At 40.1% G+C, this 244,684-nt stretch overlaps 1 protein-coding gene, 1 long non-coding RNA gene and 1 pseudogene across 7 annotated transcripts; 2 read left to right on the top strand and 1 right to left on the bottom strand.

The window, feature by feature from the left end:
• Nucleotides 1-14,337: 14,337 nt before the first annotated feature.
• Nucleotides 14,338-205,512, bottom strand: KIAA1143 (KIAA1143 ortholog). 5 transcript variants are annotated; one of them, XM_034404193.2, is made up of 5 exons: nt 205,328-205,512; nt 204,087-204,225; nt 151,493-151,582; nt 113,789-113,992; nt 14,338-15,160 (listed from the first exon to the last, which is right to left on the bottom strand). In XM_034404193.2, exons 1-4 carry the CDS (start codon nt 205,433-205,435, stop codon nt 113,940-113,942), a joined length of 390 nt encoding a protein of 129 aa, XP_034260084.1. In that variant the 5' UTR covers nt 205,436-205,512; the 3' UTR covers nt 14,338-15,160; nt 113,789-113,939. The 5 variants fall into 5 exon arrangements, with proteins under 5 accessions (XP_034260084.1, XP_087750313.1, XP_060539603.1 ...); XM_087894187.1 differs by lacking the exon at nt 14,338-15,160 and adding an exon at nt 85,453-93,602; XM_060683620.2 differs by lacking the exon at nt 14,338-15,160 and adding an exon at nt 93,639-96,130.
• Nucleotides 76,754-81,964, top strand: LOC132710245 (uncharacterized). The gene is made up of 3 exons (XR_009620969.2): nt 76,754-77,147; nt 78,014-78,191; nt 81,488-81,964. It is a non-coding gene; the product is annotated as an uncharacterized LOC132710245 (long non-coding RNA).
• Nucleotides 205,513-215,059: 9,547 nt separating the features above from the next.
• On the top strand, nt 215,060-216,864 carry LOC132710243 (uncharacterized; annotated as a pseudogene). The gene has a single exon (XR_015734244.1). The product of XR_015734244.1 is annotated as an uncharacterized LOC132710243 (transcript).
• The last annotated feature ends 27,820 nt before the right edge of the window (nt 216,865-244,684 follow it).

Below are 244,684 nucleotides of genomic sequence, written 5' to 3'. Positions count from 1 at the left end.
AAATAAGGAATTGTCTGACTCAATAACGATGCTGGAGATGGAGAAAGCTTCATATTTTTTGCACTTTCAAAATATAATAGAAGAAAAAGACGAAGACCTGGGAGAAAAAAATGGTGGAGATAGTGTCAGAAATAATCCAGAAAGACAAATCAGAAATAAAAGGACAGTTGGATGAAATATACCGGGTACACACTAACCTCATAAGAAGACATCGATTGGCGAGGGAAGTACATGTAAGATTTTCAAAACGAACAATTAGAGATGAAGTATACAGAAAATCAAGAGAAGAAACATTGACATATAAGGGCAAATAAGTTATAATCTTAAAACAAATACCTCGAAGAATCAGAAACCAATGCCAACAATATCAGTTCTAAACAACCCAATTGATTAGATATAAAATATTAGGACAGGTGTAGAAACAATAGAGATAGGAGTAAATGAATTGGCAGATCACAACTCAATACTCATAAATTGGAAGGGGAAAAAAAGATTTAGGAGATGGACAATGAATCAAAATATATGTAAAGAAAAAGGGTTTAAACAAATGCTGGAAAAGGAATTAGAATCCTTTTTTTAAGATAAACAAAAGAGATGATACTTCCCTACAAAATATTTGGGATACAACAAAAGCATACATAAGAGGATTGACGATGTCATACGTAGGGAAGAAAAATAAAGAAAGGAGACAACGCAAGACAAACTATATGAAGAATTAAAAAACATAGAATACAAATTACAAAAAGACCCCCAAAATAAAAAAATAAGAGAGGAATGGAGTATAACAAAACATAAAATAAATTTGATAAATCAAAAAGAAATAGCCCAGAAAATAAAGATGGCAAAACAAAACTATTTTGAATTCACGAACAAAACAGGTAGATGGCTGCCATATAAATTGAGAAAAGAAAAAGATTAAAAAATGATATATCAACTCAGAGATGATAAAGGAGAAATTCAATACAGAAGAGAAACTAAAAAGGAAATTATCCAGACATTCTTTTCAAACTTATACAAACAAGAAGAGGTAGAGGAGGAAAAGTAAAACAGTATATAGAAAGATCAGAAATGGCGACAATTACAGAAGAACAAAGAGAAATATTAAACGGACCGATAACTAAACTTGAATTTGAATTGGCACTGAAAAAACAACAAAACAACAAAACACCAGGGCCAGATGGGCAGAACTATATAAAAACCTATAGGAAACATTGGGAGAAACTATGTTAGAACTATATAATGAGGCTTTGGAAAAGGCAAAAATTCCGGCAACCTGGACAGAGGCAATAGTTACTATCATACCCAAAGAAGATATGACCATCAGTTAATACAAAATTACAGACCAATCTCCCTACTAAATACAGATTACAAGATATTTGCAGTATCTATATCGGAAAGAATTTAAAAAGTATTAAACAATCATATACACTCGGACCAAAATGGATTTCTGCTGGGCCGACAAATCAAGAATAATATGAGAATCATAATACATACATTAGAGAACTACGAATCACACCCGGAAAAACAAGCTTCACTGGTTTTCCTTGATGCCCAAAAAGCATTCGATAATTTGAATTGGAAATTTTTAATGGGGCAATTAAAATTTATGCAATTCAGGTCAAAATTTGAAAAAATCATTGGGGAAATCTACACAAAACAAACAGCAAGAGTAATTATGAATGATGACACCACAGGCCAATTCGATATATCAAAAGGGGTTAGACAGGGATGCCCACTCTCTCCATTATTGTATATTTTAACGTTGGAGATCCTTCTAAAAATGGTTAGGGAAGACCAAGAAATTAAAAGGCTAAGGGATAAGGAGAGAAGAATACAAAGTTCAGGCCTTTGCTGATGACCTTGTGTTTATAATAGAGGAACCATAGAGTCAGCACCAAAACTGTTAAGGAAATTGGAAGAATTTGGAGAAGTGGCGGGACTAAAGATTAACAAAAATAAATCAAAATTAATAACAAAAAACCTTACAAAGGAACAAGAAAAAGAATTGGAGAACATCATACAAATTCAAACAATTAGGAAAATAAAATACCTAGAGATTTGGCTATCGGCAAGAGGCTCATCAATTAAAGAAAACAATTATGATAAATTAATAACACAGATAAATAAAGATTTAGACAATTGGAAAAAATTACAGATATCACTATTGGGAAGGATCTCCACCATTAAAATGAATATTTTACCAAGACTCTTATTTTTGTTTCAGGTTATACCAATAAAATTGGAAAAAAAGTTTTTTGAAACATTGAACAAAATAACATCTAAATTTATATGGCAGGGGAAGCGCCCACAAATTAAACTTAAACTATTACAGGACACAAAAGACAGAGGAGGAACAGCACTCCCAGAATGGGAAATTTACTACCAAACGACTGTCTTATCTTGGTTAAAAGAATGGATCGAAATAAAAAATAATAGAATATTAACAATTGAAGGACATGAAATACAAATGGGTTGGCATTCATTTCTTTGGGACGGAAAACACAAAACACACACCTATTTCAAAAGACATATAATAAGGAATACGTTACTGCAAACCTGATTGAAAATTAAAAAGCAGCATTATATAAAAATACCGACTTGTCTCTCACCATTAGAAGCAGTAAGACATCCAAATTTAACAGAATTAAATAAAGTAATAAGATATAAAGATTTAATAGAACAACAAGGAAAATTGAAACCAAAACAAGAGTTGGAATCGGATTTACATAGAGGAATTGACTGGTGGACCTACACACAAATCTAAATATAAGGAAGATATAAAAACATATGAATTTCAAAGAGAGAAGCATGAATTAGACAAAATTATATTAGGACAGGAAGAAAAACTAATTAGCAAAATTTATAAATTTCTACTACAATACAAAATGGAGGAAGAGATAATGAAGAATACTATGATTAAATGGGTTAAATATGATTAAATAAAATTTTAATTATACAATAGATTTGGAGAGATGGGAAACAATGTGGCAAGTGAATGCAAAATTAACATTATCGGCGGCATACAAGGAAAATCAGTTGAAGATGTTTTATAGATGGCATATGTCACCAACAAGACTTGCAAAGATACATCCGAACAATAGTGCAACACGTTGGAAATGTAAGAATCCCAAGGAACATATTACCATCTATGGTGGACGTACCCGGCAGCAAAAAAAATTTGGACAAACATCAAAAAATGGATAGAACAGATAACAGACCAACAAATAGAAAAGAAACCAGAAACATTTTTGTTAGGAATCTTCACAAGACTATACTCCAAAGAAATAAAATATTTGATGCTACACATTTATTTATTTATTTTATTTTGATTTGATTTATATGCTGCCTTTCTCCGGAGACTCAGGGCGGCTTACAATGTGCTCAGCAATAGCCTTCATCCTTTTTGTATATTTATACAAAGTCAGCTTATTGCCCCCACAACTGGGTCCTCAATTTACCTATCTTAGAAAGGATGGAAGGCTGAGTCAACCTTGAGCCTTGGCGAGATTCAAACCTGCAGTAATTGCAGGCAGCTGTTCTTAATAACAGGGTGCTTTAGACCACTGTACTACCAAGACTCTTGGTAAAAAGACATCTTTTAAAAAAAAAACTTTTATTTTATAGTCAGCATACATCATAAACAAAAAATCAATTATTTATTTATATATATATATATATATATATATATATATATATATATATATATATATATATATATATATATATATATATATATTTCCCCCCCTCCCTTCCCCCCTCCTATCCCAACCCCCACTCCCCTCCCCGGACTTCCCAGAACAAATGCAGAATAAAAACATTTAACAAACAATTTAAAGCCCTTGAAAATATATTGAAAAATCTATAACCTTAAATTTAACATCCAAAAGAAAGTTTCTCTTTTAATCCATTACTTAAAGTAATTTTTAGATATAATCCATCCAATCATAACCATACAGATCATATCCTTAATCACGTTTATATAATAGTTGAAACATCCAGTCATAAATAAAAAAAATTTCAAAATCAAACAAATCCTAATAATTATTATCCTTAATAAAAATTAATCATGTCTTGAATACCAATACAATCACCTCCACAGAATAACATTAATGTATATAACCTTAATAAAAATCTTGAATACCAATACAATCATTCACCATGTTTGGAAGATAAAATTACAGTTGAATACACAAAAGCTTGTAAAAATAAAAGATGGTGGAATAAAGCAGAAGAAGAAGGCTCGGAAAAAAACCAGGAGGAAATGGAAGTGGAAGTGGAAGAATTTTATTCCTCTTTGTTAGGCAGGATAACACGATGCTACACATTTTGACTGCAGCACAAATAGTATATGCAAAAAATTGGAAATAAAAATGTATATAACAAGAATGTAGAAATGTATAGTACTAAAGATATAAGTAAAATATATAGATCTGTATAGACGGGAAGGAAAAGTGGGGGAAAGGATAATAGGGGGGAGAAGAGAGGAATGAAATGAAGTCACAGGGGGAAAAAGATAAAATAACAGAAGGAAGACCATGATGAAACAATGCTTAAAAACGATAAGATATTTATATGTTGTATGTTATGTGAATGTCATATATGTGTTATAATAAAATTACAAATTTTATATAAAAAAAGAAAATTGATGACTTAAAAATTGAGTTAGAACACAATCAAGTTGACAAGGAAATAACTAATGAAAAGCAAGAAAGAGAGATTGACAATAAAAAGAAGACAAAGACAAAGAGATTGACTATGGGAAATTAAATAATTATGTGGGTAGTAATAATAAAAGGAGAAATTCAAAGATTACATTGGGATTAACAATGGAAAAAATAGAAAAGGGGGAAAGAGACAAAGAAGGAAAAGAGGGTAGAATAGAAAGAACATAAAAACTTAAATGATTACACTGGGATTAACAGGTGAAATACAAGAAAGAGGGAAAAGGGATGGAAAATAATGGGAAATATAGGGCAAAATAAAAGAACATATGATTTTAAAATACAAAATGATTACATTGGGACTAATAATGGAAAGATAAGAAAAACGAAAAAGAGATGGGAAATAATGGGAAATATAGGACAGAACAGGAGGGTTCAGGATTATAAGGCATAAAGGAAAAGAAGGGGAAAGATAAGGAAAAAAATAAAAATAGAAAGGGAGAAAGAAATGAAAGAGGAATACATTTAGAATTGAATAAGACTTGAAGTAAGACTATAGATGAAATGAATGTTAGAAAATGAAATAAAATTTAGAAATATGTTTTATTTAAAATCAGAGAAATTTTAACAATTGATATATTTTTAATTGTACTGTTGGAGTTTATAAAATGACAAGTTCTAAAAATACGAATAAATCTAATTAGGGAAATTGTAATAAATTTGGAATATTTGTAACTGCATATTTGAAATCTGAATTAATTAGACTGTGGTGAAAGTAGAAATAATTAAGATGTTTAAAGAGTAAATATATATTTTTGACAAAATATTTGAAAATTAGAGATAAGAATTAAGGAAGCAATTTGGTTTATTATTATTATATAAAGAGAAAAAAACTGCTATATAACTAACTGATTTTTATTAAGATGTTGGAATGTATTATTTGGAATAAGACTTAAGGATGTTGTTTGAAGAGGTATAAATATATATCTTTGACAAAATATTTGAAAATTAGAGATTTAAATGAGATTTTAAACCTAAAGGGTTTAATATAGAGATGAAAAATGGATTTTGGTTAAGATTAGAATTAAGATGAAAATAGAGAGAATAAATACTATGGCAAAAAGAGGAATATATAAATGGTGTTGAAATGACTAAAAATTGTTTAAATTTGTGAACAGGCTAATAGTTGGTTCAGAAAAATACATTGTGTGTTTAAAAAAAATAAAATAACTTTTTTTTTTTTTAAAAAAAGAATACTCTGCTACTGGCCGTCGCCCCTGCTTCACCACCTTAATTTGGTTGCGTGCTTTGCAAACTGCAAGGGCCATCATGAAATGGTTGAAATCCCGCAGTTGTGGTGCATTGGCGTTATGCATGGTCACCATCCATCTGGCAGTGGCACCCTCTAGGGCGAGGGTCACAACTCGCACTCAGGATCCTTGGGTTGGGAAATCACGCCCATACTCTTGCATGTAGGTGAGCAGGTGTGTCACAAAATATCCTAATTGTTGTGGATCCCCATCAAACTTCACCCCAAGGGAGGGAGTTTCTCTTTCCAGTTGTGAGACTCGGGGCTGATTGGGAATGGGTGCCATTTGCGTGCTGCCTGGAGGGGAGATGTGCTGGGTCTTCTCCCACTCCTGCTGCACCATCTGCTCGATAGGCAGGCTCCAGAAGAGGGTGCCTCCCCTGGCATCATCCGCGACTGTTGCCCTTCTTGTCCTGGCTCCCCTCAGATGTTGAGATTTTCGAAAGTTTCCATCACCAATTGGGTTATATGCCTCTTCAGAGAATCCTCCCTCAGTGGTGCTTCGGTTAGTTCCCCCTGGTCAGTGAGGGCTTCTAGTTCCAGTTTCCACTCTGGTTTTCGGTTACCGTGGCTGAGGGTGACTCCTCTGGTTCTCTCATCCCAGCTATCTTTCTTCCCAATGCCAATTGACCAGTGATTCCCCAGGGTTACCTCATCCTCTCTGATGGGGTCTACGGAACAGGCATCTGACTGGGTGATGGTTGATGTCTCCCCCCAGCATTTGGCTTCTCCCAGTTCCCTGCTTTGTTCAGACATAGTTTGCAAGGTCCCCTCAGTAGAGCGAAGATTGCTTCTCAGGGTTGACCATTTTGCAGACCTTGCTTTCTGTAAGGATTGCCTCTCCTTCCAACTTAAGAAAGTAAAAACTCTTGAAATGTAGTATCTCAAAAGGAAGCAGAAATGACAGCAATGAATTCAAAGCAAAGTCTGAATACTCTTAGGCAAGACAAGTAGGATTAAAGCAGTAGAGACCCCTCTCTTAAGCCAGAATGCAGATTTTAGCCAATACACAAGTGTGAAGATGTTTTCTTTACCAGTTGCCCTGAGAACCGGATAAGTATGTATTCAAATTGTTTCTCCTTTATTCTTTAAAGTGAAATAGCCCACATGGCTGTCATAAATATCCCTCAACTTTAAGGGGATCTCAGGGCACTTTGGTGCCAGGATATAGGTTGTAAAATATCTGTTGACACAGGCAATGCTAGTAAATTGAATCCAAATCTCCCCCTTTTCCCAATTGAATGGCAGTATCAGTTTTAGGGATCTGACATTGGGTGAGATATTTACCAACTTTTACTTTAATGACTTGCACTAACAAAACGATTATGAAAACTCCTAAGCTATAGCAGTGAATTGACACACACACAAAAAAAAAAACCGGAAAAGAAAAGACGGGAAAAAAAGCCCAAGAGAAGCTATAAAACACAGATACCGTGGAAAAAAGCCCAAATAATCTGAAAGCGACTTTAGGGAGAAATTATTTGTTTATTTGGATTTCTAAACCCCTTGAATTTATCTGACAATCAGCTGTTTTTGACAGATTGCTTACAGATTGCTTACACAATTGACAGATTGTGAAAAATGGGGTGCACAGAGGGTTTAGGAGGCGTGCAGAGTGTTCTTGGGGGGCTGGGGTGTTTTTGCCCTCCCCAACCCCCAGGAGCACTCTGCAGGCCTCCCAAACCTTCTGCGCACCCTGTTTTTGCAAAAAATGGGCCCATATTTGTAAAAAATGGGACGAGTCGGGTGGGGCTTCGGGAGACCAAAAATGACTGTATTCGGTGTATAAGATGCACCAACATTTCCACCCTCTTTTGGTGGGGGGGAGAATGCTTCTTATGCTCCGAAAAATACAGGTACATTGGAGAGGGGCATAAGAGAGCCATCTACTGGAGAAAAAGAAGTACTACAACACTATAGCTGCAGTATATTTAATGAAAGCTAATCTAATATGCACAAAGTCTAATACACAGAACAGATGGACATAGTGTTTTTGCAAAAAGCACTTATCTTTTGAGAAATGTGTGTTTAGAAGTTCAATAGGGCATTGTTATGGGCGCAACTCACTGTGCCCGCATGACACCCCTCCTGCGCGAGCTGCACTGGCTCCCAGTGGTCTTCCGGGTGCGATTCAAGGTGTTGGTTACCACCTTTAAAGCGCTCCATGGCATAGGACCCGGGTACCTTCGAGACCATCTTCTGCCACCAATAGCCTCCCACCGACCAGTCCGTTCCCACAGAGAGGGTCTCCTCAGGGTGCCATCAGCCAAGTTATGTCGGCTAGCGACACCCAGGGGGAGGGCCTTCTCTGTGGGAGCCCCAGCCCTGTGGAATGAACTGCCCCCGGAAATACGCAAGATCTCCGACCTCCGGGTGTTCCGCTGCGCATTGAAGACCTTGTTGTTCCGCCAGGCAGGGCTGTCAATATAATAATTTTAAATTGGGGTATTTTAATTTTTAGAGTTTTAAATCAGCCAAATTTATTTAATTATTTTAATTTTTAATTATTGTTGTGTCTTGTGTTTTTAAACTGGCTGTACACCGCCCTGAGTCCTTCGGGAGAAGGGCGGTATAGAAATAAAATTATTATTATTATTATTATTATTATTATTATTATTATTATTATTAGTTAATCTTTAGTGAGATTCACAGCCTTTGAGGCTGGTTAATAGCTCAGCAGCTCGAGTCCTAACCAAGGACCTAGGAACTGTTAAGGTATCGTCGGAGGATGTTGTTGTTGTTGTTGTTGTTGTTGTTATTATTATTATTATTATTATTATGACACAAAGGAAAAAGTGTCAAGTCAAGAGTGGAAAACAGGAAATGTCTGCGGTTCTAAAAAGAAAGTCAGCTTGTAAAAACAGACTAGCCAACAGTTTTATCCACATAACCTTGCACATAGTGAATAAATTAACCGCTTGTCTCAATTTATTATGCTTATTCAGCTAAAATCCTATGGAAACAGGAATTGTGGGTTAAGCAAAATGCATACGTATGAAGAAACCAACTTAGAAAAGGCAAAAGGTAGATTAAAGGAAAAAGGGGGAATTGGGCAAAGGGTGGAGAGACAGATAAACATGGGGAAGTTCACAAAGAGGAAAATTACTGTAGGTGTTCCAGGAAGTTTGTGAATTTGTGGTCTTTGTCAGATGAGGTTGCATCGGGTCGACAGAATAAAAGTTGCTGGAATCTGTTTTTGTGTGTGTCTACTTTGCTAGCCACCCACTCTTGCAAGAACATATTTTACAATAAACTGATTGCTGCTTCACTTAATGACTCTGTCGAATTTCTGACTGGTGAGTATTTTTCTCACAAGGCTGTCTAAGGAGCTGTTTCAGACCAATGGGATTTGGCTGGCACCACCAGCACCAGCAGAAAGGATATGTTGGACAAGGAATTTTGGCTGGGAGAAGAGGCTTTTTTGCCATGTCTCCTGCCCTTTGGAATATCTTATCCCTCCCAAGGTAAAATCTACATTCAACCACCTGACCTTCTATAATGGCATGAAGTCCTGGCTCTGTCAGTTGGCCTATGGTCCCAACAGGCATGTATCACTGAGGTAGTTTTTGGATTAAGAGAAGACCCTACCTCTCAACATGAACTTCATATGCCCTTCTCCCCATTTTCCAGTTGTAAATCATCATTATTGTTATTTATTGTTTTATCATTTTAATATTTATCAGGCTTTAATGTTTGTAAGCCACCCACAGTCATCTGGGGTGGGATGAGGTGGTCAGCATACAAATCAAATAAATAAAATTATGATCAGCATGAAACCACAGTCCTGATTTCCCCCTTTTTTTGCTGCTGAATATGCTGAATATAATAGCTCTCTAGAATACACATCTGTAATAAAAAATATGGATAATGCCTGTACTATATATTTGCATAGCAGAAACAGAATAAATTCTTTATTTTTATGAAGGTTTTAACCAATTAACAGATTAGCCCTTTTTTCCTCAGGGAATATTCTCTAGAATTCTCTGGAATATTCCAAAATTCAATTTTCAAAAAGTACATTATGTTTTATAAAATTATTCTATATGTGCCTTTTATAATAATGTGCATAGTGCTAAAGAATATTCATAGTTTCTATGGTCTACTATTTTCCTAATTCTTAATGAAAATAGTAAATTTTATATTCATATTGCATTATCAAGTAAAATGTATTCACTGATTCATAAAATTGCCACATTTCAATAACAAAGCATTTATACACTCTTTTTATGGTTGATTAAAAAACTAAACTCTCAAGTCCAAAATTAAATAATCAAATTAGTAATCATTTGAGAATATGCAATAAATTATATTAAGGGATTATTTATCTGAGTGATAAATGAACCAAATTTCAGGCTTGATACAAAATAAGGAAGAAATATGAGTTATAGATGTTAAAAACTTACATATAAATCAGTTTTACTATGTCTGTAGAGGTTCTCAGTCATCCAGGTCATGATTGTCCCAAAGTGCTTTTTCAGGAGGCAACTGAACTTTCTTGTTTTTTCTTTTGAAGCATTTCACTTCTCATCCAAGAAGCTTCTTCAGTTCTGACAGGATAGTGGGGGAATGGAAGGATTTATATTCCTTGCAGACAGCTGGTAATTTGCATCCTTTTAGAGGGTCTTTGGAGCCCTTGGAGATTTATCTGTGTCTGTTATCTATTTATCTATAGATCAACCATTATTGGTCCTACTTGTTCTTCTATTACCTTATAAAATTCTGATGGAAAACCATCGGGCCTGGTGTTTTGTTACTTTTTTGGGATCTAATTGCTTGATTTAATTCCATCATACTTATATCCTTAGTCAGTTTCTTTCAGTTCGTCTTTTATTTCTCAGGTTCTTTTTTCTCTTAGATACTCCCTAATCTGATCCTCATCTACTCTTTCTTTCTTATAAAGATCCTCAAAATATTTATGTGCAATCTCTTTTTTCTTTTCTATTGTGTGTTGGTAATCTCCATTTTCATTTTGTAGTTGGTAGATGGTTCTTTTCTCTCTCTCTTTTAAGTTTATAAGATAGCCATCTTCCTGGCTTATTTGCTTGTTTGAAGTATACTTGTTTGGTTGCCTTCAAGTTTCTAACCAATTCTTCCTGATCAACTAAATTGAGTTTGTGTTTATGAAAAATCAATTGTTCTTGTAATTGGGAATTTTGTGGTCTGTTCTGTAGTTTAGTTTCTAATTTTTTGATTGCTTGAAGTAAATTATTTTGTTGGGCATATTTTTCTTTGTTCTTTTTTGCAACATAGGATATTATAATTCCCCATATAACAGCTTTCATAGTATCCCATAAGTTTTGGGTCATTGTATATTGGTTATTATTTTCTTTAAAATAAAAATTTAGTTCTTCCTTAATTTTTGTAATCAATTCCTCATCTTTCAATAATTGAGAATCTAGCATCAATCTTCTCCCTGTTTTTTTTAATCCTTCCAATTGATTCTGAGAGGGTTGTGGTCTGCCCACGAGTTCGGTAAAATTTCTACTTCTGTCACTTCTGCTAATTCTCCACTCATCCACGCCATGTCGATGCATGACCATGACTGATGGGAGTTCGAATAGAAAGTAAATTGTCTCTTTTCTGGATTTAGTGTTCTCCATATATCTATTAAATTTAATTCTTTGGTCATTTCTACATATATTTTGGGTAGTTCTCTCTCCCCCCGCTTTCTTATTTCCCCCATTGTAGTCTGTTTGATAATCTGTTATCGCATTACAATCTCCTATGATGGAAATATTTTTTCTTTCTAATTCAATAATTTTATCATATAAGGTTTTGTAAAATTCTTTTTGATTGTCATTGGGGGCATAAATTACCACTAATAAATTTTTTAAAAAATTTATCTGTATTTCTATTGTCAGATTCTTCTTTTGGGGTCTGCAAATATTAAGTTTACCTTTATCTCTTCTTTAATGTAGACAGCTATTCCTTTCTTTTTCTCCTGTTCTGTAAAAGCCGTAAACAGAGTCCCTAATTTGGGGCAATCTAAATACTTTTTGTCTGTTTTTAAGATATGTGTTTCCTGTAAACATATAATATCTGCATTTTGTTTTATTAAGTTTGCCAAAATCCTTTTTCTTTTTGTCGTTGAGTTTAGTCCATCTATGTTAATAGATAAGAGTTTCACCTCTTTTTCCATAGCCCTAATTGTATCTCTTTTGTCTTCTGTTTGCTCTTATTTCCCTTTCTGTTCTGATCGCTGTCTTAGGCTCTTCTCTTCCTTGTTGTTGTTGATTGGTATCTTTTACTTCTTGTTCTTCGTCTTTATTTTTTGGTTGGTCTTGTTCTTCTTGAGAGTTTGAATCTAGATCTTCTTTGCTGCTTTGGTCTTCCGATCCCGCCAGTTGCTCATAAAGTTCCTGTGCTTTTTCCAGAGTGTCTATTTTGATTTTCCTTTCTTCCCAAGTTACCAGCATCCCTTCTGGAATCAGCCATCGGAACAGAATATCTCTTTTATTCAGGTGTTTAACCAGGAATTTATAATCCCTTCTCTGCTCTCTTACTCTTCTCAGGATTTGCTTGAGGATCTGAATCTCTTTTCCTTTATATATTATTGCTTCTTTTCTGGATATCTTATGTCTCGAACTTTTCTCCTCGTGAATCAAACGTGGACCTCCTTTGGGAGCTTGTTTTTTCTTGCATAGCTTGTGTTAATCCTGTAAACATTGTCCATTTCCTTCAACATTTCCTCCTTGTCTCTATCTAGTGCTTCGGCTAAAATTTCTGCCATCATTAGTTCGAGATCTTCATCTTTATTTTCCATTATATTTTGGAATCTTAGGAATGACGCATCTTTATCCATCTCAATATAGATCATAGAATCTTCCATTTCTTTGCTCACCATTTTTATTTGCTGGTCCACTTTTTCTAGTTTCTTCTCTGTTTGTTCCGTTCTTTTCTCTACTTCCTTTATTGTGTGTTCATTCTTTTCTAATGCTTGTTGAATTGACCCTACTTTTTCATCAAGCTTTGATATGTCTGATCTCATTTCCATTTTTAATTTCCCCATTTCCTCTTTCAGCTCATTAATATCAGCTCTTGTCTCTAAATGATTCTTTACCATTATTTCTTGGAGTTTAACCATCAATTCTCGCAATGTGAGTAGCGAGGTTTGAATATTAACATTCGAAGCGGTGTTTTGTTTCTCAGCTGTCAGCATTCCTTCTATTTTTTTTTTGTGTCATCGGAGAAGCTGTTGTTGCTGAGGGTGTTAGGGTTAGTGTGGTCTTCTTTCCAGTCTTAGTCATTGTGGTGTTTGTAGTAGTCATCTCTTCTAGTATCTCTTTCTGTTTTTTAAGGATATTATACACGTTGTCCCAAATTGGCATTAAACAACTTAAAATTATTTTCCTTAAAAGTTAGCTGTTAATATGATATGGTACCTGCTTTAAATTTTTATGCTGTTATATTATTTGTATAAATCTCGATGTTCACAACACTATTCAGTAAATATATCAGTAGCTTACAGTTTAAGTTCTAAATGTAAATCTTAATTAATATTACATATAAAAATTAATATAAAAGTCAGAATATCTAGGTTGTATGTAGGTATACTGTATGTATATATATATATATATATATATATATATATATATATATATATAGTATATAAATAACAAAAATTAAACTTTTACATATCAATCTATAAGAATAAATTACCTAGAACTTTCAAACAATTAATATATAGCAATAAATATAATCAATTCCTTAATTAGGTTAAATAACCTTTATGTTGAATAAATTCATAAGTTAAGTAGAATCATCTCCTGCCTTCCTCCCACTGTCCAGTGCACTCACACAGAGTGGGCCTCCTCAGGGTGCTGTCAGCCAGATAATGTCGGCTGGCGGCCCCCAGGGGGAGAGAGTTCTCTGTGGGAGCGCCGATCCTCTGGAATGAGCTGCCCACCGGCCTCAGGACAGCCCCGGACCTCCTCTCCTTCCGCCACGAATTGAAGACGTGGCTTTTTCACCAAATGGGCTGAATCCGTAGGGGTGACTTCAAATAATTTTAATAATTTTTAATTGATTTTAATTTAATTTTAAACTGATTTTAATTGTTCATGTAATTCTTTGTTTTGTTTTTGTAAGCTGCCCTGAGTCCTACTGGAGAAGGGCGACATATAAATTATATAAATAAAATAAATAAATAAATAAATAAATAAGTAATAGTTCAAAATTACTTACATTAAGCTCTATTGAAATTAGTTATACTTTAAATCTATAGTGTATATAATAGAATATATCTAGTTGTAACTACCAATTAGCTATAAAGTTAATGGTTTCCAAAAAGCATTTAAGTTATTATATCCAGTAGTAAAAGAGAAAAGATAATCAATTAGCAGATTCAAAGAACAGAAGGTAAAAAAGTCACCAATTCATCAGTTTCTTATTACTATTTCAGTGTCTCAGAAATTCCCATCAACTCAGTCTTCTTTATTATGCAGAAAAGTTGCTGAGTAATGCTCTTCATTATGGACGCTCTCCACTTCCGTTCCTTCAGTTGCTTCTTAATATCTGTCAATCTTAAGTAAAGCACAGAGTTCGCAACCTCGTAATTAGTATTTAGTTCTCAGTTTTTCAAAGTTCAAAATGTAAAGTCTGAAGTTTAATAATCAGAAGGTATCCCAGATCACTATCTCCTCTTATTTTGTTCGTTAAAGTGTCCTGCCTTTTCAGGTTATTGATCATTCCCCAGTCACTTTCGCTCACTCTCTCCTTGCTTCTTAGCTGCTTTCTTGTCTTACGATCAATCAATCTTCACAATGAGGTGTGAACCTTCTTTCTTGCTAATGCAAGAAATGCATTATTCTTTTGCACTGACCTCTCATTACTCTTCAGCATGAGCTGTCATTCAATCTTGCTTCCCACTTTGTGGCTGTCAGGACTTTGGGATTACCATTGAAAAATGACAGCCTCTCGATTGCTGGACTCAACGGGTTTCTCTCTGTTGTGCTGGTGATCGCTTATCATCAAACTGCTCCTCGAGTATCCCCACTCCAACACGCTTCCCTTCGGGCTTCATGTATCCTTTCAGGATTGCTGCAGCACCAGAAAAGAGGGGCGAAGAACAGAGCTAGCTCCTCAAATCCTCTCTTTGTCCAAACGTCACCATCCGGAAGTCAAAAATCTTGTTATTCTTGGTGATTTCTGTGCTAGGGTGGGGATAGGTAGAGGCCGTTGGAATGGAGTTCTTGAAAAGAATGAAATAGAAAACCAAAACAGTTAACAGCCTGCTGTTTCAGATGAGTGTGTTGAACAAAGCTGTGTATCAATAACATTATGTACAGGATTCACAACCAATACAAAACAACCTGGATGCATCTCAATCCAAACATTGGCACCTACTTGACTGTGGCACCTACTTGACTGTGTCATAGTAATCAGAATGACCTTAAAGATGTCACCATCACCCAGTTCATGCAAGTTGCTGAGTGCTGAAAAGGTCACACATTGGTCTGGTCATTGTTCAACCTGCACATAGCCCCTTTACATCAGCAAACAGGAAGACCCAGGCCAAGTCCAACATTTTCAAGATGTATGTATGTAATGAAAAACTCTATGGCAATTTACCACTTTAGAAACTTGTTTTGAAAAGTGAATGCAGTTTAAAGATGTCATCACACAGACTGCAACTGTACTCAGACTGAAAATGAGACTGCATCAAGACCATTTCAGCAACTTTCAGGCCAAAACAAGGCCTAAGCATATTGGCAGAATGATTTATCATCTGTTGCAAAGAAAAGCAGGTTTAAACACTTGCAGTTCAAAGTACAGGTGGAACTGTGAGAAAGAAGGACTGGTGGCAGAGAAAAGCTGGCTGGCTGGAACTTTATGTCAATATGTATGCCATCAGTGTTCTTCTAAATCAGGATCCCACCCCCAGTGTTCGAGCCTGATCAAAGACCATGGCTGAACAATTGTCCAATTTACTCAATAGGCTATCCACAGTTGATCCAGATGTCTTACAGCATATTCTGCAGCAACTAGTCTTGGATGCCCTAGGCTTGTCTCCTATTATGAGATCAAGAAAGCCATTTTGCAGATGAACTCAAATGAAGCAACAAGGTAAGCTGGCTTTCCTTCCAAGATCTATAAAGTACTAGATTCAGACACCTTATAAGCATTCTTAGACATTCTGGGAGACCTCTGGCTCACAGAAAGGATGCCTGATGACTTGCAATGTCCTCATGTCCTATAAAAATAAGGCAAGCAAATCAGACTGGAAACCACAGAGGTATCACTGCTGGTTATCACAGAAAAGATTTTTGCTTGTATTCTCCTGATCAGATTTATTACTGTCTTAGAATGGTACCTCCTAAAGGAGGAGTGTGATTTTTCCCCATAACAGAATACAGCAGACATGGTATTTGCCACGAGTCAAGTGCAATCCTGAGACATTTTGGATGTCAGGAAATTTGTGAAGTTGTTTGAGTTAATCATGATGGACGGACAGGACAGGTCCTTTACAACAGTGGAATGTCACCTGCATTTGCTATTTGCTGGTAAAACAGGGTTGGTGCTAGCCCTAGTCCTTTTCTATCTATTCTTCACTTGCATTTTGTCACTTGGAAGATCTGAAGGAGAGAGTGTACACTAGACACTCATTGGATGCCTCTCTTTGATCTTTGCTGATTGAAAGTAGATGGAAGTGCCTTAATGCAGTCATTTAAGAAACCCTTTGTTTATGACTGTCTGCCTTTGGTGCACAGTGATGTGAACAAATTCTCAGATGCTGCTGTTTTTTGGTGTACCAGCCTAAACTAAACTGAAATATCAGTCTGTGCCACATATGAACTCCATAGAACCAAAAATCTGTTGATGACACAGCTGACAAATGTAAAGAGCTTCAAATACTTGGGAAGCATTAACTTGAGCAATGGATCTTTGGACAAAAAAATTGACAGCAAGGCCAGCCAGACACTGGGATGGTTGCAATGCATACTCAATAAAAACAACATCTGTTTCTCCATAATCTGAAAACCTACAAAGCTTTGGTTATGAGAAAATAGTATGAAAAAACAGAAAACTAACAGGAAACCATGACATAATTTTACAAGTCATTAAGGAGACATAACTCATCCACAGTAAATAGGTGGCTCAGTGGCTAAAACACTGAGCTTGTCGATCAGAAAGGTCGTTAGTTCGGTGGTTCGAATCCCTAGTACAGGTCTCCTGCCTGAGCAGGGGGTTGGACTAGATGACTTCCAAGGTCCCTTCCAACTCTGTTACTGTTAAATGCGGGTGATTTGCATTTTTGCTCATTGAAGAAAGGAAGGAAGGAAGGAAGGAAAGAAGGAAGGAAGGATAAATGAAATGAAAAGTAAATGAAGGGAAGAAAATATAACACAGAATGGTTATATAGATCAAGAATATTCCACTCAGATTTATTTTATATTTTATAACAACTCCCTGGAAACAGAAATCTTTTACTATTGGCAATAAACTTAGTCATAGGCTTTTGCTTAGTGCATATTATTCAATTTAATCCTTTAATTTTTTTTCTCCCAAAAATAAGACATCCCCTGATAATAAGTCCAATCGGGCTTTTGAGCGCATGGCAATAAGACCAAGCGCTTATTTCAGGGTTCAAAAAAATATAAGAGAGGATCTTATTTTCAGGGAAACAGGGTAATTAATCTTAACATTTATTTTTCAAAAAAATGTTCTCAATAAGAAGTACTTCAATTTCCTGCAAAAAGAGAAAAATATTTAGCTAAAACGTAACTACATAAATGTAAGTATTTATTTTAGCTTAGATTAAAACATATATGAGAGCAAAACTGCTTAGTTCATGAGGAAAAATGGTATAACTTGAAAGATCAACTGGAATATATGAAACAGAATATGTTGTGATGGGAAGGAGTATTAAATAAGTTTGCCATTTTTAGTTGTTTATACAAATAATAAAAGTGTGATATACATAAAATAAATACTTTCCAATTTAAAATTAGGAATGTATTTTAATTTATCCATCCTACAGATGAAAGGAACCACAACAAAAAATTGGGCAAATCGCATACCTATATAATCACTAGGAGTTGAGCTGAACTGAGGGAGGGTTTAATTTTTCACAGAAGGCTGAATTTTCTAATCATCTTAAAGCTGATCAGTGCATTTATTCTGGTAATTCTATTTACTGAGGCTTCAAATGCAGTCTTAATTTCAGATAAATTCAACTAAACTCTCTATTGTAGAATTGCTCCTGATTAAATAATACAAAGTAGATATCAGGTTCCAGGCTAATAAAAAAGGATGACACAAACAAACTAGGTTTGATGTTGCGTTTCCTTTTTATTACTGGCACTCACTGACATCCAATAAGGAACTATTGTTAGGGCTAACAGCCCATGCTTCCCACCATCTTTTATATGTTAGTCCCTTTCTTACCTACGTCCACTATTACCCTTTATCACCCCCATCCAATCCCTGTGTGTTGTATCCTTCCCCCTCACACCCATAAGTGCTGCTGCTCCCATATACTTCCCTGCTCACAAGTAATCCCCTCCTCCTTCTCTGCTAGCAAGTAATCCTCTCCTCCCAGCAGACCAGGCAAGAATGTAGTTGCCCTTCAGTTCCCGCAAGAAAGCCTCCAGGCACATCCATCAATACGAGGTAAAGGTCAGCAGTAGTGTCCCCTGGCCTAAGCAATCGGTCTGGTGACGTCATCGGTACACAGCTACCTCTCAGCTGTGCAATGGCTGCACCACCGCCTATGAAGCATCAGGACGGCAGCGGGTGGGTTTGCGGCTTCCCCAGATGATCGAGCACACTGCGCAGGACCCTGGCCAAGTGGGTGGTCGCCTCGTCTCACCGCCGAATGGCAGCCCCGGGCCAGGCGGCATGCCAGGGCTGACATGCGGCTCCCTCTCACAGGGGGAGTCTGTCTGTAATGGAAAGACACTGGTGAGTCACAGCATTTTGGGATACATCCCTCCCCGGTTTCCCTGGATATCATTTGTGAAACCTGGCAACCAGTCTGGGAGCTTGTATGCCATCTTTTGGATTCCATGAAGTGTCAGCCAGGGGATATCCTTTCCATAGGACCAGGTATTGGAGCTTTTTCTATCCCATCGAGAATCTAAGGTTTTCTCCACCTCATAATGTCATTTGCCATTCCCCATTATTGGTGGAGGGCCTGAGGGTTTAGGTTTTCTGAGTTTGGCGGTGATAGCTGGTCTTAGCAAACTGCAGTGAAATACAGGATGTGTTTTTCCTAACTGTACTGGAGCTGTACAGACACTGGGTTGATCACCTGCACCACTGGGAAAGGACCAATGTATTTGGGCCTAGTTTCTTACTTGGAGACTGTAACTTAAGGTATTTAGTAGAAAGGAAAACCTGTTGACCCACATAGAAGGGAGACTGAGGTTGTCGAGATCTATCAGCCTGTTTCTTGTACTTCTCTGCTGCCTGGCGTAAAGTGTCTTTAACATCCTTCCACACCTGAGGAAAATGAGACATCCACTCTTCCACATTTGTATCTGCCACTACCTGTGTAGGACATTCAGGAATAGGAACAAACTCCCTCCCCATAACTACCTGGAAGGGGGTGAATCCCCTACTGTCATGTACAATGTTGTTATATGCCACCTCAGCAAAGGGAAGGAGATTGGTCCAGTCAGTTTGCTGGTGGTTTATATAGCAACGCAGGTATCTCTCCACTATCGCATTCATCTGTTCAGCGGCTCTGTTTGTCGCCGGATGGAATGCTGAGCTTAGCCCCTGTCTACTGCCGACCTTATCCAGAAAGTGCCGCCAGAACCTAGCGGTAAATTGTACCCCCCAGGTTGGATATGATTCTATGGGGAATCCCATGAAGGTGATATATATGTGCTATAAACAATTTTGCTAATTTTTTAGCCAGTGGCAGTCCAGGGCAAGCAATAAAATGTGCCTGTTTTGAAAAGAGGTCAATGACGTCCATATAACTGTATTCCCATGACTGCTGGGGGAAGGTCTACTATGAAGTCCATTGCTATGTCTTGCTATTGTTGGTCAGGGTTGGCCACCAGTTGTAGGAGACCGGAGGGTTTACCAGGCCTGGCCTTCATGGTGGTACATACAACACAACTACACACATACACTTCGATGTCTTTTCACATGTGTGGCCACCAAAACTGTTGATTCACGAGGTGCAACGTTTTCAGAAACCCGAAGTGATCCGCTGAATGGATATCATGACAGTGCTGCTTATATAGGTGTTCATGCAGCACTTCTTTTATCAGCTGCATGAACATCACCGGGGCCCCTTGAAGCCCGAATGGCATCACACGGAACTGGTAGCTGCCTAGGGGACAATTGAAGGCCGACTTCCATTCACCCCTTGCCTTAATCCATATCCTGTAATACGCTTCCCGGAGATCTAGTTTCATGAAATAAAGCCCTTCTGATAGCCTTGCCATCATGTCTTTTATGAGCGGTAGCGGGTATAAATGTTCAACGCATACTGCATTGGTGCCCCTAAAATCAACACGCAGATGCAAACCCCCATCTTTCTTCTCTTGAAATAAAACGGGGGTGGAGATCTGAGACTGAGCGGGCTGAATAAAGCCTCACTTGAGATTTTTCTCTACATAGCCCCTCATTTCTGTCAACTCCTGGGGAATCATCGAATACATTTTAGGTTTCAACAGTGCCGTCCCAGGAATGATCTCCACCCCACAGCAGTGATGGGATTCTGCCAGTTTTAGGCGGTTCGGCCGAGCCGTTTGTTAAATTGCTGGCTCGCCCCGCCCCTCCGCACCACTATTTACTGGCCTCGGCCCACGCAGCACACGAACCGTTTGTTAAATTGCTGGCTCACCCACCCCTCCCCACCCCTATTTATTGCCAATAAATAGTGGTGGGGCAGGGCGAGCAAGCCAGCAATTTAACAAATGGTTCGGTGTTTTTTTTTAATTTATTGGCCTCACAGCACACCGAAACGTTTTTTAAATTGCTGGCTCACCCACCCCGTCAGTGGAAATTTGGCACATTTTTCCGAACCATTAGTGACCTTTGGCTGGCCACGCCCCCGAACCGGTTCCCGCTCGCTCACCCCACCTGCCTGATGCTCGCCCGCCCTGCCCAGCCACTACTTGCAGAATCTACCCCCATACTTCTGCTCACCACTGCTGGCAAAGGTAAGGCCGAAGGGCACGGGTGGCCAGGGGAGGGAGAGCTGGTGGAGGGGTGATACCAGCAGCAGGTGGTATCACTGGTAGCAGGTGGTGGACTGATGCGCGCAGGGAGGGAGGGGAGCACGCGGGAGGTCGTGGCACCGGAGCTCTTCCCATGCGTTTCCCCCAGCCAGCCTGGCCTGCGAGGGAAGCATGTGGGAGATCCAAGCTGCAGTTTACTCGTGAGCAACATTGACTGGGAAAGGCAGGGCGAAAAGCCAATGGTGCTCACAAGTAAACTGAGGCTCCTAAGAGGGGGTCGAGTCTCCCCGCCCACATGTTCACCTGAGGGCATCGCTGGCAGCTGCTTCCTGTGCCTCCTGTCCTGTGCCTCCAGCTCTTCCCGCTGCTGCTCAGCCTCCTCGATGCACGGAGGCAGGAGGCAGCAGTTTCTTTCTCTGCCTGCGAGCTGCTGGCTGCCTCTAATCTGCAGTTTACTCGTGAGCAAGTTTACTCGTGAGCATGGTGCTCACGAGTAAACTGCAGATTATAGGAAGCCGGCAGATCACTGCGTTAGCCGCTCTGCTGCTCGCCTGGCAGAGCGCAGACTGTCAGCTCCAGGTTGTCTCTCAGCCATTGTGTGCAGGGAAAAACCTTGCAAAGTAAAGGAAAACTTCTCCTGAGTGCGAGAAGTTAATTGCCTCGCACTCCCTGAACTCAATGGCTGAGATATGACCCAGAGCTGCCACTCTCTGGTAAAATGCGCGTCTTGCAGTGGGGCGCAATTTGGGGTGGCAGGTGGGGCAGGGGATGGTGGGGAGCTCGGCAAGCTTTGCTTTGCTTTACTCTCCTCTCCTCTCCCTGCTGGTTAGTGGCGTTGCATGCAGCCGCTGCACTGGGACTGATAGGGGCAGCAGCAGCAGCCCTCTCCTGTCTTTCTCCAGCTGGGCAGGAAAAAAAGAAGGGGGACTTCACAAACAAAAGAGAACCATGCTCACGAGTAAACTTGCTCACGAGTAAACTGCAGATTAGAGGCAGCCAGTAGCTCGCAGGCAGCGAAAGAAACTGCTTTGGCTCTGGTGCCAAAAGAAATTGGTGGGGAGAAAAAGAGGGAGGGTAAGAACAGGGGAAGGGCAATTTTTTCATTGTTTTAACTCCATAGTAACATCCTTCCCAGCTACTGTTTTCTCTGCTCAGCAGCAGAGCTTTCTTACTTTTTTTATAAGGTTAGTTCCCTTCTTCCCGGGAGAGAGCAGAGCAGGGGCAGGGAGAAGAAAAGAAGGCAGCATGGGATGGTGGGGGGTGGGAGCAGGGGTCTTCTTAGTCCCGGCTGGATGCTGCTTCCTTGGGTCCCCTCAACTTTTCAGTCCCAGAAAGCAGCTGAAAAATGCCTCCTGTTTCCATTTTCTGTCCTTGCCTCCTTCCTGTTTTTATTTGGTTTTCCCTCCCACCCTGAAAGGAGTTTCAAGCAAAAGAAAGGGGGGGGAGTCTTAATGTCTGGTTAAAATGGGTAGTACTTCCATTTAAAGAAGAAAAGCATAGCTCAGACTATTGCTATGATTTTTTGTTCCTATATTCTGTTGTTTAGGTATAAATTTTGTTAATGTAGAAATTTTACTTACAGGCTATTAAACAACGGAGCTAGCTGTCTGCCTGCAATCATGTGTATCTATTAGGAGTAATTCCCCTGAAAGAGAGCAGCCTTACTGCCAAGTAAACATGCATAGGCTTTACATTGAGAGATAGGGTATCGATTAGTATGAGGTATATTAGAGAGAGAAATGAGAACTTCTGTAACAACAGATACTTTTTGCCAAGACCAGGGGTGTGTGGGTGTGTGTGTGTGTGTGTGAGAGAGAGAGAGAGAGAGAGAGAAAGAGATAGACAGACAGAAAGAAAGAGGGAAGGAGAGAGAGATAGAAGAGAAAGAAAGAGGAAGGAAGGGAGAGAGAAAAAAAACCTCTGTGCTATTATTTTTAATTGTTTCATTATTTATCATGTATTAATATTTTACACTGTCCCTACACCTAGAGTGATTTTACTGCCTTTCTTTTGCCCAGGGCTACCACATATTTTTCAGGGATTTATATGTATTCAATGACTATAGTCCAGAGCATAAATATGTGCGTGTTTATTTGTACATCAGGTTGCATAAGTCCATCTTAATATACTATTCCTGGCATGTGATGTTTTGTATACATACAGAGAAAGAAGCACTCTTATGATCTTTGACTTTTAGGCTTGCTGTCAAACATCAGCCATAATACTAATGACTGTTTTGAACAATATGCAGGTTGTATTACACGAATGGCTATTTTATATGTGAAATTATGACTGATATATTTCTGCACCTATATTGGTTCACATTGTCAGGAAGTTTCTTTACACTAATTATACAACAAGCAAGGATTGCTTATTTTCTGAAATCATGTACATTCCAGTTTTTTCCCCTTCTGGGCTCAATGTGGCTTAAAATGAGCACAGGACCACAACCAAGTAAACGTATATAGTAACAGTACTAACAATCATTAGGTGGAGTAGCCATTTTAGATTATTTATGTTGGGTATTAGGGAAGTACCCAACAGGCTATATGGACAATGCACAGCTGACTCTCTAGCTCTTAAATCAGCCTCCTGAATTTAAAATGTTACATAGGCACTAGTCTAAAGAAAGATTCCACTATCAGTCCAGTGTGATATTGCAATCTCACATGTGTCAGTTCTACAACAACAGAACTCTTCACAACAGATATTTATTTGAAGCAAGTTCCATTGACTATATGGGAAGGTGCATATTCCCAGGTAATTAAGAAATGACTGGGTGCTTAGGTTGAGTGTTTAAGGTTGCAGACCCCTGACCTATCCCATCCCATTGCTTCACCTTGCAGCCAGCCCTGTGGGCCTCCCACCTGGGCAGCAGCGGCCTACCTACCCCAGTTGCCCTGCAGCCGGCCCGAATCCCTGCCTCAGACTGCCTCTGACTGCTCCAGCAGGTCATTTTTATTTAATTAATTTAATTAATGCTACAATGGGCATAAATGATGACAGGTCAAAAGTGCGAGGACCTGTCAGAAACCACTTTTTTCAGCCCTCTGGGTAGTCCCTATGTGCATATGGACTATTCAGAGGGCTGAAAAAGTTATTTTTGACTGGTCCTCGCACTTTTGACCACTCCTCGCACTTACGACTGTTCTCACATTTTACATTTTGCGCCCTATCTTTTCACTGTGGTGAAAAGAAATAGTTGTGAAATGACTGACACAGTTAAGAATGTTGCAACGGGCATAAATGTGAGTACGGACATAAGTGCGAGGACCGGTCAAAAGTGCGAGGACCTGTCAGAAATCACTTTTTTCAGCTCTCTGGGTAGTCCCTATGTGCATAGGGACTACGAGGGCTGAAAAAGTTATTTTTGACAGATCCTCATACTTTTGACCAGTCCTTGCACTTACGACTGTCCTCACATTTTACGTTTTGTGCCCTATCTTCTCACTGTGGTGAAGAGAACTAGTTGTAAAATGACTGACACTGTTGTTAAGAATGCTGCCATGGGCAGAAATGTGAGGATGGTCATAAGTGTGAGGACCAATCAAAAGTGTGAGGACCAGTCAGAAATGACTTTTTTCAGCCCTCTGAGTAGTCCCTATGCACATAGCCACGCCCACCCGATCACATGACCAGCTAGCCATGCCCACCCAGTCACATGACCAGCTAGCCACGCCCCCCAACTAAGCCACGCCCACAGAACCGGTTGTTAAAAAATTGAATCCCACCACTGCCCCAGTCAGTGGGCCAGTGGGTAGTTGGGTGTCACATTCTTTCTCACTGAATACCTCTTGTAAGACAAGGTATTCCCTTGGGATGGCTGGCTCCGAACCAGCTTTGCATTGGATGGGATCTGTTGCTTGTGGTAGATTCTCATGAGGTGGTGGATTCAGTCCCAGGCCTATTCGGACATGGTGGCAACCACCCTCCCACCAAATGGTAGGACCCCATTTATCTAACCATGCCAGGCCTAAGACCACTTTCTTAGTTATACAGGGCACTACCACAAACCTCAGCTCCTCCTTATGCTGTCCTAGTTCCAGAGTTACTTTACTAGTAATGTGTGTGGCTGGCTTATCCACAAGGAGAGACCCATCCATTTGCTCAAACTGGAGGGGTTGAGCTAATTTGTGCAAACAGACCCCCAGATCATTCGCTACCTCGAGGCTCATGAGGCATCAGGTGCATCCAGAATCGATGAGGGCAGTGCACCTCAGATGCCTCATTGTCCCCAGTACCATGGGCACTATGAATGGTTTAATGGGCATACGTACCATAGGATCGGCCTGTGCCTCGCTATCGCTGGTGCCATTGTTGTCCTGAGGGCTGACTGTCTCCTCTACCTTCACAGGGGTTGACTGCTGGTGCAATTGATGCAATCCCCGAGACTTCTCCGATGTTGTTCTGGTGGTTTTCAGCGCAGAGCCCTGTCTTATACTACTGGGGCCTGGTGTCTTCTTGGTAGTACTATCATCTGTACAGTCGGCGGCTCGGTGCCCCAGAAAGGGACTAACATATAAAAGGTGGTGGGAAGCATGGGCTGTTAGCCCTAACAAAATCTATCAGGTTCCAGGCTAATAAGAAAGGATGACACGAACAAACTAGGTTTGATGTTGCTTTTCCTTTTTATTACTGGCACTCACTGACATCCAATAAGGAACTATTGTTAAGGCTAACAGCCCATGCTTCCCACCACCTTTTATATGTTAGTCCCTTTCTTACCCACGCCCACTATTATCCTTTATTACTCCCATCCAATCCCTGCGTGTTGTATCCTCCCCCTCATACCTGTAAGTGCTGCTGCTCCCATGTACTTCCCTGCTCACGAGTAATCCCCTCCTGTTTCCCTGCTCGCAAGTAATCCTCTCATTCTTTGCAGCCTTCATGCAAAAAGAAACAATAGTCCAACCTACCAAAAATATAACTGTAAAAGACAGACTAAAGGAGCTGGCAGATGTCATCTCAGAACCACTGTACCATAACTTTAAAAAATCCTGGAGCACCAGGGAACTACCAGAGAATTGGGAAAGAGCTGATGTGGTTGCAATCTTCAAAAAAGAAAAGAAAAAGAAAACAGACCCAGGAAACTAGAAACCAATCAGCCTTACATCAATATGCAGGAAAATACTGGAAAATATAATAAAAAAACAGATCTACGAACATTTAGAAACAAATTAAGTCATAACTAGAAGTCAGCACGGCTTTGTTAAAAACGGATCATGCCAAACAAATCTCATTTCATTCTTTGACAAAGGGACAAAGCTAAATGCTGTGGACATAGTATACTTAGACTTCAGCAAGCATTCAACAAAGTAGATCACAACCTACTTTTTGGTAAGCTAGAAAAAAGTGGGATAGATAGCATCATCACCAGATGGATTTTTTTGTCTTAGGCCCAGTACTCTTCAATATCTTTATAAACAATTTAGATGAGGGAATAGAATGGGGAACTCATCAAATTTGCAGATGATACTAAGCTGGCAGGAATGGCTAACACCGTAGATGACAGGCTCAGGATCCAGATGGATCTTGACAGACTTGAACACTGGGCCCTATCTAACAAAATGAAATTCAATGTAGAGAAAAGTAAAGTTGTTGCAATATTTTCAGGATCAGACTCAATAAAGATAATAGGAGTTAGAGCTTTAAATATATTTCTTTTTAATTATGATAGGCATTCTATATTCACTGAATATTCAAGGTAGAAGCAGTGAGAATGGTGAGGGTGGCTCCTTATATATACAAGGGGTGGAGCTAGGAATGGGAGTGGTAAGTTATGAATACATTAAAGTCCAAAGAATAAGTTAACCTCTGATGTTCCATATATACATTATTTACACATTGGAGAATAAGGCATTTACATCTGACAAATCCCCCTCTAAATGCCGGTTCGTTACACAACACCAATTACATTCTGATTCAGGACAATATAATACATATAATTTAGAAGTTAAATATTTGTGTTGTTTAGAAGGTAAGGGTTTTGTTAATATGTCAGCTAATTGTTCAGAAGTATCGCAATGTATTGCTTTAATGAATCCGTCTTGGGACAGTTGTCTCACATGCTTAAACTTTATATCAATATGCCTGGACCTTTGTCCAATTGCATCGGATCTGGATATTTCAATGGCCGCTTTATTGTCTTCATGCATAATAAATGGTAAAGTGGGTTTCTTCCAAACATCAGTGATCAGATCATTGAACCATACAAGGTTATTTGCAGCCTTGGACAAACAAACATATTCCGCTTCTGTAGTAGAAGTGGCTACTAGTTCTTGTTTACCAGTATACCAGTAAACTGGACAATCATTCAATAGAAAAACATAACCAGAAGTACTCTTTCTGCATGATGTATCACCAGCCCAATCTGCATCAGCATAACAAGTAATTTTTGGTTCTCTGTCATTATTGGGTTCCAACATTAAACAAAAATCTAATGTACCCTTCAGATATCTTAGAATTCTTTTGACAGCTTCCCAATGATACAAGGTTGGTTTACTAACATATCTTGACAATAGATTGAGAGGTAATGCAATATCTGGCCTAGTCCAATTAGATATATAGAGGAGTGAACCTATAACTGATCTGTAAAATGTGTTGTCTTTAAACTCAGGGGAAGATTCATCAGTGTTTCTAAGAAAATCAGTTTGCATAGGGGTGTCACAGGTTTTGGCATTATTTAAGTTACATTTGTTTAGGAGTTCGATGATTTTATCTTTCTGTGTAAGTTTGAATCCCCTTTTAGTTTTGTTAATTTGCACACCAAGGTATTTATTCACTTTACCCAGGGATTTCAGTGAGAAGTGTTCATTTAACTTATTTACAAAGATTTCCCTGCTCTCTTTATGCTTTCCAATGTATAAAATATCGTCCACGTAAATTAATACAAATTCAATATGATCATTACTCTTTTTTACAAAGAAACAGTTATCGGCAGTGGTGGCGTTGAAATCCATGGTCTTAAGTACTTTTACCAAGCAATCGTACCATCTTTTGCCGGATTGCTTTAATCCGTACAGACTCTTATTTAATAACCAAATTTCGTTCTTATTAGTGTATTGACTGTGTGGTGCTCTTACATATATTTCCTTATCTAATTTTGCATGTAAGTATGCGGTCTGTATGTCATATTGGAATACGTCCAGATTGAGTGCAGATGCTACTACAAGGGCTGTTTTGACACTCTCTGTTCTCACTGTGGGTGAATATGTATCAGTATAGTCTTCTGGATATTTTTGTGCATAGCCTTGTGCAACTAGTCTAGCCTTGTATAAGGTATTGCCTCCTTCTAAGTTCTTAATTTTATAAATCCACCTGGTACCTATAATTGTTTTATCCTTAGGTGCGATCGCAGGTGTGAATACATTCAATCCTTGTAAACTTTCCATCTCTTTTTCCATAGCTAGTTCCCATTTTTCTCTTTCTTCATGTGGAAGTTTCAATACTTCTTCATATGTATTAGGTGTTATTTGTTCTCCATTCATATGCATTATGTAATCTTTGTATTTATTTGGTATTTGGTTTCTATTGTTTCTAATAGTTCTTTCAGGCTTGCTATGGTTATCATGCAAATATCTAGCTTCCTTTTTTGTTAATGTGTCTGTCTTTATTTTATGCTGACTATTAGTCCAAGTTTTGGTTTTGTTCTTACTTTTGTTAATATTTTGATTTTCTGTTGTTCCTTCCTCGCAAGATATCGTATCTTTACATTTATTAGGAAATATTTCATTAAGGTGCAATTTTGACCAATTGGCCTGTTCATGGAACACAGCTGTTCTGGATACTATAAATTTGTTATTACCATCAATGAATCTGTACCCTTTGGTTCCAGTTTCGTATCCCATGAATCTTAATCTCCTGGATACGTTTTCTCCCTTTCTCCTCAATTGTTTAGGTATGTGTACGTCTGCAGTGACTCCAAATATGTGCATGTGTGATAATTTGGGTTTTCTATTGTACATCACCTCATATGGTGTCTTATTCACAATACTGGACCAGGTTCTGTTTTGAGTGTAATTTGAATAATGTAATGCCTCTGACCAAAATTGTTTGCCTAAACCAGCATCCTCTAATGTGCACCTAATCATGGTTTGTAGTGTGGAATTTTTCCTCTCTGCAACTCCATTTTGAAATGCAGAAAAAGGATTGGACGTGAAATGTAACATTCCTCTATCCTTTAACCATTGGGAGAATTCTTTAGACATGAACTCACATCCCCTATCAGTCATAATTTGCTTTATTCTGATATTATGTTGTGTTTCTATACGTTTGTAGAATTCCTTAAATTTCTGAAATGTTTCATCCTTGTGCTTTAATGTGTAAACAAAACCATATCGGCTGTAGTCATCCACTATTGTTAGGAAGTAACGTTTTCTATAGGTAATTGAGGGACTTAATGGACCAACTAAGTCCATATGTACCAAATCAAAAATATTGTTAGTTGATCTGTTAGATTTTTTTGGTCTGGGACTGGTTTTTAGTTTGGTGGATTTACATACTGAGCATTCCAAATAATTTTCACAATTTTTTATTTTGACACCTTCTGCGTGTTCAGTCATTTTTTGTACTACAGGAAAGCTTGCATGTCCTAACTTCCTGTGTAAGATGTGAGCACACTCATCATGAATTGGTTTACCTATTTTTGGTTTCTTTTCCTTGTATGTATTTTTGTGATCATGAGTTATTCTACACTCATCATTGTCACTGTTACTGACATTTTCATCATCTGCTTCAATACAATCTTCCATATTTGAATCAATGTTATGTAAACATCTTTCTTTAGTTATCAGATAGGGTAGACCTCCTTTTATCATTACAGTACCTACATTTGTTTTGTTCTTTTCTATAGTTGCTTTCCCCTTTGAGAAAACTATATTGATATCAGATTCTCTGCTTAATTTTATGGCACTTAGTATGTTGTGAGGTATTTCTGGGATTAATAATACCCCCTCTATTTTCCCTAGACCAGGCAAGGTCACATTTCCTTTGCCTAGTACTTGAACCTTTTCTTGATTAGCTACCTTTATCACAAACTTATCTTCTATAAATGAAGATAATATACTTTTGTTGTTGGTGGTGTGATTTGTTGCACCAGAATCAATAAGCCAATTGTTATTCTCATCCTGCTGTGTTCTGGTGCTGTCTTGTTTATTTAGCCCATTCAGTGACCCAGATTTCCTCTCTTTTGAATTTTCTCTACCCCCTCTACCTTCTTTGTAATTTGGTGGACTTCTATATTTGTGTCTATCTGTGGAAGATTGTCTGTAATTATATTTGCTCTTATATTCTGGCCTATGTCTCTCTCTTGAGACTTTGGGGCAGTCTCTTCTACTATGTTCCCTGGATCCACAATTGTAGCATCTAAAGGCCTCATTATGTTTATCTTGAAAGACTACTTTCCTAAAAGGTTTGTGGTCTGTTTGGTTACTGGATCGATTTTTTCTTGAATTGTCTTCTGCTATCAATTTGTTAGATAGGCTTTCTATGGATAAATATCCCAAATTAATGGTATCTAAGTGTGACATAAAGCTATCCCATGATGGATCAAGTGAATTGATAATAACACTTTTCATTGTTTGATCTGAAATCACTTCCCCCCTCAATTGTAGCTCAGCTCTTATTTTGTTTAGGTTTATCAAATGCTCACTTATAGAAACCCCTGGTTTTACTCTAGAGGAAAAGAAATCCTTAGACATTCTTGTGGTTGTAGCTACGCTATCGCTATGAAATAGATTAAACATGCATTGAATTATTTCTGATACTGTTAGGTTTGGTTTGATGCTATGATACATTGCAGGAGACACGCTAGATATTATTATGAAAAATGCTCTATGATGTAAACAATCTATTTTTAAGGTCCAAGGTCTTCTTGGAGGGCTAGTTATAAAGAATAGTAAATTTTCTTTCATGAAAATAACCTGAAGCTGTTGATACCACTCTTGTAAATTAATGCCATCAATTCTAAGTTTTGGGAAGTCACTGGGTAAGTTACCTACATTATTCTGTCCATTACTTACAACCTGGGGCAGTCCGTGATCTCTCAAGTGCAGGAAATTACAGAACGGCATTGGGATGCTTGCAATGAGTCTGCGCGGTTCTCTGGCCAGTTCAAGTCCTTCTGGGTCGTCTACGTAGTTTCGCACATGCGCGTTGCTCATTTCTTCTTTGGTGGCGTCGTGGAAGGTTCTCTCCCTTTCAGCTCTCTCGATCCGCTCCTCCTCAGATGAGTCGGTCTCTGGCTCGGTTTTTGGGGTTCTGGTGGTGGCGACGGTTCTTTTCTTCTTTTTGTGTGCGTTGGCATTCGATCTTGTCTGTGGTGTAGGGCGAAATCGGCATGGCTCTCTGGGCTCGGGCGTCGTCGCTTTCGAAGTCAGGATGGGAGCGTGCAGGTCTTGAGTCGCCGGTTTGATTTCTTGCTTCTTCGTAGATGTCTTGGTAATTTTCAGTCTTGGCCCAAAAGCAGCAAAAAGCGTTTTCATTGCTGATTTTACTTGAGATTTTGTTAAATCGTCTTCACTTTCTGATTTTGAATCATCTGAAGAGTTTGAGACTTCTTTCTCACTTTCTTCGTCTGATAGTGTTTTTCGCGCCAGAAATTTTGAACTGAGCGTTTTGATTGGCTCTGCTCCATTCTCTTTTGAAGTTCGTTGAAACCAAGATGGCTGCCATTCAAAATTTCGCGCGGGATCACATCTTTTCTTTTTAACAACTATTTTCTCAGTAGTCATCTCACTTACGGTTTTTTGATCTTTGGGTTTTTCTTTAATGACGTTTTTCTCTCTCGCTGCTCCGCTGTTCTTCAGCATCTCCTGGAGGTCCGCGATGAGATTTTCATCATTCTTTTGGCTTTTTAGTATCTTTAATATCTCTGACCTGAGTTCGTTATTTTCTATTTCGATTTCTTTCTGGTCATTATTTTCACTCATTAGTTCTTCTTCTTCAGTGGTGTATTCTTCGGATTCTCTCGAAATCGCATTGGTGGATTCGTTGGTCATCTCTTGATCAGTTTCTATTTCTTTGCTGTAGGCCCTGGTGTTGGGCCTATCTTTCTTGGACATTTTTAATTACTTATTGAGTCAATTAACCATCCTCTGCTACCAGCTTGTTGCAATATTTTCAGGATCAGACTCAATAAAGATAATAGGAGTTAGAGCTTTAAATATATTTCTTTTTAATTATGATAGGCATTCTATATTCACTGAATATTCAAGGTAGAAGCAGTGAGAATGGTGAGGGTGGCTCCTTATATATACAAGGGGTGGAGCTAGGAATGGGAGTGGTAAGTTATGAATACATTAAAGTCCAAAGAATAAGTTAACCTCTGATGTTCCATATATACATTATTTACACATTGGAGAATAAGGCATTTACATCTGACAAAAGTCTTACACTTAGGCAAGAAAAACCAAAAGTACAAATATAGATTGGGTGAAACCAGGCTTAATAACAGTAACTGTGAGAGGGATTTTGGAGTCTTAGTTGACAATCAATTAAATATGAGCCAGCAGTGTGTGGCTGCAGACAAAAAAGCCAACACAATCCTAAATTGCATTAACAGAGGGATTCAATCAAGATCACATGAGTTACTAATACCACTCTATAAAGCCTTAGTAAGACCACACCTATAATATTGCATCCAGTTTTGGTCACCTCACTATAAAAAAAGATGTTGAGACTCTAGAAAGAGTGGAGAGAAGAGCAACCAGGATGATTAGTGGACTGGAGGCTAAAACATGAAGAACGGTTGCAGGAACTGGGCGTGGCTGGTCTAGTTAAGAGAAGGAACAGGGATGACATGATAGCAGTGTTCCAATATTTGAGGGGCTGTCCAGTGGTAGAATTCAAATAATTTAACAACTGGTTCTCTGCCCTAATGACCAGCTGGGTAGGCATGGATAAGAAATACCTGCAACCCAGAGTTACAAATCAGACAGGGTGCCAGACCACCTTGAGGAATTAAAATAGTTAAAATGCAATGATAACTATCAACAACCAACTCTTGCTCATAAAGTGAAACCCTTTAGTAGAGAGGTCATTTGAGCTCTCCAGAAAGTTGGCAGGCATATTTGGGCTACAAAATGCCAAGATAAAGTGACAAATGAACAAATTATATAGGGAACCAATCCAGGTTCAAGTCTCTGCCCTCCCAAGTTTGTCAAGCACGGCTGGTCTCAGTCACTTCACAAGATATTTTAAGGAAGTCATCCAGATTTAAGGAAAGATCACATGCCCCCCAGAAAGGTAGTAAAAAAATCAGTGCCAAACTTACATCCTGCCTCTTGGAAGTATACCCCAAAAGGACAGTGCCAGGAACCACTAAAGCAGTGAAGGATGACCCCCCTCCCCAGATAGACAAAGAAACCATGAGGCAGGAAAAAATCCAAACACAATACAAATAATTAAATCACAACAGTTTAAATCCTTTTAAAACTAAAACACAAGCCTCTGGCTCATTGCCAGAGCTCACACCCCAGGCAAACTCAAGTGTAAACACTTGAGATAAGCCTAACTACAAAAAAAGCTATTAGTGCTAGAAAAGAGCAAACACAGTAAACCAATTACCAGAACAAATAAACACAGGAACTAGCCAGATTTCTGATTTCTCAACCCTGCTTCTTTTCAGGAACAGATTAACTTTTTCCCTTCCAAACAAAACTGAATAGGGAAAATTATCCCATCAATAAACAGAGGATTAAATGTCACCAAGCACAGAATTAAATTTCACCAAAAACCAGTTTTAGACCAAAACTCTGAAGAAATAATTGAATAATGAAGCAGAGCTGCCAGAAAGAAGCTTTTAATGACAAGGAACCAAGATGAGTGACATTCAGCAAGGCTTCTTGGCTAGCTAGAAAGATAGACATTACATACCCTTTCTAAGTGCTGATCGTTGCATCCAGTGAGGAAATGTAAAATTTGTTACTACCAGTTTTGTGGGTGTAGCTTGGTGGGGGAGGGGTGATATGAATGAGTGGGCGTGGCCAATTTTTTTTCACTGTTTTTTTTTAAATAGAACTTTTTTTTCCATTTTTTTTTCAAACATAAACATAAAATATAACTTTCAAGAACGAAGCCCCGATCTGGTCATAGATAGGTACAACGCTTACATTCCTTTGACAAGCTCCATTCCCAGTTTCCATTACATCTTTTTAAACATAAAAATCAAAACATGAAAAGAGAAAAAGAACATTTTTTAACATAAAATCTATCATCTTAGTTTAAACAGATCCATTATATCACTGCAAATTTAATTTCCAGATAAACGACTCATTTTTATATCCATATCAATTCCACTTATATCTGGTTCTTCTCCAATTTGTCTTCATTATATCTTTTAACATCAATATCAAAATATAAGTTTTAACAATCTTCTAACCTCATAGTTTAATTATTTACCTTACATTTTTATCACCACGAATCTTAATTTCAAATTCAGTACAACTCTATTTTTATTCCAGTTTATAAAACAAAGTTCTATCCATTCTTCTTAGTCTCTTGACCCATTTCATCAAGTATTAAAATCTTAAACTTTATCAATTTATCTTTGATTTTTTTCCCGCTTATCATCTATTACACCTAACTCCTACTATTGTTTGGCTGATTTCCAGTATCTTTTATTTTGGCTGATTTACAGCATGCTCTCCTCCATACCTCCAGTTTTTATTTGGCTGATTTCCAGCATATTCTATTTTGGCTGATTTCCAGCATAATCTCCTCCATGCCTCCAACTACTATTTGGCTGATTTCCAGCATATTATGTTTGGCTGATTTCCAGCATAATCTCCTCCAGAGCACCCCCTATAATTTGGCTGATTTCCAGCATAGTCTCTTCCAAACCTCTCCCTGTTTTTTGGCTGATTTCCAGCATATTATATTTGGCTGATTTCCAGCATAGTCTCCTCCAACTTTCCCACTGTTATTTGGCTAATTTTTAGCATTTTCCATTTTTACTGGTTTCTACCATATTCTCCTCCAAGTCTCAAACTTTTATTTAGTTGGTGCCCATCATCTCTTATTTTAACTTTCCCTTACAATATATTTATCTATTATATGTTAGTTTCCTAGCATATTCTTCCAAATCAATTCTCAGTATATTTCATAATATTAATCATTTCCAGCTTACATTGAGTTAAATCACAATTTATAACTAAAGTCTGTATATCTTGCAGCATATTCTTCCAGATTAGTTCTCAGTATGTTTTCTAATATCAATCATTTCCAGCTTACATTGAATTAAATCACAATTTGTAACTGAAGTCTATGTATCTTATAGTTACATCCAATAAAACATTAATCAATCATATCCCCCAATCTGAAGTTTGTTTACAAATTAAAATTAAAACATATTACATTTAACAATAAATTTTCTTGGAATTATCTCATATTAGTATATACTCTTATTTATTATCTTTAACCACCTGAACATCAATCCTCTATTTTTGTTACCATCTCTTGTTTTTCATCTTTATTACTCCAAAAGCCCTCCTGCTTTTATCCACAAATCATTTATACATTTAAACTTTTAAACATTACATTTCCATTTTATCTACTTTATTTCTTCCTTTCCCTATCTGTCCATAAATATTCCACTTAAAAATCCATACATCTAAGTTGAAATCTGTGTGTCACTTTAATTCTTTGTAATATCTGTTCCATATATAGTACATCAGCTTCTTCTCTTTTATTCCTGCGCCACACCTTTTTCTTGCTAAGCCAGTTAATTTCAATTCTAGTAAATCCAGAGTATTTCTTCTTTCTTCTTCATAAAATCACCCAGCGACAGAGTAGGAATCTCCAGAATCCATAAATCTAAAGTTAATTTCAAACTAATCCAAAGTAGAACGCCATTCAAAATGTTTCTTTTCCAAGCGGAAGGTAAAGCTCTTCAATCCACATTCTGCTTAGTCACCGCAGACTCCATAACTATTATGTAACCATCTGTTTGTCTTTCTTTATTAACTTTCCAAAGTTGTTAACTCCAAGGGAAAAAAAAAGTTTCTCCAATCCATTCCAATTAAAAGAGAAACCCAATTTTCTAGTTCATTAAAAGCCAATTCTTCCCAATCAGTTGTACTAAAACAAACTCTATCATGGGTCCTTATTTCCAATTATTGTTCCTTATCAAATCTTCAAGCCCCAAGGCTCTGTAGCTGCTATTTAAAATTTAGGGTCTTTTTGTAAAAATCCATGCAGTTATGTTGTTTCTTGCCTGGGTTGGTGTCACTCACCCAGCTTTGAAAAAACTCATCCTTTCCTCTTGTCTCCTGCACAATCTTTTCACGGTCTGCTGCAGCTTTGCGGCAGCCGCCATGGCTGCCTACCTCCACCGCCGACTTCGAGGATTCCCTCTGGCCTCCAAGGAACTTGCCTGTTCCTCTTGGCCTTCCAAGGTGCTCCTCTTCATCCCCTATCCCTACAGGATGGGGCCGGTCCGAAGACCGATCAATCGGTGGTTTGTCAGTTGGGGTTTTCGCGGGCTCATTAGAGCTCGCCATATCCCCGACTGTAGCACCGCGGTGCCAGACCGGAAGTCCTCTTTTTTTTTTAACTTTCAAAACCATTTTTTTAACTTTTAAAACCAGCTGAAGAGGTTGTAAAAAAAATGCTTTTAAAAGCCTCTGATGATCCCAGTTGACTTGCCTGATCAGCAGAAGCTTTTTTTTAAAGTCTCTGACGATCCCAGCTGACTTGCCTGATTGGCAGAGGCTTTTTTTCCTTTTAAAAACATTTTTTCTATAACCTCTTCGGCCGAAGAGGTTGTAGAAAAAATGCTTTTAAAAGCCTCTAATGATCCCAGCTGAGCCGTGCAATCATCAGAGGCTTTTTTTTTTTACTTTTAAAAGCATTTTTTCAGCCAAAGAGGTTGTAGAAAAAACGCTTTTAAAAATTAAAAAAAAAATCTTCTGATGATTGCGCAGCTCAGCTGGGCATGGGAGGGGGGGCAGGGATTTTTGCTACTGGTTCTCCGAACCACCCGCCTCCATCACTACTGGATCGGGTGATCCGGTCCGAACCGGGAGCATTTCACCCCTGGTTGCATCCCTGCTGGAAGAACTCCAACTGGGGAGTATTTCCTCCCAACAGCAGTGTAAAAAGCTTAAAAAACCCTTCCCTTTAAGAAAGTCAAGCCCCAGCAAAGTACCAACAAAGAAAAAAAAAAACCCTCCGGAGATAACTATATATATAGAAATAACTATAAGCATATAGTCCAGAAAAAAAAATTCTAAACTCCATTTTCAAATGAGGATTAATCAAACAGTGACATATTTTGTCAATGACAGTAATTCAAAGTAGTTTTCATTTTTTCAACCAAAGAAGTATCACTTACCTCTTCAATTTGGGAAGAATAACATTCCAACTTACTAATATGCTATTGAAGCTTTATAGTTTTATCCTTCTCTGTATCCAGTTTGATCTGAACATTGCTGCAGTAAAAGAAATTTGTTTTTTAAAATGTAACTTGTATATTTTAGTACAACCTTCAGAGGAAATATTTATTTTGCATAAATATGGTATAGATATCTCCAACATACTAGATACAGAAACATATTTTAGAAGTATAAATTTTTGTTGGTAGTGACCCATCGCGAGCCCATGGACAATGTTCCGTCAGGCTTTCCTGCTACTTCAGTTACTTCATGCCTACTGCTTCAGTTATTCCATCCAGTCACCTCGTTCTCTGTTGTCCCGTTCTTCTTTTGCCCTCAATCCTTCCCAGCATTAGGCACTTCTCCAGTGAGTCCTTCCTTCTCAAAGTATTTGAGTTTCATCTTCAGGACCTGGCCTTCAAAAGAGCAGTCAGGGTTGATCTCCTCTAGGACTGACCGGTTTCATCACTTCCAGTCCAAGGGACTTGCAGGAGTCTTCAGCGCCATAGTTCAAAGGCCTCAATTCTTTGGTGCTCAGCCTTTCTTATGGTCCAACTTTCAAAGCCATACATTGCAACTGGGAAAACCATAGCCTTGACTATACACACTTTTGTTGGCAGGGTGATGTCTCTGCTTTTCAGTATGCTTTCTAGATTTGCCATAGCTTTCCTCCCCAGGAGCAAGCGTCTTTTAATTTCTTGGCTGCAGTCCCCATCTGCGTTGATCTTGGAGCCCAGGAAAATAAAATCTTTCACTACCTCTATTTCTTCCCCATCTATTTGCCAGGAATTGAGAGGGCCAGATGCCATGATCTTAGTTTTCTTAATGTTGAGTTTCAAGCCAACTTTTGCACTCTCCTTCACCCGCATCAAGAGGCTCTTTAGTTCAGTGGTGGCTTGATACCAGTTTCCCCCAGATCAGGCACACCGGTAGCAGTGGCAGCGGGAGGCTCCACCTACCCAGACATCTCTGCACATATGCAGAATTGTTGCACAAGCACGCGAGCACCCACAAGCGAACTGGTAGCAATGGGATTTAAAACCTACTATTGCTTTAGTTCCTTTTCACTTTCTGCCATTAGAGTGGTATCATCTGCATATCTGATATTTCCCTTGGCAATCTTAATTCCAACTTTTGTTTCATCTAGCCCTGCCTGTCTCATGATGTGCTCCACATATAAGTTAAATAGGCAGGGCAATACAGCAGTGGTTCCCAAAGTGGGTGATACAGCCCCCTGGGGGGCGGTGGGATGCCTTAGGGGAGCGGTAAGAGGCAAGGAGGTGGCAGGGGGGTGCTAGAGGCAAAAGGGAGCAGCAGGGAGGCGCTAAGTGGCAAGGAGGGTGGCCCCCATCCTTTGGCCTGTGCCTCACAGCAGTTACCTCCTTGCAAGCAAACAGCAAGAAAAAACTCCTTTCAGCTTCAGCATACGCTAATTAACCCATTGATTAGATCGGCCTCCCAACTCTCAGCTGATTTGCTCTCAGCTGTTTTGCACAGGGCTCTGCTGTTTGCTGCAAAGAGCTAAATTGCTGGAGCAGATTTTTTTTTCTCCTTGTGCTAATCAAGCTGAAAACGAAACTGAAAGTAAAGCAGGCTGTTGGCTGTTTGCTGTTTGCTGCAATGTTGGAAAATTAGGCAGAGGCAGATTTCTTTTTCTTCTTTTTCCTCACCAAAAAAGGTAGGTGCAAACAATGGGAAATTTAGGGCAAAAGAGGAGAGTTCAAGATTTTAAAACACAAAAGGAAAAAAGGAGAAGGAAAAAGGCAAAAATGGGAAGGGAGAAAAAGAAATGAAAGAGAAAGATGTTATACATATTTAGAATTGAAATATGAATAGTAGTAAGAAATAAATGGGAAATCATGATTGTAAAAATAAAATGAATAATAATTGGAATATTTGTCTTTGTATTTTTGAAATCTAGACAATGATAAGTTTTTATTTTTTTATTTTTTTAGAAATACGAATAAGTATAAACTGTAACAATTGAAATACCTTTAATGGTATATGGTGGTGAAAGTAAAAAGAATTAAGTTGTAGCTTGGATAACAGCTAGAACATTTTTAAATTTAATTAGGGAAATTGTAACCATTGAAATATTTTTAATTATATATTGTGATGAAAGTAGAAATGATTAAGTTGTGATTTGGAGGATTATATGGGCAAAACTATTTGGGTTATTGGGAGAGTTTAAGATGTGAAAATGAGTAACGTAAGGGGAAAGCTCTATTTAACTAGGGAATTGTAATAATTGAGATAATATTAATTGTATTTTAATGGTTTTTTAACATTTATATTATATGTATTTTATTCGGCTGTTCACCGCCCTGAATCCTTCGGGAGTAGGGCGGTATAAAGATGAGACAGTCGACCACCTAATCAGTGGGTGCAGCAAAATTTCACAAACTGACTACCTACAACGCCATGACCGTGTTGCTAAAATCATTCACTGGAAATTGTGCCAGAAGTTTGGATTTGAGTACAGCAAAAACCACTGGGAACATCAGGTTGAGAAAGTTTTAGAGAATGAGAAACTCAAGATCTTGTGGGACTTTAGGATTCAGACTGACAGGCACTTGGTCCACAACACACCTGACATAACAATAGTTGAAAAGAAAAAAGTATGGTTCATTGACATTGCAATACCTGGTGATGCACGAATTGAAGATAAGCAGCAAGAAAAAATCACAAAGTACCGGGACTTACAAATTGAAGTTGAGCGACTGTGGAAAAAGAAATCGTGTGTTGTCCCGATTGTAATTGGAGCCCTCGGAGCAATACCCAAAAGACTACCCCGCTATTTAGAAATTCTAAATTTGCCGGACTTGAACATTTTGACTCTACAAAAAACCACCTTACTCGGAACAGCTTACATCCTCCGACGATACCTTAACAGTTCCTAGGTCCTTGGTTAGGACTCGAGCTGCTGAGCTATTAACCAGCCTCAAAGGCTGTGAATCTCACTAAAGATTAACCAATAAATAATAATAATAATAATAATAATAACAACAACAACAACAACAACAACAACAACAACAACAAACCAATTGATGTATGCAGCAGCCGTCATAACCATCAAAGAACTAGGGTTGAAAATACAAAAGAACCAAAGAGGCAAGAAAGGGAAACCTAAGTGGAAAATTCGGTTAGAATTGAAGATCAAAAAAGTACGTGGAGATTTGAGCAATTTGAAGAACCTAAGGCAAGGTCAGCTAAAGAACAAGCAGGTCAAAAGCAGCCTGGAAGCAAGATATGATCTGAGGAATAAGGAGATTGCAGTAGTAATTGAAGAGCTGAAGCAGAGGGTTGTTGCCATTGCTGAAAAGATTGAAAGGTATGAAAACGGAGTATCTCAGTTCAAGGAAAACTCACAGTTCAGAGCAAATCAGCACCAGTTTTATAAGAGCTTAGAAAATGGAGACAGAGTAACAACAGATGAAAAGCCTGATAAAAAGAAAGCTCTGAAATTCTGGAAGAATTTGTGGGAAAACAACAAGAAGCACAACAGAAATGCAAACTGGATCAAACAGGTTGAGGACTCTATTAAAGTGCATAAAATGGAAGACGTGAAAATAACAAAAGCAATGGTGCAAAGACAGTCAAGAAAAGTGAAGAACTGGAGTGCACCTGGACCGGATGAGCTGCATGGCTTCTGGTTAAAGGCACTTACAAGTCTGCACAAAAGATTGGCAACCCAGATGAACCAGATCCTAAAAACACCTGAAAATGATGGATGGATGACAACTGGAAGGACATTTTTGATCCAAAACGATAAAGAAAAAGGAAAGGACCCTGGAAACTATAGGCCAATCACCTTTTGCCAACAACATACAAGCTCCTTACTGGTATCATTGCAAACCAAATCTATGGATACCTGGAAAGAAATAACTTGCTTCCTGTAGAACAGAAAGGATGCTACAAAAACTCAAGAGGAACAAAGGATCAATTGCTGATCGACAAGCTAATCCTAAAGAGATCTCCGAAGAGATTCAGCAAAGAATCATTCCCAGAGAGAAATCATCCAGATGCCCTAAGCTTTATGGTCTCCCCAAGATACACAAAGAAGGAACCCCACTTAGACCCATAGTCAGCTCCATAGGCTCACCTCTACAAAACCTAGCCAAATTTCTCACCAAACAACTACAGCCCTATGCAGAATCCATCACCTCATACGTAAAAAACTCATTCCAGTTCATAGACATCATAAAGCAACAAAACTTACAGCCCAGTGACCTACTCGTGAGCTTTGATGTCATATCCCTCTTCACCCAAGTACCAATCAAAGAAGCCCTGACAGTTATCCAAAACAAATATAACCCCCCCAAGCACATCTTAGATCTGACCAACCACTGCCTATCCAACACATACTTCATCTATAATGGACAGAAATACAAACAAATAGAAGGAGCACCCATGGGATCACCCCTCTCACCTGTCATTGCCAACCTCTATATGGAATACTTTGAAACCCAAGCTCTAGAAAAATCTGATCACAAACCCAAACTCTGGCTCAGATATGTAGACGACACCTTCATAATCTGGCCACATGGGAAAGAAAAACTGGACAACTTCCTCACACACCTCAACAGCCTACACCCCAAAATACAGTTCACCATGGAAACAGAAGCGAACAACCAACTTCCCTTCCTGGATGTCTTAGTCTACAGAAAATCCAATGGCTCCCTAGGACACACTATCTACCAGAAGAAAACACACACAAACCGCTATCTGCACGCACTCTCACACCACCACCCTGCCCAGATCAACTCTGTAGCCAAGACACTCATTTCCAGAACAAAACGCTTAACTGACGAACAACACCTAAAAACTGAACTACACACTCTCACTAACGTACTAACATCCAATGGATTCCAAAGAAATAAGATCACCAACCTAATCCAAAAAGAAACCCCCACTAAAATCCAAGACAGAGAACAAGAAAACGGCAAAGCCCTCCTCTCATACATAAAAGGCACCACAGACAGAATAAGCAAAATCCTCCACAAACATAACATCAAGACAGCATTCTGCACAAACCGAAAAATATCCACCATCCTAAGGAACCCCAAAGACAAAATTGAATTAGAAAATCAAGGAGTATATGAAATCCCATGCACCGCCTGCCCCACCACATACATCAGACAAACCAACAGACGAATAAGTGCACGCATAGAAGAACACAAGAACTCAGTCAGAAAAGAGGAATCAACTTCTTCCCTGGTTCAACACCTTAAAGCCACAGGACACGATATTGACTTTAAAAAGACCAGAACTATCGCCAAAACTGAACACTTTAACAACAGAATAATCAGAGAAGCCATCGAGATAGAAAAACGCCCACACAGCATGAACAAACGAGACGATACCTCCCGCCTACCAGCCATTTGGAAACCCGCCCTTATTGACAAACGAGTCCCTAACACGACGAATGACACCAGACCCACACTCACGAGAGCCACACAGGATGTCACCACCACACATCCACGCAGAAAGCAGACTCAAACCCACACTGATAATGAGCCACGACCAAGGACCAGAAGCCAGACCGCAGCCGCATCATTAGCCACTTTAAACCCCTCTGAAGAGCTCGCACGGCCACAAACACGAAGCCAAACAACAACAACGCAGCTCACCAGCTCAAATCCCCCTGCAACTCAGACTAAGCTGAGCACAACCAAGCCCCCACCCAAACAGAACACACCCCCAGCCAATCAGAGCACAACCAACTCCCCATCCAATCAGAGCACAGCCAAGCCCCTAACCAATCAGAACACACCTCCACCCAATCAGAACACAGCCAAGTCCCCACCCAATCAGCTCACACCCCCACTAGCAGTTAAAAGGAAGAGACAGCTGCGATCTCACATTGCTCCTGGAAGCACGAAGCCGAGAACACCAGCCTGAAGATGACGAATGAGACTTCGTCGAAATGTCGCCAAGACACTTCCAATTTTACGTGGGAGAAGACCCGAATAACCAAAGACCTACATACAAACACCCGCGAAAACCTGAGAAATATATATATATTTGATTTATATGCCGCCCTTCTCCGAAGACTCAGGGCGGCTTACAATGTGCTCAGCAATAGCCTTCATCCTTTTGTATATTTATACAAAGTCAGCTTATTGCCCCCACACACTGGGTCCTCATTTCACCTACCTTAGAAAGGATGGAAGGCTGAGTCAACCTTGAGCCTTGGCGAGATTCGAACCCTGCAGTAATTGCAGGCAGCTGGTCTTAATAACCAGCTTAATAACAGGGTGCCTTAAACCCCTGTACTACCAAGGCTCTTATATTTAAAGAACAGTGAAAGTTTCTCACCGTTCTGATCACTGTCGTTCCGATCTTCCTTCCTGAAGTTATCACAGCCTAATGGCTGCTGCTCCGCCGCTGGAAAGAGGGCTTTCCTGACTCAACAAGGGTGTCAGGTTTCGATGTTATCTCAAGGGCCCCGGGGGATCACGTGACACTGGCCTTAAAGTTGACTCCACCACAGGCTTCAGGAGACTACTGTGAAAAACGGGGTGTATCTTTCCTAGTAACCGGGGCAATTGCAATTGTACTGTGACCGGGTTGATTATTTTTACTATAGGAAATGTCCTATAAATTTTGGGCCCAGCTTCCTGGTCAGGAGCCTGAGTCTTAAATACTTGGTGGAGAGGTAGACTTTCTCTCCTACTCGGAACGGTCTTGGGGGGGCTCGGTGCTTATCTGCTTGTTTCTTATAATACTGTGTCGCCTTGTCCAATGCTTTCTTGACGTTCTCCCAGGTTTTTCTCAGCATTACTGACACAGGGACTTAGCAATGTCCCTGGGATCCTCAGGATGTGCCCTCCACTACTACAGTCAAATCAAGACTGTGTGGTCTGGTTCGGACCGTCCAGCGGCAGAGTTTTCGGCAGGGTTCTGGAGCATCCAAAAACCCCACGCATCTCGCCATGACGCCAACTTCCCTGTCCCAATTTAATTAGGGCATCATTTGGAACCCTGACAGCAGGCCAACTCTCTCAAAACTAATCAAAATGACCAGGACTCCTGAGCCCTGGGCTCTGCAGTTGCTCCCCGACCCCTGGGGTGCATGGAGAGAAACTCAGGCTACCATGGCAGAGGGCAGACTATCTGAAGAGAGCCTGCTTCAGGTGACCCAGAAAGAGGCAGAACTTGTCTCCACCCAGGGACAGCCAGGACCCAGCCAAAGTACAAGCCATCCTAGGCTGGCAGCCCCCTCGCACCCGTAGACAGCTACAAAGTTTCCTAGGATTCGCAAATTTCTACAGGCAATTCATCTCCTCCTTTGTGAAGATTGCCAAACCCATGACAGATCTCCTAAAGACAGGGGCCCCAGGGATGAAGCCCGGCCTGGGGCAACACCTACAGTGGGACCTAACCTGCCAAAAGGTATTTGAAACACTAAAAGAACTTTATGCAAAGAAACTGGTGCTGAAGCATCCTGACCCTGAACAACCCTTCATTAGACAAGCAGACACCAGTGATGTGGCAATGGGAGCAGTGTTACTCCAAAGAAATAGCCAAGGAAAACTACAGCCCTGTGCCTACACCTCCCGCAAACTCACGGACACAGAGAGACATTGTGCCACATGGGAAAAAGGTTTTTGTGGTAAGATGGGCACTGCTAACCTAGCGCTACCTGCTAGAAGGGAGGCAGAAACCGTTTGAAGTCTGGACTGACCATAAAAATCTGGAGGCCTTTAGGACTCTGCGAAAACTATCACCCAAACAAGTCTGCTGGGCTCAATACTTCAACTGGTTCGACTTCATGCTAAAATACATCCCGGGGGGGGGAGAGGAACTTCCTAGCTGAAGCCCTCTCCCACATGCCCCAGTACAAATGTACATGAGAGGGGGTAGTAGATGCCATCATCCCCCCTACCCAAATGGCCACCCAAATGATCACGAGATGACAATGCCATGACTGGCAAGACCAACCTGCAAGCAATCTAACCATGAAACTCAAAACTCAATGGCTAACAGACCCTTCGTTCTGTGACAACGAACACATCTTGACAAAAAGGGAGGACCTAGCATGGAAGGGGACAAAACCCTAAGTTCCAGAGTCCCTATGCACCTTAATCCTCCAGAGGAGCCACAACATCAAATTGGTGGGCCACTTTGGGTTCCTAAAGACTTTACACTTAGCATGGAGGCAATTCTGGTGGCCTGGCATAAAGAAAGATGTGGACAATTATATGAAATGTTGCACCATCTGCACCATGATGAAAAAGCAATCAGGAAATCCCCCCGGACTGCTGCAACTGATGGCAGAGCCAACGAGGCCATGAGAGGAAATTGCAATGGACTTTATAGTGGAGTTGCCAAAGAGCGGGGGGAACATGGTGATCTCGATGGTGATAGACTTGTTCTCCAAGCAGGCACACTTCATACTCTGCAGCAGACTACCGTTGGCCCACCAGCTAGCCAAACTGTTCCTGAAGTACGTCTACCGCCTGCATGGAGTGCCACAAAAGATCACCTCAGACAGAGGGGTCCAGTTCATAGCTAAGTTCTGGAGGGGGTTCCTGCAGTCCATTGGGTCATCCCAGGGCCTTAGCTCAGCCTTTCACCAGAGCACCAACAGTGGGGGCAGAGAGACTGAATGACATGGTAGAGCACTACCTGAGGTGTTACATAAACTATCAGCAGTCTAATTGGGCAGACCACTTGCCTTTTGCTGAGGTCACGTACAATAATGTGGTTCACAGTAGCATGGGACTAACTCCGTTCAAAGGAGTGAGTGGCATGGACTTCGTACCAATGCCAGAATATCCAAGGGATCCCCCTCCTTAGTCAGCTTGACAGAATGGCTGAAAGCAGCCTGAGAAAATGTCAAGAAAGTGCTAGATAAAGCAGCACAGACCTATAAGAAACAGGCAGACAAACACCGAGCCCTACAATAGCCGTTCCAACTAGAAGAAAAGGTCTATCTCTATACAAAATACTTGAGGTTAAAACTCCCCAGCAAGAAGCTGGGACCCAAGTTCATGGGGCCATTCCCCATAGTGAAAATTACAACCTGGTCAAGGTGCAATTAAAATTGCCTCGACTGCTAGGAAAGGTACACCCGGTATTCCATAGCAGCCTCTTAAAACCCATGGTTGGGTCAACCCTGAGACCACTACCCCATGAACCCCTGGAACCCGTGGTCATAGGGGACAAAACCCATAATAAAGTGCAACACATCCTTGACTCGGATGACAGGAGACAACTCCAATACCTAATCAAATGGAAGGGCTAACCCAGGCATCCTCAAACTATGGCCCATGGGACAAATCCGGCCCACCAAAGCCATTAATCCAGCCCGTGCAGGACCACTACCTCTTTCACTACCTCTATTTCTTCCCCATCTATTTGCCAGGAATTGAGAGGGCCGGATGCCAGGATCTTAACTTTCTTAATGTTGAGTTTCAAGCCAACTTTTGAACTCCCCTTCTTCACCCGCATCAAGAGGCTCCTTAGTTCCTCTTCACTTTCTGCCATTAGAATGGTATCTTCTGCATTTCTGACATTGTTGATATTGCTCCCAGCAATCTTAATTCCAACTTTTGATTCATCTAGCCCTGCCTTTCTCATGATGCGCTCTACATATAAGTTAAATAGGCAGTGTGACAGTATACAGCCTTGCCGGACTCTTTTCCCAATTTTGAACCAATCAGTGATTCCGTGTCCAGTTCTCACTGTTGCTTCTTGACCTGCATATAGGTTTCTCAAGAGACAAATAAGATGGTCTGGTACTCCCATATCTTTAAGAACTTGCCACAATTTGTTGTCATCTATCCAATCAAAGGTTTTAGCATAGTCAATGAAGCAAAAGTAGATGTTTTTCTGGAACTCCCTACCTTTCTCCATAATCCAGCATATGTTCACAAATTGGTCTCAAGTTCCTCTGCCTCTTCAAAATCCTGCCTGTACTTCTGGTAGTTCTTGATCCACATACTGCTGGAGCCTAGTTTATAGGATTTTAAGCATAACCTTACTAGCATGTGAAATGAGTGCAATGGTGTGATAGATTAAACATTATTTGGCATTGCCTTTCTTTGGAATTAGAATGAAAACTGACTTTTTCCAATCCTGTGGCCACTGTTGGCAAATTTGCTGGCAAATTGAGTGTAGTACTTTTACTGCATTGTGTTTTAAGATTTTGAATAGCTCAGCTGGAATACTGTCACCTCCACTAGCTTTGTTGTTGCTCCGATTTCCTAAGGCCCATTTGATTTCACATTCTAGGATATCTGGCTCAAGGTCAGTGACCACCCCATCGTGGTTATCAGGGACGTTAAGCTCGTTCTTGTATAGTTCTTCTGTGTAATTTTGCCACCTCTTCTTAATCTCTTCTGCCTCTGTTAGGTCCCTGCCATTTTGGTCCTTTATCATGCCCATCTTTGCATGAAAGATTCCCTTCATATCTCCAATTTTCTTGAAGAGATCTCTGGCCCTTCCTATTCTATTGTTTTCTTTTATTTCTTTGCACTGTTCATTTAAGAAGGCATTTTATCTCTTCTAGCTATTCTCTGGAATTCTGCATTCAATTGGGTGTACAGTATCTTTCTCTTTCTCCCTTGCCCTTTGCTTCTCTTCTTTCCTCAGCTATTTGCAAAGCTTCCTCAGACAGCCATTTTGCTTTCTTGCATTTCTTTTTCTTTGAGATGATTTTAGTTGCTACCTCTTGCACAATGTTGCGAACCTCTGCCCATAGTTCTTTAGACACTCTGTCTATCAGATATAATTCCTTAAATCTATTTGTTACCTCTACTGCATATTTATCAGGGATATGATTTAGTTCATACCTTGGTCTAGTGCTTTTCCCTACTTTCTTCAATTTAAGCCTAAATTTTACAACGAGAAACTCATGATCTAAGCCACAGTCAACTCCTGGTCTTGTTTTTACTGACCGAATAGAGCGTCTCCATCTTTGGCTGCAGAGCATACAGTCAATCTGATTTCTGTGTTGACTGTCTGGTGTTGTCCATGTGTAGAGTCATCTCTTCGGTTGTTATTACCATCTTTTGGCTTCCTACTTTAGCATTCCAATCCCCTATGATGATAAGGACATCATTTTTTTGTGTTAACCCTATAGATGATGATGTTCAGTATTGTCATCTCTTGTTTGACCATGCCCAGCTTGGCTTGATTCATGGAATTTACATTCCAGGTTCCTATGGAGAATAGATCTTTACAGCATCTGACTTTTCTTTTACCACCAGATACATCCACAGCTGAGCATCCTTTGGCTTTGGCCCAGTTGCTTCCTTCTTTCTGGCGCTACTAGGACTAGCCCTCTGATCTTCCCCAGTAGCATATTGGACACCTTCTGATCTGAGGGGCTCATCTTCCAGTGTCATATCTTTTTGCCTTTTGGTACTGTCCATGGGGTTTTCATGGCAAAGATACTGGAGTGGGTTGCCATTTCCTTCTCCAGTGGATCATGTTTTGTCAGAGCTCTCTGCTATGACCTGTCCGTCTTGGGTGGCCCCGCACAGCATAGCTCATAGAGTCATTGAGCTATGCAAGACCCCTCGTCATGACAAGGCTGTAATCCATGAAGGAGAGAAGTATAAATACATAGTGTATATTTGCAATCTGCCACTGACATCTTCAGTGATCAGTAGTTTAGATAAAAGAATTATTGCTAAGCAATTCACTAGGCCTATCAATCAAACAGATTTATCATATTCGATAAAATTTGGTCAGAATTTGAGAGACCTATCCTGTGTATGTAATATAATAGCACAATAAAAAAAATTGTTTTTCTCTTTTAATTTGTTGTGCCAGTTCTTCTTTTTCCATTATATTTAACTTGTGTTTAATTATTTCCATTTGATTTTTTAGATTAACCTTTTGTGGTTCTTTTTTGTAGCTCTACTTCAAGTCTTTTTTGTTCTTCTTCTAAAGTTTTTCTGTATTGTTTCTTTCTCTTATTTTTTCTCGCTATATAGGTTATAGCTAATCCCCTAATATATGCTTTCGCTATATCCCAAACTTTTTGTAGTGAAGTCTCCCCTTTCCTGTTCTCTTTAAAGAAAAATCCCATTTCCTTTTCCATCATCTGTAGAAATTTTTTGTCTTTTAGTATAGTTTGATTCAGAGTCCATCTTACTCTTTTCTCTTTTGCCCCTTCCAACTAATTTTTATTGGGTTATGGTCGGCCCATAAGTTTGTTTCTATTTCTATCTTTTGCACACTTGTGCTTAATTCCTCCGACATCCAGATCATATCTATTCTAGACCAAGATTAATGTTGTTAGAGTAAAATGTATATTGGTTTTTCCCTGGGTTTATTTACCTCCATGTATCTTGTATACATAATTCTTCTGTCATTTTAAAAAAGGTTCTAGGTAGTCTTTCTTATTTTTTTGCTTATTTTACTACTTTTATAGTCAAGTTTTGAATCAACCTGGGGGTTGGGACCCCTTTGGGGGTCGAACGGCCATTTCACAGGGGTCGCCAAAGTCCTCTCTTGGCCCCCCCCCACGCCTTCACTCACCCTCACTCTCTGCCTCTGTTGGATCGCCATTCGCCATTCGCTTACCCCGCCCACTCCCAATCTATTGCTGAGTCCCAGCTGATGGCTAGAGGGAAACAAACTGTTTAAATTCTTGCTGTGGGGCTTCAAAGGGCTGCCCTACAGTTGATCAGTGTTAAAAGAAAACAAATGAGAAGACCAGTGCCTGCAAAAATAGAAAAAAAATAGAAAAAAACAGCCCCTTTCAGCTTCAGCATAGGTTAATTACCATAAGTTGATTTGATCAGCCTCCGGACTCTCAGCTGATTTGCTCTCAGCTGTTTTGCGGAGGGCTCTGTTGCTAGCTGCAAAGAGAGGAGCAGATTTTTTTTTCCCCTAGCTATGCTGAAAAAACAAAACTGAAACTAAAGCAAGGTCTTTGCTGCAACGTGACAAAATGAGGCAGAGAGAGATTTCTTTTTCTTTTTCCTCACCAAAAAAAGTAGGTGCAAAACTGCAAACAATGGGAAATTTAGGGCAAAAGAGGAGGTTCAAGATTTTAAAACATAAAAGAAAAAAAGCTCTATTTAACTAGGGAATTGTAATAATTGAGATACTATTAATTGTATATTGTGTTGAAAGCAGAAATGGTTAAGTTGTGGTTTGGAGGAATATATGGGGGAAATTATTTGGTTTATTATTATTGGTAAATATAATTAATTGATTTGTAAGAAATTGGATTGCATGGAAATAATTGGAATATTCATGTTCATATTGATTGATATACAAAAAAGATAGTTATATAACTAATTGATTTATATTAAAATGTTGAATTTGTATTAAACAACTGTATTTACATAATTACATAATTAACCAATGTGAGGATGGCTATAAAAATAGATGACAATGGGAACGGGTATAATATAGAATAGAAGGGAAAAATTGAATTTGATTAAGATTAGAGATGAGGATGAAGGGTAAAATTGTTTTTTTAAAAAAACAGATGAGGAATAAATAAGGCAAAAAGAAAATATAGAAATTGTAAATTTAATTGAAATGACTAAATACTGTTTAAATTTGTGAACCGGCCAAATACTCTGTTCAAAGAAAATACATTGTATGTTTGTATGTGTGTTTCTAATAATTGCTATTTATTCATATTTGTTCTCTTTTATTCTTTAAAGTTTAACAATTCATTCTTTATCTTAATATCTTTATATTTGTTTGGGGTTGGCTTTCTTCCCTTTCATCTTTTTTTATTGTACAGCAATCTTTTTCCTCAAACCTACCACCTCTCTCTTCTTTGCTTCTTACTTTCTCTTCCCCTCCCCTCTTCTTCTCCTTCCTACTTCCTCTTCCTCTTCCTTTCTCCTTCTCCTCCTCTCTTCCTCCCTCTCTTACCCTCACTCCTACTCTAATTTCCCTTCCCTTCCTTCATCCCTCTCTATTGCTGTATCCTTTTATGCATATGGACTACTCAGAGGGCTGAAAAAGTTATTTTTGACTGGTCCTCGCACTTTTGACCAGTCCTCGAACTTATGACTGTCCTCAGATTTTACGTTTTTGCCCTATCTTGTCACCATGGTGAAGAGAAGCAGTTGTGAAATGAGTGACACGGTTGTTAAGAATGCTACAATGGTGATTGTATGACCAGTCATAAGTGCGAAGACCGGTCAAAAGTGTGAGGACCTGTCAGAAACCACTTTTTTCAGCCCTCTGGGTAGTCCTTTTGTGCACATGAACTACTCAGAGGGCTGAAAAAGTTATTTTTGACCAGTCCTCGAATTTACGACTGTCCTCACATTTTACGTTTTTTGCCCTATCTTATCACCATGGTGAAGAGAAGCAGTTGTGAAATGAGTGACATTGTTGTTAAGAATGCTGCACGGGCACAAATGTGAGGATGGTCATAAGTGTGAGGACCCGTCAAAAGTGCGAGGATCTGTCAGAAATGACTTTTTTCAGCCCTCTGAGTAGTCCCTATACACATAGCCATGGCCACCCGGTCACATGACCAGCTAGCCACGCCAACCCAGTCACATGACCTCCAAGCCACACCCACAAAATAAGCCATGCCCACAGAACCAATAAAAAATTGGTTGGGGGTCACCACAACATGAGGAACTGTATTAATGGGTTGCGGCATTAGGAAGGTTGAGAACCACAGATATTTTCATACTCTGTTTCACGTATCTTCTTGTGAAGTTTTTAATAAAATTCTTCCTGTCCATTATTCGGCACATAGATAGCAACTATGTTTTTGATTTAATGTCACTTCCGCCATCAAAATTCTCCCTTATTCATCTTTAAAAATTTGATTGGCGCTTATTGTTTCTTCAATATATAAAGCACCCTTCTTCTTTTTTGTTGCGATAATGAAGAGAATAGTTTCCAAAGTTTAGGATACTCCAATAATTTATTATGGTGTTTTTAATATGTACTTCTTGTAGTATTATATCTAATCTTAGTCTTTGTAGTTTTGTGAATATTTTTTTTCTTTTTATGGGGGGATTCCGTCCATTTACGTTAACGGACATCATCTTTATTTCTTCTTGCATTGCTTCACTTATATATAGGTCTTATGCTCCTAGTTGCTCTTATTTCTCTCTGTTCCTTTGCTCTTCCTTCTTTTTGCTCTACTTGTTCTTTTTTCTCAACTTCACTTTCATCTTGTTGTGTACACTTTTCTTCTGCAGTAGTACTTCTTGACCTTTATATTCTATTTCTCCCGTCGCTTCCTGTCCCTCTTCCATATTAAAATATGGAATTATAGCCGGGGTGGCGGTGGAAACCCCCAGACTTATTGTTATGGGGGATTTTAACCTGCCATCCGCTGGTGAGATGTCGGAGACGGCTCGGGAGTTCATGGCTTCCATGACGGCCATGGACCTGACCCAGATAGTTCAAGACCCCACCCACTTGGGGAATCACATTCTGGACTTGATTTTTGTCTCTGATCAGTGGCTGAATGATCTAAGAATAGGGGATATAGACATCAAGCCCTTGTCATGGTCTGATCATTCTCTCCTTCACATGGACTTTCAAGTCACTTCCACCCACCACAGGGAGACGGAACCAACTAAATGGTTCCGTCCCAGGCGCCTGATGGACCCCGAAAGATTCCTGATGGAGCTTGGGCCATTTCCTGAGACTCTGGCTCACGACTCGACTGAGGACCTGGTGGTCGCCTGGGACAGGGCGGCTACTGCGGCCTTGGACCGCGTCGTGCCTTTGCGGCCTCTGACCCGATGCCGATCTTGTCTAGCTCCTTGGTTTTCCGAGGAGCTGAGAGAGATGAAGCGTCGGAAAAGATGCCTGGAGAGCAATTGGAGGACAAGCCGATCTGAATCTGACCGAACACAGGTGAGATCTTATATTAAGACCTACCTAGTGGCGATAAGAGCGGCGAAGTCTAGCTATTTCTCTGCTCTTATTGCATCTGCAGAGAACCGTCCAGCCACACTGTTTAGGGTGACCCGCTCCCTACTTCAGGTGGGGGTACAGGAAGATCCCTTAAAGGGTCGAGCTGAGGATTTTGTACAATTCCTGTATGATAAAGTCCCTCAGATTCGGGAAGGCCTGGACTCCGATTGGGTAGATCCAGGGGAGGAGATGGGGGCAGGTCTTGAGAGCGTTATCTGGGAAGAGTTTGACTCTGTGACTCCTGAGGATGTGGACAGGATTCTGGACAAGCTTAATGCTGCCACATGTTTATTGGACCCGTGTCCCTCCTGGTTGGTACTGGCCTCCCGGGAGGTTACACGAGGCTGGCTCCAGGGGATTATAAATGCTTCTCTGAGTGAGAGTGTCTTTCCCGCCGCCTTGAAAGAGGCGGTTGTGAAGCCCCTCCTCAAGAAGCCTTCCCTGGACCCGGCTATATTATCAAATTATTGTCCAGTCTCCAATCTTTGCTTTGTTGTGAAGGTTGTTGAGAGTGTGGTGGCACGACAACCTCCCCGATACCTGGATGAAGTTGTCTATCTGGATCTGTTCCAGTCGGGCTTCAGGTCACAATACAGCATGGAAACGGCATTGGTCGCGTTGGTGGATGATCTCTGGAGGGCTCGAGACAGAGGTTGCTCCTCTATCCTGATCCTATTAGATCTCTCAGCGGCTTTTGTTACCATCGACCATGGTATCTTACTGCACTGGCTGGAGGGGTTAGGAATAGGGGGCACCGTGCTTTGATGGTTCTCCTCCTTCCTCTCTGACCGTTCGCAGTTTGTGTTGGCAGTGGGGCAGAGGTCAACCTCGAGGCACCTTATTTGTGGGGTGCCGCAAGGGTCAGTCCTCTCACCCCTTCTGTTCAACATTTATGTAAAACCGCTAGGCGAGATCATCCGTGGTTTCAGGGTGAGTGTTCATCAGTATGCTGATGACACACAGCTATACATCTCCACCCCAGACCACCCCAATGATGCCCTTGCTGTGATGTCCCGTTGCCTGGAGGCCGTGCGGATCTGGATGGGGAGAAACAAGCTCAGACTCAACCCCTCCAAGACCGAGTGGCTGTGACTTCCGGCGTCCAAGTATAGTCAGCTGGTACCATCACTGACAATAGGGGATGAGATCTTGCTCCCCACAGAGAGAGCCCACAACTTGGGTGTCCTCCTGGATTCATGGTTATCTTTAGAAGATCAATTGACGGCTGTGGCCAGCGGTGCCTTTTATCAGGTTCGCCTGATCCGCCAGTTGCGTCCCTTTCTGGATCGGGACGCCTTGCGCACGGTCACTCATGCCCTAGTTACCTCCCGTATGGACTACTGTAATACTCTCTATATGGGGCTCCCCTTGAAAAGCACCCGGAGGCTCCAACTGGTCCAGAACGTAGCCGCGCGGGTGATTATGGGCGCAGCTCATTACGCCCATGTAACACCTCTCCTATGCGAGCTGCACTGGCTCCCGGTGGTCTTCCGGGTGCGATTCAAGGTGTTATTTATCACCTTTAAAGCGCTCCATGGCTTAGGACCTGGGTACCTACGAGACCATCTTTTGCCACCAATAGCCTCCCACCGACCAGTTCGTTCTCACAGGGAGGGACTACTCAGGGTACCGTCAGTCAAATTATGTCGACTGGCGACTCCCAGGGGGAGGGCCTTCTCTGTGAGGGCTCCAATCCTTTGGAATGAACTGCCCCTGGAGATACGGAATATCCCTGATCTCCGTGCTTTCCGCCGTGCCCTCAAGACCCTGATGTTCCAACAGGCGGGGCTAAACATATGAACATGTGAATGATTTTTAAATGTTATCTAATTCTGGGTTTTTATTTAATTGACCAAACTAAGTAATAATTTTAATTAGCAATTTTATGATGTTTGTGTGTCTATATTTTTCTTGACTGTACACCGCCTTCAGTCCTACGGGAGAAAGGCAGTATAGAAATATAATAAATAAATAAATAAATAAATAAATAAATAAATAAATAAATAAATAAATAAATAAAATGGCGATCATAAAATTCCATTGCTTTGTCCAGTGAGCCCAGCATTTTTTTTTCATGCCTATTAACAAGTATTCCCTCAGGTAGCAGTCATCTGAAGTTTACATTGTATTTAATCAACATTGTGGTCAAAGATTGGTATTGTTTCTGTAGGTCTCTTACTCTCCTAGGGATCTGTTTCACGACCACCAATTGTTTCCCCTTATGTTGTAGTGGTTCATCTCTTGCCTTATTAAGTATTTAATCTCATTGGTTTTTCACAAATCTCACGTGTACTTCTTTTGGAAGTTTGTGCCTCCTTGTGTAATTCGTATGTATTCTAACATCTATCTCTGCCTCCATTTCATGCTTATCAGTCCCTAATGCCTTTGCCAACATCTCTTTCATTGTGTCTGGTAGGTCTTCCCCTTTCTCATCTTCTATATTCTGAAATCTTAAATAGTGGGCTGCTTTTTCTGATTCCAGCGTTACCACTGTATTTTGTAGCTCTTTGTTTCCTTGTGTCAGTCTATTAGCGTGAAGGTGAATCTATGGCACGTGTGGCCAAAGTGGCACACGAAGCCATGTTGCTTGGCACACGTGGCCTTGCTGTTTGTTTTCTGGGTTTCTGGTGCTTCCTATTCAGCTGTCCTTCACATGTGCGGCAATGCCAAAAACCAGCCTGCTGATTGTCGGGGGTGTATATGCGCCAGAATCCAGAAGTAAAATTCAGCTTTTCTGGAGTGTGATCCCTTCGCGCATGTGGCAATACCGAAAACTGGCCTGCACATGTGCGCCAGCCAGCTGATCGTCAGACATGCATGTGCACTAGAACCAGGAAGTTTGGCTTTTCCGGAGCAGAGCCCCAACAAGCACAAGCGCGTGTGACATTTTTGCATGACCTTTTCGGCACTCAGTGTCAAAAAGGTTCATCATCACTGGTCTATGATTTATTTCAACAACTTTTTTCTTTGCTTGTTCTATTTCTCCTCCATTTTCTGAATTCTTTATTACTTTTTCATTATCATTTGCGGAAAGTTTTCATTTTTCACCCATATTTTTTCTTTCATCTCTTCCATATCATTTCTCACTTCCCCTATATCTTTCTTTATCTCATTATGATTTTTTTGTCTTGGCCTCCTGCATCGACTGAAACATTGCCTGCATTTCCTTTTGGAATGTATTTGATTTCTCCAGCTGTAACATGCTCTTTATTGACCTCTGATTAGATTGACTTGATGAGGCTGATGATGGTGTAGAAGATATTTTCTTCTCTATTTTGGTTAAATTTGAAGTACTTGTCATCTCAGCAGCTAATATTAAACCCTTCTTTCTCTTGTTTCCCATATTAATAAGCTAGCAGCAGGTACACCCACCAGCCCTACTAACAGCCAAGGGCTAACCCACCAAAGTCTAACCACAAACAGCACCCCAACACTTCAATATCCCATGTATCAGATAAGAAATAAAAGACCAGATCACAGATCCAATTCCCTCAAGTTCAGTCTTTTTTTATATATACATTTTTTATTTTATAACATATAACTATTTTATAACATATAACTATTTAATTAACCCCCAGATAGGGGTTAATAAGAAAATAAAAAATAAAATATAGCAGAGTAACTACTATAAATAAATGTACTGTATATCCAAGACCAGAGATATACCGGTACTTGTAATCAGCAATGCTTGGGTGGAGCAAGGGAGTGTGACCAAGCACGGGTAAGACTGTAAAGGCTACATCATTGGTCACAGCCCTGAAGAAGAGCGGGAGAACACAGAAGCAAGGGCGTTCTTGCCCAGTACGGCACGGACAACACAGAGGCTACCGGCGTGCAGGAGAAAAGAAGAGCGGTGATATCAGCAGTTATCAGACCACCCACAGAGGCTGCAGGCACCAGCAGATGAGCGGGAGAGATCGGAGAACACCCACACTGCACCGGAGAACAGGTAAGTGGGACCCTCACTCGAGTATAAGCCGAGGGGGGCTTTTTCAGCATAAAAAATGTGCTGAAAAGCTTGGCTTATACACAAGTATATACGGTATATTGTTTCTTGTTCCCATTTCTTTCCCTCCAACTATCCTTTATACTCAATTCTTCCACCATTTTAAAAAATGTATTTCTGACACCTCTGACACCTTTCATTAATCTATCATTTCTGTAATCTAGTTATTTATCTACAATTGCATTAAAATCACCAATTATGCACATGTTATCGTATTCTAAATCTCCAACCATGTTATGTAATTCCTTGTAAAATAATTTTTGACCCTCATTTGGCGCACATATTCCAACCAAGATCATTTTTCTTTCTTTCAACATTATCTCTACTATTTATATTTTACCCTCCCCATCTTTACACATTTGTTTGGCCGGAATTTCCTCCTTTATATACATCACAATTCCCCCTTTCTTCTGCAATGATGAAGATATAAACATTTCCCCTAACTTGTTACATTTTAATAGATGTTGATGTTGCTTTTTTATATGTATCTTTTGCAAAACTATTATATCCAAATTCATCTTATACAATTTTTTGAAAAAAAAAATTCCTTTTTCCTGGAGCATTTAAACCATTCACATTTAAAGATAAGATCATTATTTCATTTTGTAAGCCTCTACTTATACTTAGATCTTGTTGCCCTCGTTTGTCTGACTTCTTTGTATTCTTTGCAACCACCATCATTGTCTTTCCCATTGTCCATACTCTCTCCTTTCCCATTTCCTTTCTCTTTAATTTGAGATTCCCTCTTATCTGGTGACTACCCTCTTAGTTCTCCTTCTTCCCTTATTTCTCTTTCCTCCAACTCAACCTCATTGCCAAAATTCTGTCTGTAGAACTCTTCTACTTTGTCAACCTTATCCAGTCTAAACCTTTTTTCTCCCCAGGATATCATGATCTCTTCTGGAGTCAACCACCGGAAATTTATGTTTTTTCTTGTTAGTTTAGATGTTAGCGTTTGGTTGGGTCGTCTTAATTCTCTTACCCTTCTAGGGATTTGTTTGAGCACCACCAGCTGTCTTCCTCTAAGCTCTAATGGGTCTTCTCTGGTCCTATACAGGATCTCATCACGAATTGACTTTTTAATGAATCTAATATGCACTTCTTTGGGTAGACTATTCCTATGCGCATAATTAGTATGGATCCTATAGATTTCATCCATTTCATTAATCATTTCCTCTTTCCTGATTCCTAGTGGTCCTGTCAATAGGCCTGCCATCATCTCCAGGAGATCCTCACTCTTTTCTTCTCTCACATTCTGAAACCGTAGGTAGTGGGCTGCCTTTTCTGTCTCTAAGTGGATGACGGACATTTCAAGATCTTTATTAGCTTGTATTAATCTTTCTTCCATCTCCTCTCTTTTTTCTTCCCTTCCCATTCTCTCCTTCATCTCCTGCAATTTTTGCTCATTTTTCATAACTAGTTGTTGGAAGCATTCAAATTTATCATCCATTGATCTCATATTTTCTTTCAGTTCTCCCATGTCACTCCTTACTTCTCCTATCTCTCATTTCAAATTCTCGTGGTTTTTCAGCATAACATCCTGCATTGTTTGTAACATCTGTTGTAGATCTTTGAATGAATTTGATCTTTTCCTGTGCATTATTTCTTCAATGGACCTTTGCCTCGCTGGACTCAGTTCCACTGTCATGGTTTGGGCCCCCTGCCTCTTTTCTGCGCCAATTCTCATCAGATTAGGAATGCTTGTCATTTTTGCTGCCACTTTAGACCAACTTCCCAACTTCCTTATAGTCCTCTTATATTCCTCCAGGACACCTAAACTGTCACTATTTCAACTATTCAATTTTCAGTGCTTACATTTACAGCTTCCACTAGATATCATATATTTTTAGGTGTCTTTTAGTTTTGGCGTCCTTATATCAATCTATCCTTCCAGAATATCAATCTAAAACATTTATCAATATCAACAATTAATTAGTGACAATATATATAATAAAATCACTTATGATGTTAATGATATCAGTAATTAATGCAATTGGTAGTCAAAGATGGTAATCAAAATAGTAAGAAGAAAAAGAGAAAAAAATAGTAATCATAAAGATAGTTTCTTCTTAAGGGTGTCCCATGTCAACACCATACTATAATACAGTTAATTTTCTCTATTTCTATATGAATACTATTTCACAAGTTTCATCACACCCAAAATCACACACAGATTCTCCATGATTTATAACTTGGTTGGCAGCAAGCTCACAAAAGTAGCTCTTATGTTCCTTTGAATTGACTTTCCTTTGGTAAATTATCTCCGGTTTTTCTTTGGCCAGTAGGTGTCTCCCTTACTCCTGTTATATTACTCAGCAATCAGTCTCTCTTCAGAATGTCCGTAACCTCCAATTAATCAGCACTTTCACTCTCAAACTTTAAATTGTCTTTTTCCTTGATGTCAAATTGTCAATGGTATCAAGATTGCCCCTTGGCTCTTTTCCCTCACTCTGCCGATGTTATCTCTCACTTTAAAATGATCTCATTTGAGCCCAAACTTGCCGTTCGCCACTATATTTTAGAGGAAACTTCCTCCTTCCTAGGGCCTCCTTCTTCTTCTTCCCTCTTTAAAAATTCTCCGGGAAGGTCTTTCACCCTGGATCGCTTACAAGAGGCTGCCGAGATCACTTTACCCCAGATCTGTCTCTCTGTTGTCCTGCTATTCCACTGCTATCATTGTCCAGTTGTCTGTCATTTCTTTACGGCCACCTTTATGGGCTGACTTCTTTCCCTGACCAGCTTCTCCGAGGTTTTCCTGCTGTCAGCTATCCCAACCACCACCGAGAGCTGCTCCACAAGGCGCCACTTTCTTCCAATCCCCCTCCAAGGGATCTGGAACTCTGAAAAGTCCGCCAATCGATTGAAATTTGCTGTGAAAGCAATTATATCGGAGTTCCATTTTACACAGCTTACCCCCCTTGACAGCTGGCCCCACCCTCCGAGTTTACAACAATATTCATTACATTAGTATTAGTTCTATAACAACAACAACAACAACGGAAAAAAATAGAAGGAATAGAACTGGGAATGGAAACATAGTAAAAGCATTAGCAAAGGATGATGGTTACAAATGCCTAGGCATATTGGAAGCAGATAACATCTTGAATGGAAAAGTCAAAGAGTCAACGCAAAAGGAATACATGAGGAAGGTCCACAAAATATTAAAATCAAAGCTGAATGCTGGAAACATAATTAGAGGCATTAATACATGGGCAGTTCCAGTGATATGCTACTCAGCTGGAATCATTAACTGGACTTCGGCTGAACTGGAAAACTTGGACCGGAAAACATGCAAACTTTTGAATATGTACCATGCTTTACATCCACGACGTGGCATCGACAAGTTGTACCTGCCAAGAAAAATAGGGGGCAGAGGACTATTGCAAATCCATCAAACTGTAGAAGAAGAAAAACGAAGTTTGAATGATTATGTGACACAAAGTACAGAAAAATTGCTGCAGGCTGTGAAATGGAGAATATTATAAAAACAACAGAAACAAAGGCAGAATATAAGGAAAAACAGCTGGATGACAGATTAAATAGATGGAAAACCAAAGCTTTGCATGGACAGCACTTGAAAAACATTGAAGGAAAATGTGATGACAACTTTACATGGGCATAGCTTAAGATGGGAGCCATCAAGAAAGATATCTCTGTACCAAGTGATGCCAGAGTTGAAGAAAAAGAACTGGAAAAAATCATGAAATATTGTGACCTAGCCATTGAAACTACAAGGCTATGGAAGAAACATGTAACCGTGATACCCATTGTCATCAGAGCACTTGGTACCATGTCCAAGAATTTTACAAAACACATCAAGAAATTGCAGCTTCCTGCAATAACACCAGCGGAACTGCAAAAAACTGTGCTATTTGGAACATTGTACATCTTAAGAAGATACTTGGTTGATACCTAGGATCCTGGCAGCAACCTGTATCAACTATGAGCACCAGTCAATGGTATTTATGACACATCTTTAAATGTTCAGTTGACTGGGTTTCATGTTTAATGAATAAGAGATAATAATAATAATAATAATAATAATAATAATAATAATAATAATAATAATATTTACTTATCCATTTTAACAAACCTCCCTTGTATCATTAGTCCTTTTCTTATATCTACATGTTTCTAACTTCTGCTTTTATTAGCTAACCATTGATGAAATAAGTTCCATGTCAAAAAGTATTCAGTTTCTTCCTTTTCCTTAATTGTGTTAGTCTATCCATTTCTGCACATTCTAATATTTTTTTAAATCACATTTTCATCTGTGGGGATCTCTTTACTCTTCCATTATTGTGCAAATACAATTCTAGCTGCAGTTAATACATGTAAAATAAAATATGTATTCTCCTTGTTATACTTATCCGGTAAAATGCCCAACAACATTATTTCTGGTTTTCAATCTATATGTTGCTTTACCATTTTTTCCAACAATGTGTGTATTTTTGTCCAATATTTTTTTGCTTTTGGGCATGTCCACCCCTTATAATAATACGACTCAGGTATCTGATGACATTTCCAACATTTAGCGGACATGTCCTTAAACATCTTTGCCAACCTTGTGGGTGAAAAATGCCATCTATAAAACATTTTATAAACATTTTCTTTATATGCAGTAGACATTAATTTATAATTCCTATCCTACAATTTCTGCCATTTTTCTAACTCTATTGTATAACCAAAATTTTTAGCCCATACTATCATTGTCTCTTATACTTGCTTACATTCCATTTTGATACTTAGTAGATAGCTATATATCTTTTAAATTAATTTTTCATCTGTCCCTGTTAATATCTGATCTAATTCTGTTAATTCTTTGTAAAAACATACATTTTAGCATCTTTCTCATATTGAGATTGTATCTGCACTTGTGGCCACCATGTTATGTCAGTCCCTTGAATACGCGATTCTTGTTTGGTTTTGAGTTCCCCCTTTTCATTCAAAATGTCTTTGTATCTTGTAATTTTTTTCCATATTAATAACATTTGGGTGTATCAGTGCCTCCATTGTTGAGAGTCAGACTGGTATTTTCAAATAGTATTGTTCTTTAATTTTTACCCATACTGATAGTAATGCATTTCTAATATAATGACTTTGGAAATAATTATATATTTTATTTTTACCATACCATAAGAAGGTATGCCAACCCAACTGGAGATCATGTCCCTCCAAAATTAATAATCTTTTATGCCTCAACCAGATCCATTCTTTCACCCATATAAGTACTGAGGCCTGATAATACAACTCCCAATCTGGCAGCCCAAAACCTCCTCTGTTTTTAGAATCTTGCAGTATTTTCAAGTTTTTTTGCAGTTTATTCTTGCTTTTTTCCCTTGCCAAATATATCTTAATATTATTTTATTTAATTCTTCAAATTTTCCCCAGCTTTATCGGGATTCTTTGAAATAAATATAATAATCTCGGCAGGATATTCATTTTTATAGTAGCTATTCTTCCTGTCAGAAACGTTTCCATATCTTTTATTTCTGTCTTGTCTAACATTTCTATTTAATACTTCCAATGTCAATATAAATAGTAGAGGGGATATTCTTGTCTTGTGCCTTTTTTTTACTATTAAAGTTCTCTGTCATATCCCCATTTACCATCAGCTTTGCCTTTTGTTTGTGATATATTGCCTTAATCATGTTAATAAATCTCTCACCAAAGTCCATAGATTTTAGTTGTAATAACATAAATTGCCAATTTACGTTATCAAATGCTTTCTGTGCATCTAAGAAAATCAATGCCATTTGTCTTCCAGGATGTGCTTCATAATACTCCAATGTATTTAAAATCATTCTCATATTGTTTTTAATCTGTCTCTTAGGCAGAAATCCATTCTGGTCTAAATGTATAAATTCGTTCAAAAACCTTTTTAGTCTCTCTGCTATTATTGAGGTATATACCTTATAACCAGCATTCAATAAAGATATTGGCCTGTAGTTTTTTATCTGCATTAAATCTGAATCTTCTTTTGGTATAAGAGTAATATTTGCTTCCATCCATGAATCTGGTACCTTTGCTTCTAATAGTACTTCATTATAAACATTCCAACATTGATGGACCTAAAGTATCTTGTAAATACTTATAACGTTCTGCAGGTAGCCCATCTGATCCTGGTATTTTGTTATTCTTTTGCCTCTTGATCACTTCTGTTAATTCCATCATTGTTACTCATTCATTTAACATAGCTTTCAATGTTTCAGGTACTTTAGGTAATTCAGCTTTTTCCAAATATTGTTTTATTCTGTCTTCTGGGATTTTCTCGTGATCATACAGTTTTTCATAAGAATCTTGAATTATTATTTTTTTATCATCATTTTGGTAATAGATCATTTCTCATCTACCAATCGATGTATCAATTTCTTTTCTTTCTCCTTTTTTAATTTATATGTCAACCATCTTCCTGGTTCGTTCGCATTTTCAAAGAAATTCTGTTTAGTGCTTTTAATCTTTTGTGCCAATTCTTCTTTATCTAATAAACTCATTTTATGTTTTATTAGATCCATTTACTTTTTAAATTCTTTTTTTGTAGTTCTTTCTGTAGTTCTAATCTTTTGTGTTCTTCTAATATCCTTTGGTTTTGTTTCTTATTATTATTTTTCTTTCCCATATAAGTTATGGCTAGTCCCCAGATATACACCTTAGCAGTATCCCATACATTTTGCAGTGAAGTCTCTTCTTTCCTATTCTCTTTAAAAAAGAAATCCAGTTCTTTTTCAATAGTTTGTATAAATTCTTTGTCCTTTAATATTGATTGATTCAGCATCCATCTCAATTTTCTCTTTTGTCCTTTCCACTTAACTTTTACTGGGTTGTGGTTTGCCCAGATGCTTGATTCTATTTCTATTTCTTGCACATTTGTTTTTAAATCCAGGGACATCCATATCATATCTATTCTTGACCAAGACTTGTGTCTATTTGTGTAAAATGAATATTGATTTTTTTAAGGGTATATTTTTCTCCATATATCTTGAATGTCTATTTCTTCCACCATTTTGAAGAAGGTCTTTGGAAGTGGTTTTTTTTAGCTTTTTTGCCTACTTTACTGCTTTTATAATCAAGTTCTGCATCTACAATTACATTAAAATCTCCTACTGCACAAATATTTTCATATTCCAATTCTATAATTTTCTTATGGAGTTTTTGACAGAAACCTCCTTGTTTGTTGTTTGGTGCATATATTGCTATCAAAAGTATCTGTTTGTAGTTCATTGTTACCTCCACCATCAAAATTCTCCCATCTTCATCTGCAAAAATTTGTCTAGCATTTATTGTTTCTTTAATATATAAGGCCATACCCCTTTTCTTTTGCTGTGCTAATGAAAAATATAATTTCCCAATTTTAGGATATTTCAATAATTTATTATATTGTTTTTTTAATGTGGACCTCTTGAAGACAAATTGAGTCTAACTTTAGTTTTCCTAATTTATTAAAGATCCTTTTCCTTTTCATAGGAGAATTCAGTCCATTTATATTAATTGACAGCAATTTTATTTCTTTTCCCAACATTTTACTTATAAATAGGTCTTGTTTTTCTAGTTGCTCTTATTTCTCTCTGTTCTTTTATCCTTGTACCTTCTCATTCTGCTCTTTCCTCTGCTTTATTTCACCTTCCTCTTGTTGTGTGTTTCCCCCTCCTAATGTTTCCTCTTGTCTTTTATCATCTATTTCTTCTCTTCTTCTTTTTTCCTCATATGATCCAAAGTCCTAGTCATAAAATTGCTCTGTTTTATCTATAGAGTCCAATCTGTGTCTTTTACTTCTCTGGGGAGTTTATTTCTTGTTGCATATCTTGTATGTATTCTGAATATTTCATCCATCCCAGCTAGCATCTCTTGTTTATTTACCTCCAGGGCATCAGCCAGCAACTCTGCCATTTTTTCCTCAATGTTCTGGAATCTCAGAAAATATTTGGCTTTATTCATCTCCAAAGTAATTACAGTTCTCTCTAGATCCTTGTCTGCCTGTGTAAGCCTGTGGTCTATCTCTTCCACTTTTTTCCTCTGTTTATTCTGACTTCTCTTCTACTTTCTGGAATTTGTTGTTCATTTTTAGTTATTATTTGTTGAATATTCTCCATTTTCTCATCCATTTTTTCCATTCTTTCCTTCATATCATCCTGGTTTTTTTGCCATAGCTTCTTGTAATGATTGAAACATTGCTTTCATATCTGTTTGAATTGTGTTCAGTTTCTCCTGTTGCAACATGCTATCTAATGATCTCTGACTTGCTGGACTGGATGCTGCTGCTGCTGCTCTTGCTGCTGCTGTATCCCCCCTTCCCGTTTTACTTAAATTAGAAGAACTTGTCATTTTGGGTAATTTTAGGGGATTTAAGGGATTTAAGAAAAATAATCAATAATGAATCAAATATTACACCATCATTACCACAGTCCCCAACCAGCTTGTCCCACTTTTAAAGAGTATATAAAAAACAATCCACCACAAGATCCCCTTTCCTTTTCCCCCTCTTCTTATTCTCAGTCTCCAAACAGATTCACATTCTTTGCTGTTGTAATCCACAAAGTCAGTTTGGATGTTAATCCAAGGATTTCTTCAAAAACTATTCTCTTCTTCTCTTGATAAATTTATAACCCACAAAGGCACATCAAACGTCAGAGTTCAACCACAAAGGCTCATAAATCACCAAAAAGGAGAGCTCAAAAGGTCTTCCACTTGATCTAAAAGTAAATCCCTGCTATTTCCCAGCTTCAGTTTATTCTATTTGTTTAGCTTCCATGTGAGTTCAGAGAGCTACAATGTTTTAAAAAGTTACAATGTTTCACTCTCTGTTTCTGCTATCCAGTATAAATAGTTTGTACGTGCAGATAACTTGCTTGTTACTTGTAGCAAACAGGCTAATCAACACCAGACATTCAAGGACAGTTCATTTCATTCACTTCTGAATGTCTTTCTCCACCTTCTGAATGTCTTTCTCCACCTGTAGATGTCACTGTTGCTCTATTTCTCTCCTTTTTCTCTCTTTTTAATTTATATTGTATTATCCAATCCAAAACTTTTTAGGGGTTCCAGGGGTCAAAATTTCATATTCCCAAAAAGTTTTCAATTCAGTTAATATTGTTGTTGAAATGACCAGTCCAGTTTTCCCAACTTCAAATTTATTTCTCTGTCTCAGACAGTACTCTTTTCCCTTTTCTGGATCTGTAAACAGCTCTCAAGCTTGCTTGCCACTATTCTTGGGGGGTGGGTGGATGGGAAAACAAACAATTCCACCTCCTCCTCTTTGAGTCCCACTTTCACCCAGGCTAATTATTAAGGTGGCAAGTTCCTCAACAGAAGTTGGAAAAGTCTCACCCAGATCAGCCACACTGTTCCTCAGTCTTGCTATCCCAGCCTCGGTCAAGCACATAATGGCTGTCTTTTTCTTCCCACTGGATTGAGAGCTTCCTCCAGATCAAGCAAGGAGTTTGCAGTCTCCTTGTGATCAATGGAGTGTCCTCTCTATCTTCATCACCCCTCCAGGGTGACTCCAGGTAGGACTCGGTGCATTTCCACAGAGCCCCCTGAAAACACACCATGTTGCCGTGACATCATCCCCGCTTCCTCCAAGTTCAATCAGTCTTCAATATCTCAGTATCTCAGTCAGTTAAGTTTATAATCCACAAGGCCCACTGTATCCCCAGTGTTTAATACTCCAATGTTCCAATAATCCACAAGGTCAATCCACACAGGTCATTCTTTATAAAGAGGATCAAAGAGTAAAAAGAAAAAGGAAAAATATTTATCCTTAGGAATGTATTTTATACTGTCTTGTCTTCTATCAATTGCTATTTATATTCCACAAGGCCCATTGTGTCCCCAGTCTTTAATACTCCAATGTTCCAAGATGCTAGGCTAAACCCAGAATCTTCTTCCCAGGTTCTCAAAACAAATTTTTGTCTTTCCACTTTTTCTGTCAGTCAGTCAAGGGTATTTATAATCCACAAAGTTTCAATAGAGTTCTCTATAGATGCCACCTATCTCACTTTTCCCACACTGGTTTCCAAAACAAAACTCTGTCTTCAATCTATCTCTAAACACCAGGTGCAACAGTTCTCAAAACAAAGTATTTAAGTTCAGTCTCTTATCTAGCTTAGTCACTTCCAAAATATTGCTTTTATATATTGTCTTTGGCCAGTACGTGTCACCCTTACTCTCTTTCTCCCTTTCCACTGTAGGTTTTAAAATCAAAAAAGAGAGGGAAACTTTTGCTTATTATAGCCAAAAGCAAAGGTAAAATAACACAATAAAATGCATATTATTGGACTTCCAGTGGCACCGCAAGTGCCAAGGATGCTCTTTTCTTGACCACCAGCCCTGCAATCTCGTAAAGCCACTAGAACAGCACAAATCAGCTATCTAGCGGCTTGGAAACTTTCTCCCCGGGAAAAGGGGAGGAAGAGAGCAGATGGGCATAGGTAGAGCTCCCCAAGGAGCCCCAGGAACAATTCTGGGACTCGAAGGGTGAGAGCTCCCTGGAAGCAAGTCAGAGCTCCGGATCCAGGACATTTCTGCTTTAAGCAGAAAAAGACGTCGCGACCACCCCTGCAAACAACGCTTGGAATAAATATCATTCGGAAGCAGGCCGAGCAAACTCAGGAGATATTAGATCTGCAAGTACTGAACTTTAACTCCAAATGTGTATTACTTTCTTCTGACTTATTAAGGGGAGAAAGTGAAACCAAGATGGCAATTGAGCTTTAATGGGGCGTGAAAGCAAAAGTTAAAAAGGAAGTTTCTTTTAGTGTTGGCAGCCCCTGTTCAAAATTAGAGATTTGTGCTTTTAAAAAAAGGAGAAGATCAAAGATTACAGCAGTGATTTTTTAAAAAAAGGATTGACATTATTTAAAGACTGATTTCTGGATTTGGTGGATTTATTGTTCTGGCAGCTGATTAAATTTAAATTGGAAACTAAAAATGGCTTCAAAACAAATTAAGGCTATTGTCCCCAAAAGTGCTGGGACTTCGCCAGCTCAAACGTCCAGATTGCAATCTCTCTCTGTTCCAACAGAACCAACAATATTAACATTTGAAATGTTGCAGGAAGCCCTCAAAACACAAGCCTCTGTTACAGAAAAAAAAATTGCTTCAATGTTTCAGGAGCAAACTTGAGAGGTTGCTGAAGAGATAGCTCAAGTCAAAGAGACTATTCAAAAACGAAACCAAAAAATTAGAGAAGATATTATCATGGCAGTACAAGGATTGGCAGGACATATTGAAGCAATAGATGAAAAAGTGGAAGAAATTAAGCAGTCTAATGAGAACTTGGAAAATAAAATGGGGGAGGTCCAGGACAAGATGGAAAGAGCAGAGGCTGATGTGATAATAATACAATATAGAGACATGGAATTTGCTCTGAGAATAAGAGGCCTCAAGGAAAATAAGCAAGAGAATTTGAGAGAGATCTTTTCAGAAGCATTTGCACAGATAATGGGAGATCAAAAAGCAAATTTTGAATGGCAAATTGACAAAATTTCTCGTGTCAATTCATGGGTGGCCAGACAGATTTTATTTATTATTTATTTATTTATTAATCAAATTTCTATACCGCCCTACTCCCGAAGGACTCAGGGCGGTGAACAGCCAAGATAAAATACAGATAATACAAATATTAAAAAAATCCCTTAAAATTATTAAATATTTCAGCCGAAACACAGATTAAAACACCCAATTTATAAAATCACAAATTAAAAAATTTAAAAAATTTAAAAAATGGGAGTTAGGCCAGGCCAGCTTGCTGAAATAGAAAAGTTTTGAGAGCACGGCGAAACGTGCGCAGGTCCGGGATCTTCCGTATCTCTGGGGGGAGCTCGTTCCAGATGGTAGGTGCCCCCACAGAGAAGGCTCTCCCCTTGGGGGCCGCCAGTCGACACTGTTTGGCTGACGGCACCCTGAGGAGCCCCTCTCTATGGGAGCGTACTGGTCGGTGAGAGGCTATTGGTAGCAGAAGGTGGTCTCGTAGATACCCCGGTCCGATGCCATGGAGCGCTCTAAAGGTGGTAACCAAAACCTTGAAGTGCACCGGAAGACCACCGGGAGCCAGTGCAGCTCGCGCAGGAGGGGGGTCACATGGGAGCGCCACGTCGCTCCCATAACCACCCGCGCGGCCGCATTCTGGACCAGCTGGAGCCTCCGGGTGCTCCTCAAGGGGAGCCCCATGTAGAGAGCATTGCAGTAGTCCAAGCGGGAAGTAACAAGAGCATGAGTGACCGTATTTAACGAGTCCCGATCCAGAAAGGGACGCAACTGGCGAATCAGGCGGACCTGATAAAACATCTACCAAGAGACATTGTAGTTTATTTTACAACAAGGAGACTATGCAATGAAATCCTACAAGTCACTTTTAAAAATAAACTTCAAGTGCAGGGGCAGGAGGTTTTAACATTGAAAGAAATTCCCCCCAAAATGTTGAGAGCCAGAAAGGATTATGCCTTTCTGGTGGAAGAACTGAGAAACCGTCAGATACAGTATAGATGGGAAGTTCCAGCTGGTCTAGTGATGAATTATTCAAGAGAAAGATATCATCTCAATTCAGTGTGGAAGGCGAGAGATTTTTATACCAATGTATTAAAGGCTGGATGCCCACAGCCCCAGGAAGCTAGAAGGAAGACGGAAATAGAGGGGGTAAGAAAGGGAGAGAAAGAAGAATTGTTGGCACAGGCCCAAAAGGGTGATTTGATTATTCAAGAAGAATTAATACAATTTTTGACTACTGTTCAAGCTTTGGAGATAGAAGAACCTAAGGATCAAAGACAGACTCGAGCGGCAGCCAAGCGTCAAGAAGAATTAAGAGTGCAGCAACTTCAAATGATTCAAGATACTACAAAAACAGAAGCAGTGGGAGGAGCAAGGCCAAAAAGTAAAATCCATGGAGATTTCCAGCATATGCTCCAAATGCTTCAGGGGGTCAAGAAAGGGAACTAGATTTTTGACCTGGAATGTTAATGGCCTAAATTCACCACAAAAGAGGAGAAAAATATTTCATTATTTGAAACAGTTTAAAAATGATGTAATTTGTTTACAAGAGACTCGTATTAGAAGTAAAGATCAAAAGTACTTAATAAATGCAAGGTTAGGTATACATTTTGTTGCATCTGCTCCCGAGAAGAAGAATGGTATAGTTATATACCTAAAAAAAGACTTAATCGCCAAATTAATTGAAGCAAATGATCAAGGAAGTTTTATAGCAATTGAACTTTTAATAGAAGGAGAAAAAATACTTTTAATTGGAGTCTACGCACCAAACCAACAACAGGAAAAATTTTATAAGTTTTTATATTCCAAGTTACTACAATGGGATTATAAATCATGTATTTTATTGGGTGATTGGAATGGAGTTTTGGACACTAAAAAAGATAAGAAGGGGCTCTTGTAAAATATCTCAACGTGTGCCACATTGCCAAAATCGTTTTTTGAAATGATGGAGGATATGGAGCTGAGAGATATCTGTCGAGAGAGAAACCCCGAAGAAAAAGACTTTACCTTTTTTTCTGATAGACATCAATCTTTCTCCAGGATTGATTTTATATTAATTACAAATGATCTCTTTTCCAGGGTGAAGAAGACGAAGATTTGTCCAAGAGTTTTAACAGATCATAGTCCAGTTTGGATGGAATTAGAGTATGGAAGGGGATCTAAGAGGTCTTGGAGGTTAAATGAAAATCTGTTTAGATATGAGGAAAATGTAAAAGAATGTAAAAAATTTATGAAAGAATTCTTTATCATAAACATGCATAAGGGTACATCTATGGAAATGGTTTGGGATGCAAGTAAAGCATATATGAGAGGCATTTTGATATATTTGAATAATAAATATAGATGTAAACAGGGGGGGAAAAGGAAGGATTTAGAAGAGGAAATTAGAAAAAAAGAACAAGCTTTGATATTGAATCCAGCAGATAAAAAAATAAAAGAGGCAATTAATTTATTGCGAGGGCAATTTAATATGTTAATGGCAGATCAGGTTGCAACTAATTTGCAATATGCTAAACATAATATTTTTTGTAATGCTAATAAACCAGGGAGGTGGTTAGCATATTTGTTAAGGAAAAAACAAAAGTCACGGACTATAGAGAAAATAGAATATAAAGGTAAAGAGGTTTATCAGCAAAATATGATTAAAAAAGCATTTTTAGAATTTTATACGAGGTTGTATGCTAGTGATAAAATTCAAGGTACAGATATAGATAGATATTTATAGAAAGAGAATATTCTTACAATTACAAAAGAGCAAAGGGAGGGTTTAAATCAACCAATAACCACTGAGGAGATTATGTTTGCAATTAAGCAGTTGAAAGTGGGTAAAGCTCCTGGGACGGATGGCTTGACAGCTGCTTATTATAAACATTTGCAGTTAGAAATGGTGGGACCACTCAAAGAATTATTTACTAATATACAATCTGGAGGAGATGTACCCCCATCTTGGAGGACAGCTTATATTTCTCTGATTCCAAAGGAGGAGCAAGACCACACCCAGCCAAAAAATTATAGGCCCATATCACTCTTAAATACAGATTACAAGATTTTTGCTAAAATATTAGCAAATAGGTTAATGACAGTCATGCAACAAATGATTCATAATGATCAAACTGGTTTTATAAATGGTAGACAAATCAAGAGTAATGTAAGGCAAGCTGTTAACCTATTGGAGTATTTGGGGAAGAACAACCAAATCCCTGCGGTGCTGATATTTCTTGATGCGGAGAAAGCATTTGATCGATTGAATTGGCAACTTTTATTGAAAATAATAGAAAAGATGCAGTTTGGAGAACATTTCACAAAATCTATTAAGGCAATATATCAGAAACAAACAGCGCAAATAATAATTAATGGTAGTTTAACAGATACTTTTAATGTAGAAAAAGGAACAAGACAAGGATGCCCTTTGTCTCATTATCGTTTATCTTGACTTTGGAATTTTTGTTAAGTAAGATACGTGGGTCGGACAAAATAAGTGGAATTAAGATTAGGCAGTATGACTATAGATTACGAGCATTCGCAGACGACTTGGTTGTTACTTTAACCCAACCATTACAGTCGGTTGTAGGTCTAATGGATATAATTAATCAATATGGACAAGAATCTGGACTTAAAATAAATGCAGGGAAAATGAAGATAATAACTAAAAATATGATTATAAATCAAAAAGAAGAATTAGAAAGACTAACAGGATTTGAAATTATAAAAAAAGTTAAGTACTTAGGGGTCTATATTATGACATCAAATGTGAAATTATTTAAGTATAATTATGATCCGTTGTGGCAAAAAATACAGAGAGAGATGGAAAACTGGAAAAAATTACAATTATCCTTGTTAGGAAGAATAGCAACAGTAAAAATGAATGTTTTGCCTAAGTTTTTGTTTCTTTTTCAAATGATACCAATACTTAAAAAAGATGAGAATTTGAAGATATAGCAGAAGGGTATTAATAATTTTGTTTGGGCAGGGAAGAGACAGAGAATAAAACAAAACATAATGCTACGTGAAAAAGGAGGTCTCAAAATGCCTAACTTAAGACTGTATTATGAGGCAACTGTCCTATCAGCAATGAGTGATTGGATGAATTTAACAGAAGAAAGAATATTGAATATTGAGGGATATGATTTGGTTTACGGGTGGCATGCTTATTTATTATATGATAAGAAAGTGGACAAGACTTTTAAAAGTCATATATTAAGGAATGCTTTATTGCGTGTCTGGAAAAAGTATAAGTATAAACTAAATGAGAAGTTACCATTGTGGGCAATACCCAGACACGCGATAGAGAATATAAGTGTAGAGCAAAGGCAGGATGTGATTACATATAAAGAGCTTCTTAACAAGGAAAGAGGTAAACTACAATTAAAATCTTTGAATCAACTAAGAGAAGAAAGGACAATTCAAACATGGTTTCAATATGTACAGTTGCAAGCTAGATGGAGAGAAGATCAGAAAATTGGTTTTCTGCAAAATGAGGAGAATTTGGTAAAACAGATTAGAGATCAAAGTCAAGTGCACATAAAAAGGTTGTATAATGCGTTGGTAGAAATAGATTCAGAAACAGAGTTAGTTAAGGACTGTATGATAAAGTGGGCACAAAATATTGAAGAACCAATAATGATGGAAACATGGGAAAAATATAGATTAGAAATGTGAAGTTCACACAAGCCCAAAATTTAAGAGAGAATTTTTATAAAATGTTTTATAGATGGCATCTGGATCCTAAAAAGCTAGCTTGTATGTATCCAAGTGTGCAACCTAAGTGTTGGAGATGTGAATGTGATGATGCCATGTATTATCATATATGGTGGACATGCAAAAAAATTAAGGCATTTTGGATAAAAATATGGTGGATTATTCAAAATATTCTCAAAAAGAAGATAAAATTTACTCCACAGTTCTTTTTGTTAGGCATAATTACAGATTGTACTGTTATAGAGACTAAGTTGATTTTAAATTTAATAACAGCAGCCAGACTCTTGGTGGCACAGTACTGGAAGAAGGAAGACTTGCATACTATTGAAGGGAAAATTGGGGGAAAATTGTTGTAATGATTGTTAAAACTTTTTAAATTAAAAAAAATGCATATTATCCATATCCATATCTTAGGTAGTGCTTATTTTGTTAAAATACCCAGTCCAGTCTTTCTCTTCCTGCTTTAGAGTTAATTTTCCATTCGGTTCTCTCTCTGTTCTAGTGGATTTGTAATCTTTCACTCACCGCTTTCCTTTGAAGGGGGAAAAATAATTCCCTCCCTCTTTCTCTCTGGAGTCCTCCTTTCTTCTTAAAAGTACTTTTGGGGAATTTAATTTAGGAAATCCCAGATCCAATACAGTTTCCCTTTCCACTTCTCTCTGTGCTTTCTTCGTTCCAGCTGTCACAGCTCTGGTTCAGCCATTAATGGCCGTCTTCTTCTCCACCTGTCAGGAAAATTTCTCCAGATCAAGCAAAATGGACTGCCACCCACTTGTAATCTATGGAGAGCCCTTCCTATCTTCGTCACCCCTACAGGGTGACTTTGGCACAGAAGAGACTCTAGGCAGGCAGAAATCAGTTGGGCTCTGCGGAGCTCTGCTCACTACAACTAGTGGTGGGATTGAAATAATTTAACAACTGGTTCTGTGCCCTAATGACCAACTGGGTAGGTGTGGCTGGGTGGGAATGTGACTGGGTGGGCATGGCCAACTTGACGTCACTCACGTCGAGGGGTGCTTCTCTTTGCCTGGCCTCTCGTAACCGTGGGGATGCTGCAATGGTTGTAAGTGTGAGAAATGATCATAAGTCACTTTTTTCAGTGCCATTGTAACTTTGAATAGTCACTAAATGAACTGTTGTAAGTCAAGGATTACCTGTACAAAAATACAAAAAGCTTCTTTGCTTACAAAAAACTGCCCTAAATATCAATCATTAGATTAGAAATACCTGCAAGCTGGAGTTACAAATCAGGCAGGGTGCCAGAGCACCTTGAGGAATTAAAATACCGTATTTTTTGGAGTATAAAATGCACTCCCCCCCCAAAAGAGGCTGAAATTTGGGTGTGTCTTATACTCCGAATGTAGCTTTTTCGAAGCTTTTTTTCAGCCATAATGAGGCACTAGCGAATGAAGCGATCTTCTGTGCTTTGCCTGCTCCCTCTGACTCTCAGATGTCTTTAGAAGCCTTTTTTCAGCCCTAACGAGGCACTAGTGAGTGAAGCGATCTCCATGCTTTGCTTGCTCCCTCCAACTCTCAGCTGTGCTTTAGAAGCTTTTTTTTTATCCCCAAGCAGGGGATAAAAAGCGTGCTCACGCTCAAAACCAGCACATTAATGTGCTGAAGGCTATTGCTTAACGCATTGTAAGCCGCCCTGAGTCTCCGGAGAAGGGCGGCATATAAATCAAATTTTTAAAAAAAAACAAAAAAAAAAAAACCAGACTAAGGATGCTAGCCAGATGAATACCTGGTAGGCAGATTTTTTCTCCTATTTTCCTCCCCAAAAACTTAGCTGTGTCTTATACTCTGAAAAATATGGTAGTTATGGTAGATAACTATCAGCAGCTAACTCTTGCTCATAAAGTGAAATGACCTCTCTTTAGCAGAGAGATCATTTAAGTTCTCCAGAAAGTGGGTGGGTATATTTGGGCTACAAAATGTCAAGCTAAAGAAACAAATTAATAAGTTATATAGGGAATCCAGGTTCAAGTCTCTGCCCTCCCAAGTTTGTCAAGCACGGCTGGTCTCAGTCACCTCACAAGATATCCTAAGGAAATCATCCAGATTTAAGGAAAGATCACATGCCCCCCAGAAAGGCAGTAAAAAAATCAGTGCCAAGCTTACTCCTGCCTCTTGGAAGTATACCCCTCCCCAGATAGACAAAGAAACCATGAGGCAGGAAAAAATCCAAACACAATACAAATAATTAAATCAAAACAGTTTAAATCCTTTTAAAACTAAAACACAAGCTTTGTCTGGCTCATTGCCAAAGCTCACACCCCAGGCAAGCTCAAGTGTAAACACTTGAGATAAGCCTAACTACAAAGAAAGCAATTAGCGCTAGAATGTAACAAAAGAGCAAACACAGTAGCTGTTGCTTGGTAAATCAATTACCAGAACAAATAAACACAGGAACTAGCCAGATTTCTGATTTCTCAACCCTGCTTCTTTTCAGGAACAGAGATTAACTTTTTCCTTCCAAACAAAGCCGAATAGGGAAAATTATCCCATCAATAAACACAGGATTAAATGTCACTAAGCACAGAATTAAACTTCAGCAAAAACAGTTTTAGACAAAACTCAGAAAGGGTATGTAAACTCACGTTTGAATGTCTATCTTTCTAGCTAGCCAAGAAGCCTTGCTGAATGTCACTCATCTTGGTTCCTTGTCATTAAAAGCTTCTTTCTGGCAGCTCTGCTTCATTATTCAATTATTTCTTCAAAGTGCTGATCGTTGCATCCTGGCTGGAAGAACTCCAACTGGGGAGTATTTCCTCCCAACAGCAGTGTAAAAAGCTTAAAAAACTCTTCTCCTTTAAGAAAGTCAAGCCCCAGCAAAGTACCAACAAAGAAAAAAAAAAAACTCTGGAGAAGCTCAGGCGATTGTAAATCTAGATGTACTGCCAAGAATATAATAAGGGTTAATGGAGAGGCAGTTTCTGTCAGCAGGGCAATAAAGATTAGGCTAGAAACAACACCCGAGTGATTCCTTCCTGTCTTCCTTATAGGATTAGCCTTGTAAAGCTGAAAATAACAAAAGGAAATTTCTTCCAACAACCGGTTCTCCGAACTGCTTAGATAGTTAACAACAGGTTCTAGTGAATAGGTGCAAACCAGTAGAATCCCACCCCTGACTATAACCATCTCATTGTGACATCAGCACAGAAGTCCCGTGTCTCCTACTATTCTTATGGTTAACTAGAGAGGGCTGACACAAATCTGAATATAACAACCTCGCTGGAGTTGTTCTCTAGGCACAGTAAAGATTGTTGTTTTCTATCAGAAAGGTTCAAATAATTTGGGGGGAGATTAAAACCAAAAAATAGGTTATTCCAGAACTGAAGCACTTAAAATGCTCTGTTTCAAGGTTGTTTTCTTTATCACTTGCAAGTTGCAACTTGAAATGGCCATTTTTAAGGTTGAAACAAAAGAACATTATTTAAAATAACTCTCATACTTAGAAAATTCGAATTGGTTAGTTTACATTCCATCTATGCAGGTCAAGGGAGATATTTAAAACAAGCTATTAAAACACTTCTTAAAATCAGGCTTTGAAATTTGGAAATAACTGAGATTAGCCAATTAGGATTGGAGTGGAGAAAGAAGGTATTACTAGTTTTAAAATCTTGCCTAGACTTTTGCCTAATTGTTTTATAGTTGTGCACTCCCACGTTATTAATTAGAAACAAATAAACAGGTTGGCTTTTCAAATACTCTTTTTCTTCAGTCTTTTCAATTAGGTTTTTTTTCCATTTCATAAATAGTGATAGCAATAGCACTTATACCATTTCATAATGCTTTATAGCATTCTCTAAGTCAGGGGTGTCAAACTCAATTTTATTGAGGGCTGCATCAGGGCTGTATTTGACCTTGAGGGGTCTGGGTAGGTGTGGCCAGCTTGAGGTCACTTGTGTTGGGGCACCTGTGGTGGCTCAAGTGCTCTGCCAGCAAAAACGGGCTCCCAAGTTCCATTTTCAGCTGCAACGGCATCCTGCAACTCTTTGCCAGTGAAAAAGGAGCTCAGGAGGGCAGCCCAAGCTCTGTTTTTGCTGGCTGTGGCACCATGGGATGGTCCTTTGCTGTTTCCAGGGTGGCCCCATGGCCAGATCTAAACAGCCCATGGGCCAGATTCGTACCAGGGGAAGCGAGAGCCATTCAAGATGCAAACCTCCCTGGCACCAAGATCATCTGCCTGCTTCAAATACAGGAAGGAGGGGCAGTGTGCAGCTGAGTGTCATTCAAAAACTCCCACTTGAAAGTCAGAACAAGAGAAAGAAGAAGGAGAAGAAGGTTTGTTGTGAAAAGAGGGAAAAGAGAGGGTAGAAGAGCAACCCCAAATGTAATTAAAATGTCTTATTTTTATGCTTTTGTTAGAAAAAATATGTCTATGTATGATCAATTATGGATAAGAGAATGTATATTTACAATCTGTGTATAAGAAATAGAAATAAAAAACTTTTTTCAAAAAAAAGAGAAAGTCAGAATGCCTGTTCAGAGGAAAGCCCGCAAAAACAACCCCCTGAAGACACCGCACTGAGAAATGGAGAGGCCATGGAGTTTTGCCTCATCGCAAAATCAGGGGAAGGAATTCCAGCGTCACCAGGAGAGGAATCGGGCCCATCCGAGAGCGACCCTGAAGATGGCCCACTGGTAAGCGAACCAATTGAGCCATTCACCCTGCCCCTAAGACTATTTGTCTCCAGCTGGGGGAAAAAAGTGAAAATCTCAGCCCTCTTGGACTCAGGGTGCACCCGGTGCTTGATTAGCCCAACCCTGGTGGAAAATTGGGCATACACTTGCGGAAGCTAAAAAAACCGCACTGCATTCTGCCAGTTAGATGGGTCAGTCGCAGGGGGGGTGGAACTGGCCATTTCTGCTACAGAACCCCTGGACATAGCAATGGGGACTCATGATGAGAGACTCACTTTCATTGTGGCACCTGGAATGGAATGGCCACTGGTTGAGGAAGTGGAACCACAGAGTGAACTGGAAGCAGGGGACTCTAAGATTTCAATGGGGAGTGACTGCACCTGATGGCCAAAGGGAGGAACTGTGGGGAGTTCCAAACAAAGAAGCAATGATGGTGGAAAAGCTGCGCCAACCCAGGGCATCTCCACGGAGTACAAGGACCTAGCTGAGGTTTTCAGCAAAGAAGGCTCCAATGAGCTCCCCGCCCCACCCCACAGAATGTGCTATCGAGATCCGCCCAGGGATCAAACTACCAAAACCAAAAATGTATAGCATGTCCCCCACGGAACTTGAAGAGTTGAGAGCCTTCAAAGATAAAAACCTGGCCACGGGTTTAATTGAACTCACATGATCAAAAATCACCACCCCGGTGCTATTTGCACCTTTGTGTAGATTATAAAAATTTAAACACTGTGAGTGTGGAGAATGTGTACTCCATCCCCCTCATGAAAGACATGTTAGCCTACTTCTCCAAAGGATTTCCCCCCCAAAAAACTGGACTTAAGAGAGGCTTACTACCGAATCAGGATTAGGGAAGGGGACGAATGGAAAACAGCTTTTAACACTCCTTTGGGGTGTTACCAATTCAAAGTGCTCCCATTTGGATTACAAGGCATCCCTGCCATGTTTATGGAATTGATAAACGAGGTGCTCCATGAGTATAAAGGGGTTCTGGTGTACTTAGATGACATTTTAATATACACTGAGACAGAAGCAAAGTACTGAGACAAAAGCCAAGCACAAAAGCCAAACATTTGTCTGAGTGGTCCTAAACAAACTCTGCACTGAGAAACTTTATGCAAAACTTTCCCAATGTGAATTCCACAAAAATAGAATTGACTACCTGGGATATAGAATTTCCCAGGATGGCATGGAAATGGACCCAGGGAAAGTGCAAGCAGTGATCGACTGGGCTCCACCACCACCCCACACCTGCAAACAACTACAAAGCTTCCTGGGGTTTGCACATTTTTACTGGCAATTTGAAAAAATTGCACTCCCCATCACTAACCTACTGAAAGCAAAGAGGGAGACGGGACATAAACTGAAACCAAAGCAGCCCATAAACTGGACCATGGAATGCCAAGCAGCATTTGATAGACTGAAACAATTGTTCTCAGCTGAACCAGTCCTAAAACACCCAGATCCAGAACAGCCGTTCATCATACAGGCAGACACCTGTGACATAGCAGTCAGATCTGTCTTACTCCAAGAAAACGAACAAGGCCAACTGCAGCCCTGTGTATACACATCTAAAAAACTAACTGACACAAAATAGAGATGGGCTATCTGAGAGAAGGAGGCTTTTGCAGTATGGTGGGTTCTCCTTAGTTCGCTGGGCTCAATACTTCAAACGTTTCAATTTCAACCTAAAATACTTCCCTGGGGGAAAAATATTTTAGCAGACATGCTATCCAGAAAGCCTCAGTTGAATAGCGGGAAACCTGAGGTGATCAAACCCCTGCTCCCAGCCTCTCAACTGACAGCCAAAGTGATGACCAGGGCGCAAGCTAAACAAGAACCACTAACAGACAATGCTACCACTCAGGCATTTAAAAAAGCATTACAAATCGATAAATGATTCCTAGCCCATAAAAACACCTGTTTAATTAAAGATAACTTAGCTTGGGTGGGAGGAAAATTATACGTTCCAACTACTCAGAGAATTCCTCTCATGCAAACATGCCACGATTCCAAACTGGCTGGTCACTTTGGTTTCATGAAAACCCTACACCTTATCAAAAGGCAATTCTGGTGGCCATCTCTTAAGAAAGACATTGAAAGCTATGTAGCCAGTTGCCCTATCTGTGCAGCAGCGAAGCAGAGACAAGGAAAAAACCCCAGTTCTTTACAGACAGTAATCAAGCCTTCAGCATCCTGGAGAGAGATCTCTATGGATTTTATTGTAGAGTTACCTGAAAGTGGGGGGAACACTGTTATCTGGGTTGTAACAGACCTTTTCTCCAAGCAGACCCACTTCATTCCCTGCCAAAAAATCCCCACTGCTAAGGCACTTGCCAAACTGTTCCTGCAACATATGTATTGGCTACATGGGCCCCCACAAAGGATAATATCTGATCAGGGGGTCCAATTCACTTCAAAGTTTTGGAAGGCCATTTTGGACCTTCTCGGAACTGGCCAGGGCCTAAGTTATAGTCATCATCCTCAAAGTAACGGTTCGACAGACAGACTGAACTCAATTCTGGAACAATATTTAAGGTGCTTTATTAACTACCAGCAAGATAACTGGACTGACTTCCTGCCTTTTGCAGAAGTTGCCTATAATAACTCTGTGCACTTTAGCACTGGCTTCACCCTGTTTTGAATTGCCACTGGCCAGGACTTCATCCCAATGCCAGAACTACCAGTAGAAGAACCAACCATACCATCCCTTAAGGAGTGCATACAATTACAAAACACCTGGCCAGTAGTGAGACTAGCCCTGAAGGAGGCTAGAGTCACTTTTAAAGCTAAAGCTGACAAAAGAAGGACAGAACCAAACCCATTTAAAATAGGTGTTAAAGTTTACCTGTCCACAAAATTCCTACAATCCTTACAACCCTCAAAGAAATTGGGACCCAAATTCATAGGGTTTTTCCCAATCACTAGAATCATCAACCCAGTAACAGTAGAATTACCACTCCCCAAGACACTTAGACAGGTCCACTCAGTTTTTCACTGCAGCCTGTTGAAACCCGAAATTACATCCCCTTTAAGGCCCCCAGAAGACACTCCTCTGACCCCTATTATGGTCGAAGGGGAACAACACTTTGAAATTAAAGAGATCCTTGATTCCTGCACCCACTGGGGTTCAATTCAATACTTAGTCTCATGGAGACATTTACCTCCCTCACAAAATTAGTGGGTGGCTAAGAAACATGTTAGGGCCCCTGCATTGCTGACTAAGTTTCACTCAAAATATCCTAACCAACCAAACTAACTTTCTATGATGACCATCTTTCTGTTCTTTTTTACAGGTAATCCCCTCATTTTTTTGAAGGGGAGGCAGCACGTCAGATCCCTATCATGATACTGCCATTCAAGTGGGGAGGGAATTCTCCTGGATTCTTTTACTCGTTTATTGCTCTCATCCTGTTTCCTATGTATCCTGTAATTCCCTAGTTTATAACTTTTACCCTATTACCTATTCTGCTCTGTGCTTTGATTTACCTTGGGGAATGTATAAGGTGGGAGGGCCATCTGTTTTCTATCAGTTTGGAAGCCTTACAGAAGAAGCACATGTGAACAACTCCTTATCTCATTCTCAGGACAACCGTTTCCACAATATCTTCGCACCTGTGTATTGGCTCATTCAACATCAAACTAAGGGGAGGGGTTTCTAACCACTTTATCCTAATGGAATTGCCTGGGGGGGGAGGTGTGAGCTCAGACCCTGCTTTGCATTATCTTTCATTCACTTCCTTCCAATAAAAGTTTCTTTGTTAAATGCTAAAGTTTCAAGAGTCTATGCTTTCTTGAACAGGAAAGAGAGGCAGGACCTTACACTGCGTGAGGCAAAGCGCCCCTCAACATGAGTGATGTCGAGTTGGCCATGCCCACCCAGTCACATGCCTACCCAGCCACACCTACTCAGCCGGTCATTAGGGCAGAGTACCAGTTTATTTATTTATTTATTTATTTATTTATTTATTTATTTATTTATTTAATTTGTATACCGCCCTTCTCCAGCAGGACTCAGAGCGGTGAACAGCCAGAATAAAACAGAACATACAAAATTTAAAAACAGTTTAAAAATAATTAAATATTTTTGGCCACAATTTAAAACAACCCAATTAAAATCAATTCAATTTAACCGAAAACAGTGGGATCAAGCCAGCCCGCCTAGGTGAAATAAATAAGTTTTCAGGGCCCAACGAAAAGTCCGGAGGTCTGGTATTGTGCGTATCTCTGGGGGGAGGTTGTTCCAGAGGGCGGGCGCTGCCACAAAGAAGGCTCTCCCCCTGGGGGTTGCCAGCCGACATTGTCTGGTGGACGGCACCCTGAGGAGGCCCTCTCTGTGCGAGAGTACTGGCCAGTGGGAGGCTATTGGTGGCAGAAGGCGGTCTCGTAGATACCCCGGCCCTAAGCCATGGAGCGCTTTAAAGGTGGTCACCAACACCTTGAAGCGCACCCGGAAGACCACCGGGAGCCAGTGCAGCTCGCGCAGGAGAGGTGTCACATGGGAGCGCCCGGTCGTTCCCATAATCCCTCACGCGGCCGTATTCTGGACCAGCTGGAGCCTCCAGGTGCACCCCAGGGGGAGCCCCATGAAGAGAGCATTGCAGTAGTCCAGGCGGGAGGTGACGAGTGCCTGAGTGACCGTGTGTAGGGAGTCCCGATCCAGAAAGAGACGCAACTGGCATATCAGGTGAACCTGATAAAAAGCCCCCCTGGCCACGGCCGTCATATGCTCTTCTAAAGACAGCCGTGCATCCAGGAGTACGCCCAAGTTGCGAGCCCTCTCCGTGGGGGCCAGTGATTCGCCCCCAATAACCAGCGATGGCACCAGCTGGCTATATCGGGATGCCGGAAGCCACAGCCACTCGGTCTTGAACTCTCAAATAAGTTGTTAACTTATTTGAATCCAACCACTGATGTTATGCTATAGACAAACAGTATTATAACATTTAAAAGTAATGTTCCTATATCCTGCATTTGACAATGAAAAAGTTTAAAAAGTATAAAATCCAGGCAATAACTTCCTAATGAATACAAGTTGCCTAGTATTGAAAATAGATAAAAGTTGCCTAATATTATATAGCCATTTGATTTGGCAACATCTCAATATGATACCTTATATTTTATCAATTTTGCTCTCTGACCAATGTTAAGGGTAGACAAGGTTTCAGAAAAAAACCTGGATGAACATTTGCTATGATGCATGTTTTTGCTTTATCTCCAAGTGAATCCTGTTTAAAGACATGACTACTCCATAATAATTTTAAAAATAACATTTAATATACTATTTCCAATATTACTTTTATCTAAATAATGTTATTAACAATTATAAATGAAAGAAATTATAGCAATTACAAACTGCAAAAGATATAAAAATGATGAGTGTAAAAAAGAAAAAAAGGGAAAGAAAAAGTAACTTCCCACCTCATTCTAGCAAGTAAAAACAACTTATTGCCATCTCTAAATACAACATAATTTCTCTTCTCTGTATAGCCGATCAATTAAGTAAAAAAGAAGAAAAAAGAATCCAAAAGTTTTCTTGATCACTGTTAGCAAAAGTCCAGTAAAGGCAACCAGATATAACTGTTTTCATCTTTAGCCCTAATCAAATAGGCCAACCTTACTTTCCTTCTCTGAGTTTTTAAAAATATTCTTTAACCACTTGTTTAAAGTTTCGGGTAGGGTTGCCAGGTCTGCTTCCAAAAAATAGCGGACAAGCGGGGAGTGGTGGTGGTGGTGGTTAAGTAGTAAATTTTTTTAAAAAAAAATTACAATTAAATTATATATTTTCTTACAAACATTTTAACACATATTAAAATAATTACTTCAAAACTTTACTTACAATTCAAAACATCAAATATATTATAATAATATGTAAAATATTAAATTACATTTTACTTTGCTGTTGTGTGTATTTTTATTTGACTGTGCAGCTTTGATCAATTCTTTGTGTTTAAGGAATAATTCTTTAATTTCAGTATAACGTTGAGAAATATTAAAAAATATACAAAGTCCACTTCGAACTGATACAAGCAGTCGGTTATGTTCGTCAGTCCACAAATTTCCCATGAAAATTCGTTCAACGTTTGCATTTGATACCGGAATTGATGCATAATACCGGAACAGTTTCAGTAAACTCGGAGCTGGCTCTTTCTTGAAAAAGTATGTCCACTTATCAAGGGATGAATCACCCTGCAGATGAACATAAACTTCTTCTAAGGCAGAAATTTCATCGAAGAGAGTATTGGGTGGAAGTTCTTCTCGCCATGGTGATAATAACCAGATGTTCGTCATTTCTTCTAAAGTTGGAGGATTATTGCAATCAATTAGATTGAAACAATTTAGCGTCTCATATACTGAATCGGTGAAATTATACCACTTTTCTAGGTACGCAATGGCTCTTTGATACACGTTGATGGCTTCTTTCTTGAACTTTTGCACGGCATTCTCAGGCAAATGTTTTTTACGTAAGGCAAATAAAACTTTCATTCAAAAAAACTGCTCATCGTATTTTTTTTTTGCAAAGAATCACGCAGCTTACACATGATAATGTGAAGATCACATGCAAGAATTTTCTTGCTTTCCAGCTTCAGTAGGGTGTCTTGCATTATTGACATGAAGAAGTGCGTGAAATATAAATACGATTCTGAAATTGTTGGTTCATCGTCCTTTGTGAGTTCATTTTCCTGATCCAAAATAAAGTTCCAGATAACCTTATGGTACTCATCAGATCCAAGAGAAATAAAATACGATTTTAGAGGTATCCAGTTTAAAAGAAGTCTTTCGACCACTTTAACAAACTTAACCAACATGTTGGAACATGGCGCAAAACTTCATGGAATTCTGACTCGGAAAACTCAAAAAATGATTTCAACTCTTCTCGTTTCTTCACAGAATTCAAAAATTCAGCAAAAACCTTCAGCACTACATTTTCGATATCAAAAGATAACTGCTTTAATGCATTTTTTGCGCTGTTGTGTAAAATGTGATTATTGCAATGAGCAGCTACAATATTGTCATTTTCCAGCAATAATTTTTGGTAAACAGATTTGTTCACTCCATAATTGACCAATGCATTATCTGCTGAGTAAGCTGGAACATTATTTATTTCCAATTCGTTATCACTAAGAACTCGACACAGCTGATTTTTTATTGATGTAGAATCTTCGAAAGAATCCTCATAAAAGTCTAAAATTTTCACACACAGTCTGTGATACACAGGAAATGCCTGTACCCAGAAAATAATTGACAGAGAGTTGTGAGATAAGACAAGAATATAGTTTATTTAATTATTTCTTTGCAAAGGTCCCCCCCAAAGTGAGGGAGCAATTACCATCCTTTCTCGCCGTCTTTTATACAATTTTCAGGTTACATCTTACAGGATACAAGCATGTCCCTTGAGTACAATTTCAGACTTTATATAATACATGAACACATGATATTCCCATTATGGAAAGTCCCCATAATTCCAGTACATAAAAATACCCTACTTAAAAATATTGCTTACACGTGTATATCAGCATAACAAGTAATATCAGCATATACGCACTTCCCTTTCTTAACGAGGTCAAGCCGACCTGGACATCTCAAGAACACAACTTCCTCTAAAAACACAGGAACCACACATCCTGTTCTCACACTCCTTAAACTGTCAGCTAAATTATATACTCAGGTTATACAGAGTAAAATAAGGCCTTAACATGATTTTAAAATGGAGTAACTTAGGCTATATTGTTTTACAGGAATAACCCTAATTTCTTTATTTCTCACAATCCCTCCTTCTTCTCTTTATCAGTTTTATTCCTGGAAACTATGTATATCTTGCAACATTATAGAAACCTCTCTTCTTCCCAAGCCACCATGCGAGTCTTCAACTAATTTCTTTTGCTTCTTTATTTGGCAGCAACACTTCCAAACATTACAGCAAAGAGGTATACATTTAATACAAAGACAGGAAATAAGACATATAACTACAATCAATAATATGCCTACAAACAATTCCCTTAACCATGTAAAGCTAGGTAACCATGAAGTTAATATACCCCAAACTTCTTTGAAAGCTGTATTCTCAGTTACATATGTTAAATGTGTAGTAATATTGTGTAATGTTTTTATCTTAGATTCTATAAATTGAGACCTATCGGATACATTGAAACAACAAAGGCCGTGGAACTCCTCGCACCCATGACCCATTCTTAATAGCATATAATCTATAGCCACTCTATTTTGTAATAAGGATTGTCTTATTTCTCCCATCTCATCAGCTAATGCAGCAATAGCAGAAGATGTTTCATTTATACTCTTAGCTAAAGCACAAGCTAGGTGTCCAAGTTGATTCTGACTATATTGTGTAGACATCCATGGAAACATTCCCAAAAGTCCAGCCTGAACCTTATTCAGTACTACCACTTCATCATTACAATTAGCATCAAATTCCAATTGTGTAGCATCTCTTTTACCTCTATAAATCCCCTTATATGTTCCTTCTCCAACATGGTCATATGTTTCTATCGGAGTAATATGCCATTTAGTAGGATTCTTAGGAGCATATATAATCAAATGAGGTTCCCCTTCAGGCCTAGGAATTTCTCCATTTCCATGTCCCTCTACACTTTCAACACCTCCATGCGTAGTTACTTTAGTCATTACTTTTTTCTGAACACGGTCAGTATGATACAGACTTGCATTCATCATCTCATAATAAAACTCTGTTTTATAATTTATATCTTTAAAATGTGCAACAGCCATAACAGTAGTTAAACGGCCAATAGTACAAGGACCACCTACTGCATGTGCTGGAATATATGCATAAGCATATAACCCACAAAAGAGAAACCAACCTTTAGGCAAATATAGAACCTGATTTATAGCTTCCACTTCCTCCGTTTCTGAGCAGTGAAAAACCTTTTTATTAGGCACAGGAACATATATTACCTTCTCCGGTCGCTTCTCAGGATGTTTATATATTACACAATCATATGCTGGCAATATTGTCTTAACTTCAATCACCAGTTTCTTCTGATTTGTCCACTTAGTTGGCTTTTGTGGACTCCCAAATAATGTTATAATATGTGACAAATTAAGATTATTTGGCTCTATTACAATATTTGCTTCCTCAAACAAAAACTTTCCCGGTACTGGTACCCCCACAAAGCATGTAGCCATTATATCAGAGACAGTTGTCTCACCTCTGACACAAAAGGAAGTACTGTTTAAAGCTACCTTCATTAAATCCAGAAATATATTGCCTTCTCTCGTCCTCCGTTCAGCAATACTTCTGGCATGTCATAAAGGTGCTTTAAGATAACCAACAGCACATCTTCCCTTCCAAAAATAAGGCAATTTAGGCAAAGCCAAATTTCCACATAAAAACATTAACTTCGAAGGGGCCTTTATTTCAAAATATGGAAAATGTAATCCCTCCTCCAAAATACGGAACTTCTTATATGAAGGAGTATGATTACCATAAAGATCAGTACATTGATTATATAAAAACTCCATTCTTTCTGACAAATCAGTGTATTTAGTGGTAATGTCATATGTATTATTACAATTAGCATATCTGCCCAAGGGTATCCCATCAACAAAAGATGATCTTATACATATATCAGCTTCTTCAGCACCCTCTATCAAGGTCAGTGTCTCTATTAAAGAATATCGGTGCTCAAGTTCAGTATGGAAACATAACTGCTGCCATGTTATTGGATAATCTTGTAACACAGCCAACATCTCTTTTTCCATCCCTATCTGCACCTTCAATAAAATAAACAGAAACACCATATACCCCATCTTCCTAGTGGACTAATTCCCCTCTCCAATATAGCTTTCAAAAAGATAAAATATTATTATCTTACCACCAAGGTATCAAACTGTCGAGGTGAACTTTCATCCACTGGATACCAAAGCATAGATTTACACCAATCAATTATATCTTTTCTTAATACAATCAAAAATATAACAAAAATCAATATCACTCCTAACCAAATACAAAATTCTTCATAAAACTTTTCTTCCATCCGTTGGTCCTCAATCATCTAAGGGTTGTCTACGAAAGGTCAGTTTCAACGGATCCGTAGATTTTGCATCCACCGTCCATCCATATGGCGAAGACACCGGTCCTTTCACTCTTGAATAATGCACCCAACCTCGTTCCTTTGTCCTCACAGCCGATTCAGTAGTCAGCAAAACTTGGAACGGTCCTTCCCACACCGATTGCAACTTTTTCTCCTTAAGTGCTTTAATCAGGACCCAGTCTCCACTCTTATATTCATGGATTTGAAAATCAAGCGGTGGAGTTTGCGCCAATAATCCTTTAGACCTTAAAAAAGAAAAACACTGGGACAGTCCTTGTATATATTTTCTTAGAAAAACATCCTTCAATTCTATTCTGGGCATTCCAACTTTTCCTGTATACGGCAATCCAAACATCATCTCATATGGAGATATTCCTATATCCTTTCTCGGACTTGTTCTTATTCTCAATAGAGCTAAAGGCAAACATTTCGTCCAAGGTAGTTTCAATTCTAACATTAATTTTTTTAATGCAGATTTTATAGTCTGATTAGCTCTTTCCACTCTTCCAGAGGAACTAGCTAAATGACTCAAATGAAGCTGCCAATCAATTCCCAATTGATTCATTACTTGCTTTACCACCTGGGCCGTAAAATGTGTTCCTCTATCACTATCTATTGATTCAATTAACCCATAACGTGGTATCAATTGTTCCAATATAATTTTAACAGTCATCTGAGCATTTGCCCTAGCACAAGGAAAAGCTTCAACCCATCCTGTCAAATGATCCACTATAACCAACAAGTATTTAAGAGTTCCAACCGCTGGCATTTCAGTATAATCCACTTGGATTCTTTGAAAAGGCCAGACAGCCAACTCTCTACCTCCCATAAGTTGTTTCCTCATAATCTTTTTATTTACTCTTACACAATGTATACACTTTCGTAATATTTGCATAGCTATAGTATACATCCCCCTACACACATATGTACGTTTAACAAAATCTATAAGAGCTTGTGTTCCCCAATGAGTTCCCTCATGCACACGTTCAAGCACATTCCTCATCATTGCTTTATTCAAAACTTGCACCCCATCCTTAGTTATCCATTTTCCATTCACCTGACGCACACCCTCATTTATCATCTGTTGTTCTTCTTCAGTAGTAAATACAGGAGTCACGTCATCAGTCAAAGCTGGAATTAAAATCATAATAACTTCCTCCCCTAAAGCTGCTTCCTTAGCTGCTTCATCTGCCATCCTATTTCCCACTATCAATTTTGAAGTTCCTTTCTTATGAGCTTCAACATGTATAACAGCAAGCTTAGTAGGACCTTCAGCTGCCTTTAAAACAGCAATTATAAGATCAACTTGTTTAAGCTCCTTTCCTTTAGTGGAAATCAATCCCCTCTCCATCCAGATTTTTCCAAAAGTATTCAAAATACCATAAGCGTATTTTGAATCTGTATATATATTTCCCACTTCATTAGCCAACAAATGCAGAGCTTGCAATAAAGCAAAAACCTCACACGTTTGCGCCGACCATTCAGACGGTAACTTCCCCGCTTCTAGAATCTCTGAAGTGTCCCCATTTACAACAGCATACCCATTTATTCTCCTTCCGCCCTTAACTCGAGAAGAACCATCAATAAATAAGTTAATACCGCCCTCTAATGGACTATCCTCTAAATCTTCCCTAACCTTGGTCTGCAAATCAATTACTTCCACACAATTATGCTCTATAGAATCCCACTCCTGTCTCTCTCCTGACAAGAATTCTGCCGGATTCAAATTTCTATCTGTAGAAAGAACTAAATTCTCTTGAGACAATAAAATAACTTCATACTTCAAAAGTCTTGCATTTGTTAACCACCTATGCGCCTTCTGCATCAAGATAGTTCTAACCTGATGTGGACTACTCACAACTAATGCACCCCCAAATGTCAATTTTCTACTCTCCTCTACCAATAAGGCAGTTGCTGCCACCGCCTGCACACACAACGGCCATCCTCGTACTACAGGATCCATCAACTTTGACAAAAAAGCTATAGGTTTCTTCTTTCCCGCCCAGGTTTGAGCAAGCACCCCTTTTGCAATTCCATCTTCTACTGCCACAAACAGATGAAACGGTTTCTTCAAATCTGGTAAACTCAAAACCGGAGCCTGCATTAAGGATCTTTTCAATTCCTTCAATTTAGACTCATCATCATCTTTCCATATAACTGTCCAAGGTTCCTCCTCTATTAACTTATCATACAAAAACCGCACCTTATCCGTATAATCATCTATCCACAATCTACAATAGCCCACTAAACCAAGCAATTTCCTAACTTCCTTCTTAGTTTTCGGCAAAGGCTGAGTTATTATTCCTTCTACTCTCTCAGGATTTATCCGTTTACTTCCCTGACTTATCAAGTGACCTAAGTATTTAACTTCTAACTCCACATACTGAAGTTTCCTTTTTGACACCCGCAAGCCACTTCTCCCCAAAAAATTCAATAATGCATTTGTTCCCTTCTCTACCTCAACCTTTTTCTCTCCAGATAACAACAAATCATCTACATATTGTAACACCTGTAATCCAGAAGGAATACAAAATCCTTCCAACACTTGTTCCAACATCTGTCCAAACAAATTCGGACTTTCAGAAAATCCCTGTGGCAAAACACACCATCTATATTGCTGGTTCCTATGAGTATCTGGATCCGCCCATTCAAAAGCAAAAATATCTCTTGATTCCTCATCCAAAGGACATGTCCAAAACGCATCCTTTAAATCTATCACACTAAAATATTTATGGCTATGTGGTATCCTCCCCAACAACGTATAGGGATTTCCTACAATCGAATGTCTATTGGCAACCAATAAATTTATTTGGCGTAAATCCAAAACTATTCTAATAGATCCATCAGGCTTCCTAACAGGTAATATAGGTGAATTATACTGGGACATAGTAGGTTCAATCAATCCATCTGCTAACAACTTCTCAATCACTGGCTTTAACTCTCTCCTCAAATCTATAGGAATATTATACTGCTTCACCTTCACAGGAACTGTCCCTTCCTTCAAAGTCACTTTCAATGGGGGAATATCTAAAACTCCCCTATTACCTTCCTGTTCCCACACAATAGGGTCAATATTCCTCTCCTGTTCTTCCGTCAACACATTAACTATAGACTCATTACAAGAGAATTTTAACTCACAACCAAGAAGCGATAATGCATCTCTTCCAAGCAGATTAATGCCAGCTTCTGGTACAAATATAACATCTAAATAGATCCTTTGCTTTCCACAACCCAAAGTCATATTATTCAACAATGGCACTTCAAAAGGTATTCCTTGAACACCCCTTATTTTAATGGTTGCACCTGTTTGATGCACTCCATTAGGTATTTTACAAATAGAAGTTCTAGTTGCTCCCGTGTCTATCAAAAACACATATTCCTCTTCTTCTGGTCCCACTAACAATTTTATCAAGGGCTCTTGGTGGGATCCCTCTATCAAAAGCCCCTGACCCCACTAATCATCCTCTTCTCCCATAAGGGTATAGAGGCGCGGTTCCATCCTCTGGGACCTCCTCTTCTCTGGACAATTTCTAGCAAAATGCCCCTCCTTGCCACACGCAAAACATTTCCTACTTTCCTGGCCACTAATTCCAGGCCTCCTCAACTGTGGAAATCCTCTTCCTATTCCTGGACGCTGTTTCAATACAGTGGACGGATTCTTTCCAAAATTTCTTCCTCTCCCCACCACTTCCTTTCTATCTGCTGGCTTATTTGCAGCCTTCATTACTGACACCATCATCTGACTCTTTTGCCTAGTCTTTGTTTCATCTCTATTCACATACACTTTTTGAGCCTCCTTCAACAGGGCGGTAATATCAGACCCAGCCCAGTCATCAATTTTCTGTATTTTCTTCTTGATGTCTGGCCATGCCTTTGTCACAAACTGCATTTTCATTAAGGACTCATAAGCTGGCGTTTCAGGAGAAAGACCAGAATACTTATTTAAATTGTCCTTAATACGTTCTAGAAACACTGAGGGTGTTTCATCTCGCAGCTGTTCCACCTCAAAAGCTTTAGTCAAATTCTTTCCTTGAGGTACAGCTGTCTTAACTCCCTGAAGTATAATCCTCTTCAGGTCCTCCATTTGCCCCCGGTCAGCTGCATTGTTATTATTCCAACCAGGGTCTGCTAATGGAAACTTTGTCTCTGCAGCCACGGGTTGAGCGGCCCCGACCTGGGTCTTATCCCAATAGGCCATAGCCGCCTTCCGTATTTGTGACCTCTCCTCAGGGGAGAACAGGTAACCCAATATATGCTGTAACTCAGCATACGTATACAAATTGGGCCCCAAGAACAGATCCAATGATTCTGACAACTTAATTGGATCCGCTTGTAGAGACGGCATATTACTCTTGTAATTTCTCAAATCTGAAGACGTTAAAGGCACATTTACAAACGTTGTCACTGGGAGGCCTGCACCAGTTAAACCATTTGGCATCTCCCTCAAGGGCAACATTTTCTTAGTTTGTAGACGTGTCTTACGAGGGGAAGGAGGTCTTACCGGTGTTGGCACTTCTTCCGACTCCCTCTTTATCTGTTGGTATTGCCGAACTGTTGAAGGTACTCCCCCACTGCTCCTAGCAGCAGCTGCCCCAGCTAAGCCAACTACTGCCCCAGCAGCATTCGGGTTATATGGAGGAGGTAAAGGTGGGCATGTAGCATAAGCCAAAGGATCCCACCTTGTCTCTTCCTCCTCTTCCCCATACAACACTCTAGAATCCCTGGGTGGAAAGGGATCAAACCACTGAACATGAAACCACGGTTCAACATATGGCAACTGAGAAATTAGTTTCTTGCCTTCCAATACCTTCTTCAAGGCATTGATCCAATACGGGTCAGACTCCCCAAACTTACTCCACCTGTAATTAGGCTTTATCAAGATAAACTTCGGCCACACTCTTGTACAGTAATTAATCATAGCCACCTTATCCAACTGTTTAGTATAAACCTTCAACCAATCCTCTGTCCACTGAGTTAACAACTCCCCTAAAGGTGATATTGGAGGAATAGAGGGTATTTCATTGTTAGTATTTTCACTACGTTTACTCCAAGAAAGCCCCATACTGTCACACTCATACACACACTAAGCACACCTAATAAAACCCCAGAGAGAAAAAGTATACTCACTCCCAGTGCAGTCCCCCGGAACGTTCCTCCTGTCTCCTGTCCTGATCTCCAAGTCTCCGTCCCAGGGTTGATTAGAGAAGCTGCTCCCGTCCGGCAAGAAAACAAACCTTAACACCAAAACAGTGTTTAGCGCGCTTTTTTAGATTTATTTGCTTACCAGACGAAAGGTTCTCAAGTCCCTGTTCGGGCGCCAATTGTGATACACAGGAAATGCCTGTACCCAGAAAATAATTGACAGAGAGTTGTGAGATAAGACAAGAATATAGTTTATTTAATTATTTCTTTGCAAAGGTCCCCCCCAAAGTGAGGGAGCAATTACCATCCTTTCTCGCCGTCTTTTATACAATTTTCAGGTTACATCTTACAGGATACAAGCATGTCCCTTGAGTACAATTTCAGACTTTATATAATACATGAACACATGATATTCCCATTATGGAAAGTCCCCATAATTCCAGTACATAAAAATACCCTACTTAAAAATATTGCTTACACGTGTATATCAGCATAACAAGTAATATCAGCATATACGCACTTCCCTTTCTTAACGAGGTCAAGCCGACCTGGACATCTCAAGAACACAACTTCCTCTAAAAACACAGGAACCACACATCCTGTTCTCACACTCCTTAAACTGTCAGCTAAATTATATACTCAGGTTATACAGAGTAAAATAAGGCCTTAACATGATTTTAAAATGGAGTAACTTAGGCTATATTGTTTTACAGGAATAACCCTAATTTCTTTATTTCTCACACAGTCCTTCTTCACAAGTAAAATATTGGGCAACAACGGGATACATTTTGCGATTTCCCTTGTTTGATGTGTCAGTGGAGAGAGAAAATGGAATTACAGTTTTAAGATCATTGAGAACCAACTCAATAGAAAAAGGATACAAAACCTCAGTGACAATAGCTGATGATTTGGTTCTTCCACAAGACATCTTTTTTACAATTTCTGAATCATCAAAAATTTGCTTCATTAACTTAATACCGCAATCTTGAGCCAGGAAAGAAATATGGTGTTTGATCCCATGGTAAGTTTCAGCCATTTCAGCTACAGTCACTTTCTCACTGAAAGAGGAGTCTTTAACAATGAAAAACGAATTAATTCACTTGTTGCTGGAAGCTATTTTCTCCTTATCTAAATTATTTTTTGTGCTTGCATGCTGTGTGACAGCTTTTATACCATTATTTTCAATTGTAAACAATTTCTGACACAATTTACAGTAGGCTGTCATATTTGTTCTGTCGGTTTCGTTGTTGGTAATCCATGCAAAAGTAGCTTCCCAGTCTTTGGTGTATTTGCACACTCCTCTCTTTCGTTTTAAAGAATTCAAAATCTCGCCACTGTCACTCTCATAACTCGACACCATTTTAGGTCAGTCGACACAAGCTACAATACATTTTAAAAATGTGAACTGTACATAATTTTATAATATATTTTTATTTTAATCTCATCATTAATTTTTTCGGAGAATCGAGTTCAATGGATATTCGATCTTTGTCTGATTTTAACTTATGAAAAAAAAGACAAAACACGATTCTCTTATCCTTATTCTCTTAGACCATACAGTTTTAGATTACGTACCATTTCATCATAAAGCTTTTGAATAAAAAAAATGTCCACTATTTTGTGAAAAAAAAATAGTGAACATAATGTGAAAAAAGTGGACTGTCCACTCAAATAGTGGACATCTGGCAACCCTAGTTTCAGGTTTGTTGATCATATGTTTCAAGGCAAAAAATTTTCAGAACCTCAACAAGTTTCTTTTGCAGGTATAATTTATCCTACAGTATAATTTATCCTAAAGTAAAATTTATCCTTTTGCTTGTCAATTCTAATAAAACCATTCAAAATCTTAACATAGCCCTTTTTGTAAATCCAGTAAAAAAATAATATCCAAACAATTTCCTGATTAACAAGCTGTTTTAAGTACTTAAAACATACTTGTTATGGGAGTGTTTTTGAAACAAGAAAAAATGTTTGGTTTGAGTTTGAGAAACAGAATGGTTTCAAGCTGGGAACTGGAAACATTTCCAAAATGCTCAAAACATCTGCCTTTAATTCAGAACAGTGCATTTGGACTTAAAATAGGATATTTCACATTAGAAAGATTTACATATGAACTTGTTGCATATTCTTATTATTGAAAAATTATAGAGTTTTCCATCTTTAGTACAGACTTGAATAATATAAACTCAAACAATTTTTCAGAACTATTATCAAAATATCAAGTTTCAATTACCCACAGCAGAAATGTGAGCTTGGAAGTTTTTATAGGAGATATGTCTCTGTTTTCCATCTAGTGCAGTCATCACCTGGCCCAAGCAAAAAAAAAAGAGTGAATAGATATGCATCACTGTTGAGCCTTCCAGTTTGGCGTCATGGCAATATGGTTGAGGGAAAGTGGGGCTCTGCTTTCCGTGATTGGTTTCTTTCTGCCAGGGGCCCCCAGGGGGCTGAAAAATTGCCCCTTAGAGGTGACGATAAAGGTGGAAACTCTGTTGATCACAAGTAGATGGCAGTCAGCTCGTTTGATCTGGGGGAAGCCTTCCAAAGTGACAGGAGAAAGGTGAGCCACGGCTGTGTGAGCAACCTGAAGCCATCAACAACCAGAGAAGAAAGCTGTCTGTTCTGCTGAAGTGCTAATTAACAGAACATTAACATCACGCTTTGAAGCTGGGCGAGACTGTTTTTTCTCTACCTCTTTGAACTGTATTTCCTGGAACAGACAGATCCCTACAAGAAAAGAAAAAATCCCCTAAACATGACTGGAGAAAGGGGAAATTACACCCCCTTTCACCAGAGGGAAAAAAGCAGCAGCAAAACTACCATGTTTCCCCAAAAATAAGACCCTGTTTTATATTTTTTTGAACCCTGAAATAAGTGCTTGGCCTTATTGCCACGTGCTCAAAAGCCCGATTGGGCTTATTATCAGGGGATGTCTTATTTTGGGGAAAACAGAGTATCGGGGACTTGGAATAAAGAAGGTAAATATAAAACCAGAATTAACATTAAAAAACATTATATGGCAAACATTGATGACTGCTAAATGGCTTTTGAGAGCACAGATGGATGAGAATAACTAATTAAAGAACATTAAAGAACTTTATTTGTGTTTTAAATCCCCAAAGAACTAACTGAGGGGAAAGTTATACCCAGTGGCAAAAAGGAGAAAAAGCTTTTGAAATGTGTTAAATTTAAATGAAAGACCTGGCTTGGAGACCAGTCATAAATATTTGGTTAGAACTGCTGATGTCCTTGAAGTCGGGAAATTATCTAATTGGCAAGGAACATCTGGCAATAGAGAAAATAAGAGGCTTTGCTGCTTATTATCTGGTGGGACTTACAATTAAACCCTGCTGGTTATTGTGGATTACAAATATCGATTGATTTAGATTCACTGACTGGACAAGACCAGCCGGCTATTTTGGATTTGGATTTTGGATTACAAACATTGGTTGAACTGCAATTTTGACTGATAGACTAGAATTATAAACTTTACCTCTTTCTGGTGGACCTAACTATTGGAACCTACTAGATTATAAAGGTTATAGATAAATGAAAGATCATAAAAATTGTAAAATTTAATGTTAAATCTAAATTGTCTATTGATATATTGAATAAACTTTGCTATATTAGATAATATTAATATTTTTTTCTTTTTTTCTTTTGGGAATATACTAGCTTGACAATAGAGCAACTGGAGGGTGGGAATAAAAATGAGTGCTCCAAATCTTACCAAAATTGGTAAAAAGCCTTCTTCTTCAGCATCCCCTTCTGGGGCTCCTAGCCATATACACCAGAGATCTATAGATTCAATGCTTCAAAAAGAAAAATCTAACAATTTTCAAAAATAAATGCAAAAAATGTTACAGATGATCCAAGAAGCAATTGTCTCACATAAAGAAGATACAAGAAAGAATCATGATGTGATAAAAAGTAACCAATATAAAATGGAAGAAAAAATGGACAAAATAAATGAACAGGTCTTTAATATAAACTCCCAGCTACAAAATTTTCAACAAAATATTACAAAGAATGAACAAAGAATTCAGAAAATGGAAGGAAAATCAGAAGAAATGGAAGAAAGATGGAAGAAATAAAAGAAGAAAACCAAAGATTGGCAGAGGCAAATAAAAATTTAAAAGATGCAGTGGCAACATTAGAAATTGAGAAAAACACATATATATTAAGATTTCAAAGACAAGGAGGACGATCTAACAGAACTGGTTACAAACCTGCCTGGCTGAAGCACTGGAAACTGAGAAAGATGAGATAGAAGAGATCAATCAAATTTACATAGTCAACTCAAGCTACGCAAGAAGAAGTGCCTAGGGAGGTTCATGTTAGATTTGTGAAGAGAACAATAAGGGATGAAATATTAAAAAGAGTGAGGGAAGAACCACTACAATACAGAAAAAAAGGTGATTATGGTCTTGAAACAGATCCTTTTCAATGCTTGACTACAAAACTAAATGAAAAAGGAATAAATTTTAGATGGCTGGTTCCGGAGGGGATCCTAATTAATTGGAACTCTAGAAAATATAGATTGGATTCTATCTTTAAGGCAGCAGATTTCTATGAGAGACATGCAAGCATTTTCGAAGGAAAAACACAAGGTGCACAAGCAGACAAAGAATTTTAAAAACATAGAGAAATAGCACCAGAAGAGACAGTGACACAAAGCGAAGAAGATAAAGAGAAAGAAAATATAGACCAAGAAGAAAAGGGACCAATAAAAGAACAAAGACAAAAAAGAACTACTAGGAAACCAAACCCTAAATATAACTAAGTAAGATGGAGACCTGGTGGCTCAGTGGCTAAGACGCTGAGCTTGTCGATCAGAAGGTCGGCAGTTTAGTGGTTCGAATCCCTAGCGCCGCAAAATGGAGTGAACTCCTGTTACTTGTCCCAGCTTCTGCCAACCTAGCAGTTCGAAAGCATGTAAAAAATGCAAGTAGAAAAATAGGGACCACTTTGATGGGAAGGTAACAGTGCTTCGTGTGCCTTCAGCATTTAGTCATGCTAGCCACATGACCACGGAGATAGATACAGAGATGAGCACTGGCCCTAGAGCTGGAAACGACTAGCATGCATGTGCAGGGGAACCTTACCTAAAATGGAGAGAGGAAATGGGTGTAAGGATCGCCTCTCCTTCCAACTTAAGAAAGTACGAACTCTTGAAATGTGGTTGTTCAAAAGGATTCTTTTATTAAGCAGAAGTGAAAGCCATCCAGCTAAAGCACAATCTGAATGCCCTTAGGCAAAGCAGTAGGATTAAAGTGGTAGAGACCCTTCCCTTTAAGTCAGAATGCAGATTTTAGCCAATACACAAGTGTGAAGATGTTTTCTTTACTATTTCCTTTGAGAACCCGAACAAACATGCATTCCCACTACTACCCTTTAAAGTGAGACAACCCACATGGCTATCATATAAATTCCTGCAGGTAAAGGGAATCTCAGGCCTCCTTGGCACCAGGATATAGGTTGTAAAATATCTGATGACACAGACCATGCTAGTAATTTGAATCCAAGTCTCCCCCTTCCTCCACTTGAATGGCAGTGTCACTTTTAGGGATCTGACATGCTACCCTCCTTAGAAAACAAAAGGGTCCACCTGTAAAAAAAAAACAAATATACACAAGATTTCATGATAGTATATCAACAAGGTTTGTTAGGGTATTGGGAGTGAAATTTTCCCAGTAAGATTGGAGCCCTAACATGGTGTTTAGCGACCCATTCATTGTGTGCTGATGGTAAATGTTTCCAAGCAACTAAGTATTGGACTTTCCTTTTGTGGATCCTAGAGTCAAGGATTTCCTTGATTTCAAAGTGTTGTTCACCTTCAATCATGATGGGAACAGGTGGTGTAGATGCAGGTGGTCTGAGGGATGAGATTATTTCTCGTTTGAGTAAACTAATGTGGAATACTGGATGGACTTGCCTGAATGTCTTTGGAAGGAGTAGTTCAACTGCTACTGGATTGATGATTCTAATGATGGGGAAAGGTCCAATGAACTTTGGCCCTAGTTTTTTCGATGGTTGTAATGATTTCAGGAATTTTGTAGATAAGTATACTCTGTCTCCAACAGGAAAAGGTTTGGGTTCCATCCTTTTCTTGTCAGCTTGAATCTTAAAAGCTTCTCTAGCTTCCTGTAAGGCTAATCTAACCACTGGCCATGTGTTTTGCAAATTATCCATCCACTCCTTAAGTGAGGGGATGGTGGGTTCTTTCGTGGGTAGTGTCACTGCATTTTTTGTATTTGTCAGCTGTGCTTCCATTCTGAGACTTACGGTAGACTGATTTGACTCTTATCTCAGAATGCCACCGCGCATGTTCCCATTCCTTCTTTCACATTCTTTCACTTTCTTCTAACTTTTCTTTGTTCGCCTGCCATGAGGTCCGGCAGGAACGCTGCCAAGATGTAATTAATTAGCTAGTAAGATGTTTTTACTTTCTTTATAATAAAATGTGTTTATTAGAATATATTTCGGTTTTATTTTCTTAAAGTATACTTCAAGGAAAGGTCACGATCCATTCTCTAATCAAGGTGCAATTACCCAAAAGCAGAATGGGATTAATTGCCACCCTGACACGTGGTAGCAGAGGTTGGCTTGGGTTGATTTATGGCTTTTTCCTTGCTTGTTACTTTTGATGATAAGCGCATAGGCAATTAGTTTTTAGCTACTGAGGTACGCTAATTATTTTTTTGCAAATATGCCGAAAAAGAAGAAAAAGGGCAAAATGAAACTCAGACTCTATTAATGATTTAAATCTCTCCTACGAAGAAGAGGCAGAAAGGAGGTTTTCAAATTTCCAGCTGCTCGCCTCAGCCACCTGGCTAGAGGGAGCCGTGGGAGTAGAAGAAATGGACGAAATGCTCTTACAAAGGCTTCAGGAGGAAGATAACAGAAAAGCTGCTTTTGAAGGCAATGTGCTGCAACTGAGGTCAGTGACATCTCCTTCTGAATATGCATGGTCTCAAACAGTCCTCCCAGAACCTTCTGAATTTGAAACGCTTGGTGTAAGGCCAAAGTTTTCACAAACTGCCAAGCATTTTTCCTCCCACGCAGAGAGAGAAGTAATCTATTATTCTCCTCAAAGGTCTGAGCTCTCCCTGGATGAGCAAACTATAAAAGCCTATCATGACCATATAAAATTTTTTGAATATGAGCTATTCCAGGCAAAAATGGCTTTCTTTATGGTTGAGCAAGATAAGAGAGAGTCTCATGCTTTTAAAATTCCTGAAACCACCATCTTAGCTTCTTCTTTGAAGCCTAAGACACACACCCCTAGAGGATATTGTGTCAGGCAAATCAGAACAGAGAGCTGTACTCATGTCACATTTGCCTCGTGATCTGGTGTCTCCTTGAATTACACATGCCATGAAGGCGGAAAAATTATCTGAGCTGCCCGAAACTAAATTTGCAGCACCATCTGCTGGTGAAAGTAATTTACTAGAGAAAGCTGACATGCATTGCAATTTGAGAGAGCAATTATAATTGTTGCAGCAGACTTTATCAGAGATGTCCTTAATTCACTCAGATATTCAGACTGCAATGCCACAAGTGTCTCCACAGGCTCAATTTTCAGCACCCCCTGGTAGTGCTGGTGTCTTTTTAGATGGAGCACAACAATGCTTAATGCAGCAAAGGCAAATGACTGCGTCTCCAGCAGGCCATGTTAATATTGCAGCTCAAATGCAACAGCTCCAAGCTCAAGCACAATGGCAGCTGGAGCACAGCAGATTCCAATGCAGCAGCCGCAGCCACAAGTGCACGCACAAGTGCCTCCAGCTGTGCAACCAGGACCATTTGTTGGTCCACAACAAGCACAGCAAATACCACAGGTATTTTTACCGACACAGCCAGCATACCAAATGTATGTTCCTCAACAGGTCTTTTCTGTTGCTCCACTAGCTGGTGAGTCAAAATTAAAGATGTCAGGACAGAATTATAAGGCCTGGGTCAGTGAGATTGGATTGTTACTTTGCAGAGAAGGTACTCGCTGTATGGTTTTTAATCCTCCTGCTCAGCCATGGACTCCTGCAATAAGAGACTTAGAGACTAAAGCTTGCACATCATTATTGATTCCATGGATACTGAACTGCAGGTCATCTTTCCACCTGATGCAACAGCCCAACAAATTTGGGCTCAATTGGAAAATTGCTACAGGCCTGTTTCAATTGAATCTTCATGTTTACTGAAGTTCCATATCTGAGTTCCATGGTTCGAGATTGAAACCTGGTGAACAAATTGGAGGACATTTGACCAAACTGAAAGGAATCAGAAGAGAATTGAGAGAAAGAGGCTATCTTATTGATGATATTCAAATGATCAGCATTATTATTAACTCATTGAATTGTGAATGGAAAGATGCCATTACAAAGATTAATCTAGTGCCTATTGCTCAACGCACAGTGGATCATATATGCAGACTTTTAATTGAAGAAGAAGCACTCATGTTAGCTACTCCACATTTGAGAGGACCACCCACATCAAGAGCTCCAGCGAGGTGTCCCTTCCGAGGAAGAGCCTACGTTCCAAGGATGCCAAGATGCTACATCTGTAATTGTGTGGGACATGCCACCCGGGATTGTCCCCAACAAGTTCCAGCTCCCGCCTCGTACCAGCCCAGAGGAACAGATTCCAGAGGAGGCAGAGGCAGAGGCAGAAGACAAGGTCATCGTGGTCCCAGACGTGATCCACAAACTCCACTCGCCAATTGGCATTAACCAACGATCCACAACCTCATCCAGAGTACGACAGACGACTCCTGTGGACTTTGGACAGTGGTGCAGCGTTGCATGTTACTTACAGAAAGGAACTTTTCACAGAGCTGCACGAGCCTGAACCTGAACTACGCGAACTTTATTCTTTTTCCAATCATCCTTGTCAGGTCAAAGGAAAAGGAACTATTTATGTTGAAGAGCTCGATGCATTCATTCCTGATGTTTATTACATACCAACAGCAACTAGTAATTTGCTTAGTCAAAGTCACTTGTCTAGAATGTTAAAATTCCAGGTTCACCACCTTGAAAAAGCAAGTTACATAGTTAAAGATGGAGATATTGTTGCTGAAACCATGTTAATTGGTGGTGTTTATTACTTAAAGCCAAAGCCTAAACCGCAAACACAGGCAAATATGCAAGCTCCAAAAAGGGAGAGCACAGGCCCAGAGAGTGATGTTCCAGAGAGAGATCCTGTTGCTACTCCAAAGGCTTCTAAAGCCAACAAAAAGAAAATTAGGAAACAGGTTGCTCAGAGCAAGCCTGAGGTTCCTCATAAAACTGTTAATGTTGAGAATTCACTAACTGGTAAACCTTTGCATTCCAGGTGTATCCATAAATGGCATAGAAGATTGGGGCATGCCAGTTTCTGTGTTCTTAGGAAGATGCTGGAGTTCACAAAAGGTTTGGATCTAAAGGGATGTAAGGTGTTTTTGGATTGTGCTGTCTGCAAGAAAGCCAAATCCAAAGCAGCAGCCATTCCCAAACGCGCTACACGCCTGTCAACACGCATTTTTGATTTGGTTCACACTGACATAGTTGGTCCTTTTCCGGCAACACTTGGTGGTAGAAAATATTTTCTAACAATTGTTGATAATTACTCTAGATATGGATATATATATCCTAAGAAAGAAAAATCTGAGACCTTTCAGATCTTTAAAGACTTTGCTGCTCTTGTTTCTACCCAACACCAAGTTCGCATCGCCAGAATCCAGAGTCATCGTGGTGCTGAATTCATGTCTCAGCGTTTCCAGGACTGGATGCGTAAGAATGGAATTCTTCATCAGACGTTGGCTCCTTACACACCGGCTCATAACAGAGTCGCAGAACAACGACAAAGGGTCCTGCAAACCATGATGTGTTGTCTCCTAGAAGACGCCAACCTTAGCAACCCATACTGGGGTGAAGCTATCAAATATGCAAATTACATTGTCAACCGTACTTGGAGTAGTGTAATAAATCAGACTCCTTTCTTCATGTTGTATGGGTACAAGCCCAATCTCAAAAACATCCATATTTTTGGTTCATATGCTATGGTGAACATTCCTTTACCTCAAAGAAGGAAAGGAGGTCCAGCAGCAAAGAGACTGAGATTTATGGGTATTGATGATAACTCAAAATGGAGCAAATTTATAGACTCCAAACATGTGATTGTGATTTCCCAATCTGCTAATTTTGAGGAAGATGTTGACTGGTCCAGGATTCATTCCAATGATCCTGGAGTTTATTTTCCTAGAGATGATACTGCTGATGCCGCACAGCCTGATGATCAAGATTCACGGGCAAATGTTCCAGCCACTAGTTCTTCTCAACCTGATGTTCCGTCTTCGCAAGCCGCGGATGTTGACGCTAGCGACAAATGTGAGGACGAGGACAAAGCAGAAGAATGGACTGTTGTTCCAAGACGTTCCAAGAGGGCCACAAAAGGAATCCCTCCACAACGATATTCATGGCAACTGATAAAAACACCCTTGCCTTTGATTTGCAATGTTACACTTCCACCTGATATGTTCACACAAATCAAGCATCTTCCTGATTCAGAGCAAGACAAATGGTATGAGGCAATGCAGGTTGAAATAGACAGTCTAAAGAAACTTAAGGTGTTTACACCTGCAAAACCTCCAACAAACAAAAGGGTCATTGGCACTCAATGGGTTTACAGAATCAAAAAGAAGCCAAATGGTGAATCTCTGTACAAGACCAGACTTGTAGCTCAGGGTTTCGCTCAGCGTTATCCTGAGGACTACACAAATACTTACTCACCGACAGTCCGGACTGAGAGTGTAAAAATTGCTTTAGCAACTGCAACTATCCTTGGTTTAGAAATTTTCCAGTTTGATGTTGACATGGCTTATCTACATGCTGACCTAGATGAAGAGATCTACGTGAAAGGTCCTCCAGGGTTCCGACAGCAAGAAGCGGATACCTGGTTTCTAAACAAAAGTCTTTATGGTCTGAAACAATCTGGTTTAATGTGGTACTTATGTCTTACTGACAAACTAAATTCAATGGGCTTTATTAAGTCCGAAACTGATGAGTGCGTGTTCACAAAAAGATCTAACAATGCATATGAGATAGTTCTTGTTTATGTTGATGATATTGTTTATATTGGTCCAAATAAGAAAATGGGTGAAATTTTTGCCAAAGCTTTGCAGAGATACTTTACATTGAAATCATTAGGTCATATTAGCACTTATTTAGGTGTTCAGATTGAAAAAACACAGAAGGGGTTTAGTCTTTCACAAGAAGATAAAATTGAACAAATTTTGCATCATTGCAACATGAAGGATGCTAACACAACAAAGACACCCATGCAAACAGATTTTCACAACTTAACACATGAAGCAAGTCCTGAGTTCGAGAATCAAACACTTTATCGTTCAGTTATTGGGTCTCTCTTGTACATTAGTAGTTGGGCCAGACCCGACATTGCACATAGTGTTAATCTCCTATCTCGACACGTAGGTAAGGCAAAACAGTTTTATTGGACATGTGTTAAGAAATTATTGAAATACCTAAAGCACACTAAACATATTAAGTTATTGTTAGAACCAACACATACTGATTATGCAGAATTATGTTGTTATGCAAATTCTGATTGGGCGAGTGATAAGAAATCACGTAAAAGTACTTCAGGTTATATGATGTTCTTAAATGGATGTCCTGTTTATTGGCAAGTGCGTAAACTGAATTTTGTTTCTTGTTCATCTACAGAAGCTGAATATGCTTGTGTTTCAGATGCATGTAATTCTCTAACATGGTTTGATGCTTTAGTCACGGATATCTGGACACATCCGATCAAACCGATTACCGTGATGGAAGACAATGAATTGGTGGTTTATATTTCTGAATCACATTTCACAGGTTCTAGGTCCAGACACATTGACATCCGTTATCAAAACATAAAACAATTAGTGAAACAAGGTTTTATTAAATTGCAGTATGTATCTACACATGATCGAATTGCTGATATGCTCAACAAACCGCTTCCAGCAGCTCACCATGAGTATCTGCGTAAGAAGATGTGCCTTATCTGATGATGTACTGATGTCCACTCAACTGACAAAAGAAGGGGATTATCACTGCATTTTTTGTATTTGTCAGCTGTGCTTCCATTCTGAGATTTATGGTAGACTGATTTGACTCTTATCTCAGAATGCCACCGCGCATGTCCACATTCCTTCTTTCACATTCTTTCACTTTCTTCTAACTTTTCTTTGTTCGCCTGCCAAGAGGTCCGGCAGGCACGCTGCCAAGATGTAATTAATTAGCTAGTAAGATGTTTTTACTTTCTTTATAATAAAATGTGTTTATTAGAATATATCTCGGTTTTATTTTTTTAAAGTATACTTCAAGGAAAGGTCACGATCCATTCTCTAATCAAGGTGCAATTACCCAAAAGCAGAATGGGATTAATTGCCACCCTGACAGGGAGTTCAGGCATGGGACTGAAATCCTGGCCTGTTGCTACTCTAAAAGGGGTAAAACCAGTGCTTGAATGTACAGCATTATTAAACGCAACTTCAGCAAAAGGCAAAAGTTCGATCCAGTTATCCTGTTGAAAATTAATGAAACATCTTAAATATTGTTCTAGCACTGAGTTCAAAATTTCAGAATTACCATTAGTACAAGGATGAAAAGATGTGCTCAACCCCTGGCCAGTATCAAGTAAGCCCAAAAACGCCCTCCAAAAGTTGGAGGTTAATTGAGCCCCTCTGTTGGAAATGATCCTTTGTAGAGCACCATGAAGTCGATAAATGTGTATTAGGAATAATTTGGCTAAACTTTTAGCAGTTGGCAGGGTATAAAATGTGCCTGTTTTGAAAATAGGTCTGTCACAACCCAAATAACAGTATTTCCCTCACTGTTTGGCAATTCCACAATGAAATCCATAGCAATCTCTCTCCAAGGCGCTGAAGGTTCAGATACCTTCTGCAATAGACCTGGGAATTTCCCCTGGCGTCTTTTTGCTGCTGCACAAATGGGGCAGCTAGCTACATAGCTTTCTATGTCCTTTTTTAGTGATGGCCACCAAAATTGTCTTTTAATCAAGTGTAAAGTTTTCACAAACCCAAAATGTCCAGCTAATTTGGAGTCATGGCACCTTACCATTAAGCTTACCATTGGAGTCTTTGGCTGGCAGGAACATACAACTCCCCCCACCCCCAAGCCAAGTCTTCTTTCATCAGACAGCTGGATTTGTTGTTCAAAAATCATTCATCAATGACCAATGCTTGTTTAAAAGTTTGGGTGGTGTCATTGCCTGTCAATGTCTCTTGTATTGCCTGGGATCTGGTGACTACTTTAGCAGCTAGTTGATTGTTTTGTGGGTTTGTGACTATGGGTTTGATTACGTCTGACTTTGCACTATGGTATTGCGGTTTTCTGGATAGCACGTCTGCAAGAAAGTTTCTTCCTCCCAGGAGATATTTTAGAGTAAAATCAAACCATTTAAAGTACTGAGCCCATTGTACTTGTTTTGGAGAGAGTTTCCTTGGGGTCTTTAGGGCTTCTAGATTTTTATGATCAGTCCAGACTTCAAAAGGAGTCTTACTACCTTCTAGGAAGTGCCTCCAGGTTAACAATGCCCAATGAACTGCATAAGCCTCTTTCTCCCAAATGGCCCACCTTTGCTCCATCTCATTCAACTTTTTGGATGTTTAAGTGCAGGGTTGTAGTTGGTCTTGCTCATTCTTCTGAAGCAGGACCGCTCCTATTGCCACATCGCTGGCATCTGCTTGTATGACAAATGGTTTCTCCGTGTCTGGGTGTTTTAGAATTGGTTCTGCTGAGAACAGTTGTTTAAGTGTTTCAAATGCCGCCTGGCATTCCATAGTCCAGTTCAATGGCTGCTTTGGTTTAGAATTGTCCTCCCCCTTCATTTTTAAGAGGTTGGTGATGGGGAGGGCAATCTGAGCGAAAGCAGGGATAAACTGGCGGTAAAAGTTGGCAAACCCCAGGAAGCTCTGTAACTGTTTACGTGTGTGTGGAGGGTCCCAATCAAGTACAACCTGCACTTTTAGAGGATCCATCTCAACCCCCTGGTGTGAAATGCGGTACCCCAAATAGTCAATCTTCTCCTGATGGAATTCACATTTGGAAAGTTTGGCATAAAGTTTGGCAGAGTAGAGTTTGTTTAAAACTGCCCTGACTAGTTTTACATGTTCTTCTTTGGTCTTGGTATAGATTAAAATGTCATCCAAGTAGACCAGGACCTCCTTATATAAATGCTGATGCAGCACTTCATTTATTAACTGCATAAACACTGCAGGAGCTCCTTGCAACCCAAAGGAGAGCACCTTGAATTGGTAGTAGTCGAGGGGAGTATTAAATGCCGTTTTCCACTCATCCCCTTCCTTAATTCTGACACGGTAGCAAGCCTCCCTTAAGTCCAGCTTTGAAAAAGTTTTCCCTTTAGTGAGGTGTGCTAACATATCTTTCATAAGGGGGAGAGGATACATGTTCTCCACACTGATAGTATTGAGGTTTCTAAAATCAACACAGAGACGTTTTGAGCCATCTTTTTTCTCTCTAAAGACTACTGGAGCTGCAATTTTTGGTCAGGCTGGCTCGATGAAACCCCTTGCTAGGTTTTTCTCAATGAATGTTCTCAGCTCTTCCAACTCCCTTGGTGACATGCCATACATCTTGGGTTTAGGGAGTTTCGTGCCGGGTAAGATTTCTATTGCATAGTCAGTGGTGCGGTGTGGGGGGGAGCTCATCTGAAGCTTTTTCACTAAAAACCTCAGCTAAATCCTTGTATTCTATGAGTATGCCCTCAGTTGGTGTGATGTGACCAGGCATGGCTGTTTCTCGATTCTCTGCCCCCTCAGTTCCTTTATGTAGATACTCAGCAAAAGTCACATTCAACTGAAATTTTATGATGCCTTGTTTCCAATTTGGGTTCCATTTTTGGGTTCCATTTTTTCAGCCATGCAAGGCCCAGAACCAATGACCATTCCATGCCAGGTGCACTATAAATGTAAGCCTCTCTTCGTGGCTTCCGATGCCTATATGTAGAGGCTCGGTAGCAAAAGAAACTGGCTCCCCTCCTGCTATTGACCCATCTAGTTGGCAGAAAGCAATAGGGTTTTTCAGCTTTCTTATGTTAATCCCTAACTTCCCTACTAGGGTTGGGCTGATCAAACAACAGATGCACCCTGAATCCACTAGAGTGGAGATACTTATCTCCCTGTCCTGGTTTGGGATAAATAGTCTTAAGGGGAGGGTAAGCGGTTTAATTGGTTTGCTTACTAGTGGCTCATCATCTGGATCGCTTCTGAATGAGTGTGATTCCTCCTGTTCAGATGCCAGGATTTCCTCCCCAAAGGGGGGAGGGGATGGAATCTCTGTGGTCTGCCTGCTCCTCAGGGCAGTCTCCTTCCCACACCGACCCGGTTTTGCTGGGTTCTCCCCTGGTGGGTGCTTCCGGCTGGGTGTTTGCGAGTGACACTCTGCAGCTCGGTGCCCCTCTTTTCCACACTTGAAACAGGCTGAAGATCTCGGGGAGAATGCGGTTTGTGGTTTGATGGACTCTTGCTTCCATTGGGGGGGGGGATTTCTTCCATGCTCACCCTGCTCAATACTGGTTTCTGGCCATATCGATCTCAGCTTCTTCGGTGGTGACATACCATTCATATAGGTCATTCAGTGTCCCTCCGGTGTTGTGGCTCCGTCCTCCGAGCCTATCTTATCAGAGGAAGAAGGCTCCAAACATGAAGGAGAGGAGACGGCCAGGCCTCCCTCTCCAGGACCCTCCTTTCTGGCAATGCCTCCGGAGGACACCGAAGGTCAAATGATAGACTCAGAGCCAAGCACGTCCCCGCAGCCACAGGTGGACAGCGACGAGGAAAATAAGTGCTGGCTGGACCCTCGCCAGAGGAGCAGGGAGAAACGTGCGCAGCAGAGGGGAAGGCGTGCCAGAGATTAACTGAGTCACTGGACCACACCCCACAGGCTATAAAAGGGAGTGTGGTGGCCATTCCGACTCTGTGACGGACAAAGCTAATCTCTGGCGAAGCACTTTGCACCTTTGGACACAACATCTATTTGCCGTGGATTTAATTCAAACTGTGTGTATTTTTGTCTGTGTTATCGGAGTAAAAGCTCTTGGCAGGCAGCCACGGAGTTGCTGCCAAGTTTCTTATCACTGACGTTGTGTGTTTGAAGAGTTTATTTAACCCTCGGCTGGCTGGTTGGGTGTGTGCGTGATACGGGGACAGAACATCGGGCCATGCAGGTATTGTATAGATCATCACTCAGCCCGTCCTTGAAACAGCTCACCAAAATATCTTCCGGCCAGTGCACACGACACGCGAGGTCCCAGAATTCTTCAGTATACTCTGCTACTGGCCATCGCCCCTGCTTCACCCCTTAATGCGGTTATGTGCTTTGCGATCTGCCAGTGGGTCCTCGAACCGACATTGCAGGGCCATCATGAAACGGTCAAAATTCCTCAGTTCTGGTGTGTTGGCGTTATGCAGGGTCACCATCCATCTGGCTGCAGCACCCTCTAGGGCTAGGGTCACAACTCGGACTCGGGATCCTTGGGTTTGGAAATCACGCCCATACTCTTGCAGGTAGGTGAGCGCATGTGCCACAAAGAATCCTAATTGTTGCGGATTCCCATCAAACTTCACCCCAAAGGGGGGGAGTTTCTCTTTCCAGTTGCGGGACCCGGGGCTGGTTGAGAATGGGCACCGGTGTGCGTGCTGCCTGGGAGGGAGGGTTTGCTGGGTCTTCTCCCACTGCTGCTGCGCCCTCTGCTCGATGGGCAGGCTCCAGAAGGGGGGTGCCTCCTGTGGCATCCTCCGCAATGGCTGCCCCTTCCGCGCCCTTTGGTTATTGTCCTGGCTCCCTTCGGATGTTGAGATTTTCCAAAGTTTCCATTACCAATTGGGTTATATGCCTCTTCAGATAATCCTCCCTCAGTGGTGCTTCGGTCAGTCCCCCTTGGTCAGCAAGGGCTTCTAGTTCCAGTTTCCACCCCGGTTTTCAGTTGCCATGGTTGAGGGTGACTCCCCTGGTTCTCTCATCCCAGCTGTCTTTTTTCCCGGTGCCAATTGACCAGCTGGGCTTTTCAGGATTCTCCAGGGTTACCTCATTCTCTCCGATGGGGTGCACGAAACAGGCATCCGACTGGGTGGCGGTTGCTGTCTCTCCCCAGCAATCAGTTTCTCTCAGCTCTCTGCTTCGTTCAGACATGATTTGCAAGGTCCCCTCAGTAGAGCGAAGATTGCTTCTCTGGGTTGACCATTTTGCAGATTGTGCTTTCTGTAAGGATCGCCTCTCCTTCCAACTTAAGAAAGTACGAACTTTTGGAACATGGTTGTTCAAAAGGATTCTTTTATTAAGCAGAAGTGAAGCCATCCAGCTAAAGCACAATCTGAATGCCCTTAGGCAAAGCAGTAGGATTAAAGTGGTAGAGACCCCTCCCTTTAAGTCAGAATGCAGATTTTAGCCAAAGTGTGAAGATGTTTTCTTTACTATTTCCTTTGAGAACCCGAACAAACATGCATTCCCACCACTACCCTTTAAAGTGAGACAACCCACATGGCTATCATATAAATTCCTGCAGGTAAAGGGAATCTCAGGCCTCCTTGGCACCAGGATATAGGTTGTAAAATATCTGATGACACAGGCCATGCTAGTAATTTGAATCCAAGTCTCCCCCTTCCTCCACTTGAATGGCAGTATCACTTTTAGGGATCTGACAATGGGATCCTCTCAATGAATATAAATGGACTAAATTCCCGTTCCAAAAGAAGAAAAATCTTTACACAGTTACGAAAATTAGAAACATAAATGATTTGCCTGCAAGAAACACACATAATTATAAACTCCTAGAATACCCCAAAATTGGGAAACTATATTTCATGTCAGCACAACAAAAGAAAAGAAGAGTAGCCTTATATTTTAAAGAATCAATGGACTCTAAACAGGTCTATTCAGATGAAGCAGGAAGAATCTTGTTGGTGGTAACAATGATTAACCAAAAAAGACATTGATAACACAATATATGCACGAAACAATAAGCAAGGACATTTTTATTAAGCATTACACAAGAAAATATTGGGAATGGAATATCAAAATATTTGTCTCATAGGAGACTTTAATGTAATTGTGGATGAAAAACTAGACTATAAAAGCACTAAAATAGGGAAGAAAGAAAGAAAGAGATTACCTAAGACATTTTTTAAAATGACAGAAGAAATTTATATACCAGATGTCTGGAGAGAAATAAACTCGAAAAAGAGTCAATACACATTTTATTCAAACAGACACAAATCATGGTCCAGAACTGATAGGATATGGATGTCCCCTGAATTAAGGACTAATATACTTGAGGTGCAGATAGAACCTAGCATTTGGGTTGACCCAGTAAAATAGACGAATTAGAAGAAGAATTTTAGGTGGACATTGAACCAATCCATATTAAAAAGAATTTACAGAATCTGCAGCAAAGGAAATTGAATTTTTCTTTAAAGAAAATAAAAGAGAAGATACCTCACTCCAGAATGTATGGGATACAGCCAAAGCATATTTCAGAGGATTCGCTATAACTTACATGGCTAAAAAGAATAAAGAGAAAAAAACAACAGGATATGATGTTAAGAGAAGAGTTTAAAAAATTGGAGTCAGAACTTCGAAGAGACCCACAAAAGAAAATGCTTAAAAGAAAAATGGAGCTAATTAAACATAAATTGAATTTAATAGTCTCAGAAGAAGTAGCCCAACAAATTAAAAGGGCAAAACGATTTTTTTTTTGAGAATGCAAATGGTTGGCATATAAAATGAAAAAAGAAAGAGAAAGGGGTGATAAATAAACTGCAAGATAAGCAGGGATACATACAATTTCAAAATGAGATAATAAAAAAAATAGTTAAAAATATTATGAAAAGTTATATGATATAGAAAAAAAAATATGGTAAAAATAACACAATATATGGAATTAGATTTGGAAAAATGGAAAAATCTACATCTATCAATGTTGGGAAAGATTGCTACTTGAAAAATGAATATCCTACCAAAACTGCTTTTCCTGTTCAAAAATTGAAAAGAGAAAATTTTGCAAGAATCTAAAGAAAATGGAGGATTTGGACTACCAGATTGGCTCTTATATTATCAAGCATATGTTATAACATGGCTAAAAGAATGGATAACTCTCAGACACAAGAGACTGTTATAAGGACATGATTTACAACTGGAATGGCAAGCCTTCTTATGGTAAGAGAAGAATAAAATTCACAGATACTTTCAAAATCACTACATAAGAAACTCACTATTATTTTTATGGGAAAAAATAAAAGCTAAAATCTATTTGAGAATCCCAGAATGGCTCTCAATAATGGAAGCATTTACATATCCATATCTGGTGAACTTTGAAAAAATAGTAACATATAAAGACATTTTGGACACTGAAGGGAAATTAAAATCTAAGCAGAGCTTGAAGATCAGGGTATTTAAATTATCATGGTGGCCTCAATTGCAAATACAATCTAGATATGATAAAGACATGAAAATGTATGGCTTTTATAAAGGACAAACAGCCTTCGATCATATATTGTTTAATTCTGATGAAAAACTAATTAAGAAAAATATATTTTCTTGCTAAATTGGAAAATGGAGGATGAACAAGTAAAAGACACAATGATACAGTGGGCAAAAAACTTTGGATATAATACAGAATTAGAAAATGGCAAAATTTATGGGAAAGAAATTAACAATGGCAACTTCTTATAAAGAACATTTATATAAAATGTTTTATAGATGGCACTTACCACCTGCTAGGTTAACTAAAATGTTTAAAAATATGTCTAGCAAATGTTGGAAATGTAACCAAAACTGGGCACATATTATCATATGTGATGGACTTGTGTTAAAGGAAAAACATCTTGAGCAAAAATATATAAGTGGTTAGAAAAGATGATAGGAAAACATGTAGATTTTAAACCTGAACTTTTTCTATTAGTTATAACACCAGAAAAATTTGATGAATAAAAAATATATTTAATATTGCATGTATTAACAGCAATGAGGATTATATTTACACAATATTAGAAAAATGAAGAAATAACACGAGATGAAGAAATAATTAGGAAGATACTGGATTGTGCAGAAATGGATAGACTTACATTGAAAATTAAACAGAAAGAAGATACAGAATATTATTAAACACGGAACTTATTCTACCAGTGGTTGGAAAAAGTGGGTGAAGATTAAGAATGTAATCTGTATTGCTAAGCAAATGAAATAATCCAGACAACATGATGTTTATTAAGAACTAACAAAATGTAAGCAATAGAAAATTAATAAAACTTTTTTAAAAAGATATGCATAACTGTTGTTTTTAACTGAAGTTTTTATAGGATTTTTTGTTACTGACCTTTAACCTGACATCTTCAGTATCTTTTTGTCTTTCAGATCCAGCCAAATCTACGAAATTGAGTTGGGAGGATTGAATGTTCATAACTTCATTGATCTTCTCCATTGATTTCACAGAAATGGTGAAGACAACATGTAAACTCGAGGATTATCTATTCATTGAGGTAGCTGCTATGTGACGATTTCTCCAGCCCAATGTTAATGCCTAGACAAGAGGAAGGCACAAGTAATATCTGCAACATTGTTTCAAAATACTACTATACTATCACTCCAATTCATTAATTATTTATTATCAAAACAGATTGTCTTCTTAAGTCAGAAAGTCTCCCAAAGAAGTTTAGAGTCCCTATACTCACATCCAAAAGATAAGACAATTTTCAGTGTAGGATATATTAATGAAATACATCATTCCTTTCATTAATGTATTAATGAAAGTAATGAAAAGAATCGCTATTCATATACAGAAAGCAATTAACCAAGTTGGAAATTTGTATATTAATAGCTGTAATAGGAACAATCAGGCTTAATACTAAGTTCTATATACTAAGTTCTATATATTCTATATATATTCTATATATTCTAAGTTTTATATACTATATATAAGAATACTAAGTTCAAACTATTCACTAAGTCTGCATTACTATTACTATTAATCTTCTCATCGTTCCTATCACCCACCTCCTCCCACTTATGACTGCATGACTGTAACATTGTTGTTTGTATCCTTACAATTTATATTGTTTCCTAGTATGATTTGATTGCTTCTTTGTACCCTATGACTATCATTAAGTGTTGTACCTTATGATTCTTGACGAATGTAGCTTGTCTTTTTATGTACACTGAGAGTATATGCACCAAAGACAAATTCCTTGTGTGTCCAATTACACTTGGCCAATAAAGTGTAATTTATAAAAAATAAATTACATTATTTATTTTTTAATAAATAATTAAATTATTTAATAAATCTTTATTAAAAAATAAAGATTTATATATATATATGTCTGAAGTTGATGTAACTTGGCACTACTACATCTATCACCATTGCTGTCTTCTGGTCCTTTCTACTACCACAATATCCAGTTGAGTGGCGAGTATCTGCCTGCCCATCTGCATTTTGAAGTCCCATAGGATCTTAGTCTTGTTATTCTCGATGATCTTCTATGGAATCTCCCATCAGGATTTGGGACAGTTTAGCCTATATCACATGCAGATGTTTCTGTACACATTGCCACTAACTTGGTTGTATTGTTCAGTGTGTGCTGTTCCTGCCTGCACCCTGTATTGGACATTCTCTGAGGTCTCTTTGCATAGTCTACACATTGGATCCTGAGTAGTATAGTACATTCTTGCTTCTATGGATTTGGTACTTAATACCTGTCCTTCTACTATGATAGTATTATCTTTTAGTCCAGTCCTTTCCAGACACTGATAGGATTTTCCAATGTCAGCCATCTCAACTATCAGCCAATGGTATATATCATGCTGGGTCTTGTCTTGCCATGACACTTCCTTTGTTTGATTTTCTTATGTCTGCTGCTGCCTCAGGATTCTCTCAATAGCCCATCTTTGGGTGCCATTTTACCAACATACTCCTGGATGCTCTGGATTTCATCCAGGACAGTGATTTTGATATTGACCAGATTCTGCCTGCCTTCTTTCCAACTGATATTCTTTCTCTGGATATTGAAATAGGGGTAGAAACATCCATAGCTTCGGTGAAGCCTCTGGATCTTCAAATCAGCAGTGTCCATCTCCTTCTCTGGCCAGCTCACCATACTGGAAAATTATTGATGATTGACAGGGTGTATGTGTTGATGGCATGGATTTTGTTCTTTCCATTGAGTTGGCTCTTCAGATCGTCTTAATCTTTGGTGGCAATGGGATAACTGTCTTCCTTACCTCATCATGGTTTCCATGTAACTGAGCGAAACTACCTGGTGCTTGTAGCTGGTCTGTATGTCAGCTATATGGCACACTAGTAATTCCATCCTATCATTCTTAACTACCTTCCATCTCTTGACTACATTGGGCAATACTTCTCCAGTCCAAATGACATCCCAATGTCCTCAGTTTAAATTCAGGTTAGGTGGATTACCAAGTTGATGTCTTTTTCATTCTTAGCATACAATGTAGTGTCTTCCATGTTGAGAAGGTGGATGACAGTTCCACTCCTGAACTTGTACTTGTATTCACTCCTTGTGATTACCTGGTTGGGTAAGCTCAAGCTTCTGCAAAACAGCAATAAGAGTAGTGCATCACCTTAATATATGCTGCACTTGATGGCTCCTTGTATGAATCATCTTGAGTGGACTTATAGTGTTGTCTTTGATATAGTGGTGAGTTGCTACCGGTTCGCCCCGGATCAGGCAAACCGGTAGCGGCGGCGGGAGGCTCTGCCCACCTGCCTGGACATCTCTGTGCATGTGAAGAAATATCATGCATGTGTATGAGCGCATGCCCGCCCCCCCATGAGTGAACCAGTAGTGACTGAAATTGAATACTGCTTTGATAGTCCCATTGAACTCTTAATGAATGTTCTTAGTGTCCTATTGATTTTAAATAATGCTAAGCTTTCATAATTCCACATGTGTAACATTGAATTGTAGGCTTTTCTGTAGTCAATCCAGCTATGCTCAGATTGGTCTATCCAGACCTTGAATCTTGGTTAACCAAGATTTTCTGCCACCAAAGAATAAGATAGGATCTGAAGAGCCAACTCTTCAGGATCTGAAGAGCCAACTTAATGGAAAGAACATGATCTATGACATCAACATGAGCAACTAGTGTTATTCTCAATATCCTTGTGAACTGTGCCTATATACTGGTCCATATAGTCCTGTATCCTGGTAACTACAATGCCTTTTCCATTAATATTTTTATTTAGTTATTTATATCATACATTTCCTTTCTATGTTGAGCAGTGTGCTCTCTACATGTCCAAGATGTTAACATGCAAATGTACAAACATCATCATCACTGTCATTATAGTCATATATACATTAACAAATATGCAGTAATATATAAACAGATATGTGATAACATCCATCATATTATAATATATATTGTCTTCCATTATGGTGTCGATTGTATAACCATCGGTTAAAAAAAAAATTCCCGTCTGTTTTTCTTTCTCATATACACCATATTTCACCCAATTTTATGACAGTCCATCTCTTTCCATCTTTCTTCTCCTTCCCTCCCTTCCCTTCTCCCCTCCACTTCTCCCTCCTTCCCTCTTTTCCTCTCTTCTCCTCCCCTCCCCTTCCCTCTCTCCTTCCCTCTCCTCTCCTCCCCTTTCCTCTCCTACTCTCCCTTCTCCTCTCTTCTTATCCACTTCCCTCTCCTTCCCTTTCTCCTACTCCTCTCCTCCAATCCACTTCCCTCTCCTTTCCGCTCTCTATTTCCCTCTTCTTCCATTTCCTTCCTTCTCCTCTTCCCCCAACCTTTCTCCTCTCCTCTCCTCTCCATCTCCTCCACCCCACTCCATTCCACTCCACTTCCCTCTCTCCCATCATCTCTCCACTTCTCTTTTCTTCCATCTTTTTCTTTTCGTTGTTGCATATTTCCAATTCCCTATAGAATACAGTGTATTTTCCAGATACCATCTCTTTCAAATATAACTAATTACATTAGAGGAAAACAGACTTAATATCTACATAAATAGTATGTTGATGGCAGTGATAATCATGATTATAGTAACATAGTGATAATAATTATTCTTCGTGTTAATAATTTTACAAACATCATCATTGTCATTATGAATATATATATATATATATATAAATAAATATGCAGTAATATATAAACAAATATATGATAACATCAGTCATATTATAACATATATTATCTTCCATTATAGTATCAATTATATAACCATCAAAAATATTTACTCATCTGTTTTTCTTTCTTCTATAAACCATTTCACCTAATTCCACTCCTCTAACCTCAATATCTGTTATTTAACCATTTGTAGAATAGAATGTTATGAAATAATCCGAATCTTCTTTTCCTTTAATTTTTAGGGTTAACCTATCCATCTCTGCACATTCCAGAATTTTTTAAAATTATAATATCGTCTGCAGGGCTTTCTGGGTTTTTCCAACATTGTGCATATGCAATCCTAGCTGCTGTTAGGCTGTGTAAAACCAAATATGTGTTACCCTTATTATAATTTCCTGGAAGCATGCCCAACAAAAATGTATCCAGTTTCAGATCTATTCGTTGTCTTATATTTTCCAGCCATACGTGTATTTTTTTCCAGTATTTTTTAGCTTTAGGGCATGTCCACTACATATAGTAGAATGAGCCTGGTGCCTGATTGCATTTCCAACATTTAGCCGATTTGTTTTTATACATGTTCGCTAATCTTTCAGGTGAATAATGCCATCTGTAAAACATTTTATAGAGGTTTTCTTTGTATGCTGTTGACATTGTAAGTTTATGATTCCTACTCCATAATTACTCCCACCTGTCCAAATCTATTTTATAGCCAAAATTCTTAGCCCAAATTATCATTGTTTCTTTTGCTTGTCCTTCTTCCAATTTGTAGGTTAGTAATTGTATATCCTCTTAATTAATTTTTGATTTGTTCCCATAAATATCTGGTCCAGCTCGTTTGGTTTGTTGTAAAACCATATTCCTGCCTGTCTTTTTCGTACCTGAATTGTATTTGCAATTGTGGCCACCATGATAGGTCAATCCCTAATCTTTTTAATTCTTGTTTTGTTATTAGTTCTTCCCTTTCGTTTAATAAATCCTTATATCTTATAATTTTATCCATATTTATGACATTGGGATATATCCATGCCTCCATTATAGATAACTATACTGGCACTTTCAAATAGTATTTAATTTTGGTCCATGTTAGCAATAGTGAATTTCTAATGTGATGCTCTGGAAGTAACTTTGTATCTTGCCCTTCTCATACCATAAGAAGGCATGCCATCCCAGTTGCAGATCATGGCCTTCCAATGTTAATAGCCTTATATTCCTCAAATTGACACACTCTTTCACCCACGAAAGCTTGGTCATATAGCTCCCAATCCAGAAGACCAAAACCTCCTCTGCTTTTAAGATCTTGTACTACAATGTCTAATAGGACTTTCCACATAGAAAGGAGATAGGTTATTGATTAATAGTTGGATAGAGTTGTTCTCTTGTGAGGATCTTTCAGAATTATATTAGGCTGTCTGGGTGGGAACCTACTGCTGGCAGCCTGATCATCTTTGCTGCTATGTCTTCGTGCACTGCTGTTAGTTTCTTTAACTAATATGTGGATCATATTTGGGACAGGTGTTCAGCTGTTCATGATCATGAACCACTATTGGATGTCTGCTACTGTGATGGTATCTGGTTCCTATTCTGGGAGATTGCTGTCTGATCTCAGATGATGCAGCCACTTTGCAGTAGTTATGTGTTTTATCTTTCTTCCATAAATTTTACTAGTACTGTTAAGTTTCTTCTGGTGATGGCTCTACTATGACTGTTGCATTGCAGTTGAATTGAATTTATTAAATTTTTATACTGCCCTTCTCCCAGAGGGACTCAGGGCGGTGAACAGCCAGGATTAAAATACATACAATATGAAAATTAAAATAATTTAAAACATAATTAAATCCATTTGGCTTCCCCAATTTAAAACCCCTTATCCATAAAACAATTAAAATTTTTAAGCCAGCCCGGCTTGCTGAAAGAAGAAGGTCTTCAGAGCCCGGCAGAAAGTACGGAGGTCCGGGATCAATCGTATCCCTGGGGGTGGCTCGTTCCAGAGGGCGGGTGCCCCCATAGAGAAAGCTCTCCCCTTGGGGGTCGCCAGTCGACATTGCTTGACCAACGGCACCCTGAGGAGACCCTCTCTGTGGGAGCGTATTGGTCAGTGGGAGGTTGTCGGTGGCAGAAGGTGGTCTCGTAGGTACCCAGGCCCTAAGCCATGGAGCACTTTAAAGATGAGAACCAATACCTTGAAGCGCACCCAGAAGACACCGGAAGCCAGTGCAGCTCGCGCAGGAGAGGTGTTACATGGGAGCGCCATGTCGCCCCCATAATCACCTGCGCGGCTGCATTCCGGACCAGTTGGAGCCTCCGGGTGCTCCTCAAGGGGAGCCCCATGTAGAGAACATTACAATAGTCCAGGCGGGAAGTAACAAGGGCGTGAGTGACCATGCATAAGGAGTCCTGATCCAGAAAGGGGAGCAACTGGCATATCAGGTGAACCTGATAAAAAGCCCCCTTGGCCATCTTGAATGGAGAACAGGGCATTTATCTTCTTGGCCTCTGCTTCTCTACTGTATGTTCTTAGCCTGATGGCCAGTGCCATCAGTGTTTATTTTTATTTACTAACTTTGCTTGCTGCACATCTTGTCCCACCTCTAGAGCTTCAGATGGAAACGGGTCATGTATTTTTTTCAGTTGCTGCATTTTATCTCCATACCTTTCTGTAGTTCCATCAGCTGACTAACTTCTGAGTTGCTTTGATCTTAGCCTGTAACTCATTTTCATGCAGTTATGTACTGCTGTTCTTCTTGACCATGTAGCCAAGCATCTCCAGGATCACAGCAGCTGTAGTGTATATCAGTTCATTGATTTGAGTTATGGTGATAGTAAGGATAGTTGTGAGAGCTCTATTGACATCTTTAGCATATTATCTGATATTTCTCTCCTAAGTCTTGGTAACTGGTCTCAAGTGTTGAGTATAACTAGTTTCTCCATAATCTTATGCCTAACACCAGCTGCTGTGTTTTAAAAAGGAGGGGATGCCAATGGCATTCCAGCTTCAGGTATTGGCTGCATGTCAGTTCTTCTGGGTCTTCCTGAGTCTAGCATATAATGTGTAACTGGTCTGTCTTAAGTTGCAAAAACAGCTTCCTTCTCATTATATTGATTCATTGGATAATTAGCTGTTTCTCAATTAGTGTGGATGCAGTCCTTCTGTCCATCCACAGTCCCTCATTGTTTCATATATCCCCTCTCATTAGGTCTACTATTATAGTATCATGCCATTAATTCCAGGATCTCTTGTTTTGCACATGTATAGTTTGTATAGTTTGTTCCAGTAGCCCACTTATTATCAGATTTATAATAAATTTATAAATTTGAAATTTATTATAATACAATACGGTACAATCAGCCAGACAGTGTTAGACTGATTCTTCTTTTACTTTTCATCGTAATATAACGTAATTTACATATGCATCTTAAGATTTATATTAACTTTTATCTATTCTTTATTCTATTATCAATCCACCTGTACCAATCATCCCACACCATATAATATTCAGAGTCTTCTTTCTCATTTAATTCTAACGTTTATTGATCATTTCGGCACATTCTAGAACCTTCTGAATAATATGTTCCTCTGGTGGTGTGTCCTTTCCTTTCCAATATTGGGCGTAAGCTATTCTTGCTGCAGTGAGTATATATATGATTAGATATCTCCCCCCTGCGATATTTCATCTTTAGTATTCCTAGGAGGAATGTTTCATGTATCAATTTAATTTTTTCATTGGTTGATTATTGTAGCCAATTTTGAAGTTTTCTCCAATACCTCATCGCTTTGGGATAGGACCACCACATGTGAAAGAAGGTACCTTGGTGACATCCACATTTCCAATATTTGGGGCTTACATTTGGATAGATTTTTGCTAATCTCGCGGACGCTAGGTCCCATCTGTATAGCATTTTATATTGGTTTTCTTTGTATGTTGCCACTTTTGTTAATTTATAGTTACTATTCCAAATCATCTCCCATTTGTCCAAATTTATATTATGTCCAATATTTTTGGCCCACGCTATCATTGGCTCTTTTACTACCTCTTCCACCTCTTCCACCCTATCGAATTCTAATAAATAATTGTATAATCTAGATAGTACTTTTTTTTCTGGGCCTATTAGTAATTTGTCTAATCTGTTTGTTTCCATCTCAATGCCAAGTTCTTCCTTATCTTTTTTGTACCTAGATTGAATCTGTAGGTATGGCCACCAGTCAATATGTATTCCCTGTTCGCCTAGCGATTGATTACTTATAAGATTTCCTTGATTATCTAGAAGCTCTTTGTAACTAATCATTTTATTAATCTTTAATGTATTTGGGTATATCATGGCTTCCATTGTCGATAGCCAATTCGGGATTTTCATGTATTGTTTTCTTCTAATTTCCTCCCATATTTGTATTAATACTTCTCTTATCCTGTGCCTATGGAAATATGTTTTGGTCTTTTTCTTTTTGTCCCACAAGAAGGTGTGCCACCCTTTTTGTAGATCATGCCCTTCCAAAATTAGGATTCTTTTGTTTCTTAAATTAACCCATTCCCTTATCCATACTAGGATGGCCGCTTTATAATATACTTCCCACGCTGGGAGTCCAAAACCTCCCCTGCTTCTGTTGACTTGTAGTGATTGCAAATTAATTCTTGGTTTTTTCCCGGCCCAAATGAATTTCCTATTAATTTTGTTGATTTCTGTGAAAAATCTTTTGTCTAAGATGACGGGTATCGTTTGGAATAGGTATAGTAACTTGGGCAGGATATTCATCTTTATCGATGCTATCCTGCCCAAGAGTGATAATTGCACTTTCTTCCATTTTTCCAAATCCTGTTTTATTCTTTTAACCAGAGGTGTGTAGTTATCTTCTTTCAGAGCTGAGCATCTAGCTGATATCCATATCCCTAAATATTTAATTTTTTTTACTATTTGCAGGTCTAATTCCTTTTCTAATTCTTTCTTTTGCATTTCTGTTAAATTTTTAACTAACAATTTAGTTTTCCCTTTATTCTTTTTTTAAATTTTTTAATTTTTATTAATTTAAGAAACCACATAATACATTTATAAATGCAAGTAAAACAATTTACAACAAGCATCATCTTAATGACATCTACCTATAATATCTGAATTGTTACAATATCAATATCCTATATTCTTCAATATACATTATTTCTCTCACCTTATATAATGATATTATTTTATTGATATCTGGTGTCTCTTTCTTAAATTTCATTTGATGTAAAAATTTATTTTACTCTATTGATATCTTTTCTTTTATTTAATTTTTCTTTCTTTCTTCTTCTCTTTTTTTTTCACTTCCCTCTAACCATTTATACCACTTTTGCCAGACCAGATAATATTCAGATTCTTCCTTTCCTTGGATCTCCTTGGTGAGTCTATCCATCTCAGCACATTCCATAATTTTGGATATTAATTTCTCTCTTCTTGTTTCCAATTTTGTGCGTATATAATTCTTGCTGCAGTCAAAATGTGTGTTATTAAATATATTATTTCTTTTTCATATTTGCTTGTAGGTATTCCTAATAAGTAAGTTTCTGGTTTTAATGGTACCTTTTTTTTATTGAAAAAAATTTTCAATTACAATTTTTTCCCCCTTTCCCCCCCTCCTCCCTAACCCCCCCACCACCCCCTCCCCCCTGTGACTTCTTCAAAATAAAAACCTAATACATAACAGAATATGTAATATTTTAACATCCCCTTACTCCTCCTCCAAATACTGACCCTTACTTCTAGTGATATTGTTAATATTATTACTTCCCCCTCTTACCATACACTTCAAAATAACATTCCATTATAACACTATATAATAACTTCTGATTTAACACAGTAATATTATTATAACTCCCAATTTATCGATAATCTGCCCTTTTTTCTCCTCCCCCTTACTTATGTCTGTGTATTAATATATAAAAACAACCTTCCACTTTAGAACTATATAATAAATCCTACTTTAACATTTAATCTTTTGTGTATATTAACATGACATTTCAAAGCAGCCTTCCCCATGAGTTCTAGTTTTACATTTATTCTACTCTATCCATTTCCTCCACTCCCATAAATATATCTCTTAAACATCCCTTTTCTTAATCTATACAATCAATACACTAGCCTATCACCACCCACTTTCCTACAAAATTACCATACACAACAATTCTTAATATCTTTGTTCTTCTGCCCATCCTACTAAAAAGTATTCCCTATATAAACAAAATTAATGACTTTAAACTTATAATCCATATAATATCTTCTTTGATGTCTTTCCACTGGATTGCTGACTCCATCATCCGGATTAGGGTAACATAACATCCCAGTTGCAACAGAATACTCAAAATCCTCAATTATCATCTATATATACACAATATATATATACACAACCACCTGAGTGGTTGTATTGAATTGTAATCCATATAATATCTGTAGTAGTGGCTTTCTTCAGGATTAATAATTCCCATCGTCATAATGGGGTAACAGCCAGATCTTCTGCAGGCCCCAGCATGACTCTCTTGCCTTATAGCTCAGCATAGATATAATACGTTAATCAATGAAAAGAAAACCAAAAATAGATAGTTCCAATCCAACAATTTAAGGCCCTTTTCACATCCCAAAATTACGGCATTGCAGAGGTCTGTCACTCTCCTCAGGATGATATTAACTTCGCCTCAACCATCTTTTCATATATTCAGTCATGTATTTTTTAAAAATAACTGGCTTCGCTGTTGCTTAATTTAGAAATTTTTATTTTTGTGAGACCTGTTTCTCTTTTTCCTTTCTTTTTGTGGGTTTGATCTCCATCCTAATTTCCTTTCTGCAAGTTGTGTATCAACTGATCGGTTTTCATTCTGATTTATAACTTGATCTTGTTGGTTTTGCTTTTGTGAGTCATATTTCTTTTCTGTAAGTTGTGTATCAATTAGTTGATTTCCATGGTTGCCTGTAACTTGGTGAGTCATCACGTTAGAATCCAATGCCACATCTCTTTTATTTGTGGATAATCCAGCTGAGGTATCTAAAGAATCCAAAGGCAATTCATCTACAGAAGCCTCTGTAGCTCGATTTTTTCCCCTTATTTCCAACTCCTTCTGCTTATCTTGTGTTGTGCATAAAAATGTTGAATTCATTTTCAGAATTTTTTGGTAAAATTCTTCTGCTTTTTCAACAGTATTTAATTGATATCTTACTCCTTGATATCTCAATATTATACCAACTGGAGTGTCCCACCTGAATATAATATTTCCCTTTTTAAGCTCAGTCACCAGAAAACCAAATTTCTTTCTTTCCAATAACATCTTAGGTGGCAGCTCCTTGTATATCCAAATCTTTCTTCCAAACAAATGCAGAGTAGAATTAAAAGATTTTTGTACAATATTATTTCTTATTTCTTTGTCTGTAAAATAAATCACCACATCTCTTGGCAATTGCCTTTGTTTTGCAATCCAGGAGTTTATTCTATAGACTCTATCGATCCTACAAAATACCTCCTCAGGTTGAACCTTTAAAATCCCAGCCAGAACTTCAGAAGATATTTTCCTTAAGTCATCTCTGTTATTTTCCTGTAATCCTCTCAGTCTAATCGCATATTCAGTAAAATTATATTGCATCATTAAAACTTCCTTTTCAATACGTTGTTGTATATTTTCTACATTACAAATCTTTGGATCAGCTTCCATTTTAGGTTTTTCTTCTAAACTATTGTCTTGAATGTTTATCAAATCATTTTCAATTTTCTCTATTTTATTTTCCAAATTGTCCTCAGTTTCCTCCATTTTAGACTCTAATAGATTAATATTTGTATCCAACTTGATCAAAAATTCTGAGAAACCATTAGCCATTTTTATGATCTTTTGTTGCAAAATATCAAACTTTAATTGCACCAATTCTTTAGTTTCCTGCTTAAATTTCTCAAAGTTCTGATTCATAATCTCATCCCTTCTTACAATCTCCTCCAGAAGAAATTCAATTATATTAAAATCAGTTTTCTGAGACTGTAAGTTAAGAACTTGTTCATATAGTTTGTGGATGGGGGAACCCTTGTTTGTCCGGCTTTATAAGCCTAAACGCCATATTTCCACACAGGCAAACTTTTTTAGAAAAGAAAAAAAAAAAAGCAAAGCTTCTTTCCAAACGAGATCAATATCAAATCAAATCTCCAGGAAGGAGAAAACACAAAAGTGGAGCTTTTCCTTCAATTGTAGCCAAGAGCATTTATTCCGCTACTTTGTGGCTTAATAAGAAACGGAAGGACTTTCCCTTTTCAGCTTCCCTGCTCAAATTTCGGCAGTCGCCATTTTAAAAGTCCTGTTTTACTTTATTCACTATCCTTTACAAAATAAGTATAAATACTTGCAATTTAGGGTCACAGGTCCAGATCCAGATCTCATCCTCTTTGCTTAATCTGTTAGTTATCTTGAAAAGCTTGTTTTCGTAGCCTTGCTCTGCATTTTGCAGAGGTCTCCCAACGCCCGGAGCAAACGGCGAGTGATATAGGGAGCCTCATCCGCTCGCCCCCAAGAGTAAAAAAAAAACTCAGGGGGCTACGCGGAGAGCTCTACCTACACTCACCTGCTCTCTCTCACATTTCCTCCTGGAAATGGAGTTTTTCGAGCTGCCTTTCCGTTGTAAAGGCGGCTCTTTACAGGCGATGGGGCTGGCGGTCCCAAGGGACCGTCTGGCGGCTACGAAAAGCAAACCGGAAGTCTCTTAATGATACCTTTTGAGTTATTATTTGTTCCAGTTGCATTTTTATATTGTTCCAGAATTTTTTAGCTTTGGGACATGACCACCATATATGATAGTATGTCCCTTTATGCGCTTTACATTTCCAACAGAGTGGAGATGTACTGGGAAACATTTTAGAAATTAAAACAATTTATAAGCATTTTCTTTGTATGGTACAGATAATGTTAATACTTTTCCACAATTTTTCCCACTTATTTAATTCTATTGCATACCCAAAATTCATCGCCCATGTGATCATATTCTCTTTAACTACTTCCTCTGCTAGTTTATATTCCAATAGAAAATTATAAATTTTAGTTATTAATTTCTCATTGGGGCCTAATAAAATTTTATCCAACTGATTTGGTTCCATTTGAATTCCAGTTTTTTCCATATCAGATTTATATCTGGATTTTAATTGCAAATATGACCACCACTGTATTTCCACATTTTGCATTCTCAATTCTTCTCTTATTTTTAGTTTTCCTTCTTCATTTAAGATGTCCTTATATGTTTTTAATTTATTTATATCTATTGTATTTGGATAAATATGTGCTTCCATTATGGAAGTCCACCTAGGAATCCTATCATAGTGATATTTTCTGATTTCATTCCATATTTTAAGCAAATTGTCTCTTACAATATGTCTGCGAAATTGTTCTTGTTTTGTAATTTTCTCTCCCCAAAGATATGCATGCCATCCTCTTGTTAAGTCAAAACCTTCCAATATTAATGTTCTTATGTTTTTGAATTCGATCTAATCTTTTATCCATATTAACGCTGAGGCTTTGTAATAACTCTGCCAGTCAGGGAGTCCCATTCTCCCCCTCTCTCTTTTGTCTTGTAGACGTTTTAATTTGATTCTTGCTTTTTTTCCCTGCCAAATAAATTTTAATATCATTCTGTCTAAATCTTTAAAATATGTTCTTCCTGGGTTTACTGGTATTACCCTAAATAAGTATAACACTCTTGGCAGAATATTCATTTTAATGGTAGCAATTTTGCCTAAAAGAGACAATTGGAGTTTTGCCCATCTTTCCAAATCCTCTTTTATTTGTTTAGCCAATTTAATATAATTGTCTTCCTTCAACGTTGATATTTTGTTTGTAATCCATACTCCTAAGTATTTAACTTTCTTTGCTGTTTGTATCCCTAATATATTTTCCAATTCTTCTTCTTGATACTTGTTAAGATTCTTTGTTAAAATTTTAGTTTTTTGTTTATTAATTTTCAATCCCGCTACTTCTCCATATTGTTGTACTTTTATCATTAATTTTGGTCCAGATTGTATGGGTTTATCTAAGATGAATACTATATCATCCGCAAAGACTTGCAGTTTATATTCTTGATTTTTTTTATTTTTAGTCCAGTCATTTCTGTATCTTTCCTGATTTCTTCTAGTAATATTTCCAATGTTAATATAAACAATATAGGAGATAATGGGCATCCTTGTCTCACTCCTTTCTTTATATCAAATTGTTCAGTTGTATCTCCATTAATTTGTATTTTTGCTGTTTGGGTGTTGTATATCTTTTTAATCATTTTTATAAATCTTTCTCCAAATTTCATCTTTTCTAATTGTGCTAATAGAAACGTCCATTTGAGATTATCAAACGCTTTTTGTGCATCTAGGAAAATTAGAGCTAACTGGTTTTCCGATCTTTGCTCATAGAATTCCAGAGTGTCAATAATTGTTCTTGTATTGTTATGAATTTGTCTTCCAGGAATAAAACCATTTTGATCAGGATGTATATAGTATTTGATTAAGTTTTTCAATCTCTGCGTTATAATTGATGTGAACAGTTTATAATCTACGTTGAGAAGAGAAATTGGTCTATAATTTTTAATTTCCGTGGGATCCGAATCTTGTTTTGGTATTAATGTAATTATTGTCTCATTCCATGACTGCGGAATTTCAGCTTCCATTATTGCATCATTGAAAACTTGTATTAATATATCATCTAATGGTTGTTGGAATATCTTATAAAACTCTGCCGGTATACCGTCTGTTCCCGGTGTCTTGTTATTTTTTTGTTTCTTCCTCGCTTCTATTAATTCTAACATTAAGATTGGCCTGTTCAATAATTCTATATGTTCTTCTTTTAATTCTTGAATCTTTATTTTATTTAAATATTCTATGATATTTTCTTTTCTAATCTCTTCCTTCACGTATAAGTTTTTGAAAAATTCCTTTGCATTCGTTTTTTGTCTTCAATATTCTGGTATAAACAACCATCTACATCTTTTAACTATATTATAATATTCCTCTGTTTTTCTATTTTCAATTTATATGCTAACAACTGTCCAGTTTTGTTTGCATGTTCAAATTGGTTTTGTTTAGCGATTTTTATTTTTCTTGCTATTTCTGTTGTTGTGATCAAATTTAATTTATGCCTTGTTAAATTTATTTTCTCCTTAATTTCTTGGTTATGTGGCTGTTTCTGTAGATCTAATTCATATTGATGTAATATTGTCTGTAAATTTTGTTTTATTTGTTGTTTGTTTTTATTTTTTTGTGCAAATTGTTAAGCCTCTGATATATGCCTTGGTTGTGTCCCATAGATTTTGTAGACTGGTGTGCTCTTTAACATTAATTTGTAGAAATATTTTCAATTCTTTTTGGATCATATCCACATATTGTTTGTCATTTATAATATCTCTATCCACCATCCATCTTTTATGCTTTTGGTGTCCCTTCCATGTTATTTCAATGGGGCTATGATCAGCCCATGTGTTAGTTGTAATTTCTATTTGTTTAATGTCTGCTATAAGCTCTGCTGTCATCCAAGCCATGTCAATTCTGGACCACGATTGATGTGGATTTGAATAGAATGTGTATTGTTGTTTATTATAATTGAGTTCCCTCCAGGCGTCTTGTAATTGAAATTCTTCTACTATATCATAAAATGTTTCTGGAAGTGTTTTTTCCTGGATTTATTATGTTTACACCTCCTCCTTTCTCTATGTTTACAATTGCATTAAAATCTCCAATTATGCATATGTTTTGGTATTCCAGTTCCTTAATTTTGTTGTGTATCTTTTTAAAATAATCAATTTGGGTTCCATTTGGTGCATAAAGTGATACTAGTAATATCTTTTTCTTTTCTGTTTCAATTTCAACCATCAACGTCCTACCCTCCTCATCAGCAAATAATTGCTTTGATTGTATATGATTCCGGATGTACATTGCTGTACTCTCTTTTTTTGTTCTGTTAGTGCCGTATAAAGTTTTCCTAATTGTTTGTTTTCTAATAAACTGCGCTGTTGTTTTTTTTAATATGAACTTCTTGTAAAGTTATAATATCTATCTTCAATTTTTGTAAATTTCTGAAAATATATGATCTCTTTGATGGAATGTTTAGTCCATATATGTTAATCGATATCAATTTTAAATCTTTCTCCATTTCAAATTTCTATTTTCTTGATGACAAAAGCCACTCTATTTCCTCTTTCACCAACTTCCTTGCAAATCTAATATGAACCTCTTTTGGTAACTTGTTTCTTCGGGCATAATTTGTGAATACTCTATAGATTTCATCAATTTCCTTATTAATTTCTTCTTTATTTAACGTCGCTTCAGCCAGAATTCCCACCATTACATCTCTCAAATCTTCCTCTCTGTTTTCCACTATATTTTGAAATCTTAGGTAAAATAACGCCTTTCCCATTTCTAAAAATGAAATTGAATCTTCCAGTTCTTTGTTTGTTGTTGTTTGATCACATTCTGACTCTTCTATCTTTTTTTCTACTTTGCCCATCTTATCCTCAATATTTTGGATCCGTTGTTCATTTTTAGCAATATTTTGTTGAATTTTCTCCATCTTATTATCCATTTTGTTTTAGATTATCCTTAATTTCACCTATGTCCATTTTCAAATCCTCATGGTTTTTCCTACTTTCTTGATGATTATCAGCAATTGATTCCTGTGTTTTGTTCATACTCTCTTGTACCATTGCTAATACTGAGTGAATGTTTTTGATGTTAATTGATTGAGGAGATTTCTCTTTTTCTGGAAGTAACATTGCGTCTATTGTTTTCTGTTGTGCTGATGACATAATAGACATTGCTTGGTTGGCTATTGCCTTTTTACCTGGTTTTGTCATTATTGATGAGCCAGTAGTTGTCATCTTAGTTTTCTAATTTAGCAGTTCCCAAATTTCCATGCACTGTCTGTTGTATATAGTAAGATTTTCCTTCTGATAATTACAGAAGTCAATATCACTTGTTTAGTTTTCAAATACAGTCTAATTTCTGTAAATCAAACTATAATATCATTATATGAGGGATTAATTAAATTTAAATGAGGAGCAGGGATAAAATATGATATCTCAGCAAGTCATATTTCAGTTTCTAAATTAAATATTCTATTTAAGTATATTATTAATTCTATTAAGTTCTATTAAATCTTTAGTTATATCTCTATTAAATTTTATCAATTTTAATATATTTATTCTTATTTAAATCAATATATGTCAATCTTAATAATCAATTTTCAATTCATTCTTTTAACACCATTTTAAAATTAATATTAAATTGTGTCACATACAATACTATTAGAATAGGAAATAAGAAAAACAGATATGCTATGTGTTGTATTATTCTATCTATTCAAAACTTATATATTCCAACTTTTCTTACTTATATTAGAAATTATATATTTTACATTTAAACTTAAGTAATCCTAAACCTTATGCTATTTGGGCTATAATATTATATATTATATTCTATATTAAAACATTAAGTATTACATAAATAAACAAATAAATAGATAAAAGTGCTTAAAATATTATAAAAAACATTCAAATAAATTAAGTCTCCCAAACAATAAAATAAATTTATTTCGTTGTATTAGGTTCCAGAATTGAAGTCGTTGCAATCGTCACTTGGTTTTGTGTCTTTACAGTCGTCTAGTTTGTAATTGTTTCCAAAGTCCTCCAATTTGCCTTCTAAAAATATTTTAAACACCTCTTCCAGAGCCTTAACGTTTTTTATTTATTTGCAAGTTAATACTCTAATATAGTTACAGTATCTGTTCACTGAAGCTCTGCCACCATTACAAAGTTTTTAAATCCCTCACAGTCACTCCCGAAACTAGTTACTGTTTCTTCTTCATCTCTTCTTTATTGTCTCCGCACCACCTCCGTTTCTTTTTTTTAAATAAGTCCAACTTACTTGGATCTGTATTCCTTTCCCCAAATGAATAATCTTTGTCTATTTCCCAATTTCTGTCTGTTAAATCTATAACTATGTGTTTTATTTCCAATCCACACCTCTCCGTTGCGCTTCCTCAAAATCGCCTCAGTTCTGTTGCCTGTCAGTTTCGCCCCCTCACACTTCAATTAGCCTCGTTAACTCACTCCGTTATACTTTCACTCCATTTCTTCTTAACAATTCTGCTTTGCCGATCAGTTTGAAGTTTCTCTTTTAGTTATGTATCTGTTGTTTTAATTATTGTATCTTTCAAAGTTTTTCAGAATAAGAGTAATTAGTTATTCTTATTGATGCCGTTTGCTCGATCCTCGCTTCCCTTTTTCTTAAGCAACAGTCAGCGTTCTGGCCAACCGACAAGAGGTTGGGTTTTTTCCGGGCTGAATTAAGGGACTTTCCTTGAACCTTCGGGGCAATTTTTGATATCCCCGAGGTCCTCAGGATTTTCCCTTTAATCTATTGACCTTTTCGTGGTCAATAGAGCCAAAAAATTCAGCTTTCAGACCGAAAATTGGGACCTAGGGAACGGAGTGCTGTCCCCTCGGTTCCTATCACGCTGATGTTACCAACGGACGTCAAATTAGGCCTGAAGATCATCAGGAAAAGCCGGTTGGGCCGGAGTCCTCAAAGATGTGACGAGGAGGCCTCAGAAGATTCCCAGGGCCTGTCGATCGGCGCGGGACAGCAGGCGAAGAGCTCCGAAGCTGGCAAGCCTGTTGGAGGGCGAAGACCTCGGATGGAAGATGCCGGCTGGCATGCTGTCGTCGGCAGAAGAGGATCGGCCATATGTGTGAGGATCTCAGCCGGAGGTCCTCCGAAGAACATCTGGTCCTGTGATTCTTGCTGCGGTGGTGGGCAGTATGCCTCAGGATCGGGTGGGCCGCTTACATCAGGTTGGATAGCCAGGATTGCAGCCTCAGCCGTATTTTTAAAAGTTTTTATTACGGCGCTGCAAGCGGTGACCAGGGAGTTTATGGCTTCATGTAAACTAGTTTGCCCCTGGGTTGTTTGGCTGGGTGGTCGTGTTGGTTGCCCCTACAGCATGCATGGGATAGTCAGGGTTGGCAATCCCACTGCTGTTGGTGGCAGCTCGTAATTAGTTGCTCCCATTAGCTGTTTTTTATTAATGGTGTTTGTATTAGCTGTTAGGCCTTTGGCCTGTTGGTGGCTCATGGGCGTCGTCATTTTGGATCCTGTGACAACAGGAAGTGGTGAAGCCGCCATTTTGTTTTTCTGCTGAGCCGATGCAGGTTCTGTCAGAAAATTTAAAGGGGCAGGTTCAGACAGAAAAAATTTTGCCACCTTTTCTCTGGCATAATGGCTCACAGGAGTCTCTGAAGTAATTGAGGCATTTGTTTTTATTGCCTTCAACATATCTCTTGATTTTTGGAGGTCAGATAGCCTCTTTGTTATGAGGAGATTAGCGAGGGATTCATTTAAGTCATTTTCCTCAGTTAAAGCCTTTAGGATACTGTATCTGGACTTTGCTGCTTCTTTGGTGTCAGGAGTTGCTTCAAGCAGAAGATCATAAGGGTCTTCTTCTGCTGTTACTTTGCCAGTATTTTCCTCATAGTGAGAGGAAAAGTCAATTAGGGGCCTTTCAGGACTTGTGGTTACTGACCTGTATCCTGCAATTCACCCACTGGCTCCTTTTTCAGCATATTCTTTAGCTTCTTCATCAGAGCTGTCAAAATCATCTGTTCTGCTGGTTGCGTTTGTTTTGCAGTTTTCTTGATGCTGGCTAGCCATCTGAATCCTCTGGGCTCTGGTTAATACCAGGGATTCACGGGTCCAAGTAAATTTCTTTTTAGTGACCCCTTTTATTTTAGATGACATATGTGAGCTTGCTAAAGATCATTAGACCACAACCATCCTCTTGCTATCAATTTTCCCTTTATTTTCCCTTTATTCAATTTAAGTTCAGCTACCTCCCATACCTTCCTATTTCCTCCAAAATTCTCGGGCCCATTTCTTCCTCTATGATCAGTACTATGTCGTCTGCAAATGCCTGGGTCTTATACTCCTCTCCCCTAATCTTTAATCTTTTTATTTCCCTGTTTTTCCTAATTCTATTTAATAGCGTTTCTAATGTCAAGATGAATAGCAGAGGTGATAACGGGCATCTTTGTCTTACACCTTTCTTAATTTGAAATGAATTTGTCATATCCCCATTTATTATTATTCTCGCCCTTTGTAATTTATAAATTGTTTTTACCATTTTCTCAAAATTGGTTCAGAATTTCATTATTTTAATTTGTTCAATCAAAAATTTCCAATTAAGGTTATCAAAAGCTTTTTGGGCGTCTAAAAATACAAGAGTCATTTGCTTCTCTCGGTGGGCTTCATAATATTCGAGAGCATCCACAACTATTCTTATGTTATTCCTTATTTGTCTATCAGGTAAGAAGCCGTTCTGAACCGGGTGTATAATGGAATTTAATATTCTTTTCAGTCTTTCCGCAATTATGATCATGAAAATTTTATAATCTGTGTTTAAAAGGGAGATCGGTCTATAATTTTTAATTTGTTTTTGGTCTGTACCTTCTTTTGGAAGTAGTGTGATATATGCTTTCCTTCACAAATCTGGTATTTTTGCTTCCAATAGAACCTCATTACATATCTCCAATAGTTTTGGTGTTATTATTTCATCAAATTTTTAATAAATTTCTCCTAGGAGACCATCTGGACCTGGTGTTTTGTTATTTTTAAGTTTTGAAATTGCCACTCTTAGTTCTTCAATTGTAATTTCCTTATTTAGCCTTTCTCTCTCCTCCTCTTCTACTAGTAGGGACTCTCTCTCCTGTAAATATTCTTCTATCTTTTCTATTTGTACGTCCTCCTTGTTATAAAGCTCTGTGTAATATTCTTGAGCAATTTCGATTTTGTCCTCTTCCTTATTCTGCAAATTTCCTTTCTTGTCTTCCAATTGTTGGATGATCCGCCTTTCATATTCTTTCTTTAATTTATAGGCCAACCATCTGCCCGTATTGTTTGCATTCTCGAAATAATATTGTTTGGATTGTCTGAGTTTATTTGCCATTTCCTCCTGATCCAATATATTCATTTTATGCCTCAGCACTGTTAATTTCTCTTTGACCATTTTGTCTCCTGGGCTTAGTTTCCTTTCCATATTTCCAATTTCTTCTTGGAGAGTGTTATGTGCCTTCCATTTTTCTTTGTTTTTATGGGCATTATATGTTATTGTTACCCCCCTTAGGTAAGCTTTCTTTGTATCCCATAGATTGGTTAGGGAGGTATTTTGCTTTTTATTTTCTTTGAAAAATAATCTCAATTCTCCCATTATCTTTTCTATATACTCCTTCTCTCTTAATACTTGTAAATTTAGTCTCCATCTCCTAATCTTCTTTCTTTTGGGGGCCCTCCATTTTGCTCCCAGGGGATTATGATCTGCCCATTTTTTGAGGGTTGATTTCTACTGTTTCCATTTCCAATCCTAATTCTTTATTTGCCCATAACATATCTATTCTGGACCACGATGTTTGGGGGTTGGAGTAAAAAGTGTACTTTCTCTTATTTGGGTGCAAGGTCCTCCAAATATCTATTAGATTTAGTTCTTCTATCATGTTAAAGGAGGATTTGGGTAATTTCTCCCTTTTTGCTGTTGTTGTTGTTGTCTTTGCCACACTTATAATCTTTTTCTGTATCTATTATCCCGTTAAAGTCCCCTACTATACAAATATTCCTGTATTCCATTTTAATTATCCGTTCGTGTAATTTTCTGTAATATTCTCCATGGTTTTTATTGGGGACATAAATAGCTACTAGTAATATTGGTAAATTTCCTCTCTTTATTTCTATCATTAATGCTTTTCCTTTAGGACCTGCATATTTTTGTTCGGCAACAATCCGTCCCTTAATATATATTGCTACCCCCTTTTTTTCTGCTAGAGCAGTGTATACTTTCCCTAATTTGCTATATTCTAGGTATCTTTTTTTTTTTTTATTTGATTTATATGCCGCCCTTCTCCGAAGACTCAGGGCGGCTTACAATGTGCTCAGCAATACATCTTGTATTACATCTTACATCTTACATCTTGTTTCCGTATGTGAACCTCCTGAGGACATATTATGTCAGAGTTTTGTTTGGTTAATTTTGTGAATATCTGTCTCCTCTTTTTAATCTCATTCAATCCATTTACATTAATCTATATAAATAAAAATGTAAATGTCCATTTGTACATAACCGTACATCTCTGAAAGTTCTTCATCGATTGCTTTCAAATTTTGACACCATGTTGCATTCGACTATGGGCGTGTTTTTATATACCTATATTATATACATGTCACACCTGTGACAGGTAAAAACGTGAAAAACATTGAAAAACATTGACAAACATTGAAAAACATTGATAAACAGTGCCATCTGCTGGACGTAAAACCAACATGGCAGCCTCCCAGCCCTGATTATGCTCAACAGATTTCTGCTCCTTATATTTAGACTCTCCATATTGCTTCCAAGAAATGTGCATTTGGAAGACAGAGACGCCCAAGGGCCATATCCTGCCACCAGGCTCGGCAGGTAGGCAACCGGCTCTCTGCCAGGAAGCCCTCGCAGCCGGTGCTTCTAGGGCTCGGAGGGGCCCACCCGAGCCTGGGTCTGCCCTCTCCCTCCCCTGCCCACCCCGCGAAGTAGCCTCGCCTGCTGCTGCTGCCCATCCCCCTCACCATCCACTCTCGGGGCTCCCTCCAAGGAACACCTGGCAATGAGGCTGCCTGGGTCTGCCGAGCGGGAACCCTCCATCCCTCACCTGGCCCGAATTGTGCCTGGCCCAGCGCTACCACAGGCCCCGAGGTCAGAAAGACCAGCTGCTAACCGGCGCTATGCAAATCCGGTTGGTGAGCGGGAGATGGAGGCAACTGGAGCCTCGGGGTCGCCTTTGACCAGCACCGCCTTTGATTCCCAGGTGGGTGTTCTGGCAGTTCACGGAGCCTACATGAAAATTTTGCCGTCTGGCAGAAAAGGGGCTCCGGGGAGGCTTCGGGGGGCAGAAACGGGCAGGAGGGAGGATGGCCAGCCCTCTTTCGTTTCGCCTGGAAGAGCAGGGAATTTAATCATTCCCCTGACCTTGGCAGGCGGGGGAGGAGAACTGTGCAGCAGGGGTCCAGTGGAGTGTGCGTGGCTTCTGGCTTTGCAGCTTTGTTCCTTCAGGCGGGAAGCCCCAAACCAGCCTCAAACCCCCGCCGCACCCCCTCCCTTCCCTTCCCTTCCCTGCTATGCGTCTCCCTGTCGAGCCCCCTGAGAACATCTGTGTAGGGAGGACAAAGGGCCCCCCCGAGTTTCTGCTGTGGTGCGGAGAGCTGTGAAGGCCTGGCCTGAAAAGGTAAGGGCGATGGCGGGGGATGCAGAAGAGGCCGGGCCAGAGACAGAGATAAACACACAGAGAGGGAGAGAGACATAGAGAAATACAGAGAGACGGGGGGGGGGAGAGAAACACATACAGAGATACAGAGAGGGAGGGTGGGAGAGAGAGAGACAGAGAGAGATACAGAGAGAGGGGGGGAGAGAGAGAGACATAAAGATACAGGGAGAGGGCGAGAGAGAGACACATAGAGAGATACAGGGGGGGAGAGAGAGAGAGACAGAGAAATACAGAGAGAGGGGGAGAGAAAGACACAGAGAGATACAGGGGGGAGAGAGAGAGAGACATAGAGAGATACAGAGTGGGGAGAGAGAGACACATAGAGAGATACAGAGAGAGGGGGGGAGAGAGAGACATAGAGATACAGAGAGAGGGGGAGAGAGAGACACATAGAGAGATACAGAGGGGGGGAGAAAGAGAGAGACAGAGAGAGATACAGACGGGGGAGAGAGAGAGACATAGAGAGATACAAAGAGAGAGGGGGAGACAGAGAGGGAGGATTTTGTGGTTCCCATTGTTTTTTAGCAACCGGTTCTCTGCCCTAATCACCAGCTGGGTAGGTGTGGCTCGGGGGCTGTCATGTGACTGATTAAAGTGAGTGACGTCGAGTTGGCCACGCCCACCAAATGTTCGTGGAGAGTTCAGCCTTGCTCTTTTAGCCCAGTGGAACCACCAAACTGGGTCACAGCAATGCGTGGCCAGGTCAGCTAGTTGATAATAATGTCCAATCTTCCATTTTTTTGGCTTCCTAACAGGAGTTAGTATTTATTTGCCCTTGTGACCCTTTGTGTTCTTAGTTTCTTTCCTTTTGTGTCTCTGTTCTCTTTTTCTACTGTGTCTTTCTTCTCCAAAGGTCCTTCTTTAGGGTCTCGTTGGTCGGGAGTTTCTTCTTCCTGTGTTATCGTTTCTACTTCTTCCTTGCTACTCTGTTCTTCTTCCATTCCTGTCAGTTGGTCTAGGAAGTCTTGCGTTGTCACTAGACAATCTATCTTTATTTTTTTTAGGACTTGTTGTGAAGGGCCTGAATACTGAATAGACAAAGGCCACTCTTTTGAAGAAGCAAAGTCCACATTTTGGACACAGAGGATCACTGGATTGAAAGAGGAGTCAAAGAGCTAGTCTATGTCAAAATTGAACAACCCTCTCTCAACAGAGGGGGAGGGATACGACATCATCTATCTCCAATCTATGGCACAATCCTTTCAACAGTTCTAAGGCGGCTCCACACCCATTTGTACCATTCAGGTGACCCTGATGACACAGATAAACCGCCAGGTGTCCTTAACAACTCACTAAAAGAATGCAAATGACCTTGCTGTGTGCAAGGAGTATAAATCCTTCCATTCCCCACCCTCCAGTCAGAGCTGAAGAAGCTTCTTGGATGAGAAGTGAAATATCTTCAAATAATAACCAGAAAGTCCAGTTGTTTCTTGAAAAAAAGCACCTTTGGGATAACCATGACCTGGATGATTGAGAATCTACCTAAACATAATTTTTTAACATTTTGTTCGTTTCATTTCACATGTTCAGCTGTCTTTCTTTTTTAAATGTTATTTTGTCTAAGAATGTTAATACTGCTGGCCTTGTTTCCTGTGAATGTGATAACTGATCTGTAATGGTTTCTAAAAAAAGAACAAGACTGAGAACATTCACTCATATGAGCAATCTAATTGGGACCGGCAGAGACTTGCTGCCGTCTAAACACCCAACACTGTGAGACATTCTCAGATATGGTCCACTGTTAAGAGAACAAAGTGGTGATGATGCTAGAAACTACCCAGAAGCCAGTCTGGGTAGACATATATCCAAAAGTGCTTCAAAGGTGGGAATGAGCAAATGGTTCTTTTGTGACTCCTGTTGTAAATTCATGAGTGACAATCTTGAACAAGATCCAACAGAGCTGGGATCAAGCCAAAAACATATCTTTTGATAGAGGAAAACTAGATGTCAAATAGACTTTCACTGTGAAACTTGACAAACTGTTTGACATCCTCAGCTGCAAGTATCAAATTGTTCTGTATGCCGAATTTGGCTGCCCTGCTGGCTGCAAAAAAGAAGCTCACATTAACTATACCTGTCATAAAGAGATGAAGATATCATTGAAGGAACTTGCTTTCGTTAAAGGGCAGAGAAAAGATTGGTTCTTTTCGATCGCACCAGATTGATTTGCCAGATGTGCCAGAGGAGAAATGACTAGGCAAAAGGCAAAAAGTGGCAAGACAATGAGAGACAAAGGCTTGCTAAATATAAGCAGATAAGTATTCCAAACAATCTGATACTGACAAATGAAGTAATTATCTGATTATGATGAAAATGAAGGACAGACAAATGATGATGAAGAGGAATGTGACAAAAGTTATGAAGAGGCCTTGGACTAAACACACGTGCCCTCTTCTTCAAAAGAAAAGACAGAATACAATAAATTAGAAATAACAAATGTTGCAGGGCATAATACCTTAATTTTTGGATTATAAAATGCTCCAGACTATAAGACGCACATACCTTTTTAAGGGAGGAAAACAAGAAAAGAAATCTGCCTTTGCTCATTTGCCACCACCCGTTTGCCGCCCTGCCCATTTACTGTGGCCCATTTGCCGCTGCAATGGCCCATTCCCCATGGTCCATTTGCTGTGGCCTGTTTGGCATGGCCCATTCGGTGTGGCCCACTCGCCACAGCCCGTTTGTCACTGTTGCCCATTTGTTGCTGCATCCTGTTTGCCACCATGGGCTGTATGACACTGTGGCCTGTTTGCTGCCGCGACCCATTTGCTGCTGTGTCCTGTTTGCTGCTGCGGCAGCCCATTTGCATGGCCCGTTCGGCACCACCTATTTGCCGCAGCCCATTCGGTGCTGACATGGCCCATTCGGTGTGGCCCGTTCACCAGCATCGCCCATTTGGTGTAACTTGTTTGCCGCAGCCCATTTGCCATAGCCTGTTAGTTGCTGCTGTAGCCCATTTGGCACAGCCCGTTCAACACTGCCCATTTGCTGTGGCCATTTCACCATCAACACCTGTTCACCATCACAACCCATTTGGTGCAGCCCATTCGCCACCAAGAATCCCCAATGCCTGGAACCGGCCTAAAATGCGACACATGGATGCCGAAAACAGCCAAAGGGTGGGGGCCAGTGGGTGGGCAGGGCTTCAGCAACATTTGTTGTATAAGACACACTGCAATTTTCACCCACTTTTGGGGGGGGGGGAAGTGCGTCTTATACTCTGAAAAGTATGGTATTGGTTTTGGTCTAGGTTCCAGTGATGCCATTATCACAGCCACCTTCATAGATGCTGGCTTGATCACAGAAGAAGACAGGAGACTTGTAGTTGACCATCATAAAGTAAAGAGAACCCAGGAAAAAATTATGAAGTGGCTAGTTCAATAATTTGATGAGCTCTGTAAGAAGGGTGAAGTAGAATGTATCTTATTCGATGGGCGTATTGATGCAAGTAATGTTATGTTGAAAGCAAACAATTCAGACCAGAAATTCCCCAGTATCATCAAAGAAGAACATTATTCTGTGTGCAGTGAGCTGGTGGAAGATACCTTTATCATTTCATTCCAGAGAAAGGCTCAAAAACAGGAAAACCTGCTCAAGTGATTGCAGATAATCTGGTGTATTTCATGAAGAAGGAAGGCACTGACAAAAGTTTGAAGGTCATTGGAGGAGATTCTACAAATGTTAATTCTGGCTGTGAAGGTGGTGCTATGCACTGGATAGAGATCAAGCTTGACTAGAAGTTGATCTGGTTGGTGTGTGCACTCCACATGAATCACAAATTGAATGGGAAGACCTTGTCTAACAACAAATGGGCAACATGCTAGACACTGCAATAGAACTTGACATTGATCCTTCATTCACCAGAGTTTCAATCCATGAGCCTCTCATTCATGAGTGATAATATTGTAAAGGATCTCTCTACTGATCAAGTGTATGAATATAGGATTACACGGGCAATAAGGACAGGAGAACTTCCCACAGATCTGGCTCTTCTTGAAAGCCATTCATGCTGAATGACAATTGCAAATAGGCTTTGTTGAATATGAGTTTCAAAACATGGTTTTAAAGGCAAAACTCTCCAAAACTTAAGAATGATAGTGGAATACATAGTTGGTGTATACTACCCTTGCTGGATCAATATCAAAGCAAAACATTCGTGGATTGAAGGCCCGCGTCATGTGTTGTTCCAGTTGCAGCAAGTCAGACTGCAAAAGAAGGCTGTATTAGATACTGTTTTGCCAACCATTCACACTCAGCATGGTACCCTTTCGGTATTGTTCAGATGACATTCAAGAGAGGAATGCTGATGTGCAAGAAAAATGCCTTTAATCAAACATCAGAGCATGCATTCCGCTGGAGGTGATTGAATGGTCTGAAGATGTAAGACATCTTTGACGTGCAAATTGACTACAGCAGAAATAAAAAAGTTAATTGATGAACCAATGCAAGTGCCACAGTGGCCCTGTCATGCCCAATCAATAGAAGATATGTGAAATAGGTCACAGAGGCTGAAAGCCAAGTGTATACACATGACAAATGTGAGGGTTTTATCAGAGGCCAAGAAGCAAGTTGGTGGCTGATGTCAAAGAACGAATCAAAACAAGATTTGATGAAGGAAGGTTCCATGATGGAGGCAATGGAGGAAGCATTGTTACATCATGGGGAGAACAGTTGCTATTAAATTAAGCTAAAATGGTAGGAGGAGAGGTGGAGAGGGAAAGATAAGTCATAGAAAAAGAAAAAGGACTAGAGAGGAACATTGGAGAAATTAAGAGAGAGAGAGAAGCCCAGCTGCACTGAAGAGGCCTGAGAGAAGCCCAGCTGTACCCGAGAGGCCTACCCAAGAGACTGGAGGCCTATTGAAGTGAGGTGAGCAGAGAGGCAAACCGACTGTGGGCAGCAGAACAAACCGGTGGAGAATAAAGAGGTGAGTCGGTGAGTGAGTGTGACCAGCTGTGGAGCAGGGAGGAAAATCAGCTTTGGGACTGAGAACAGCAGACCGAGAGCAGCACAACAACTGGCAGAGAACAAAGAGGCGAGCTGGTGAGAGAGCAGAGCAGGGAGGAGGAGAAGAGGCGAGCTTGCTGTGGACCATCCAGGCAGTCCTGTTTGCTGGTGGACACTGCATCCCAGTGCCATGGATGCAGCCACATGCCTCCTGCAAACAGGAGCCATGTGGCTGCAGAGCAAAAAGCAGCAGCAGAGCAGCAGGGAGGAGAGCCAGCACCAAGGGCCAGAGCAGCAAGCTAGAGCCTGAGAGCAGTGCAGAGAGCAATGAAGAGTGCAATGGTGGAGCTGAGTGGAGGACTGAGAGGAGCAGACCAGATAGCAAAGTTGAGCCAACCGGAAAGCTGAACAGCAGGCCGAGAGAGTTGCCCAGAACAGGGATGAGGCTGAAAAGACCCGAGCAACAAAAGACAGAATGGAGGTGGCAGAGAAAACAAGAGGCTGAAGCAACGAACAACGAAAATGAAGGCAACAAATTAAGCTTGAAATTCCAATTGGCAGGGAGGGAAGACCCCGGTAGAGAATAAAAATAAATACAGGACAGAAAATAAAAGATAAATAAATAGGCAAATAATAAGGACAAGAGTGGAAAGTTAGAAATCAAGGAAGAATAGGATTATTAAAAATCAATCAAATAAATAAGGCAAATGTTAAATAATAAGATAGGGAGGAACTGGAGCTCAAAAACTTTTAAAAAATATAGGGAAGAAAAGGATAAATAAAACTAACATAATAGAAAGCAAGTAAAATAAATAACAAGATAGAAAAACAAGCACATGACCGAAAAAAGGATAGAAAAAAAAGAGAACCAGCAAAAAAATCCAAACTCATGGAACAGGTGACTGATACTATTGTGGTATGCAATATATGTTCTATGTATGTGCTTATGCCAAATTATACATGTATTAGGTGTAAACTATGTGAACTACTAGAGGTAAGGGATCTAGAGGCAACGCTAGCCAAACTCCAATCTACACAAACAAGCTATGCCCAAATTGAACCATATGAGGAACTCCCAGAGGATTTGACCCTGCTGATAAACCCTTGGAGGAAGACAAATGGAGATATGTCACACAAAAAAACACAATAATCAAAGAAAGAAGCAGCACACATATAACAAAACCCTACCGCCCAATCTAATCCAATCAGAAGCAGCCCCGTTAAAACTGAGCAATTGATTTCTCCCCCTAGATCAGGGGTGTCAAACTTGTGTCGTCACAGCAGCATCGCACAATGTATTGGGACTTTTTTCCCTTCACTAAACCAGGTGTGGGTGTGGCCAGAACGTGACACATCTGGTGCACCAGCCGCAAGTTTGACAGCCCTGCCCTAGATGATACACAGACTCACAAATACGCAGACCCACAATATCTCCCTCAAAGAAACATGCAAACACCTAGATATGGGACATCATCAAATATCCCTAAAAAGTCACATCAACAAACTCATCTGAGATAAATAGAAAAGCACCCCAGACTGCACCCCTGAAAAAGGTGAGTGGTGGTGATAGGAGATTCTATTCTAAAAGGAACAGGAACAGTCATCTGCAGACCAGACATACAAACCAGGGAGGTATGCTGTCTCCCTGGAGTAAAACTCAAAAATGTGGCTGAGAACCTAACCAAAATAAACAGGCCCACAGATTACTACCCTTTTCTACAACTATATGTAGAGATGAATGACACAAAAAAGAACTTGAAAACAATATTGAGTGTTACAAGCAACTAGGCAAGAAAGTTAAGGAGTTAGGTGCACAAGAATTTTTTCATCTGTACTGCCAATGAAAGGTCAACATCTGGAAAGAGAACAAAGGATTCTAGAAGTTAGATTCTAACTGTGGCCAAAAAAACTTTGGTTTCCTGGACCATGGTCTGCACTACCTCCATGATGGGCTTTTGGCAAGGGATGGGCTGCACCTTACAAAGCCTGGGAAGAATGCTTTCAAAAATGACTGGTTCAACTTCTCAAAAGAATTTTAAACTAAAATTGAGGGTGACCAATTTTTAGGACCTAATTCCAAGCAAAAACCCCTAGAAAATAAGTCAAATAATGAGATAAGGAGGGGTGTCAAGGAAGACAAACTCAAATACCAAATAGGAGATATAGGAAGCATATCCTGAGTTAGACATGCCTATATACAAGTGCACAAAGTTTGGGAAACAAACAGGATGAACTTGAACTATTAATACATGAATATGATATAGTTGGAATTACAGAAATTTGGTTGAATGAAACCCATCACTGGAACATACTGATAGAAGGATGTATGTAAAGGACCACTACATTGCTACAGCAGTGCACAAAACCAAAGATGAAAACCTCCTAGAGAACATCTGTCTAATCTTGATGAATACCAATTACCAGGACCTGATGGATTACATCCCAGAGTTCTAAAGGACCTGGCAGATGTCATCTCAGAACCACTGTACCACATCTTTCAAAAATCCTAGAGTACTGGGGAATTACCAGAGAACTGAAAAAGAGCTGATGTGGTTCCCATCTTAAAAAAAAAAAAATGGTGGTGGTGGGGGAACAGACCTAGGAAACTACAGACCAATCAGCCTAACGTCAATACCTAGGAAGATACTGGAAAAGATAATAAAAAAACAGATCTGCCAACATCTAGAAATCAGTAAAGTTTCTTTACTTTACTTCGCCTTCAGAAGTTGTGGGAGTTTCATTACTGGAAGCTTTCAAGAAGAGACTGGACTGCCATTTATCAGAAATGGTGTAGGGTCTCCTGCTTGGGCGGGGTGACCTACAAGGTCCCTTCCAACTCTGTTAATCTGTTAAATTTAAGGCTAAGGAGATGCGGATTCAGAAATTTATTCCCAATAATAAATGGTGTTGGCAACACTCTATTTTGTTTAATGCTATGGAACTAGAAAAATTCAATGGGTCCATTAACAATCCTGTTAAGAACAGAAAGTGTATGGACTGAGCAGGTGGGTTATGTAATTGTATGTGGGAATCACCTTGAGACACATAGTGAAGAGAAACAGCCAAATGAATGGTCCAAAAAAAGCTAATTTAGCATGCAGTAGGAATTGGATGGAGCAAATGGTTCAGAAGGGAACCCCCCTCCCCAACTTCTTGGGCTGTAAAGGAGAAGAGTAAAAATGTACTTTCAGGCTTGCAAGATTCTGTTAATCCCTCCTTACAATGAAGCAGAATTAGCTTATCTGGCCATGTTTCCTGTCTGGTTTATCTCAAGAGGCTGACAAGTACGGATGAGCGGAAAGAACTATCTATTCTGTTACCAAATTCTAGAAACTATTTGAAAAGGATCACATAAAATCAAATCACTTATTATGATCCTAACAATTGCTTTTGACTAGCCAGAATTAGTTTGATGGGAAATTCCATTTTGTCCATCAGCTTTATACTGATTATATTTTGCTAGATCACTCAGCAATTTAACACTGGTAAAAATTTGATGTCCCATAATGATGATGGAATTATTGTCACCTGCCCTCTGGAACAGCATTTCCTATGGAGATTTGATGACATATAATCAGTCTTTGAAAAAAACATTAAAATATGCCTCTTTCCTCAGGTCTGGACTTAAAAGTGTTCAATAGGGAAGGGTATTGGTTTTTAGCTCTGAAGGGGGAGAGAATTGACTATTATTCCTTCCAAATGACTTTATTTGGGATTGTTTTTGTTTATTACTTTATAGGTTATAAATAATAACCTTTATAGTAATAAATCAAAATTTATTTTTGCTACAATAAAAGATCAGCATACAATATAGTAACTATAAAAATGAAATTTTAAATTATGAGAGAATCCTACAACAAATAGAGCCTTGGTAGTACAGTGGTCTAAGGCACCCTGTTATTAAGCTGGTTATTAAGACCAGCTGCCTGCAATTACTGCAGGTTCGAATCTCGCCAAGGCTCAAGGTTGACTCAGCCTTCCATCCTTTCTAAGGTAGGTAAATTGAGGACCCAGTTGTGGGGGCAATAAGCTGACTTTGTATAAATATACAAAAGGATGAAAGCTATTGCTGAGCACATTGTAAGCCGCCCTGAGTCTCTGGAGAAGGGCGGCATATAAATCAAATTAAAAAAAAAATAGCATGAGAGAGAAACCACATGGTTTCTAACAGATATAGGCATTGATAAAATGTTTAAAACCTTCTTAGAAGTTTCTTACCCAAGAGTAGGATCACAGACTCTTGGGTCACAATGACAATTAGAGATATTAAAAGATTAAAGTATTGAACTTAACCATCATTGGGTATACAACTGGATATTTTAATAGCATACATGATAAATTGTCCATCTGAAAATGAACAGAAACAAGTATGGCTTTCATAGGGGAGGCTATGTATACTGTATATCTACTAATTACCGTATTTTTCAGATTATAAAACACACTTTTTCCCCCCTAAAAGAGGCTGAAAATTTGGGTGTGTCTTATACTCCGAAAAATACTTAATAGATATGCCCAATTTGGGTTGTGTTTACAATTACATTTGTTAACAACTTTGTTTAGACCAGCAGCATTTTTAGCTTAAGATACTAAAACAACTCATTACATTCTTTAAAACTAAAAAAAAAAAAACAACAACTATTTTTTATAGATATTTGTTATCAATAAATCAATTTGAAATGCAGACGTTAAGAAATGAATGAAATGATTAGATTTCTATACTATCCCAGAGGTGGGGAACTATGGCCTCTTTATGACTTGTGCATTTCAACTCCCAGAATTCCTGAACCAGCAAATCATAAAAGGTGCGTGCACAATGATCAGCTGTCCTTCATGCATACAGCAGTGCTGAAAACTGATGTGCACATGCGCACCGGCCAGCTGATTGTCGGCTGCACATGCACGCCAGAACCCGGAAGTTCAGCTTTTCCAGAACATGGCCCTGACCAGTGCGTGCACATGCGACGTTTCCACACGACCTTTTTGACATTCGGTGCCGAAAAGGTTCACCATCATTGTATACTTATCAAGCTTTGGTAAAAGTAGTGGATTACAGAAGTATAAATGAATGACAAAAGTTTCAATTTTCAGAGGATAATATTCTTTTGAAATATATCCCTGTATATGGAATTCAGAATCAGAATGGAGAGGGGGATGTGGCCAGCTCGAAGTCACTCAGGTCTGGGGGCACCTGTGGTGGCCTGGGTGGGGCTGGGGGATCCATTGTCTCCAGTGGAAGAAGGTGAGACCAGGGCGAGCGCCAAACCCTTGTCCACCAAAGGAGACTTGCCGTCCCTCTCAGGCCATGCGGAGGACCCCTGGACTACAGTGCTGGCTGCCCGGAGCCCTGGGCAGTGGAGCACAAGTGCCCAGTCCAGCCCAGCCTTCCCCAAGGGGCTGCCTGGCTGTGCTTAACTCTTCCTCGAGGCCGCTGCTTCTATGCACACTCTCCTCGGCCAGGTTGCTCATGGTGTATGCAAGAGGGCAAAGTGTGTGGGTCAGAGGAAGGCCCACTCCCTCTCCATTCAAGGAGACCCAGCTTTGTAACAAAAGCATCCTCAGCGATAGGATGGGAGACCTCCAGTAGAGGTCAGGAGGAGGGGACAAGGGGATGGTGAAAGGGCAGTAGGGCTGCTAACGGCCAAGTGCTAAGGCAGGACTTTCCTCAGACCCTCCCTCTCATTATAATCTCCTTCCTTCCTTCCTTCCTTCCTTCCTTCCTTCCTTCCTTCCTTCCTTCCTTCCTTTCCTTTTCCCTTGTCTTTTTTCCTTCCCTCTTCCTTCTCCTTCCTTCCCCTCTCCTTCTTTGCTCTCTTCCCCTCTTTCTTTCTTTCCCCCCCTTTCCATTTCTCCTTTCCTGTCCCTTCTTGGATGCTCAAATGCAACATTTATTGATGCCTCCTCACATTGTGACCAAACACTACTTTTGCTAGTAGTTTGTGGCCACTTAAAAGCCTGAGAACAAACCAGGCTCAATTTATCCCATGCTTGCATTTAGTGGGGATGTCCACAGACAACAGTACAGCAAAACTGTCAAAATGGTGGCTGTGATAGTTGATCAGAGCTCCTCTGTTTTTTATGTGCAACAGGTTTACTGTTTAGGAACAGAGCTGAGTTAGTTGCTTTTCTATTAATACATAATCCTTAAAAGGGCTCTCCTGTAGGGACCCTCCATGGACTAATTCAGACTGGAAACAAAGCAAAGGAAAATATTTTCTCCCACTCTGCTTTGTCCTATTTTCCTCATTGGAAACAGCTGTTTGCAACACACAAGGAGGGGATACTTTCCTAAGAGCTCACAATTCAACAATATCAATGGTAACTTGGACTGCCAACAAAGTCGTCTGTGACAAAACAGAACACAACATTGCTTTCTCCTTTCAGCCCAAGTCTCAATGGAACCAGGATTGATGCAGAACTGTGTGAACTGGGGCATCTCCAACCAAGTTGCTTTCCTTTCTTCCTTCCTTTTTCCCTCTCACCCTCTTTCCCTCCCTCCCTCCCTGCTTCTCATTCCAATCTCTTTCCTTCCTTCCTTCCTTCCTTCCTTCCTTCCTTCCTTCCTTTCCTTCCCTCCCCTGCTTCTCATTCCCATCTCCTTCCTTCTTCTGTGCTCAAGAAGGAATGGGGGGGGGGGCGGGAGAGAGATTGACAGTGTTGCCAGTGGCCTTGCTGCAGGGGTGGTCCCGGTAAAAGGGAAGCCTCGCATACTACGAAGCCATTCTGGCAAGCGGGGCACGGAGGCTTGTGGTGGCATTCTGGCCAGAACAAAGTCAGCCTTAGATCTGACCCATGCAGCTGCCCTGAAGCCAGCAGAGGGGCTACCCCCCCCACATCAGCTCCACCCCCTGGGCATGTGCACGGGAGGCAGCAAGTGTTGGCATCCTGGGTTAAAGCGAAGCACTGTGGGGCAAGACGGTCCCCAGGGACTAGGCACTCACCGCCTGTATGCACTGGAAATGGCTGTGCAACACACAAGGAGGGGATACTTTCCTAAGAGCTCACAATTAAAAAATATCAATGTTAACTTGGATTGCCAAAGATGTCCTGTCTGTGACAAAACAGAACATAAAATTGCTTTCTCCTTTGAGCTCAAGTCTCAATGGATCCAGGATTGATGCAGATTCCTTCCTTTCTTAAATTTCTCCTTAGTTCTAGGTTGGTTCTCTCCTTGAGTGGTTGCCATCTGTTGCTTCTTGTCCTGCCTTCAGGTACTTTGGAGAATAGGCTAACCCCTTCTTCTTTGGGGCAGCCCCTCAAATATTGGAAGATCAACATTTTTTATTTCGTGGTGACCTTAACAAGATACAATATTCCAAGTGTGGTTTTACAAGGCACTATAAATACTTATCTTTTTTTTGGGAGCTCCGAGCAAGGCAGACACAATATGTGCCGGCCACCCATCCCTTGTGTTGCAGATGCTGGCAAGGATTCCTTTTTAGGGAGGAGGGAGACGACCCTTGCTTCAGTTCCCTCGAGCACCACCACAAAATACAGATTGTACAGATAGCTAAGGTGCTGCGGGCTGGTCCTTCACTGTTTCCAGGGCGGCCCCGCGGGCCAGATCTAACCACATTGCGGGCTGGATCTGGCCCATGGGCCTTCAGTTTGACATCCTTGTGTTACAACTATATACAAAACTTGAATATTTGCATTAAATAAGTATATCTAGAGTTGTAACTATTTGTTATGATTTACACTGTTTTTTGTGTAATTTCATGGTTTTGTTAAAGCATTTTTGTGTTTTTTCTTTGACAATGTATATATCTTTATCATTATGGTCTTTGTTTAGCTTTTTTGTCATTAATTAAAAAGAAATAAAAAACAAGAGAATCGCTAAGATAAAACCAATTGTCATTAGTCTGACTTTTTGTGTTGAAAAAGAACCTATCTAGCAATGTAAGGTGAACTGAAGAAGTTACCCAGTATTATCACCAGAATCTCACCAGGCTCAGGGTTGACTCAGCCTTCCATCCACCCGAGGTCGGTAAAATGCAGATCCAGATTGTTGGGGGAAATATGCTGACTCTGTATACCACTTAAAGAGAGCTGCAAAGCATTGTGAAAAGTCTAAGTGCTATTGCTATTATGGGTTTTATTTTAACTGGTTATTGTTTTATATGTTATCTATATGCAATATGTTATAAATATAAATATATTTAAAATGATTTTTAAATTGGGTGTTTTAAATTTTTGGGGTTTTAAATCTGAGCTGAAATTATGTAATAATTTTAATTATTTTTAACTGATGCTTGTCTTTGTGTTTTTAATAGGCTGTACACCGCCCTGAGTCCTTCGGGAGAAGGGTGGTATAGAAATAAAATTATTATTATTATTATTATTATTATTATTATTATTATTATTATTATTATTATTATTATTATTATTATTATATTATAAGTCATTGGAGTTGGGCAGCCTAGATGGCCAATCAGATGCTAATAATAATCCTGTGCATTTTCTGTTAGAAGATAATGAATATGTGAATATGCATGCTGGAGCCTAAAATACAAAATCCACTTTTGTCTGATACTAAGATGTGCATCACATATATCTCTTTGAATATTTTCTTCAAGATAAGCTTGCTGAATATTTAAAATTTATAAAAGTGAAACAAATAAGTTTCTGCCTCCTCAGTAAAACTACCTCTTTGATTGTCCTCAGAATCTTCTGAAAATGAAAAATATCTTGCTCTATTTTTGCTGTTTGCCAGAAGGACTGGTTTCTAGAAGTAAATACACACTTAAACTCAATGGCATAACTGCAGTATATGCATATAGCTATCAGAGACGACATGAGGCTATACATTACAAGCAGTAGGAAAGGCAAACTTACCACTTCAGCTTAAAGTGAAGGTTAGAATAGATAAGCATCTGTCTCAAATGCTTTAGAAATTGGATATCCTTTAAGACTCAATTGCACAGGATAATCTACTCAGTGGGGCTTTCTCAATCATATATTTGAGGTGTCTACTGTGTTTTTCTACATTAAAGGATAATCATTTATAATACTGGTAATAAGAAAAATATTATATACACAGAAAATCTTTTTTATTTGCTGAAGAATAGGGGTAAATAATAAATAAAGACAAAATAATTTTACAGTCAATTAGTAGTAGCAGTAGAATATCAGCTTTACTAAAAACCCTTGTTCAGATCAGCTCCTTGATGAAGTCTTACATAGTTAATCCTGCTACATGTTTTGTAGCAACACAATCCAACTCAAGTTACAAGCATACTGGACTTCCAAATATTTTTCTACCAAAGCCTGCATTGTGTCAGGATTTTCCCTTTGAAATCAATATAGTTAGCATGAGCATAATCCCAATAAATTTCCTCAGCATTTTAAGAAAGAACAGGAAGCTTTCCTGAAGTAATATTTACATTCATAGTCCCAAATAAAATGTCTTGCACTCTACAATGGGTATAATGGGTAAAAATGTGAAAGTAATTCTAAGTGCAGAATGCAAAGCCTCATTTATAAAATTTAAAGCCTGTGTTTCTGTTTCCACATTGTACTTTTAGCATTCTGCTTTAAGAAAACAATACAGCAATTACAGATGGTTCCTAATCATCACTTTCTTCTGCATCAAAAGAAAGCAAGCTTTTATTTTTAACTTGCTTAACTGAATTTTGAAAATTTGGAGAATTCTTCTTTATCTCTTTAATTTTCTTACTTGAAGTAACTGTCAAACCAAAATAGTTCTCTTCTGCTGAACGCTTAGGAGGTTTCCGGAATATAATCTTCCCAACTTCAGGATCAGCTTCTAGAGGTAAATACACAAATGTCTTTTATATACTTTCTCTTCTTAACTACAATGATCCTACAGATTACATCAAGTATCCTGAGGAATAAAACCTTTCAAAGCATATTTTTACATACAAAATTTTCAGATAATATTCTGCATTGACACATAGAACTGGGAGAATTTCCATTGCAAATGCTAGAGAGCAGTCATCAGTCAATACAGATGTTTCAGCTACACAAATCAGAAATTTTCTGATTTATAAGCGACCTTCTCTTTGATAATCTAAATCCTTAATCTCAGTTCTCTTACTATGAAGCAGAGGAGACAATTTTCTTGGAGCCATGGGCTGCACTAAAGCCACAAAAACTGCTGTAATTAATAATTATCAGAGTAAAGTCAAGCTCCTCCAAAGATTCACTTCTGTTGTAAACTTTCAGAAATGCAGATTCTGAATCTATTACAAAATTAAAAATGTATTAGAAAATTATTGTAAGCATTTACAAAAATTAATCAAATTCAGAGTTTACTCCAAACCTATTGGAGCAGAAAAAGATATAGTTAACTTAAATATAGTTAATATAGTTAATATAGTTAATATAATATAGTTAACTTAATTCCGTTGACAGTCGCAAAACAAAATGGCAGCTCAGAGCTGAAACTCCGAGGCTAGGAGGGAGATGTTTCGACATTTTCAAGAGTGTGGGGGTCAATTAACCATCCACAGACCCCCCCCTCCCAGCAAGCTGAGGTATTTTCGGCTCAATAGAGCTGTGGATGGAGCCCAAGGATAAAACCCGAGCCGAGCCCGAAGATCAGCTGTTTGTCAGTAAAAAGACTGAGGGCGGTGGGGAGAATGTCAACATCAAAGCCTGGCTGTCATGACCGGGTCAACCACTGAGTCTAATACAGCTGATGAAATGGTTGGCGAGATGGTGGCAACAGCGACTCTGGATAGGGTGTTGATAATGATGCCTGGGCTAATAGGCACTGCATGTAGCAACACGGCGGCGATGATGTCTATGGCAAGGGGGGTTACCACAATGGCGAGGGGAATGGCGCTAATGGCAGCGACGGCGACGGCAACACCAGGAGGCTGCAAGGAAGCCCTCGTTGTTAATAGAGGAGAGGGCAATGCTGCAAAGGCTATAAATGTTAGGATCCCTTCAACCTCTAGGGATCTGTTGCACTCCTCTTTCTTGAAACTCTGAGGACTTATTAAACTAATTGAACTAAGTAGCCTGAGCAAGGTGATGGATAGGGACTGAGGATTACAAACAGAAGATGATGACTTACTCTCCCCCTCAACTGTCCCTCTCTCCTTTATCAGACCTAGATCTATTACGACCACTCAGTGTTAACTTGCAATCTTAGATCGATCTGCAGCTTTATTTACCACCTATTCCCCAAGATTACCCTGATTATTTAACCCTAAATACTTTGTCCAGTGGCTCTGCCTTACTTTTTTGATCTAATCCTCGGCCATCGCTGGTATCAGGACTGGAGGAGATACAGACATCGAGAGTCTTGGATTATGGGGAGATAGACCACCTTCTCTTTGTTTGTTTCAAATGGTTTGGTCGCTGTGAGAGGACGTCCCTTTGAGACCTCTATCCCCACCTCCTTTGGATGGACTTACTACAACCACAAGACTTCCCATCGTCGTGAGAGGGCGATGATGTTCCGATGTATTGACATTTGTAACATACTGGTCTCCCTTTTACATCTATTTCCTCCCTTATTTTAAATTACCTGTCTTAACCATCTCTAACACTCTTAGAAGAAAATGATCCTTCATCTCCTTCAACTCGCTCCTATCTTTGATGTATTCAACTGTGGAGCTCCTTGCACTGCGAGATTCCCCCCTCTCACATGTCTGGCCCTCTCAGTTATCAAGGGCCGCCCTTGAGGACGGGTTTTGGAACCCTGAGAGGTGGTTTGCAAAAAACCGACGGCTTTGGGGTTTTTTAGATAAATCTTTAAGTTCTATTTTAAGGGGTTCTGGGAGGGATTGTGGGAATGGATCTGGGGGGATCCATAAATCCACTGAAAGGGGTAATGGGTCTGATAATCATGATGGGGAGGATGGGGACAGAAATCTAACAAGGATGCAGGGGGATGAAGCGATGGGCATTAGTATAGTAAGTGGGAGGGGCAGATATGACGGCTGCAGGGGGCCATATTATGTTTCGGGAGTGTGCACTCGTTGTTTATGAGCGATTGCCCACTCCGACCCCCAAAGCACTGCTCGTTTCCCGGGTTGTTCAGAGTCTCAGACCCTGGGTCTACGGCTGATGTTATGTAATGCCAGGTCAGTGGTAAATAAAGCCCCCCTCATTCATGATCTTATTTCAGAGGAGGGTGCTGACCTGGCAGGGATTAAGGAGACCTGGTTAGGCCAGGAGGGAGGAGTTCCCCTTGTGGAAATGTGCCCGCCAGGTTTCCCTGCATTCCATCAGCCAAGGACACAGGGAAAGGGTGGGGGAGTGGCAGCAATCATTAGAGAAAGTCTTTGCCCGAGGGAGGCCACTGTTCCTCAGATAGCCGGATGTGAGTCCCTCCTTGTGAAGTGGGGTCGGGGGATTCAGATGGGCCTACTGATTGCGTACCTGGCTCCCTGCCACATAACAGCGGTCCTGCCTGAGCTGCTCGACATTACAGCTGGGGTGGCGGTGGAAACCCCCAGACTTATTGTTATGGGGGATTTTAACCTGCCATCCGCTGGTGAGATGTCGGAGACGGCTCGGGAGTTCATGGCTTCCATGACGGCCATGGACCTGACCCAGGTAGTTCAAGGCCCCACCCACTTGGGGAATCACACTCTGGACTTGATTTTTGTCTCTGATCAGTGGCTGAATGATCTAAGAATAGGGGATATAGACATCAAGCCCTTGTCATGGTCTGATCATTCTCTCCTTCACACGGACTTTCAAGTCACTTCCACCCACCGCAGGGAGACGGAACCAACTAAATGGTTCCGTCCCAGGCGCCTGATGGACCCCGAAAGGTTCCTGATGGAGCTTGGGCCATTTCCTGAGACTCTGGCTCACAACTCGACTGAGGACCTGGTGGTTGCCTGGGACAGGGCGGCTACTGGGGCCTTGGACCGTGTTGTGCCTTTGCGGCCTCTGACCCAATGCCGATCTCGTCTAGCTCCTTGGTTTTCCGAGGAGCTGAGAGAGATGAAGCGTCGGAAAAGATGCCTGGAGAGCAATTGGAGGACAAGCCGATCTGAATCTGACCGAACACAGGTGAGATCTTATATTAAGACCTACCTAGTGGCGATAAGAGCGGAGAAGTCTAGCTACTTCTCCGCTCTTATTGCATCTGCAGAGAACCGCCCAGCTGCGCTGTTTAGGGTGACCCGCTCCCTACTTCAGGTGGGGATACGGGAAGATCCCTTAAAGGGTCGAGCTGAGGATTTTGTACAATTCCTGCATGATAAAGTCGCTCAGATTCGGGAAGGCCTGGACTCCGATTGGGTAGATCCAGGGGAGGAGACGGGGGCAGGTCTTGAGAGCGTTATCTGGGAAGAGTTTGACTCTGTGGCTCCTGAGGACGTGGACAGGATTCTGGGCAAGCTTAACGCTGCCACGTTTATTGGACCCATGTCCCTCCTGGTTGGTACTGGCCTCCCGGGAGGTTACACGAGGCTGGCTCCAGGGGATTATAAATGCTTCTCTGAGTGAGGGTGTCCTTCCCGCCGCCTTGAAAGAGGCGGTTGTGAAGCCCCTCCTCAAGAAGCCTTCCCTGGACCCGGCTATATTATCAAATTATTGTCCAGTCTCCAATCTTCGCTTTGTTGCGAAGGTTGTTGAGAGTGTGGTGGCGTGACAACTACCCCGATACCTGGATGAAGTTGTCTATCTGGATCCGTTCCAGTCGGGCTTCAGACCTGGGTACAGCACGGAAACGGCATTGGTCACATTGGTGGATGATCTCTGGAGGGCTCGGGACAGAGATTGCTCCTCTATCCTGGTCCTATTAGATCTCTCAGCGGCTTTTGATACCATCGACCATGGTATCTTACTGCACTGGCTGGAGGGGTTAGGAATAGGGGGCACTGTGCTTCGGTGGTTCTCCTCCTTCCTCTCTGACCGTTCGCAGTTTGTGTTGGCAGGGGGGCAGAGGTCGACCTCGAGGCACCTTATTTGTGGGGTGCCGCAAGGGTCAGTCCTCTCACCCCTTCTGTTCAACATTTATGTAAAACCGCTAGGCGAGATCATCCGTGGTTTTGGGGTGAGTGTTCATCAGTATGCTGATGACACACAGCTATACATCTCTACCCCAGACCACCCCAATGATGCCCTTGCTGTGATGTCCCATTGCCTGGAGGCCGTGCGGATCTGGATGGGGAGAAACAAGCTCAGACTCAACCCCTCCAAGACCGAGTGGCTGTGGCTTCCGGCGTCCCGGTATAGTCAGCTAGTACCATCAGGGACAATAGGGGATGAGATCTTGCTCCCCACAGAGAGAGCCCACAACTTGGGTGTCCTCCTGGATTCATGGTTATCTTTAGAAGATCATTTGACGGCCGTGGCCAGCGGTGCCTTTTATCAGGTTCGCCTGATCCGCCAGTTGCGTCCCTTTCTGGATCGGGACGCCTTGCGCACGGTCACTCATGCCCTAGTTACCTCCCGTATGGACTACTGTAATACTCTCTATATGGGGCTCCCCTTGAAAAGCACCCGGAGGCTCCAACTGGTCCAGAACGTAGCCGCGCGGGTGATTATGGGCGCAGCTCGTTACGCCCATGTAACACCTCTCCTATGCGAGCTGCACTGGCTCCCGGTGGTCTTCCGGGTGCGATTCAAGGTGTTATTTATCACCTTTAAAGCGCTCCATGGCTTAGGACCTGGGTACCTACGAGACCATCTTTTGCCACCAATAGCCTCCCACCGACCAGTTCGTTCTCACAGGGAGGGACTACTCAGGGTACCGTCAGTCAAATTATGTCGACTGGCGACTCCCAGGGGGAGGGCCTTCTCTGTGGGGGCTCCAACCCTTTGGAATGAACTGCCCTCGGAGATACGGAATATCCCTGATCTCCGTGCTTTCCGCCGTGCCCTCAAGACCCTGATGTTCCAACAGGCGGGGCTAAACATACGAACATGTGAATGATTTTTTAAAAAATGTTATCTAATTCTGGGTTTTATTTAATTGACCAAACTAAGTAATAATTTTTTTTATTTTTTTTTATATATTTTATTTTTTTTTATTGCAAAAGTTTTACAATTACATTTTCACCCCTTTCCCCCCCCTCAACCCACCCCAAATTTCCCAACCTCCCTAACCCTCCCCTCCCCCCGGACTTCCGCACAATATACTCATATATCAAGTAAAAAAAAAAAAACCCTCCTATATATAAAACTTGTATAAAACTTGAACCCCTCCTGCCCCCTTATAATTTTTCATCTTCATTACATTAAAATATTTCTATCTTAATATAACATTTTCAAATAAAAGCTATTTGATACTTCCTAGTTTGATATTTGTTCTGAACATAATCTATCCACTTTTTCCATTCCCATTCATAAGTCTCTTGTGAACAGTCTTCTAAATATGCTGAAATCTTCGCCAAAACTAAGTAATAATTTTAATTAGCAATTTTATGATGTTTGTGTGTCTATATTTTTCTTGACTGTACACCGCCTTGAGTCCTACGGGAGAAAGGCGGTATAGAAATATAATAAATAAATAAATAAATAAAAATAGTATGTTGATTATTTTTAAAAAATCAAAAATCTTTCTGATCAAGAAGATCAGAATTTTGATTAGTTATCAAATCTTGGTTACAAATATTCAGATGGCCACAAGATGGCATCCAAATATTCAGAATGTATTGCATTTCTGTGCCCCTGTCCAGTGGTTGTGCAGATTTTGGGAGTTGAATCTTGTGGGTCTGAACTTGACATTTCATGATTCCCCCCCCCCCCAGACAATAAAAATGGATTCAGTCAACAATTCAAAAAGTTAGTTTCATCAACCAGGAAGTAAAGGATGAAGGTTGAGCAAATAAAAGATGAACTGATGGCACAAACCTGAAATTCTTTCACCTATGTCAAATCAAACTTGGTGCACACAAGTTAAGGAGTCTACCAGATGCTGGTTCATAACTACCATTCAATTAAACTATGCACTCCTAAAAATATGGTGGTTGCTCAGCAAAAAACAAAAAACGCATGCGCAAGATGGTGGCGCTAGCTGAGATCGCGGCATGAGGATGGGCACTGACCTACCTTTTGGGACCCTCTGAGGGTCGCCCTGAAGACCTGGCGACCCGGGTCCAGTTGGGGGAACTTCCTCCCATTCCGGGGATGGCTTTCTGCTCCCTCTTGAACATCGTGGTGGCGAGGCTCGGAAGCCTCGGAACAGCTGAGAGGTGGTGGGGCGGCGTTTTTCCCCTCCAGCTGGAGCTCGCTGGGGGTGGGAGCGGCGGCAGTGGCACTGCGCTGGGGGTGCCTACCACGTGGACATTGCCCCAGGCTCTGGCTTTGTTGAGGTGCTGTTGGGGCTGTTGGTGCTGCCAGTTCCCTGGAAAAATCTCAGGGACGCTGCCGGGATTTAAGTATGGCAGTGGGGGATGGCGACGAGGGCAGCAACCGCGAAGACTTCCGGCTGGCTCTTGGCGGGGAGAGGAGCGCCCTATGGCCTTGAAGAGGGGCGCTAATGTGGCCGAGGACCATCTTTTCGAGCCAGGATAGACGAGGACTGGATGTGTTATTGAGGGGGGGTCTCCGCTGGGGTGTTTTAGAGTGCCCTCGGGGACTGGGGGGGGTTAAAGTGTAATCCCCCCTCTTTCCATCTCTCCCCCCTTGGAACACGCCCTTCTCAGACTTGCGCCCTCTTTTGGCTTCACCTCGCTGACATAAATAGCTCGCTTATTCCACCTGAGCCCTTCCCCTATTTGTGCGGAGGACTAATATCATCTGAACAGGAGCTGGTATATGACTCCATCCCACCAGCTGAGAGGACCAGCCAAGAGCCTAACCACCGTGAGAGGGTGGTTTGGGCTCTGGGCCCCACGGGCTGAGCTGGGATGGCATTAGCTATTTTGCATTCTGCACTTTGTACCTGCTGGCAGGGGAATGACCATCGGACAAACCGCCGTGAGAGGGCGGATTGGGGATTTATATCCTGGGTGCTGCACTGTTTCTGCTGTACCATCATTTGGCACCTGCACTTTATACTTTGCTGGCAGAGGGACGGATCATCGAATCCGCTGTGAGAGGGCGGATTTTGGACCTATATTATGGGTACTAAGTGCGCAAGTTGAACCATTACTTCCATCTCACCAGTAAAGGAGGCAGACCATCGAGCCAAGCCACTGTGAGAGGGCGGTATGACTTATCCCTCCTCCCCCCTTGGACTGTGTCGACCTGGAGACAGACTTGGCCTCTATTGTGAGAGAACAGCGGACTGGGTCTTGAATCCTTTTGTGGCTCCTGTCTTTTTATGTTCTCCCTTGGACTTTTCTGTATGGACCCTTTAGGGGACAGTCACCCCATCCCTGCGGCAAGATGTACACAGCAGCAGAGCTTCTTGGTCTGCGAGATTCCCCCCTCTCGCAGGCTTGGCCCTCCACGTTATCGAGGGCCTACCTCGATGACAGATTTTGGAATCCCAAGAGGTGGTATGCCGCAAAGAGGGGGCTGAGGGGTTTTTTAAAATTGTTTTTATGTAAATTTTTAAGGGGTTTGGGGAGGGGGGTGGGGAGGGAGGGTGATAGGTCAGGCTTGGCACAGGGACACGAACTGGGAGGTGTGGAGACGGGTGTGGAGGGGCTCAGTGTAAATAAGGGGTGGGGGGGGGTTGTGTGGGTTTGGAGGAGAACCCACGGGGGATGGCCAGTCCGGCTGTTAATGGTGCCATAGGGGGTACAGACTCTGGGGGAAAGGGGACTGTTAGAATGCCCTCTACTGAGGGCTTCTCCATCAATACGCTGAGTGGGAGGGGCAGGTATGGTGGGAGCAGGGGGCCGTATCATGTGGTGGGAGCACGTGCTCGCTATCTCCGAGCGACTGCGTGCCCCGGTCCCCTTAGCTCTTCCCGTTCCTCAGGCTGCTTAGAGTCTCAGGGCCCGAGTCTCCGGCTGATGTTGTATAATGCCAGGTCCGTAGTAAATAAAGCCCCCCTCATTTGTGATCTTATTCAGGAGGGGGGAGCGGACCTGGCAGGTATTACGGAGACCTGGTTGGGCCATGAGGGGGGGGAGATGTGCCCATCAGGCTTCCGTGCATTTCATCAACCAAGAGCTCAGGGCAGGGGCGGGGTGGTGGTGGCGGTCATTGTAAGAGAGGGTCTTGATCCGAGGGAGACCATTGTGCCTCAGATAGCTGGATGTGAGTCCCTTTTCGTGAAGTGGGGTCGTGGGGTGCAGATGGGTCTGTTGATCACGTACCTGGCTCCCTGCCACGTGGCGACGACCCTGCCCGAACTCCTTAATGTTATAGCTGAGGTGGCGGTTGATACCCCCAGACTTGTGGTCATGGGGGATTTCAACCTGCCATCCATTGGTGAAACTTCTAAGGTAGCTCGGGAGTTCATGGCTTCCATGATGGCCATGGACCTGACCCAAGTAATTCACGGCCCTACTCACATGGGGGGACACACTCTGGACTTAGTTTTTGTCTCTGGTCAGGGGTTGAGTGGCCTTGATATAGGGGATATAGATACTGAACCCTTGTCATGGTCTGACCACTCGCTCCTTCGACTTGACTTTCTGACCGCCGCACCCCGTCGCAGGGAGGCGGAGCCGACCAGGTGGTTCCGCCCCAGGCGCCTGAGGGATCCTGATAGGTTCCAGATGGAGCTTGGGCCATTTCCTGAAACTCTAGCTCACGACTCGGCTGATGACCTGGTGGCCGCCTGGGATAGTGCGGCTGCCGGGGCTTTGGACCGGGTCGTGCCTTTGCGGCCTCTGACCCGGCACCGAACTCACTTAGCTCCTTGGTTCTCCGAGGAGCTGAGAGAGATGAAGCACCGGAAAAGACACCTAGAGAGCGGTTGGAGGGCCAGCCGTTCCGAATCTGACTTGACACTGGTAAGGTCTCATATTAAGACCTACCTAGTGGCGATAAAAGCGGCGAAATCTAGCTATTTTGCCGCTCTTATCGCGTCATCAGATAACCGCCCAGCCGCCCTGTTCAGGGTGACCCGCTCCCTTCTCCATCTGGGAGCGCGGGAGGACCCCTTGCAGGGCCGAGCTGAGGACTTTGTACAGTATCTGCATGACAAAATCTCTTAGATTCGGGAAGACTTGGCCGCTGACTGTGTTAGTTCAGACGAGATGACTGAGGCAGGCCTTGAGAGTGTTATCTGGGGGGAGTTCGATCCTGTGGCTCCCAAGGACGTGGACAGGATCTTGGGACGGCTGAACACCACCACATGTTTATTGGACCCGTGTCCCTCCTGGTTGGTGCTGGCTTCCCGGGAGGTTACACGAGGCTGGCTCCAGGGAATTATCAACGCTTCTTTGAGTGAGGGTGTCCTGCCGGCCACCTTGAAAGAGGCGGTGGTGAGGCCTCTCCTCAAGAAGCCATCCCTGGATCCGGCTGTTTTGGCTAACTATCGTCCAGTCTCCAACCTTCGCTTTATTGCGAAGGTTGTTGAGAGTGTGGTGGTGCGACAGCTTCCACAGTACCTGGATGAAGCTGTCTATTTGGATCCGCTCCAGTCCGGCTTCAGACCTGGGTACAGCATGGAAATGGCATTGGTCGCGTTGGTGGATGATCTCTGGAGGACTCGGGATAGGGGCTACTCCTCTATCCTGGTCCTGTTAGACCTCTCAGCGGCTTTTGATACCATCGACCATGGTATCATGTTGCACTGGCTGGAGGGACTGGGAGTGTGGGGCACCGTTTTGCGGTGGTTCTCCTCCTATCTCTCCGACCGGTCGCAATCCGCGTTGACAGGGGGCAGCGGTTGACCCTGAGGCGCCTTGTTTGTGGGGGGCCACAAGGGTCGGTCCTCTCGCCCCTCCTGTTCAACATTTATGTGAAGCCACTGGGTGAGATCATCCGTGGTTTTGGGGTGGAGTTCCATCAGTACGCTGATGATACTCAGCTGTACATCTCCACCCCAGACCATCCCAACGATGCCTTGGAAGTGATGTCCCAGTGCCTGGAGGCCGTGCGGGTCTGGATGGGGAGAAACAGGCTTCGACTCAACCCTTCCAAGACCGAGTGGCTGTGGCTGCTGGCGTCCCGGTATAGCCAGCTGACGCCATCGCTGGTTATTGGGGGCGAATCACTGGCCCCCACAGAAAGGGCCTGCAACTTGGGCGTCCTCCTGGACGCATGGCTGTCTTTAGAAGGGCATATGACGGCCGTGGCCAGGGGGGCTTTTTATCAGGTTCGCCTGATACGCCAGTTGCGCCCCCTTTCTGGATCGGGACTCCCTACGCACAGTCACTCAAGCACTCGTCACCTCTTGTCTGGACTATTGTAACGCTCTCTACATGGGGCTCCCCTTAGGGTACACCTGGAGGCTCCAACTGGTGCAGAATGCGGCTGCGCGGGGGATTATGGGAGCGACAGGGCGCTCCCATGTGACTCCTCTCCTGCGCGAGCTGCATTGGCTTCCGGTGGACTTCCGGGTGCGCTTCAAGGTGTTGGTGATCACCTTTAAAGTGTTCCATGGCTTAGGGCCAGGGTACTTACGGGACCGCCTTCTGCCACCAATAGCCTCCCACCGGCCAGTTCGCTCCCACAGAGAGGGCCTCCTCAGGGTGCCGTCGGCTAGACAATGCCGGCTGGTGACCCCCAGGAGGAGAGCCTTCTCTGTGGTGGCACCTACCCTTTGGAACAATCTACCCCCAGAGATACGAGTGATCTCCGACCTCCGGACTTTTCGTCGGGCCCTAAAAACTCATCTCTTTCAGTTAGCTGGTCTCTCTTGATTTTATGATTTTATGGTTGATTTTAAATTTTGATATGGATTTTAAATTGACAAATTTTAAACTATGGGCCAAATTTAATTATTTTAAATTTATTTTTAATTGTACTTTATGTATAAATGTTTTATTTTGGCTGTTCACCGCCCTGAGTCCGAAAGGAGAAGGGCGGTATAGAAATTTAAATAATACAAATAATACAAATATAATACACACACACACACAAAATCCAAGTTCTGAATTCTAATATATGATATTTATTTTCTTGGATCAGAACACGAGGATGTCTTTTGGGATGAAAATACAAGAGAGTAAAAATCAGCTAAGTACAATGAAGTCTTTTTTTAAAAAAATATATAGGAAAGCTACAGCTATAATTCACAAGCCAAATTTTACGTTGAAACTGCCTGTAAAACATTACCAAAATCATTACTTTTACTGGGCAACCTATGTTTTAAATAATAGAATATTTTAAAAATCAATTGTGTAATAAAAACTTACTACAAACTACTCAGTGCAATATAATACCGTGTTTTCCCGACAATAAGACCCAATAGGAAAATAAGCCCTAACATGATTTTTTAGGTTGCTAGTAACCCTTAAACCTTACCCACAAAATAAGCCCCCGTTATGATCATCAATCCTGATGGGGGTGTGTGGCCAGCACAGGAGGCGGCGAGTGCGCGGGCCCAACAGAGTCTGGCAGCAGCCACAACCCACCGGACCCTTGGCCTGGGGCTGCGCAACTTGTGCAGCACAGTTGAATCTGAGCACTGGAACCGCCGGCCTGGCCCTCCAAGCAGCAGATGGAGGCAGAGGGGTGGGGGTGGGGGTGGGGAGGTATGCAATTCGGTCCACCAGACATGCAATGCAGCCGCCTACCCTGTCACAGCAGCAGGCAAGCAGATAGACATATGTTGATGAAGATTCTCAGTCATCTTGTTTGGGTTATCTGAAATTTGAGTCATGGCAACTGGACTTATTTTCTTTTTGAGACTCAAAACCATAGAAATGGTGGTAGACTTTAGGAGAAATCCTTCCATACTTCCACCTCTCACAATACTACACAACACAGTATCAACAGTAGAAATCTTCAAATTTCTAAGTTCTACCATATCGCAAGATCTAAAATGGACACCCAACATAAAAAATGTCATCAAAAAAGCACAACAAAGAATGTTCTTTTTGCGCCAACTCAGAAAGCTCAAACTGCCCAAGAAGCTGCTGATCCAGTTCTACAGAGGAATTATTGAGTCTGTCATCTGCACGTCTTTAACTGTTTGGTTTGGTTCTGCAACCCAACAAGACAGACACAGACTTCAGAGGATAATTAGAACTGCAGAAAAAACAATTACTTCCAACCTGCCTTCCATTGAGGACCTGTATACTGCTCGAGTCAAAAAGAGGGCTGTGAAAATATTTACAGATCCCTCACATCTTGGACATAAACTGTTTCAATTCCTACCTTCAAAACGACCCTATAGAGCACTGCACAACAGAACTACTAGACACAAGAACAGTTTTTTCCCGAACACCATCATTCTGCTACACAAATAATTCCTTCAACACTGTCAAACTATTTACTAAGTCTGCACTACTATTAATCTTCTCATCTTCTCATCGTTCCCATCACCCATTTCCTCCCACTTATGACTGTATGACTGTAACCTTGTTGCTGGTATCCTTACGATTTATATTGATCTTGTTTCCTGATTGCTTATTTGTACCCTATGACTATCATTAAGTGCTGTACCTTATGATTCTTGATGAACATATTTTTTATTTTATGTATACTGAGAGCATATGCACCAAGACAAATTCCTTGTGTGTCCAATCACACTTGGCCAATAAAAATTCTATTCTATTCTATTCTATTTTGTTGCCTATCCATGCAGCTTGTTCAGTCTGAGCAAGTTGGTTAGCGTGAGAGGGCAGAATCATTGGAATATACCAACTAAGTTGAAGCATAGATTTTTTTTTTAAATATAATTTTATTTATGATTTTTTCTTTAACATCCATAAGTGCTTGGTGAACAGTGTCTTATCTGGGTCAATATACTTGGCATACAATTCTGATAATGGTACTACCATTTAAATATACATAATCATAATTTTTCAACTTCTAGCATTTGTGAATACATAGTAATTATGTTTCAGTATACATAATACAATTTCCCCAATTTCTACTTTCTACTTCTTTTTTCTAACACTTACTAAAATAACCACCATGTTAAAAAATATTCTATATCTATCCATCATCTCTTGCCCTTTCTAGAATTTCAACTCTTATTTTTGGTGAAACTTTCCTGCTTCTCCTCTGGTATCTTGTAATTCATGTATCATGTTTATTTGATCTAAATATTTCCTCTGCCACAGCATCTATCTCTTGCTGTTGAACCTCTAGAGTACCCATCCACAGTTTCCCCATCATTTTTAGGAGATCTTTCTCTTTATTCTCTTTTCTATTTTGAATTCTTAAAAGATATTCTATTTGTTTCATGTTAGAAATTATTGCTATCTCTTCCATCTCTTTATCTGCTTGTATCATTTTTGGAATTATCTCCTCTATTCTTCAGCTCTTTCTAGATTCTCCTCTATTTTCTGAATTTTTTGTTCATTTTTTATTGTCATTTGCAGGGTTTTTCCTAATCTCACAGTAATCTTGCATCAATTCCATCATTTCCTTATGATTCCTTGTTATAGCTTCCTTAATACATTGAAACATCAATAATATTTCTTTATAGACTACATTTGTTTTTTCTTGCCGAGACATTTTGTGCTGATATAGTACACTAATCACTGCTCAATATTCCATCAAAATTTCAATATCCCAATTGTCCAGAAATACCAAAAACACCAGTATTAATAAAATTTTCAGTCCTGGAACTGTTCCTCAAAATCCCCTAAATTTATAATCCTTAAAACTTTCCAATTTGCACCAAGTGTTCAAGTCTTATTCAATTTTTCTTCTTTCTTCTTTCACCTTGTGGAATGTTTTGCCAGATCATCTTAATAATCCAGATTGGCCCACCAAATTTCCCCAAATGTCTTTAGTCCATAAAATCAAATATTCAGTTTCAGAGATGTTTGTTATTTGTCTTCAAATGGCTCACTAATGCTTCCAAGCAGCCCAAACTCCAGTAGATATGAAACCAAAATAAAAAGGTCTTCCAGGTGTTGTTTGCCTTTCACTATTTTCTTTCTTCTTCTCTTTGTTATTCTTGTATTATCCAATAATATCAAATAGTTCTTATTTTCCAAGGTTATTCCCACAAAGCACTAATATAATATCATATCTGACCAGTAGATGGCACCCCTGCTCTAAAATCTAAACCATTAAAATGGTTTAAACACAGCAAAACTTGGGGGAGGGGGAAAATAGAAGTGTTTATCTTCCATCTGATGCCAATGTCAGCATGGCATGTTCTAAGCCAGGGGTATCAACCTTTCAAGCCTCAGAGACCACTAAATTCATAATTTTAAATTCCGTGGATCACTAATATGATCTGCCTAATGATTGGCTGGGTGGGCATGGCTAGGTGGTCAGGTGACTGGATGGGCATGGTCAACTCGATGTCACTCACATCAAGCAGTACCTCACCAGCCTCTACTCGCCCCTCCCCTCCCACCCACTCATCCCCTGCCTGCCCGGGCTCCAATAGGAAATAGTTGTTGGAGCTAAGCAGCCACCATGAGAAAGAGTTGACAAAACAGCTCAGTTCAAATTGGATGTGACTGAGAAGGAGGCTCAGCAGAAGCACCTCACTGAGGACTACGAGCATAGGCTTTCCAAGCAGAGGGAAGACCTGCAGGAGTGCAAGTCCAAGTACAGGCGCCTGAAGGCTCAGCGGGCTGAGATGGTCAGCCAGTTGCAGGCCATGATGCAGTCCCACTGGAACAAGGTCCTCTGGCTCTTCACCACCAGCGGCACTTCCCTCTAGCCTTCGCCCAAAGCTCTGCACCAGGAGGCTGAAGCAGACCCCAAGTCAGAATTTCTCCCCGCCTCTGACCCACACAAAAAGACCTTGAAGGGGAGACTCTCTGCAGCAACACAAGTGTTCATTGCACATATCCGGCCCAGGGGGCGTAATTTGAGGACCCCTGATTTAGTGTAATATAAAAAATGCAAATATTTTTTCTGCGGACCACCAAAATATTCTCACGGACCACCAGTGGTCCACAGACAACCAGTTGGTGACCGGGGTTCTAAGCTATCTGATGTTATCTCCAGGCAGCAGCAAACTCATCCAGAGAGCATTTTTGTTGTGGCTGGGGACTTCAATCAAGCATGCCTAAAGACAGTTCTCCCTAAGTTTGTGCAGTATGTGCAGTTCTCCAGCAGAGGGAAGACCACTTTAGACCGTGTGTACTCTGATCTGAAATAGGCATACAGAGCAATCCCTCTCCTCCACCTGGGTACATCTGACCATATTTCACTCCTGTTATGCCCAAAATATGTCCCTCTCAGGAAAAGAATTCAGCCAGCCATGACAATGGTTAAAACCTGGCCAGAAGGAGCTCTCAGTCAGCTGCAGGACTGTTTTGAAACTACTGAGTGGAGTGTATTTGAACATCGAGACCTGAATGAATACATTGATGCCGTACTCTCTTACATCAAAGTGTGCACTGACAGCGTAACAGCGGACAGGTGCATCAGAGTCTATGGGAATTGTAAACCCTGGATGATTGCTGAGGTTCGGATGCTTCTGAGAGCCTGGGATTCTGCCTTTAAGGCAGGGGACAGTGAGAGATATAGAGAGGCCAGGGCAAACCTCAGAAGAGGCATTAAGATGGCAAAACAACAATACAAATTCAAGGTGGAGAACCATCTAGCAGACAACAACCCGAAGCAAGTGTGGCAGGGACTGCAGCACCTAACTAATTATAAGGGCAACATGAGGAACACGGTCAATGCTGACGCCTTATTGGTGGAGGATATGAACACCTTCTTCGCCCACTACAAGGTGAAAAGACCAGATCCCATAGCCTCTGCCTGCTGGCCTTCAGATTCCCAGCCACTCACTCTCTACGAACACCAAGTGAGAGCTGTATTGAAGGCTGTGAATCCTTGCAAAGCTGCAGGTCCAGATGGGGTGATGGGGATAGTGGTAAAGAATTGTGTCGATTAATTAGCAGGGGTCCTAACAAGGATCTTTAATATCTCCCTGCAAACGGCCTGTGTTCCATCATGCTTGAAAGTAGCCACTATTGATCCAGTCCTGAAGAAAACAGCAATTAACTGCCTAAATGACTACAGACCTATCGCATAAACATTTGTAGTGATGAAATACTTTGAGAGATTGGTTCTCCAACACTTTAGGACATGTCTCCCACCGAACTTTCAAATATCAGCTTGCCTACAAGAGGGAATAGGTCAACAGATGACGCCATAGCTACTGCTTTTCATTCTGTAGCGAACCATCTGGAAAAACCTGGGAACTATGTCAGGATGGTTTTCATAGATTATAGCTCGGCTTTCAACACCATTCTGCTGAGCATCCTTATTAAAAAGCTGACTGACTTGGATTTTCCCTCTTCCATCTGTGACTGGATCAATGACTTTCTGAGGAACCAGCCACAAACAGTGAGGGTTAGGTCTGTCATATCCACCCCCCTGAAGCTTAGCATTGGCTCCCCACAGGCCTGTGTGCTCAGTCCCTACCTGTATTCATGGTACACACATGATTGTGTACCATCAGACCCATCTACTGTGATCATTAAGTTTGTAGATCATTAAGCTTGTAGATGGGTATTATTACAGGTGGAGACAAAACAGCATACAGGGGGGAGGTTCAAAAACTTTCCACATGGTGCTGAAAAAACATCCTGCATGTGAACATCAGCAAGACCAAGGAGATGGTGTTGGACTCCCCCATTTTACATTGAGGGGAGCTGTGTAGAGTTTCCTCCTTTAAATTCCTGGGAGTCCATCTCAGCGAAGAAGTCACCTGGAAAAACAACATGACCCAGGTGGCCAGGAAGGCCCAACAGAGACTCCATTTCCTTAGGGTCTTGCGTAAAAACAGGGTGGAACAACAACTGATGACCTCCTTTTACCAGTCCATAATAGAAAGTGTCTTCACATTGCATCACGATATGGCACACCGGTCTGACAGCTGCGGACAGAAAAACACTATAGAAGGTGGTGAGCACAGCAAAAAACATTGTGGGCTGTCCCGATACCACTAGATGAGATCGCTAGGGCTCGCTGACTTAGAAGAACAAGAAAAATTCTCAGGGACAACTCTCACCCTGGTCATCACTTCTTTATCCTCCTACCATCGGGAAGAAGATATAGAAGTATAGCCAGCCACACAAATAGGTTGAAGAACAGTTTTTATCCGTGGGCTGTCAGACTCCTGAATGAGAAATAACATCATAACTATGTAGTATGATGGACTGCAGGGCCTGCGCAATGTGTAACATGTTCACACTGGTGTAATAGGACTGGGTGTTTGTTAATATGATTTATTGGGTTAGGGATTTTCGGTCTTCACTGTGAGTTGTATCGTATTAGGGGGGGTGCACTGAGGGAGCTCAACCAATCTCATTGTACATATGTACAATGACAACAAAGATTTGAAATTAAAAAGCAAAGTTTCTCTTTCTTTGTACAAATTCTTCCAGTAATCAAGCAATATTATCCACAAATTAAATCACTTTTCACGCTACTAACAGTTCCAGTCCAGTCCTTCTCTATTTTAAAGCTTCACAGTCTTCTCTTAACAGTTTATTTCACTTTTAGGTGTGTAATCTGTAATCGCATGCAGGCTTCCGGTTTGCTGCTGGCCGCCGCCAGATGTTCCCTTGGGATCGTCAGCTTCCATTGCCTGTTTGAGCCGCCTTCACAGCGGAATGGCGGCTCGAAAAAACTCCGTTTCCATGAGGAAACGGAGATAGAGCCAGCAGGGGTGGGTAGAACTCTCTGCATAGTCCCAAAAGTTTTTTTTTTACTTTTGGGACGGAGCGGATGAGATGCCCCATATCCCCAGCTGCAGCTCCGGGCTTTGGGAGACCTCTGCTAATGCAGAGCCAGGCGTCAAGAGCAAGCCTGCGAATTTAACAGATTATTCAAAGAAAATGTGAGCTGGACCTGTAATACTGAATCGCAAGTATTTTACTTATCTTTTAAAAAAACTACTTAAGAGAAAAGAGGAAAGGAAAGGGAAAAAAAAAGCCCTTTTAAAATGGCGTCTGCCGCGGCTGGAGAAGAGGCTGAAAGGGAAAGTCCTTCCGTTTTCTATTATTACAATGTAGCGGAATAAATACCACTGGCTACATTTGCAGACAAAACTTCGCTCCTGTGTTTTTTTCTCTTTTTTTTCTCCCTGGAGACTTGACATTGTTCTTGATTGGAAAGAAGTCTTTTTTCTTGTTTTTTTTTCTTTCTTTTAACAAAGCTTGCCTGGGCGGAGATATGGCACTGAGACTTATAAAGTCAGACAAACAAGTAGTGGGGGGGGGGGAATCCCCCACTAACAATTTAAAGGAACAAGTTTTAACTCTCCAGTTTCAGAAACCTGATTTCAATATAATAGAATTTCTCTTGGAGGAGATTGAAAGAAGGGATGAGATTGTGAATCAGCATCTTGAAAAATTTAAGCAGGAAATTAAAGAAATGGTGAAATCTAAGTTTGATTTTTTGGAGCGAAAAATTTTAAAAGTGGTTAATGGTTTTTCAGAATTTATGATACAGTTGGATACAAATATTAATTTACTAGAGTCTAAAATGGAAGAAACTCAAGATAAATTGGACAATAGAATCCAAAAAATTGAAAATGATTTGATAAACACTCAGGATAATAGCTCAGAAGAAAAACCTAAAATGGAGGCTGATCAAAAGTCTGGTAACGTAGAAAATCTGCAACAGAGGATTGAAAGAGAAGTTCTAATGATACAATATAATTTTACAGAATATGCGATAAGACTGAGAGGTTTGCAGGAAAATAACAGAGATGATTTAAGGAAAATATCTTCTGAAATTCTAGCTGGGATTTTAAAGGTTCAACCTGATGACGTGTTTTGTAGGATTGACAGAGTTTACAGAATAAATTCCTGGATTGCCAAGCAAAGGCAACTGCCTAGAGATGTGGTGATTTATTTTACAGATAAAGAAATTAGGAATAATATTGTGCAAAATTCCTTCAATTCTAATTTGCAATTGTATGGAAGAAAGATTTGGATTTACAAAGAACTCCCACCTAAGATATTAACGGAAAGGAAGAAATTTGGTTTTCTGGTGGCTGAGTTAAAAAAGAGAAATATCCCATTTAGGTGGGACGCCCCAGTTGATATCATATTGAGATATCAAGGAGAAAGATACCAGCTAAATACTGTTGAAAGAGCGGAAGAATTTTATCAAAATAGGTTGAAAATGAACTTAACATCTTCAGGTATAATACAGGATAAGCAGAAGGAGCTGGAAATAAAGGGAAAATATCGAATTACAGAGACTGTACCAGATAAATTGCCTTTGGATTTTTCGGATACCCCAGCTGGATTATCTACAAATTTGAGAGAAGTGGCATCTGACTTTAACGTGATGACTTATCAAGTCAAGGACAAGCATGGAAACCAATTAGGGGATATACAAGGGATAAAAAAGAGACATGAGACACAAAAACAAAACCAATAAGACCAATCTACAAAGCAGAATGAAAACCGATTAGTTGATGCACAATCTGTAGAAAGGAAACCAGGATCAAAATCAAACCCACAAAAAGAAAAGAAAAAAAGAAATAGGTTGCATCAAAATAGAAATTTCTAAATCAAGCAACAGTGAAGCCAGTGACTTTAAAAAATGAATGAGTATGTGAAAATATAGAGGAGGCGACGTATTGGTCAATATTATCCTGAGGATAGTGACAGATCTCTGCATTGCCGTAATCTTGGGATGTGAAAAGAGCCTTAAACTGATGGATTTGAATTATCCACTTTGGAATTCCTTTTTTGTGCTGATAAATATATTATAATTATCTTGATTCATAAGGCAAGAGAATTATGCTGGGGCAAGCAGAAGATCAGGTTGTTACCCACTACGATGATGGGAATCAATAATCCTGATGAAAGCCACAATTATTACTATATGGAATATAATTATAATGTCACTCGGGTGGTTGTTTTTACTTTTATACATATAAGAGGATATTTACTACTGATGGGGGCGGATATGATTGAAGATTTTGAATAAACTGTTGCATCAGCAAGCTATGTTACCCTATTATGGATGATGGTCCTAACAATCCAGTGGAAAGACTTTCAAGAAGATATTACATGGACTATAAATTTAAAGTCATTGTCTTTTCCTTTTTATTTAGATATAATGGAATATATATACATATATTTTTAAGTAGCGTGGGCAGTGAATCAAAGATATTAAGAATTGTTGTGTATGGTAATTTTGCAGGACAGTGGGTGAATAAGCTAGGTTGCAGATTGATTAGTTTAAGAAAAGGGATTTTTAAGTGATATATTTAGGGGAGTGGAGGAAATGGATAGAGTGGAATAAATGTTAAATTAGATTTTATGGGGAAGGCCGCTTTGAAATGTTATAGTAATACATACAGAAGATTAAATGTTAAAGTAGGATTTATTGTATAGTTTTAAAGCGGAAGGTGGTTTTGATTTGATTTGTTGTAATAATATATAGATATAAATTTGGGAGAAGAAAAAAAAGGGCAGATTATTGCCAAATTGGGAGTTATAATACTATTATGCTAAATTAGAAGTTATTTTACAATGTTATAGTATAATGTCTTTTTTTTTCTTTCTTTCTTGAAATGTATGGATAAAGGGGGATGTTATAATATTAATAATATTTTTAGTAAGTAAAGGTCAGTATTTAGAGGAGGGAGTAAGTAATCTGTTATGAATTAGGTTTTTTGTTACGAAGAAGTCACGGGGGGATGGGTGGGGAGGGGGGATTAGGGAGGGGGAGGGGAGGGGGAAAAAAGGGGGGGAAATTTGTATTTGAAAACTTTTTCAATAAAAAACAAAACAAAACAAAAACAGTTTATTTCACTTTTAGGTGTGTAATCTTTCTCCATGTAATAAATCGCTGCTTTCTTAATGTTTTGGAGAGCCTTTTTTAAAGAATTCTTTTATTTGGGTTTAAATCTCTAGTATAGAAGTTGAAAGTTATCACACCCAGTTTCAATCCACTGCCCACAAATTGCTCCAGCACATTTTCTTCTTGTCCCAGTTGTCACAGCTTTGGTTTTGCCAAAATGGCCATTGTCTCTGCTGCCGATCAGGAGGGTTTTCTTTGGATCAAACAAGGAAATTGCGGTTTCTTCACAATCTACAAAGCATCCCTCTTTTCTTCACCATCCCTCCATGGTGGCTTTGGCCCTGTAGGGTCTCCTGGTAAGCAGGTATTGGCTGGATTTCACGTTCTCCATGGAGCTCCACGGGATGAGTTTAAGCCTGTGACTCCTGAGGAAGTGGACAAGGCTGTAGGAGCGATGAGTTCCTCCACTTGTTTGTTGGACCCGTGCCCCTCCTGGCTGGTTTTGGCGAGCAGGGAGGTGACACGAGGCTGGCTCCAGGCTTTAGTTAATGCGTCCTTGAGGGAAGGGCCCTTTCCGGCAACCATTAAAGGAGGCAGTTGTAAGGCCCCTCCTCAAGAGGCCTTCCCTGGATCCAGCAGAATTAAAGAATTTTCGTCCAGTCTCCAACATAGCATTTGTAGGAAAGATTGTAGAGAAAGTGGTGGCACTTCAGCTCCTGCGGTCATTGGAGGAAACGGATTATCTAGACCCTTTTCAGTCTGGCTTCAGGCCTGGCTACAGCACAGAAACTGCTTTGGTCACGCTGATGGATGATCTCTGGCGAGCCCGAGATGGGGGTCATTCCTCCATCTGGTGCTACTTGACCTCTCAGCGGCTTTCAATACCATTGACCATGGTATCCTTCTGAGATGATTAAGGGAGCTGGGAGTGGGAGGCACCATGTTACGGTGGTTCTCCTCCTATCTCTCTGGTCGATCACAGTCAGTGTTGGTAGGAGGGCAGAGGTCGACCCCTAGGTCCCTCGTTTGTGGGGTGCCTCAGGGCTTGGTCCTCTCTCCCCTCCTATTTAACATCTACGTGAAGCCGCTGGGTGAGATCATCCGACGATATGGGGTGAGGTATCAGCAATACGCTGATGATACCCAGCTGTACATCTCTACCCCGTGTCAATTCAGTGATGCGGTGGATGTGATGGGCCGGTGCCTGGAGGCTGTGAGGGTCTGGATGGGAGTCAACAGGCTCAGACTTAACCCAGACAAGACCGAGTGGCTGTGGGTATTGCCTCCTAAAGACTATGTTGACTGTCCATCCTTGGTTCTGGGGGGGGGGGGGAAATTGTCCCCCTCAGAACGGGTTCGCAATTTGGGTGTCCTCCTAGACTCACAGCTAAGATTAGAGCAACATCTGACAGCTGTGGCTAGGGGGACCTTTGCACAGGTTCGCCTGGTGCACCAATTGCGACCCTCCTTGGATCGGGAGGCGCTCCTCACGGTCACTCATGCCCTTGTCATCTCACGGTTAGATTATTGCAATGTACTCTACATGGGGCTATCCTTTTTTTTTTAATTGAAAAAGTTTTTTCAAATACAAGTTTTTCCCCCTTCCCCCCCCTCTCCTCCCCCTCCTCCCTAGCCCCCCTCCCCCTCCCCTCCCCCCATGGCTTCTTCAAAACAAAATCATTAATATCAAGTTAAATAATACTTTACCATCCTTTTACACCACCCCCACATACTAACCATTTCTTTCTAACATTGTTATTATATCCCCCTTATGTTATACATTTCAAAGCAATCTTCAGCTATAAAATTTTATAATAATTCCTAATTTAGCATTTATTCAACTCATAATCTACCCATTTCCTCCACCCCCATATATATATCTCTTAATTCAAATCTTTTACATATATTTATATCTATACATAACATCCCTTTTACTAAGCTAAACAATCAGTAACCTGACCTATCTCCACCCAATTTGCTACAGGTCTACCATACATGATATTTTAATATCTCCATTCTTCTGCCCACACCACACCACTAAAAAATATTTCCATATATAAACAGAATCCTCAAATGACTTTAAGTTTGTAATCCATATAATATCTTCTGTAATGTCTTTCAGCTAGATTGTTAATTCCATCGCCCATATTAGGGTAACAACAAGTTCTGTCTCCAACAGTATATTCAGTATCTTCAATATCTGCCCTCATCAGTAATAAATGTTGTCATATATAAAAAACCACCCGAGTGACTTTATATTTATATTCCATATAATTTCTTCTGTAATGTCTTTCATCTAGATTATTAATTCCAACCACTGTGTTAGGGTAACAACCAGATCTTCTGCATGCCCCACCATAATTCTCGTGCCTTATAGCTCAGCATATACATAATCCGTTTTACAAAGAATACAATATAGAAAGTTCCAGTCCACTCAGTTAGAGGCCTTCTTCCACATCCCTAAGGCACAGCACTGCAGAGATCTGTCATTCTTCTCAAAATTGTACAAGTCAGTAATTTACCTCAGCTATATTTTCATTTTAATCGTCTCTTAAGTAACTGGCATTAGACTGTTGTTTAGTCTAAAATTTTTTGGTTTTGTAGGACCTGCTTCTTCTTTTCTTAGCTTTTTGTGGTTTAGATCTCCATCCTGGATGCCTTTCTATAACTTGTATATTAACTGATTGATTTCCATGCTGGTCTGCAACTTGATGAGACATCACATTAAAATCCAAAGCCGCCTCTCTTGTATTTATAAATAATCCAACTATAATCTTTAAAGGAGAATCCAAAAGCGGCTCGTCCAAAGGAGCCTCTGTGACTTGTTGTTTTTCCATTATCTCCATCTCCATCTGCTTAGCCTGTGTTTCAGTCTCTTGTTCATTTTGCATTTCTTTATTCCCCTCCTGTGTTCCTAACAGAGATGGCATACATGGAGGTGTTAAATCCATTTTAAGAACCTTGTAGTAAAATTCTTCCGCTTTTTCAACAGTATTTAATTGATATCTTTCTCCTTGATATCTTAATATTATACCAACTGGAGCATCCCACCTAAATGGGATGTTTTGTTTCTTTAGCTCAGTCACCAAAAATCCAAATTGCTTTCTATCTTTTAACATCTTGGGCGGCAGCTCTTTATATATCCAAATCTTTCTTCCATTCAGTTCTAAAGTAGAGTTAAAAGATTTTTGCACAATGTAATTTCTTGTTCCTTTATCTGTAAAGTAAATCACCACATCTCTACGCAAGTGCCTTTGCTTTGCAATCCAAGAATTTACTCTGTAGGCCTTGTCAATCTTACAAGATACCTCTTCAGGATGAACCTTTAAAATTACAGCCAGAACTTCAGCAGCTATCTTTCTCAAATCATCTCTATTATTTTCCTGTAATCCCCTCATTCTGACCGCAAATTCCATGGACCTGTATTGCATCATTGTAACTTCTTTTTCAATCCTTTGTTCTATATTATCTGCATTGTAAGTCTCGTGATCAGCTTCCTTTTTTGACTTTACTTCTGAGCTATTATCTTGAATATTTATCAAATCATTTTCAATTCTTTGTATTTTATTATCCAAATTATAAATCTTAATGATCAACTTCCTCTAGTTCCAAGTTAATATCTTTGTCCATCTTTGTAACTATTTCTTTTTTTTTATTGCAAAAAGTTTTACAATTACATTTTCACCCCTTTTTTCACCCCCCCACCTCCCTCCCCAAACTTCCCATCCTCCCTAACCCTCCCTAACCCTCCCCCCCCAGACTTCCCTATTATGTACTCATAACTAATAACACTGATATATAAGCTTGAACCCATCCCTCCCCCTGTGTAATTTTTCCTCTTTGTCTCTTTACATTAAAATATTTCTAATACATTATTTTCAAATAAAAGCTATTTGATACTTTCTAGTTTGGTATTTATTCTGAACATATTCTATCCACCTTTTCCATTCCCATTCATAAGTCTCTTGTGGACAGTCTTTTAAATATGCTGAAATCTTCGCCATCTCTGCAAAACTAGCCATCTTCAAAGTCCATTCTTCGATAGTGGGCAAAGCTTCATTCTTCCAATATTTACCTATCAACAATCTTGCTGCTGTTATCATATACAATATCAGTTTTATTTCACCCCGTGTAAAACCCTTAACTATACCCAATAAAAACAACTGTGGAGAAAATTGAATTTTTTTCTTCAAAACATTCTGCATGACCCACCAAATTTTTATCCAAAAAGCCCTAACTTTCCTACAGGTCCACCAAACATGATAATACGTAGCATCTAAACATTCACATCTCCAACATTTTGGCTGAACATTAGGGTACATACATGACAACTTTTTAGGATCTAAATGCCATCTATAAAACATTTTATAAAAATTTTCTCTCAGGTTTTGCGACTGTGTAAATTTAACATTCTGGACCCAAATTTTTTCCCAAGTTTCCAGCATCACTGGTTCTTCAAAATTCTGTGCCCACTTAATCATACAATCTTTAACTAATTCCGTTTCTGAATCTCTTTCTAACAAAACATTATAAAGCCTTTTAATATGCATTGGACCTTTCTCTCTTATATGTCTAACCAATTCTTCCTCATGCAACATAATACCAGTTTTTTGGTCCTCTTTCCATCTCAGTTGTAATTGATTATATTGTAACCAAGTTAAGTTAAACCCTTCATCCAACAGTGTCTGTAATGTCTTCAGCTGCCATCTGCCCGCATCTGTGAAAAGAACCTCTTTATATAAAAACCCCCCGAGTGACATTGTATTTGTATTCCACAAAGTATGACCAAGATCCAGCCATAGCGGTATTTTATAATCCCATTTGAGTCGGTGCTTCTTCCAGACTCTCATCAAAGAGTCTCTAAGTATATGACTTTTAAATACTTTATCTACTTTGTCGTCATAAAATAAATAAGCATGCCATCCAAATTCAAGATCAAAACTTTCTGCATTCAATATTCCAGTCTTTTTACTTCCAAACCAATCACTTGTTAAAGTTAAAGCTGCTGCATCATAATATAACTGTAGGTTTGGGAGTTTAAGGCCTCCTCTTTCTGGAACATCTTGCATAATTTTCAATTTCACTCTCGGCTTCTTCTCGTTCCAGACAAACTTATTCACACCAGACTGCCAAACTTTCAGTTGTTTATCACTTTTAAGCACCGGAATCATTTGAAACAAAAACAGAAATCTTGGCAAAATGTTCATCTTAACTGCTGCTATTCTTCCAAGTAAAGACAGTTGCAGCTTTTTCCAAGTCTCCATGTCTTTCTGAACCTCTCGCCACAACACCTCATAATTATTTTGAAACAATTTCATGTTTGATTCTGCAACCTGAACTCCAAGATATTTTACCTTAGGTACAATTTCAAAACCTGCCCTCCTTTCAAGCTCATGTTTGCGATCTTGTGTCATATTTTTAACTATCATTTTAGTCTTTTTTGAATTCAGTCTAAAACCTGAAACTCTACCATAGTCTTGTATAATGTCCTTCATCAGGATTGTTGATTCCATTGGTTGTGATAGGGTAACAACCAGATCATCTGCAAATGCCTTTATTCTATAATCCTCTTGCCTTATCATTATGCCTTTCAAAATTTTAGAGTCCCGTATTGTATTTAGCAAGACTTCCAATGTTAAAATAAATAAAAGTGGGGACAACGGACATCCCTGTCTTGTTCCTTTTTCAATTTTAAACTCTGTCGTCAGACTTCCATTAATAATAATCTGTGCCTTTTGCTCTTGATAAATTGCTGAAATCGCCTGTATAAATTGGTCCCCAAAGTCCATCTTTTTTAAAGTCTTTAGTAGAAAATTCCAATCCACTCTATCAAAGGCCTTCTCTGCATCCAAAAAAACCAGCACTGCAGGAGTCTGTTTATTCCTATCAAGATATTCCAATAAATCTATTACTTGCCTTACATTGTCCTTCATATATCTGCCCTCAATAAATCCCGCTTGATCCTCATGAATCACCTTTTGAATTACTGGCATCAACCTGTTGGCTAATACTTTCGCATAGATTTTATAGTCTGTATTCAAAAGAGATATTGGTCTATAATTCTCTGGTTTTTTAGGACCAACTTGTTCTTTTGGTATCAAAGATATATAAGCAGTTGTCCATGATGGGGGTATTTTACCCCCTTGTTGAATATTGCAAAATAAATCTCTAAGTTGTCCCACCATTTCAGCTTGTAAAGTTTTGTAATACACTGCGGTCAGACCATCCGTGCCAGGAGCTTTGGCTGTTTTTAACTGTTTAATTGCTGCTATTATCTCCTCCTCTGTTATAGGATGATTCATTCTTTCCTTTTGTTGATCAGTAATTTTTGTAACTCTCTTATCATTTAAATATTTTTCTGTAAATCCATTCTGCACCTCCTCTTTGGCATATAGTTTGGTATAATAGTCCACAAAAGCTTCTTTAATTAATTTTTGTTGAAAAATTTCTTTCCCTCCAATATCAATACTATCAATAGTCCGTATACTTTGTTTTTTCCTCAATGTGTAAGCTAACCATCTGCCCGGTTTGTTAGCGTTGCAAAATGTATTATGCTTCGCATATTGTAAATTTGTTGCAACTTGTTCCGCCATAAGCATTTGAAATTGGTCTTTCAAAAGTTTTATAGCACTTCGTATTCTTTCATCTGTTGGGTTTTTAATAAGTAACTGTTCTTTATTCTTTATTTCCGTTTCCAATTCAGATCTTTTCTTTTGTCAGAACAGTCTATGTTTAGAGTTCATGTAGATAAGTACCCCTCTCATATAAGCTTTACTTGCGTCCCAAACAATTTCAATTGGGGTACCTTTATTCAAATTTATTTCAAAAAATTCTTTCAAATGCTTTTTAAGTTCTATTGTATTTTTTTCATATCTAAACAAGTTCTCATTTAATCTCCAAGAACGTCTCTCAACCTTATCCATCTCAATTTCTATCCATACAGGGCTATGGTCAGTCAAAGAAAAATCTTTGTTCTTTTTGTCTTAACAAGTAGATCATTTGACAACAGGATAAAATCAATCCTACAAAAGGATCTATGTCTATCAGAAAAGAAAGTGTAATCCAATTCTTTTGGGTTATGTATTCTCCAAACATCTTTTAATTCCATATCTTCTTTCATATCAAAAAAAGTCTGTGGTAGTCTAATTCTAGACTTTGCCAAACTCTTTTTATCTAGTTTAGAATCAATTACTCCGTTCCAGTCTCCCATAATTAAAATAGATCTATAGTCCCATTGCAATATTTTAGTATGTAACATCTTATAAAAATAGTCCTGTTGTTGATTGGGAGCATAAATTCCAATCAAAAGAATTTGGCCATTTGCTGTAAACAATTCAATTGCTACAAACCTACCATCTTGATCTGCTTCTATAACTTTAGCTGTTAACTTTTTATTTACATAAATAACCACACCATTCTTTTTCTGCGAAGTTGAAGATATAAAATGTGTTCCTAGTTTTGAGTTTATCAAATATTTTTGATCTTGAGTTGTAATATGCGTTTCTTGTAGACATATTATATCATTATTAAATTGTTTCAAATATGTAAATAGTTTCTTCCTTTTCTGTGCTGAGTTCAACCCATTGACGTTCCAAGATAAACACTTAAAGGTCATCAGCCTCTTTCTGGAGCACAGAGCAAAATGCTTGAAGATCATCCGAAAGCTTCGATCTCGCTCCTCCCATCGCTCCACTCTCTTGTACAGTACTCTTAACTGCCTTCTTGTCTTGTCTTTCCTGTTGTTGTTGTTGCTTTTGTTTAAGTAGTTTAGATTGAGCTCTAGTTATACGTTGATCTTTAACTTCAGTCAACTGAATCAAATCCAAAATTGGAGAAGAATCAAACAAGGGCTCACTCAGAAAACCTCCTTCTGCACCTTGCACTACTTCTAATTCCTGCTTAGACTGTTCTTGCAATTGCCTCTCTTCACTCTCTTTAATCTCCAAAACTGTGGATGTACGTGGAGATGGTGTTCTTTCCTTAAGAATAGTAGTGTAAAAGTGTTGTGCCTTCTCCACGGTATTCAACCGATATCCTTCTCCCTTATATCTAAAAATTATCCCAGCAGGAGCGTCCCACCGGAAGGGTATCTGTAAATTTCTCAATTCCTTAACAAGAAAACCAAATTCTTTTCTGGCTTTCAACATTTTAGGAGGTAGTTCTTTAAAGATCTCAAGTCGTGAACCCCCCACTTGTACAGAAGTATGAAAAGATTTTTGCAGGATATCATTTCTAATTCCTCTATCTGTAAAATATATGACCACATCTCTAGGCAGTTGTCTTTGTCTGGCCACCCAAGAGTTCACTCTATAGCTTTTATCTATTTTGTGAAATACCACATCAGGATTAACTTGTAAAATCTTGGCCAAGGCTTCAGAACAAACTTGTCTCAAATCCTGTCTCTCCCCCTCTCGAATTCCCCGAAGCCGTATGGCGAATTCCATCGCCCGGAATTGTATCATAACAATCTCATCTTCAATTCTCTGCATTTTATTGTCAACTTCATCAATTTTATAATCATTGTCTTTCATCTTGACATTAACTTCTGATTTAAATTCTTCAACTTTAAAATCAACTTTCCCAATAAATTCTGCCAGGCCAGACACCACTTCTGAAATTTTTTTGGTCACCTTATTTTGATTCTGTTTCACCATATCTTTAACTTCATTAATTTCCTGCATAAATTCCTGATGTGATTTTTGAAGTTTATCATCTATCTTCTGTTGACATTTTAAAAATTTATCATCCAGAGTTTTAGAAATAAATTGTTTTAAATCTCCCACATCAAATTCTTTTTTCTGGGTCTGTAACTGCTGTGCAGAGGGAGGCTGCGTTTCTTGTTTATGTGTGGGGGATCCCCCCCCTGCTGCCTTCCCTTCCTGCTTCTTTGAAGCCATCTTGCCACGTAGTCTGGATTTTCTAAAAGGGGAAGTTCCTTTTCCTTTCCCTCCTGCACAAAGACTTCTAAAAAAGTCCCCCAGATTTAATCAGTTAAAAGCTAAAGTAAAACAAAGTCCAGTATTAAAAAGGGAGAAATTTTCCACTTGCTTCTCTTCTCTTATAGCAAACAAAGTAACTTTGCAACAACTTGGAAACTTGTAACACAAAATAACTTCACCAATCCACATTCATTGGCTTGTTAACTTTAAGGCTAAGCGCCATGTTTTTTTTCAAAGCACTTTCACTCACTCAAATTTGTCTCGGTTTGAAAAGTCAACAAAGCGCTGATACTTGCGTTTCCAAGTTTCAGGGTTCAGATAGGTTCGCTGTTTGTTAAAGCTGATTCTTTTCAAATTATGTTTCCTGCAGCCGGCTTGTTTTGCGAAGGCAAAATCGTCCCACGTCGCCCGGAGTTTCCGCAGGGTGGAAGGGAGCCACACCCGTTCTCTCCCCAGAAACGCTTCCCTGGGGGACAACGGGGGCTCAACCTGTGCCCTGCGATCTCTACTTCTTCAATCCTCAGGATTTTGAAGCTTTCAAGCCGCTTCTAAGTAACGAAGCGGCTCTACGGGCGACGGTTTCTCTGCCCTTCCGGTTTCTCTGCCTTCGGCGACGGCGGTGCCTTTCGGAGCTCCGCCAGCCCCGTCGCCCATCTTTGTAACTACTTCTGAAAAAGTTTTCAAAGCTGTAACAAACTGTTATTTCAAATTGGCATATTTTTGTTGTACCAACTCTTTAATTTCCTGCCTGAATTTTTCAAGATTCTGGTTCACAATCTCATCATGTCTTGCCATCTCCTCCAAAACAAATTCTTTTAGGTTAAAACCATTCTTCTAAGTCTGCAAATTCAAAACTTGTTCATGTGGTTTGTAAATGGGGGAACCCCCCCCCCGCTGCTTGTTTGTCTGGCTTTGTTAGTTTTAACGCCATCCTGTCACACAGACAAACTCTTTTTAAAGAAAAAGACTTCTCTCCAAACAATATCAATATCAAATCTCCAAGAAGAAAGAAACATAAAGTAGAAATTTTTCTTTTCAATTCTAGCCAGCGCTATTATTTCTGCTACTTTGTAGCTTGTTAAACTATTCAGGCGGAAGGACTTTCACTTTCAGCTTTCTTCTTCGCAAGCCTCAGCCAGTCACCATTTTAAACTTTTTTTCCTTCGCTTTTAAAATCGTTTATAAAATTGTTAGAAATACTTGCGATTTAGGGTCCAAAGTCCAGATCTCATCCTCTTTGTTTAAACAATCTGTTAATTTTCATTGAGTGGCTTGGTCCCGTCGCCTGGCTCTGCAAAAAGCAGAGTTCTCCCGAAGCCCGGAGCAGCGGCGAGGAAAAGAGGGAGCCTCATCCTGCTTCGTCCCCAAGAGTAAAACAAAAACTCTGGGGACTTCGCAGAGGGCTCTACCTGCCCTCGCCGGCTCTATATCACATTTCCTTGAGGAAATGGAGTTTTTCGAGCCGCCTTTCAGATGTAAAGGCGGCTCTTTACGGGCGACGGGGCTGGCGGTCTCAAAGGACCGTCTGATGGCGACGGAAGCCAAACCGGAAGCCTACATGGGGTATCCTTGAAAAGTGTTCAGAGACTACAGTTGGTCCAGAAGGCAGCCGCGCGAGCTGTCGTGGGTGCACATAGGTACACCCACATTACACCAATTCTCTGCGAGCTGTACTGGTTCCCTATTGGTCTCCGGTCACAATTCAAGGTGTTGGTTATTACCTTTAAAGCCCTACATGGCTCAGAGCCAGGGTATCTTCAAGACCCCCTTCTACGCATAACTCCCAACGACTGGTAAGATCCCACAAAGTTGGTCTCCTCCAGGTCCCGTCAGCTAAATAATGCCGGCTGGTGGGCCCACGGGGGAGGGCCTTCTCTGTGGCTGCCCCAGCTCTCTGGAACCAGTTACCTCCTGAGGTCCGGACCATCCCCACCCTATTGGCCTTCTGAAAAGCGGTGAAGACCTGGCTTTTCCAGCGGGCCTGGGGCCGTTGATCTCGCTCTTGCAATCCAGCCATGAATGGTGTGAATGAGTTTTAATGTTTTCAATGTTTTTAATTCTTAAATGCTTTTTATAATGATTTTAAATGCAATGTGAGCCGCCCTGAGTCTTCGGAGAGGGGCGGCATATAAATTGAATTATTATTATTATTATTGGTTAATCTTTAGTGAGATTCACAGCCTTTGAGGCTGGTTAATAGCTCAGCAGCTCGAGTCCTAACCAAGGACCTAGGAACTGTTAAGGTATCCTCGGAGGATGTAAGCTGTTCCGAGTAAGGTGGTTTTTTGTAGAGTCAAAATGTTCAAGTCTGGCAAATTTAGAATTTCTAAATAGCGGGGTAGCCCTTTGGGTATTGCTCCAAGGGCTCCAATTACAATTGGGACAACACACGATTTCTTTTTCCACAGTCGCTCAACTTCAATTTGCAAGTCCCGATACTTTGTGAGTTTTTCTTGCTCCTTATCTTCAATCCGTGCATCACCAGGTATTGCAATGTCAATGAACCATACCTTTTTCTTTTCAACTATTGTTATGTCAGGTGTGTTGTGGACCAAGTGCCTGTCAGTCTGAATCCTAAAGTCCCATAAGATCTTGAGTTTCTCATTCTCTAAAACTTTCTCAACCTGATGTTCCCAGTGCTTTTTGCTGTACTCAAATCCAAACTTCTAGCACAATTTTCAGTGAATGATCTTAGCAACACGGTCATGGCGTTGTAGGTAGTCAATTTGTGAAATTTTGCTGCACCCACTGATCAGGTGGTCGACTGTCTCATCTTTCTCATTGCAGAGGCGGCATTTGCTGTTGGTGGTAACATGTTGAATTTTTGCCTTCATGCAGTTTGTGGCTAGGGCTTGTTCTTGAGCTGCCAAAATAAAGCTTTCTGTTTCTTTTTTCAGTACTCCTGATCTTAACCAGTTTCAAGTTAGTTTCTGGTCAGCTTTGTCTTCAATACTTTTCAAGTATTGGCCATGCAGAGCTTTGTGTTTCCAATTTTCAGCTCGCTGCTCAATTACTTCTTTCTTATATTCTGCTTTTGTTTTAGTTGTCTTTAAAAGGCCTCCTTTATTTACTTCATTAATCATTGGTTCTTCACTTTTCTGGATGTAATCATTCAAGCTGCATTTTTCTTCTTCCACAGTCTGCTTTACTTGTAGGAGTCCTCGACCACCCTCTGCTCTTGGTAAATATAATCGGTCAACATCACTTTTAGGGTGCAAGCCATGATTCATTGTCATAAGCTTCCTTGTTTTTCTGTCCAAATTGTCTAACTCCATCTGGGTCCAGTCAATTATTCCTGCAGAGTATCTAACCACAGGTATAGCCCAGGTATTTATGGCTTTTATGATGTTTCCTCCACTCAATTTGGACTTTAATATCTTACGAATTCACCGAATGTACTTGGCTGAAGTTAATTCCTTGACTTGATTATGCATTAAGTCAGAGGCTTCTAAAATCCCCAAGTACTTGTAGCCTTCTTCTGATTTTACTGTCTTTATCATTTCTTCATTCTCTAGTTCTATTCCATCCTCTTCTATGATCTTGCCTGCTTTGGTTGCTATTGTTGCACATTTGTCAATTCCAAACTGCATACCAATGACTTGGCTGAATTCTTTTGTGTTTTCAATTAATAAATTCAGTTCAGCTTTTGTTTTACCAAACAGCTTCAAATCATCCATGTACATCAAGTGCGAGATTTTCAGTCCTTTCTTTGCAAGTTCGTATCCACAGTTCATCTTCTTCAAAATGATTGTCAGTGATATCATTGAGAGTATAAAAAGTAGGGGTGAAAGGGAATCGCCCTGGAAAGTGCCTCGTTTAATTTCAACTTCACCCAGTTCTTCTTCATTAGCCATAAGTTTCGTTTTCCAGCGATTCATTGAAGATTCCATGAATTTTTGTATGTTGCTGCTGATGCCTAAGATTTCCAGGCATCATCATCATCATCATCATCATCATCATCATTATTATTATTCCCATAACTATCCAACTGGTGACACCAACAAGTCAAAAACGAAGCATAGGTGATTTCTGTAGACTGCCACTTTTCTTCCTGTAGTTTCTTATTTCCACACACCAGCTTCAGAGTTTCTTCCCCAAAGTGCATAGCAATATGAAAGTGAAGATTCCCAAATCATCCAGGTAGGATTATCAGAAAGTGGCAACTAGATTTATTTTCTTGTCTCCAACATACTTTTTTTGGCACTTATACATTCAATTCACATTCAGCTCTTAATTATTCATTCTCTTTCTTTTTGTTCTCCTACACATCATCACAACTAACAAGTGTGCAATAGATTGATTTTCTGATGTGTTGTTTCACAAAACTATCTTCAATCCCAAGTCAACACACTTTTAACATCACTACAACATTCCTTATACATTTTTATAAATATATTAAATAACCCAAATGGATATCACAAATCCTGCTCTGTCATCACAAATCACTGATCAACACTGCACTGTTTTCTCAAAGCATTTGATAATGTGAATTGGCAATTTATGTTGTTGCAACTAAAATATATGTAGACTTTGGTGAGAGATTTATTAATATGATAAAAGCAATATACCATAAACAAATGGCAAAGGTGATGGTAAATGGAGATGCAACAGAGAATTTTAATATAAAAAAAGGCACAAGACAAGGATGCCCATTATCTCCTTTACTATTTATATAGACATTGGAAGTGTTAAATAGAAACATTAGACAAGATAAAGAAATTAAAGGTATGGACATAAAAAAGGAACAATATAAATTACAGGCATTTGCAGATGACTTGGTTTTTATTCTAAAAGACCCACAAGAAAATGGACTTAAACTAATTAGGAAAATAGAAGAATATGATGAAGTAGCAGGACCAAAAACAAATAAAGATAAAACTAAAATAATAGTCAAACATGTCACAGACACCCAGAAAAAAGAGCTAACGAGGAAAATAGGTATACAGATAGTCAAGAAAGTTAAATACTTAGGAATTCAATTAACAGCAAGGTGTGTAATGATTAAAAAAGATAGCTTATAAATTGGTGCAACAAATTAAAACGGATTTAGAGAAGTGGAAAAATTTACAACTATCATTGATGGGAAGAGTACCCACTATAAAAATGAATATTTTGCCAAGATTATTATATTTATTTCAAACAATACCAATAAAGCTAGAAAAAAATATTTTGAAGAATTAAATAAAACAGTACTAAAATATATCTGGCAAGAGAAAAAAGCAAGGATAAGTTTGAGAATGTTGCAAGATTCTAAAAGTAGGGATAGTTTTGGGATACCAGATTGGGAATTGTATTATCTTTAGTATTATCTATGGGAATTGTGTTATCTAAGACTTTGATACTTACTTGGGTGAAAGAATGGATAGGTTTGAGGAATAAAAGACAACTAACATTGGAGGGACATGATTTTGCAATAGGTTGGCATGCCTTTTTATGGTATGGAAAAAACAAAATACATAGCTATTTCCAAAGACACTATGTTAGAAATGTACTATTATTAGTTTGGGAGAAAATTAAAGAAACATTATTTGAAAATACCGGTCTGGCTTTCAACAATGGAGGCATTGATTTATCCAAATGTTATTGATATAGAGAATGTTACTAGATATAAAGAAGTTTTAAATGAAAAAGGGGAACTTAAAACCAAACAGGAATTGAGTGATCAAGGGATTGAGATAACATGGTGGTCATATGTGCAGATACAATCTAGATATGAGAAGGATGTTAAAACTTATGGTTTAAGTAAAGAATTAACAGAATTAGATCAAATATTAACAGGAACAGATGCAAAATTAATAAAGAAAATATATAGTTATTTTTTAAGTATTAACATGGAAGATGAACAAGTAAAAGAGACAATGATAGTATGCGCTAAAAATTTTGGCTACTTGAATTAAGTTAGACCAATGGCAGAAATTATGGGATAGAAATTATAAATTAACAATGTCTACTGCATACAAAGAAAATCTTTATAAAATGTTTTATAGATGGCATTTTCCGCCCTCAAGATTAGCAAAGATGTTTAAAAATAAATCTGCAAAATGTTGGAAATGTCATCAGACATATCAGATACATATGTGGTGACATGTCAAAAAGCAAAAAAAATACTGGACAAAAATACACATATGACTGGAAAAAATGATAAAACATGTAGACTTGAAACCAGACACATTTTTGTTGGGCATTTTACCAGATAAGTATAATAAAAGGAATGTATATCTGATTTTACATGTATTAATGGCAGTGAGAATAGTATTTGTACAACAGTGGAAAAGTGAAGAGATCCCAACAGATGAAGACGTGATTAGAAAAATATTAGAATGTGCAGAAATTGACAAGCTAACACTTGCAATTAAGGAAAAGAAAAAAACAGAATATTTTTTGACTTGGGACTTATTTCATCAATAGCTAGCTGACAAAAACAGGAGCTAGAAACAGGGAAATATATGAAAGGATCAGTGATACAAGGAAGATGTATTAAATTGGTTAAACAAATAGTATGACTATTATTGGTATTAATATATATTCATATAAATGTGATGGATATTGCTGAATATTACTTCCTAAAATGATTTGTACCCAGTCAATACACTGTTTCAATTGAAGTTGGAATTTTTATATACTATAAAATAAAATAAATACTTATTACAAAAAAACCCAAAACACTGAACGGTTTTCTGAGCATTATATTTAATTTCTTGCATTCTTTTTTTTTTTTTTGTAAATATTTTTTATTTATTTTTTCAAATTTAAACATAAAAACATAACTTTCAAGAGCAAAAATCTCGATCCGGTCATAGATGGTTACCATGCTTACATTCCTTTCACAAGCTCAATTCACAATTTCCATTACATCTTTTATAAATAAACAAAAAAAGAAAAAAGAAAAAAGAAGAAAAAAAAAGAAGATAAAAAAGAAATTCAAAACTTAAGAAAAAACCAATTTTACCTCAAATTTCACATTTTCATCTATATAAATCCATTATATCTATCCAAAATTAGTTTCAAATTCACTTTCACTTATTTTTACATCTGCATAACAATTCTAAACATATTTTTATTCTTCTTTACCTTATATCTTATACAAGTCATATCCAAATAATTTTTACAATATTCTAACCTCTGTAAGTGTTTACCCTACAATTTTATCACCATTTATTCTTAGTTTCAATTCAATACCACTCCATTTTTATTATATTTTATAAAACAACATTTCATCTAATTTTAATCCTTTGACCCTTATCCTCAAATCAGTTTACCTTAGGATTTTTTTTCCCAGTTTACATATTACACAGATTTCTCACAAAGGCATATTTTATTTACTCCAATTTCTAATATATTTTCCACTATATCTCCCTCTAATATTTAACTATCTTCCAGCTTGTTCTATTTGATTAATTCTCAGCTTGATCCCCTCCAAAACACCAACTATTTAGTTGATTTTAGAATATTCCTCAATCTCCTCCAACTCTCCTCCTATTTGTTTGACTGTTTCCAGCATTTTGTGGGCTGATTTCCAGCATAGTCTCCTTCAACTCTCCTCCTATTTGTTTGGCTGTTTCCAGCATTTTATGGGCTGATTTCCAGCATAGTCTCCTCCTTGACTCCCTCCATTGTTTGGCTGATTACCAGCATAATCTCCTCCAACTCTCCTCCTATTTGTTTGGCTGTTTCCAGCATTTTGAATTAATTTCCAACGTATTTCCACCGAGTCTCAAACTCTTATCTAGTTGGTATCCATCCCACACATTTTAACTGTAATATAATTATCTGTTTTATATCATTTTTCCATCCTGCTCTTTCAATTTAAATCTCAGTATATTTCATAATAGTCATCATTTCCAACTTGTATTACCTTAATTCAAGACTAATCACTAGCATCTGTGTATCTTGTATTTTGTTCAATCAATCTTATTCATCAGTTTAACATTTGTTTGCAAATTAAAATTAAAACATATTACATCAAACAGTACATTTTCTTAAAATTTTCCTGCCTCAAAATATATTCTTCTTTATTATTTTTATTCCCTTGATATCATCCACTATTTTAATGGCCACCTCTTATTTTCTATTTTTATTATTTCACAACCCTTCCTGTTCTTATCCAAAAATCATATATACCTAGGCTTTTAAACTTTATCATATATACATAGGCTTTTAAACTTTACATTTCAGTTAGTCACATTTAAATTTATCCACTTTAATTCTTCCTTTTCTTCCTTTTCCTCTCTGTTCAAAGTGCTCTATTTCAAGGTTCATCAGTTCAAAGTAAAGAATTTCTGTATGTCCCTTTAAAACTTTTAAAATGTCTGATCCAAGCGTAGTGCATCAGCTTCCTGTCTTTGTTAACTACGCCACACCTAGTTTTGTCAGTCTCCATTGTTAAAATCCAAAATGTTCTTTCTTTCTTCTTTCTTCTTTCTTCAAATCATCTGGGACAGAGTAGGAATCTCCAAAATCCTTATATCCAATATTAATTTCAAGTAATCCAAGGTAAAAAGCCAATTAACATGTTTCTTTTCCACCCAGAAAGGGAAATCTCTTTAATCCACTTCTCTGTTTAATCACTTAGCCATCCATCTCTATCTTCATTAGCTTCATTTTCTTTTAGAGGCATTAATTCTCAGGAATATCCATTTCTCCTCTCCACTCCAGTTAAAGGCACAGTCAAATTTCAGAAATTTATTAATACCAAATCACCCAGTTTAAGTTTACTGCAACAAAATTCAATTCGGGTCTTTTACCCATTTTTTTTTCCCTTTTCAATCTTTAAGCCCCGCAGTCCAACAGCCGCTTTTAATTTTGGGGTCTTATTTTCCAATAATTCCAAATTAGGTACGTTATTGCCTGGGTTGGTGTCACTCACCCGGCTTCTTGATTTTTGCTCTTTTTTCATCTTTTTCCTCCAGCACAATCCTTGTTCCCGGTTGCCGCAGTTTCAGGGCAGCCACCATGGCTGCCGTCCCGCTGCCACTGGCGTGAAGGAGAAGCCTCCGGCCCCGAGGAACCCACCCGTTCCTCTCGGCCGCCCAAGGCGTTCCTTCTTGTCCCCCTGTCCCTACAAGACAGGGGAGGTCCGCAGCTTAGTAGAGGGGATTTGGCAGGGCTCAGCGGAGCTCGCCATTTTCCCGTCTGTGTCCCCGCGGCACCAACCGGAAGTCAATAATTTCTTGCATTCTTTATTCTCTCATATCCCAAATGAACCATAGGAGAACAATACAAAGTATGTATTATTCAATCTATGTAGCTTTTAACTGCAAGCTTGTTAAAAGAATTACCGTATTTTTCGGAGTATAAGACACACCTTTTTTCCCCCTAAAAGGGGGTGAAAATTTAGGCGCGTCTTATACACTGAATGTAGCCCTGCCCACCCACTGGCCCCCATGCTTTGGCCTCTGCCTCGCAGCAGTTACCTACTTGCAAGCAAACAGCAAGAAAAAACAGCTCCTTTCAGCTTTAGCACAGCCTAATTAGCACAAATTGATTGGATTGGCCTCCCAACTCTCAGCTGATTTGCTCTCAGCTGTTTTGCGCAGGGCTCTGCTGCTTGCTGCAAAGAGGTAAATTGCTGGAGCAGATTTTATTCCCCTTGTGCTAATCAAGCTATGCTGAAAACGAAAATGAAAGTAAAGAAAGCTGTTTGCTGTTTGCTGCAACGAGACAAAATTGCTCAGAGAGGCAGAGGCAGAGGGAGATTTCTTTTCCTTCTTTTCCTCACCAAAAGGTACGCGCGTCTTATACTCCGAAAAATACGGTATTTGACTTTCTTTGTCATCATTGGTATACTCATGTCTATATAAATGACACATTAAAAAGGGTTTGTGCACCAATGTTTTCATTAGAATTGTATCTCATTGTTTTCAGACTGCCACCTTCAACCACCTAATTATGTCTGCCTAAATATCCAATCTTTTTTTCTCTCCAATCTTTTTTTCTCTCCAATGTTAAAAATCATTTTGCATACTGTACAAGTTAACAGACATAATAGCAACTCAGTAAATCTGCCAATCGGTAAACACTGTAGCAGCATTTTGGAATAAATAAAATATACTTTAATACCTAACGAATAATGCAAAGCATATGTTTTTAGGGCAAAAGAGGGGAAGAAAAACAAGTTTGCAAAACGAACAAGACTAAAATAAGATAACAATTTGAGTTACTAAGAAAACTTTCTGCCAAGTTCTTCAATTTAAGGATACATTACAATGTCCTATATTGTTAAAGACAAGTACAAAAAATGGAACTAAGGTTTGCTACAAAAGTCAAAGATAATTTAAAAAGTTTCTTTCAACATATTAGTAAAAAGAAAAAAGTCATGGAAACACTAGGTCCACTAAAGAGAGAAGATGGCAAGGAAATAACAGGCAATAGGGAGAAAGCAGAGCTGCTTAACTCATTCTTTGCATCAGTCTTCACGTAAAAAGTTATAGCCCAACGTACCAAAAAAACTACTGTAAATGACAAAGTAGAAATAAAAATTAAAATAAGCAAGAAAATGGTAAGAGAACATCTATCTGACCTTGATGAATATAAATCAGTGGGACCTGACAGATTATATCCCAGTTTTGAAAGAGCTGGCAGATGTTATCTCAGAACCATTGTATCATATCTTCAAAAAATCCTGGAGCACCAGGGAAGTACCTGAGATTGGAAAAGGGCTGACATGGTTCCCATCTTCAAGAAAGGGGAAAAAAACAAACCCAGGAAACTACAGACCAATCAATCTAACATCAATACCTGGGAAGATCCTGGAAAAGATAATCAAGAAACAGATGTGCAAACAACTAGAAGCAAATGTTATAACTAGTAACCAGTATGGGTTTGTTAAAAACAAATCATGCAAAACCAATCGTATTTCATTCTTTGATAAAGTGACTAAATTAGTAGACCAGCAAAATGCTGTGGACATAGTATAGTTAGATTTCAGTAAGGCATTTGACAAAGTAAACCACAATCTACTTCTTGGTAAGCTAGAAAAATGTGGAATAGACAACATCACCACCAGATGGATTTGTAGCTGGCTGACAAATCGTACTCAATGAGTAGTCTTTAATGGTACTATATCCTCATGGAGAGAACTAAGCAGGGGCTACCACAAGGCTCTGTCTTAGGCCCAGTAGTCTTCAATATCTTCATAAATGACTTAGATGAGAAAATAGAAGGGGAACTCATCAAATTTGCAGATGATACTAAGCTGACAGGAATAGCCAACACTCCCGAAGACTAGCTCAGAATCCAAAAAGATCTTGACAGACTTGAACAATGGGCCCTATCCAATAAAATGAATTTTTAATGTGGAGAAAAGCAAAGTTTTACATTTAGGCAGGAAAAATCAAAGGTATAAATACAAGTTAGGTGAGACCTGGTTCAAAAACAGTAACTGTGAGAGAGGCCTTGGAGTCCCAGTGGATGATCATTTGAATATGAGCCAGCACTGTGCAGCTGCCGCCAAAAAAGCTAATAAAATCCTGGGTTGTGTAAAGAGCGGCATAAAATCAAGATCACGTGAAGTATTAGTACTGCTTTATAAAACCGTAGTAAGACCACACCTGGAATACTGCAACCAATTTCAGTCACCAAACTAAAAAAGAGATGTTGAGACTTTGGAAAAAGTTCAGAGAAAAGCAACTAAGATGACCAAAGGTCTGGAGACTAAAACATACGAAGAATGGCTGCAGGATTTGGGTTTGGCTAGTCTAAAGAAACCCCTTCACGGATTACTGCCTTATCCTGAGGAAGGGGCTTGCATAGCTCAATGAAGGTATGAGCTATGCCATGCAGGGCCACCCAAGACAGACAGGTCATAGCAGAGAGTTCTGACAAAAACATGATCCACTGGGAAAGGAAATGGCAACCCACTCCAGTATCTTTGCCATGAAAACCCCATGGACAGTACCAAAAGGCAAAAAGATATGATGCTGGAAGAAGAGCCCCTCAAGTCGGAAGGTGTCCAACATGCTACTGGGGAAGAGCAGAGGGCTAGTACTAGTAGCACCAGAAAGAGTGAAGCGACTGGGCCAAAGCCAAAAGGACGCTCAGCTGTGGATGTATCTGGTGGTGAAAGGAAAGTCCAATGCTGTAAAGATCTGTTCTCCATAGGAACCTGGAATGTAAGATCCATGAATCAAGGTAAGCTAGGCATGGTCAAACAAGAGATGACAAGACTGAACATCGACATATTAGGAATCAGTGAACTAAAATGGACAGGAATGGGTGAATTTAATTCAGATGACCATCAGGTATATACTGCGGGCAAGAATCCTTCAGAAGAAATGGAGCAGTCTTCATAGTCAATAAAAGAATAGGAAAAGCAATACTGGGATACAACCCCCAAAATGACAGAATTATCTCAGTTCAAATCCAAGGCAAACCATTAAATATCACAGTAGTCCAAGTCTATGCCCCAACCACTGGTGCTGAAGAGGATGAAATTGACCAGTTCTATGAAGCCCTACAACGCCTTCTAGAATTAAGAACAAAAAATGATGTCCTTATCATCATGGTGTCAGGGTTCTGACCGATGCCCTAATTAAATCATGAGCCTCGAGCCAAGCTTCAAAAGAAATCCAGTTATTTATTAGGAGCTTCACATTGGCACGTTCTAAGTGAAGCCAACTCTGACCTCGCTTAATTCACCCCCTGGCTCTGATCCTTTTTCCCCCTCCTCCTAAGGTGTGTCATCAGTCACATTCCCCAACGAAGCAATTTCGTGGGTTGTAGAGTCCCTTCCTCCGGCCACTGTGGGTATCCGTGGAGATGGGTCTTGACATAGATATGGCTGGAATGTGCTTTTGTTTTGACTGACATGCGATTCTGTCATTGCAGCTGTGAGGCACAGTTCCCCATCCCCCTGCCTATGGAACTCGAGAGCAGGTCAGGAATGCTTCACAAGTTGACATATGGGGGATTGGAATGCTAAAGTAGGAAGCCAAAAGATAACCGGAATAACAGGCAGGTTTGGCCTTGGAGTACAAAATGAAGCAGGGCACAGGCTGATAGAATTTTGACAAGAGAATACGATGGTCATAGCATCGTATTCTGTTTCCAACAACCCAAGAAACAACTCTACACATGGACATCACCAGATGGTCAACACAGAAATCAGATTGACTATGGGCTCTGCAGCCAAAGATGGAGAATCTCTATAGAGTCAGTAAAAACAAGACCAGGAGCTGACTGTGGCTCAGATCATGAGCTTCTCCTTGCAAAATTTAGGCTTAAATTGAAGAAAGTAGGGAAAAGCACTAGGCCACTCAGGTATGAACTAAATCATATCCCTGATTCCCACCACAGTAGAGGTAACAAATAGATTTAAGGAATTAGATCTGATAGAGTGCCTGAAGAACTATGGATGGAGGTTCGCAACATTGTACAAGCGGTAGCAACTAAAACCATCCCAAAGAAAAAGAAATGCAAGAAAGCAAAATGGCTGTCTGAGGAAACTTTGCAAATAGCTGAGGAAAGAAGGGAAGCAAAAGGCAAGGGAGATTGAGAAAGATACACCCAACTGGATACAGAATGCCAGAGAATAGCTAGAAATGATAAGAATGCCTTCTTAAATGAACAGTGCAAAGAAATAGAGGAAAACAATAGATTAGGGAGGTCCAGAGATCTCTTCAAGAAAATTGGAGATATGAAGGGAATCTTTCATGCAAAGATGGGCATGATAAAGGACCAAAATGGCAGGGACCTAACAGAGGCAGAAGAGATTAAGAAGAGGTGGCAAAATTACACAGAAGAACTATACAAGAACGAGGTTAACGTCCCTGATAACCACAACAGGGTGGTCACTGACCTTGAGCCAATCATCCTAGAATGTGAAGTCAAATAGGCCTTAGGAAATCTGAGCAGCAACAAAGCTAGTGGAGGTGACAGTATTCCAGCTGAGCTATTCAAAATCTTAAAAGACGATGCAGTAAAAGTGCTACGCTCAATTTGCCAGCAAATTTGGAAGACTGAACAGTGGCCACAGGATTGGAAAAAGTCAGTTTACATTCCAATTCCAAAGAAAGGCAATGCCAAAGAATGTTCAACCTATCACACCATTGCACTCATTTCACATGCTAGTACAGTTATCCTTAAAATTCTACAAGCTAGGCTCCAGCAGTATATGGATCAAGAATTACCAGTACAGGCAGGATTTCGAAGAGGCAGAGGTACTAGAGATCAAATTGCCAACATACACTGGATCATGGAGAAAGCTAGGGAGTTCCAGAAAAACATCTACTTCTGCTTCATTGACTATGCTAAAGCCTTTGATTGTGTGGATCACAACAAATTGTGGCAAGTTCCTAAAGAGATGGGAGTATCAGACCATCTTATTTGTTTCTTGAGAAACCTATATGCAGGTCAAGAAGCAACAGTGAGAACTGGACACGGAACCACTGATTGATTCAAAACTGGGAAAGGAGTCCAGCAAGGCTGTATATTGTCACCCTGCCTATTTAATTTATATGCAGAGCACATCATGAGAAAGGCGGGGCTAGATGAATCAAAAGTTGGAATTAAGATTGCCGGGAGAAATATCAACAACTTTAGATATGCAGATGATACCACTCTAATCGCAGAAAGTAAAGAAGGACTAAAGAGCCTCTTGATGCAGGTGAAGGAGGAGAGTGCAAAAGTTGGCTTGAAACTCAACATTAAGAAAACTAAGACCATGGCATCCGGCCCTCTCAATTCCTGGCAAATAGATGGGGAAGAAATGGAGGTAGTGACAGATTTTATTTTCCTGGGCTCCAGGATCACCGCAGATGGGGACTGCAGCCAAGAAATTAAAATATGCTTGCTCCTGGGGAGGAAAGCTATGGCAAATCTAGACAGCATACTAAAAAGCAGAGACATCACCCTGCCAACAAAAGTGCGTATAGTCAAGGCTATGGTTTTCCCAGTTGCAATGTATGGCTGTGAAAGTTGGACCATAAGAAAGGCTGAGCACCAAAGAATTGAGGTCTTTGAACTATGGTGCTGGAGAAAACTCCTGCGAGTCCCTTGGACTGCAAGGCGATCAAACCGGTCAGTACTAGAGGTACTGCCTCTAGTACTGGGTACAACCCTGACTGCTCTTTAGAAGGCCAGATCCTGAAGATGAAACTCAAATACTTTGGCCATCTAATGAGAAGGAAGGACTCACTGGAGAAGAGCCTAATCTTGGGAAAGATTGAGGGCAAAAGAAGAATGGGATGACAGAGAATGAGGTGGCTGGATGGAGTCAATGAAGCAGTAGACGTGAGCTTAAGGATTCCTAAAGCTGCTAGTCAGAGGGAGAACGGCTGTAAGGAGCTCTCCCAAAAGCAAATTAGGTTTTCCTTTTTTTAACGTTTTAAAGTATTTTTATATTTTTTAACTCATTTTTAATCTATTTTTAATCTATACCGGACTCTAACAAAGCACATATAGTGTGGCTACTGTTTGTTTTAGACATATTTTAACAACACTACAACCTGCATTCCTGGCCTAGGCTACTCCCGTGACTCCTCCTCGCAAGGCCTGAAATTCGGATTATTGGACTTGTTGACAAACCTCACTGGAGGCCCCCAACTTCGGAGGGGATTTTGAGCTGTTTGTTTTTGGAACGAGTACAGTAAGGAACTGGCTGCAGACGCTCCCGGTAGGACTGCCTTTAATGAAACCCTATCAGCTTTTAGTCTGCTTCCCCCACATATTTCCCTGTGAAATAATTTAAGCAATTTAAACAATTCTGAAAATAGATGATAGCAAAGAAGTAGGAGTAAAAGACAAGCCGTTGTTTGGAAAGGAGATTGGTTTTTATCTCTGTGGTGCCTCGGCTGAGACCATCATTAAGGCCTACCTTAACTACGATGGCTGAGGGAGGATAAATTATTGCGATATTTAATTCCGCTGGGAGAAGCTGGATCAACTGCCTACCAGAATGGGAAAGAAAAGTAAGAGGCAGAGAGCTTGTTCTCTCTCCCCAGAATCTATGACGGAACTTAATTACTCCAAGCCTCTTAAACAGCTTAAATTGGATGACTTTATGGAGAGGTGTAATCCAGAACCCCAATCTGAACTTCGAACTTTGTCTCTGTCAACTGTATCACTGGTAGAGGGAGATACAGAAGGGGAGTTTTCTTCCCGGATTTCAGATTCAAACTTGCCTGCTAGAATGGGTGATTTTTCAAGCTCTATCCCCTCACCTACTTCTAGCTGCCTAAAAGAAGTTCCGACATATTCAGACCTCAGAGAGATGGTCTGTACTCAGAGTATGTTAACTGCGCACACAGTAGATTCAATATATGATTTACTGACATCGATCAAAAGAGACATCGAGAGGATCTTCCAATTCTTAAATGGCCCTCACTCTGCAGCTAAGGAGGGTGAGATTGCACACCATCCTGACGCGTGGAGAGAATGGGAGGGTGTAAGACCTCAACCCAAACAACAAAGCATTGCAAGTACTGATGCTAACCCTCATCAAGGAAGAAGGTTGTTAAAGAAACAAATCGCTTTAAGGATAAGGAAAATCCCATGCAATAGAGGACGATGGACTTCAAAGGAAAGGATAATCCTCTCACTTGCACAGCTATTGAAATCTGATCCTTTATTAATAGATCTACTCAGATATGAAAAACTTCCCCAGCATAGCAATTGTGTCCGACTAATACTGCATTTTGACAGCAATACTATACCGAATGCTGTAATGAAAAGAAAAGGATCCCTGCTCAGATTTGAAGTCATTCCTACAAGAGTCTTCTCGAGTGGGCCTATTAAACCGCTTTTACAAGGATTTAACCAAACATCAAAAATGGTACCTAGGAACCACTCTGCTACCTCCAGGGTCTTTCCTCCAGAATCCGGAGAAACTATGGAGGCAGGCCAGATCAAGGAGGTCCCATATATGAAGGCAAGCACCGACAAGCCAGAGGATGTTATAATCAGCGAATTTGTCTCCTTGTCTCCAAAGGAGCAAAGGTCAATGTTAATTGAATTTGACTTATTAAGATCTTCGCTAGCAGAAGCCTGCAGTTCAACAAGAAGGCCATCCAAGTCGGAAGAACGGGGAAAGCACGTGCAGACAAGGCCTAAAGTCGTAAAGTCCGTCCAGCGGGATAGAAGGGAAGGCAAAAGTTTTTTCAAAGAAACAAAGTCTATGAACGTAGCGGCAGAAGTTCACCCTCCCCCAACAGTGCAACTGCCCTCACCTGTCTCATCTTCTTTAAGAACGGAGGAGGCACTTCCGCAACAAACAGAGGCCACTTTTGACTCCTTTGGCACTCCAGAGAAGGCGGTGGTAGTAATTCCGGACCCCTCCACCAGAAGGGGGGAGGAAGAGACACAAGGAGTAGTGCCTCGGGGTGATTGACTAGACAACAAATGGCCAACAACTAGGGTACCTTATATCCCCAGCCTTTCCCTCCTGTCCTGGAATATAGCGGGCTGGAAAGGCATTGCAAACCAGATGGATTTTATAAAATTGATTTCAACACATCATCTTATCCTCCTTCAAGACACCTGGCTGACTACTAATGATCCACAGATCAGCTTACCGGGTTTTGCCTCATGGCATAAACCAGCAGGCAAAGTCAATTTAAGAGGGAGGGCAATTGGGGGCTTAACCACGTTGGTCAAAAGGGATACAGGATGGAAGGGTGAAGAAATTTCTTTAGATCCTCAATTCCAATATATTCTGCCTATTAGATGTACGTACAGGGGGATGGACTTAATCTTAATCAATGTATATATCGCTCCTTTTTCATTCCACCTTCTAGGAAGGGATTTGTGGGATGAATTAGACTCAGTATTAGCTACCTTAAAGGAACGCTTTCCCCAAGCAAAAATTATATTAGCTGGAGATACTAATGCAAGACTAGGTCCCTCAATGAAGAGCTATGCTAACCGAGGCCTGGTACCAACTGGATACTTTTATAATGAGTTCACTTGGTCCTCAATGGACAAGAGGACCAATAAATATGCCCAGAGGTTAATTTCCCTCCTGTTTATGAATGATATGCAAGTACTAAGCGGCTCGAGTGATGGGTATATATATCCCTATACTTTCTCATCCAACAAAACCTCAACCTCTATCGATTATATCTGCACTTCCTCTAGTTTAGTACACCATTTTTCAGAAGTAAGAGCTATATTTAGAGAAGAAAGTGACCACTTTCCCATCACGGCTCTGGTTTCACTCTCTTCAGAAGTTAGGCCTCATTCAAGAGAGGAAATTGACACCTTAGCAAATGCCCGGGTTTATAACTATAAAAGGTTATATTGGCACAGACTTGATGTCAAATCTGTTACCACTTATTTGGGCTCAGACGAAGCCAGACACCTAGCAAGGGAAATCTCCCAATCTAAGCCCGGAGACAACACCCCAATGCCAGCTTATACAGAGCTAACTTCTACTCTTAGGAACTTAATGATCCAGAATGATAGGAAAGTAGATGGGATCTCTAGAAAGTGGTTTGATGATGATTGTCATAACTTGAGGTCAAATCTAAGAGCCGCAGTTAAGAAAGTTAACCGATCCAGACAGGATGGTGATTATTCAAATATGGTTCAACTCAGGAGAGCATACAAATCCCTCCTGAAAAACAAGAAAAGTAGCTATAACACCAGGATGTGGAAAGAGGTAGAAATGGCAGTGAAATCCCAATTCCCTACGATCTTTTGGCATAAGATAGCCGGTATATATTAAAACAACGTTCCCCATTTATGGACACTGATATATCAGCAGTAAAATGGGAGAAGCACTATCTTGCTTTATTTGATGGTAACAATACAACAAATATCTTGCAATTGGATATCCTCCAGCAAGAATTAAGGAAATGTCCGGAATGGACACCAGTTACCCCTACCAAAGTTAAGCATATAATTCAATCCTTAAAGGCCGGGAAGGCCCCTGGAGAGGACTTGTTGCCTCCTGAACTCTTTAGGTCCAACATTGACTTTTGGGTACTGGTGCTGGTAGCACTGTTTACTTATATCGATAAAGTAGGGATAATCCCTGAAGGGTGGAGGTTAGCTATAGTTTTTCCAATTTTTAAGAAAGGTGACAGAGCCGCCCCATCCAACTACCGACCCATCAGTCTTCTTAATATAATTTCAAAAATGTATACGAAACATCTCCTAAATAAAATAGAGGACTGGTGCTTGGATAAGGAAATTCTGGCAAATGAGCAGGCAGGTTTTAGATCAGGTAGGTCTACCATAGACAACTGCTTTGTCCTTTCCCACTTAATTAATAAATACAAGACCCAGGGGAAAAAGCTGTATACCGCCTTTATTGATCTTACTGCTGCTTTTGATTCTATAGATAGGAACCATTTGTGGAGGAAACTACAAGTTATGGGGATGGACCCCAGACTTATTTTGTTGATCAGGATTCTCTATACTAATACGGCAATTAGAGTCAGATATGCAGCAAATGGGGCCTCAACAAACAGCATACCGACAACTAGAGGAGTGAGGCAGGGCTGCCTGCTGGGCCCTACTCTTTTTAACTTTTATATAAATGATATCCCAGCGCAGCTGGATGATCTTATGACGCACAGCCCCCAAATAGGCTCTAGATTTATTAATGTATTAATGTATGCCGATGACTTAGTGTTGTTTTCTAGAACCCAAATAGGAATGAGGAGACTTCTTGACAAGCTCACACGTTACTGTACTGCAAACCACTTGACTATAAATGTAGCTAAATCCAAAGTTTTAGTCTTTGGCAACAAGAATAAAAAGCACAATTGGCAGATTAACGACACAAAAATTGAACAAGTTACCCGATATACTTATCTTGGAATTGTTTTTTCCAGTGCAGGAGGTTGGACTCCGCACCATCAATACCTTTCTCAAAAGGTTAGAGCAGGAGCAAGCCTTGTATCTAAATTAAGTAAACGAATCCAACCAACCTCCATTTTACCTCTTCGTAAAGTCTTTCAGTCTAAACTTGTTCCGATCATGCTCTATGGTGCTGAAATTTGGGGTCTTACAGAGGCCCCCATATTAGAGAGAACTCAAAATAATCTGTTAAGGAGGATGCTTGGGGTAAACAATTCCACTTCAGCTGCAGCCGTCAGAGCTGAATTGGGACATTTCTCACTATACACCTATACAATCACTAGGGCGGTAGCCTACTGGCTAAAAATGACCCAGATGGATGCCAGCAGACTCCCTAAAATATGTTTAGAGGAACAGCAGATTTCAAATCCTCAAAGGTATTCCTGGCTAACCCAGCTGTCAGAAATATTGAACTGATATGGCGTAGGGTTCCCGTTGTGTGACACACTGAACCAAGTTAAACAACGGATTAAAGATATACATGGGCAAATGGATATGGCAACCCTTTCAACTAATCATTCCCTTAAACTGCTGACAGCAGTTAAAACAACTTTCACCCTGGAAAAGTATTTATATTTAGAAATGCCATCAGTGGAGAGACAGTTATTTGTTAAGTTTAGATTCGAACTTCTAGATACCAACGTTAGATTCGGCCGTTATCGGAAAATCCCGTATGACAAAAGAATATGCATATGTGGGGTAAACGTCGTGGAGGACACGGCGCATATAATATTCAAATGTAGTCTCTATCAGGAAGTTAGAAATCAATATCTGTCCCCAATTATAAATAAATTTCCCCACTGGAATATAAGCCAAAAATTAGCATTTCTGTTGAGGGCTGACTCTCCTCCCCTGGTAAGAGCGATCACTCGATACCTTAAAAGGTTGACGGCAATACGAGCCAGTTATATCAAGGAAAATTTTATCGATTGTAAGAAAGATGAGCTCAGTTAGAGAGGAGCTATCCTATTTGGGTTATCTAGTCTTTTAGTCTTGGCAACTTAGCTATTGAAATTTGATATGGTAAAATTTTAATGTCATCTATCATATATTTTTAGATTGCTATTTTTGTAACTGTTTTATCTTTTTCCCTTTTTCTCTTCTGTTTTGTTTGAAAAGGCCTTCGGGCTATTCAATAAACTATATATACGTGAGCTTAAATAGACTCCAGAGGATGGTAGAGGACAGGAAGACCTGGAGGAATGTTGTCCATGGGGTCGTGATGGGTCAGACATGACTTCGCAACTAACACACAACAAAAAGAAGTCTAAAGAAAAGAAGAATTAGGGGCCACATGATAGCAATATTCCAGTATTTGAGGGGCTGCCATAAAGAAGAGGGGTCAAAGTACTCTACAAAGCACTAGAGGAGAGGACAAGAAAAATGGTAGGAAACTAATCAAAGAGAGAAGCAACCTGGAATTAAGGAGAAACTTTCTAACAGTGAGGACAGTAAACCAGTAGAACAGCTTGCCTTCAGAAATCATGGTTGCTCCACCACTGGAGGTTTTTAAGAAGAGACTGGACAGTCACTTGTCTGAAATTGTATAGGTTCTCCTGCTTGAGCGGGCGGCTGGTCTGACCTCCAAGTGCTCTTCTCTATTTCTATTTCTATTTCTATAAATAAGAATCCTCTTCCGGATTCAAGTGGGAGTCTTGTAAAAAAAAGAAAACACTACATTAACTTACTGAAGTAATTTTATTTTAGAAGTTAGTTTTGCTCTTAGAGCAAACTGATGTTAAAGTAAAATAACAGGCTAAACACATCTTCATAAGAAAAAATCTGTTTCTTTTTTCCCGAGTGTGATTAAAAAAATTTAATTAACTGAAATTTGTGTGTTAAGTTCTTAAAAGTAATACATACAATACTTGCCTGTGAAAAACAGTGTAAGTATTTGTCTTCTTCAAACAAAAAGACTGTGTCAGCTGTCTCCCCCCACCCCCAACTTAGCTATTCCTATAAAGTTCCATCTCATCCTGCCTACTATTCTTATCCCATTATTTCCTAAGTGGAGAGAGAAATAAAATAAAATAAAAGTATGTTGGATAAAAGAAATGAAAGAGTACAGTAGTAGGAATAGATCATTTCAGATGGCTGTAAGTAAAAATCACTAAAATGAATGCTTGGAAACTGGGGATAAAAGCATCTACCTTATGTAACAAATTACTTCTTAAAATCTAGACCATTCCAACCTGTTGATTCTGAGAGATATTTTTAAGAGAACTTTTATGGGAAAATTTATTTATTCAGTTTGTGTAACTGCCCATCTCAAACCAGTACTCAGCAGTGGTGGGATTCAAGTAATTTAACAACCGGTTCTCTGCCCTAATGATTTCTTCCAACAACCAGTTTGCCAAACTGCTCAGAAAGTTAACAACCGGTTCTCCCAAAGTGGTGAGAACTGGCTGAATCCCACCACTGGTATTCAGTCATTATGACTTTGTCAGTCATATAAATGGGGAAATCAGTAAGGAAACTGGTCAGCACTGTATAAAAGGAAGTTAACAAATAAGGATACCCCACAAAGAGGCACTTAAAAATACTTTTACTGTAATTATAATTCAACAGCTGATTAAATAAATCCTGTTACTGCTGTGAAGACTGATCAGCAACTTTGCAGCAAGTAGAATTTCCTTGTTTTCTTAATTATAATTTTTGCAATCAAAAAACTTGCAAAGCCTAGGGGAGAGCTTCAGGATAGGAAAAGATAAATCCTTCCTGTGCAGTCCTATTTATTTGTTTATTTAAAAGAAATAAGACACTTACAAAAGGTGGAAAACTAACCTAGCGGATTGGCTCCTGCTATAGCAACACTAGATTCTGCCTCCTTTCCTAGAGGACAAATGGTACAACAATAATTTAGGAATTAACAATTCCACAATATACCTGGGACCTCTTTGAGCTCCTCTTTGATCGTTGCAACTTCTTCTGCAGTTAGATCTCCTTTTTTCAGTACAATCACCCGTGGTTGTTCATCTTCCTTATCACTTCCACTGTCATCTTCAGAAGCTGGAAGCTGTTCTCTCTGGAAAAGATTTCAGTACCAATCTACACAAATTTCTTGAAAAAAGAAATTTTAAATAGGGGAAAGAAAGTTGAATAGTGAAAGGGTTGCACTAAAAAGGTGAGGTTAACCTCCTCTTCCAGAAGTTTTCTGAGTCTTCATATTATGACCCTATCTCCTACTTTAGGAGAAATACTTAGAAAATTTTGATATCACCATCTGTCTGTGGGGGCTATCATATATCCAGGGGGCAGCTCCAGGGAAATAAGGAAAAAGTGACTTCCACAGCAGAGAAAAAAGATATTCTTAGCACAGAAATTTGCCTAGACTTGCTATCTATTTCTAAAAAATCCAAACTTTAATCAAAGGCTGTATCTTTTCCCAGGTTTGTTTCACAGTTTTTTTCCTTTTTCTTCCTTTCACAGTTTTGCCCTCAATCATATCTATAGAGGTGTTTTACCATGCTTCTCCTATCCCAAAACCAACAGAAAATCATACTATTGTAACTTTTCTATAGCATTATAAAGGATGGGACTAGAATATATCTATGTGGCAAAGAAACCGTGACTCCTTGTGGAAACTTGATCCTAAACCTGTAGCTTGACAAGAGAATGTATAAATTCTGCTATTTTTCTAACTACTGCTGGTAGTTAGAAAACTACAGTTAATTTATGACAATTGAGCTCAGAATCTCAGTCATTATGCAAAGCAGTCATTAAAGTGAGATGTCACAACTGCTTCAGTAACCACAATTCCAGCACTCCTGGTTGCAGTTATTTGAATGTGGTCATTAAGCAAGCAGTATCCCATTTAAGGAGGAAGGGGTGACTGTGGTAGTATGGGCGCTTTCGTTCAGCGCTACCGCTTTCCACCTCGCGCTGAACGAAACGAAGGATGGGATAGATTTTTAAGGAAAGGGAGGGCCCAAGGAACAGAAACAGAAGGTGGGGAAGTCTATGGAAATTCTCAGTCATCCAGGTCATGGTTATCCCAAAGGTGCTTTTTCAAGAGCTGAAGAAGCTTCTTGGATAAGAAGCGAAACGTCTTCAAAGAAAACCCAGAACGTCCAGTTGCTTCTTGAAAAAGCGCCTTTCGGAGAAGGGGGGAAGTTTGATACTGTTACCTTGGTGTCCACGGTGGGTCCCTCTCGATAGCCGATTCGCTCTTTGAAACGACTCAGGAAAGCGGGTTCGGCTGGCTTCACATACGAAACCTGACTTTTTTTACTCATAATCTAGGATCGAAGACACTGCGCCTCCAGTCACTCTTCAACTAGTTTCCGCCCAGGTCACGTGGGAGGAGCTGCTCTCAGAGACCTCCTTTCCCTGCTTGACGATGGTTGCTCCCATCTTGGCTTCAGCGCAGAAGCAGAGGCTTAATTTAAAGAGGGAGCCATTTTGAACGGAGGGAAGATTAGTGCTCAATGGAGACGAAACTGAAAGGGTGGAAAGAGGATGGCGTCCAAGAGCCCAAGTAGGTGGTTAAGAGAAGACGACTAATGAGAAGCTAAAATGTATCTATAGGAAAAAGACGGAGCTGAGAAATAGCTTCTGTATCGGGAGCTTGAAAACAAATGGTCAGGAGAGCCCCATGAACATTAACTCATTAGCCCCGAGGGCCACAACTACATTCTTCGCTCGCACCGCCGTTTCTAGAGTTAAAATTAAAGAATATCAGCCTGTGCTGATATTTTGTTGTGAAATACAGCCCCGGCTTCTTAGCTGGCCCTGTTTTTCTTTCATTAGAACACTAAATATTTAGTATAACTGCACTGATAACGTCATATTTTTAAAAAATGTCTACAGTAAGTATAATCTAAAAAACCTGTCTGATTCAGTGTGCCCAAATTCTGCTTTCCTTTTTCTTACATCAGTTAAGGAGGTCTAAAATAAATTCATGGAAGGCAAGTCTACTTGGAGGAACATGGAATGCATATTGATTGTAAGATTTGGTGTCGAGGTGGAAGTACTCTGATTTGCTTCAGAAAGACTCAGCTAATCTTACTAGACTCTTATCAGAAGTTGGATTCATGAATCTAAAGGGGTATTCAGCCAGTTTAATATACTTTCCTCCTGACTCTGAAGTAACACAAGAATATGCCAGATAATTTTCTGTGTTTTGATAGCCAATAAAGAAGGAGGCCAGAGGCCAGTCAGTATTCCTGTATAAATAGCCAAACATGCCTCCCTAGGCCAAGAGTGTTAGAAGAATTTTCTTGGTCCAATTTTTTGAGCTAGGTCATGAATAAACACTGCTTGGAAGTAGTTTAAAGAATGGTTGAAGGTAGCCTACGCTGTTAGGATGTTTAAGATATGCAGATTGAGATGCTCCTGCTCTAGACTTTGATCATGAGGGGTAAGTTTAGATGTGTATTGGAAAACAGGAGATGCTTAACTCCAGAGTGTTCATAAGCTTTTGAAAGTGGTTGGCATGTGGAACTTGTTCATTTGGTTGTTTTTTTTAACACTTGCCTGTTTGGAGGTCTCATCTGGCACTAAAGTTTCAAATATGAAAGTTATGATGATATTCTTGGCAATGCAGAAGTGGTTTGCCATAGATTTTTTTTCAATTTTATTTTGGAATTTCTTCTAGGTGGAGTAATGTCTCATACCTACAGAGCCCCACCTTTTCTTGTTCTTATTGTATTGTAGTTCACTCTGATCTTCTTCCTTTTCAATCTTAGTGGCAAAGTTGAGGACCCAGTTGTGGGGGCAATAAGCTGACTTTGTATAAATATACAAAAAGGATGAAGGCTATTGCTTAGCGCATTGTAAGCCGCCCTGAGTCTCCGGAGAAGGGCGGCATATAAATCAAAAAAAAAAAAAAAAGTTGTTTCTTCTAAATGCTTTGATACCTGTGGGTGTTGCTACCATGGTATTAAAGCTTTGTTTTTTATTTATTACATTTCTATGGTGGTTCATCTCAAAATAAAAACAAAATTAAAACAGTAAGCAAAACTGCAGATAAACATACACATAGCTTTAAAAAAGTTCCGCATTCTCCTACATAATCCCCTTGAAGGGAGGGAAATAAATATACTTGTATTTATATTTATACAGGAATACTGTCCTCTGGCTTCCTTACCAAGAGATTGTCTATCAAAACAGAAAATTATACTGGCATATTCTTGTGTTACTTCAGAGTCAGGAGGAAAGTATTAAACTGGCTGAATACACCTTTGGATTCATGAATCCAACTTCTGATAAGAGTCTGGTAAAATTAGATAAGTCTTTCTGAACCAATGTTTACCTTTTCATAAATAGCTATGCCATTATGAAAGTTAATGTAATTAAAATGTAAGTTTTAGCCTTATGACATCTTTTGAATAACAATGCAGCAGAAATTCTAAGTTTACTTTAAAGGAAGTAAATCTTTTTCAGCAGATATTCAGTGGGATATTACTGTTTAAATGAAATTATCAGCTCCGATCTGCCGGGCTGCCAGTCCGGAGAGGGAGACCACCAGCCTGCAAATCTAGCCACCCAGAGCCTGCCGCCGACATGGCTGCTGCTATCCTGGCCACTAGAGAGACTGGCGTGATTCCCTGGAGCCTGATACTGTTTCTCTAGGTGGTTGCCTGCTATTGTTGCCACGGCGACTGGATCCGGAGCTGCTGCTGCAGATGCCGCCATTTTCGATGCCACCTCACAGCTGAGAGGCGGACTGCTGATGTTCGGGCCCGGATGCTTATTTAGAGCAATGTCGCCGCCAATGCAAGCTGTCAGGACTGACAAACCATGACTGATTGTCAGCTAGGGAGGGTAGTGGGTGGAAGCTGGACTAAGGGCGGAACCACGGGGTGGAGCTGGGAATGGAGGTGGGAGACTTCAAAAGGTGGGGAGTACAGCGCGAATAGCACTGACAGTGTTTCACTTTCACAGGTGATTGTCAGAGCATGCCGGATCACAGGATAAAGAACTCTCACAGTAAACCTGTTTGAAGTGTTTTGTCTCGTGTCGTTCCGGAACCTAACACATTGTCAGTGCTCTCCCTTTATTCTGCTTAAATACAACAAGAGCATGGCAGAGGGGACTCAGCCAGGCTTGGAAACAGAGGACTTGGCGGAGTCAGCGGTGCAGGCTAAAGTGGCTACTCCAGAAGAAATGCCTATTCAAATCTGGGGCCAGATGTTTGGCCTAAGGAGCGCACAGCACCCCTCCTTCCATCCCGGCTAGACCAGGAGCTGGTGGACGCCGAACAGGTCATGCTGCCAAGGACTGAGGGTGTGCGGGAGTGGTGGTTAGGCTCCCTGAGGCAAGGGGATTATGGGGCACCCCCTCCTCCACCAGCGCTCACCTCTTCCAGAAGCCACTTTACTCAATAGTGTGAAAGACGTATCTCAGAGGATGAGTGGAGTTACTAAATCGTTTTATGGAGCCAAACTCTGGATGTGTTGTGTGAAATGTTTGGACCCGCAGGGTTCAAGGGGCTGAACTCTGGGAGAGGGCGGAGAAGAGGTGTGGAACCTCTACTGACACGTAGTACCCATCCCCCAGAAGAGGAGTTACCCAGAGGCTGGACGCAGCCCTAGATTGGACGGGGGAAGCCCCACAGACCAGGAGACCTTCAACTACCCAAGACCTTGAACATCGCATGGGACCAGACGGGGTGTTGAGGCAAGGCAACTGGGCTCCTCTCCCATCCTGGCTGTTACCAAATCAGGGTCAGGGCCCAATGGGCCAATGGGAACTATCGGCTGTATGGGCCTCATTCGATGGTAGCCCAGACAGGGTTGCCCTGATAGACCATCTGGAAAAGTATGGCCATTTATATACTTCCCAGCAGGGTCGATTTGATTTAAATCAAACTGATTTAAATCACTAGTCAGTAAGGCTTGATTTAAATCATAGTTTTCTACATAAAGACTAATTCTTGCTGGTATAATTTTAATATGCAAGTAGATGAAGATTTTTAGAATAACAACTTTTCATATTAGTTTTTTTATCCCCAGTTTAATAGGTTAATCATTCATATTTGGACAACTTTTCTGTTGTACTTAGGAAGGAGAAAAATAATCATTACCTTAATAATAACAATTTAAATAGATTTATTCAACTGAAACAATAACATTACAGCATATGTTATTTGCTTAAACAAACATCCATGTTTGTTAACTAATTTGGCTAAACAAAATATATATATTTTAAGAAACTTAGACTGTCAGCCCAGCCTACACATGAAAAACTTAAATACTGTCCTCTGTAGCTCACTCGTCATCTTCATCTTCTTTGTTCATAATCTGGAAAAGAAAAACAAGCTTTCCTGCTTTATCGGGTCCCAAACGATTTCTCAATTTAGAATGAATGAGTCCAAAGGAAAAGAATATTCTTTCAACGCCTGCAGAAGAAGCTACTGCTGTTAAAAGTGAAATCATTACTTGAACAGTCTCTAAATCCAAGTGCTTAAGTGTCTTCCACCAGTTCACGGGTGTGACTTTCTTTAAAATATCTTCAGCAAACATATATTTCTTGAATGGTTCCCCCTTAGCTTTGAAGTTTATTATAGTTGGCATTACAGATGGATGATTGCTGGATACCCATGTCATAGCTAACTCCTCTTCCTCAGCACTTAAGTTTTGACCCTGATACTGGATATTGACAATATTTGCCAAAAAATGAGCTGGAGACACTACTTGTCCCATGCTTGTAATTTAATTCTGTCCATGTGTAGTTCTGTTTTTAAGTGTTCACTCAGTTCCTTCTAAATTTCAACAGCATCAAGCAATAAAACAGCTATTTTTCTGTATTTTGTTTAAAGCTTCAGAGATGGGTTTCAGGATGCTCAGCATATGTTCAACATTTCTCTTAAGCCCAATGTTGAGGATTTTGGCCGTGACAGTGCCATCTATTTTATCTCAATTTTCTTCACAAACTGTCATCAGAATAGGCCAGTTCTTGATATACTGCTCAAAACAGTCCACCACAGAGTTCCATCTAACATCTTGTGGGAGCGTTAGCTTGGTTCCACCCATCCTTTTCAGAGCTGCTGCAGCAAAATGATAGTTACAGAAGTATTTAGCAATTTCAACAACATTAGTCTTTATTTCTGGAACACTTAAGTCTTTGGCTAAGAGGTGCAGCAAATGAGCACTGCAATCATATGTTATTAGCTTTGTATTCCCTTCCCTTCTTCCCATCTTGGATACATTTGCAGCATTGTGACCAAACTGCATACTAGACATTTGAATTTTTTGTGTCCAGACCAGACCACCCCAACAATGCCCTTGATGTGATGTCTCGCTGCCTGGAGGCCGTGCAGGTCTGGATGGGGAGGAACAGGCTCAGACTCAACCCCTCCAAGACTGAGTGGCTGTGGCTTCCGGCGTCCCAATATAGTCAGCAGGTGCCATCGCTGACTATTGGGGGTGAATCTTTGCCCCCCACAGAGAGGGCTCGCAATCTGGGTGTCCTCCTGGATGCATGGATGTCTTTAGAAGAGCATATGACGGCCGTGGCCAGGGGGGCCTTTTATCAGGTTCGCCCGATTCACCAGTTGCAGCCCTTTCTGGACCGGGACGCCTTGCGCACGGTCACTCACGCCCTTGTCACCTCCCGGCTAGACTATTGTAATGCTCTCTACATGGGGCTCCCCTTGAAGAGCACTCGGAGGCTCCAACTGGTCCAGAATGCGGCCGCACGGGTGGTTATGGGCGCAACTCGTTGTGCCCATGTGACACCCCTCCTGCGCGAGCTGCACTGGCTCCCAGTGGTCTTCCGGGTGCGATTCAAGGTGTTGGTTACCACCTTTAAAGCGCTCCATGGCATAGGACCCGGGTACCTTCGAGACCGACTTCTGCCACCAATAGCTTCCCACCAGCCAGTTCGTTCCCACAGAGAGGGTCTCCTCAGGGTGCCATCGGCCAAGTTATGTCGGCTGGCGACACCCAGGGGGAGGGCCTTCTCTGTGGGACCCCAGCCCTGTGGAATGAACTGCCCCCGGAAATACGTAAGATCCCCGACCTCCGGGTATTTCGCTGTGCACTGAAGACCCTGTTGTTCCGCCAGGCCGGGCTATCGACATGATAATTTTAAATTGGGGTATTTTAAATTTCTGGGGTTTTAAATGGAGCCAAATTTATTTAATAATTTTAAATTTTAAATTGATGTTTGTCTTGTGTTTTTAAATAGGCTGTACACCGCCCTGAGTCCTTCGGGAGAACGGCGGTATAGAAATATAATAATAATAATAATTATTATTATTATTATTATTATTATTATTATTATTATTATTATTATTATTATTCACATGTTATTATAGCTTTTACTGCCACTTCTTGTATAAGTATTCTGCTCTGTGTGCATTTCCTGACGTATCAATTGTTTGTGCAAGGAAGACTTTCCCTTCTTCTGTTGTTATACAAGCACATACAATAGGATCATTGTGGACATTACTCCACCCATCAATACTTAGGTTAACAATTCTATCCTCCAGAGCTGTTGCACATTGCTCCATTTCTCTGTCATACACTTTATCCAGCAGTTTCCCTGCAACATCTGCTCTGCTGGGTGGACTGTATCCTGGTCTCAGTGACTGAACCATATTAATGAAATGTGAGTTCTCAGTCAGACGGAAAGAAGAGTTCGTTGCATAAACAAACTGGGCAATTTTTTCATCAATTAACTCTTTTTCTAATCTGCTAGTTTTTATCACAAACTTATCTATGGTGGTTCCAGGAGGGAAGGGTTTTTTCTTTCTTTTAGGTGATAGTGATACGTGGCTGTGGGTGTTTGATGATGATGATGCTAATGAAGCACTATCCTGGATGGATAACTCTGAAACTGTAGAACAGGAGGATGGTGATCTTGAAGGTGGATAGTTTCCAGAATCCATGAATTCCCCTAAACAAAAGAGTCAGTGCTGTTATTTTATTGTTTATACAATTTCTGCTTGTTGTACACAGCACTGCCCCAAAAGGAATATTTGCTTTTCTTCATAACTGTACCAAATGACAGTAACATGCAGTAATAATAAGAAATATAATTTTGCTCAAACATGACAGTTCAAGGCAGTCTTTAGAAATATGATTCAATAAAAATGTTTACCAACCTGAAGATCCTGCCTGTTCAAATGTGTTTCTTTGGTCATCTTCATCACAGCTCTTCTCATGATGTTGCCTCATTCGGGCCACCAGGCCTTGCATTTCTTTGTTGCAGTGTTTGCAGTTTGCATGCATGCCTGCCTTACCGATAGGTAAAGGAACTTCATAAAAATATTGCCAAACTGGGTCTCTTTTACGGCCTGCTGCCATTATAGGTTTTTTCCTCCAAGGAAAGAATGTGATAAACCTCAAACAAAAAGATCCAAAGACTTGTCTGTCTGTGGCTGTGCAGTATTGTACTCAGAAAGTTTCACTTTCATTTTGTACTGCTTGTCTGCTTGCCCCTTCCTCCTCATACTTAGTTTCACTTTCTTCTTGTGCAGATCTATTCCACTCCAAACAATCAGAAAAATATTGTTTCTATTCTATTCACTGAACTTCTTGAAACTTAGCACTGAAGGGGTTGATTCTGTATTCATAGGTTTGTAGAACAATAGGATTAAGGTCTTTTTCTCAACTCTGTTCATGTTATAACATTTTTGCTGTGAAGAAGAGGCATGTGATCTCTGCTGAGTCAAATTCAGTTTTGAGAACTGCAAAAGTAAACCAAATATCTGTGATAATATCTTGCCCAATAATCTTACAAAAACCTCTGGAAGAGCATGACGTGAATGGATTAATGGAATTTATTTACCAAAAAAATTAAACACATACAGCCTTATTCTACATAATTAAAAAACTAATCTTTATTTCATGATGGAATAACCTTTGGATGGTAATATATTTTCCTCAAAAAGCATTTTATTTAAAAAAATCCGATTTAAATCAAAAAAATCCGATTTAAATCAAATCTGATTTTTTTTTTATTTTTTTAAAAAAATCATTGATTTTTATCCATCCTGCTTCCCAGTGGGCTATGGTCATGGGCATGGCTGCAGTTATGGAGGGTGAAGCAGCTGACTGGGTCGCTGACCTATATAGTGACCATGCAGGGGAACTGGGAGATATAGGCCTGTTCCTCTCTGCATTGCAGGAGAGGTTTGAGGATAATGCAAGAATGGAACAGGCTGAGGGTGAGCTATTGGCAGTGAGGCAATGAGGCCAGCCAGTGGCTGAATATGTAAGGAAGCTCTGCAGACTATCCGGAAGAGTGAGAGGCTGGCCAGAGAAGTTGATAGTAAACCAATTTAGAGCTGGACTTGATCGTGCTTTATGGCAAGCCTGTATGACCTGTGGCTTGCCACCCGGTCTGATGGCATGGCTACAAGCCACTACTGAAATTGACAAGATCCGGAGGGATGACCGAACAAGAGCAGAGTGGCCAGCAAGAGGGCGGAGGCCCCCAGACGATCCTTTCAGGCGACACAGCCACCACACGACCCAACACCAGCCACACCACCTACAGCCTCCCCAGGAAAACCCGGTTCCACCAGGGCCCCGATGATCTGGTTCCGATGCGGGAAGCTGGGTCACAGGGCGTTGGATTGCCCTGAGGCAGGCACTAAACGAGACCCAGGAAATGTAACACCAGGGCCCTGGCAGAGTACCGTTTGAAAGAGGTTAAAGAAAACCCCTGCAAGTGGATCACAGCAGACGGGCCACTTCACTCCCGGCGGGAATGGTGGTAGTCCCATTGTAGAGGACACAACCAGCGGCAGTGAGGACAAGGCGGAGGCTGATCCTATGGAAAGCTACCCAATCAAACCATTCCTGATTTCGGTGATGTTGGAAGCAGGTAGTCGACAGAAGTGTAGGGCCCTCATAGATTCCGGCTGCACCCGTTGTCTTATGAGCATGACTACAGCAAAGAGTTTAGAGGTGGGGTACGTAAACTAATTAGCTCTATCAGGTTTGAACAGATGGATGGGTCCCTATTGGGAGGCAAATTAGTGATGTCACTGAGCTACTTACCCTGGAGTTAGGACCTCATAAAGAAACGGATCTGTTTCATAGTAGTCCCCAAGATAACGGAAGACATTGTGCTTGGTCTAGCTTGGCTGGACAAATGGGCTCCCATGATCTGATGGGGAGGGGCAAATCCTCCGATTTGAGGATCGGAGTTGGCCCTGACCCACCTCCACATGAATACCACCCAGAGGGGTTGGGGAGCAACCAGTCAGTGGTTAAGCAGACTACAGAGCTGGTAGGGCTCCCAGAGATCTATAGTGACCTTAAGGAGGTCTGTAGTGAATGAGAGTGTGACAACCTACTCCTACTGACTGCACTATTGAGATCTTACCAGGAGCATTTCTATCCAAGCCCAAGATGTACTCTATGATCCCCCCAAGAACTAATGGAAATGAGGGCATACATAGAGAAGAATTTAAAATGGGGATTCATAGAGCTGGCCAGGTCAAGGGTAGCTGCTCCCATTCTATTCCTGGAGAAAAAGGATGGATGACTATGGCTTTGCATGGATTTTAGGGGAATCCTTTTTTCCTTTTTGACAATTTGGACTATTTTTAAACCTTTTTTTGTTTGCCTTGCATCGAGCGGCGTGAAGGGTCCTTACTCGACACCGCCGCCGGCCGCTCTAGCTGCAGGGGGCTTCCTCCAGAAGGACCCCCTGAGGGGTCGAAGCTCGATCTCCCCCTCTGCCTCCCCACCCTTTACACCGGGAGTGCCCAAATAGCTGCATTTTAATGGCATTCGCCGAGCAGCTTTACAGGCACCTTTTTTAGGTGGGCGATTCAAACGGCGCCATTTTCTTGCCGCTTTTACTGCCTGGAGCTAGCGGTTTCATGAACATTTTCCCGATGGAGCTCTTCTTCTCGTGACCAATCTAGCCAACTCCGGAGCCCTGAATCCTCCCTGTCAATGGAGATCCGCTTCTTTAAGCTAAGTTTGTCTTGGGGGCTCATTATTGCTAATGAGGCTCTTTCTCCCCGTACCGAGGGATTGCAATCCAAAATGGCGGACGCTTCTCATCATCCCCGCCCAGCTTCAACTTCCTCACAGGCCCGCCATCGGCATGCTAGCGACCCGGGGGAGGGCTCCTCAGCTAAACAGCCACGTAAAGGTAAAGTCCCAGCAAAGGGATCCTCCGCCACGGCCGCCCCCAAACAATCTAAAGAGGAGCTGAGACACCACAAGGCGTTGGAGAAGGCGGTTCTAAGGGCACAACAATGGCCCTCCGCCATTTTGCCTGTTCAGGCCGCCATTTTGTCACCATCAGATTCGGCCACGGCTCCCCAAATTTCTGAAGCCCATCCGGGACGTGAGCTCTTTCCGGATCGTCCTTCCTCCCGTGGGCCAACTTCATCTGAGGCAGAGCAGGTCTTTCAAACCATTCCAGACTCCTCTGATCCTCCCGGACCTAGTCATTCAGTGGCCTCCGTTCCAGGGCCTTCCGGCCTAGTGGCCAGTCCCGCTGCCACTCACACCCTCCCAGCGGGTACATCTCAGGCGGATCCTCAAGCTACGCTTGAGGCCATCATTGCCAGGGCCATACAACAGGGTTTGGCACAAGGCCTTCAACAAGGCCTCTTTCAACCGCCCCCTCCCCCCCCGGTGTCCCACGCTCAACCTCGCCAGGCTCAATCTGCTCTCTCCGCTGATCACCAGTATTCCCCGGAGCCTTCTAATCAGGGGTCTCTATCAGATGAAGAGGAGTCGAGGGAGCTATCTCTCTCGGACGATGAGGGACTGACTCTGGACCAACCCGCTTTTATTGGTCTCTTTAGACCTCAGCTTTTCCGCTCCTTATTGTACAAAGCCCTAGCAGTAACCAGACTGGGTTCTTCTTCTACTGCTGGTACCACACTCCCTGAGGGTGCGGATCCTGCCTCTTCTCTCTTTGCGGAACCAGCTGTTGAACCGGAACTTATTCCTGCCCCTAAATTGTTTACCGACGTCGTACAACGTCAATGGGCCCTACCTGGTTCGGTTCCAGTTCCAAGCGGCACCGATAAATGATTATATCAAACTGCTCCAGCCCTTTCAAACTTGTTGCAAGTACCACCGGTGGACGGCCCTATTGCAGCCTTGACTTCTCCTTCCAGACTCCCAAGCTCTCCGGAAGAATCACTGCGTCCTGAGGACAAACGGGCAGAAAAGACCCTTGTCAAGGCACATCAATCTGCTGCATGGGCTGTCAAAACGGCCACCGCAGCCTCCTTTTTCAACCGGGCTTCCCTGTTATGGTTGAAGCAACTACAGGATCGGCTACCTCCTTCAGACATCCGCACTCACCAAGACCTGAACAAGATAGTCGCTGCCCTGGAGTACTCGGCGGATGCCACATTGAATTCCGCTCGGTTTGCGGCCAAATCCATCGGCTCCACTGTTACATCCCGCAGACTCCTGTGGCTCCGCCACTGGCAGGCTGATGCCAAAAGCAAATGGCAACTTGCATCGTCTCCCTATTCGACTGACTCCCTGTTCAGTCCACCGTTGGAACCCCTTCTTGTAGAAACCAGAGATCAGCGCAAGATTCTCCCCTCGTCACTCCAACTCTCGTTTTTCCCCTTACAGCAGAATTCAGTCCTTTTATCATATGTGGTGGATATGTCCAGAAGCGAGAAATTATTGGATTAGAATTAAAACTTGGTTAGAAGAAATGCTTCAACAACATATTGATTAAAAACCTGAACTGTTCCTATTGGGTATACTACCAGAGAAAATTAGTAAAGAAAATATATATTTGATTATACATGTAATAAAGAGCCTTGATAGTACAGTGGTTTAGTGCACCCTGTCATTAACACAGCTGCCTGCAATTTCTGCTGGTTCGAATCTCTCCAAGGCTCAAGGTTGACTCAGCCTTCCATTCTTTCTAAGGTAAGTGAAATGAGGACCCAGTTTGTGGGGGCAATAAGCTGACTTTGTATAAAATATACAAAAGAATGAAGGCTATTGCTTAACGCATTGTAAGCCGCCCTGAGTCTCCGGAGAAGGGCGGCATATAAATCAAATTAAAAAAAAAAACTGCAGCAAGGATAATATTTGCGCAAAGATGGAAAGCAGAAAAAAATCCCTTCAGAAGGGGAAGTAATTAAGAAAATATTAGATTGTGCAGAAATGAATAGATTGACTTTGATAATTAAAGAAAAAGAGGAGTTGGAATATTTTAAGATATGGAGAAAATTTTTATTATTGGTTAGAGAAGAGATAGTAAGTAAGTAAGCTTTATTGCGGTCAGAGACCAAATTAAAATAGACAAAGAAAGGGAGCATATTTTACAAATATGGATAGATCATGGGACAGTACACCATCTACTGCCTCAAATACAATCTGTACTGTCAATACTAGTGATCCTCTGCCATCAGGCTTACCCGTCTCTTTTCCCGTTTTTTTCCAGCCACGACTGCAGCAAAATTTTTTGCCACCTTTAGAGTTATATTGGGGTCTGCGTCCTGGAGTAGGAAATAAAGGCTGAACATATCAGGTGAACCAGGGAATCTCTGGGAAATAGGAGAAATGACTCTTGATCTTATATCCCGGTAGTGGGGACATACAAATGTAATATGGAACAGGGATTCCGGGGATGTCACATGTACAATGGATGGATTTTACACCCCCCCCCAAAAGCCTGCTGTCGAGGACATTCGAGGGGATCACATTAAATCGTGCCTTCATAAATGCGAGCCTGTGTTTGATAGAGTGTAACGTGGAGAGGTAAGGCGGAGGGTGAGACAAGGGAACAATACCAAGGGAAAACGGTGAGCATGTTCCCGATCCGTGTGCCAGATTTAGTTGTCTATCAATGTGCAGCCGTTGAAAGATCAACGATTTGGCAGCATCAGGGCCTAGAATAAAAGCTTCAATGGAGGAAATTCTGATCTTCAAAAGTTTTGTATGGATATTACGGGCATTTAATACCGGAATTGATGCACAATAGTGGAACAGTTTCAGTAAATTCGGAGCTGGCTCTTTCTTGAAAAAGTACGTCCACTTATCAAGGGATGAATCACCCTGCAGATGAACATAAACTTCTTCTAAGGCAGAAATTTCATCGAAGAGAGTGTTGCGTGGAAGTTCTTCTCGCCATGGTGATAATAATCAGATGTTTGTCATTTCTTCTAAAGTTGGAGGATTATTGCGATCAATTAGATTGAAACAACTTAGCGTCTCATATACTGAATTGGTGAAATTATACCACTTTCTAGGTACGCAATGGCTCTTTGATACACGTTGATGGCTTCTTTCTTGAACTTTTGCACGGCATTCTCAGACAAATGTTTTTTACTTAAGGCAAATAAAACTTTCATTCCAAAAAACTGCTCATCATATTTTTTTTTGCAAAGAATCACGCAGCTTACACATGATAATGTGAAAATCACATGCAAGAATTTTCTTGCTTTCCAGCTTTAGTAGGGTGTCTTGCATTATTGACATGAAGAAGTGCGTGAAATATAAATACAATTCTGAAATTGTTGGTTCATCGTCCTTTGCGAGTTCATTTTCCTGATCCGAAATAAGGTTCCAGATAACCTTATTGCACTCATCAGATCCAAGAGAAATAAATACGATTTTAGAGGTATCCAGTTTAAAAGTCTTTCGATCGCTTTAAACAAACTTAACCAACGTGTTGGAACATGGCGCAAAACTTCATGGAATTCTGACTCGCAAAACTCAAAAAATGATTTCAACTCAATTCAAAAATTCGGCAAAAACCTTCAGCACTACATGTTCGATATCAAAAGATAACTGCATTTTTTGCGCTGTTGTGTAAAATGTGATTATTGCAATGGGGAAGCTACAATACTGTCATTTTCCAGCAATAATTTTTGGTCAACAGATTTGTTCACTCCATAATTGACCGATGCATTATCTGCTGAGTAAGCTGAAACATTATTTATTTCCAATTCGTTATCACTAAGATCTTGACACAGCTGATTTTTTATTGATGTAGAATCTTCGAAAGAATCCTCATAAAAATCTAAAATTTTCACACACAGTCCTCCTTCACAAGTAAAATATTGTGCAACAACGGGATACATTTTGCGATTTCCCTTGTTTGATGCGTCAGTGGAGAGAGAAAGTGGAATTCCAGTTTTAAGATCATTGAGAACCAACTCAATAGAAAAAGGATACAAAACCTCTTTGACAATAGCTGATGATTTGGTTCTTCCACAAGACATCTTTTTTACAATTTCTGAATCAAAAATTTGCTTCATTAACTTAATACTGCAATCTTGAGCCAGGAAAGAAATATGGTGTTTGATCCCATGGTAAGTTTCAGCCATTTCAGCTACAGTCACTTTCTCACTGAAAGAGGAGTCTTTAACAATGAAAAACAAATGGATTCGCTTGTTGCTGGAAGCTATTTTCTCCTTATCTAAATGATTTTTTTTGCTTGCATGCTGTGTGACAGCTTTTATACCATTATATTCAATTGTGAATGATTTCTGACACAATTTACAGTAGGCCGTCGTATTTGTTCTGTCCGTTTCGTTGTTGGTAATCCATGCAAAAGTAGCTTCCCAGTCTTTGGTGTATTTGCACACTTCTCAGCTTGTTGTTCGTTCAGAACCGCGATATCCAATAACCACCAGTAACGCACAGAGAATCAGGGTTTACTTTGGCAAATGTCAGCTCGCAGTCAAAAGTAAAGTACAAGTCGGTGTTTTGGTTCAAAGTCAGCGCTGGGTGTAACCACACCACAGCACTATTTAACAAAAACTCAGCCCGTTAAACATACATCCGGTGATTATCAATCAAGCACCCCCTCCCCCTTAACAGTAACAGCTGCGAGCGCCAGAGCAGCGGGGACAGCAGAATCGGAGATCCCGACGACGACATCATCTGTTGCCATGAACGCTGCTCTCCAGGAACTGCTTGTGTGTTCGTTGCGGCTGCCACCTCAGCTCCTCATCTCCCATACCCCCTCATTGATGGCGAGCTCTGGTAGGACTCGACAGGCGCCCCCCCCCTACCAGGAGCTCACCTATAATAGAAAGCATACAGATGTTAGTCATTGTTATGATCCTGCCTTAGGTTTGTCTGGGTATTTCCGATGGAACCATTGTATCAATCGGGCAGCGTGAACATCGGATGCTGCCACCCACGAGGCCTGTGTTACAGGGTATCCTTTCCACCGTACAAGATATTGTAACATTCCCCTACGAACCCTAGAGTCCAATATCTGGTCTATTTCATATTGGTCGGTATGCACGGGACCCGGTGGAGTAGTCGAGGTACCTGGCCTTTCTATCGTCATTGGTTTCAGCAAACTGCTATGGAACACGGGATGTATCCTACTGAATAGAGGGGGAAGTTTAAGAGCTACGGTAACGGGATTGATGACTTGTGTTATGGAAAATGGTCCTATATATTTAGGCCCTAATTTTCTACTGGGTAGTCGGAGTTTAAGGTATTTCATAGATAAGTACACTTTGTCTCCTATCCGGAATGGTTTTGGATCAGCCCTTTTCTTGTCTGCATATTTTTTGTACTCGTCTGCTGCCTTTTGTAATGCTGTTTTTACACTTGGCCATACATGGCTAATTTTATCGGCCCAACCACGTGGTGTGTTACCATCTGTCATAGGGGGATCTAGTTCTGGAATGGCTGAAAACTCCCGGCCGTATATTACTTGGAATGGGGAGAGCCCAGTAATGCGGTGTGGTATGTTGTTATATGCCACTTCGGCGAAAGGCAGGAGACTTGACCAATTCGTCTGCTGGTATGAAATATAGCACCTGATATATCTTTCGACCTTGGCATTGGCTCGTTCAGCCGCCCCGTTAGTGCTCGGGTGGAATGCTGAACTTAACCCTTGAGAGGACCCAATTAAATGGACAAATAGTTTCCAAAACTTGGAGGTAAATTGAACACCTCGGTCGGATATAATCCTCTTAGGTGCTCCATGGAGACGATAGATATGTTGCAAAAAAAGTTCGGTTAATTGTCGAGCGGATGGTATGCCTTTACATGGCACAAAGTGGGCCTGTTTCGAAAACAGATCTACCACCATCCAAATCACAGTGTGTCCATGGCTAGGGGGGAGATCGACTATGAAATCCATAGCGATCTCTTCCCAAGGCCTACTAGGGTTCGCGACTGTCTGTAACAATCCTAACGGTCGTCCAGACCAAGGTTTGGCGGTTGCACAGGTTGTGCAACTCTTTACGTATGTTTCTATGTCCTTACGCATTCGTGGCCACCAGAATTGCCTCCTTACAAGATGTAGGGTTTTTAAATACCCAAAATGGCCTGCTGATTTGGCATCATGGCACCTGCATAACACCACGTTCCGTAAACGTTCTGGAACATATATTCTACTCTTCCTCCACGCTATTCCATCATTATAACTAACCATAGAGGGGTTTTGGACTACCCATTGATCCTGTTGTAAAGCCGTTTTGAACTCAATACATAAGTGACCATCTACTTCCGTAAGTCTTAATAGGGTTTGGGAAGGTGCAATAAGAGGTTCTATCACTTCCTCTCGCTTGCTATTATACTGTGGCATCCGGGACAGCGCATCAGCCAGGAAATTTTTCCCAGCAGGAACATACCGCAACCGGAAAGAGAAACACTGGAAATATTGTGCCCACCTTATCTGTTTGGGAGATAGTCGCCTGGGCGTTTGTAAGGCTTCTAAGTTTTTGTGGTCCGTCCATACCTCAAAAGGATGAGAGATCTCCCTCCAAGAGATATTGTCATGTCATCAACGCCCAACGGACCGCAAATGCCTCTTTCTCCCAGATCGTCCATGCCCGTTCTGTCGTGGTTAATTTTTTAGACGTGTAGGCACACGGTTGTAACTCACCCTGCTGTGTTTTTTGTAGGAGTACTGCTCCTACAGCCACGTCGCTAGCATCTACCTGGACTACGAATGCCTGCGTTGGGTCTGGATGCTTGAGTACTGGTTCTTGAGCAAAGAGTGTTTTTAACTGCTGGAAAGCCGTTTGACATGCTGACGACCACGTCAACGCTTGTCCCGGCTTTGGTTTAGTCGTGGCTGGTTTGGTCCGCAATAAATCCATTAGTGGTAGTGCTATTTCAGCAAAGTTGGGAATAAATTGCCGATAGAAGTTGGCAAAGCCTAGAAAGCTCTGTAACTGCTTTCTAGTTCTGGGGGCCTGCCATTCAAGCACTGCCTGGACTTTTCTGGGATCCATCTCTACCCCGTTCTCTGATATTCTATAGCCTAGATAGTCTATCCTCTTTTTATGAAACTCACATTTGGATAGTTTCACGTACAACTTAGCAGCTAATAATTTGTCTAAGACTTGTCGGACCAGAGATATGTGTTCCTCTTCGGTTTGCGTGTATATCAAGATGTCGTCTAAATATACAAGGACACCCCTGTACAGATGTTCATGCAGTACCTCATTGATAAACTGCATGAACACCGCAGGGGCGCCTTGTACTCCAAACGGCATGACCTGGAACTGATAGCTCCCTAAGGGACAATTGAATGTTGTTTTCCACTCATCCCCTGGTTTGATCCGTATCCTATAATACGCTTCGCGTAGGTCGAGTTTCATAAAGATACGACCGGTGGCTAGGGCAGCTAACAGGTCCTTCATTAAGGGAAGTGGATAGAGGGGCTCCACAAACACTGCATTGAGGCCCCTGAAGTCAACGCATAAGTGTAAACCCCCGTCTTTCTTCCCACGAAAAAGGACAGGGGCAGCCATCCTTGATTGACTAGATGTGATAAAACCTCGGGCCAAGTTCTTGTCTATATATTTTCTTAATTCTTTTAGTTCGGGTTGTGTCATTGAATACATCTGGGGCTTTGGTAATTTAGCCCCAGGAATTAACTCAATACTGCAATCCGTAGGCCGGTGAGGGGGCAGGGTCTCACATTCCTCCTCACTAAAGACCCTGGCGAGATCCCTATACACATTAGGATACGTCGTGTCTGAAGGTGGAATCCCTGCTTCTGTTCCCCCTGCTGGCTCCTTTTCCTCATTGGAAGGAGGAGGCCCTAACAATAATCGGAGTTTGCGAAAAACCCCTTCCCACCATATCGTAGGAGCCCATTTGTCCAGCCATGCCAACCCTAAAATCACTGGTTCTAACATTTTCTCCACTATAATAAAACGAATAGTTTCGGTGTGCTCCCCAATATCGAGATGCACCCTTTCTGTTATATGAGTCACTGGTGCCCCTCCCAGCAATGAACCATCCATTTGTTCAAAGGTAATAGGGGTTCTCAACCGCACAACCCGCAGCCCAAGTTCGTCAACTATTGCCCTACGAATTAAGCAACGAGTACACCCTGAATCAATCAATGCTTCATATCGGCATCCAGTGGTTGCCCGTGGGTTACGAAGTATGACTGGTACCACAAAAGGTCGGATGGGGTTGCTCACCATCGGGTCGTGTGGTCCTCATCGTCATCATCACTATCCCCAGCCACAATCGGGAATTTTTCCGCCATCACTTTCTTAGCATCTGTAGCTGGGGGATCCCTCTCCGTACAGGATGTTCGAGTCATTTGCGACCGTTCGGATGTTGGTCGACCTCTGCATCTCAACACAGCTCTGGGGGGGGGGTTCTGGTCCGAGCCGCGGGGCATAGGATTAGGACAGTTGGCTGCTCGATGACCAAGTCGATTACATCTATAGCAACGAAACACAGGCCGCTGGATCTTTTCTCCCAAGCCGGGGCCAGCATTTGGTCTAGTCTCCGTGGTCTCCTTGGGTGTTTGTATACGTTCTGCTGGTCGTTTTACTTGACTTGCAACCCCTTCACCCCGTATACGGAATTCTCAAAGACCAAAGTCCAATTCGATGGCTGCCTTGTACCACACGCTCAACTTGGGGGGCAAGCCCCTATACACGCAGGCTTGCCGTAAATCGCGGTCTAGTCCTTTATGGAATTGGTGCACCAAAAGACGTTCCGGCCACCCCACCAACCGAGCCGCACTCTTTCGGAACTCCTGTACATATTCCTTGGCTGGTACGCCTCGTTGCTTAAGCGCAAACAAATCCCCCTCTGCAACCTGGGTGCTTGTGTCGTCTTCAAATCTGGCACGAAGAGCCTCCAGAAACCGTCCCATGTCCACCAGTTCTCTTGCATGTTTAGCATGGAGGCCTGCCACCCACTCAGCTGCTTTTCCCGTCAGGACCCCGTAACAGCAACCACCATAGCCCACTGGGATGGATACCACTGCCCATATTGGTCCATATGGCTTATCACCTGGCTTAAGAAAAGAGCCACTCGTTCAGGGCTTCCATCAAAGGAGGTCTGCAGGGCAGGTGGACCCTAAACGGCCTGAGGGACCCACAACCCTGGTGGGGCCCCCGGAGGCCAAGGCATGGGGCCAGGGGTCCTTGCTGCGGCGGTTGCTCTCCTGTCCTGCCTCGATCGGTCCCTCACCGCCCCGCGACCCCAAACAGGTAAGCCCCCTGCCAGTTGCGTTGGTTGGGGCTCAGGACCGGCTCCAAGATCTCCCGACAATGCTCCTTGGTCTAGTTCTGGAGGGGGTTGTTCCATGGAGCGTACAGAGGTCCGCTCCATCCTCAATTTAGGACTTGTGAGCCGGAATTGGGTCTCCGAAGTGGTCACCCCTGTATCCTGCCAAGAAGGAACTGGAGGTTCCAACCCTGCAACCCAGGGCTGCCAGGATGGGGCATCACGGAATCCAGATTCCCCGAAACGCTCGCGCAGCGTACTGGGACCGGATGAGGCAGGATACCCCCAATCTCCTTCATCCTCATCAGTCCATCGTCTTTCCCTCCAGCCCTGGAAAGACGCTCCCAATCGAGGGGGCATTGGCATCCGTGGCCCGAGGAGAGCAGAGCTGTGCCACCAGTCCCCCGTCCGACCCTGTTGTCCTGGAAGACTCCTCCTCCGTTCGGGGAGGGGCGCTCTTAGGTTGCTTAACTTTTGGTTTCACTGCCAATTGTTCCACACTCTCCTTCGCCTCCTCTATCAGCGATTCCTCCCCCTCCACATCTCCACCGCATTCCTGCTCTTCCAAAGCCGTCCCTTCTGCCATATCCCCCTTTGCTGCAAAGCAACAGGGAATCCTCACTTACTGCGAAAAGGAACCAAGCGCTGACTTTCTCTCGGCTTGTCGTTCGTTCAAAACCGCGATATCCAATAACCACCAGTAACGCACAGAGAATCAGGGTTTACTTTGGCAAATGTCAACTCGCAATCAAAAGTAAAGTACAAGTCGGTGTTTTGGTTCAAAGTCAGCACTGGGTGTAACCACATCACAGCGCTATTTAACAAAAACTCAGCCCCTTAAACATACATCTGGTGATTATCAATCAAGCACCCCTCCCCCTTAACAGTAACAACTGCGAGTGCCAGAGCAGCGGGGACAGCAGAATCGGAGATCCCGACGACGTCATCATCCGTCGCCATGAACGCCGCTCTCCAGGAACTGCTTGTGTGTTCGTTGCGGCTGCCACCTCCGCTCCTCATCTCCCATACCCCCTCATCGATGGCGAGCTCCGGTAGGACTCGACAACACTCCTCTCTTTCATTTTAAAGAATTCAAAATCTTGCCACTGTCACTCTCTCTCGACGCCATTTTAGGTCAGTCGACACAAGCTACAATACATTTTAAAAATGTGAACTGTACATAATTTTATAATATATTTTTATTTTAATCTCATCATTAATTTTTTTGGAGAATCGAGTTCAATAGATATTCGATCTTTGTCTCGTTCTAACTTATGAAAAAAAAGACAAAACGCGATTCTCCTATCTTTATTCTCTTAGGCTGTACAGCTTTAGATGACGTACCATTTCATCATAAAGCTTTTGAATAAAAAATATGTCCACTATTTTGTGAAAAAAAATAGTGAACATAATGTGAAAAAAGTGGACTGTCCGCTCAAATAGGGAACACCTGGCAACCCTAGATTACACGAATTAACAGTAGGAAAATAAGAAAGAGGAAAAGGGGATGGAGAGTAATTGGAAATACAGGGCAAAATAGAAGAGCTCAGGATTTTAAAATGGAGGGAAAAAAGGGGGTGGGGAAAAGAAGAAAATAAAAAAATGGGAGAAAGAAATGATTGATGGAAAGGGAAAAGAGAAATATGCTGTATACATTTAGAACTAAAAATGAATTGAAGTAAGATTTATAGATATAAATGAATTTTAGAAAACTCAATAGTTGAGATCGTAATACTTGGAATGTTTTTAATTGTTATAATGAACTAACTAAAACATTTGAAATTATGTACAAAGCACTGGATAATTATTTTGAATTATAATTGAATTGAAACAAGATTTATAAATACAAGTAAGTTCAATATATGAGATTGTAATATTTGGAATATTTTTAATTGTAAGTATGGAAACTGTAATATTTGGAATATGAAAAAGAAATCGAAAATTAGATTTACATTAAAAAAATAGTGAGATTGAGAAATAGAATTATAAATGAATTGAAGTAAGATTTATGATAAGGTATTGTATAATTTCGTTTATAGTTTAATAAGATGAATGGTTGTAATATTATATATTTAAGTGACTTTTAGTAAGATATTGGATTGTAATATTTGGATAAGTTGACAAAGAAAAATATTTGTGATTGAAATAAGGGAATTTAGGAAAATACTGGAAATTATATCATTACAAGGATTCTGCTTTTAAATTATTTTAAATTTTGTATTGTATGTATTTTAATTTTGGCTGTGCACTGCCCTGAGTCCTTCGGGAGAAGGGTGGTATACAAATTTAAATAATAAATAAATAAATAAATAATGGGGAAATATTTGAATTGGATTATTTAGATTTAAGGTTAATTATTAGAAAAATGATTGATTTCAAATTTAAGGGTTTTAATTTGGAGAAAGTAAGGGAAAAAATTAAATTTTATTAAGATTAGAGATTAGGTCGAATGGTAATATTGGTTATTAGAAGAAATAAGAAAAATAAAATAAAAACTAGAGATAAAGATTATTATGGCAAATAGTGAAATATATAAATTGTGTTGGACATAGCTAAAATTTATATAAATTGGTGACTTGGCCAATACTCTGTTCAGAAAAAATGGATTGTTTGTTTGTTTGTGTAAAAAAATAAAAAAAAAACTTTTACAAACAAAAAAAGAGTACTGGGCCTAAAACAGCCCTGGGTACCCCATGCATACCTCCTTCTATGTAGATGCAATTCCATTGAGGACTACAGGTAGAGTGTGGTTGGTCAGCCAGTTATGAATCCATCTGGTGGTGATGCTGTCTAACCCACATTTTTTTTATTTTATCAAGTAGTAGGTTATGGTCTACTTTGTCAAATCCCTTACTGAAGTCCAAGTAAATTATATTGACAGCATTTCTGTGGTCCACTAGTTTTGTCATTTTGTGTCAGATCCCTAAAAGTGATACTGCCATTCAAGTGGAGGAAGGGGGGACTTGGATTTGATTTACTAGCATGGCCTGTGCCATCAGATATTTTACAACCTATATCCTGGCGCCAAGGAAGCCTGAGATTCCCTTTACCTGCAGGAATTTTTATGATAGCCATGTGGGTTGTCTCACTTTAAAGGGTAGTGGTGGGAATGCATGTTTGTTCAGGTTCTCAAAGGAAATAGTAAAGAAAACATCTTCATGCTTGTGTATTGGCTGAAATCTGCATTCTGACTTAAAGGTAGGGGTCTCTACCACTTTAATCCTACTGCTTTGCCTAAGGGCATTCAGATTGTGCTTTAGCTGGATGGTTTTCACTTCTGCTTAATAAAAGAATCCTTTTGAACAACTATGTTTCAAGAATTCGTACTTTCTTAAGTTGGAAGGAGAGGCGATCCTTACATTTTGTCAAAGAATGCAATAAGATTAGTCTGACATGATCTGTTTTTGACAAACCCATGTTGGCTTTGGGTTATTACTTTGTTTGCTTCTAGGTGTTCTCTGGTTCATTGCTTGATTATCTTTATAGAATGACTTATGAGACAGATAAAACTTTATTACATCCAGTGATCAAAACACAAGGAAGCAATTGAATGTTACTCATTATTTATACCAACATTTACAATAAAACATACAATGAACAGGAGTCTTTAATAGTTGGCATAAGCATACCCATATATTACCTGGCTATCAGTTAGCATACAGGTGAGATACCAAAACTAACAACTTGAACTACTAATTGTTGAGTCCTGATCATCTAGAGATTATCTAAGGTAAAATTCATTAGGGTTCAGGAATATTTCTAACTAGAAGGAATACTATGTTGCAAAGTTTATCCTTACAAAGATGTAATAAAGTAAGAAGCACAGTATTTCAATGCATCCAAGTGACAAGGACAAATTCTATCACTGTAAGGAATATTCTTGAATTTACCTTCTTATACTGCTGAAGGAGAAATAATAAATCAAGTAAATATAAATGTTTCACAGTATTTGGGGAGAGATACTAAATTGCTGCTCACCATAATATTTGTAGGCTATATATTACTTGTATAATAACTCTATTTGTTAATATACAGGTATTATTTATATACCCTGTTTTCCCAAAAATAAGACCTCCCTGGATAATAAGACCAATCAGGCTTTTGAGCACATGCGCTAAAATAAGCCCTCCCCAAAAATAAGCCCTCCCCCAAAATATTTAAATGCATGTGCAGCCGGTCCCCGCCATTTCCTCTGGTTAGGGTTAGGGAGACAGAGCTGGAAATCAGGTAAGATGGCAAGAGGAGCCCCGTCTTACTCCACGCAACCCAAAATAATACAACCTCCTTGAAAATAAGGCCAAGTGCTTATTTCGGGGTTCAAAAAATATAAGACAGGGTCTTATTTTTGGGGAAACATGGTATCAAAGAAGCATGATTGCATAAAGAGCTCTTTGATAAATCAAGGGACAAAAAGCAGGGGAAAATGGACACACAGCTAAAAAAAGCAAATAGCAAGCAATAGCACTTAGACTTATATACCACTTCACAGTGCTTTACAGCCCTCTCTAAGCAGTTTACAGCGTCAGCATATTGCCCCCAACAATCTGGGTCCTCATTTTACCAACCTTGGAAGGATGGAAGGCTGAGTCAACCTTGAGCCAGTGAGATTTGAACTGCCGAACTACTGGCAGTTGGCAGTTAGCAGGAGTAGCCTGCAGTGCTGCATTCTAACCAATGCACCACCAAGGCAATAGCCCAAATCTGCAAAGAGGGAGTCAGGGAAGCTAATGTCCAGAATGAGTTAAGACTGGTACTAATGCCAAGAATAACAAGAAAAGTTTTTTTCAATATGTAAGGGACAAGAAGAAAGTCAGGGAAATGATAGGTTAATGAGAGAAGATGGCAAGAAAGTGACAGGCAGCAGGAGAAAATAGAACTGTTTAATCCCTTCTTTGCATCTGTTTTTTACACAAAAGGAAGAAGTAGCCAATCTATCAAAAGCAGAACCAAAGGAGATAGAACAGATACACAAGTAAGCAAGGACATAGTAAGAGAATACCTATTCACACTGGATAAGTAGTACAAATTACCTGGACCAGGTGATTTGTAGGTGTATTCCACAGTTCCAGGGCTATTCCAGGGTTCTGTAATCTTTCAAACTTCTGTAGCACAAGGAAACTACCAGAGGACTGGAAAAGAGCTGATGTGCTATCAATCTACAAAAAGGGGCAAAAATGGATCCAAGGAATTAAAGGCCAATCAGCTTGACATTAACACTTGGGAAAATCCTGGAAAAGATAGTACCTAGAAATGAACAAGGTCATTACAAGAAGTCAGCATAGGCTTTTTGAAACAGATCATGCAAGACAAAACTTACATCCTTCTTTGATAAAGTGACTAAATTAGACGACCAGTGAAATGCTCTGGACATAGTATACTTGGACTTCAGTAAGGCATTTGACAAAATTGTCACTGCGTTCTTTTATTTACCAGCTGAGCTCTCATTTCTGGACTATCAGACTTTCCGTAGCTTGCCAAGAATCCTTATCAGTAAGATAAACTGCGCATGTCTCTCCATCCACATTCCTTCTCACACACACACGTTTTCCTTCTTCTCACTTTTTTCTTTCTTCTCTTGCCAAGAAGTCCGATTGCTGAGAAACAGCCAGCACGAACTTTATCAAAATGTAACTAATTAGATCAGTTAGATGTTTTATTTTCTTTATAACAAATAAAAGAGTTATTAGAAGATATATCTTCGGGTTTTGTTTTCTTAAAGTATGCTTGCAAGGAAAAGTCTCGATCCACTCCTCTTAATCAAGGTGCGATTATCCCAAAGGCAGAATGGGATTAATCAGCGCCCTGACAAAAATAGGCCACAGCCTACTTCTTGATATGAAAAAAATGTGGAGTAGACAGCATCACTATCAAATGAGTGACCAACAGCACTAAACATATAGTCCTCAATGGAACTACATCTACATGGATGTAGTTCCATTGTAATCATGCAACGGGGTACCTCAAGATTCTGTCTTAGGCTCATCATTTCATCTAATATTTCTGTTTAGGACTTCTAGAGTCAGAATAAACAATAGTGGTGATAGTGGACAACCTTGTCTAGTCCTTTTCATTATATTGATTTTTTCCATCATTTCTCCATTCATCATTATCTTAGCAAATTGTCTATCATAGATTGTTTTTATGGTATTTATAAATCTCTCACCAAAGTCCATTTTCTGTAATTGTATCATCATAAACTGTCAATTCACATTATCAAAAGCTTTCTGTGCATCTAGAAACATCAACGCCATTTGTTTTTCTGGGTGAGTCTCATAATATTCTAAAGTATTCAAAATCATTCTCATGTTATCACTGATTTGTCTTTTAGGTAAGAAGCCATTTTGATCAGTATGAATATATTCATTTAGCAGTTTTTTCAACCTATTTGCCATTATTGAGGCAAAAATCTTATAATCTACATTTAATAACGAAATCGGTCTATAGTTTTTAATCAATTGTAAATCTGTATCTTCTTTAGGTATAAGTGTCACATATGCCTCTTTCCATGAGCCTGGCATACCTTAGCCTTCAATAACAAGTCATTAAGTAAGTCCAACATTACATTACTAATAGTTTCTTGTAGTGTTTTATACAATTCAGCTGGTAGACTGTGATACACAGGAAATGCCTGTCACCCAGAAAATAATTGACAGAGAGTTGAGAGATAAGACAAGAATACAATTTATTAATTATTTCTTTGCAAAGGTCCCCCTCAAAGTGAGAGAGCGAATTACCATTCTTTCTCACCGTCTTTTATACAATTTCAGGTTACACCTTACAGGATACAAGCATGTCCCTTGAGTACAATTCCAGACTTTATATAACAGATAAACACATGATATTCCCATTATGGAAAGTCCCCATAACTCCAGTATATAAAAATACCCCACTTAAAAATATTGCTATAGATGTAATATCAGCATATGCGCACTTCCCCTTCTTAACGAGGTCAAGCTGACCTGAACATACTTCCTCCTAAATAATCTCAAGAACACAACTTCCTCAAAAACACAGGAACCACACGATTCCGTTCTCATGCTCCTTAAACTGTCAGCTAAATTATATAATCAGGTTATACAGAGTAAAATAAAGCCTTAACATGATTTTAAAATGGCGTAACTTAGGCTATATTGTTTTACAGGAATAATCCTAATTTCTTTATTTCTCACAATCCCCCCTTCTCCTCTTCATAATTTTTTATTCCTGTAAACTATGTATATCTTGCAACATTATAGAAACCTCTCTTCTCCCTAAGCCACCATGCAAATCTCCAACTAATTTCTTTTGCTTCTTTATTCGGCAGCAACACTTCCAAACATTACAGCAAAGAGGTATACATTTAATACAAAGACAGGAAATAAGACATATAACTACAATCAATAATATGCCTACAAACAATTCCTTCAACCATGCAAAACTAGGTAACCATGAAGTTAATATATCCCAAACTCCTCTAAAAGCTGTATTCTCAGTTACATATGTCAAATGTGTAGTAATATTATGTAATGTTTTTATCTTAGATTCTATAAATTGAGACCTATCGGATACATTGAAACAACAAAGGCCATGGAATTCCTCGCACCCATGACCCATTCTTAATAGCATGTAATCTATAGCCACTCTATTTTGTAATAATGATTGTCTTATTTCTCCCATCTCATCAGCTAATGCAGCAATAGCAGACGATGTCTCATTTATACTCTTAGCTAAAGCACAAGCTAGGTGTCCAAGTTGATTCTGACTATATTGTGTAGACATCCATGGAAACATTCCCAAAAGTCCAGCCTGAACCTTATTCAGTACTACCACTTCATCATTACAATTAGCATCAAATTCCAATTGTGTAGCACCTCTTTTACCTCTATAAATTCCCTTATATGTTCCTTCTCCAACATGGTCATATGTTTCTATTGGAGTAATATGCCATTTAGTAGGATCTTTAGGAGCATATATAATTAAATGAGGTTCTCCTTCAGGCCTAGGAATTTCTCCATCTCCATGTCCCTCTACACTTTCAACACCTCCATGCGTAGTTACCTTAGTCATTACTTTCTTCTGAACACGGTCAGTATGATAGAGACTTGCATTCATCATTTCATAATAAAACTCTGTTTTATAATTTATATCTTTGAAATGTGCAACAGCCATAACAGTAATTAAATGGCCAATAGTACAAGGACCACCTACTGCATGTGCTGGAATATATGCATAAGCATATAATCCACAAAAGAGAAACCAACCCTTAGGCAAATATAGAACCTGATTTATAGCTTCCACTTCCTCCGTCTCCGAGCAGTGAAAAACCTTTTTATTAGGCACAGGAACATATATTACCTTCTCCGGTCGTTTCTCAGGATGTTTATATATTACACAATCATATGCTGGCAATATTGTCTTAACTTCAATCACCAGTTTCTTCTGATTAGTCCACTTAGTTGGCTTTTGTGGACTCCCAAATAATGTTATAATATGTGACAAATTTAGATTATTTGGTTCTATTACAATATTTGCTTCTTCAAACAGAAACTTTCCCGGTACTGGTACCCCCACAAAGCATGTAGCCATTATATCCGAGACAGTTGTCTCACCCCTGACACAAAAGGAAGTATTGTTTAAAGCTACCTTCATTAAATCCAGAAATATATTGCCTTCTCTCGTTCTCCGTTCAGCAATACTTCTGGTATATCGTAAAGGTGCCTTAAGATAACCAACAGCACATCTTCCCTTCCAAAAATAAGGCAATTTAGGCAAAGCCAAATTTCCACATAAAAACATTAACTTCGAAGGGGCTTTTATTTCAAAATATGGAAAATGTAATCCCTCCTCCAAAATACGGAACATCTTATATGAAGGAGTATGATTACCATAAAGATCAGTACATTGGTTATATAAAAACTCCATTCTATCTGACAAATCAGTGTATTTAGGGGTAATGTCATATGTATTATTACAATTGGCATATCTGCCCAGGGGTATACCATCTACAAAAGATGATTTTATACATATATCAGCTTCTTCAGCACCCTCTATCAAGGTCAGTGTCTCTATTAAAGAATATCGGTGCTCGAGTTCAGTATGGAAACATAACTGCTGCCATGTTATTGGATAATCATGTAACACATCCAACATCACTTTTTCCATCCCTATCTGCACCTCCAAAAGAATAAACAGAAACACCATATACCCCATCTTCCTAGTGGACTAATTCCCCTCTTCAATATAGCTTCCAGAAAGATAAAATATTATCTTACCACCAAAGTATCAAACTGTCGAGGTGAACTTACATCCACTGGATACCAAAGCATAGATTTACACCAATCAATTATATCTTTTCTTAATACAATCAAAAATATAACAAAAATCAATATCACTCCTAGCCAAATACAAAATTCTTCATAAAACTTTTCTTCCATCCGTTGGTCATCAATCATCTAAAGGTTGTCGACGAAAGGTCAATTTCAGCGGATCTGTAGATTTTGCATCCACCGTCCATCCATATGGCGAAGACACCGGTCCCTTCACTCTGGAATAATGCACCCAACCTCGTTCCTTTGTCCACACAGCCGATTCAGTAGTCAGCAAAACTTGGAACGGTCCTTCCCACACCGGCTGCAACTTTTTCTCCTTAAGTGCTTTGATCAGGACCCAGTCTCCACTCTTATATTCATGGATTTGAAAATCAAGCAGTGGAGTTTGCGCCAATAATCCTTTAGACCTTAAAAGAGAAAAACACTGGGACAGTCCTTGTATATATTTTCTTAGAAAAACATCCTTCAATTCTATTCTGGGCATTCCAACTTTTCCTGTATACGGCAATCCAAACATCATCTCATATGGAGATATTCCTATATCCTTTCTCGGACTTGTTCTTATTCTCAATAGAGCTAAAGGCAAACATTTCGTCCAAGGTAGTTTCAATTCTAGCATTAATTTTTTTAACGCAGATTTTATAGTCTGATTAGCTCTTTCCACACGTCCAGAGGAACTAGCTAAATGACTTAAATGAAACTGCCAATCAATTCCCAATTGATTCATTACTTGCTTTACCACCTGGGCCATAAAATGTGTACCTCTATCACTATCTATTGATTCAATTAACCCATAACGTGGTATCAGTTGCTCCAATATAATTTTAACAGTCATTTGAGCATTTGCCCTAGCACAAGGAAAAGCTTCAACCCATCCCGTCAAATGATCCACTATAACCAACAAGTATTTAAGAGTTCCAACCGCTGGCATTTCAGTATAATCCACTTGGATTCTTTGAAAAGGCCAGACAGCCAACTCTCTACCTCCCATAAGTTGTTTCCTCATAATCTTTTTATTAATTCTTACACAATGTATACACTTTTGTAATATTTGCATAGCTATTGTATACATCCCCCTACACACATATGTACGTTTAACAAAATCAATAAGAGCTTGTGTTCTCCAATGAGTTCCCTCATGCACACGTTCAAGCACATTCCTCATCATTGCTTTATTCAAAACTTGCACCCCATCCTTAGTTATCCATTTTCCATTCACCTGATACACACCCTCATTTATCATTTGTTGTTCTTCATCATTAGTAAATACTGGTGTCACGTCATCAGTCAAAGCTGGAATTAAAATCATAATAACTTCTTCCCCTAAAGCTGCTTCCTTAGCTGCTTCATCTGCCAACCTATTTCCCACTATCAATTTTGAAGTTCCCTTCTTATGAGCTTCAACATGTATAACAGCAAGCTTAGTAGGACCTTCAGCTGCCTTTAAAACAGCAGTTATAAGATCAACTTGTTTAAGTTCCTTTCCCTTAGTTGAAATCAATCCCCTCTCCATCCAGATTTTTCCAAAGGTATTTAAAATACCATAAGCGTATTTTGAATCTGTATAAATATTTCCCACTTCATTAGCCAACAAATGCAGAGCTTGCAATAAAGCAAAAACCTCACACGTTTGTGCCAACCATTCAGACGGTAACTTCCCCGCTTCTAAAATCTCTGAAGTATCCCCATTCACAACAGCATATCCATTTACTCTCTTTCCGCCCTCAACTCGAGAAGAACCATCAATAAATAAGTTAATACCGCCCTCTAATGGACTATCCTCTAAATCTTCCCTAACCTTAGTTTGCAAATCAATTACCTCCACACAGTTATGCTCTATAGAATCCCACTCCTGTCTCTCTCCTGACAAGAATTCTGCCGGATTCAAATTTCTATCTGTAGAAAGAACTAAATTCTCTTGAGACAATAAAATAACTTCATACTTCAAAAGTCTTGCATTAGTTAACCACCTATGCGCCTTCTGCATCAAGATAGTTCTAACCTGATGTGGGCTACTCACAACTAATGCACCCCCAAATGTCAATTTTCTACTCTCCACCACCAATAAGGCAGTTGCTGCCACTGCCTGCACACACAACGGCCACCCTCGTACTACAGGATCCATTAATTTTGACAAAAAAGCTATAGGTTTCTTCTTTCCCGCCCAAGTTTGAGCAAGCACCCCTTTTGCAATTCCGTCTTCTACTGCCACAAACAGATGAAACGGTTTCTTCAAATCTGGTAAACTCAAAACCGGAGCCTGCATCAAAGATCTTTTCAATTCCTTCAATTTAGACTCATCATCTTCCTTCCATACAACTGTCCAAGGTTCCTCCTCTATTAACTTATCATACAAAAACCGCACCTTATCCGTATAATCATCGATCCACAATCTACAATAGCCCACTAAACCAAGCAATTTCCTAACTTCCTTCTTAGTTTTCGGCAAAGGCTGAGTTATTATTCCTTCTACTCTCTCAGGATTTATCCGTTTACTTCCCTGGCTTATCAAGTGACCTAAGTATTTAACTTCTAACTCCACATACTGAAGTTTCCTTTTGGACATCCGCAAGCCACTTCTCCCCAAAAAATTCAACAATGCATTTGTTCCTTTCTCTACCTCAACCTTTTTCTCTCCAGATAACAACAAATCATCTACATATTGTAACACCTGCAGTCCAGAAGGAATATAAAATCCTTCCAACACTTGTTCCAACATCTGTCCAAACAAGTTCGGACTTTCAGAAAATCCCTGTGGCAAAACACACCATCTATATTGCTGGTTCCTATGAGTATCTGGATCAGCCCATTCAAAAGCAAAAATATCTCTTGATTCTTCATCTAAAGGGCATGTCCAAAACGCATCCTTCAAATCTATCACACTAAAATATTTATGACTATGTGGTATTCTCCCCAACAACGTATAAGGATTTCCCACGATTGAATGTCTATTGGCAACCAATAAATTTATTTTCCTTAGATCAATTACTATCCTGATCGACCCATCAGGCTTCCTAACAGGTAATATAGGTGAATTATATTGGGACATAGTAGGTTCAATCAATCCATCAGCTAACAACTTCTCAATCACTGGCTTTAATTCTCTCCTCAAATCTATAGGAATATTATACTGCTTAACCTTCACAGGAACTGTCCCTTCCTTCAAGGTCACTTTCAATGGGGGAATATCTAAAACACCCCTATTACCTTCCTGTTCCCACACAATAGGGTCAATATTCCTTTCCTGTTCTTCCGTCAACACATTAACTATAGAATCATTACAAGAGAATTTTAACTCACAACCAAGAAGTGATAATGCATCTCTTCCAAGCAAATTAATGCCAGCTTCTGGTACAAATATAACATCTAAATAGATTTTTCACTTTCCACAACCCAAAGTCATATTATTCAATAATGGCACTTCAAAAGGTATTCCTTGAACACCCCTTATCTTAATGGTTGCACCTGTTTGATGCACTCCATTAGGTATTTTACAAATAGAAGTTCTAGTTGCTCCTGTGTCTATCAAAAACACATATTCCTCTTCTTCTGGTCCCACTAACAATTTTATCAAGGGCTCTTGGTGGGATCCTTCTATCAAAAGCCCCTGACCCCACTAATCATCCTCTTCTCCCATAAGGGTATAGAGGCGCGGCTCCATCCTCTGGGACCTCCTCTTCTCTAGACAATTTCTAGCAAAATGCCCCTCCTTGCCACACGCAAAACATTTCCTACTTTCCTGCCCATTAACCCCAGGCCTTCTCAACTGGGGAAATCCTCTTCCTAACCCTGGACGCTGTTTCAATACAGTGGACGGATTCTTTCCAAAACTTCTTCCTCTCCTTATCACTTCTTTCCTGTCTGCTGGCTTATTTGCAGCCTTCATTACTGACACCATCATCTGACTCTTTTGCCTAGTCTTTGCTTCATCTCTATTTACATACACTTTTTGAGCCTCCTTCAACAGGGCGGTAATATCAGACCCAGCCCAGTCATCAATTTTTTGTATTTTCTTCTTGATGTCTGGCCATGCCTTTGTCACAAACTGCATTTTCATTAAGGACTCATAAGCTGGCGTTTCAGGAGAAAGACCAGAATACTTATTTAAATTGTCCTTAATACGTTCCAGAAACACTGAGGGTGTTTCATCTCGCAGCTGTTCCACCTCAAAAGCTTTAGTTAAATTCTTTCCTTGAGGTACAGCTGTCTTAACTCCCTGAAGTATAATCCTCTTCAGGTCCTCCATTTGCCCCCGGTCAGCTACATTGTTATTATTCCAACCAGGATCTGCTAATGGAAACTTTGTCTCTGCAGCCACGGGTTGAGCAGCCCCGACCTGGGTCTTATCCCAATAGGCCATAGCCACTCTCCGTATTTGTGACCTCTCCTCAGGGGAGAACAGGTAACCCAATATATGCTGTAGCTCAGCATACGTATACAAATTGGGCCCCAATGATTCTGACAACTTAATTGGATCTGCTTGCAAAGACGGCATATTACTCTTGTAATTTCTCAAATCTGAAGATGTTAAAGGCACATTTACAAACATTGTCACTGGGAGGCCTGCACCAGTTAAACCATTTGGCATCTCCCTCAAGGGCAACATTTTCTTAGTTTGTAGACGTGTCCTACGAGGGGAAGAAGGTCTTACCGGTGCTGGCAATTCCTCCGACTCCCTCTTTATCTGTTGATATCGCCGAGCTGTTGAAGGTACTCCCCCACCAATCCTCTGTCCACTGAGTTAACAACTCCCCTAAAGGTGACATCGGAGGAATAGAGGGTATTTCATTGTTAGTATTTTCACTACGTTTACTCCAAGAAAGCCCCATACTGTCACACTCACACACACACTAAGCACACCTAATAAGAACCCCAGAGAGAAAAAGTATACTCACTCCCAGTGCAGTCCCCCGGAACGTTCCTCTTGTCTCCTGTCTTAACCTCCAAGTCTCCGTCCCAGGGTTGTTTAGAGAAGCTGCTCCCGTCCGGCAAGAAAACAAACCTTAACACCAAAACAGTGTTTAGCGCGCTTTTTAGATTTATTTGCTTACCCGACGAAAGGTCCTCAGGGTCCCTGTTCGGGCGCCAATTGTGATACACAGGAAATGCCTGTCACCCAGAAAATAATTGACAGAGAGTTGAGAGATAAGACAAGAATACAATTTATTAATTATTTCTTTGCAAAGGTCCCCCTCAAAGTGAGAGAGCGAATTACCATTCTTTCTCACCGTCTTTTATACAATTTCAGGTTACACCTTACAGGATACAAGCATGTCCCTTGAGTACAGTTCCAGACTTTATATAACAGATAAACACATGATATTCCCATTATGGAAAGTCCCCATAACTCCAGTATATAAAAATACCCCACTTAAAAATATTGCTATAGATGTAATATCAGCATATGCGCACTTCCCCTTCTTAACGAGGTCAAGCTGACCTGAACATACTTCCTCCTAAATAATCTCAAGAACACAACTTCCTCAAAAACACAGGAACCACACGATTCCGTTCTCATGCTCCTTAAACTGTCAGCTAAATTATATAATCAGGTTATACAGAGTAAAATAAAGCCTTAACATGATTTTAAAATGGCGTAACTTAGGCTATATTGTTTTACAGGAATAATCCTAATTTCTTTATTTCTCACATAGACCATCTGGTCCTGGTGCTTTTCCACTTTTTTCTCTTTTTATGGTTTCTGTTAGTTCCATCATTGTTATTCTTTCTTCTAGTATTTCTTTATATTGTTCTGATATTTTAAATAAGTCAGATTTATCCAGATAGCTTTGTACCACTTCCTCTGAAATCTTCTCTTGAGAATAGAGTTTTTGATAATATTCTTGGATTACTTTCTTTTTTTCCTCAGTTCTATATTGTAATTTCCTTTCTCCATCTTGAAGGTATTTTATAGTTTTCGTCTCCTTCTCTTTTCTTAATTTGTATGCTAACCATCTTCCTGGTTTATTTGCGTTTTCAAAAAAATTCTGTTGTCAGCCTCCGCCTTTTCTGCTTTGGCTGCCATAGTATTGGGAGGGGGGAGAGCAGGTAGCATGGGGGGGGAGCGTGCTGGAAGAGGAAAACGAAACCGATAGTTAAGCCACTGGACTGTATCTTTGAAGCTGCCGTCGGGCCAATGGCTGTGGCATTCCTGATTGATGACGCTGGCAGATGTGTGCTTCCACCTGACCCCTTGGAGACCTTTGCATTGGATGATTTACGGTGGACAGTGGGAAGGGATGCTTTCTATATGCACTTTTCGCACGTATTGCCTTAGATTCTGCTTTCCTATGGTTGCATGCACTTCATCTCTAGTAAAAGTACCTTTCTCTATAAACAATGGAGTTTGGGTCATTCTTTCCTGGACTTTGAAGGAAGCACACCTGACATTAAGCAGAATCTCAGCCTCCAGCCATCCCGGATAAACACAGAGGGGGCTGAAACCAAGACATGTCTGACCAAGAAAGTGAAGGAGACCAGATAGGAGCTACGGGCTCTACTATAACTTCACTTCAAGCAGAGAAGGAAGCTGCAGAAGGATGGAAAAAATTCGGCTGAGAGAGGAGCCAGAGGAAGCTAGATAATTGAGGGGAGTAGGAAGGTTGCCGGACCTGAGGAGGACCCCCCAAGGAGTAACCAGCTCCAGACCTCGTATGGGAGAGGCGGTGTGGCTGCAAGAGCAATAGGAGAGCCTCATGATTGCTCAGGTGATGCAACTCCTCTGCGATGCCGAGGAAAGCCGGAAAAACCATGAGTCTTATGTATTCCCTGTGAGGAAGGGAGGAGACTACCCCAGACTGGATCCAGAAGAGACAGCCTGTGGGGGAGAGGAACAGGAAGCTGAAGAAGAAACATCTCAGGCTTCTGGAGCTCAAACAAGGGATGCAGCAGCCCAGGGAGCCCCAGCCTTGCAGGCCCCACCCCGCAGACGCAAAAAGCCAAAAATTCCCCCCATAACTGGAAAATATGATGGGAGCCCGAAGACCTTGGGGCTTTTCTTGACCCAAGTGTGGAACCACATGCAGGACTGGGGGGAGGATTACTTATCAGATGCGGCACGAGTGAGATGCTTCACGAATGTCTTAGAGGGGGTAGCAGCTGAATGGATGGTGGACCTCTGTCACGAGTGTTTTCAGGATTGCTGTGGCTACTTGATCAGCCACAAACAGTATGGATCCAATCAAGCCATCTCCTGTTTGCAATTAACTGCAAGCCTTCCCTGCCCTAGTTAATTGCAGGTTAACTCCCCATATAAGCACGGACCTTCCTGCTTGCTATCGGGGCCTAGACGCTGTTTAGGCCTAGATGCAGAGCCAGTGCTGAAGCACCTGGGCACAGAGCCCAGAGCAGAGCTGCAGAAGGGAGGAGAACTCAGATAAGGAGTCCTGACGGCTGCGGCAGAGATAGCAGCAGAAGAGGAGCTGAAGAACTGTGTGAAGATACTCCCACGGAGCCAGCTGCAACTGTGAGTTGAGATAGCTGGGAGCCTTTTGAAGTCTCCAATTTCGGCTTGCCTTTTGCTGAGTTGAAGCACACAAGCCAACATCTGAACTGTTGCTGCTGGACAGTTTCCCTCCCAGGAGCTTCAAGCCATGTTTGCTGATTGAATTGTTTTTCACAGGTGACTTTTAGCTATGAAGCCTACACTGCTGCCCTTCTACCACCTCGATGATGTATCGACACCGAAGCTGCTTAACGTCATGTTAGTTTTTTCTTGTGGACTGTTTCGGTATTGTGGAGAGGAATTTAGGGAGATGGCCTGGCTTCATTTAACCAAGATAAGACTTTGTTATTAATGTGCCTTTTTAAAGATATAGTATTTTTTAAACATTTTGAAGTAAAGTATATTTTTATACAAGAGTCCTCTGCTAGTTTTATTTCAGTCCTAGTGTGTTTGCTCATGAGCTGGTTCACAGTTCGGGGACAACCCTCAACCCCATCCTGACATCCTCCACAATAATAACTCTCCTTGCTGAGGAATTACAACCTGTTCATGGGGGCCCTTAGGAGGTGGTTTGAAGACCACCTAGCTGAGCGGAAAGCGAGACTCAGAATGAAGGGTATCCAGCAAGGCCGGAGATCGGTGGCAGAATATACCCAAGAATTTCGCGAACTGGCACCCTACATGACAGGGTGGTCAGAAGCGGCTCTACTGGAGAGTTTCAAGGACAGACTGAATGAAGACATATACAAAGACTGTAGAGCACGGAGTGTCCCCGAAGATTTGCAGAGTTGGTATGTAGTAGCTGAGGATGTGGAAATTGAGCTGGCCTGAAGCCGACTCTGAAGGGGCCATGCAGGGGACCCGTTATCCCCCTTCTACTGCAAAGGAGCGCCAAGGGCAGGCACAGGGAGAGCGGAATTCAAACCAAAATCAAAGCCTTTCACATGTTTCAAATGTGGAAAGGAAGGCCATCGGGCTGCCGAATGTTTCTCCAAGCCAGTGTCAAAATCTACTGGCTCAGGACCAAAGAAGGCTGACAAAGCACCCACAAAAGCTCACGAAACCGCCCTGAAAGGAGAAGTCGTTGAGTTCCCTCCCCGAAACCAGGGTGAGTTGGGAACTCCGACCACCTTGGACGACAGCGGGACGGACTCCGACTCAAACTCCGATGATCTGGTGAGGCCCACTGAGGGCCCCATGCTCATCCCCATAGAAATAAGGGTGCTGTCCACAGGGGCACATGCGCAGATGTTAGCCCTATTAGACTCTGGATGCACCAGGTGCATAATCAGCCTGAAAGTGGTGGAGAAAATGAGCCTGAGGCTAAAAACATTAAAAAGGCCCATTGCGTTCTGTCAGTTGGACGGATCGATTGCAAGAGGGGGCCCAGCCAGCTTTGTGACCGAACCCATTGAAATGCAATTGAGGGATCAGGTAGAGACCCTCAGGTTTATTGTGGCCCCTGGCATGGAACGACCCCTCATACTTGGACTGCCCTGGCTCCGTAGATGGAACCCACCAGTTAACTGGAAAACGGGGGTTTTGCGCATTCACACCGGAAAACCGAGACTAGAGAGGGAAGAAAACCCCCTGGAGGATGGAGTAGAACACGAAAGGGCGGAAATGGCAATAGACCACATCAAAGGGGAGGAAAAGATACCAAAGGAGTATTGGGATCTCTGAGAAGTTTTTAGTGAAAAGGCCTCGGATGTGCTACCCCCCACAGAGCTATGGACTGTACCATTGAAATACTCCCTGGGGTGAAACTCCCTAAGCCAAAGATCTACCCCATGACCCCTCGAGAACTAGGAGAATTGCGAAACTTCATTGATAAAAACCTAGAACGGGGTTTTATCCAACCAGCCAGACCAAGGGTGGCGGCGCCTGTAATGTTCCGAAAAAAGAAAGATGGCTCTTTTTGTTTGGTAGTTGATTATAGAAATATCAACGCTATTTGCATGGAAAACATTTACCCCCTGCCGCTCATGAAGGACATGCTAGCACATCTAGGAAAGGGGAAAATTTTCACCAAACTGGACTTATGAGAGGCATACTACAAAGTGAGAATTAAGGAGGGGGATGAATGGAAAACCGTGTTTAACTGCCCACTGGTGTGTTTCCAGTTCAAGTGCTCCCTTTTGGACTACAGTCCCCTGCAGTGTTCATGCAATTGATTAACGAAGTACTGCATGAGCACCTGTATAAAGAGGTGCTGGTTTACTTGGATGACATTCTTATCTACTCTGAGAGCATGAACAGCCATGTGAAATTGGTGCGAACTGTCCTGAAAAAACTCAGGGCTGCTGAACTATATGCCAAGCTTTCTATATGCAAGTTCCACCAAAGCAAAATTGACTATCTTGGATATCGCATATCGCATGAGGGAATAGAGATGGACCCTGGAAAAGTTCGGGCAGTATTGGAATGAGCTGCGCCACGCACCCACAAACAACTACAAAGTTTTCTTGGATTTGCTAACTTCTATAGACAGTTTATCCCCTCGTTCGCCAAAATCAGGCTGCCAATAACAAATCTTCTGAAAACAAAAGGTGAAGTAAGACCAAAGCCCTCACGAGCCCTTGAATGGAGTATGGACTGTCAGGCGGCATTCAAAAAGTTGAAACGGTTGTTTGCTGCTGAACCAGTCCTCAAACATCTGGACATGGAAGAGCCTTTTGTAGTACAGGCAGACACAAGCAACTTGGCAGTAGGAGCAGTACTTCTGCAGAAGAATGCAGAATGGAAATTACAACCTTGTGCCTACATGTCCCGCAAATTGTCAGAGACCGAAAGGAGATGGGCCATATGGGAGAAGGAAGCTTTTGCAGTGCAATGGGCATTGTTAATGTGGAGACAATTTCTTGAAGGAGCTAAGCATCCTTTTGAAGTTTGGACTGACCATAAAAACTTGGAGGCTTTGAAAACACCTCGTAAACTGTCACCAAAGCAAGCTTGATGGGCTCAACACTTCAACCGTTTTAATTTCACTGTATGCTACCTTCCTGGTGGAAAGAACTTCATGGTGGATGCACTTTCCAGATTGCCTCAATACAACAGTGCCAAGGAGGAAGTGGTTTGGCCTATCATACCTGTGACAGAATTAGCAGCGCCAGTAACTACCAGAGCACAGTCGAGGGCTGATCCAGCCCTCTAGGGGAATTTGATTCAGAAACTACAAGAAGCTCTAAAGACTGACGAGTGGTTTCAAACTCACTCGAATGAATGTACATTCCGTGATGGACTAGCTTGGATTGGGGCCAAATTGTATGTTCCGGCCAGTTTAAGAGTAGCGGTGTTGCAGCAAGCTCATGACCCCAAGACGACGGGACACTTTGGATTTTTTAAAACTCTACATCTCATTAAAAGACAATTCTG

Source organism: Pantherophis guttatus, chromosome 4, assembly GCF_059756535.1.
Source record: "Pantherophis guttatus breed Tessera chromosome 4, ASM5975653v1, whole genome shotgun sequence".
NCBI lineage: Eukaryota > Metazoa > Chordata > Lepidosauria > Squamata > Colubridae > Pantherophis > Pantherophis guttatus.
Note: the sequence above shows the minus strand (reverse complement) of the source record. Positions and strands in the feature narration are given on the sequence as shown.

Bases quoted from the DNA above. Each gene is read 5' to 3' on its own strand.
- KIAA1143 (XM_034404191.2), bottom strand. From the start codon at position 205,435: ATGAGTAAAAAAAGTCAGGTTTCGTATGTGAAGCCAGCCGAACCCGCT. The intron at 204,226-205,327 runs GTAACAGTATCA...AATCTTTTCCAG, and splicing joins GACCCACCGTGGACACCAAG to AGAGAACAGCTTCCAGCTTC. The intron at 151,583-204,086 runs GTATATTGTGGA...ATTTACCTCTAG, and splicing joins GGAGCTCAAAGAGGTCCCAG to AAGCTGATCCTGAAGTTGGG.